Source organism: Balaenoptera musculus, chromosome 3 (genome assembly GCF_009873245.2).
Source record: "Balaenoptera musculus isolate JJ_BM4_2016_0621 chromosome 3, mBalMus1.pri.v3, whole genome shotgun sequence".
Taxonomy (NCBI): domain Eukaryota; kingdom Metazoa; phylum Chordata; class Mammalia; order Artiodactyla; family Balaenopteridae; genus Balaenoptera; species Balaenoptera musculus.
This window is the reverse complement of record NC_045787.1, coordinates 61,173,948-61,462,305: the sequence shown is the minus strand read 5'-3', so window position 1 is coordinate 61,462,305 and position 288,358 is coordinate 61,173,948. Positions and strand designations below refer to the sequence as shown.

Sequence of the window (288,358 nt, the reverse complement as noted above, 5' to 3'; positions counted from 1 at the left end):
ACTGAATTCTCCTGTTGTTTGTAAGAGCTTTCCAGATGATCTTCTTGAGATTTCTAGCTATATAACCATTTCATCTACATAAAATATAATTTTCACTTTTCCATTATTTTTAATTATCTAAATGTATTTTCTAGTCTTGTCAGACCAAGGCGATAACAGTGGAGGACTGAGCATAATTTTCTGACTTTATTTTGGGGCATAATTATTAAATTGGAGTTAGAACCACATGGTTTGAAATACTTTTCCCCAATATGTTTTTATTATTATCTATAATAAAATGTGAACCAATTACTATATAAATTTTCTTTCAATCTAGGAAATCTATTTTTTAAGGACTTTATTTGTTACCTGTTTGTCTCTTGGAAGTTTTATCAACTTCCATCTCATCAACATTCTATTCTGAGCATTGCACTTACTAACCCAAAATGAAACCTGTGTGTTTCATAAATCTAGGTTGGCTTTTGTCATATATATATATATATATGATAGAGAGGAGAGAGAGAGAGAGAGAGAGAGAAGCAAGAGCCTGGAACATAATATGTAATAAATGCTTGTTGTTATTACTATTCCAAAGAATGTCCGTAAAATTTAAAGTATTCAAACACTTTTATAAACGGTAAATTATTTTTAATTTTATTGTTACAAATTGATACATTGTTTTGAAAAATAGAGAGAAATTGGCATGTAGCAAATAGCTCAAACATAAGTCAAGAAAATATTAGACCAAGATAGATTTGAACTCTGACTTTTAAAAAGGTCTTCCAAAACTGTTTATCTATTTTTATTTGTTTTAAACAATCAACAATAAGTATCTCATTGAGCATCTATTAGTATGCCTGGCACAATGATAAATACTTTAAGGAAAAATATAAGAAGCATATCACATTGTCCTTGTCCTTAGTAGTTTATAATCTAGCTATTTGTGATTATATAGACACATTTTAAAAATTCTGGGACCTAACACCTTTAAGTAAAATCATCTCTGAAAGTAATCACTTTGGAAGGTTATATGATGACTTCAAAAAATCCTAAAACATTTTTTGCATCTTTTCCTTTGGGATTGCCTTTGGAGTCATTATACAAATCATTTAAGAAAGGCAGACTCATTACTTTCATTTTAGTTTAGAATGCTGCTCTATCCTCCTTCTGTACCTAGTTTAGTCTCCGGAATTAATCACTGGGTTTGTTGCTCACAGACTTGGTTATTTTAACATCTCAAATTCACCCTAAAAGACAAGTTTCACTATTCTTGATTCCCTTCAAAAGCATGTCCTGCAGCATTACTGGACAGTAAGTGCCTGGAGGACGAGAAGCCTTTCTCACCAGCTTTGCATTTCCCCCAGCATCCTGCTCGGAGCTTAAGCACAGCAGGAATGCAATACGCATCCTATGTTGAATTGACAGTACATTAGCTGTTCAGCAGCTGGAGACATCAGGGTGGCCTGAGGATAGACGCGAGGAAGGGTTCCAGATGGGGCTTGAGGGGGATTTCCTTCCATTCTGCTATTTCAGTGTTTTCTTTCATTACTCCTTAGGCGTCTGGCTTTGACAATGAAGGACAGAAAGGTCTGCCTGAAGCCGGCAGCAGGTTCTCCCAATACTCCCTTCTAGCCCTGTGTTTTAAAAAATAAATAGTTAATCAATTAAAAGATTCATGTCTATTTTATAAGTCCAATACTTTATATATATATATATTGGCTAAATACTCATAAGTTTGGTGGATGATCAGGCTAAAGTAGAATTTCAGTTTCAATATACAGACGGAAAAACCATGCCCATATCCATTAATTCCAGGAGTCTTTCTGCATTTCTATCCTCAATAACAATCACTGGGTTTCATACCACCTTTCAGAAAAAAACAACGTGTTTGAATTTTACATGTTTTTGTGAATTATATTCATTCGGAAATTTCTAGCAGGGTCCTTCTGGCTCTACTCAATATTTTAACATAATGACAAGTATATGAAACCAGTTTTAAACGTAATGAGACAAAGTATAATTCTTCAAAAAGTAACCAAAAACAGAATACAAATTAATTTGTCAGTATTTGTGCCTTGTTTTTAGACAAAGAAAGAACACAAAGGTTCCTGGTCACAGACCTTTGCGTTAAATGTATTTTTATAGTTTTTTCCATTTTACCTATGAAACAATGAATAAACCAATATTTTTGGATGATGAAAATGTCAGAAATCTGGGGTGTCTACAGGTTTCTGGGTAATCACAAATTTTTTGTGAACATCAGTATGTTTGGGAGTTTAGGGTACAAGGAATGTCTGGCTTTATTCTATAGAATAATGTTTTATTTGAAATTGCTAATGAATTTTAAGGATCCCTAGACAGTGTTTATTAAAATAAGCCATTTCTCACTTATCTGAACTATTTTAATCATCATCAAAGTATGCTTTCCTCACCTTTTAATTATATTTCTTTTTTTTAAGTAATTTTATTTAATTAGTTAACTTATTTTTTGGCTGCGTTGGGTCTTCCTTGCGTGTGGGCTTCCTCTAGTTGCGGTGAGCAGGGACTACACTTCTTTGCAGTGCGCAGGCTTCTCATTGCGGTGGCTTCTCTTGTTGTGCAGCACAGGCTCTAGGTGCGCAGGCACAGTAGTTGCAGCACACGGGCCCTAGAGCGCGTGGGCTCAGTAGTTGTGGTGCACGGGCTTAGTTGCTCTGCGGCATGTGGGATCTTCCCGGACCAGGGATCGAACCTGTGTCCCCTGCATTGGCAGGCTGATTCTTAACCACCATGCCACCAGGGAAGTCCCTATATTTCTATTTAGTACTTTGTTTTCTAAGCATGAGACCTATAAAAAAAAAATCTTCCTGGATAAATATCCATACCTCCCAGAAGAAATGTTTGCCTAAATGATTTCTTGCCTACTTCTACAATCTAAATTAATTTACGTTAGGAACGTTGTCCTAAATTTTAAAAAATGAAGACTGTTCTAAATTCTACTGAAATGGATAAAGAAGTACAAAATGGATTAAAGACATAACAGCTCTGATTAGAGAAGAGCAGAAATTGTGGTTAGTTTCTAAAAGATGGAAAAGATTGACAGGTGAGAGAGAGAGACAGAGAGAGAGAGAATGATTCAAAACAGAACAGTAATTCAAGGAGCCCCTAGAAAAAATATCTTCAATAATAAAGTGATTGATTGTAACAAACAGTATAATTTAGATATTGGAAGACCTTAGAGAAGGTGAAGGTCTATTATTCTTCTTTCAACAATAAAAAAGAAAGTTAATTAGAAATTCCTATAAAACCAAACATTGTACAAAGAAAGTCCAACTATGAAGTAAATTAAAGTATGGCCTGAATTTGGACTATGAATGAAATCTAAGAGGAGAGAATCAATTTGACCTTGATGCTTGGAACGTTCTCTCACAAGGGGCTCAGGTTTTGTAAAATAGGTTTATTTCTCTTTCTCTTGGTTCTGCAGTGAATAATGTTTAGAAAATAGTGATCAGGGTACCAGGATATTAGATCGGAAATTTTATTGGTGGCACAAGATATGATAGATATCAGGTATTAAAGCAAGACAGACACTCTGCAGAAGTTTCAAAGTAGGTGGCTAAGAGCCAGTCAGATGACTCACTTGACTCTACACTGGAAAATCTAGATCACAGAGACCAATGGGTCAGCTACTTTGTGAATGAAGAGAGTGTGGTTAAATTGGGATCAGACCACACTCTCAGTTTGTCTCCTTAAAGGAAGGATGAAAAGTCTTCTAGCCAGTTTTGAGCCTATTAGGAGAGAGGGAGCCAGCCTGGGCATATTTAAAATCAGGCTCAAGAGAAACACCAGGAAGGAAAATGAGACTCCCCAAAATAGTGTGTATCTATAGTGACCTGCTGAGAAAGTTCGGATCTGAGGGCGAAGCAGAGAAAATTTTTCAGAGAAAAATGCAATGCCTGTGGCATGAGAAATATATACAAAAGTTCCCAGTGGCAGCCTCTGAAGAACTATAAATACACTCATGAGGATGTGCCAGGCCCAGAGAATGTGGTCTTCCTAATAGGGTGTCAATTAAGCAATACAAGTTTACTCCCTTTTCCATCCGCTCTCCTCTCTCTTTGAATCTGAAGAGGTCAGAAACCATGATTAGCAATATGGGAAGGGAGGGTTGGAAGCATAAGACAGAGAAAGAGAAAGATCAGACTGGCCTTCCCCGGTTTCCTGCATATTGAAATCTCCTGCTGGAAAAAAGTTTGAAACATGTTCCAAGTCTTGATTTCACATGGAATTGAACACTTAATTACTGAATTGTCACTGTGTTTGCTTATACTGTGTTTGGTTATAAACCTTGATGATGTAAAAGTAATTGTATACCTTAGGGCTTCCCTGGTGGCGCGGTGGTTGGGAGTCTGCCTGCCAATGCAGGGGACACGGGTTCGAGCCCTGGTCTGGGAGGATCCCACATGCCGCGGAGCGGCTGGGCCCGTGAGCCACAATTGCTGGGCCTGTGCGTCTGGAGCTTGTGCTCCTCAACGGGAGAGGCTGCGATAGTGAGAGGCCCGTGCACCGCGATGAGGAGTGGCCCCCGCTTGCCGCGGCTGGAGAGGGCCCTCGCACAGAAACGAAGACCCAACACAGCCATAAATAAATAAAAATTAAAAAAAAAAAAAAGTAATTGTATACCTTAAAGAAACCAAGAGGTAGATGAGGGAGAAAAAGTAGAGGGAAGTGGAGGAAGGCAATTCTTATTTTACAGAGAGTGGAATCAAGAGATACCACTCTCTTTTTTAATTGATGGATTAAAAAACAAGTAGTTAAATATGAAATTCAAACTTGTAAAGATCGCCAACAGAACAAGCAAAAATGTAATAAGTCAAATTTGTGAAAAGGAGATCAGGGCAAGGGGGAAGATTATGTGATTTAAATCCCTCAGCTTTCATAAAGGGTAATTACCACTTAAAATTGATAAAACATGAAATAGAGAAATAAGACTTCAAAACATAAATGGCAAACAGGTTACCCCTGGAATGGGATAGGTGTCAGAAATGGGCGGCTTTTACCTTTCATTTTGTATATTTCTATACTTTTGAATTTGTATTACCATGTGCATGCATAATGCTAACAATAAATAAAATGAGATTAGAGGAAAATAGTAAGTTAATTAAAAAATTCCCACCTGGCTCTAATCCAGGGTTTGGTGTGCGTGTTGAGACCACTTCCCCAGCTGCCATGTTTGTCAGAAGACAGAGGCAAAAATCCCCTTTCCGGGGCCAGCTCCTCTGCAATTGCCCTGATGTGGTAGGGCTCAAATCCACAGCACCCGCCTATGTACCTGATCCCCAGGTTGTAGGCCTCTCTGGCATATTTTTGAATATCCCATCTGGTTGCAACTCTGGGCTCCAGTGCTGTAATACAATAGTTATGACACTTCTGTTACCATCTCTATTTTCAAACAATCGATGCTCAAGGGGTATTTTCTTTTTTCAATGAAGAAACTATAAATTTTAGAGTATGAATTCCTCAGATAGCTAATTTTTGGTTAACACTGAATGTCTTTGTCTTATACAGTCTTGTTTTGTAAGTCTGTACTGTAGTTGTTCATGATAGCCATTTCCGTTTTGTCACAACAAGAAACCACAAGGTCTCTAATATATGCCTGAGCTTACCGAAGGGATATTCGGGGAGATCCACAAACCCTCCTTTGCCACAGTCGGGCATGTGGAACCCCAGGGGCTGCACCATCAAGTGTGCTTTCAGTCCTGCAGCCCATAGGCCTTCCTTCATGAGTCTCATTGTCTTCAGGCTGGTCCAGGGCCCAAATCGGCAGTTCACACCAACGATTGAAGCCCCTATGCAAAGAAATACATTTATTTACTTGTTTCACAATTTATTTACTTGTTTATTTTTTAAAATTGAAGTATAGTTGATTGACAATGTTGTGTTAGTTTCAGATGTACAGTCAAGTGATTCAGTTATACATATATACTTTTTCAGATTCTTTTTCATTATAGGTTATTACAAGATATTGAATATAGTTCCCTATGCTATACAGTAGGTCCTTGTTGTTTATCTATTTTATATATAGGAGTGTGTATCTGTTAATCCCAAACTCCTAATTTTTCCCTCCCCCCCTCCTCCCTGTTTCCCTTTGGGAACCATAAGTTTGTTTTCTGTGTCTGTGAGTCTATTTCTGTTTGGTAAATAAGTTCATTTGTATCATTTTATTAGATTCCACATATAAGTGATATGATATTTGTCTTTCTCTGTCTGACTTCATTTCTATACACTAACAACAAAACATCAGAAAAAGAAATTAAGGAAACAATCACATTTACCATTGCATCTAAAAGAATAAAATACCTAGGAATAAACCCACCTAAGGAGGCAAAAGACCTATAAGACACTGATGAAAGAAATTGAAGACAACATAAACAGATGGAAAGATATACAGTGTTCTTGGATTGGAAGAATCAATATTTTTAAATGACAATACTACCCAAGGCAATCTATAGATTCAGTGCAATCCCTACCAAATTACCAATGGCATTTTTCAGAGAACTAGAACAAATAATTTTAAAATTTGTATGGAAACACAAAAGACCCTGAATAGCCAAAATAATCTTGAGAAAGAGGAACAGAGCTGGAGGAATCATGCTCCCTGACTTCAGACTATACCACAAAGCTACAGTCATCAAAACAGTATGGTACTGGCACAAAAACTGACACAAAGATCTTTATTTTCTTTTTTAATAGTTGGAAGGTGTCTTAGAAATTAGCTGTCCCCCTCTACCTCCTAAGTTTTACAGATAAAGAGATGGATTCCAATTAATGTTTTTATTTCCGAACTGCTCTCCCAATGTTAAGAAACATTTCATAAACAATAACTGAACTGCTTATCACATCATGGGTCCACATTACCTGCCTTCACCAGCTTCACAGCACATTCTCCAGGTGTTACACCATGCATGTCTCCCTCTGGGCCTATGCACATGGTGGCTGCCACGGGTTTTCTGGCTTCTTTTAAGACTTCCACAGCCCACACAGCTTCTTCAGCATGTTCAAAATACTAAGAGAAATTTCATGTTCTTCTATTTGTCCAAATATAAAGCAGATTTTGAGTGGTAGACCGCAAATATTGCAAAAACAGTTATAAAAATTACCAAATATATGTGATAAAATGTGCTAAGAAATGTGTCTCTATCAGACTGACTAAAGAATACTTTTATGAGTAAATATTTTAATTCCTTTAACAATAACATATAGGTTTTCATTCAGATATCATACTAAAAAAAGGTTTTAAAGTAACTGAGTATTTAAAATCATACTTTTGAAGGAACAAAAGTTTTGCTAATAAATTTTGGACTCATTTTTTATGGAACTTGGGTGATCTCTGCAGAATAATTGTTTATCATGCTTTACAATTCAAAATACTTTTATATTCACTTCTAGTTAGATATTCTAAAGTGCTCCTAAAGTAAGAAGGGAAATATGATTATTTCCCTAGATGAGAACATCGAGTCACAGAGAAGGGAGGGGTAGCTACTGAGTGTCTTTGCCAATGATAGACAGGACACCTTGTCTGGTAAACCCAGGCCATTTGCAGGGGTGCTTCCCAGGAAACCCCATAAGTGCCACAATTGAACAGCTGAACTTAATTTAAGTAAGTGGAGAAAAGCTAGCAGAAATCTCCCTGTTTCTTCCTTTTTGACTTATATTCTGCAGAAGCAGTGTGTGAGGAATGGCAGAGAAAGTCAAGAGAGGTTCTTAAAAAACAAACTTGTGTTCTCATCCATCTGGAGAACATATAGGGCAGAGTTTGTGTTCATTTCTGTAGATGATTTTTTTCCAGGTGGGTTAGCCAGGCTTGGGTAGCCCTAAGCCTTGGGAAGGTTGACGTAGCAAGGTTTTCAGTAAGTTCGATAGGGCGATTGGGGAACTAGCAGTTGGGAGGCTATTGTCCTTGTTGGGGGTGAAGAGCTGGGTTGAGGCCTTGACTCTAGATGGTAGCAATCATGATGGGAAATAGGGAGATGGGAGAAAGAGGATATTCCGGGCCTTCATATCCAGTCAGTGACAATGCTTATTGATTCTAACTTCAAAATATCGCTCAGGGGCTTCCCAGGTGGCGCAGTGGTTGAGAATCCGCCTGCCAATGCGGGGGACACGGGTTCGATTCCTGGTCCGGGAAGATCCCACATGCCGCGGAGCAGCTAAGCCCGTGAGCCACAACTACTGAGCCTGCGTGCCGCAACTACTGAAGCCCGTGCTCCACAATGAGAGAAGCCACCGCAACGAGAAGCCCGCGCACTGCAACGAAGAGTAGCCCCCACTCGCGGCAACTAGAGAAAGCCCGCATGCAGCAACGAAGACACAACACAGCCAAAAATAAATAAATAAAATAAATTAAAAAATAATATCGCTCAGATGTTATAGCTTTAGTGAAAGCAGAGAGATGGGAGTGAGCAAGGCAGGGATGGAGGAGGGCAAGGAAACTACTACTTGGCACTGAGTGTTAATGGTGAGGCCTGAGCAGCCGCCTACCCTCTAGGCTTTACTCCCCGACAGCCTCTATCCCCCCCTCCACAGCTCCTTCCAGCCCTGCCCCTTTAATGCTAGGCTTACCTCTGCAATCAGGAAGTCCACATTTTTCCTGGCAAAAACCTCTAGCTGTAGTCGAAAAAGTTTTTTAATTCTAGCTTCATCCTTGTGGTGTTTGTACAACGATGTCTGGCAGATCCCCCCTGCTACCAAAGCATCACCTTTGTTGGCTACTTCTCTGGCAAGGTCACAGGCAGCGGTGTTTACAGCTTCCCACTGAGGTTAGACAGCAAGAGTACACATGGTGAGCCTGGCATTTTAAAGGTGAGATATAACAGATATCAAAGGGGGCAATGAGCAAGTAGCATGAGCACAAGTCGCTGGTTTAAACTGCAATTCGAGAAGACCAGCAGAGTTGGGTATCATCTCCTCTACTCCCAGTGAGCTTGTATTTCCATATTGTACTTACCACACAGGATTTTAGTAAATGCTCATTTGTTTGTCTCCCATACTTGACTGTGAGCCATTTCAGAATAGTGTCTATGCCTTTGTATCATCTTTGTATCTAGCATAGAGAATGGACTATAACAGGTACTCAATAAATGTTGGTTGGTTGAATGAATAAATGGGCATTAACATTTACAAGTATTAATACTTTATATTTGCAGAATATCCCACAATACTTCCACATCCTCACCCACTTTTCTCAACAACCCTATGCATGTAAGCATCAGTTATCTCCATTTGGCAGAGAAAACCACTGCTCCATGTCGTTAAGTGTCTAACACAAAGTCACACAACCAATAGGTGGCAAAGTTGGGTATAAAACCCAATTCTCTTCATTCCTAGGCCAGTGCTATGTTCCCTAGGACCGCCCTGTCTCCACATGGACAAGTCAGAAAAGAAGAATGTGAAATGAGAAGGTAACAAGAGCATCTATAAAGTGTTCTTTCCCTACAAAAACATATCACAGAAGGATGGCCATGCCCTTCTAATGGCATATTTTCTCCCAGTCCTACCCCCTCCCCTAGATAAAGAGACAGAAAATGCTTATTTATTTAGTACATATATGTTTACATCATGATTAATTACTGGATAGATATTTTATGTGGAGGAGTTTGTAATAAAGTGTAGTAACACATCAGGTCAATTCCATGGATTCCCATCAAGAGGTTATTTTTATTATAGATGATCCCTCTCCCCGCCCCTCCCCACTCCCACCTGCCCCATTATCGTTTACCTGACTTTCCATTTTGTCCTCACTGGCAGAAAAGGTGAAAGTCTGCATGACATTTGATCCCGCTCTCAAGAATTCCATGTGAAGCTGACGAACTACAAAGGAGTTGTTTTTTCCATTGAAATTAAAAAAGTAAAAATCACAGAAGCTATCATTTTCAGCGGCAGCTCATCCACTCACATCTCTTTCAATCATACACAATTTCAAACCTGGTACTTATAAAGAAATTCAGATTCAGGTCAGCAGAATTTAGGGACAAGGCAGAGTCCATACCAAATGGGGGCTGTTTAGAGTAGCCTCATGTTGACCTGCCAGTGGGCCCCATGGCCTGGTGCAGTCCCATGCAGACACTAAGGCCCAGTTGGCCAACTGTCCCTTGGTCTCTTGGTCTAGAGAGGGTTTATTCATTTGCCGGTGTCATGAAGGATGTAGCTCGTCTACTTACAGTCAGCACTGGGGAGCCCTCAAAGTAGGATGAGGGAATTCTCACAGTGGGCAGAATGCATATGGGTAGCGCCCCCATCAAGTGTATTCAATAGCAAGCAGCTGGGGAGACGCAGTCAAGGAGCTTTCCTTGGCCCATCAGAAACTCCTTCCTCTCTCTCTCTTCATCTCCTCCCCACCTCAGTCTTTATCCTTGCTATTTCAACACTTTCTTCCTGGTTGAGCAAAGAAGATTTTCTAAAATTAAGAATGAGTTCTTCTTGGGTCAGATGAAATCTTCCTGCTAACACCAGAAAGACAAAACTGTGTCCTACCGTATAACTCTGGGTGTCTGATGAAACAGTAATCCTGGCCAGTGGGTACTTATATGGGCATTTCATGTGGGTTAATTCACAAGTCCTCACCACCAGCCCATGTCATGCCCCCGTGTGACAGATGAAGAAACTGATCCTCAGAGGTCAAATGACTTGTCCAAGGTCACTCAGCTGGTCAGTAGAAGGACCTAGACATGACCCCATGTTTGTGTGATACACTGTGTATATATGAATAAAATCAGAGTGAATCAAAAGTTCCATTCCCAGCTTGTATCCCGTTTCACCCATATCTTCTTTGGCTTTATTTCCCACTTTCATTTAGAACAGCAAATACGAAAAAGAGCAAACATAGAAATAAAGTTCCAATTTGATGTTACTAACCAATCCTATCACAGTTTCTACCTCCAATTCTTTTTTTTTCAGCCAGGAAGATGAGGTATAACTGTGTTTATTTCTTTGTCCCTCCCCTCCGCCCAACAGAACTTGGCTGCCTACTGTCTATATTCTGTTACGCTGGTGGTTACCATTAATCGTCCCTACCAAATGTACTGTTTTAATATCGTATGCAAATTAGCCAGAAGGATGAATCCGAAGCAATAACAGTTTTACTATGTTAAGGAAACTCTTGAATATACACAAGGTAAATATTCATGGAACAAATATTGGTATGTATATTTTAGCACTCCCTGAATATGAAGATGCAAGTGTGTGTGTGTGTGTGTGTGTGTGTGTGTGTGTGTGTAGAGGAGGGGGGGAAGGAGAGAGAAGCCCTTTCTTCAGCTCATGTACTGCCACTGTCTCCACATCTTGGCAGTTTTGGCAAGTGAAACAGTCCTTAGAAAATGCTCACGGAACTTCCCTGGTGGTGCAGTGATTAAGACTCCATCTGCTAATGCAGGGGTCATGGGTTCAATTCCTGGTCTGGGAAGAGCCCATATGCCACGGAGCAACAAAGCCCATGAGCCACAACTACTGAGCCCGCATGCCACAACTACCGAAACCCGCATGCCTAGAGCCCGTGCTCTGCAACAAGAGAAGCCACCGCAATGAGAAGCCCGAGCACCACAACAAAGAGTAGCCCCCGCTCGCCGCAACTAGAGAAAGCCCGCCTGCAGCAACGAAAACCCAGTGCAGACAAAAATAAATAAATAAATAAAATAAATAAAGAAAATAAATAAATTTATTTTAAAAAAAAAGAAAATGCTCGCTTTTATTTATCTTCTCTCAGTCAGATTTAAGCAAAATGTCACCCAGATAAACACTCAGGGGTGATGCTGGCACCGACCTGCATTTGGATGTTCTACTACGGCTTCTGAAGTCCAGAGCCCGGCCTTCACGTAGCCCCTCTTCTCCAGAGTTATGAGAAAGCTGCCGTCTCCGATCACAACCTCCCCACTATCCAGACGTTCCAAAATGCCCTGAGGAAGAGAAAGAAAAATCACCTAAGACCCCTCTTTTTTTTTTTCCTTAAAGCAGTTTCTAATTTTAGGAAAGGTGGTACAATGCTCTCACAGCTCCAGTTCTGTTGAAATCATCCGTGCCTAATAGTATTTCAGAAAAATTGAGAATACTCTATTATTGGACAGTCCAGGTACCTGTTTTGTGCAAAGTTCTGTGACTATTTTTTCTCAAATACAATTTAATCTGAGTCAAAGTGTAGTTAAAGTGCTGATTCCATAATGGTTATTTTGGTTTTTCAAGATGTTTGTGGTAGACACTGCTAGTCACCTAATGTGCATTTTTTTCTCCTCTTCTTTGCTAATATATTTTGTTTGGGGAGACAATGTCCCCAGCTTAAAAAAAAAAAAAAATCCTCAGGCTCCTTTGCTGAGGGGGTGGGGTGGCCATGTGACACAGCGGTGGCCAATGGGAAATAAGTGAAAGTCTGCTGAAGATTTCCAGAAAAGTTTTGCTTTCCTGATACAGATGCCCACTCCCTTCCCTCTTGTCACTTTTTCTCTGTCCTGTCTGGAATGTCAACTTAAGCCCTGGAGGTATAGCCATCATCTTGCAGCCATGCCACTGAAAGCCACACGCAGGCTGATAACCGCAGCCTGGCGTCTTAATGACATCTTGGAGTAGCTGCAGAGGCCGTGGACGGTGACCGTCCGTTAGGTGACCTCTCATTAGGTGAGAAAATAAAACTCTTTTGTGTGTGAACCACTGGACATAATCCTATTGTTTTATAATTATACCCTACACTTTCCAGCATGTTCACAGACACGTTATCATTTGGCACTCTTAACAACTTTGGGAGCTAGGCAAGGCGGATAGTTTTTTTTTTTTTAATTTTATTTATTTATTTATTTATTATTTTTGGCTGTGTTGGGTCTTCGTTTCTGTGCGAGGGCTTTCTCTAATTGCGGCGAGCGGGGGCCACTCCTCATTGCGGTGCGCGGGCCTCTCGCTGTCGCGGCCTCTCTTGTTGCGGAGCACAGGCTCCAGACGCGCAGGCTCAGTGGTTGTGCCTCACGGGCCCAGTTGCTCCGCGGCATGTGGGATCTTCCCAGACCAGGGCTCGAACCCGTGTCCCCTGCATTGGCAGGCAGATTCTCAACCACTGCGCCACCAGGGGAAGCCCCAAGGCGGATAGTTTTTATTCCCACTTTATAAATGAGGAAACTGAGGTTCAGAGAGGCTAAGTGACTTGCTCAAGATCATAGAGCTCAGTAAGTGAAAAAGCAGACGTCAGACCTTCTAAATTCCTAACCTAGTCTCTATTTACCACCTTTCTAGTCAGCCCACCCATAATCTGAATACAAGGATGAATCTAGAGCAGTTATCCAAGGCTATGGTTTCCATTGTCTACAAAGTGCTTCCCCAGATACCTGAACGGCTCGCCCTCTGATTTTCTTCAGGTCTTTGGTCAAGAGTCATTCTTTCAGAGAGAACTTCCCTGCGATTTATAAAAACTGCAAACACCCCCATGGGGATCCCTATCCCTCTTGTATAGACTGCATTAGTTGAAGATACAGCCTTTTGTTGAAAATAGCAGCCAGGTCCTCTCAGCCCTGCCTACAGCTGGACACAGAGCAGTGCATGAATGGGGGAGGAAAGGCCCCCGCTGCCCCTTCTAACCAGTCACATCTGCAGCCCAGGAAGGTACATTAGAAGCGGTTGCCCTGAGGCTAAGCGCCAGGCCACCATCTCCACGACATCTCCATTTTCCTGTGGAGGGAAGTGGAGGGGAGCCCAGCTCTGTTAACCATAAACACTATTTTGACAGAGAGAGCTCCTGACTCTGGTTATTTTTCCATGCTTTATATCTAAAGATGAATTTTAGCTGAATGTAGAAGAAATGTTAATGTAGTCTACGGATCTCACCTCTCTCCCTACTCCCTCCATAAAATGAAATTTGCTCTTTTCATTTCGGACTTTCAAAATATGAAAATGACTTAAACTTTCAGCTTTCATTCAGACCTTCCCACATGCCAGGTCCAGTTCTAGGCAAGAGGGGTAAACGCTGGAATAAGACATGGTCCCTGCCCTCAAGAAGCTCCAAGTCTGGCTACCTTGGGGAAAGCCATTAGGTCAACAGATTATCACAGCACAGTGTAATAAATAAATGTTGCAGAGGGACATAGAAGAGAGAATCAGAGATATTGTCATCTTTCTAAAATTGTATCTTGAAAATCTAACACATTTCAATGAAGTTAACCAGGTTAACTTCATCAGATTTAATACTACGCATCAAACAATTCTAGAGGGGAAAAACATTAACACACAATTTGGGTGTTATAGGTTAGTCTCTTACCTCCCACCTCTAATCTGTCATAGGGTTACACCAAGCATATCTATTCAACACATCTCACATATGTCCCCCCATCCTCACTGCCGCTGGGCTATTGAAATGGTCTCCAATTCACTCCAGCCCACTCTAAACTATCTCCCATTGCTGCCAGAGCAAAGCTTTGCCTGACCTACTCTTATTCGTGATTACATCCTCCTTTGTCTCCTGCTTAAGTTCATACATCCTCTATTCCTGCATCCATCACCTGTGCTGCAGTACCTGGTTACTTTCCTGTCACCTCTGTTTGGCTGTAAGATGCTTGAGGCTCTATCTCTACCACCTCATACAGCACCTAACAAAGAGTAGGCCCTTAATAAAATGTGCCAAGAGTTAGCAGATGGACAGGACTGTTTTGAAAATGGCACAGACCTCACATATGCTATAAGCTTGGTCCTGACAAGGAGGAAAAAGATGATACTCTTTAACAGAAAATTAGCTAGGATTTTAAGAAAATGACAGTGCAAATTTTGACTGTTGCCTTCATGATACCAAGTAAAGGTAAGGCATTTTGATCTGTTATCTGGATGTTTGTCCAACATTTTAAATTTTGCCAGTTTTCTAAACAGCCATTAGCAAAATAACTAAAATATCAATATTTGAATTCAGAGCATCTTTTAGCCCCTCCTTCACTGACAGACTTACCACCTCAGTTAACTGCTACACCTGTATGATCTAAAGCCAGCTCTAGAATGACAGGACTGTGTAAAATAAAGAACATTGTAAATTATTTGCAGTATATTTATATTTTCATTCCATCCTCCCTTTCAGTGTGGCAGTGACTCTGCCTTGGATCTGATGGTGATCTCTGAGAGGCATTTATGCCCTCTTTTTGCAGATAACAGTATCTAGACCTCTTGGATTTAAGATCTGGCTTCAGGGGACCTCTATTCATACACAGAGGAGTAGACCAACTTCACCCTAGGGCAGGAAGCTGCCAGAGGTCCATCTGCCTGAAATTGCCACCAGGACTGCTCTTTTGGATTAAAGAAGCAATTGGAGGTGTCCTCTGTAGCAGTTAAACGAATTCTTAAAATGCACCTGTTAGCTGAGCAGAGAGGTGAGGTTAGCTCTGCCCCACTAACATTTTAACTCCCAGGTACACATTAACATGGATTCTCATATGATAATCTTGGTGTTGCAAAGAGCAGAGGCCAGGAAAAATAGAACAGGGACAGCATATTTTTAAAAAAACCTTTAAAAAAAATGAACTGTAAAAGTGAACATAGTATTAGAGAAAGTTCAGAGAAAGAAGTCAGCACAATGTTCTTTACTTCTTTTTCTTTTTATCATGCTCATTTGCTTCAATGCCCATATTTTACCTTTATAATCAGAAAAACATATCCAAAATATGTTTTTTTGTTAAGTTTTTTAAACCTATATTCCACATCTTATGTAACTACTACCATTATTGTGTCCTTCCTTACAGTGTGTGTATAAATATTTTTATGTAGTTGGGATCAGTCTGTGATATATCTCCTTTTGTAACTTAACATTGCAAAGCACTTTGCCTGTTCCCATACTTAGCTTTTTAATTGGCTTCCTAATAACTTATTAAGTGGATGCACTTTATTTACGGAGCCCACTATTGCAGGGCATCTTGGTTGTTCCTATCTTTTTAGTATTACTAAATAAAACGGTGGTGCACATCCCCCCTTCCTTCCCCACCCTCTCTTCTGAATTAGGGAGCACAGGTGGGTTGCCTCGAGGAGTTTGGAGATGTCCCGCGTCCAAGTTCATGCCCTTTTTTCCTAATTTTGTTTTGTCACCCCTTCTCCCCACCACACACACAACCAGCGTAAAAATGGGGGGACAGGGCGACAGCTGGCGAGCAGATCGGGAAAGGGGAGCCGGGAGACCCAGACTGCGGCGTGAGATGAGGCGGAGACCCCACCCCCGGCTCCGCGCACCCCACCCTCCATCCCCGCCGCGGGTCTAGGGGTATCCCGGGACCGGTTTCAGGCCAGTCCGAGGCTTGGGAGACCAGGCAACGGCCCTTCCCAAACACACGAGGGGCACGAGCACTGGGGCCACTGAGTCGAAGAGCTGTAGGTGCGGGCGGGCGGAGGGCAGAAAATGTGAGCGCGGCCTGAGTCCGAAGGCTAGACTTCAAACCCCTGCTCCACCTGGACTAGATCGGTGACCCTGAGCTAGCTGACGGACTCTGAGCCTCAGTTTCCTCACCTGTAAAATGCGAATAAACGTGAAGAGGAGCTAATTTGCATGAAGCGCTCGCGCAGTGCAGGGCAGCGAGTCAAGGCGCCATAAATGCTACCCAATATTGTTATCTCATCCTGACACCTAGGCAGTACCGTCGTCCAGGCGATTCGCGAGCGGGTACACCGAGGCTCAGAGCCGTCCAGGTGCCCCGCCCAGACCGCAGAGCTTGATTAGGGGCTGAGGTGAAGCCCCGCGGCCAGGAGGGCTGAGTACCTCCCGGGTTCCCCGAAACTCACCTTCTTGGCTCGGGGGCTTCCGGCCAGTGCCATCGCGCGGCGGCTGTGGCGGGCGCTGAGTGGCGGGCAGCGCACGGAGCCAGAAGCCCGCCCCTCGCCGGGGGGAGGGTCCCACCGCCTCCCGCCGGCCCCGCCGCCCCGGCTGTCTGCTGGCTTGGGAGTAGGTGCCCGCGCCCTCGCCCTATGGCCTCGACCTCGCCATGTTCCGCTCGGGCGCGCTGCGGCTGCGGGGCTTCCCGCTGCGGGGCTCCCTCGGCCGCCCACGCTCCGTCTGCGGCCGCGAAGGGTGAGTGGGGCCGGGTCTGCGCGGAGGCCCGCGGCTGGGCAGCTGCGGGGTGCGAGCGCAGGGCTGAGGCGGTCTTCGGGTTGGGGGTGCTTCCGACCCCGAGAAGTGGGCATTAGGCTTTCTTCTCGAATTATGTGTGTTCTTTTCCATGCACAACCGTTCAAACTGAGAATATCAAAGGGTTCCTGGTGCAAAGACTCTCCTACCCCCATTCCCTTCCCCAGTCAACTGTTAGCAGTGTCTTCTGTATCTATCCAGAGATGGTCTATGGGGAGGCAAACGCAGGTGTATATATGGTCTTCTTTGACTTACTTATACCTTGCTTTTTACAATGCGTCTTGGAGAAGCTCATGATCTAGCTAGGAAGACAGACATGCAAATCAATATATCAAGCCACTGAGCAATCTTTATAATTAGAGAAGCAGGTACATGGTGAGAGGACGTTGAGCGAGGAAGAGCATTGTACTCCATCTGGCTCTCTTCAGCCTGGAAAACACTGGAGGGAGGAGGTGATCCAAGATTTATAGATAATGGACTTCATGATGATTATGGGTTTTTTTTTTTTATGGAATAAAATGTTTATCAGTGTGTTTTTAAAGTAGACTGAGAAAAATTATTCTCTAGATTTCTTGGAGAAAAAGAAGTCATCTGTTCAATTCTTTAGCTCTATTAAGTATCTACAATGGGTCAGAATTAGGGGAATGGGGTTCAAATGCCTCCTCCTCCCTCCCCCAACCAGGTTGCCTAAGTCAGATTGAGGCTCCCAAATGATTGTCAGCACGTGTAACTCTCACAGGCACTAGATGTTAAGTACTGGAAGAATAAGTAAGGAGAATCACACTAGTCAGAAAAAAAAAACAAAAAAACTATAACTATTATAGCCTAGTAAAGCTACTATTAAAAAAAAATGTCTTCCAGAGAAGAAAACCCACCCTTACGTGCAGAAACAAGATGGAAAGACAGAGCAGAAACAGTGATAATTGGAGGTGGCTGTGTTGGTGTGAGCCTGGCTTATCACTTGGCCAAAGCAGGCATGAAAGATGTGGTCCTCCTGGAGAAATCGGAGCTCACTGCTGGATCTACCTGGCACGCAGTAAGAAAACCATCTCAACACTGTCATATGCACTGAATTGTCACTTGTGCAATTGATTTTTTTTTCCCATTCACAGCTCCCCACTGAGAGCTCTTTAGAGTGAGTTCCCTTTCCATAGCGTTGGAAGGTGCAATTGCAGTTTAGTTGGTATACTTTAAGGGGATGATCAACATTTATGATGTTGAAAATCATGAGAAGATAATCTTGAACATATGACTCTGGATTCAAATCCTGACTCTGTCATTTTCTACTTATGTGACTTCTGGCAACTTACTTAAGTTTCTAGTTCCCGATGTGTAAAATGGGAATATTAATAGTACCTACCTAATAGGGTTGTGATGAAGATTGAATTAATATGTGTAAAGTTATTATGATAAGTGGTTAGTAAATGTTAGCTTTTGTACCGAAGGATAGTGGCTCGGTGATCCTGAATACAGGCCTGAGACCTTTACCTACGTCCCCTCACCTGGCTTTAGTGATCCTTTTATGTTTATTGATTTATGATTTTAAGCTAGTGCTGTGAGACAACAGCTTGGCTTCATGATGGCTTAACTATGAGGGCTGAGAACATACAACACAGCTTTCATGTTGTGTTAAATGGAACACACGACCAAGTCAATCTCGCCTATTTAATGGTATGCATAATTGTTCCAGTGCTGTATAATAATTGGGCTTACATCGAAAGCTGCTCAGGTAAATGAGGTGATTGACACTGCTTTCATACTGCCAAACCAATTATTTCTGAAGTCAGCTAAGATGGGAGAGGAAGATTTTATGACTGCAGGTGCCATTTTTGTTTGGAGGAAGAGTTGAGATAAACAACAGGGTCCTACAGTATAGCACAGGGAACTAAATTCAGTATCCTGTAATAAACCATAATGGAAAAGAATATGAAAAAGAATATATATATGTATAACAGAATCATTTTGCTGTATACCAGAAGCTAACATAACATTGTAAATCAACTATACTTCAATTTAAAAAAAAGTTGGGCAGTGTTAGCTTCTGCTCAACACCCCTTTCCATCATTAGCTTTCCCCTACTGAGACAAGAGGGAACCCTGCTTTTAGGGGCCTTCTGACACCCAGAACCTGCTCACGGTAAGGGATAGAGTTGGATCTCCTGCCTCCAGCTGAGTTTCGGGGAGATTGATGCCCAGACTTAAGCCCGGTTCACCCCAGAGTTCCTGTGGTCACATAGTCAGACCACACCCACCAATTGGATGGAGACTTCTAGAAAAGCAGCATCAAGCCCTACTCCTCTTCCTTCTTTCTTCTCCTGCCAGCCCCCTCACCCCTCAGTCTGGGAGGGAGGCCCAGCTATCTGGTCCTCCCTGAGTGTCTTTTCTGAGTCTCCATAGGCACATTTGTCTCTTGTGTCACCAGTTCTCCATCAGCTTGCTTCCTACTACCTGGAGAGAGGGGTCCAGGAAGTTACTGACCCTTCTGGCTCTTCTCCCCTCCCTGAACTAGACTTTCTATGCAGATTTCCTTTTATCATGGAACAGAAAGCCTGCATTTCTCCCACAGCTCTCTTATGACTTCTTTTTAGTGGACATTCGGTCAGTCTTTCAACAAATATTTATGAAGAGCCTATATTGTGTCAGGCCAGCACTGTTCTAGGAGGTGAGGACACAGCGGTGCACAAAACAAAGCCCCTGCCCTCATGGAGCCACATTCTGGTGGGGCAGATGGAAAAAACACAAATGATGCTCTAGAGTAATCAGCGCCAGCAGAGTTGAGCGGGGTAAAGGGATGAAGACTGATGGGGTGGAGGACCTGGAGGCTACTTTGAAAAGGTGACACTTGAGCAGAGACCGGGCAGAAGTGAGGGAGCAAGGGGGCCATGAGGCTGTCCAGGTAAGAGCATGTGAGCAGAGGGAAATTTTTGCAAGTGGGAATATCCTGAGAGGGAGGGCTTACACCCTTTTAACACTTCCGGATTGTTAAGGAGGGTGTACACTTTAATATTTTAATAAGTTTTTTGTTCATTTAGAGTGGATTGACTTGACGTAACCTGCATTTTAGTTACTAGAATAACTAGAATAACTAGAATCCCTGAATATTACTTCTTAAACATCCCATGAATAATAATAATAACAATAAAGCAACATATCCTTAGCCTAAGATCTTTTAAGAAAAGTGGGCAAAGTTTTTAAGATGATGGCTTCTTCTTAAAAGCCAACTGTGCAAAATAATTTCCCCTTAAGCAGAGAGATACCAGAATGAGTGGAAAAGGCATTTTTCTGCTTTGTGAACAAAGTAGTAGGCTCTGGTTCACAAAATGAGATTCATGCAGTGTGAGCTCAAGATGGACTCAGGCATCAGAAACCAGGTTATTTGGGCCCCTACAAATAAAGGAAAAGAAAACTGGATTGCCCTAGGAAGCTGATAAGAGGATTTCTTGCAAACAAGGGGGTTTCCCACCAAAGAGCATCCTGAAGAAATGCCACAGATTAGAATTTTTTTGAGATATAATCGACATAATAGTTTCAGGTGTAGAGCATAATGATTTGATATTTGTATATATTGCAAAATGATCACAATAAGTCTGGTTAACATCCATTACCACACGTAGTTACAAAATTTTTTCTTGTGATGAGAACTTTTAAGATGTACTCTCTTAGCGACTTTCAAATATACAATACAGTATTGTTAACTGTAGTCACCATGCCGTACGTTCCATCCCCAGGACTTCTTTATCTTATAACTGGAAGTTTGTGCCTTTTGACCCCCTCCACCCATTTCACCCCCTCACCACCCCTGCCTCTAACAACCATCAATCTGTTCTCTGTATCTCTGAATTCCATTGTTTGTTTGTTTGTTTTTAGATTCTGCATGTAAATGAGATCATATGGTATTTGGTATTTATAGTTCTTTGTCTTGTTTTATTTAGCATAATGCTGTCAAGTTCCACCCATGTTGTTGCAAATGACAGAATTTCCTTCTTTTTTATGGCTGAGGAATATTCCATTATATATATATGCCACATTTTCTTTATCCATTCATTTTTTAACACAGAGAAATTTTGGAGCAGATATGAGAATGTGGACATTTTGGGGGGCCAGCTGAAGGGGCAGACTACAAAAATAAAGGCAGTCTCACTGAAGAATAACGTGTGCTCAAGGCTAAACATTTCTGGAACATGCAGGAATCAGATGCGCTGGGGAGGAGGGCACAGCTTGCAATGTGAATATTCAAAATGGAATCACAAATCCAATAGTCTTGAGGTTTTGCTGGATTTTAACGAGACTGTTTTGTCAGCACCCAATACTACTGCTAATATAGAACATTTCTTGTAGGATGGAAGGAAAGGGGAGAGAATGGAGCAAGAAGCAGTTTTGGCATATGGGGTCCCCAGGAGAGGCTGCCCCTGGGAATGGTGCCCAAGTGGATATTTTGGAGGGCTGAGGACTAAAGATGCAAGATTATCCATTTGGGGCATAGGAAGACAATGTTAGACCTTTCTATTTATTTTTATCTAAAAATATAAGAAAGACATTAAGCTTTACTAATCTTTTTAAATAGCCCTCACCTTTGATGTGGGTGACATATTGTGTATGATACCAATGCTGCCTAAGGGAGAGGTTGGTGCTGTACAATGGGAGTGTCCCCATTCTTTCTTTTGTCTTCAGTCTGTCATGACGTATTGCAGATCACATGCTATAGGATATCAATGTTATGATCGATTTTATAGAAACAAGGCTTTAAATAATGTTATTTGTGATGAAAGGGAGAGGGAATGACCTTGAGAGTGTTGTACTACACAGAGGTTTGTTGGTTATCCCATAACAATAATCAAAAGAGTTGTAAAACTTAAAGTTTTTCTTTTACAGAAAGACAAGTGTCCCCACTTTGGTGATCTTTGTAGTGATGGAAGTGGCTGCCGGTCATTCTATGTAGTAGATACATAGAAAACAATAGATGCAGTTTATTCCTTCAGAGTCAAGGTGATGCTCGCAATAAGTGAAAAATAATTTTTGGAAAATAGTCCTGTTGGAAAGAAAGCATTTTGAGAAGGGGTGTTTGGAAATGTTCGTATCATTATTAGATTTTTCTGGCCAAAATGATATGTATCACCTAGAAAAAACTCTCATACATGCAAGAGATAAATTTAAAGTTAAGTTTAAACCCATTTAACGTTTTCCCAAATGAGGAGTTTCAGTGGGTTTGTACCCATTTTTTAAAATGTAAAATGCAATACCTCCCAATTAACTTATAACAGCTGATGGACAAGAGAACATGAAACATTGATAGTCAAATTTCAGTAAAAACCTTTTGGTAGGTGGTGATGGGAATGGAAGAAGTGGCGTCAAGATACAGAGAGTACAGCCAAGAGGGGGCACTTCTCCCACTTACATCTTTGTATCATTGACAGATAGCTTCTTCAGCTATCACAGCCATTCAAACCATCACAAAAGAAAACACACCAAGAAATTAGACCTTCAAATCGCTGTTTTACCAACATTAATCCAACATATATATTTTAGTAATATAAAATATTACATAGCCCTTGCTAAAATATTAATAAGCTTAATATTCAAAAGCTTTTCTACACAATAAATTTTTAAAATTCAAAAACCTTTCTGCACAATCAATAAAGCAAGAATTATTTACAATATTTAATTCATTTCCAGTTGTTTTTGTGTGTTTTATGATCTCTGCTAATATAGTAATACATATTTATATGTCATGTGGGAGTAAAGAAATACACATATTTTAGTGGGTATGCTCAAATGTTTTTATTGGATGCGAGTGCATAGACGCACTGGGATATGGGAAGGCTTGAGGTCAGTCATTGGGCTTTTTGAGGCTGTAGAGGCTCATGACAGAGCGGGAAGGATTATTAAAGAGAGAGAGAACATCACTAACTTTAGCATCCATGGATGATTTTTCTAACTGCATCATTCCTTTCATACTTATTGTTAGTCTGCTAGAAGGAAGAGCTTTCCACTCTCCCTACTTATTTATTTATTTATATCAACAAGGATTTATAAATTCTTATTTTATTCAAAGGGTTATAGTTCTTAATGATTATTCTTGTTTTTAAATTGAAGTATAGTTGATTTACAACGTTGTGGTAATTTCTGCTGTACAGCAAGGTGATTCATTATACATATTTATATTCTTTTTAATATTCTTTTCCATTATGGTTTATCACAGGATATTGAATATAGTTACCCGTGCTATACAATAGGACCTTGTTGTCTTAATGATTATTCTTGTCTGTGTTTCATCTTCCCTCTTTTATCTTCTCCGCCAACTATAGTCATTTTCTTTCTTCAAATCGAAAGTAAGCCCCTGCCTGTCCTCCATGAAGCCTTCTGTGATCCTTCCAGCATCTTCTCTTCTCTTAGTTCCCTTAGTTCTTGTGTCTTTCTTTCTGTGCTCTGGCACTTAATCATATGCTCTTGATTTCATTGTTTCATGTATGAAAGTTTCATGACCCCAATCAGACTATAAAATCTTGAAGGATAAGAACAGTGTTTTTCTTCTTCTTCAAACTTCCCACTTAAAATATCCTTGCTGAAGCCCAGAAAGGAAAAACATTGTACCGTTCTTCCACCCCATGCCACAGGAGTGGCACACAAATTAACAATAAATACCGTGCAGGACATTACATTCAAATAACTCACAACAAAAGCACAGATACGGTTGACCCCAACTTTTTTTTTTTTTAATTTTTAAAATTTTATTTATTTATTTATTTATGGCTGTGTTGGGTCTTCGTTTCTGTGCGAGGGCTTTCTCTAGTTGCAGCAAGTGGGGGCCACTCTTCATCGCGGTGTGCGGGCCTCTCACTATCGCGGCCTGTCTTGTTGCAGAGCACAGGCTCCAGACGCGCAGGCTCAGTAATTGTGGCTCACGGGCCCAGTTGCTCCGCGGCATGTGGGATCTTCCCAGACCAGGGCTTGAACCCATGTCCCCTGCATTGGCAGGCAGACTCTCAACCACTGCGCCACCAGGGAAGCCCCATGACCCCAAATTTTAAACACAGATTAAAAGACAAAAACCGGTTGATTAAAAATATAAGGAATACAAAAATTATATATATATGTGTGTGATTTTATACCTGACAAAAAATTGAGCTCAGAATTTGCTTCTGACTGTCCTGGCAGCAAGGAAACTAGGGTTGTATGAATTGTTCAGTAGAAATAGTTATAGCATTTCAGGAAGAAAGACCAATTTTTCCTTGACCAGAAATTCCTAGAAGAATTTGTTCCCTAAAAAAAGGATATTGAGCTAAATGTTTTGAGGAAGAGCTTTACAAAACAAACCGATGTGACTCTTTCAGAAGAGAGATCATTAACTCATTCTATGAAAACAGCTTTCCAGGGTGGGGAAGAAGATTGATGTAGTGTAGATATATCATTTTCGGGTGGTCTGGCTTAACCTAGGTTAAACTTAGAGGATCTTGAGGAGTGACTGGTGAACAGAACCCTAGGCCCAGGCTTGTGAATATCCATTTTCTCAACTGACACGAGATATACTGAAAACAAAATTGAGTTCTCTAGAAGATACCTGAAGGCCAGAGGTTCTCTATTATTGAACTAGAAAACTTCATATCACACTAGATACCAAGCATGTAAAGAAGGATGTGATATTTGGCTGAAAGTTAGGGAGCCTGACCCACAGTTGCCTCATTATGGGGCTGTGCTATGAGGGGACCTATGACGTTGGGCCAACATTTTTCTCAGAAAAGTAGCCAAATACTTGAACACGTACTTGATAGGCACGGAGGATTCTGGTCCATAAAGGATCACTGATGAACTTTAATGGCGGGGTTTTTTTTTTTTTTAATTGAAGTGCAGTTGATTTACAAAGTTGTGTTAGTTTCAGGTGTACAATAAAGCGATTCAGTTATACATATATATTCTTTTTCAGATTCTTTTCTATTATAGGTTATTACAAGACATTACAAGACCTGTGCTACATTGTAGGTCCTCACTGTTTATCTATCAATATTTTATATATAGTAGTATGTATCTGTTAATCCCAAACTCCCAATTTATCCCTCCCCCGGCTCTTTCCCCTTTGGTAACCATTAGTTTGTTTTCTATGTCTGTGAGTCTGTGTCTGTGCTGTAAATAAGTTCATTTGTATCACTTTTTTTAGATTCTGCATATAAGTGATATCAGGAGAACCAAATGCCCAACACGAAGAACTTTATAAATACTCCCAAACAGACTTTATTTTAAATAGATTGTATTCGGATGAGCTTTCCAGGATAAATTAGCTGCTGAATGGGGCCCCAGACACTTAACTGAGAGAACCTGCTTCATATCATTGCTTAGAATTCTTTGTCTGGATACTATATTGCATCCGCCAGTGTTGATAAAATGGGTTTGGCAGGTAATATTTAGATATTTTCCTGAGAGTGATAATTCAATATTTATTCAGGAAATGTTTGTGGGGTATAATCTATGTGCTCATTCATCAACTGGTTAAGCTATGACAAAGGTCTGTTCACCACTCAACAGGCTCTGATTCCTAGGAATGTTCCACTTCTTCAATTTTGGAAATTCCAAGAATAGGAGGGCCGCTCGATTCAAGGGAATGGTGGGGATCGGGACAAGGAAAACTTTTTGCTTGCTTGTTCATATTCCTTCTCCTTAAGGGAGCACATGCTTTGTTGGTTTGAATCCACATTGTATGCCGTCCCCCCATATTCTTCCTAATAGCGTACATTCCTAACCTAAGTGATTCCATCTAAGTCATCCCATTTCTGAATCTGCAAACAATCCTTTCCCTAATAACTTTTAGGGACTTACTATATATGTTTGTTGGCTGGCTCTCACATTATTTATGTGGTTCAAGTGGGTTCTTATAACTGTCACGAGCCTTATGCAGTGTGCATTCAAACTGGTGCTGATGTGTTCTCATCCCAGAGGACTGGCTGGTGCTTGTCAATTTCTTGCCAGTAGTAAATTACTTCGTAACAGATAAACTATCAACATTTTGAGAATGTTAATTTTTTTCGGTATTTCCTTTCCTCCCCACTTTTAAGGCAGGTTTAACAACTTACTTTCATCCTGGAATAAACTTAAAGAAAATACATTATGATAGCATCAAACTTTATGAGAAACTGGAAGAAGAAACCGGACAGGTAAATACATTTAGCTTGAAATTGTCTTTTAGGTCAGTTTCTTAGAGATACATAAGATTACTGAAGGATTTTGATATCATCATGTATCGCTGTGTGTAGTGACAGCCATGGCATGTGAAATGTGGTAGAAGATTCTGATGAGAGTTTAAGATGAGAACCTCTAGAGCTTGCTTTTCAATCAATTTAATTTCTTGAAGTGTATTACCCATGTAATTATCTGCTCCTGATTTTTTAAATGAGAAAAGAATAAAAAGCAGCTTTCAAAAATATCTTTAGTCAGCTGCTATATCTAGAAACTAAGATATCACAGCCTTTCTGCACTGGATTGCAAAGGATCTGACAACTGTACATGCCAGATTGTCCCATGCCTTTGAAAAGTACTTCACTAAAAGCCCCTCACTTTTATTTTTATCTCTTCTCATTTGTATTAGTACTTTCAAAGTAAAGTGGCAGGCAAAGAGTATCCACAGACTAAGACTGAAGTCTACTTAAAATTTTCATGCTATTTCCCTTGCCTAAAACCATCACATGGCTCCCCACAGTCTACAGGACAAAAGCCAAAGAAGAGGAAGGGCCTTCATTAGCTAAGCCCTGCCTGCCTTTCCAAGGTTTTCTCTTGCCACTCTTTGCTATGCTCAGATGCTTCAGCTATTCTTAATTACATACAGTTCTAGAATGAGCTGGGCTGTCTGCCTGAGACAGCATTCCCTCTGGTCCCCATTTCAGCATTCACCTTCCACCCTTTCCCGGGGGGCGTCTGCTTTGAGAAGACATCCTTGACTTTGTTCACCCAGCAGTCAGGTGGAGCTGAGGGCATATCTCTTGGTTCTAAGAACATGTGTGCACATACCTCTTATAATACGAATCCCTCTCACTGGTGATTGTTGCTTTACTGATTGGTCTTCCCTACAGATTCCAAGCAACCTGAAGATAATGACTGCATCTTTGATCACTGTCACCCAGGGCCTTGTTGAGTGCTTGGCCAACTAAAGGACTTCAATAAATGCCAGATGAATGTTTATTTCAATTCACACTTAATCTCCTCACTGCAGCATTCCGATTCTTCATGTTCCCTCTTCAAATCCTTTGTCTTTCTTTTTTTCACATAATTTTCTTGCACTCTGTACATGAGCACTATCTCATGTTGTAATTATGCATTTAGCTGTCCATCTTCACCTATAGACTGTAAGCTCCATCCAGGCAGGATCTTCATCTCTCTTGTTCACAACAGCATCTCTGGGGCTTAGCATAGTGCCTGGCACAGAGGAGACACTTAGTAAATATTTGCAAAATGAACATCTTTTCATATGATGTAAATATGGTATATAGCTATCACTTTCACTGCATAGTGAATCTCTTTTCTTACACACCTTCATTTTCATTGTGCTGGAGAAGAACCATGTTTGAGTGCCAAATAATGATTTATTTATGAGTTTTTACTGGCATTGTTGTCACAGGTGGTGGGATTCCATCAGCCAGGTAGTATCAGAATTGCTACAACTCCTGTAAGGGTAGATGAATTTAAATATCAAATGACTCGGACTGGCTGGCATGCAACGGAACAGTATATTATTGAACCTGAAAAAATACAAGAGATGTTTCCTTTACTCAACATGAATAAGGTATTTATCCTAAGGGCATTTTTTTTTTACCATTTGTTGATTTTAATTAAGATCAGAAAATGTTATTTTAGAAACTTAATTAGAAAAACTTTGTGCACACATTTTGAATGTCAAAATCAGATGATTAATGCTGGAATTTGGGTAAATTATAAGATGGGCTATTATGTTTGCTAAATACAGTAAAGGTAATGAAAAATCTTATTAGCTTTCTACCTATTACAACTGAGGAAACATTTTCAATACCTCTCAATTACTGTGTCCCCCAGATCTGGAGGTTTCTATAATAAACCTTCTGTTTGAGAAATGCAGAGAAGACAATAACCAGGTGTGACAAATGTGTATATAGAAAGACTGTGTTACTCACATTTTTTTTACAAAATCAAAGGTAAAAGTACATGTTATATTGCTACACAGATATCACCTAACTCATAGCTGTACTACCCTGACAGGTATTGATCTAACCAAATTTAGCTGAGAAAATCCACTTGGGAATTCAGTGTCTTTTTGCTGGGTGATAATCCCATCTGAATAATAATAACAATGACTAAAACTGCACTACCTAACACTACAGCACATACTTAATGTACTAGGTATTATGCAAAGCCATTTACATGTATAATCTCATTTACTCTTCACAATAATAATAGAAGGTATAGATTATTACCAAACAGGAAATTGCAGCTTAGATAGTTTACATAGTGGGCCCGAGCCCATCCAGCTAGAAAGAGCTGGAGGAGATTTGAACCCAGGCTTTCTGACTCCTTTGTACATATGCTACCTAAGGGTACAAGGTGGAGCTGTTCAGGGAAGCAGAGGTTTGTGTTCCTCCCCAGTGTAGTATCTCTGACGCCGAAGGGTTCATAGCGTTGCTCTGGGAGCTGGGTTGTTAGCCCCTGTGAGTCTTGACAGGTTGCTGGCACTCCCTTTTCAGTAGTTTTGTGTGATGCCAATGTGGTGGCAGATTCGTGTTGCATTGCATTGTCTGCGTTAAAATTCTGCCACCACTGCCAGGAAGGATATTCTTTTTTTTTTTTTTTTAAATGGGTAGATTTTTTATTTTTTTAAATTATTTATTTATTTATTTATTTATGGCTGTGTTGGGTCCTCTTTTCTGTGTGAGGGCTTTCGCTAGTTGTGGCAAGCGGGGGCCACTCTTCATCGCGGTGCGCGGGCCTCTCACCACCGCGGCCCCACTTGTTGCGGACCACAGGCTCCAGACGCGCAGGCTCAGTAACTGTGGCTCACGCTCCCAGCTGCTCCGCGGCATGTGGGATCTTCCCAGACCAGGACTCGAACCCGTGTCCCCTGCATGGGCAGGCAGACTCTCAACCACTGCGCCACCAGGGAAGCTCAGGAAGGATATTCTTATATCTGTTTATATGTCAATCTTGAGATGCTCTGCTGGAAGTTCTCACCATCACAGATTTTTCTCAAGGACATTGGGCAATGGAAATATGTGGGAAGAGTATTCCCTGGCTCTGGGCAGGGTGCCAAATCAAATAGATCTAGGGTCACTGCATAAGGACATATCCATTATAAAACACCAAAGTGACGTTTAGAAGTCTACAGTAATACAAATTCCATTAAAACCAAAAGTCTCTTGCACTAAACCTATAACAAGAGATTGGATTAGTAATCCAAAACTTCCCACAAAGAGAAGCTGGGGCCCAGATGGTTTCGCTGGTGAATTCTACCAGACATTTAAAGAAGAATTACTACAATTCTTCACAAACTCTTCCAAAAATAGAAGAGAATTGAACACTTCCCAACTTATTCTGTGAGGCTAGAATGTATTGTTGTGATACCAAAACTAGACAAAGACATCACAAGAAAAGAAAGACCTGTATCTCTTATGAATATTGATGCAAAAGTCCTCAACAAAATACTAGCAAACTGAATTCAGCAGCATATAATAAGGATATTTTTAGCATAACCAAGTGGAATTTATCCTGGCTATGCAGGGTTAGTTTAACATCTAAAAATCAATCAATGCAATATTGCATGAATAGAATGAAGGACAAAAATACATCATCATCTCAATAGATGCAGAAAAAAAATTGACAAAAGCCTCTTGACCATACTTGGTGCTTAATAGATTTTTGTTGAATGGGTGAGAACTAACTGTACTATTTCAGTGCTCCCTCCTTGTTTCATCTGAGTTTTATTGTTCTTTGTTTCCCCCACAGTACCTCAAGCCCTAGCACAAAGTAGGTAATTAAGAACTAGTTGTTGATGACTGAATCAAGTATACATTTTCCTGACACCAGATATATATTTAACATGTGAATTTATTAACAGTATTAAACAATTAAATATAAATAATTAATCAATTAGTATTAGATTTGACTGCAAATGTTAGAAACCAAAATAATAATGCTTAAACAAGATAGACGTTTATTTCTCTTTCATTTTGGCAGTCCAGGGCTGAATGGTGGCTCTTATCCATGAAAACTTCAGGGATCCAGTCGCCTTCTGAATCATTGCTTTGTCATTCCTAGGATGTGACTTCTTTGTTCTCACTCCAAGATGGCAGCTAGAGCACCAGCCATCATGTCTGCATTCCAGACAGCAGAATGGAGGAAGGGACAAAGAAGGGACAAAGGGCATATGCCAGTTGTCTCCTTAAAATGGTTCATGTGACCATGACACTTTCATTTGACACTTTCATTTGCATTTCATTGACCAGAATTTAGTGATAGTTTTAGCTACTATCTGGAACTAGTAGCTGCCAACTATTGGAAACTCTTTGTTCTTAGTGGTTATGTGTCTAAATAAACATTTGGTTTCCATTGCTTTGTGGGGAAGGGGAGAATAAATGTTAGAGACAATTGCAAGCCTCTGTCAAATAGCCTGTCTACTTAACTCTCAATGTGAGTCCTGCCTAGCTCTGAGCTTGGACATAGGAAAAAAGAAGTGGAGACTGATCAATCTGATGCCATGATGCATTTTTCAAGTCCAGTTTTGCTAAACATTTGCTGGCAGGATACAGTTACACTAAGTGAGTATATGTATTCATTTGAATATTGACTCTTTTGTGATCAATTTAGATTTTAGCTGGACTGTATAATCCTGGAGATGGTCACATTGATCCTTACTCTCTAACTATGGCCCTGGCTGCTGGGGCTAGGAAATATGGTGCCCTTTTAAAATATCCTGCACCGGTGACTTCTTTGAAACCCAAGTCAGATGGAACATGGGATGTTGAAACACCACAGGGATCTATGAGAGCAAATAGAATTGTGAATGCTGCAGGTAAGCGTCATTTAAAAAAAAAAAATACTGTTTTTTTTTTCAAGTGGCAAAGAAAGAAGATATTTAGTCATAACGTAATGTTTTATACCATGAACATTGTTATGAAACACCGTGGTACTCCCATGGCGAACATTTTGTCTGTTTCTGAGCTACAAAGCTCTCCCTCCATCACCTTGCTCTTGTTGTGTGAGATACAACTCTGTCCTTGGTTATCCATAGCGAGTTGGTTTTCTTCTCCATGCTCCATTTTATTCTGCTCCGGAAAATGTTTTGCCAAATTATGCTTCTTTTTCCTTCCTGTGTTCACACTTTGTTTATAATAATAACCAAATTCTAATGTTCAAATTCACAAGCATCCTCTTTGCTCTCAGTTTGCTTTTTAGAGCAGAGTTGATTATTTATGTTCTTTCTCATCTATTTTGATTACTTTACTCTGTTCAAAAAACTTTTAACCCTTTTCCTTTCAGCACATTATTAAATATATTTCATAATCTTTAGGTTGCTCTGTTACAATTTAGACTCAGAGTAATGAAGCCAAAAGGGATATTTGAGATAATCTAATAACTCACTCATTTTCCATTTGTGGAGACCAAGGTCCAAGAAGGATATACTAATTGGCAAAGTGACAGTTATGTCAGAGCCAGGACTTGAACCTGGGTCTTTTGATTCTTGAATTAACATACTTTCTGTCAGGTTCTTTGCCTATGAAGTAATTTTCAAATATCACACATAAAAATAAATCCTCATGCAAATGAAACTGCTTGTGCAATCTAAACTGGGCTAATAATTTATATTTATTTATAGTTCATAATGGTTAATTTAAAACCTAAAATAAACATGAGGCAGCTACTGATTTTCTCATGTTCTGCTCTTTGAGTCATTGCTTAAATTTACAAAATGAAAACAATCTTTATTATTTATCAGATCAGATGATACGCCATGAGGACATGCCAGAAACAAATACCCTTAGGATTCTTTCCTCTAAATCGTAACTTCTGATTGATGTTATTTTTTAACAAACCATTTTTAGTGGCCCTGGAAAAAGTCATGTCTTCAGTATTTAAGAGTTTAAGTTAGTATTTCTGAATCTTTCTAACCCATACCCCCCATTTGAAAAGCATAAAATCTCATTCATTCTTTAACATCATTTGAAATTCCAAATAATGTAAAACAACTTACCTAATAAATAAGAGCAAAGGCATAAAACTTTGCTTTGTTTTTGAATTTCACTTGCCCCGCCCCCAAGGAAATCCCCATCAGGCACCCCCCCCATCCCCCACTGTCCTTGGGTACATCTGGTCTAAATTCTGCTAGAAGATCTAAGGCAATGAAATCATTCATCCTTTTTTTCACAAGTAGCAAAAATTCTTTGTAATCTTGCAACTTTCTTTATGGTCTCATGAATTCAGCCTCTAAAAACATTTGACTGTTTTCATAGTGATAGCAAATACTAAATAAACATGCTCTGACTTCATATCCAGCACCCGTGTCAGACACTGCTAATTGATCACTGCACTCATTTCAGAGAGACTTGGACAAACCCCACGATTTTTCTTAACACAGTGCTTCAGGCAGCCACACACTCCCAACTGATATTTTGGCAAATGACATAGAAGACCTTAATTTAACACATTTATCTATTGTTTTCCTAAAATGGATAAATATTTATTTGCACGATTCATTGCCATTGTAATATTTTGTTTTCTAAAGCACAATCTGTGAGGAATAAGGAATCTCTGAGGAGAAAGAATAATTCCAAAGAGGTCTGACCTAAGCCCAGGACATTGGTTACCAGATGAAATTTTCTATGCAGCTGTGCAATCTTGTGGGGTGATCAGGGCAGAGGAGGACAATGGCAGGAGGTCCTGGAGAACAGTTTTTCTGGTACTGCCCTCAGAAAACAAATCCCAGACCAGCACCAGAAAAACTGTTCTTCAGGACGTCCTTCTTCATTCTTTGCTCCTGATGCCTTTAACTCAGCCACGTCTGAGTTCCATCCTCAGGTCTTGGTAACTCCAGGCAGCTCCTTGTTCACAGTTGTATGAAGAACTATACGGTCTCAATTCTCAGTTCTTTACATCATTCAGATCACATCTCTGGCCCATATCTTTTTTTTTTTCCTTTTTCTTGTCCATCTCTTCTCTTCCACTGGGCAAAAGTTATTGGAGAAAATCTAACTGATCACATATAAATAGTCCATGGAAGGTGTGGAGGGGTGTGTGTTTAGTTATTTATGTCTGTTTTCAAAAAAAACTTTATTTAAAGTATAGAAGTTCCCCAAAAAGTAAACCTCAGTAATTGGGGGTGAAGTTTTGGATATGCCCCTTTCTAGACTTTAAAGCTAACAAAGATTAATTTTACGAATAAAAGCAACCATCTGCAGAAGGCATTGTGCTAACATGATTTAGAATGTGTGTCTGATGGAATGTTTCCCAGAGTTACCCAGTGAGTCCAGGATGTCTCATAAATTCAGGTGAGGCCCTCAGGCAGCTCTGAAACCTAATTAAAGTAACCAGGATATAGACTTGGAAATACAACCAAAACGTAAATGATGTAAAGGCCACTCTTATCTACTCAATTGTACCATAACCTGCTAAAAGTTTCTTTACATGGGGTCATAACAGAAGGCTGCTGGGTCTTCAGGATATCCATGGAAAGGGAAGTCTAAAAGCAGAAATTTGTCAGTTTGCTGATGTGTCTCCAGCACTGTCCAGGGCAGTGGGGCTATCTCGACCAGAGACACATTATTGCCAACTGTGTGACTTGGGCAAATTACTCATTTGTAAAATGGAGATAATAATTCCCATCTGAACAAGTTATTCTGATCCATAAATGATATAAATTACCCAGAAAAGTCCTACCACATAGAAAGCAATAAACAAATTAAGTATAATAATGATAATTTTTATGATTATTATAATTATTTCCTTGAAAGTCTGTGCCCTGCTCTGGAAAACACTAGCGTCAAGCGTCACAGCTTCTTGGTACCAGCCTTAAGATTCCCCAGATCCTCTCACTTGCTCTGTAGTCATCCAGCACCCATTCTGCTGGTAAACTGACTTCCCAAAGAGCTTGGTTCTCAACCTAGGTGCGTAAGAGTCACCGTGGGAAGTTTCCCAGGTGGTCTGGCTGGGAAGCTGTATTTTAAACAAGTACTCCAGGTACTGTACTGTCTGTACCAGCTAGTCTGTAAAATATCTTTTGAGAAACACTGCTATATCAGTGTTCCTACAGGAGAGGGAATGTAGAAACCTTATTCTTGAGCAAGCAGAGCTGAGGAACAGTTTCTGACCCTGCTGACCTCTTGGTGTGCAATAGGCTAACTTGCCTTCAGTACTGCTTTAAACACAGCTTCACTCTACCTTCAGTCAAACCTGAGTCCCAGAGGCAGCTCGAAGGCAAGGACAGGAGCTATTCACTGTGATGCAAGCTTTTTCTTTGCATGGTGAGGAATGTTTCTCTTGACCTTGTTTACAGTTGACTCATTAAGCCTGAGATAACTTTGTAAACTTTACTTAAGAATTTTCCTAATATGGTAAATTAGAAATGTGATTGGGTCATGCCAAGATGAAGCCCAGTGTTCAGCCAAAAAAGAATTGCTTAATTTTACCAATACTTTGCATCAGAGAATGTCACTGTATAAACATCATTGTCACTGTATAAACCATCTAGTAGCAGTAAACCTGTCCACCAACCTGTACTGTTCATTTTAACTCCATTTCTGTCAGTCACTGCATTTTTAAAAATTGGAAACCATTTCTAATGATCACTTTTTTATTGACTCTTCTCTTCAGTGTTTTTTCAGGTGATAATGGTAGATTATAGAGGATTCCTCCACATTTGTTTCTCTTCCCTTTGCACTTGCTGAGTGGGTGATCTAGCAAGGGTTGAAGTGTAATCCTGGCAAGTTTTATTTAACTTGATTGACATATAGAGGAAGAGAATGCCAACAGACACCACCACATAGGGAAAAACAGTGTTGAGCTTGCTATGGGGTTTGGAGTAATATAGTTATATGATATTTATGCATACACTTCCACTTTATTTTAATGATGAAGTATATTAATAAACAAGCAATTAGATTCAGAAATTTATAAATATATTTGAATAGGACAGGATTTATTTTCTTCAATTTATGTTTTTAATTGAATCAAGTATATTAACCACTGCAGTAGTTTGAATTGCTAGGCTAAATATTTTGGCTTTTTATATTTTAAAACTGCTCCAGTGCATATAACTAGAATATGTGGCTTTACTATATTATCCTACAAAGTCCTGACATTGGTAATTCACATCTTCCTAGGCAAGAATAAATTAAGTCATTAAATTATTCAAAGACCAGCAAACAGCTCTAATGCCCACAGGTAAGATTTTTGGTTTGCAAATGGACACCCATTTCTGGGGCTGTTATCCAAGTGTGACCAACTTAGCCGTTAGGCCAAAACAAAACAACAGAACACACGAGTGATGTTTAGATGCCATATAAGAGTACAGTAGTCAGGGTTCCTAGATTCATAATTGATGATTTGTGTCTAGCTCTGAACTTCATAATGACAGAGACTTCAGAACTCCTTATTAGATTGCCAAAAGAAGGAGAAACAGAAATGGTTAAAAATTTAGAGAATGCAGCCTCTAAAGAAATAACTTAAGGAAGATTCCCTAATCATTTGAATGATTAGTCAAAATTATTATGAAACAAACAAACAAATAGACCCCCCCTTCCCCCCAATAATTCATTGGTGGGTCAGGTGACCCTGCATCCCTGCCAACTAATCATTTTTATCATTTTAGATTCTCAAATACCTTTATACAAGTGAAGGAGTCTTGGATTTTTAAAATAGTCTTTCTGTAGCAAGAAAAACCAATAAGATGTGACCACCATTTCAGGGTCTCCCAGTGTGACCTTGGGCGTGTCTCTTTATCGTCTGGACTTTAGCTCCACATCTGTAGCCTGAAGAGTCACCTAGGGGGAGAATCAAGGGTCTTTCAGTCACAAATTATCTGGTTCCATCTTTTGCAAAGGAAAAAACATAATATTCATTTCCCCCAAGAAGACAGTCCCCTTGCACAATGAAGGGAGAAACATAGGTTGTGGGAACTCCCACTTATCTATGAGCCCTCTCCTCTTTGCTGTGGCACCTCCTCCCCCCTGCTCTGGACACCAGGTGCCTTCATGCCTTTGCAAGAAAGGATCTTCCAAACATATTCAAACTAAACTTTTAAAAGAAGAGAAAACTTAAAAGGCTATCTCTCCCAAAGTGTATACATTTTCAAATTTTAAGTTAACAGAACAATTCTGTGTTCGTGGAATTTTAGGCTTCAACAATTTGGGGAGAGGAGGGTCTGGGGGATAGAGGACTGACTAGCAGGGCTTTATTATGCATGATTATTATGTTGATCACATCGACCCGGGGCCTCTTCCATTGCCTGACCGTCCCTGCTCTATAAGTAAGGTCAGTCCATTACTGTCTTTCTTATCAACATTTGTACATTCTATATATTTGGGTTGTTTATTTTTTTCCTTCAGATAATTTTCTTTTTTGCACTCCTTTGCTTATGGGCAAAATTGTTTTTCAGGAATGGAGTTCCCTTAGATTCTTCAAAACTCTGGGGTAGTGTAAAATATTGTCTTCTCTTCTTCCGTTCAATTTTGCAATGACAAAAAAATGTAAAGTTTTTATGGACATTCTTTTTTTTTAAATTTAGTTTAGTGAAGTATAGTTGATTTAGAATGTTGTGCTAATTTCTGCTGTACAGCAAAGTGATTCAGATATATATTATACATTCTTTTCCATATTCTTTTCCATTATGGTTTATCACAGGATATTGAATATAGTTCCCTGTGCTATACAGGAGGACCTTGTTGTTTATCCATTCTATATATAATAGTTTGCATCTGCTAACCCCAAACTCCCAGGACATCCCTCCCCCACCCCACCCTTGGCAACCACAAGTCTGTTCTCTATGCCTGTGAGTCTGTTTCTGTGCTGTAGATAAGTTCATTTGCATTGTTAGGACATTCTTTAGACTTTGCCATGAACGCTGAAGTATTCTAAATATTTTATTTTAATTGAAATTGCTGTTATCAATGTTGTCTGTGGTATGTTTTTATATGTGGTGACATTTTTAAATGATTTTTTTATTTCAGGGTTTTGGGCTCGTGAAGTAGGTAAGATGGTTGGACTAGAACATCCTCTCATTCCAGTTCAGCATCAGTATGTTGTCACATCGACCATCCCTGAAGTGAAAGCTTTAAAACGAGAACTCCCGGTGCTCCGTGACCTGGAAGGATCTTATTACCTCCGACAGGAAAGGGATGGGCTTTTGTTTGGTCCATATGAAAGTCAAGAGAAAATGAAAGTTCAGGACTCGTGGGTCACCAGTGGAGTACCTCCAGGTGGGTTCAGCAAATAGAAGTGTGTGCAGACACATCTATTTTATCTTCCTTGTAACTCTGGGCTGGCTGTAGAATAAGATGACACCATGATACTAGACTATCAGATACCTGGGACATTGGAAGTGAGGGATTTGAGGTAAATTCTGTTCTCATATCCCTTTGAACAATCACAGCAGGGGATAAGGAAAGAGAATTGGTGGTGGAAAAGCTGAAAAAGATGCTCCCCGCTGCTTTGGAAGGCCCCAGGTAATTTTTACCTGCCCACACCAACCTCCTGCATCCCCCTTTTCTCCTCACTCCCCTGCTTACTTGGTCTAGTTTCTAGATTTGGATATAGCTGCTCTTGTGCTTTGACAGTTGGAAACACAACAGGTAGCAGAGATAGGACATCCAGCCTGTTAAGAATGAAAGCCTCAAAGTCTATAGCAGAGCAGGATAAGTTGGTACTGCTAACTGAAGCCCTCCTGTGCTGCATAAATGGATGTGGAAAAGTCTTAGGCCTCAGTGCTAACTCAGGAGGTACCATAGTTTCTCTTTCAAGTTCTGTAAGGGAGAGAAGGACCTGTTTTTGTTCTTCATGAAACATTTCTTCAGAGCCAGATGAAGGGTTGGGTCACCTAAGGAGGCATCTCAGGTTTTAATCTATAAAAGGAGCTAAATGTCATTGGCACACAAATATTATAGGGAATATAAAGAAATGGAGGTAATTGTGCTTTCTAGAATTATACTTTGATAAGCTACTTGGGCTAGGGAATGAATCCCTCCCTCCTACTCTTCAAGGAACATCTGTGCCCATATTACTACAAATGATAAACCACCTTCCACAGAAGTTGGGCCAGCCAACTGAGGGCTTCGGTTTTGCTGGGTGGGCTCTGCACATTCGGGCCTGAGGGGAATAGCTCCTGATCCCAGAGGGAGGGCTAATCTGCCACCTGGGAGTCTCCTTCTCTGTTCTTCCCCCATGCTGGCAATCTCTCCTCCAAATAAATATTTGAACAAATATTTAATAATATTTATTGAACAAATATTTAAATAATTCCAGTTGGAGGAAGAGCCAGATTGTTGGCTGGCCCTGGGCGTCCACATGCCCTGGTCTAACCCTAGTGATCTGCAGGCCTCCCTGACCTGACGTGCCGTCCACAGGAGGGACAAGAAAAAGCTGGCTGGCTGCTATGCGGGAGCATCCCTGGTATTGGTGGCGATATTCTTTCAGCAGCTCATCTGTGGCCCTGCCTTCAATCCCAGTGCCTTTTATGACTGAGAAGACGACTGTGCTCCAAGACCCTGACTCTTTTCACAGAATTCCAGCCCTCGGATGTGCATAGAAGGGGGCTAGGGGAATGAAGCTTCCATGCCATTCCTTCCCCGCTAAGAGTTAAAAGCTGTCTAGAATTCATCATCCTAGATGCTAAAGTGGTTTTGCATTTATCCCCAGTGTCCTGACATGACTTTGCAAACTCCCGTTTGCCCTCACCTGAGAGGATGAAGCAGACTTCTATGGTTAATTGAAGGATAAAAGACCTCTCTTGACAAACCAAATTATTATTGTTTGTTTTTTAAAATGGTGATCGGCCTAAATGCTGGAAACTGCTAATATGCGTAAATTAAAATTTTCTGTTAAAAAGGTTAACTTTCATGATTTATTGTTTCAGGAAATAACATTATTCTTCTCAGTAATATAGTATACTAATATAACGGTACTCATCTGTTGATAGTAAATATCAAGTTTAGACTTAAAAAAGAAAGTACAATACCTTCCTAACGGGCCATCTTTAAATGGAAGCTGATTCAGAGATTTAAATCACTTTGGAGCACACGTCAGGGCAGCTGTGGCATCCTGACCACAATGGCATTTCTCTTCAGGTTTTGGAAAGGAGCTCTTTGAGTCTGATCTAGACCGAATCATGGAACACGTTGAGGCTGCCATGGAAATGGTTCCAGTCTTGAAGAAGGCTGACATCATCAATATCGTCAATGGTCCCATCACCTATTCTCCTGACATTCTGCCCATGGTAGGGCCCCATCAGGGGGTCAGAAACTACTGGGTGGCTATAGGCTTTGGGTGAGTATCTCTATGTAATTCAACATTTATTATAGAGTTATGTAGTTTAGAGAAGTCTTATCCCATTATCTCAGGCCAAGAATGGAAAATGGGAGAGAGGCAGAGAGTCTTCTCCCTTTTATGACCAATGAAATGTGAGGAATAAAAAATTTTAGTCTTAAAACTTTGACTTGTATAGGTTTAAAAGATTTGTACACAGAAGGGCAATGATTTCCTGGAATTTTCTCTTTGCATATTTCCTGCCATTTCCATTATTTATGTTTCCTTTCATGTTGTGAATGTTCAGATAGGTCAATTTGCCCCACTTTTGCAAGGATGTTTTCATAACACAATGTGACAAAGATAAACCAAATATCAAATGTGTAATATGTCTGATGCAGTTTTCACCATAATTCATGTTTGTTCAACATGATTTTTGTTTCTTTATGATTCCTCCAGTTGCTTACTATTTATGGTTCCATTACCCATTTGATGTTTCATCTCTAATATTTGTCCCATTAATTTAGTGAATACTAACGTCAAGCCTACCTTACTATCATATCACAGTTTCTAATATTTTACTTTTCTTCCCCATTTTATTTGGCCATTTATTCAACTGATATTTGATGATTGGCCAGCTTTGTACCAGGTCTAGTTCTGGGCACTGGGCTACAGCTGAGAACAAGGCAGTAAGTCTCATCAGAGGCACAAGGCTGGTTGGGGTGCTGTTCTTCCAATACAGTAGGGAGGCTGGGGTCTGAACTAAGGAAGCAGCAGTGGGCACTGAGAGATAGGAAACAAAATTATTTAGATTTGGTGATTGATTGCATTAGGTCTTAAGGGAGAGAGAAAAATAGCAAATGCTGGCAACCTTTCTTACTTGACTCCTGGTTGGATGCTGGGGCCAAAGGAAGAAATAATTGGAAAAATAATGAGCTCCATTTTTGACAGTGTTAAGTTTAGGTCTTTGGGACATCCAGAGGGAGAAAACCAGATGAAGATAGGAAGCTGGAAGGTATAATGTAACTGAGGGCTTAGGAAATCCCCCATAGAGTCCATATGTAGGCATGTTCATGTGGGAGTGTTTCTCTTGTACATCACTTATATATCTTCTTTGGAGAAAAGTCTATTTGTATACTTTGCCCATTTAAGAAATTGGATTATTTGTCTTTTTATTGTTAAGTTGTAGGAGTTCTTTATATACTCTAGATACAAGACCCTTATCCCATACATGATTTGCAATTTTTTCCCATTCTGTGGGTTTTTCATTTTCTTGATTGTAGCCATTGAAACACAAAAGTTTTTAATTTTGATGAAGTCCAGAATGAGAATTTTTTTCTTCTTTTGAATGTAGTTTTGATATCATATATAAGGAACCATTGTTTAATCCAAGTTAATGAAGATTTATACCTGTGTTTTCTTCTGAGAGTTTTATAGTTTTAACTCTTCTTTTAAATGTATATTTTTTTGATGTGGATCATTTTTTTAAAAGTCTTTATTGAATTTGTTACAATATTGCTTCAGTTTTATGTTTTGGGTTTTTGGCCTTGAGGCATGTGGGATCTTAGCTCCCTGACTGACCAGGGATTGAACCCACACCCCCTGCATTGGAAGGCAAAGTCTTAACCACTGGACCACCAGGGAAGTCCCTAGTTTTAACTCTTACGTTTAGGTCTTTAATCAAGTCTGAGTTAATTTTTGTACGTGCTATGAGGTAAGTGCCCAGCTTGATTCATTTGAGGATAGCCAATTGTCCCAGCACCAATTGTTGAAAGACTATTCTTTACTCATTGAAATGTGTTGGCATCTATGATGTCTTTTTTCTGATGCCACTTCTGACATTTAATTCTCCAGTTCTCTGACACCAACTGACTATCCAACAATTCAATTCAATTCTGCTGCTAACTCCCAGAGTTAGTGCAGACCCCACTAGTTAAGGACTCAGTCCCATAAAACTGTCCTCACTTCAGATGCCAGTTTCAGCTTCCAGGGATCACCTGTAATTCTGACTGAATGGCTATACATTTGGAGGTTCCTGCAACCCCCTCCTCAGGTTTGATAATTCACTAGAATAATCACAAAACTCAGGAAAACCCTACTTACTTTTACCTATTTATTCTATAGAATACAACTCAGGAACATCCAAGTGGAAGGGATGCATAGAGCAAGGTATGGGAGGGAGGGGTCTGGTGCAGAGCCTCCATGCCCTCTTTGGTGCACCATCTTCCTAGTACATCAATGGGTTCACCAACCCAAAGGCTCTTTGAACACTGTTGTTTAGGAGTTTTTGTGAACGTTTCATTACACAGGCACAATTGATTAAATCATTGACCATTGGTGATTGAACTTATGGTGACCAGCCCCTATTCTGAAGCTATCTAGTTCCCCTGCCCCCCCTTCCATGGAGCTATCTGTTAGCATACAAAATAATATAAATTCCAAAAGTTTTAGGAGCTCTGTGCCAGGAACTGGGGACAAAGACCAAATATTTATTTTTTTTATTATACCACAGCATCCTTGTCAAAATCAATTCATCATATATGTATGGATTCATTCCTGGACTCTCAACTTTATTCCATTGATCTATACGTCTATCCTTATGCCAGTATCATGCTGTCTTGATTACTGTAGCTTTGCAGTAAGTTCTGAAACTGGGAAGTGTGAATCCTCCAACTTTGTTCTTTTTCAGTATTGTTTTGGCTATTCTGGGCTTCTTAAATTTTTGTGTAAAATTTAGGACCAGCTTGTCAATTTTTTCAAAGAAGCCGCCTAGGATTTTGGCAGGGATTGCATTGAATCTGTAGATCAACTTGGGGAGTATTGTCATCTTAATATTGAGTCTTCCGATTCATGAACAAAGGATGTCTTTCCATTTGTTTAGGATTTTTAATTAAAATTTCTCTCAATAATGATTTGTAGTTATCAGAGTGTAAGTTTTGTACTTCTTTTGCTAAATTTATTCCTAAACATTTTATTCTTTTTGATTCTGCAATTAGCTTAATCACTGAATTATTGATTTAGTCAACACATATTTGCAGATCATTGCTCTTTATCTGTGAACAAGAGCAGACAGTATTCCTGGCCTCATGATATTTGTATTTTAATAGAACACCTGTCACTAAGGAAATTAGGAAGTTGCTTTCTTTAGAACACTAGTTACTTATCACCTAGAAATTGTATCTACTTGTATGGGGCTGATGTTGGACTCCTGCTTTGATTGCTCTGGGTAATTTTCCCAGGTTGTAGACATCGCGAGGTGAATGGGGAAGGTGACAGGTCGGGGTGGACAAAGTGCCACACTCTCTCTGACCAATTTGGTCTGACCCCAAAAGGCCTTCTTGTTATTTAAAAGTTGGGATTGCTAAGATATTTCTTATGTAACATGGTGGAATCCTCACATCAGCTACCCCTCCCAGTTTATATCAGTGATCCATCCCATGGTTCTGAAGGCCAGTGATTTCCATATCTGGCTGAGCACCAGGGCTTGTTAAAAAGCAGAATCTCAACTTTGTGGTTAGTCACTTACATGTGTTTCATCCTCCTTTGCATCTTATCTGTGAAATTCTTATTAGTTATCACTAGAATCCATGAGAGGTGTGTGGAATTGGAAAACCAACAAGCAAACAGATTCCCAGACACCCTTCCTATTGATTCTGATTCAGTAGTCTGGAGAGGGGCCCAGGGTTCAGCATTTCAGCATTGTCTGTTATTCTAGTCCAACCAGTCGAGAGAATAGGTATTTGCAAACTGTCTACATATATGCCAGTGCTCATTTACCTTACTCACAGAATACCCTCAGTCAAAGCTGTTTTACTTTTATACCAGATCTAATAAGTTCTTCTGCTTCTAGGTGACTAACACAATGCTCCCCAAATGTTTAATGAGTTGGATTGAATTGAATCTAGTTATCCTGGCTTAGAACAGATTATAAACAGCAAATTTAAAGAGAGGAGAGACAGTTTCACAGTTATCATAAAAAAGCATACAACACTCAAAAAGCATAGCAGCTGGGCCATGTAGAAGAAGTGGGCTCTACAGATTAATGGTAGACCTAGAAGAAGAGCCTAACTCTTCTTTCCTCTTCAAGTTCTCTTTCACTTCCACTTCACATGTTACTTCCTTATGAAAATCTTATCCATTGGGCAGAGACATATTCTTGTTGGTTATACAAGGACCCACAGCCACCATGTACTGCTTGTATACTATGTGCTTTTAAATGCCATGTCAATTAATTCTCCACCAGCACCATAAAGTGTGCACATGTGGAGACTAAAGCTCAGGGTGGTTACACAGCTTGCCCAAGGTCACACAGCTGGTGGTGGCAGAACAAAAATCCTACCCAGATCTCTCTTACTCTATGCTTTTACACTTTCAACCACTACACCAGGGGCTCTCAATAGATGTTTCATAGCATTCAGTTGTATGGGATTTTACATATAACTTAATAATGGTTATAGAGCTGAAGTTTGCAGAAATTTACTTTTTAAAAATAGATTTGATTCAGTATTATCCTCAAATAACAGCACTCTGCCTCATTTATTGGAAAGAACATGATGGTGTAGCAGTGAGACCACAGGAAACCGAAGCACAACCCTAGCTATGCCCAAGGAATCTGCCAAGGATGTAAATTCTGTTATGTGTGTCTTGGCTGAAAAAAGATTGAGAAGCATTGAAGAAGTAAAGTCCAATAACAGGGAGTGTATACTGGGGGCAGAAGACTGAGTTTGTATCCTGAATCTGCACTTTGTTGCTGCGTGACCTTATTTAACCCCTGAGTGCAGGCTGGTTTTCTCATTGGTAAAATAGAGTTGCTAAAGAATAAATCAGCCGGTACATGTTAGAAGGAAACAATGCTTGGTAAATGGTAAGTACTCAGTGAATATCAGAAGAACTTTATTTTTTTTATTTTTTTATTTTTTTTTAATTTATTTATTTATTTTTGGCTGTGTTGGGTCTTAGTTTCTGTGCGAGGGCTTTCTCCAGTTGTGGCAAGCGGGGGCCACTCTTCATCGCGGTGCGCGGGCCTCTCACTGTCGCGGCCTCTCTTGTTGCGGAGCACAGGCTCCAGACGCGCAGGCTCAGTAGTTGTGGCTCACGGGCCTAGCCGCTCTGCGGCATGTGGGATCTTCCCGGACCGGGGCACGAACCCGTGTCCCCTGCATTGGCAGGCGGATTCCTAGCCACTGCGCCACTAGGGAAGCCCCAGAAGAACTTTAAATAGTTTCAAGTCTTGTAAACAGTATCTCTAGCTCTCAAAAATGGCAAGTGTTGTATATCATACATTGGGACTGTTTAAGTGAATAAACATTTTAAGCATATATTTCACAATTATTTTAAGCATGTATTTAATTTTTTTTTTTTTTTTTGCTTTCTTGAAACTTAATGAGATTGTTTGTGGGTGATTTGGATGATCCATGTGTCTTTTTAAAACTATCCAGAGAAGTATAAATTGCTGTCTTTTTATTCTGCTTGAGAAATATCTTTATAGCAAATATAAGCATTCATTTTTATAAAGTAGAAAAACTGGTATCTTGTAGAAAAAGTTAGTTAACATTTCCAGTCTTTGCTAAGGTCCTCCCATGCTCTTAGAAGCTGCGATGCTGGCTAAGTAGCTGTCATCTGGGGTACTGGAATTTCTTGCATTTTGAAGTCTGCTCATGTAGCTCCTTTTCCTGGTCCTCTACCAGTGACTCCCTGCTCATCCAATTCCTCAGAAGCTTCTCTTGACTTAAACCACAGACGAACCCACAGTAAAGTCCTTCATCAAGACTTTCCTTTATCCACAAGAATGAATGGGTAGGACTGCCCATGGGCAATGTTAAACTGTGATCCCTCCATCTGGTATTAAATTATTTGCCACAGTTATGTTCTTGATTTTAAAGCATTCTCATGTGGAAATAGAAAACAAGCCAACCCTCCCCACCAAGTGACCCAAATTGCAAAATACAGGAGCCATTGTTTCTTCCTCTTCTTTCCCACAAGTCCTTGGGTGAATGCCTCTTTGTCTGAATGCTTCTATGATAATGGCCCAAGATCCCTGTGCAGAGGTCATCGCTATGGGAACCTGAACTAAACTGAGTCTGAGAAGAGATGGGTGTGCCACTCTACAGTGTACATATTTCTCCTGCAAAGTTCCTATTAGTGAGGATAATCATAGCTCAAGAGGGCTGATAAGGTACCAACCACATCTGCCTGTGTGCTTGTGCTTCCTCTCCTCCCTTTTCCTAAAGCAAGCATCCTTACTAGCTAAGAGTCATAGACTATTTTGCAGATATACAGCTCTTGAAACTGTGGAAAGAAACTAGCTATCAAGTCAGGCACATTTAATTTGGATGCCTAAACATTTTTTTTTTTGAGGAAAAAAAATGATAGCATAAAGATTATGTTGATTGTGTGTTCTAAATAGCAATAGCACAGAACACTGTAGCTTTGAGGCCTTGTTAAATATGTGGACATGTTTCACTGTTGGAAAACAATATGTGTTAGTAACAGGGTGTTTATTTCTGTATTTGAAAGGTATGGCATAATCCATGCTGGTGGGGTAGGGAAATATCTCAGTGACTGGATCCTGCATGGAGAACCTCCTTTTGATCTGATAGAATTGGATCCCAATCGCTATGGCAAATGGACAACAACTCGGTACACCGAGGCCAAAGCAAGAGAGTCATATGGATTCAACAATATTGGTAAAGTGCAAATTTACTGTTGTCTATGAAGTGTGTTCAGAATTGACTTACATCACTTCTGCCTTCAGAAGCTTTTTATTCTGTGTATCGTGGGGGAATGGTTAGGGAGTCTAAAAAGCATGTGCTTCTAAGACACAAAAAGGAATCTATATGAATATATATCTTTAATGTGAGGAATGCATAAGTGATTTGAACTTTTAAATCTATTTTTACTTTACCCTTTGATGATCAATATAAATGACAGCTTTGGGTTTTTTTCAAACATAAATTTAATGCATATATATGTATATATATTATATATATATTATACATATAATATATACATATATTATATATATTATATATATATATATATAATATATATATATGCTTCTAGACTTTAAGTGCTGTGTTTTCCATTTTCTGAATCCCTTCAAAATATTTTATAGTTTTGGTTCTATGCTATTCAGAGCACCGATCTTCCTTTTTCAGTTGGTTACCCTAAAGAAGAACGGTTTGCCGGGAGGCCAACTCAGCGAGTCAGCGGGCTTTATAAAACCCTGGAGTCTAAGTGTTCCATGGGGTTCCATGCAGGCTGGGAGCAGCCACACTGGTTCTATAAACCAGGCCAGGACACTGGGTACAGGTAAGTGAGTGACTTAACCTGCCTGTCACTCTCACCGCAGAATGAAATTTGGGGGTGGAATGGAGGGACCCCAGAGAAGTGCCGTGTCCCCCTCCGACCCCATCACTCCACCCCATTCCAAAGAGCATTGAGCCTTTTCCCACAAAAATCACTTTTTGTGCAGTGCAGGCCTTAGTTTATCCCACGTGACATTGGCCCACATCTAGGACCCATGTGGCCTCGCGAGACCTATAACCAGCCCAGATGGAGCCTCTGCTTGGCGTTTTCCAGTTGCTCAGAGAACCTTCCCCACCCTCTCCAAATCCCCACATGGCTTCAGTTGGCTCCTAAAGGTTTGTCCTGGTTTAGGATGCCTGGCCAAGTCACATAGTATGGAAACAGTATGGAAATATGGATTTTCTATTTGTCAAGGAATAGCTCAAAGCAACTGCTTTCTAGTGTGTGTGCATTGAATCATGCAAATTATATGCACTGCTAATAAATTAGGGGAAAAGGTCATTTACTTACTATTTTAGTTTGAGCTAAAACGTAAAGCATATCACTAAAACAATTCTCTGAATTCCTCTAAAGTTGTTGCCATTATACTTGGATTGCATGCCATTGTTGTACTTGGGATTAATAGTGATTATATATTTTTTCTCATGAGAATCCACAAACCAAGAGAAAACAAAGTTTCCTTTTCACGTTAAGTTCTCCTTTTTCTTTCTCAGCTGTGTTGGGTCTTCATTGCTGCACATGGGCTTTCTCTGGTTGTGGCGAGCGGGGGCTACTCTCCTTTGTGGCGCGCGGGCTTCTCATTGCGGTGTCTTCTTTTGTTGCGGGGCACGGGCTCTACACACGCGGGCTTCAGTAGTTGTGGCTCAGGGGCTCTAGAGTGCAGCCTCAGTAGTTGTGGCGCACGGGCTTAGTTGCTCCGCGGCATGTGGGATCTTCCCAGACCAGGGATCGGAACCCGTGTCCCCTGCATTGGCAGGTGGGTTCTTAACCACTGCACCACCAGGAAGTCCAATTCTCTCTCTCTCTTTTTTTTTTTTTGACCTGTCATTTTGCTTATTTAAACAGGTTTTGATGTCTACTTTAAGATCAGATCTAAAAGGTCCAAAGTATAGTAGAGGGCCAGTTGTTGATTAATGAATTTGGACTCTGTAGTCAGCCAGTGGCGATTACCTGGGGGCAAAATACTGGTTTGGTTTTTCCTAAATGACTCAGATAAATGCCAGATCTATTCTTCACCTTGTGCTATTTGGACCTGGCCTGTTTCTTCTACTATTTTAATAATTAAACCACTGAAAACTTTTTGCAGACTTAGCATCCTGCTCTGAAGTTAAAATACCACATTAATAGTCAGCTCTGTAAAGTAGAAACGACCCTGCATAATGAGTTAGGAGACCTTTGTTCCAGGCCCAGCTCTGTCATTAACTAATGCAAAGACTTTGGAAGTCACTTTGTGCCTTTTCTCTAAAAAATGAAGATGTTGGACCAGATCCTTGCTTACTCCAGGTGGACCAGCATGAAGCCTGTTAGAGTGCAGAATCTAGGGCCCCTCCCCAGACCTGCTGCATCAGAATCGGCATCTTAACAAGTACAAGTGATGTATTTGCATAAATGTTTGAGAAACAACAAACAAGATAGCTCTACCCCTCATATATTCTGGTTTAATTATGTCCCCCAAATTAGTATTTTTAAAATGCTTCCCCTGGTGATTCTAATATGTAACCAAGGTTGAAAACTACAGGATTGGTTAAATTCTAAGCTCTTTTCCAGATCTGAGAACCCACATGGCCTATCTTATTTTCTAGTTAATTAATACTTCATTCACTATGAAATGGGTCAAGGGATAGATGAGTAACTTAAAAAATCAGATTCCAGTATATATGTATGATTTGTAGAACAGGTGGCACTTTTCCCCCAAATGAAATTTTCTAGGCAAATAGGGTGTATTAAAATATCCTTATTCTGTAATTTTTTGAAAATGAGTAACTCTTGTTTTATGACAAACATTGTGTTTCAGGCCAAGTTTTCACCGCACAAACTGGTTTGATCCTGTGGGCTCTGAGTATAAACAGGTTATGCAAAGAGTAGGGGTGATTGACCTGTCACCATTTGGCAAGTTTAATATCAAAGGCCAAGACTCCATTAGATTGTTGGACCATCTCTTTGCAAATGTCATTCCCAAGGTAAATAACCTTATAGGGGTACAAGGTCCAGGATTCTGGCCTACTTAATTCTCTACCTCTCGTTTTCAAAAAAACCAATATGTTATTTCAATTCACCTAATGATTTCTGTATGAACACCAGAACCCTTCAACTAACCAAGGGTATTCTAGCTAATTTTCAAATTTAAATTTTTGTTAAATGAATTATCATCTAAGGACCTTATGACTTTGTTTAGTTGTGTAAATGGGAACCCCCAAATTGGCTGAAGTGTAATTTTTATGACAAGTAATTATAATGGTCATTTAAACTGAAAACTTCAAAATTAATGGGTTTAAGTTTACAGATAGTTCACACAATTGATATAAATGATAGCATTCAGATGTTTTTCATTGTTGACACCCACATTTTTATTTCCATGTGGTGTTAAAAGGACACATAAGATTTTTATTTCATCCTGAGGTAATTTAAAATTCTTTTGTGTAGGTGGGTTTTACAAATATAAGTCACATGTTAACACCAAAAGGTCAAGTATATGCTGAGTTGACAGTTTCTCACCAGTCTCCTGGGGAGTTTCTATTAATAACTGGTTCTGGATCAGAACTTCATGATCTTAGGTAAGTGTACACCTAGTAAGAAAATTTTACATGGATTATATATTGACCCAATCTTGCACCGAGGTTTTTTTTGTTTGTTTTACCAGTAATTGAAAGTACAACTTTAATTCTTAAAATCTTATTGTTTTAAATAAACTTCATGTCTCTTAGAGGAAATTATTTGAAGGGCCCCTATAACCATCCCCCTCCCAAAGGTAATCCATCCATGGGGTTTACTGGTTTTAATAATATTAACTCCCATTTGTTAGGCATCACCAATATGTCAAAACCATTTTTACACATTATCTCAATAAATTCTTTTAATAGATATATCTGCAAGGTATATATTATTCCTAATTTCAGGTGAGGAAAGTGAAGTTTGGGTTAAAGTAACCTGCTCAAGCCAGCCTTGTTGATTCTGATGCCCACATTTGGTCCACTTTAGTGAACTGCCTCCCTGGTTTTTCTTCTTCCTTTTTCATGCTTTGTGCCACAAAGCTGCATGTAAATCATTGACCTGCCAAGTCAATCCTTCACACGAATCTTTAGTCTACTATTTAGTCTACTCTAAAATCTATAATCTTCAGTATTTCAAAAATATTTGGAATATTGTTGTTTAATAAACATCTTACTCTGACAGATTCTCACTCTAGTTGTAAAATGATGCAAATTATATCCTCCACTCCAAGGTGCATTGGGAGCCATCTTAGTAGCTTAGCTTTGTGTCAATCCAGATGATCATTTTATGATAGACTTGTGTAGCTCCAGGGACTGCTCAATAAATTATAAACAAACCCTATAACTGGGTTCCAATAACTCATCAAGACTCAGAAATTGAAACTAGTCTTTAGAGTTTTAATCTTTTCCTTATCATTATCAAAGCAAGTATGTGTCTGGTGGCAGGCACATTATTAACCTTTAGCAGCACAAGCGTGCCTCCTGTGTACAGGTATCAGAGAAAATTCTCCCAAGATTGAATCATCAGTTTAAATGCAATAGGGCTGTCACTATTTAAAAGAATCGTGTGGCAGAGCTTGTTTAAATGGAAGGGTCCTTCTGTACTGTGAAAAATTACCCACACATTTAAGTGGGTAGTTTAAAGAGGATCATTTAACATCTCTGGGACTCAGTTTCCTCAACTTTAAAAATTAGGTGATTATATGAAATGACATTCTAGGGACTTTCTGGCAATTCTAGACACAGAGCATTTCTTCCAAGAAGTAATCTGTTACCAACATGCATTATTCAAGCAAGATTTAACACGATGTTTATGAATCTCAAATGCAGATGGATTGAAGAAGAGGCTGTCAAAGGTGGATATGATGTTGAAATTAAAAACATAACCGATGAGCTTGGAGTCCTTGGCGTCGCAGGGCCACATGCAAGAAAGGTCCTTCAGAAACTGACCTCTGAAGATCTTAGTGATGATATTTTCAAGTTTCTTCAGACCAAGTCTTTAAAGGTTTCCAACATTCCTGTCACTGCTATCAGGATATCTTATACTGGTAAGAATTGGAAAACAACCTAGAATAAGTCTCTAAAATTTAAAAGCAGTTACCAGAAATGTGTGCACGCATGCACATACACACAGCACACACACACACACACACACACACACACACACACACACATTAATTTTGGTAATTTTAACTTTGGAGAAAGATTTCTCCTGCCTGACTCTTCTGACAATTCTGTTTATTCACTCCTAGTCTGAGAGAGTCCTTCCACAGATTTCCAATTGTTGTTCCAGGCTCATAGCTAGCTGCCTACCATTTGGAAAGGTAGGTAAGAAAGTGGGAAGAAGATGGCTGTTGGAATAGTTGGAAGGGTTGACAGAATATTCAGGCCAGCTGATTCTGTTTGGGAACATTCAAAATGGTCTCCCATTGATAGAGTCTCCCATAGAGAACAGCGTGAATGTATCAGGCACCTCTCTTAAAGCATTACCACTGATCATCTTTCTTTCTGACTCTAAGTGCATTAGTGGAGACTTGCTCTGCAGCTAACATTGCACATAGTAGATATTTGGAAACAGGGATGAATGAATGCTCCCCATTGGTGCTCTGGGCTCACTTCTAACTCCCTCTAGATTCCCTGTCCCTTCACAGAAGGCGTACTGGGTGCCCAGGCATTCACTCAATTACGTGTTGCTCACGTTCTGGTGTTTGTCCTGGAGAAGCACCTCACCATCAGCCCTTGACATGAGGAGTGAGGCGAATACACAGTATAAAGGCCATAGCTCTTCCCTGGGCTTCCGCTGTCCCTTTTCACCATCCTTCCTCTGCCCAACCTTGGCAAAATGGTGACCAGAATAAAACATAAGCAGAATAAAAAACAAGCAGACTCTTTGGGTTGGGTTTCATTTTCTTTGTTTTTTGCCCACTGCTCTAATGGTGAATGAAATGACCAAATGGGGAAGAAGGGGGGAGTGGGGGGCATTAGAGACTATGGCTATCCCACAATGAAGACCACTTGAATAATTGTCATCAGTTGCCTTTATCTTTAAGCCTTTTGATTTGGGGCCAAGGAGTTGGCGGTTGAGGTGTCTAAACCTTGAACCCCTTTTCTTGATAAACTCTGCCATGCTAATTCCTCACTTAACATTATGAAGCTGAGGTCAAGGGGCAAGAGTAACTCCTGCATCACAGTCTTTCTGTGTCATGAGATGTCCTAGATGCTACCCTCTGTGCGGGGGACAGGATTGGGCACAAAAGCGTCTGTGATACGGCAGGCTCCTTTGCAGTGGGGTTTGGTTGCAACCTTTTTCTGAACTGGTCTTTTAGAACTCAGCAATGTCTATATTGCATAAATGGAATCTCTCCATTTATTGATGTGTTTTAGCTAATGCACATTAGACTCAATTATCATCATTCTTACTCTGGTGGGCACTTGTGGGTGTATTTCAGGTGAGCTGGGTTGGGAGCTGTACCACAGACGAGAAGATTCTGCGGCACTTTATGACATTATCATGAATGCAGGCCAGAAAGAGGGAATTGACAACTTTGGAACCTATGCCATGAATGCCTTAAGACTGGAGAAAGCTTTCAGAGCCTGGGGGTCAGAGGTTTGAAATGCTAGCATCTTTATTAAAATTGTACATGTATTGTATCTGATTTTTGTATAAGGGTTAGTTTTAACTGCGTTAACATTGGCTCTGGCTGTAAGAGAAAGTATGTATTATAAAAAAAATTTTTTTTTGTTTTGGCCATGCCATGCAGCATGCGAGATCTCAGTTCCCCAGACCAGGGATCAAACCCATGCTCCCTGCAGTGGAAGCGCAGAGCCCTAACCACTGGACCACCTGGGAATTCCCCGAAGTTTTATTTAATTAGGGAAAGAGGTTTTTCTCCTCAATTTCCCAGTTGCAAATTCAGTGGAATTATGACATAATGTTTATTCTGCCCTAATTCCTCCGGCTTAGCAGAGAGCCCTGGACATCTGTCTCTGACTGTGTGTGGAGCTGTGGCTATCCCAAGGGAGCCTGCCTACCGCACGGGACTTGAGGACTACCTTTCAAATTCTTCCTTCTCCTCTGTCACATTGCCTATCCTCAGTTCTTTCTTATCCCACACCTTTTGGGGAAGTAGCAACCAAAGGGGTCTTTCTGAGGGGGGGCGGGGTTGGTGGTCTGGGATGTGTTAGTCCAGCCCACTCCCACCATTAATAATGGGAACTCAGGGTTTCTATTTGTGTAGTGACACACCACTTTCATAGGCATGATCTCATCTACCTTCTCAACTCTCCCTGAAGGAGGTATTATTGGTGATTCTTGGGCAAGGGGTTGGCAGTTCTACACACAATCCCTGTTCAAAACACAATCACACTAAGAAATAATAAACAACTTGGTCCAGATTACACAAAAGTGGCTCTATTCTCTGTTTTATCTCCAATATGGCAGGCTATTTTTAGACCCCTTAATTTTTTCAGATTTGCTAGTGGTTTCCTTGGAAGACGTTAAGGTTTTAGGCCTGGGAGGTGAGATAAGGGACAGTGGTAAAAGATGTACTTACTTCAGGGTAGGGTCTCTTGGGTTCAGATGTATCCTCCACCACATACTAACTGTGTGGCCTTAACCCTCTAGAGTCTGTTTACTTCTCTATAAGATAGGGCCAATCTTTCTCCTCCAGAGTTATTGTCGAGATTAGATAGTCTACAAAGTGCCTAGGATATAACAATAAATTTGAGGGCAGAGTGGGTTTGAAAGTGCAGGCAGGGTCCCTTGGACAGCTAGATCAAGGGCAGAAGCAAGTGGGCTTTGAGGTAGAGAGGGCAGCCTCCTGGAGCCCCTGAAAGAACAAGGGCCCTGGGGCAAGTCACTGTTTTGCAGGAGAGGTGCTGTGTTACAAGGATTCTCAGCCTACAAGCCGGGTGTGGGTGGGGTTCTCAGCAGAGGCTGCTGCAGGGAGAAAAGTAGAGGATGGCTCTGGCTCCTCACTCCACAAGGGATGAAGCAGCTGAAGCAGCCTGTGCGGTCAGGCGTTTCTGCGCCTCCCTGCCTTTTCCCTGGGAGCCCTCCTCTGAAATGGTTTTCTCCATCCCCTGTCCCTCCGATTTCCCAGCAGTGCCAGCACGCCCTCTAGTGTTAATACATCAATCAAGCATCTGGGCTTTGTTTTCATTTTTTTCCTGGAATTCTGAAACTTTGAGCAGGTAAAAAATAATTTTAGAGGTGCTCAAATGGATTAGGAAATATGAGGTCAAAATGTTATGTTATGTAAAACAGGTTTATATTACTCATCCAGTTCATACGAGGGCTGTGTTGTCTTTTTTTTTTAAGTTTGGCTACTTTTTATGAGGTTTAGACCAGTTCTCCTGGAGCAAAAGAGACCAACGACAACAAAATAAACAAGCAAACAAAAATCAAGTCTAGTCCCAAATAGTGGCTTTAGTTCCCCTTGAACTATATTGTAATAACTCAACCAATTTGAAAAGATTGAGATTCAATCTCTATTTTTTCCTTTTCCCTCTCCTGAACTCTGTAGAAGCCATTTTCCTACCACTTGCTTTTTCCTCTACTTATCCCAATTTCTGGGTGATTGTAAGATAAGTAAATTACTTAATACCTTTTCAAAACCTATTTATGTAAAATTATTAGATAAAAGCTTCTGAAAGTCTTGTTTCTGGGAAGACATCATTGTTGTGGTATCCCTCAGATGTTTATTATGCAAAGAGAGCCTTGGAAACAAACTGTGAATTTTAGTTTCTAATTTGCTATTGAAATAACAGTATTTGCTGAAAGGCTACATTTGAATTTTAGATTAAAAAAAATTACTTTGAGGCCAGTCCACAATTTTCCTTTTTCAGAATCTATATTCATAGTGAAAAAGCGTTCTCTTTCCTAAAAAGTATATATGAAAGTGATGTTATTAAAACAATTTGCACTCATCTAAGATTTAAAATGCGTGTTTTCCCTTTTAGATGAACTGTGATACAAATCCCTTGGAAGCTGGACTGCAATATTTTGTAAAGCTAAATAAGGTATGTTTACATTCCAAAGTGTACTTGAAGTAAATCTTAAAATTATGCTGTTTCATGACAGAGCCATGCTTTAAAATTTAGCCAAGTATGATTACAGGACAAATGAGTTGAACATGTATAGTAAGCATTTGCTCAAATGCTTCATATTAATATTTGTCAAAATTTGATATTCGTTCAAACAATTGCAACGTGCTTGTAGATGTAAGATAGCAGAATCCAGCAACTTTAAAGACTAGATCTAAATTCTAAGATTAAAAATCAGTAAGGATAAGGTGTCAGCAGACACTCTTGTAAATCTTGGTGACTTGTGAAGTCACAATTAGCTAATGAGACATACTGCATTAATTGACTCTCCCTGGGTGCTCACAGCACGAAGAAGCCTCGCCCCAGCAGATCTATCCATCTGCTTATTGAGCATCTTTGTATGTAACTGCAACATCTGCGTATAAGCAAACTGACACATTTCAAATATGTTCAGCCTAAAACAGGTATCACTGAGAAGCCAATACAGGCCCAAAGAATCATAACTGATGTTAACATTCCAAAGGGAACCCCTGCATCAGTGGTTCTCAAACAGCGTCAGCATCACCTGGGAGCTTGTTACGAATGCAAATCCTCAGGTCCCCGCACAGACCTACTAAATCAGAATCCCTGGAGGTCGGGCCAAGAGATCTGTGTTTAACAAGCTTCAGGGGATTCCGATGCACCTAAAGTTTGAGAAACACCACCCTACATAATTATTGTGGAAAAGCATATTATGAGGCCAATTTATTACACCCTAGCTCATCTATACAAATCCCACAAATATAAATGAGGTTATTCCATTGTTATGGTCTGAATGTTTGTGTCCCTCCAAGATTCATACGCTGAAGCCCTAAGCCCCATGTGATGCTATTTGGAGGCGGGGCCTTTGGGAGGAAATTAGTTCAGATGAGATCATGAGGTGGGGCCTCCATGTTGGGATCAATGTTCTTATGGGAAGAAGAAGAGAGATCAGAGGTTTCTGTCTCTCTACCATCTGAGGACATAGTTAGAAGGCACTGTCTGCCAGCCAGGAAGAGGAGACTCATGGGGGAACCAAACTGGCTGGCACCTTGATCTTGGACTCACCAGCCTCCAGAACTGTGAGAAGTAAACTGTTGTTTCAGCTACTCCAGCTGTGCTATTTTGTTATAGCAGCCTGAGCTGATTCAGACACCTGTTAAGCGGTGTCTTAGTTACTATAAGAGAGCTTAATGGAGGTACAGTTAGCAGTAACATTGAAGGATAAGGATGGCAGCTGCTTTCGCTCAGGATATTTGTTAGAATTCCAAAATTCCTGTTCTGGCCTGCCTTAGGTGCTAATCAGCTAAAGTAAAGGCTGTTTCCCCATTCTATGGAAATATGTGAACACATGAATATGAATCAGGCTAAGGAAACTTTTTTAATGCCCCTGAATCAGTTCCCAAATTCTAAGCTAAGATATTAACATAAACATGTATATTTATAGCATTAGATTTTAGGAAAAAAGAACCTCCTAAAGGGTTTTAAAGGGAATATCTTTCTGTGCATTTTCCCCATGACTTTTATTTTTATGATGTACCATCTGCCTCCAGACCAGAGAAAGCAGGTGCTTGAAGTTTGGGCAGACCCTAGCAGCAGATTGCTCCTTCTGATAACAGAAGTCTTGGTTTAGCTTTGTAAAATAAGGATGAAAATGGCCTGACTCCTGAAAGCACTAAAGTTCTGTTGTTGGTCACCAATAGGTAAATAGATAGCAGACTTTTTTGCTTCAGTGTTTGGGTATTATTGTTTGGGAATAAGGCACAAACAATCTCTTCATGTTGAAAATGGATTTTTAAAACTCTCTTTATGATTATAAGCAGGTGTAGTGTGGACTGCATATTTATTAGTTCCTTTAAATGATTTCAGTAACCAAAGCTCAGCTCAAAACTAAGTAATTTAATAGATAATGATTTTGATTTATGGTATATTTTTATGATTTCTGTATTGTTGGTTCTCATTTTGGTGTCATAAAGTTAATTTCTAATGCTTTCATTGGGTGAAGGTCCATGTAGCACAAGGACCTGGACCTAATCAAGCCAGTCTTTTTTAATTACCATGACTCAGGTCGTTAGTGGGCATCAACCTAACTGTAGCGATGCTTGCTAATTTCCAAGACAGGTGAATAGGTTGGATCAACTTTGTTTCAAGCCTATTTGGTGGTCTCACAACAATTTTTTCTTAGTTTTGTAGCAGTCTCTAATGTAAAACAGGTTCCTGGAAAACTTATTTATATTATAAACTGAACTGTGTCCCTTGGTAATTCAAGTCCTGTGCCTCAAAACAAAAATGTTACCCAACCTGGCTTCATACAACATTTTAAAGAATAATATAATGCAAGTCCATATTGCTTTGGAAAATTGATGTTATATGAAAACTGAAGCAGCAAATACAGGGGAATATTTGTATTTAATACCAATCAGAACAAAACAAAACCCTAAATCCTGACATTTTACAATAGTTTAAAATCAATTCTTTTCTTATCCTTCAAAGTAAATATGTAGACTTCCCTGCTCGGCCCTTAAGTGTTTCCACAGTGATTGTGTAAGCCATAATATGAAGAGAAATATAGAGATGCAGGCTGTGTCAGAGTTAGGAGGACCACTGGAGATCACTCAGCACCGCCTCTTCCTTTGAGGATGAGGAAACTGAAGCGCAGAGAAGTGACCTAGGTGCTGTCCTGTGTGTTGGCCCAGGTTGAACTCTGACCTCCCTGCAGTGCTCTCTCACCCACCACTTTTCCCAGCCAGGTCCTTTCCCATAAGGGGCTTATCGGCCTTGAAAAACTGCCCCCAAATTTTCTGGCAACATGTATCATAGAATCTACATGGCTACATTTCATCGATGAATACCTCCCACAGTTATGTTTTTGTGATAAGTAATTTTGTGTTTTGTGGTAGGATCAGAATAGCTGCTTTGGCCATTTTAAGAAGGAAAGTGGGTGGGTGAGGAGATGGACCATCTGACCTCATTAGGCTGAACTGCGTTCTTATCAAAACTGGTACAAAAGTCGGGAAAAGAAAAATGGAGTATCGAAGACATCTTAGATCGTAAAGGTGGCATTTGCCATCCTTAACTCTTAGAGTCGTCTGAGCCTTGGTCTCCCTATGGTGTGGGCTTATGTGAAGCAAATACAGACGTGTGTATACATTCATTCATCTAGTCAACATTAATTAAGTACCATTTATTAAACACCTCGCTAGGCCACAGGTCTAAAAGTTAAAGATACAGCTCCTGACGGCTCTCAGATCTCATGAAGCTTGGAACAAATGGAACTTTGGGAACTAAAGCTGTAGGATGCATTCTTAACCTTAATTCTGAAAATACTGTTCTGCATGAGGAGGGCTGTGTAGTAGCACATATCCGTAGTCTTGTAAAGAGTGAGCATAGGGTCCTGACAGGAAGCGTTAAGCACAACTGTGAAACAGGTAAAAATAACTGAATATTTCCTTTTAAGTCTTCTCAGCTAAAACCCCTTTACCTGAAACAAGTCATATCATTGTGCTTAATAGTATTATAATTTGTTCCAGAGGAAGTTACTTTTGGGGGAAAAAATTAGTGGCTTTTTTTTTTTTTAGTTGGAAATGAAAGAAATGCATTAATTAAAAGCAAAAGGAAAATCAGCTGCCTTAGGTTGCAGTCATAAGTATTCTTGGAATTTTCCTCTTGGAATTAGTGAATCTATCCATTTCCAGATAACCCCAGCCAAGAGCCACAGAGAATCAAATACTAAGGGTAATGTGTTAAGAGCAGAAGAATTTTTTTTTTTTCTACAAGATCCCCCCACCCTTTCTCTCTCTCCCTCTCTTTTCCTGTCTTGAGTTTCTAACCAGCAGAAACAGAATAAAACGTGATATATATTAACCACAACTTAGAAGACAGTATTGATTCTAGAAATTACAGGATCTCTCTTTAAGGAAAGATGATTTAAAGCATAACCATTCAGTAAGCAAAGCAAAACAAAAGGATGGTAAAGAGGCAAAGCCCTCACCACCAGGCCGACTGCATCCAAGTATTCAATAAATATTAGCATTAGTAAAACATCGAAGTGGAAATAAATCTTTAAGGAAAGATGATTTAAAGCATAACCATTCAGTAAGCAAAGCAAAAGGATGGTAAAGAGGCAAAACCCTCACCACCAGGCCGACTGCATCCAAGTATTCAATAAATATTAGCATTAGTAAAACATCAAAGTGGAAATAAATCATTGTTCATAGACAACCAGTTAGAAAGGAATTTCTAATATGTGATGGTGGTGAAAGTACCCAGCTCTGGGGAAATTTTAGGTAAATGGTAATAAGATTTGAGGAGGCAAAAAATTTTCAGTGACTCTCAGTCCTGGCTGCATGTCACAATCATCTGAAGTATGATTCCTTTATTCATGCAATCCTTTAAAAAATCCCAAGGCTCAGGCTGCATCCCAGATCAATTAAAAAGAAGAGCTGGGGTAGAGACTCAGGCAGCAGTATTTTTTTTAATTCCCCAGGTGATACCAAAAAAGATTGAGAATGATTGTTTTTAGGCCAGTGATTTTCAACTGGCTGAACGTTACCATCTTGAGGAACTTAAAGAAAAATTACCTGATGCCTTACCCTCAATGGTTCTCAAAGTGTGGTTCACAGACCAGCAGCATCAATGTGACTTCAGGATTTATTAGAAATGCAAGTTATCGGGCACCATTCCAACCCCCAAAATCAAACTCTGGGGGTGGGGCTGGCAATCTGTTTTAACAGGCCCTCCACGTGATTCTGATGAACGCTGAAGTTTGAGAACACTGACCTGCCCAAACCAATTGGATCAACCCTGGGGGTAGGGTCTGGTTTCTTGTTTTTATTATACAATGAAGATTGAGAACCACTGTCTTAGTTATTTTAACCTCATACCTGCTTATGGTCCTATGCATAAACAGGAAAGCAGAAAAACAGCCTGGTCAGACAATTGGCTACCAATTAATATATTCTGCCCCAAATCTTTTTCTTTTTCTTTTTTTGAATGTTTTTTTTTAAAATGTCGCCAAATTCTAGCTCTGTGACCTTGGAAAAGCTATTTAACTTCATTTTCCATCCGGGATTGCTAGTCTGTAAAATGAGGGCTCCCTTCCGTGTCTAAAATTCTATGAAATACCACCTTGCAGAGTGGTCGAAGACACTTGCTATGTTATCTATATGAGCCACACGATTGTGTTATTTTAATTAAGCCATCCTTAGTCTCTTACCCATTACTGTTGCTGAATGATAAAGGGGGAAAAAAAGAAAAGGAGGAACAAAAGGAAGTAAAATCTAGTCTGAGATCTAGTTTATCATTCTTGAAACATCTGTCAGAGCACATTAAACTAACAACCATTGAATCATTATCCTCATATATATCCAATTTCTGTTATGAAACAATACTCTATTTCCAGCCTAAAAGCTTAAGTGTGCTCTTTAGCTGACTGCTTTCTAATTTGGAAGTCTATGGAAACCCTGGGCTAGGAATGAATTGAAGTAATTCTTTAGATTGCTTTTATTTTATTGTTATTATTTTAACAGCTTAACATGCAATAAATTGACCCTTAAAGTATACCAGCTAGACACTCAGATCTGTAGAACAAATAAATTAACATGTACCCTATCACTAGCATTGCAAATATCTGCATGAATAGAATACCAAATACAAAAGGTAGAACAAGTCCAAAGTCAGGAAATAAAAATAAAAAAATATTTCATATCATTCTAGAGATAAGGAAGATCAAAGAACGTCATCTGCATGATAAAATGATGATCCTACTAAGCATCAAAGAACAGACAAGCTGATATCAGGAAATTTAAGAGAAATATTATTAACAACTAAAATTACAGTTGCATTAGCAGCTCTATAAACAGATTTCACATATAGGAAAGATGAAAAATATAACATGTAAACTCAGTGCACAAATGGGACAAAGGGAATAAAATTTAAAAATGGAACTTGGAGGGAATATATGTATACATATAGCTGTCTAATAGTGACTTTCAAAGAGCAGAAGTTTTTAATTTTTGAATTTTTAAAGTTCTTATCAATTTGTTCTTTTGTGGATCATACTCTTCATGTTGTATGTAAAAAATCTTTGCCTAACCCAAAGTCACAAAGATTTTCTGCTGTTTTCTCCTAGATGTTTTATCATCTTTTTACATTTAGAGCTGTGATTTATTTTTAGTTAATTTTTCTATCTGGTAAAAGATATAGATTGAAGTTTATTTTTTAGCATATAGATGTCCAGTTGTTTACAGCACCATTTGTTGAAAAAGGCTATATGTTCAAATGGCATTGCCTTTGTACCTTTGTCAAAAAACAGTTGTCCATATATGTTTAGGTCTGTTTCCGGACTCTCCTGTGTTCTATTGACCTATTTATCTTTCTTGATAATGATACCATACTGTCTTGATTACTGTAGCTTAAATCAGGTTGTGATAGTCCCGCAACTTTGCTGTTCTTTTACAGTGTTGTTTTAGTTATTCTACGTCCTTTGAATTTCCATGAATCAAAAAGCTTGCTGGGATTTTGACTGGAATTGCATTGTATCTATAGGTCAGTTCAAGTCTTCTAACTCATGAATGAGGTATATCTCTCTGTTTATTTAGGTAATCTTTAATTCCAAAGATGTTTTGTAGTTTATAGGTCTTGCATATCTTTTTACAGATCTATCCTTAAGTATTTTGTATTTTGATACTATTGTAAATGGCATTTTTAATCTCAAGTTTCAGTTGTTTACTGCTAGTGTGTAGGAAACAATGGGTTTTGTATATTGATCTCACATTCTGCAACTTTGTTAAACCCACTTAGTAGTTCTAGTACTTTTTTGTGTAGTTCTCTTTTTTGTTTTTTTTGTAGATTCCATTGGATTTTCTACATGGACAATTGCTTGTATGAAAATAAAGCTTTTCTTTTTCTCTTTTCTAATCTGGATGCCTTTCAGTTCTTTTTCTTGCCTTATTGTACTGGTTAGAACCTCTACTGGTTGAAACTGCAACAAAGTTAAATAGAAGTGGTAAGAGCAGACATGCTTATCTTGTTTCCTGATTTTAGATGGAAAACATTCATCATCATCATCAGTCTTTCATCATTAAGTATGATGTTTGCTATAAGTTTTTCATAGAGTAAGCTGTAGGTTTTTCATAGATGCTCTTTATCAGGCTGAGGACATTCCTTTCTCTTGTTAGCGCTAAAAGTTTGGGTTTTTTGCTTTTTGAATTAGGAATATTAGATTTTGGCAAGTGCTTTTTCTGCATCCATTGAGACAATCATATGGTTTTTCTTTTTTACTTTGTTATATGATGAATTACATTTATTCTCAAATGTTAAGCCAACTTTAATTTTGGCATAAAACCCACTTAGTAATGATGTATTATGTTTTTCTATGTTATTGGATTTTATTTGATAATTTTTAAAAGAAATTTTGTGGCTACACCCTCCTTATGGGATATGTTACAGCTTGCAATTATTGTGTTCATTTTTCTTGATCTTTTGACATAAACTTCTTGAGTTCAGGTTCTGGCAATACAAAATACATCTTGTTTACCATTTTATCCCCAACACTTATCAGGGCTGGCACATAGCAGATGCAGATAATGCCAGAGAAGTACTGGGACCTCATCAGGAAGGGTCTCATCTGCCAGGCTAGGGAATTTTGGAGTGTATCCTGGAGACACTGAGAAGCCTTTGAAGGATTTTGAGTAAGGAGTGACATTCTGGTGATGGAAAACAGGTTAAAAGGGAATTACCCTGGTGACTGGAAGATCACTTTCCCCAATTATTGAAGAAATCTAGTGGAGAGATGTTGAGGGCTTCAACTAAGGCAGTGGCCATAGGATAGAGAAGAAAGAGGTATGGGTGATAATCTAAAAGGTGGGCTGGAGACCACGTGAAGGACTATTTGTGAAGGGAGTGGAAAGTAGGATCTAGGATATTGTTAATGAACTAGGAAACACAGGTGGAGTGTGATTCAGAGTTTGGAAGGACTTGCGAGGTTGGGGGCTATGGAACAGCCAAGTGGAGAGTCTCAGTGGCAGCTGAGCACATTGGTTTGGAGACCTCTGCTCTGAAAGTATGGATTTGGATCATTGATATATAGGTGGCAATTAAAGCCAGGGGAGTGCTGGGATCCCTCTTCTATAGCACCCTGTACTTATCTCTACCATGATATTTTTACACCCCATAATACTGGCTGCCTCCTTAGCTAGACTCTGAGCTCCTTGGGGACAGAGGCCAAGAATCCTCAGGGCTGGTTCTGTGTCCAATAATTCGTACAGGTTTAGTAAGTATTTGAAGGGTCTGAACCATGGCTCTGCCACTAACCTATTCTAAAACTAAAGTTGCTTAACCTAAAAGCACTTCAGTTTTATCAACTGTAAAATGAAGAAAATATCCACCTTATAAGTTTGTTATAAATATTAGATGAGCTAAAGAACATTTGATACCTCAATAAATGTTAGGTCCCTTCCATCTTATTGAATGGAATCTAAAACAAATCTTTTATGGAAAACCAACTATAGATAAAACCCTTCCAATTTTTTGAAGACTCCAGCTTCATTTCTTTGTGTTTTTCTTATTTCCTTTAAGAAATAAGTAATAATTATTTACTTTGCATTTAGGCTTGAGTGCTCTACTTAAAACACCAAATGGGCAATTGTTCTTCACTGTAGTCTAGAGAGATGAAAGCTATTATGAAAACTCTATGTTCTAATTGTTGCTAATGCAATTAAGCATAAAAGTACATCTGAATCACTTTGCTGTACACCTGAAACTAACACAACATTGTTAATCAACTATGTTCCAATTAAAAAAAAAAAGTACATCTGACAAAGCCACAAGTCCATTCCAGTGTTTTCCCGTGAATCATAAGACTCAAAGACTGAAAAGTAAATATTTTCTTTAATATTGAATCTAGTAAAATTCATAAAACACAATGGGGGCTATTTTCATTTTGAAACATCTAGTTTGGTTTGGATGCTAATTAACGAATTATTGGCCTGGCTTGGGAATCATATTTTAAATATTTTCTCCAGGTTTCAATGTATCCACACCTTTCTTTGGGTTAATAGAGTCCATTTTCTAGTTATATTAAAGACTTTTTTGAGAAGGAATACTTAATTGATTAGTGGTTTTGGTTAGAAAAATGCTAGATAAATTGTTTGTTTTAAATTGCCAAGAGCAAAGAATAAAAACTGAATGTGAGAGTATTCATTTCCAGTCAATAACAGACTGGACTTGCTACACTCATAATTTAATATTTTGCTAATAAAGAGATAGAGAAATTGTGGTTATTATAAACTTACATGGAATGTTACAAAGTTCTGCATAGAGGAAAAGGAAGCAAGAATTGGGAAGCCTGGATTCGAGGTTTGGTAATAACTCACTTTGTCACTTTGGGCAAGAACGTTAACTCTGGGCCTTAATTTTGAAAAATTATGAAAAAAATTATGAAAAATGACCTTGGACTACGTTTTCTTCCTGCTTGAAAACTTCTGTGATGCTAACTGTGTGACTATGAGATGAATGATGGTATAATTTGTCTTGATGGGGTGGGGGGCCGGTCAGATCCATTCCCCCAAATGAACGAATCCAGCATATGGCTTCCTCAGTTTAACTGCGAGACAAACACAGATGCACCTGGTATTTGACAAATGACCAGACAAAGTTAAGGTTCACATGGACCGCAGGTTAGTCAGGGCCACGTGCTTTCCAAAGGGAGTCCCATGAGGACTGTTTTTAATGAATGATTCCTGGCCTCAGTTTAAATAAGGAACTTCTCAGGAATGTGTTGAGGGACAGCGGCAGAAATCTATCACCCAGATTTTCATCTCTGCTCTGCCACTGACAGTAGTTGGTGACCACCGGGTCTCTCTGCAGCTCTCTTCAGGTCTGCAAACGCGGGAGCGTCATTCCACAACCAGTGCTGTGCCTGGTTTCTAAGGGGGGCTTTCTTAGGACCCAGGATGTTACATTGATTCTCTTATGCCTTTGGAAACTTTTGACATTTAGATTAAAAGGATTTTGGCCAGAAATTCAATCAAACTGATGACTGCTTTGAATTTTCTGATGGGTTTTGACTCTAAATATGGAACACAAGAGGTCCAAAACTAGGTTTTTATCATTTCTCTCCTGGTCTGTAAGAGCCCACCACCCTGAGTTCGTATCAGAACCTTCCTTCCACTGCTGCTGTCGAATTCGCTTTAGCTACACATCTGAAAACTCTCCATTGCTCTGAGAATCCCAACCCAAAATATACTGGTTTAATTTATTTCATTTCCATGTGCTTTTTGATAATATGTGTGCTTTTAATAAAGCTAGTAAGAGATGAGGAGTTACATTTCACTTAAAATCTACTTAATGTTTTCATCTATGTGGATGTTATATTTAGGATGCATCACAGGTGGCTGCTTTAATGGCTCTTACTGCTTCTTAAAAATTAATAGATTAGAAATATAAGCCAAAATTATTTTAAGGTATAATCTCAGTGCCCCAGAAATGTTTCTCAAAGACATTAACAGCTATTCATATAGTTAATTTGGTAGTGACTCATTAAGAAATACATTTCTGTTCTCAGGTCATCCTGAAGGCACCAATTTTAATCACAGCACTTAACCTTCAGACACATTTTCCTCTCTCATTTATAAATAATAACTATATAATAAAGTCTACAATCTTGGGAGGAAAGCCAAGTAAAATGAGAATGAAATGCTATAACCCCACTTTTAAATCTTCCCAAGTCAGGTCCAAGGTTAGCTTGGGAAGGGAGAATTGTCTCAAGGGGCAGGTGTCACCTCTTATCTGTGTTTTAAGTATGTGTTCCTTACTTTTAATTAGCTTTTTGTTGTTGTTGTTGTTTGAGTATTGTTTTCATTCATGTCTAAGGATGATATTGCTGACAAGGTCACTTCCTAATTCAGGGATATACAGATATAGAGGTTAAATTTCATTAATATTAACCTTCAGTTTGTTTTCAAATCCTTTCACATAGTACAAAAATATTATTGTGTAGTGAATGTCATTCAAGATAGGTTCAGGCTACCTAGAAATAATTTTTTAATTAATTAATTATTTTATTGAATCATAGTTAATTTACAGTATTGTGTTAGTTTCAGGTGTACAGCAAAGTGATTCAGAATACATACATATATATGTATTCTTTTTCAGATTCTTTTCTCATATAGGTTATTACAGAATATTAAGTAGAGTTCCCTGTGCTATACAGTAGGTCCTTGTTGTTTACCTATTTTATATATAGTAGCGTGTATATGTTACTCCCAAATTCCTAGTTTATCCCTCCCTCCCCCCTTCCCCTTTGGTAACCATAAATTCGTTTTCTATGTCTGTGAGTCTGTTTCTGTTTTGTAAATAAGTTCATTTGTATCATTTTTTTTAGATTCCACATATAAGTGATATCAGATATTTGTGTTTCAAAATAATTTAAAAGAAACATTCTTTAGAGTATTTACATCAGCTGTTCCTGCCAGTGATAGACTCCAGGCACAGCCATTTAAAAAATGCGTATGGAAAAAAAAAAAAAAAAAAAAATGCGTATGGGTAAAATCTAAAGGTGCTGACTTACATAACCAAGCCTCAGGAAAGACCCTTAACTTTGTTGGGCCTTCTCTTCATAAGCTGGGGGTAAAATGATCTGTCTTATAGGAATCTTAATGAGGATTAAATGAGCTCACGATTGTAAAGCCCTCAGCATAGCGTCTGGCACATAGCAAGTGCCTAATAAATTGTAAATATTATTAATATTACTTACTTACTACTTTAATTTTTGAATTAAATTAGTAACTTAATTAAATTGATAATGAATTAAATTATTTTTTGAATTTTTTACTATAACTTTTCTCTAAGGAAGTTTTCTGGGGTGCCCATCTTTCCTATTTCTTATGATTAACTGATACCTTATGTTCCTGCTTAGACTTTGGTAAAATTATGAATTTGGCAGACTCCCCTTCCAGCACATCTTATTCCCCGCACCCCCATGGCATCCACCCCAGCAGTTCTTGTCCAGCACCCCCCAGAGTGCCCATTTCTGAAAGCTTTGGATGCGGCCAGCTTTCACCACAGTCCCTGTGAAGGTGTGGCAGATATTGGCTTAAGAGGCTCAGTGAAGACAGCTCAAAATAGATGAAAAGAATGGGGCTGGGATTTCTGAGATCTTGGTTGAGTGTCTTTGGCTAAATTAACCCGCTTCTTTTAGACCCCAAATCCACCATCTATGGATTGTTGGGAAGATCGACTTAAAAGCGCGAGGATTTTTGGAGAAGGGTATGCAGACAGTAGTTATCGTGAAGCCTCATCTTTCAAACTCGGTTCAAGCTGCTTCCTCTATAAAACTGTTGCTGACAGAATGCTGTCCCAGACCCCCTCTCACCCTAGATAGAACTGATCATACGCCTTCTTGAGCTCCCACTGTACATGCCCCCATCACAGCAACTGTTTGTTTGCATTTCTGCCTTAGACATGCATTAGACATTTTTTGTTTTAAATTTCCAAAATGTTGTGATTTTCACACTCTCATAAAACACACAGAAGCAACAGTGAATCGTGTTTCAAATTGGTATAGCTGATTTGTATACTATCGCTGTCATATTCTACCATGTTTCCAGTAATCTCAAATCATTCTTTTTTCCTCTGATATGTTAAAACATTGAGGAGATAAAATAATTTCAGCGCTGGGCATATTGTGATGTGGAGGGAAGGGGTCACATCTCCTCAGGGACCTTCCAGAGGCTACAAGACCCTGTTGTATTTAGCTCTGAATATCCTGTATCTAGTATCTGATACATAGCAGGGGCATAACAACAACTGAGTAAATAATTGAAAGAAAATTCTTTAATAGGGACTCAGGAGGACCCCAAACCTTCAAGATCTAAATGAATCTCTATCAACAAAGATTCAGATTTCATAATAGGAGGTGAGGAAGCCGTTCAGGATCTCCCAGCACTCCACAAAACACACTATATAGTGCTTGGCCACTCCAGGATTGTGTGCTTTTCCACACAATAAAGTGGGGTTTTTTTTCATTGCAATCATTGTCTTCCTATATAGACAAGAACACTAAAAAGCATCCCTTGTCATCATGTATCCATGATAGCAAGTCTTCTTTTAAAAATATACCAAGATAGCAAACAAATTTTGTTGTAGCATTCTTTCTGTATTTATTTATTTATTTAAATTTTTAAAAAATTTTGCCTCCACTGTCCCAACCTTTTTTTTTTTTTTAATTTATTTATTTTATTTATTTATTTCTGGCTGTGTTGGGTCTTCATTTCTGTGCAAGGGCTTTCTCTAGTTGTGACGAGCGGGGACCACTCTTCATCGCGGTGCGCGGGCCTTTCACTATCGCGGCCTCTCTTGTTGCGGAGCACAGGCTCCAGACGCGCAGGCTCAGTAGTTGTGGCTCACGGGCCTAGCTGCTCCGCGGCATGTGGGATCTTCCCAGACCAGGGCTCGAACCCGTGTCCCCTGCATTGGCAGGCAGATTCTCAACCACTGTGCCACCAGGGAAGCCCCTCTTTCTGTATTTAATAAACATATTTTAACTATAATGAACTTTGGTTTGTTATGACTTGTGTTATCATGAATTTATCCTACATAAGAATTCAAATGAATCAAGCTCTTCCTGTGTTTGTTGTTTTGTTTTCCCCCAGTAGTCCTGTCTTAAATAACATGGGTTCCAGTCTTCTTTGAATTTTTATCTGGTTTCATAATAAAGCTTGTAGTTGGTTCTCACTATCTGGATCACAGCAGAGGGGAAAGAATTGGACTTTTGTTTTGCAATTATTTTAACCTTGGCCAACGGAAACTTTCTTTAGCTTCCTGTGCAGTCAGCAATCAAAAGTTGCAATATCCATAGAAATCATACTGCATTTTGGGCTTGTCCTAGAAGGTTTGAGTCAGTAAGGGAGTGAGCTGGGGAGGATCTCAGGCAGAGGGTGTGTGAGGACCCCTCCTGCTGCTTCACTGAGAGGTGAAGGGGCTTGCTGAACCTAATGCTTAATGTTATGTGCACAGAAAGAGCTGTATAAATCCTACACGTTGGCAGCAGAGGACATGTGTGTCGTGAAAGAGTGCTTCCTTTCTTCTGTGACCAGTGAAGAAATCAAAATTATTGTTTCCTTTTCTTTCAGAGAATAGTCTATGAGAACTGTTTTGAGAATTTTGTCTTCCACATTATAAATCTAACTCACCAGAGATGTGATTTAGATATCACAAATTCTTCCTTTGGCTCCTTAAGAAAAGAGATGGGCACATTTATGTAGAAGCCTTACCCCAATACCCAACCCGGGTCAGCCTTCCCTCCTTTGCACTCTCACTGCTCTTAGCCTCTGACTAGTTTCTCATACTTGTCAAGTGTCCCTGGCATTCTGCTTGGATAGAATGGTGTCTCCTTTATCAGCTAAGTGTCTCCACTGAGGAGTCATGGCTCACCTGTTTGTCCTACTCAGTTGTAAGGTGTGTTACTAATAAACATGAAAGTTTGCATGCTCCCTACTTTTCTTAATGTGTAAGAATGGATTCAACGTCCTCTGTATAACAGTGTCACTCTCACTCACTTGCGCTGCATTGGGAATAACCCTGATTGTGCCCAGGGGACTGCACTAGGAGTAGGAATGTCATCTGTCATGTGTTGTGGGGAAGGAGGGGAAAAAAATGTTGAAAAGCACAGCATTACAGAATAAGCTCTTCGATCAAAATGTCTGTGTTTGACTAATTTTGTAACCCAGGGCCCAGCATGATACCTCCCACACAGTAGGGGCTCAATAAATTTCTTGAATGAACTAATGGTGCTACCCAGTAGGTTAATGCATTCCGGGGACCATTATTCTGAAGAAGGAAAAACTGTAGGCATTTTGGAGTTGCTTTGGCATCACATTTCAAAAAAAGTGAATTTCCTTCTTAGGAAAGGCTTACTTTAGGTAGAAACTGAGTCGCGCCTTGATCACTGCCCACCGGTCCCACTGTCCAGAACCAGTAGATACAAGGGTCCCTTTCGTAACCCACCATCTCAATATCATGCCTTACGTTTTTCTGCCTAGGTAGTTCTGGTAAAATTGTTATCACAAGTTATTACCCTTAAGTCTAACCTCTTCTGAAAGAATAGGTGTCATTCAGGGACTAAGAAATATTTGTCTAGACGTTTGATCCAATCTGTATTTTTATTTAATGTGTAATTGGCGAGAAAATAGCAAAGGCAAATTTAAATGCTTGCATCTCTAACCTTGTCACAGTGTCTGAGTATTCATTCATCATCATTATCTTGGATTTCTGCAGCCAGCAGACTTCATAGGAAAGCAAGCACTGAAACAGATTAAAGCCAAGGGGCTGAAACGGAGACTGGTCTGCCTCACCTTGGCAACGGACGATGTTGATCCGGAGGGAAATGAAAGCATCTGGTATGATGGCAAGGTGAGTGCTGAGGCCCCATAGCGAGGGGCCACTGCAGTGTTTCTGCAGCAGAAACTCCTTGTCTCTGTTTCCGTTTACAGTTTTTTGCTAGTTATTTATCTATTGGTGAGATGACACTCTTTTGAATTCTGAAGTGACATTCAAGAAACAGAAATTACTTAACAGAAAGGAAAATGAAATGCTGCTCATTTTGGAAAACATAATATTCTATATGGTTTAATGAAAGAAAATAAACTGCAGGACTTGAAATACATTGGACAATGAGGAAGGTATGATTGAGAAGGTAAAATGACCTCTTGGCTCACCACATCTATATCTGTGAATGCAAGAGAGAGATTTTATAAAGAATTTAGTATTCTGACTTAGCTTCTCAGGGATCTTTCAGGAGGAAGCAATTCGTACCTTAGCACATTAGCAGAAAACAATTTCCAAATGAAAACATCTATGACAAGAGAGGGTTAAACCTTAGTAAATAAAGGAAAAAGTGGAAATCCTTTGGTTCTTCAGGGGGAGTAAGACTACCTTCTTCTCCCTTCAGGATGCTACATTTCACTGTCTCTCTTGGTCTTCAGTAAAGCCAGAGTTAGATAACCTATCAATAGAATTTCACTTCCTCCACTTTTTATGACTATTTGTAAAACCCAGTTTGGCTCAATGTTTTGCTGTGTTTTGGCTGGTGTTATCAGGCAGGGGTTATCAGGCAGGGACACTCAGCTTAGACCATGTGGCGACCACAGGGCCGTCAAGACTCATCTAAACGTCTGTTCTGTATTGAGCAGGGTCTGCTTGGTCAACACCCAAATACTCAGAGATTCTATTCCCAGGTTGGGTTTTGTTTTTCCTTATGCACTACAGCCTACTTAATACTTGTTTTCATTTTCCCCATCTCTTCAGTGACAAAACGAGCACTGGAGGAGAGGAGAGCCAGTGGTGTCAATCTCAGCCTTTGGACTACTAAAGATATGGCCATTTGGGCTGAGGCAGGGGTCAGTCTGACATGGAACTAACATCTACAGAGTTCCTACTTGTGCTGGATATTTTTATGTACTCTCATTTACTTTTTAAAAAAAATTTATTTATTTAATTTATTTTTTTGGTTGCATTGGGTCTTAGCTGCAACATGCGAGCTCTTCGTTGTGGCACGCGGGATCTTTCATTGCGGCGCTCAGGCTTCTCTCTAGTTGTGGTGCGCAGGCTCCAGGGCGCATGTGCTCTGTAGTTTGCGGCAAACGGGCTCTCTCCTTGAGGCGCATGAGCTCAGTAGTTGTGGCGCACGGGCTTAGTTGCTCCGTGGCATGTGGCATTTTAGTTCCCTGAACAGGGATTGAACCCGCGTCCCCTGCATTGGAAGGCGGATTCTTTACCACTGGACCACCAGGGAAGTCCCTCTCTCATTTACTTTTACAACACCCCTCCTAGATATGTATGATCATTCTCATTTAAAGATGAGGCTTTGGGGCTCAGAGAGATTAAGTAACTTGCTTGAGGTTACACAGCTATGACATGTGATTGACGAAGCTGATTTCTGACCCAGGTACAGTTGGACTTTGAATTCTTATCCTTTCTTCTAAGCCATGCTGAATACCCCCATTTGCTCTCGTCTTTGTCTGATGGCCCACTGTATTCTCCTAAGCACTTCATTATATACCCACAGTTCTTGCACATCTGAGTAACAGGTGGATGTTATAGTTTTAGATTATATGAAGCCAATAGATCTTTTCTCAGATCTGAATCTCTTTCTCAAATGCCTCACCTTTAATTGTGTTGTTTGCTCTTCTGTTTGAACCGTTCCTAGTCTTACCTCCCGGTCTCCACTTCCTGTTTCTATTCTAGACCTCTGGTTCAGCCTTCTTTTCTTAATATGCTCTTTCTCTGATTTAAGATTTGCCCACAATTTCCACTGATAACCACCTCTGCCATTAACTAACTGCTTGAGCCTCTCTGGGTCTCAGTGTTCTCATCTACAAAATGAAGCCACTGAGTGAGATAATGTCTAAGGTTCTTTCCGCCTCTAATTAATTTTTCCGTGGTTGTTACACTTCCCTCACCTCATCTTTTTGTTCTACATTTTTCACTCTATTCTCATCCAACTATCTCAGTCTTCCTAATACGGTCTGCACTCATACATCTACTGATAGTCTGTTTTACTTGGCCATGGAATGAATGAGAAGCTCTGTCATAACATTCTGTATGCAACCCCACATCGACCATGTTCAACTGACAGATTTTTAGTCATCTTAAATGCGACCATACCCAAGTTAAAAAACTGGAAACTTGTACCTTAAACTTATACAATGTTATATGTCAATTGTATCTCAACAAAGCTGGAAAAAAAGAAGAACCCTGGAAACCCAAGTTCCATTTTTTTTTATTGAAGTATAATTGCTTTACAATGTTGTGTTGGTTTTGCTATACAATGAAATGAATCAGCTATATGTACACATATATCCCCTTCAAGTTCCATTTTTAAATTTTATTCCCTTTGCCTCATTTGTGCACTGAGTTTACACATTATATTTTTCATCTTTCCTATACGTGCCATCTGTTTATAGAGCTGCTAAGGCAATTGTAATTTTAGTTATTAGTAATATTTCTCTTAAATTTCCTGATATCAGCTTGTCTGCTCTTGGATGCTTAGTAGGATCATCATTTTATCATGCAGATGACACTCTTTGATCTTCCTTATCTCTAGAATGATATGAAATTTTTTTTATTTTTATTTCCTGACTTTGGATTTGGTCTACCTTTTGTATTAGGTATTCTATTCATGCAGATATTTGCAATGCTAGCGATAGGGTACATGTTAGTTTATTTGTTCAACAGATCTGAGTTCTGGTATGTGACAAATATTCTAGGCACTAAGGATGCAGCAGTGAACAAAACAGACAAGAATCTCTGCCCCTATGGAGCTTATATTCCAGGAGAGGGAGAGATAAACAATGAACATAAAATAAATAGCATGTCAGAGGGCGATAATACTTTGGGGAAAAGTAAAGTCTAATTGGGAGATGGGCAGTGCTAGAGGGAGGGATTATGATTTTAAGTAAGGCTTTATATAAAAAAATCAAGGCATAAGTGTGGGCAGGAGAGGGGCTTTAATTAGTTATAAAAGCAGCTTTGCTGGGAAGTAAGTTTTGAAGAAAAGGTTTTAGAGGAAGGAAGTTTGAAGAGTTTAGAAAGTCTTCTTTTTCTTATTAATAAACTAAAACACACAGGGACAGCCAAAGAAACATAATATATCATCCAATTTAAATTATGTTCCCGCTTTCAAAGGTTATTTACCATGTTATCTTCTCTAGGTCTGTTACAGGCGTCTTTAAGTCTCATAATTAAGAGAAGAATGAGACAAGGCTAAAAATAAGTGAGGATTGTTTACATTGGTAAAAAGAAGGCTGACGTTTGATTTCACAAAGAATATGAGAATCTACTAGGCAAAGGGTGAGGGTGGTTTGTTCTTGTGATTCACTGAGCAAAACGAAGCAATGGATTTAATTGAATCTGGAAGATTTTAAGGTAGAATGATATAGAATTTATGCCAGGGAAAACCTTTCCCTGGAGACTTAGTAATAAGATAAAAGGAAAGGCCAGTTTTCTAAAATACTTTGGACTACCAACCTCCTGGATTAGAGAGAAATTAAAGGAGAAATGAAAGTAATCGAACAGAAAGCAAAGTATTCAATAAATATTTTAAGAATAGCACTCACAAAATAAACATGCTATTTCTTTAAAGTTACTAATGCAGAAATAACTGCAAGAAGAATCACTGCTGGGATTTTAAGAGATGGGAAGGCCCAAGGAGATGGGGCACGCAGTCTCTGAAGAGTGATTGTGGGTTTTTTATCCAGTGAGTTAGGGGATTTGACCAAGAGATTCGATCAGGATTCTTCCTGTTTTCTTAAGATGCCCAAGAAAACCAGGTTAACTTTCCCAGAGCTCCAAACACAAATCTCTGTTTTAGAGACTCAGAAGTGAAACCAAAGTTACCAAGAAGGTCTTTCAAAAAAGCGATGATTAAAACTCCAGCCTCCCTGACCCAAATCCCAGTTTTATATCACAGAAATATGATCTAGAGGAGAAAAGCCATTTTAAAACATGTGTTTTATCTCAGCAATACCTTGGCAGTTAATAATCTGCCAGAGAGAAACTTTTACTAATGAATGCATTCACTTTTTTTTTATCACCATAACAAGTTCAGAAATTATATGGAGAGCTTCTGATTTGGGATTTCAACAAGATAATTAAAAACTGGGGCTACAGAGATAGGAGTCTGTACTTAATGTCATATATGCATAAGAGACTAGAAATGCTGTAATATGACTGTTGACTGTCGTGAGCCCTTTGCTGAGGCAGCTGAAACATCACCAGGCTGATTCATGTCCATGGATATTTTTGAGCACCAGCTATAAGCAGCCGCTGTGCTAGACAGTAAGGCTGTAAGGATTAGTGCGATGTTGCGTAGCCAGGAGAAGCAGTTTTAAGTCGGGCTATGTATCATTTTGCTTTTGTTGTCTTCCTTTTACTTTTTAAAAATGTGGTGTTTACATATATACAATGGAATATTACTCAGCCATAAAAAGAAACAAAATTGAGTTATTTGTAGTGAGGTGGATGGACCTAGAATCTGTCATACAGAGTGAAGTAAGTCAGAAAGAGAAAAATAAATACCGTATGCTAACATATATTCCATATATATGTTATATGGAACAATCCTGATTAGAAGCTTAGATCTATATAAAATCTATATAACAATTCCATACATATTTCATATATATGGAATCTAAAAAAAAAAAAAGGTTCTGAAGAACCTAGGGGCAGGATAGGAATAAAGATGCAGATGTAGAGACTGGACTTGAGGACACGGGGAGGGGGAAGTGTAAGCTGGGACAAAGTGAGAGAGTGGCATGGACATATATACACTACCAAATGTAAAATAGATAGCTAGTGGGAAGCAGCTGCATAGCACAGGGAGATCAGCTTGGTGCTTTGTGACCACCTAGAGGGGTGGGATAGGGAGGGTGGGAGAGAGATGCAAGAGGGAGGAGATATGGGGATATATGTATATGTATAGCTGATTCACTTTGTTATAAAGCAGAAACTAAAACACTATTGTAAAGCAATTATACTCCAATAAAGATGTTAGAAAAAAAAGTGGTGTTTAAACCAGTATTGTAATTTTTTTGCATTTTACTCTGTTTTTCCTTTTCTTGCATCTTTTCCTTCAGATAAGAGGAGTTGTGGAAACCAGATCTAATCTTCTAATCAGGATTGTTATATAGAGTTTTTTTTTTTAGTAGCATAAAATTATTGTTTTCATCTCCTAAATTTTGATTCCTTGTTCAGTATTTTTCTCTGGTTTGCCATCCCAAGTTATCCTATTTCATCCTTGTTAATTTTGATCATTCACACCGAACTCCATGTCTCCACTCATGTTGGAAAGTTTTATCCACCTTCTCTACCCACCTAACTCCACCTACCTTCAAAATGTAGAACAAATCCTGTCTTACTTACGTTGCCTACCTTGGCTTCCTGGTTACAGTTTCTCGTGTCTGTATGTTAATTCCTCAACTAGGCAGGAAGCTCATGAGGGTAGGAACCATGCCTCTGCTCATTCTCCAGAATGTCTAGCAAAATGTTTTGTACATGGTAGAGCTAGAGAGGGTAAAGTTAACATTTATTTAAATGCCTAGCAATTACCAGGAATTGTTAAATCTGTATATATTCATATAGAAGATTCACTTCACATTGACTATTGATATATTAATACAGTTTAATTCAGCACTATTCTGGCAGGCCATTTTCTAAATACCAGCAGGAACAGTTGACTAGATTTGCATTTGGATTTTTAGATTTTTCTCCTTTGTATCTATTATTGCCATGCTAGTTTGATGGAAGAGAATTTTTTAAAGTTCAAAATGAAAATATTTGATTCTTCTTCCTATCAGATCTCTTGGCATGAAACTGAGCAAAATAGTCCTAGGTATTAAGAAACTAGATGTAGTTATTTAAAACTGATAAATTTCAGAGCAACATGGATGTGTATTTTGAGAATTGTTTTTCATAAGTTTTAAACTTTCATTAAGCTTCTCAAAAAAGTGAAGTTTTCCTCCTAGCGTTATCCTCACAGACAGCATATCATAAAACTCTGTAAGTTGAACGTATCTTTTGAGAATTTTCATCTAAAGAGGAAGCACACAAAGCTGTGACCGAGATGCTGAGGGCGGTAGGGTCTTGTTTTTCAGGTGGTTGGCAACACGACCTCCGGAAGCTACAGTTACAGCATCCAGAAGAGTCTGGCTTTCGCGTACGTCCCTGTAGAGCTAAGTAAAGTGGGACAAAAAGTGGAAGTTGAACTATTAGGCAAAAATTACTCAGCAACTGTCATAAAAGAACCCTTGGTGTTGACGGAACCAATCAGAAACCAACTTCAGAAAAAAGGTGGAAAGGACAAAATTTGAAAAGACTTTGAGCAGGCAACTGAATTATGGTTGCTATATGATTGCACTGAAAATTATAACTGATTTGCTGGGGAATAAGGGAAACCAAAAAATTTATTTCAAAATCATCAGAATCTTAAAACCGTTCTCTTGTTTTCTAAGCAAGATAGAATAATGCATGAGTGATTTACATTGTTGTTTCAGATGAAATTTGAAGCTAATGTTTTTACTATTCTATATTGTTGTTTATGAAACTCAGCAAAACATTTAAGTGTTTGCTAACATACAATCATTATTACAACTGAAGTAGAAAACATTATATAATTTTAGGAACATTTGTATGTGGTTCTTGTTAGCTGAAAACAAATTATGTTTTACATAAAGACAAAAGCAGTATTGTTGATGGATTTACTTCATTGAAAAATACTAGTTGAATAAGGGATCATTTTAATTTTTCATAATATATCTAGGAAGAAAATAGTAAAATTTAATATTGGTATATGTAACATTTTTATTCAATTCCTTGAAATATTTACTTCCTTAATGACTTCCCTGAAAGCAGTTTTATGGGACGTCATTATTGTCCTTTCAAAGGTTGTTTTAGAAGAGAAATTGCAAACAAGAACAGAGTCTTCCAAAGGAAATGGTACTTGTAAACCTTCTGAGATGAAGCCAAAACATAAATTGTGCCAGTACAAACACAGTCTGAATACTGAACACCTCTCTTTGGGAAAGAATTAATGCAAGTTGACATCACATTGTGCCGTTCTGAATATCATTTCACAAGCATTTGACAAAGCAGGTCAAACAAGAGCTTTAAGAGCTGACAGGATTGCCCTTAACATTGTGTACAGCAAGAAAAAAAAGCCATTTAGGAATAATTCTTTGATGTACCTCTTGAAATTATTTGTGTTTAGTTGACAGAATAAATCAAATTTTTCATAAAAGGTAGTTTGTCATTTATCATTTGTTCTACACACACACTTGCTGCCTAGGAAAAGTTCAGTAAATAGGTATTAAAGCAGCTGAATGTGAAGCATAATAAGATTCTATAGTTAGAATAGATTTTAAAATAATTTCTTAACTTGTAAGTTTTGAAAACATGCCAAATTTACATTTAAATGTTTTATAAAAGTAATCATGTATCAGAACTCTTCAACATGCCATTCATTTATCTTTGGTATCTCCTCTTACATGAGAAATGAAGGAAATCTTTTTGGTAACAAACATTTGCTAATTATTTAGAATATTATCCAGACCCTCTCTCCCAGTTCTGGTATAGGGTATAGGTGCTTTTCATTCTCTGCCTCTCTGTAGCCCAATTGTTAATTGTGTTAAAACTAATGAAAGAATTGAGAAAATATAACGCTACGTCAGTGGCACAATTTAATAGTTACCTAAGTTGTAACTTTTCAGTAACTAGTTACTGGAAAATTATTTACATAAAATATTATTATAGCAGACTCTAATCAAAGGAACAGTACTCAGAACTTGTGGAGAAGGCAATTGACTATGCAAAAACAAAATCTAAAGAAATGGTCATTTATTTTAAAAAGTCAAATTTTAAAGAATGCCAGGAGAAACAACAAAAGATGCTGATCTTACATTGCTAGAAGAAATCAGTAAAGCAGTATTTGAGTGCCTTCATCTTTTTCACCAATAATTGGGCACTTGTTCTAAAGCAATAGATCAAATAACATCAAAGTTTGTTACCATTCAGCCACTTTCTCTGATTTTTAGCAGATGAAGAAAAACTTCAGAAGTTTTTACTGTATGTAATAGAAATGTATGATGAATTTTCTGATGAAGATATTTTAGTGGAAACTTTTAAACTATAGACATGTTTGAAAGCCACTATAATTGTTCCCAAAGAACCAAAGGCAGTATTGCAATTCCTGGAGTTTGTTGTGAAAGATTTTTATGAATTTCTGCCAAATTTGTCATTATGTTAAAGTCCTTTCCTAGTTTTTTTTACATCTGTTGCTCATGTAAAAGAAACTTTTGAAATTAAAAGCTTAAAAAATGTTCTTCTATCAACTTTGTGCAAAGATAACTGGATAAATCTGGCTATACTGTCTGGTAAATATTAATATGCAAAGAAAAAATTCAGTGAAGTCACTGCAAAGCTTAAAAACAGAAAATGTTTATTATTCACAGGCAACAGACCACTTTATTACAATAGACCAATTTGTGGGTATAAATATTTTCCTTTTTCAAAACTACTTAATATAATTTAAAAATATTAACCCCTTGCTTTTTTATACTATAACATTTATTTTATTTCTATTTTTCTTATTACTGGCATGACTATATATTCAAAGTTTAATAGAAACTTTTCACTCTTTGCATTTCTTTTCTGGTTGTTATTATTTCATTTTGTGATTATTGCTAAAAATAATTTTGTCATGTAAAAGGGGCAGAGAATCGTTAAAAAATGATCATCCAGGGTAGCTTCTTCGCTCACAAGTCTGGCACCTCACTAAGGTTGATGGCAACACCTGGGGCTGGCAGGGCACCTCTCTCCATATGGCCTCACTGTGTGACTGACTTGCCAGGTAGTTCAGAGGAGGGAACTTAACATGGAGAATCAGCGAGGGATGCCAGCTGCCAAGCTGACACTAGGACCATACAGGGAGGGCCTGCTAGTGGGAGCAGGAACCATAGAAGAGATATATCCACACCGGTGAAGATGCTGCCTGAAACAGACAGAAGGGAAGAAACACCCTGGCTTCTTTCTTCCTTCCACCTTCCAATCTCTCACAAGTGCCTCCCACTGGATGGACCTAGCTGGGAGCCATGTAGGTAAAGGAGCCTGGGATATGTAGTTTGTAGGGTTTGGCCCACCTGTGATACAGAGCAGAGAAAAGAAAGATCATGAAATGGATCGCATCGCAAAAGACAATGACTGGCATACAACACCAACACTCTGTTCAGTTCTGGCCAAAGGGTCAAGAGGTGCAAACATGGCTACTAGGATGGAAGGAGGTTGTGGGATGGGCTAACACATTTAAAAGGGCTACTTACATTATAATTTTTAAAAAGCATGGTGTATGGACTTCCCTGATGGTGCAGTGATTAAGAATCCACCTGCCAATGCAGGGGACACGAGTTTGAGCCCTGGTCCGGGAAGATCCCACATGCCATGGAGCAACTAAGCCCATGCGCCACAACTACTGAGCCTGCACTCTAGAGCCCGCGAGCCACAGCTACTGAGCCCACGTGCCACAACTACTGAAGCCTGCACACCTAGAGCCTGTGCTCCACAACAAGAGAAGCCACCGCAGTGAGAAGCCTGTGAACTGGAATGAAGAGTAGCCCCCGCTCGCCGCAACTAGAGAAAGCCTGCACGCAGCAATGAAGACCCAACACAGCCCAAAAAATAAATAAATAATAAATAAATTTTTTTTAAAAGCATGGTGTATTACAATACGCAACATGCTATCATTTAGGTTCAAACTGGAAAAAATGTAAATATTTAAATTGTATTTATATATTATAGACTACCTCTGGAAGAGTAACACTAGTATTTCTGGGGAGGGGTTGAAATTTACTTTTCACTGTGTGCCTTTTTAGATTTATTTAAATTATGTACATGTTTCACTTTTTAAAAGACCATATATATATTAATTGTGCTTTCTTATCTAGTAAAAGTAGGTTCTTATTTTTTGGTCATGTAATGTGACCCTCTATTTTTCAATACAGTATTCACATTGGTTTGAGATATTTAAGGATGGCTGGAAAGAGTTGGCTTAGAACCGCTTAAGAAATTGGTATACAATGTAAAAAAATTCAATACAGATAAAGTGAATGCAATTCAGTTGTTGTATATAATAAATATTGTGTGAACACTAAGGCTCAGGCTGGGTGAAAGCTGAGGGTAAGGAAAGAAGATACAAGACAAAATGTAATACCAACATCCTGTTTCTTGATCAGGATGGTGGTTACATGAGTCTGTTCACTTTGTGAGAATTCATTGACCTATGTACACTTTTGTGCACTGTCTTAAGCACACAGAAAATGCCATACCAAAATCTTTTTTATACAAATGGTACTATTTTCCACTATCTACTCTCATCTAGTTGGTTTTGAGGAGGTAGGAGGTGATAAGCAACAGGCAAGATGAGGGGGTCAAAGGAGTTTCAATTTGAGTTGGCCATAGCTGTTTTTAGCCAGACTCTCAATTTCAGAAATTGGGAGATTTTTCAGAGTTAAAAGAAATCTTTCTTCTTTTTTTAAACGGATCCTTTTCCTCTCAGTACACACACATACACTAACACACAAAACAAAACCAACAATAAACTGAAGGTGCTTCTTAGAGAAAATGACCTTCCTACATGCTTGGAGGCTTGATGATTCTTAATGCCTTGGCAGTAGTTAGCACTGATAGCAGTTCATGCATATAACTGATGCATGTAACTACTGCCAACTTATATACTCATCTCTAAGTCCAGTATATGACCTTACAAGCCTTTAAGAAGACTCTCACCCCCTCACTTAGATATGGTAGAAACAAACCCATCCCAGATCAATTTTCAAAACTAAATATATTTTGAAAATAATTTAATAGCTGACATCTAAAATAACAAAGTATGGCTATTCTTTCTGATATTCAAGTCTATCTCCTTCTGGACTATTCAAGGTAGTGATGGGGCAATGAGTAACACCAACCATAATTAACCACATTTAGTTAGTAAACTTCAGTTTTTCTCTCTGAGGAAAGACCTCTTGCCATTCTTATCTCTACTCCAACGGTTAAACCTTTAGAGATATGTTTAAAATTGTTCAGCCTTTGTATACAAAATTTATCATATTCAAAGGCACTGAAATCAAACAGGTTGAGACAAGCATTGAAACACAGGTATCATGACTTCTGAGCATAGCTTATAGCCAGTTAGCACCATGACAAGAACCCGAGTCTCTGCAAACCAGAGAAATAAAGAAGTACAGCAAAAGCATCCATGTGATTTTCTCAGTGTATGGCCTTCGGGCTTTACAACCATGTTCATTGGGGGATATTTATTCTTAGCACTCTGTTCTAACTTAAAATTCATTTTACTTTTTGTTTAAATGTAAATTATGTTATTACAAAATTGTTAATAATAATACTATTAGAAACAGATAATATATGCTCAGAGTTTAAAATTTAGGTGTAAGAGATATATTGTGAAAGTCAATTTCTCTCCTATCCCTGTCTGCAGTCAACCAGCCTATCCAAAGACAACCAATGTTATCATTTCTTCTGTATCCTTCTTGAGATTCTCTATAAGTATGTAAGCATTTCTCTCTCTCAATATACGAATATATGTGTGTATATGTACATACATATGTATATATACACACATTTATACATGTAATTTTAAGCAAATGAAAACATACCAAGCATAATGTTCTTTGCCTAACTTAAAAAAATTAACAGTGTATCTTGGAGATTATTCCATATCATCCTTTTAAATGATTGCTTAGTATCCCACAATTATTTTGACCAGGCCCCACTATTTACCTTTTTCTAATAAAAAATAAGGCTAAAATGAATATCTTGATGCATATGATGTTTCTGACACTGATTATATCTGAAGGATAAGTTCCTACAACTGGAACTGCAGGATTAAAGTGTATGTGCGTTTTGGTAGATATGCAGAATTGTTCCCCGTAGAGGTTGTGCCACATTTCACTTGTGGTTAGTGTATGAGGGCTTACTTGACCCAAACAGTAAGTTCTCACGAGTGTCAGTGGTATGTTATTGAAGTTGCAACCTGTATTTCTCACTTGAGTGACGTTAACATGTGTTCATATATTTAATAACCACTTATATTTCATTTTCTGTAAACGATTATGCTCCTATATTTTGCCTATTTAAAAGGGATTGTTGGTCTTTTTCTTACTGATTTTTAGGAGTTAAGAGATTTTTAACTGTAGGTTAAATGGGTTTTGTGTGGGTTAGAATGCAAATCAGGTGTTTCTAATATCTTTTCTATGTAAAACATATATCCCAAGTTCCAAGCACCCCACCTACCAAATAATTAACTTTAATACCTACTTGTGAGTTGTGAGCTCCCTTTCTTTCAGTCCTAATTTTTGCATTTTCAAACTGATTGGAATGCTTTTTATTTTATTTTATGTGATTATGTACTGGGGAAACTCTTAAAAAAAAATCAATGACTAAACTAAAACAATAAAATAATTAAGTATTTGGCAGAATGTAAATTACCATACAGAAATCAGTAGCCATCATGTCCACAAAAAATAACCAGTTAAAAGATAGAGGAAAAGGTAAAGAAAGCCCCATTTCAGTAGCAACAGAGAAGATAAAATACTTAGGAATAAATTTAACAAGAAAAGTACAGGGGGAGACCTTCAAGATGGCGGAGGAGTAAGACGTGGAGATCACCTTCCTCCCCACAAATACATCAGAAATACATCTACATGTGGAACAACTCTTACAGAACACCTACTAAACACTGGCAGAAGACGTCAGACTTCCCAAAAGATATATGTTTTTCTCCTTTTTCTCTTTTTGTGAGTCTGTATGTGTATGCTCCTTTGTGTGATTTTGTCTGTATAGCTTTGCTTTTACCATTTGTCCTAGAGTTCTGTCTGTCCGTTTTTTTGTTTTTTGTTTTTTTTTTTAAAGCACATGATTATATTTTAATACACAACCAAAATACAAAACACCATAGTAAATTGATAGCAATAAAATATGGTACTTCATTTGCACTGCATGACAAATGGTTAACATCCTGAATAATAAATGAGTTCTTAGAAACCAGTAACAAAGACATTGATATATCAACGGAATGGAAAAAAAAAACAGAAGAAAATGAAATAACACAAATGACTAGTAAGGATTAAGCATATATGAAGATGACAGAGCTGAACAGTAACAGAAGAAAAGCAATTTCTTTGTAATACCATATTACCAAAGGTTAAAAATGTAACATTTGTACAGTTTTAGGAAATATACCCACATAAACACTGGGGAAACAAGATTGATGAGGTCTTGTCTGTATAGTAGGGAAAACCAGTTTGGACTCAAAACTATAAATTTTGGATACCCTAGTCCTAGCAGTTCCAATTCACTGGAATTATTTCAACAAATTAGTTGGATAAATTTACAATTTATATATAAACCATGTTTACTGTGTAGAAAATTTGTAGCTAGTATATAGACCTCCCCCCAAAATAACTTGCATATTAATTTATCAATACACCCAAAAGGATGTGCACAAAATTTCATTAATAGTAGATAACACAGACAGAGGTAGCAGAATTAGAAGAGGAAAAAAGGCATTTAAGTAAAATATTATACTTCACAAATTTCCATGTCCTTTGAAATCTTGAAAAAGATGATTTTTTATGAGTCAATTTTAAATTTCCCTGTGATAAATGAAAATTTTAAAAATGTGCACCTAATACTTATGGGAGCACTCTAATGAAGCCTTGAAATTATACCATCCTGAGCTTCTCTGTGTAATAATGCCTCCATCATTCAAGCTCCTGAGATTTAGTCCAATGGCAACAATGAAAACAGTCAACATGCCTGGTTACAGTTCTCTCCACTATCACCCTTTAGGTCACTTTGAAACTTTAGCCTTCTCAGCCTGTTTTTGCGATCTACAGGGAGTGTCCATTGCAACACATCAATGAGGAATCTCTATACATTATGAAGACTGTCTTTGGTTTTACTGAAGATGGTGGCAGAAGCAATGGCATCAGTTTTTCCTATTCAGTCATCACACAATCATTATCACCAAGGGGTTCTCCTGGGCCCAGGGATAGATGGGAGTGATGAACACTTGAAAAGAGGAATACTGCCAACACGTCTCATGGTACCAATTATTGATATTAAAAACAAAGATGGCAAAAGTGTCTTTTCTTGGAACTATCATCTCCCTGTGGTTTACAGTTGAGATTTACAAATTAAGGAACTTCACAGGAAGAATGTTTCTGATGATGTCAGGCATCCTCAGGTTATCTGCATGTTATGTCTTTCTTTCATCATGTTCACCTCAAATGCCATCTTTTCCATTCTTTCCGTGGATAGTCCAATACTCTGTTTCACTGTGTAAAACTCTCTGCCGCACTAGCACTAGTATCTAAGTCACACGCTCTTCATGATCACTCAAAAACTATTCGTAACAGTCACTGGGAATACAAAGTTGGATACAACAGCCCAACACTCCCGAGATGTCAATAGGTAACGATGAAGACAGGCACAACTTGGTTGTATCTTTAAAATTTCCTCTGTTGTTTAAATGTTGCTTCTGAAATACCTTTAAAGTTTTAAAGGCAGAAAGTGGCAGCAGTCCCTTCTTTTCTGATCTGTTTATAAAGTAATGTTAAAATTTTGCCATGTTTTTCCAGACAACTTTCTATTCAATAATTCACATTTGCATTTTAGATTGCCATGTAGCAATACACAAATATATAAACAATGTTTTAGTATTTAACTTACGCATGTACAAAAATTTCAAAAAGAATGCTAAAATAATCACCATTGTAGTTAACACTAATGAGTAAGCATTACTTAACTCCATTATCATGTCTGAATAATCCCATTCCCAAGGAACAGTAACCATTAATGTTTCAAATAGAAAAACCAGAGGCATATGGACACACCTCAGCACACACACTTAGTGTTTTTTTTTTTTTAAATATAGTTTTTAGTGCTTGTTTTCATTGGTGGACTTGTTTTTTGGTTTGGTTACTCTCTTCTTTCTTTCTTTTTTCTTTTTTTTTATTTTTAATTTTTTTTATTTTTAATAATTAAAAAAAATTTTCATTTTAATAACTTTATTTCTTTTTATGTTATTTCTTTCTTTCTTTCTTTCTTTCTTTTTTTCTCCCTTTTCTTTTGAACCATGTGGCTGACAGGGTCTTGGTGCTCTGGCCGGGTGTCAGGCCTATGCCTCTGAGGTGGGAGAGCTGAGTTCAGGACATTGATCCACTAGAAACCTCCCAGCTCCACGTAATATCAAATGGCGAAAGCTCTCCCAGACATTTCCATCTCAACGCTAAGACCGAGCTCCACTCAACAACCAGCAAGCTCCAGTGCTGGACACCCTATGCCAAACAACTGGCAAGACAGGAGCACAAGCCCACCCATTAGCAGAGAGGCTGCCTAAAATCATAATAAGGTCACAAACACCTCAAAACACAACACTGGACGCAGTCCTGCCCACCAGAAAGACAAGATCCAGCCTCATCCACCAGAACACAGGCACTAGTCCCTTCCACCAGGAAGCCTACACAACCCATTGAACCAACCTAAGCCACTGGGGACAGACACCAGAAACAACAGGAACTACGAACCTGCAGCCTGCAAAAAGGAGACCCCAAACACAGTAAGTTAAGCAAAATGAGAATACAGAGAAACACACAGCAGATGAAGGAGCAAGGTAAAAACCCACCAGAACAAACAAATGAAGAGGAAGTAGGCAGTCTACCTGAAAAAGAATTCAGAGTAATGATAGTAAAGATACTCCAAAATCTTGGAAATAGAATGGAAAAAATACAACAAACGTTTAACAAGGACCTAGAAGAACTAAAGAGCAAACAAACAATGATGAACAACATAATAAATGAAATTAAAAATTCTCTAGAAGGAATCAATAGCAGAATAACTGAGGCAGAAGAACGGATAAGTGACCTGGAAAATAAAATAGTGCAAATAACTACTGCAGAGCAGAATAAAGAAAAAAGAATGAAAAGAATAGAGTACAGTCTTAGAGACCTCTGGGACAACATTAAACGCAACAACGTTAGAATTATAGGGTTCCCAGAAGAAGAGAAAAAGAAAGGGACTGAGAAAATATTTGAAGAGATTATAGTTGAAAACTTCCCTAATATGGGAAAGGAAATAGTCAATCAAGTCCAGGAAGCACAGAGAGTCCCATACAGGATAAATCCAAGAAGAAACACACCAAGACACATATTAATCAAACTATCAAAAATGAAATACAAAAAAAAAATTTAAAGCAGCAAGGGAAAAACAACAAATAATATACAAGGGAATCCCCATAAGGTTAACAGCTGATCTTTCAACAGAAACTCTGCAAGCCAGAAGGGAGGGGCAAGACATATTTATAGCGATGAAAGGGAAAAACCTACAACTAAGATTACTCTACCCAGCAAGGATCTCATTCAGATTCAATGGAGAAATTAAAACCTTTACAGACAAGCAAAAGCTAAGAGAATCAGCACCACCAAACCAGCTTTACAACAAAGGCTAAAGGAACTTCTCTAGGCAGGAAACACAAGAGAAGGAAAAGACCTACAATAACAAACCCCAAACAATTAAGAAAATGGGAATAGGAACATACATATTGACAATTACCTTAAATGTAAATGGATTAAATGCTCCAACCAAAAGACATAGACTGTCTGAATGGATACAAAAACAAGACCCATATATATGCTGTCTACAAGAGACCCACTTCAGATCTAGGGACACATACAGACTGAAAGTGAGGGGATGGAAAAAGATATTCCATGAAAATGGAAATCAAAAAAAGCTGGAGTAGCAATTCTCATATCAGACAAAATAGACTTTAAAATAAAGACTATTACAAGAGACAAAGAAGGACACTTCATAATGATCAAGGGATCAATCCAAGAGCAAGATATAGCAATTGTAAATATTTATGCACCCAACATAGGAGCACCTCAATACATAAGGCAAATACTAACAACCTTAAAAGAGGAAATTGACAGTAACACAATAATAGTAGGGGACTTTAACACCCCACTTTCACCAATAGACAGATTATCCAAAATGAAAATAAATAAGGAAACACAAGCTTTAAATGATACATTAAACAAGATGGACTTAATTGATATTTATAAGACATTCCATCCAAAAACAACAGAATACACTTTCTTCTCAAGTGCTCATGGAACATTCCCAGGATAGGTCATATCTTGGGTCACAAATCAAGCCTTTGTAAATTTAAGAAAATTGAAATTGTATCAAGTATCTTTTCCGACCACAATGCTATGAGACTAGGTATCAATTACAGGAAAAAATCTGTAAAAAATACAAACACATGGAGGCTAAACAACACACTATTAAATAACCAAGAGATCACTGAAGAAATCAAAGAGGAAATCAAAAAATACCTAGAAACAAATGACAATGAAAACACAACAACCCAAAACCTATGGGATGCGGCAAAAGCAGTTCTAAGAGAGAAGTTTATAGCAATACAAGCCTACCTCACGAAACAAGAAATATCTCAAATAAACAACCTAACTTTACACCTAAAGCAATTAGAGAAAGAAGAACAAAAAACCCCCAAAGTTAGCAGAAGGAAAGAAATCATAAAGATCAGATCAGAAATAAATGAAGAACAAATGAAGGAAACAATAGCAAAGATCAATAAAACTAAAATCTGGTTCTTTGAGAAGATAAACAAAATTGATAAACCATTAGCCAGACTCATCAAGAAAAAAAGGGAGAAGACTCAAATCAATAGAATTAGAAATGAAAAAGGAGAAGTAACAACTGACACTGCAGAAATACAAAGGATCATGAGAGATTCCTACAAGCAGCTATATGCCAATAAATTGGACAACCTGGAAGAAAAATGGACAAATTCTTAGAAAAGCACAACCTTCCGAGACTGAACCAGGAAGAGATAGAAAATATAAACAGACTAATCACAAGCATTGAAATTGAGACTGTGATTAAAAATCTTACAACAAACAGAAGCCCAGGACCAGCTGGCTTCACAGGCGAATTCTATCAAACATTTAGAGAAGAGCTAACAACTATCCTTTTCAAACTCTTTCAAAATATAGCAGAGGGAGGAACACTCCCAAACTCATTCTACGAGGCCACCATCACCCTGATACCAAAACCAGACAAAGATGTTACAAAGAAAGAAAACTACAGGCCAATATCACTGATGAACATAGATGCAAAAATCCACAACAAAACACTAGCAAACAGAATCCTACAGGACATTAAAAGGATCATACACCATGATCAAGTGGGGTTTATCCCAGGAATGCAAGGATTCTTCAATATATGCAAATCAATCAATGTGATAAACCATATTAACAAATTGAAGGAGAAAAACCATATGATCATCCCAATAGATGCAGGAAAAGCTTTCGACAAAATTCAACACCCATTTATGATAAAAACTCTCCAGAAAGTAGGCATAGAGAGAACTTACCTCAACATAATGAAGGCCATATATGACAAACCCACAGGCAACATCGTTCTCAATGGTGAAAAACTGAAACCATTTCCACTAAGATCAGGAACAGGGCAAGGTTGTCCACTCTTACCACTAGTATTCAACATAGTTTTGGAAGTTTTAGCCACAGCAATCAGAGAAGAAAAAGAAATAAAAGGAACCCAAATTGGAAAAGAAGAAGTAAAGCTGTCACTGTTTGCAGATGACATGATACTATACATAGAGAATCCTAAAGATGCTACCAGAAAACTACTAGAGCTAATCAATGAATTTGGTAAAGTTGCAGGATACAAAATTAATGCACAGAGATCTCTTGCATTCCTATATACTAATGATGAAAAATCTGAAAGACAAATTAAGGAAACACTCCCATTTACCATTGCAACAAAAAGAATAAAATACCTAGGAATAAACCTACCTAGGGAGACAAAAGACCTGTATGCAGAAAACTATAAGACACTGATGAAAGAAATTAAAGATGATACCAACAGATGGAGAGATATACCATGTTCCTGGATTGGAAGAATCAACATTGTGAAAATGACTCTACTACCCAAAGCAATCTACAGAATCAATGCAATCCCTATCAAATTACCAATGGCATTTTTTACGGAACTAGAACAAAAAAATCTTAAAATTCGTATGGACCCACAAAAGACCCCAAATAGCCAAAGCAGTCTTGAGGGGAAAAAACGGAGCTGGAAGAATCAGACTCCCTGACTTCAGACTATACTATAATGCTACAGTAATCAAGACAATATGGTACTGGCACAAAAACAGAAACATAGATCAATGGAACAAGATAGAAAGCCCAGAGGTAAACCCATGCACCTATGGTCAACTAATCTATGACAAGGGAGGTAAGGATATACAATGGAGAAAAGATAGTCTCTTCAATAAGTGGTGCTGGGAAAACTGGAAAGCTACATGTAAAAGAATGAAATTAGAACACTCCCTAATACCATACACAAAAATAAACTCAAAATGGATTAGAGACCTAATGTAAGACCAGACACTATAAAACTTTTAGAGGAAAATATAGGAAGAACACTCTTTGACACAAATCACAGCAGATCTTTTTTGATCCACCTCCTAGAGTAATGGAAATAAAAACAAAAATAAACAAATGGGACCTAATGAAACTTCATAGCTTTTGCACAGCAAAGGAAACCATAAACAAGACGAAAAGACAACCCTCAGAATGGGAGAAAATATTTGCAAATGAATCAACGGACAAAGGATTAATCTCCAAAATATATAAACAGCTCATGCAGCTCAATATGAAAAAAACAAACAACCGAATCCAAAAATGGGCAGAAGACCTAAATAGACATTTCTCCAAAGGAGACATACAGATGGCCAAGAAGCACATGAAAAGCTGCTCACATCACTCATTATTAGAGAAATGCAAATCAAAACTACAATGAGGTATCACCTCACACCAGTTAGAATGGGCATCATCAGAAAACCTATAAAAAACAAATGCTGGAGAGGGTGTGGAGAAAAGGGAACCCTCTTGCACTGTTGGTGGGAATGTAAATTGATACAGCCACTATGGAGAACAGTATGGAGGTTCCTTAAAAAACTAAAAATAGAATTACCATATGATCCAGCAATTGCACTCCTGGGCATATAACCAGAGAAAACCACAATTCAAACAGACACATGCACCCCAATGTTCATTGCAGCACTATTTACAATAGCTAGGTCACGGAAGCAACCTAAATGCCCATCGACAGACGAATGGATAAAGAAGATGTGGTACATACATACAATGGAATATTACTCAGCCATAAAAAGGAACAGAATTGGGTCATTTGTTGAGACGTGGATGGATCTAGAGACTGTCATACAGAGTGAACTAAGTCAGCAAGAGAAAAACAAATATCGTATATTAACGTATATATGTGGAACCTAGTAAAATGGTACAGATGAACTGGTTTGCAGGGCAGAAATTGAGACACAGATGTAGAGAACAAACGTATGGACACCAAGGGGGGAAAGCCACGGGGGGTGGTGGTGGTGGTGGTGTGATGAATTGGGCGATTAGGATTGACACGTATACACTGATGTGTATAAAATTGATGACTAATAAGAACCTGCTGTATAAAAAAATAAAATTCAAAAATTCAAGAAAAAAATCTGCCTTTTTTTCCTCTTCTCCAAAGACACAAGATAATTATGATTGTGGGTTTTAAAAGTTCTAATAATTAAAAAAACAAAATCTGTACTTTAGAAAAATAATTAAAAAATGCTGGAGAGGGTATGGAGAAAAGGGACCCTTCTTGCACTCTTGGTGGGAATGTAAATTGATACAGCCACTATGGAGAACAGTATGGAAGTTCCTTAAAAAACTAAAAATAGAACTACCATACGACCCAGCAATCCCACTACTGGACATATACCCTGAGAAAACCATAATTCAAAAAGTCATGTACCACTATGTTCATTGCAGCTCTATTTACAATAGCCAGGACATGGAAGCAACCTAAGTGTCCATCGACAGTTGAATGGATAAAGAAGATGTGGCATATATATACACAATGGAACATTACTCAGCCATAAAAAGGAACAAAACTGAGTTATTTGTAGTGACATGGATGGACCTAGAGATTGTCATACAGAGTGAAGTAAGTCTGAAAGAGAAAAATAAATACCGTATGCTAACACATATATATGGAATAAAAAAAAATGGTTCCGAAGAACCTAGGGGCAGGATAGGAATAAAGACGTAGAGAATGGACTTGAGGACACGGGGAGGGGGAAGGGTAAGCTGGGACAAAGTGAGAGAGTGGCATGGACATATATACACTACCAAATGTAAAATAGATAGCTAGTGGGAAGCCGCATAGCACAGGGAGATCAGCTCGGTGCTTTGTGTCCACCTAGAGGAGTGGGATGGGGAGAGTGGGATGGGGGGGCGGTGGGAGGGAGACGCAAGAGGGAGGCAATATGGGGATATATGTATGTGTATAGCTGATTCACTTTGTTATAAAGCAGAAACTAACACACCATTGTAAAGCAATTATATTCCAATAAAGATGTTGAAAAAAAAAGTACAAAACTGATATGAGGAAAAATTTAAAACACTTCTAAAAAACAAAAGTAGACCTTAATAAATGAAAGATACCCTTTCTTTTTAGCTATGGAACTTCATATCATAAAGATTTCAGTTGTCCCTAAGTTAGTTTATAAATTTAATGCAATTCCAATAAAAATACCAATAAACTTTTTTATGGAACTGGACATGTTTATATTAAAGTTTATATAAAAACATTCAGGAATAGTTAGGAAAATATTAAAAATTAAAAGCTCTGAGGAGTCACTGTCCCTATCACTCATTAAAACATACTGTAAAGCCTCTGTAACTGAAATGGTGTGGTACTGAGTCCATGAGTCAACAGGTAGGCCAGTGGAATAGAATAAAGAGCCCAGAAATAGACCCAAGTATATATGGAAATTAAGCATATGATAAAGGTGGCATCTCATATCACTGGGGCAATGATGGACTTCTTTACTCTCTTTATGAGTGGAGGTAGGATAACTGAGTAACCATTTGGAAAAAGATAAAATTAGATCCCTATCTCACATCATACACAAAAATAAATGCCAATGGATCAGGGATTTAAATGTAAAAACTGAAACCATACAAGTACTAGAAAAAAAAATATGGGTGAATTTGACTTAAACATTAGTGTAAGGAAAGTCTAACTCAAATACATATGCAATACAACAAGAAAATATTGATAAACTTGCCTACATAAAAAATAACTTTGGCATGTCAAAAAACACTCTAACAAAATATTTGACAATTGACAAACTGGGAGAAAATATTTGTGATATAAATCACAAAGAGGTGATATATCTAATATAGAAAGAACTCTTAAAACTGAGGGGAAAATGCTCAAAAACCCAATTGAGAATGACATGGACAATTCAGAAAAATGATGTAAAAATGTCCCTTCAACATATGAAAAGATGTTTAACCTTATTCATAATAAGAGAAATACAAAAAGAAAAACAAACAGAAACTATACTGAGATACCATTTCTCAGATTGGCAAAAATTAAAAAGCATAGTATTTTTTAATGGCTGGTGATAGTGAAAATTGATACAACCCATACACATATGGAAAAGAGGAAAATAGAATTGGAGGTGTTCACTATGAACTCATGGTTTTATGTCTATACATATGTATCTATATAATTGTGTGTGTATATATATATAAATGTATGTGTATATGTGTACACATATATCTAGTTTCCATCTTTTTTAAAAATACATATCTATTTATTTATCTTTGGCTGTGTTGGGTCTTCATTGCTGTGTGTGAGCTTTCTCTAGTTGCGGTGAGCAGGGGCTACTCTTTGCTGCGGTGCGTGGGCTTCTCATTGCGGTGGCTTCTCTTGTTGCGGAGCATGGGCTCTGGGTGTGCGGGCTTCAGTAGTTGTGGCACGCAGGCTCAGTAGTTGTGGCTCACGGGCTCTAGAGCGCAGGCTCAGTAGCTGTGGCGCACGGGCTTAGTTGCTCCGCGGCATGTGGGATCATCCCAAACCAGGGCTTGAACCCGTGTACCTTGCATTGGCAGGCGGATTCTTAACCACTGCGCCACCAGGGAAGTCCTAGTTTCCATCTTTAGTGGGAGGTCCTACAAGCAGTGACAGCCCAGTAACAGTGAGTACACCTATAGCACAGATCTTGGTTTCTAGAAGCCATCCTCCACTAAAAGGAATCAGGGTTCCTTGGAGAAATGGCTGACTCCAGGGTTAGGGAAGGAAAAGTACAAGATGAATCTAGAATATCTTGTTGTATCAAAAAGTAAGGGAGTGCTCAAAGATTAAAGAGGACATGCCAAAAGGATAGAAGAGCCAGACTGAAGGGGCTCCCACTGGCCAAATCAGAGGAAAGTTGAGCACTGAAATAAAGTATTATAGCATACTGATTAAAATAATAATCTATGAGTTCAGAGTGATACAAATAAATAAACAAATGGGGAAGAATGCAAAGTTCCTCCTTACAGTAGAAAGACAGCTGATAAATTATAGAAAGAATGATAGAATTAGAAAATCACCATTTGGCAATCATCCTAATATTGACTGAAGCAAGAAGCATTAGTTTTAGCAAGTGCTAAAACCAATAAGCAAAAGTTTTAGGAATAACAGAATACATACATATTCTCAGAGTATCTCCCCATAAAATAATGATTAATTACAAGGGGAAAATAGTAACTTTACAGGGAGAAATGGTGGCCTTAACAAAGTTATCAAATACAAATGCAAATCAACATGCGCCTCAACATGAAGCGTTGAGAAGACAACATCATTTTTGCAGTATTTCTGCTCAAACCCATAATCTGAATCTAATCATTAGGAAACAACAGACTAACTCCATTTCAGAGATTTTACAATAACTGGCCAGTACTGCACATCATGGGTGTTCAATACATAAATAAAAAATAGAATTAATTAGCTTTTTAATTAGCTGATGTGCACATTTCCAGAGCACTATTTGCATAAGCTTTTATTTGAAAATTCAGGACATGGGAAGGCTCAGTGAAAGCTTAGTAGTTTCTGGAGCAGTTGGTCAAAGGAGGAATTGTTCCTGCAGATTAGCAGCCATTGTTCTGGCAATTTGATTTCTATCAGGAAGCCTAAAGAGGAACAGTTATGGAGAGAGGGGCGTGCAAGTGCCACTGTGGAAAATTCTCAGCCCTATAAGATCTCTTACAGGGTCTTTAAATGGAATTTTCAAGCCTTAACCTAATGAGAGTCAAACAGCGCTTCAAAATTTTTCTTTTTACTTTAATGCTAAATTAAAAATTTTTTTCCTGTTAAATTTCATTGATTCCACCAGTGGTGAAAAGTGGATGTAACATAAACTAATCTACTTCATACAAAGAAAAAAAATTATATGTATGTAAGAGGGAAACATTCCACATATTAAAGAATAATTTTCAAAAAAAGATAAAATCGTGACCCTAATACATATATAAGAATGAATACATGTTAAAGATTTTATTTAACATTAATGAGAAAACGGGTAAGGTGTTAACACCAGTTCAAAGGACAATCCAAGAACCAGATCAGGAATATTAAATAAATGTGTAAGTGGAGGCAAAACCTTTTTCCGGCGGTGGTGAGGATGCCACTCCACTGTATAGAATTCATTTGCATTTGTATAAACAAGAATTAGTTTCCATCGCTACCGGTTATCTACAGCCTATAAAGGTGTAAAACGATTCCCATGGAATCAGATGCAGATAACGTGAAAGGATGCTGTGCAAAATTTCTTCCCCTACAACTGTTAACAGTTATTGTGTATCTCCAGACACAGAGTAGGCAGAGTCTTGATGACAATGGCAATATACTGGTCATAAGGCTAACTTCAATTCAATGAGCATGTGGCTAAGGGAATTTTTCCTTCCATCCACAGGCTTTTTTTCAGGCAAATTAGATACTATACTTCTTTGGTTCACTACTTGATTCTGGGGGAGCCAGCTCTTAAAGGGCTCATGAACCGGACAAACTAATAAGCTACTCAATGGCCACACAGCACGCCAATCAAGAGCCAGGGCAGCCTAAGTAAAACTGCACCTTCAAAAGGGCACCGTGCAGTCGGAGTGTGTGTTTGACCCCTTTTTGCTAGTGGAGAGGAAATGGCTTCACAGGCGTACGCTATTCTTAAATGAATCGGAAATATCACCCAGACCTCTGCCTCTTCATCGTCCCCCCCACCTGCACGAGGCTGGGTTCTTTTGCTAGAAATAATTCTGCTAGAAATTATTATTTCACGACCTTTAAAACCTCGTAGCTCAAGATCTGGAGTCGGAACTGGGTTTGGGTTAGCCTCAACCAACTACAAGCTTGTTTATTCTGGAAAAAAAAAAAAAAAAAAAGGCAATAATTGTGATTCCTAGCTGCCAGGGTTGCTCCGAGATTTAAAGAGATGAGGGCTGTGAAATATGCTTTGTAAGCTGTGAAGAGTTAGTACAAAGAACAAATCTGCTCCTCTTTTACGATGCCACGAGGGAAAGCTCTTCGGTGGAAAGATAAGAGATCTTAGCTCCTATTAAGCATCAACGGAGTTTCCACGGAGCACTGCAGCAAGGGCTGCCCGAGTTCTTCTCCGCTGGCTCCTCCCCCACCACACCGACCCCGGCCCGGGTCAGAGGCGGCGGAGGCTCCGGCGCCGGGCCTCTCCTGCCCGCGGCCTGCTGGGGGTGAAATCCCGTGCCGGGGCGGGGCAGGCCCTGGCCGCCCAGTTCCTGCTTCCATAAGCGGTGCCCGGGGCCCGGGGGCGCCACAGGCGCGGGCACCGCGGGCGGCGCAGGATGGGCCCGCGCAGCGCGGCGAGCCTGCCCCGAGGCCCCGGGCCGCGGAGGCCGCTCCTCCCCGCCGTCCTTCCGCTGCTGCTGCTGCTGCTGTTGCTGCTGCCGCCGCCGGGCTCAGGCGCCGGGGCCGGCCGGCCGCCCCACCTCGTCTTCGTGCTGGCGGACGACCTGGGCTGGAACGACGTGGGCTTCCACGGCTCGGAAATCCGCACGCCGCACCTGGACGCGCTGGCGGCCGGCGGGGTGCTGCTAGACAACTACTACACGCAGCCGCTGTGCACGCCGTCGCGGAGCCAGCTGCTCACCGGCCGCTACCAGGTACGCAGCGCCCCCGGCGGCCCGGCCGGCCCGCGAGCCTCTTAGAAGTGGGCCCCGAGCCCTGGGCGGGTGCCGGCCAGCCGGGATCGGTTCCCCGAACCGGGTCCCAAAGAGGCGGCTTCTGGCCCTAGCGGCGCTGTCCTTGCTTCTCTCAGGCCCGCAGCCCGCGGCGTCCTCTGCGCATGCCCGGCTCCAGGGCGCCGCTCATCCCCCGGCGCCCCACCTCTCCGGGTGGTGTTTCTGTCTTCCGTTTTCAAAAGGTCGGGGTGAAGGGGTTTCTGGGCAGTGCCAGATGCGGGGCACTGCGAGTCAGTAGGCTGAAGGTGCGAGTGGACTTTGCCGAGCGGTCTTGAAGTGGGAGGATGGAGAGCAAGCAGGCGGGGCACCCAGGAGTGAAGCAGAGAGAGATGGGGAGCCAGGAAAGCTGGGTGGGGAGGAGCGGTAAAACGAAGGAGAGCCCGCAGTGGGTGCGCTTTCGGTTCCTGTAAACCCAGCGGTCAGAGGTTAGGACTGCCCGACCAAAGATTAATTTTTCCAAGTTCTCAGCAGCCGTGGAATGAAAACCAAGTTGATTTTTCTTGGGCTGCTGACTTTCCCTTCAGATGTAACCTGTATTGAACGCCTCTGAGCATTTTCATTATCTCTTTTAAAACTTCTCTGTAGTTAACAGAGTAAAGTATATTTGTAGAGAGCACGCATACATTAGATAACGAAGAATATCAAGAACATTTGCATAGTGCTTTACTGTTTTTAAAGTTAATTCTTGAAACAGCCTGTGAGGTAGCTGTTATTTTTAATCCCCTTTTACACATTAGGCAGTAAACCTGTAGAGGTTCAATGACATGTTAAGAATTATTAATTGAAAAAAGTGCACAATGTAAGAGTTGTGAATTAAATTTTATTTAGAGCAAAATGAGGACTATAGCCTGGGAGACAGCATTTCAGATAGCTCCGAGAAACTGCTCCAAAGAGGTAGGGGGGAAGGTCAGTGGTACATATGATTTTAGTGAAGGGGGAGCGTGCAGTCAAGCACACGTTTTGGCGGAGGCTTGCTGCTAGTCACGAGGAGCAGGTGTCACCATTAATGATTTTAGTGCTTTTCTAGATACGAGGAGGTGCAAGAATTGGGCTGATATAAACCTTCTCCTGAAAATATCTATCTGAAGGCCTGTCCTGCCAGTTTTTCCCAGAGCACAGAGTGCCTTGCTCCTGATCTCCACCCTGAACTCCTTTCGGAGGGGGGTTGAAGGTCAGCGGCTGCAGTGGCCAGTGGCTTAGTCCTTGTAGAGGCAGATGGCAAGCGCCAATTTTTAGTTGGCAATATCACACAGCTAGAAAGTGGTAAAACTGGGTTTAGTGCCTTTCCTGCATCCACTAGTCATCTCAGGCCTCTAAAATTGGACTCTTTCTTTTTTTTTTCTTAATCTGAATAAGATTGACATTTTGTGATTATGACCATGTTAAATATACAATAAACAGGTAGTGTTTGTATGTACTGTTTATTCAACAGCCATACTTTGGGCCCTTACTGTGAAAGTCACAGGGATGTGCCTGAACCTTGCCCTCCCAAATCTGTGTTCATGTAGCCTTTCAGATCAACCCTAGCCTCATGTTGTCCTGAGATCAAGGGAAGGGAGGGTTCACTTGCAGTAAAGATTTGCACAGTGGTCTGAAGACTTTTAGAAACAGAAATGATAGAGTTTTACTATGGACTGAAAAGTAAGTCAAGGTTTGCAGTAGAGGTAAAGGATGGTTCCCTTCACCATCAGCCCTAAGTACTTTCCGTAATTCTAACTGGCTGCTACGTGGAATCAGGAATCTCTGCTCTGATGCAAATGTCACACTGGACACTTTGTAGGAGTAAAAGAGCATCTGAATAAAGAAGGGAAAAGAGGGAAGACAGGGTCTGCCCAAATGGTTCTGCATTTGATCTGAAGTAAGAGAACTGAACTCAAATTGCAGAAGAATGGGAGGGCCATTCATTTCTCCAACTTCCTTCCTTCCAACAGTCTTGAACAGGAAAGCAAATACCACACTTCAAAAACTTGTTCGGACTGCTTTTGCCTCCGAACATCCCCCCTGATCACTCACCAACATCCCATCTTGGGAAGAAACAAAACAAAACAAAAAAACCGAGTATTTAGAGTACCCTGAGGTTAAGAAGTGAAGGAAAGGTAGAGGCTAATCAGTGTAGCCTCCCCAAACATTTTGCTTGGCTTTTCTCCCCTGTTTTATTCTGTTTGAGTTCAAGAGACTCAATTAGAAATTATCTTTGGTTAGCAAGCATCCTCTTTTAAAAGAGTCAGTATTTCTGGGAGAGCCAAGGAGCCTCACTGGCCTCAGATACTATATTCTGGTACCATTCTAAGCATTTTACATGTATTAGTTCATTTAACTCTTCCAGCAACCCGATGAAGTAGGTACTACTATTATCATCCCTATCTGATAACAAAGAAACTGAGGAAGGGGTTAAGAAGCTTGCCCAGGGTCACAGGGCTGGTAAGTTGTGGGTCAGGATTTGAACCAGGCAGTAGCTCTATAACCACATTGCCTACTCAGAATTATTAAAAACATCATCGCAAAAGCTGCTTCGGATTTACTAACTAATCTCTCTTATTTTTTGACATATAGGTCATTCCTAAACATCTTGATGAAAAAAATTAACCCATTAGATTTCAAGTTAGGAGTTCCTTATGTTAAATGTAAAGTGAAAATGGGGAGAGAGGTTTCATTTCAAAATGAGTCATGTGTTGTGCATAATTTTAGACAATAAAATGAGGAAATTTGTTGACTATTTCAAAATTAGGTACTTGAAAGAACTGCTTAATAGTCATATCTGTGAACCTAACAATCATGCTTTAATAGAGGTGCCACCTTCCTCAATCATCTGACTTTAGATTAGAAGCGCGCAAAGTGATAAACAAGTTTTGACTGATTGAACTTTGTATTCCCAATAAATGCTGAATTTTAGGTTTTTAGCTTATAAGAGTATTTAGTGAAGAGGACCAGTTAAGAGTTGTGAGATGTGGGTTTCAGTCTTTGCCATGTCAGCCTTCAGACCCTGACCTCGAAGGACATCATTTTCCATGTGTGTAAAATACAGGAGTTGGGCTGAACTCTAAGGCTCTTTCTAGCTGTAAATTTTTTTGACTCTGTGTTTCCTGTGTCCACTAGAGCAAGTTTCTAACTTGGCAAAAGCACATTATCTACCCACTATCTCCATCTACTGGTAGAAAGAGAGATTAATCTTGCCCAACACTGCCTTACAAGTTGCAGGAGCTGCTTGCTGCGCGGCTAGGAACTTGTTTAAAAAGGAACGTGAATTCAACCTTTTATATTGAGACATTTAATTGTTCCGAATCCTCACATTTGAACCTTTTAAAACTTGCATACTTTGGTGAAAAATTCATTGAGTTTAGATGGAGGGGAGAGGGAGATGGATCAGCAGATGAGCTAAGTAGTTACTGGTAATCCAGGAACTAAAATTCAGGTCTCTATATACTTACGTTAGTTTTCTTCCCACAGCCTTATGACTCATTCATTCACTATTTTAAAAATCTTTTATAAAATCTATATTTTATTTACATTTTGAATAGGAAATCCATTCACATGGTTTAAAAACTCAAAAGTTTCAAAATCTCTCCCTATACACAGGTGTGCACACACACACACACACACACACATTCTGTTCCTTAGGCATCCAGTTACCTATCTTTGGAGGCAAACAACACTATGTAAATTGTATATATCCTTCCAAAAGTATTTTATGCATATACAAGCAAATATATATGTAGATATTCCTCCCTCTCCTTTGATTTGAATGGTAGCATACTCTTTTTTTTGGCGGGGGGGGGGGTTCTTTTTTTTTCAGTTTCATTGATATGTAATTGACCTACAGCACTGTATAAGTTTAAAGTGTACAGCATAATGACTTGACGAACATGCACTATGAAATGATGACCACAATAAGTTTAGTGAACATCCATCATCTCATAAAAAAGAAAAGAGAAAATTTTTCCTGTGATGAGAACACTTAGGGTTCACTCTTTTAACAACTCTCATATATAACATGCAACAGTGTTAATTGTATTTATCATGTTGTACATTACTTCCTTAGTATTTATTTATCTTATAACTGGAAGTTTGTACCTTTTGACTACCTTCATCCACTCTATCCTCCCCCCCACCTCTGCTAACCACAAGTCTGATCTCTATTTCTGTGTATGTTTGGTTGTTGGAGTATAACTGACCTATAACACTATGTTAGTTCCTAGTATACAGCATAGTGATTCCCTATTTCTACAAATTCCAAAATGATCAGAATGGTAGCACACTCTTCACAGTGTTTTGTACCTCGTTTTTTTTTTTTTAACTTAACATTTGAAATAATTTCATATTGTTACATAAAGAGCATCCTCATTAGTTTTTATGGCTGTATAATATTTTGTTAGATGGATATATCATAATTTACTTAACTAGTCACATAATGATGGACATGCAGGTTGTTTCCAGCCTTTTGATATATCAGAGAATGCTGAAGTCAATACCTTGTATCTATGTCATTTTGCACATGTTTGAATATATATCTGTAGGGTAAATTCTTAGAAAAGGAATTTTCTGGGTTTAAGTGTAGAGGCATTTGTAATTTTGATAAATATTGCAAAATTGTACTTCAGTAGGTTGTATCAGTCTACATTCTTACCAGCAATATATGATATGCTTATTTCCCTATATATATATCTTTAAGTTATATTTCACATGCCATAAGATTAATCATTTTAAATATATGTCATTGGTTTTTCATATATCCACAAGGTGGTGCAACCATCACCACTGTCTAGTTTCAGAACATTTCCATCACCCCAGATGAAACCCATTAGCAGTTCCTCCCCATTCTCCTCTTGCCCTAGTTCCTGGCAGCCACTGATCTACTTTCTATCTCTATGGATTTGCCTATTTTGGACATTTCATATAAAATGGACTCATACAATAGATGTCCTTTCATCCATGTTATAATATGTATTATTACTTTTCATGGCTGAATAATATCCCATTGTGTGAATACACCAACATTTTATTTATCCGTTCATCAGTTGATGGACATTGGATTGTTCCACTTTTTGTCTATTATGAATAATGCCACTGTGAACATCCATGTAGAAGTTTTGTATGAACATATATATATTTTTTTCTGTTTTCTAGGGTATATACTTAGGAGTAGAATGCTAGATCATATGGCAACTCTATGTTTAACTTTTTGAGGGACTGCCAAACTGTTTCCATAGCAGCTGTACCATTTTACATTCCCACCAACAATGTATGTGGGTTCCAATTTCCCCACCTCCTTGCCAACACTTTGTATATTCTGGATACTAAACCCTTTTCAGATATATGATTTGTGAGTATTTTTATCCTTATGTTTATCCTATGCCAGTACTACGTTGTCTCTGTTAGGACAGAGTTAGGACAGTTGTGTAAGAGTACAAACTTGCAACACATAGCAAAAAAGACTTAGAGATCTAATGCACAGCATAGTGAATACAGACAATAATATTGTATGATAACCATTGAACTTGCTAGGAGACTGGAACTTAATGATTCCAACCTGTGAAAGAAAGGATAATTATATAATATGATAGAAGTGCTAATTATCACTACAATGGCAATCCTATCATAATGTATAAATGTATCAGATTAACATGTGGTACACCTTAAGTTTATACAATGTTTTATGTCAAATATATTTCAATAAAAAACACACACATTCTAAGCCAGGGATTGTGAGTTCGTGTCCCACCTGGGGTACCAAAAAAATAAAAAACACATATAATAAAGGTGTTTATAAGAGTGGGAGAATAAATAAAAATCCTTCAGCTTTTCTAATAGAATTTGTATACCCCTTTTAGTTCAAACAAAAGACTTGAAAATACTGAATTTCCTTATTCTTACAAATTGACTTTATTCAGCACAAAATGTTCATTACACCTCTGCACTCCTAGTTCACATTTTAAGCGTGGTTGTCTGTTCTCAGGTCCGGCTTCTCCATGAGATTGCCTCGCTTGTCTCTGACCTGGAGAAGCACCTGGTGTTGGGCAACTAAATGAATGAATGTGCTAAGCGCTTTAACACCTGTGCGTTTCCTGAAAGAGCTCACTGTCTTAACTGCTTAGGGTTGGCAGGTCATTTCTAGCGCCCTGGCTTCCTTTTTAAGAAATTAAAAAGGTGAAAGGGTAACAAAACTGGAAGGCCTTAGTAGAAACACTTCCTTCCGGGAAAAAAAAGAGTAAAGTAACTTTGGTCCTCACCTGGGAATGTTCTTACCTTGGGACCTGAGGAGGCCACTCCACCAGAACTCTGAAACCATGGCAGAGGATAGAAGCAATGAAAGATGACGCCAAGGTTTCATTCTTAAGGGAAGGGACCCACACCAGAACTCTGAAACCATGGCAGAGGATAGAAGCAATGAAAGATGACGCCAAGGTTTCATTCTTAAGGGACCCACGCCACATTTCTCTGAATCACGTTGATAAACGGACAAGACACTTTCACGCCTTTTCACTCACACCTGAAGCAGAACCTTGAACAGGAAATCTAGGAAGGAGGCTGTGCGGGAGCATTGTGGGTAATTTTTGACTTTTGCTTCAAGTTTGCTTGAAGAATGTGAGCAGGGAAAACCCACGGCTGCAGGCAGAATAGGGCATTGCATACTGTGGCGTGAAAGAGGAAGCAGTTCTGCCTGGGGATGCCCTCACCTCCCTGCTGCTTTTTCTCATTGCCTTCAGTATCCTGCCTGCCCATTCTTTATCAGCCCTCCAAGTGCTTGCCTCTCAGTGTCTCTTGTCCCTGGTTACCTCTCCCCGGACTCTAAGATTAGAAGTGGGGCAAAGAGGAGTCAAGAGTTGGAAGAAAGGGGCGAGTCTTGGGGAAAGAAGTAGTCATTAGGAGTGTTCATACGACTTCCTGGCAAAGGCATCCAAGGAGTGACTGATAAGAGAAGCATGTAGTCCAGAGGCCGTAGGTGCCTCCAAAGATAAAGAACTTGCTAGTCTTTATTCCTGTGCTCATTTAAGAGGAGAAGTAAAGGATGCATCAGCTCCATACTGATAAGCAAGATGGCCACCTGCTAAAACACATCAGGGTTTTAACGCAGGGAGCCCTGGGGATGACTTGATCTGATGGGTCTTCTGTTTTGCTGAAGCCAGGTGTCCTTCCTAAGCCTAGCCAGAGCCCAGAAGCATTTTCCCAAAACGGAAGGGGCAGCTGGAGGCCTTAGTCTGCAAGTGTTGAAGATACTAAAAAAAAAAAAAAAAAATATCTGATCTTTACCTTTTTACTTCCCAAGTAACTGGAAAAGGGAAATAAGGAAATAAGTTTGGGGTTGAGTGGAATATGACCCATTGACTTATGGGATTTTTTGGTTGATTGACATTTGAGGTTTGTTATTCCAAGAATCACTTTGAGCATAAGCTGTTTCTGTCTGGTAACTCTGTTTTTGTTCCCTTAAGCATATCACTTTTCTAAAAAGTCTTTTTCCTCCATATTTTCCTTCCTTTTCATTTTGGGCTTTTGGTTAGATTTATAATTTCAACAGAGGAAGGCACAAAAACAGTTTTTGCCTTGTTTATTCCTTTTACAAACAACATCCCTTTGTGGTTTAGTCACATTTACACTCTTTGCTAATCAACACCAAAATAAATAGACCTTTAAAACTGTTAGTGATACCAGCCAGTTCTGCAGCCTGAGTTCTGAAGGACCAGGCCAGATGGCAAAGCCAGGCCCCTAACACACATAATGTGTGTTCTGTAGCTCTTGGCTTCAGCAGTATGGGCAGCTGACGGCTTTTTAGAAGGCTTAGGGGGAAGGGAGCAGATTCTCCACTATCCATTTGTTCTGTGGGGCATCTCCGGGAATAAACCCTAAGGTGGCCTGAGTGGTACTTGACCATGGTTAAAACCTGTAGTGTTCTGGCCCAGGCCCAGGCTGGCAGTTCCGAACTCCTGGCCAGCCACCAGCATGTTCTGTGATTGTGTTCTGGTCATGAAGCTTCCCTCTAGGCTCTCTGGTGTATAAAGTGGAAGAGTAGAGCTGCCTGTTTTTCTGGTTTTTCAAGTATTGCAGGAGGAGGTATTGCACAAATACATGGTTGCAATGAGTTCATCTTGCACAGGTCAGACTGACAGGTTAGAATCTTCCTCTGTTCACCTGGATGTTATCTCAACATTATTGAGGTTTGGAGAGAAATAGCATCCATTGCCATGTATGTAGCAGTGGGTCACCTGGCCCCTGGGAGAGTTTATTGTAAGTGTAGCTGAAATAAAGAGGTTCTGATGTGGGAGCCATCCTCCTCCTCCCCCCTCCAGGAGAATGGTTTTTTCTTTTATGCTCATGAGACCACTCTGATAGTATATTCCAGGTCTACAGGGGACAGAATAACTTACAGGATCAAATAAATTTTTACATGCAACAAACCATGTAAACAAGGATTTCTCATCAGTTTTTGCCTTTGTGGAGGGAATCCTTGACAGTCAAGTAAAATCTTAGGAGAAGCTGTTTTTCAAAGATTTGGTTTAGTGAAGAAGAGATAGCTACATGTGGAAGAAAGAGAGTAGCCCCTTTGGACTTTCATATATTATCTATAGGACCTCTCCATTCAACACCTACTCTCCAAACACTGAAGATGGATGTTAGAATGAAATTGTTTTAGATGCTGTTGGGTTGCCAAAGTGACGCTTATTTTTTCTTTTGATTCTTCTTGGTGCCTTGTTACCATCCTTTCCCATGAAGCATGGTGTGGCTCTCCAGTTCTGTGCTAAACTCAAGTGCTGGGCTGGAACCAGCTCTGCATTCGCCTGTTTACTGCTTCTCTACACACTACAGTTTCCTTACTTCAAACAGTGTTTGAACAGACCAAAAACATGTTTTTGGCCATCATCCAGACTTTGGCTTCCCCTCCCCCAGTAATGCCATAAAAATGTTCTGTCGAATAAATTCTCAGGAACTGAAAAGAATGTTCCCTACTCTGTATGATTGCAGGTAATAGAGGCAGGCTTCAGCTGACCACCTGGTGTGGTGCCCACGTGGCCTTGGAAAAGTGAATCACACAGCATCCCTTGGCAGTGCTTTAGGGTGATAGGAGATCATTCTCTGCATGTGATGGATGAGCTCTCCATTTAAAGAAATTTGCACATAACGTTTATTTCCACTGGGTCTTTTGAACTCCATAAAGTATTATCCTTCTTTATCCTCTGCTGTTGCCAATTAGTATATATTATGAAGTTTTTGAACCCAGGATTAATTTTCTATTGAGTAAACTTCTAGCGTTAACCGTGGACAGAATCCTTCTATTATGTGAGGGATGTGGGTGTGTGTGCGTGTGTATGTTTAGAGAGCAATGTTTCCCTTTGCCAGCCTGGGTATTGTAACATCCTTATTATTCAGGATCCCAGCTGGAAAAAGATGGCACATTCAAATTAGGATAATGTAGGGGGGTTTATTTGCAAAGGGACTATTTGAAAAGGTATGAATGTGTGGGGGAAACACAAGGCATAGCGTATAACCCACTGGAGCTGTTACTACCCCTAGACCAGGGGGAAGAAAGGAAAGAGGAGTGACCAGAACCTAGAAACAGAGTCCTGTAAAGAAGGCCGCCTTTGGGATGGCCTGCAGGATACGGACAGCCTGGCAGCTCAGGGCCACTCACCTCTTCCCTCCTTCCAATCCCAGTCTGGGCTCCCCATTGGCTCAACCCAGTCAGAACCAGAAGGTGCAGGAGCCCTTTGATTTGGCCCCAGTAGGTCAACTTCCCAGGCTGGAGACAGGACAGAAGGCAGATTGGGGATTTGGAGGGCAAATGAAGGGCATCTGGCATATATCCCAATGAAGGTGCCCAATTATTTCTAGGCAAGGTATAAAAATCTCAGTAGAAAACTTAAACTCACTTTTATTTTTAAACAGAGGTATAATTGACATGCAATAAACTACACGTATTTCAAGTATACAATTTGATACGTTTTGATATGTATATGCCTGTGAAGCCGTTACCACATAATCAAGATAGCGAACATATTATCACCTTCAAAATAAACCCACTTTAATTTAACATTTAAGATATTCCACATGGTTCTTTTAGGAGGGCATGGAAAGGTATTGTGAAATCAAGCAATAGCAGGGACAATTCCAAAGGTATTGGCTCTGGACAGACACACCAAAAAATGAAATTCAAGACAATGTCAAAGCTTATGAGAGAACTATTGAATAGTAAGTAGCTTATAATAAATTAAAAAGAAAAGATGGTGAGTTTGAAGGGTTTTTGTGTTTACTTTGTATCTGTTTATTGCCATGAATTTAAAACAAAACGAGGCAAAAATCTGTCTGGTTTGAGTAGTCAATATTTGAATCTGAGAAGATCAGTGATAAATCAGTATTTAATAGCACCAGCAGAACTATCGATTAGAACCAGCATACATGTCACTTGATGTTCATATGCACCACATCCCACTCCAGGGGGCAGGCCCAGGCTTAGGTGCGTGTTCTGTATAATGCCACCCCATCTCCTCAAGAAAGTGTATTGAGATGTAGGTGAGAGGGCGTGATGTGTTACTGATGACAATGCTTACAGTATTACCATGACAGTTGCTGAGTGTTTAGTGTACGCTTAGTGAAAGAGCCGGGATAGGATTTAATTCTCTGAGCTTCGGGCTATTATGCTTTAAATTATAAAAGCAAGTAAATCATTTGCAAACACATTTTGTTTTTACCATTTATTAATAATTGCTTGCTACCCACCTGACAGCTGATGGAGGCGCCAGAGAGTCATGGCTGGGTTGAGAACTGGCACTGTCAACCTTTGGTGTCCCGAGAGCCCCATTTATTCTAGGGAAATCAGGAGCGCCCAGTGAGTGCTAGGGAAAGCTGGTGTCGGTGAAGAATTAAATGTGAGACTCCACCCCACTTCCTACAGAGAAGAGCCACCTCCCTGGCTAAGCAAGGACAAGGGATCGGTGCGGGGGGAGAGGGGTAACATTGTAGAGAAGGGAGGGTCTGGTAGGCAATGAGGGAAGCCACCAAGGACCCCCCTTGTGCACCAGCAGTGGGTGCAGTATCATCCCTCAGCACAGGAGCTGTGACAAGGGCCACACCGGTTTCCATGCGGCCTTCAAACTTACCTAGCAAGTTCAGGCCCTTTGCATTCTTATTCCTTATGCCTAGATTGCTCTGCCCCAAATTTTTGCAAGGCTCTTTCTTACTCTCTTATTTTATTCAGATTTCTGCTCAAGTATCTCCTCCTCAAAGAAGCTTTCTTTTGCCATCCTCTCTAAAGAGTCGCCTGTCACTATCTCCCTCTCTATTTTCCTCATAACAATGATCACTGTCAGACATAACATCCTTCTCAAACTTTTTGGTTTTAGGACCTCTGTACATGCTTAAAAATTGAAGACCCCATAGAGCTTAGGTTTGTGTGGTTATACCTTTCAAAATTTACAATGTCAGAAATTAAAATAGAAATTTTAAAATATTTTTATTCATCGAAAAATAGCAATAATAATTCCATTACATATTAATGTAAATAACTTGGGGAAAATAACTGTATTTTCCAAAACAAGAGAATTACACTAGAAGAGTGACATGGTTTTATACTTTTTTAATTTAATTTTTTTTTATACAGCAGGTTCTTATTAGTCATCCATTTTATACATACTAGTGTATACATGTCAGTCCCCATCTCCCAATTCATCACACCACCACCCCGAACCCCCCGCAGCTTTCCCCTCTTGGTGTCCATACGTTTGTTCTCTACATCTGTGTCTCTATTTCTGCATTGCAAACTGGTTCATCTGTACCATTTTTCTACATTCCACATATATGCGGTAATATACAATATTTGTTTTTCTCTTTCTGACTTACTTCACTCTTATTTCACAGTCTCTAGGTCCATCCACGTCTCTATAAATGACCCAATTTCATTCCTTTTTATGGCTGAGTAATATTCCATTGTGTATATGTACCACAACTTCTTTATCCATTCATCTGTCAACGGGCATTTAGGTTGCTTTCATGTCCTGGCTATTGTAAATAGTGTTGCAATGAATATTGGGGTGCATGTGTCTTTTTGAATTATGGTTTTCTCTGGGTATATGACCAGTACTGGGATTGCTGGGTGATATGGTAATTTTATTTTTAGTTTTTTAAGGACCCTCCATACTGTTCTCCATAGTGGCTGTATCAATTTACATTCCCACCAACAGTGCAAGAGGGTTCCCTTTTCTCCACACCATCCCCAGCATTTGTTGTTTGTGGATTTTCTGATGATGCCCATTCTAACCAGTATGAGGTGATACCTCATTGTAGTTTTGATTTGCATTTCTCTAATAATTAGTGAGCACATGAGCAGCTTTTCATGTGCCTCTTGGCCATCTGTATGTCTTCTTTGGAGAAATGTCTATTTAGGTCTTCTGCCCATTTTTTGATTGGGTTGTTTGTTTTTTTAATTGAGCTGCATGAGCTGTTTATATATTTTGGAGATTAATCCTTTGTCCATTGATTCATTTGCAAATATTTTCTCCCATTTTGAGGGTTGTCTTTTCATCTTGTTTACAGTTTCCTTTGCTGTGCAAAAGCTCTTAAGTTTCATTAGGTCCCATTTGTTTATTTTTATTTCCATTACTCTAGGAGGTGGGTCAAAAAAGATCTTACTGTGATTTATGTCAAAGAGTGTTTTTCCTATGTTTTCCTCTAAGAGTTTTATAGAGTCCAGTCTTACATTTAGGTCTTTAATCCACTTTGAGTTTATTTTTATGTATGGTATTAGGGAGTGTTCTAATTTCATTCTTTTACATGTAGCTGTCCAGTTTTCCCAGCACCACTTATTGAAGAGACTGTCTTTTCTCCATTGTATATCCTTGCCTCCTTTGTCATAGATTAGTTGACCATAGGTGCGTAGGTTTATCTCTGGGCTTTCTATCCTGTTCCATTGATCTATATTTCTGTTTTTGTGCCAGTACCATATTCTCTTGATTACTGTAGCTTTGTAGTATAGTCTGAAGTCAGGGAGTCAGATTCCTCCAGGTCCGTGTTTTTCCCTCAAGATTGCTTTGTCTATTTGGGGTCTTTTGTGTCCCCATACAAATTTTAAGATTTTTTGTTCTAGTTCTGTAAAAAATGCCATTGGTAATTTGATAGGGATTGCAGTGAATCTGTAGATTGCTTTGTGTAGTATAGTCATTTTCACAATATTGATTTTTCCAATCCAAGAACATGGTATTTCTCTTCATCTGTTTGTGTCATCTTTGATTTCTTTCATCAGTGTCTTATACTTTTCTGAGTACAGGTCTTTTACCTCCTTAGGTAGGTTTATTCCTAGGTATTTTATTCTTTTTGTTGCAGTGGTGAATGGGATTGTTTCCTTAATTTGTCTTTCTGATCTTTTGTTGTTAGTGTATAGTAATGGAAGAGATTTCTGTGCATTAATTGTGTATCCTGCAACTTTACCAAATTCATTGATTAGCTCTAGTAATTTTCTCATGGCATCTTTAGGATTATCTATGTATAGTATCAAGTCATCTGGATACAGTGACAGTTTTACTTCTTCTTTTCCAATTTGTATTCCTTTTCTTTCTTTTTCTTCTCTGATTGCTGTGGCTAGGAATTCCAAAACTATGTTGAATAATAGTGGCGAGAGTGGACATCCTTGTCTTGTTCCTGATCTTGGAGGAAATGCTTTCAGTTTTTCACCATTGAGAATGATGTTTGCTGTGGGTTTGTCATATATGGCCTTTATTATGTTGAGGTAGGTTCCCTGTATGCCCACATTCTGGAGAGTTTTTATCATAAATAGGTGTTGAATTTTGTCAAAAGCTTTTTCTGAATCTATTGAGATGATCGTATGGTTTTAATCTTCAATTTGTTAATATGGTGTATCACATTGATTGATTTGCATGTATTGAAGAATCCTTGCATCCCTGGGATAAATCCCACTTGATCATGGTGTATGATACTTTTAATGCGTTATTGGATTCTGTTTGCTAGTACTCTGTTGAGGATTTTTGCATCTATATTCATCAGTGATACTGATCTGTAATTTTCTTTTTTTGTAGTATCTTTGTCTGGTTTTGGTATCAGGGTGATGGTGGCCTCATAGAATGAGTTTGGGAGTGTTCCTTCCTCCACTATTTTTTGGAAGAGTTTGAGAAGGATGGGTGTTAGCTCTTCTCTAACTGTTTGATAGAATTCACCTGTGAAGCCATCTGGTCCTGGACTTCTGTTTGTTGGAAGATTTTTAATCACAGTTTCAGTTTCATTACTTGCAATTGGTCTGTTCCTGTTTTCTATTTCTTCCTGGTTCAGTCTCAGAAGGCTGTGCTTTTCTAAGAATTTGTCCATTTCTTCCAGGTTGTCCATTTTATTGGCATACAGTTGCTTGTAGTAGTCTCTTAGGATGCTTTGTATTTCTGCGATGTCCATTGTAACTTCTCTTTTTTATTTCAATTTTATTGATTTGAGTCCTCTCTCTCTTTTTCTTGATGAGTCTGGATAAAGGTTTACCAATTTTGTTTATCTTTTCAAAGAACCAGCTTTTAGTTTTATTGATCTTTACTGTTGTTTTCTTTGTTTCTATTTCATTTATTTCTGTTCTGATCTTTATGATTTCTTTCCTTCTGCTGACTTTGGGTTTTGTTTGGTCTTCTTTCTCTACTTCCTTTAGGTGTAAGGTTGGATTGTTTACTGGAGATTTTTCTTGTTTATTGAGGTAGGATTGTATTGCTCTAGATTTCCCTCATAGAACTGCTTTTGCTGCATCCCATAAGTTTTCGATCGTTGTGGTTTCATTGTCATTTGTCTCTAGGTATTTTTTATTTCCTCAGCCATCTCTTGGTTATTTAGTAACGTATTGTTTAGCCTCCATGTGTTTGTGTTTTTTACGGGTTTTTCCCTGTAATTGATTTCTAATCTTATAGCGTTGTGGTCAGAAAAGGTGCTTGATATGATTTCAATTTTCTTAAATTTACCAAGGCTTGATTTGTGACCCAAGATGTGATCTATCCTGGAGAATGTTCCATGTGCACTTGAGAAGAAAGTGTAATCGGCTGTTTTTGGATGGAATGTCCTATAAATGTCAATTAAATCTACCTGGTCTATTGTGTCATTTAAAGCTTTTGTTTCCTTATTAATATTCTGTCTGGATGATCTGTCCATTGGTGTAAGTGAGGTGTTATTGTGTTACTGTCTATTTCCTCTTTTATAGCTGTTAGCTATTGGCTTATGTATTGAGGTGCTCCTATGTTGGGTGCATATATATTTATAATTGTTATATCTTCTTTTTGGATTGATCCCTTAATCATTATGTAGTGTCCTTCCTTGTCTCTTGTAACATTCTTTATTTTAAAGTCTATTTTATCTGATATGAGTATTGCTACTCCAGCTTTCTTTTGATTTCCATTTGTATGGAATATCTTTTTCCATCTCCTCACTTTCAGTCTGTATGTGTCCCTAGGTCTGAAGTGGGTCTCTTGTAGACAGCATATATATGGGTCTTGTTTTTGTATCCATTCAGCAAGCCTGTGTCTTTTGGTTGGAGCATTTAATCCATTCATGTTTAAGTTAATTATCAATATGTATGTTCCTATTACCATTTTCTTAATTGTTATGGGTTCGTTTTTGTAGGACCTTTTGTTCTCTAGTGTTTCCCACTTAGAGAAGTTCCTTTAGCATTTGTTGTAGAGCTGGTTTGTGGTGCTGAATTCTCTTAGCTTTTGCTTGTCTGTAAAGCTTTTGATTTCTCCATCAAATCTAAATGAGATCCTTGCCGGGTAGCGTAATCTTGGCTGTAGGTTCTTCCCTTTCATCATTTTAAATATGTCATGCCACTCCCTTCTGGCTTGAAGAGTTTCTGCTGAGAAATCAGCTGTCAACCTTATGGGAGTTCCCTTGTATGTTATTTGTTGTTTTCCCTTGCTGCTTTCAGTAATTTTTCTTTGTCTTTAATTTTTGCCAATTTGATTACTATGTGTCTTGGCGTGTTTCTCCTTGGATTTATCCTGCCTGGGACTCTGCGCTTCCTGGACTTGGGTGGCTATTTCCTTTCCCATGTTAGGGAAGTTTTTGACTATAATCTCTTCAAATATTTTCTCGGGTCCTTTCTCTCTCTCTTCTCTTTGTGGGGCCCCTATAATGCAAATGTTGGTGCGTTTAATGTCCCAGAGGTCTCTTAGGCTGTCTTCATTTCTTTTCATTCTTTTTTCTTTATTCTGTTCTGCAGCAGTGAATTCCACCATTCTTTCTTCCAGGTCATTTATCCGTTCTGCATCAGTCATTCTGCTATTGATTCCTTCTAGCTTATTTTTCATTTCAGTTATTGTATTGTTCATCTCTGCTTGTTTGTTCTTTAATTCTTCTAGGTCTTTGTTAAACGTTTCTTGCATCTCCTTGATCTTTGCCTCCATTCTTTTTCCGAGGTCCTGGATCATCATCACTATCATTATTCTGAATTCTTTTTCTAGAAGGTTGCCTATCTCCACTTCATTTAGTTGTTTTTCTGGGGTTTTATCTTGTTCCTTCATCTGATACATAGTCCTCTGCCTTTTCATTTTGTCTATGTGAATGCGGTTTTCATTCCACAGGCTGCAGGATTGTAGTTCTTCTTGCTTCTGCTGTCTGCCCTCTGGTGGATGAGGCTACCTAAGAGGCTTGTGTAAGCTTCCTGATGGGAGGGCAGAGCTGGCTGTTGCTCTGGTGGGCAGAGCTCAGTAAAACTTTAATCCGCTTGTCTGCTGATGGGTGGGGCTGAGTTCCCTCCCTGTTGCTTGTTTGGCCTGAGGTGGCCCAGCACTGGAGGCTACAAGCTCTTTGGTGGGGCTAATGGTGGACTCCGGGAGGGCTCACGCCAAGGAGTACTTCCCAGAACTTCTGCTGCCACTGTCTTTGTCCCTGTGGTGAGCCACAGCCACCCCCCACCTCTGCAGGAGACCCTCCAACACTAGCAGGTAGGTCTGGTTCAGTCTCCTATGGGGGTCACTGCTCCTTCCCTCTGCGACCTGATACACACACTACTTTGTGTGTGCCCTCTAAGAGTGGAGTCTCTGTTTCCCCCAGTCCTGTTGAAGTCTTGCAGTGAAATCCCACTAGCCTTCAAATTCTGGTTTTCTGGGAATTCCTCCTCCCATTGCTGGACTCCCAGGTTAGGAAGCCTGACGTGGGGCTCAGAACCTTCACTCCAGTGGGTCGTCTTCTGTGGTATAATTGTTCTCCAGTTTGTGAGTCACCTATCCAGTGGTTAAAGATTTGATTTTATTGTGATTGCACTCCTCCTACCATCTCATTGCGGCTTCTCCTCTGTCTTTGGAAGTGGGATATCTCTTTTGGTGAGTTCCAGTGTCTTCCTGTCAATGACTGTTCATCAGTTAGTCGTGATTCCGATGCTCTCACAACAGGGAGTGAGTGCACGTCCTTCTACTCTGCCATCTTGAACCAATCTCCCTGTTTTATATTTTTGTACATGTTTCCTATTAATAGAAGGTAGCTAGATTGTTACATCTGCTTCTGCATTCAGCCTGTGCAATACAGTTGACCCTTGAACAACATGGATTTGAACTGTGAGGGTCCACTTGTACGTGGGTTTTTCTCAGTAAATACGTACTATGATGTTGCATGATCTGTGGTTGAATCCCTGGATGCGGCCAACTGTAAAGTTATACTTACATTTTCAACTGCACAGGGGTTAATGCCCCTAACCCCCAGTTGTTGAAAGGTCAACTGTATATTGTTTTGGTAAAAGTCATTGAAGAACATCCAGCCTCACACAGATATGTAGTTGGAGAAGAGAGGGTTATTTTAATAGCCTTTTCATATAATTGTGGGTGTTCTATTTTAATATTACACCAAGACTCAACACATGATAATTTCTTAAAATTAGTTGTGTGGTGCTTGCACCCTGGTGATACTTGTGGGAGCCACTCCTAACCTGTGGATCAGATGGCCACTTTTTTTTTTTTTTAAGGAAAAGTTGGTCACTGTCTTTTGAAATTATGCTTTATGTAAGGTAGAATAAGAAATGCAAATCATTATCTTCATTATACCCTTTTAAAAAATCAAGTCTTGAAAGATTATAGAAGCTTCGTCTAATCAAACACCAACATCTCATGTGCATAGAAATTGGAACACTTTTTCCTTGATAGATCCACACTTCATATTATGGCTACTTTTTTGAGGTAGGAAGTGAAAACTTAACAGTTTCTAACATAGTTCCTGGATAAATATTTGTTGAAACTATCTAATGTTTGTTAGACTGCTTTTATTCATTTCCTTCAAATTCTTATTTATGTCTATTACCTTATTTGAATAAGTGAGAAAAACGCCTTTTAGAAATGCTTAAACTGGTACAGAAATAGAATTAAGCATTCATGTTTACACATATGTCCAATAAATTAGCCAACCACTTTATCTGCTTGTTCAGAATGTTTCAACATCATTAATCCATAATTTTATGTTTATCTGTTTTAAGATCCACACAGGTCTACAGCACCAAATAATCTGGCCCTGTCAGCCCAGCTGCATTCCTCTGGATGAAAAACTCCTGCCCCAGCTTCTAAAGGAAGCAGGCTACGCTACGCACATGGTCGGAAAATGGCACCTGGGAATGTACCGGAAAGAATGTCTTCCAACCCGCCGAGGATTTGATACCTACTTTGGTAATGGAAATGCACATGTTTCTTTAACAACTTAGGCCAACTGCAGCCCTCTCATAAAACACAGCCAAGTGTAATCAAATGAAATAACTGGAAACTTGAACACAGAGTGAATCAGTCAGCACTGCTGTGGGGCCACTGTCTAATACCACCACCATAAACATGGCTGTGCACTCAGCTCATGATGGTACAGGCAGTTATCTTTGCCAGGGTTCAACATGCCACATAGGGGCCTTTGAAGAGTCTGCTACCTCCAAGTCAGAGACCACTCTATTCTTAGAGAACCTTATTACCAAAAGGGGATACATATTGATTTTTTTAAAAAATTCCAGGCAAAACCCAATACAAGAATATTTCCTTCACAAAGGTTCAGGATATTTTTTTCTCCTCGTGAATTGTGTTCAAAGGTTTTATTTTGTTTTGTATTTCCTGGAGATGGTAAAGAAGACTCTTTTCCAGTTGGCATCCTTCTTTCCTTCTGTGAGATCTGTTTTTGAAATTACTAGATTGGGGAAGATAGATCAAATAAAGAAAATGGGAGGGTAAATAACAAATGATAATAGGAAAGATACCAAATAATAAGTATTTTATGGATTTGCTAGCCCTATAAAAATAAATGTAAAGCCTACAGTTTTTTAAAAAAAAAATATGCTCTCTTTAAACCTGTTACAAACCATTTCTTAACAATCTATTTATCTATTTATCTTACCAGGGGCTACATAGCTTTCTGTCAAATTCTTTTCATATTTTGCTTTGTTTTTTTAATTGGGGTGTAGCTGTTTTACAATGTTGTGTTAGTTTCTACTGTACAGCGAAGTGAAGTAGAGTTCCCTGTGCTATACAGCAGGTTCTTATTAGATATCTATTTTATACATATTAGTGTATATACATCAATCCCAATCTCCCAGTTCATCCCACCTCCCACCCCCAACTTTCCCCCTCATATTTTGCTTTCCGTCTAGCTATTCTATTTTATCTGTCTAGCTGTTTATCTCCCTACCTACCTCCCATTTGTCTCTTCATTTATTTACAAACTGCCATATCCAAAAAGGAACACACAATGAAGATAAATTTTTAAAAAATAAATAGAATTAAAAATCAGGGTGAGAGGAGATGGAGTCAAGACGGCAGTATGGGAAGAAGTGGAGTTAGTGTCTCCCCACAACTAGGGCGCCTGCTGGCCACTGGTGGGGGACTCTGACACCCAAGGAGACAGGAGGAACCCCAAAGTGAACCGGTAGGACGTAAGGGGACTGAAGGGGGAGGAGAAGTGGAGGCCAGACAGGATTGGCGTCCCTGAGGCCAGGGAGATTAGGAGAGGCAGGCAGGAGGGGCCCTTTGGGAGAAGCAGGAGAGGAGTGGAGGGTGATTGCCCTGCTCACTTGGGCCCAGGGAGCCTGCTGAGCTCCCAGACTGATCCCCTGCCCTCCAAAGCCCCCTCCAGGCTGCATAGGTTCTTGGGGGCATAGGAGGGAGGCTGGGGAGATCAGGAGAGGCAGGCAGGAGGGGCCCTCCCAGACCGGAGGAGCAGGAGAGGAGAGGAGGGTGTTTGCCCTGCCCACTTGAGCCCAGGAAGCCTGCTGGGCTCCCAGGTGATGTCCCCTGCCCTCTGAGACCAGGGCTGGGGGGCATGCCTGGGCCCCTTCTGTTCCTTGAGCCTAACACCGCCCCCCACTGCCCGCCCACCCTCCAGGGCCTTTTCCAGCCCTATGGGTCCTGAGCATCAGCCCCTCCCACCACCCAAACCTCACCCTTGCTTAGGCCCCGCCCTCCACAGCCAAGGCCTCCCCCCGCCCTTTTTTTTCCCTCCTCCTCTTTTTTTTACTATTGTGGTACTGTTGTACATTCCGGTTGTTGATTCATCTATATTTTTATTTTTATATTCTTCCTATCTGTTAGTTTTCTAGCCTAATTTTATTTTTTACTTTGTTATTGTTTTTTGGTTTTTCTTTTTTTTTTTCGCCTCCCCAGGTGGCTTGCAGGATCTTGATTCACAAGCCCAGGGTCAGGCTGAAGCTCCTGCGGTGGGAGCTCTGAGTCTGAACCACTGGACTAACAGGGACCACGGGGAATATTCATCAGACCACGGGGAATATTCATCAGAGTGAGGTCTCACGGAGTTCCTCATCTCAGGCAAGACCCAGCTCTACCCAATAGCCTACTAACCCCAGTGTTGGAAGCATCAGGTCAAATAACCAGTAAGACAGGAATACAATCCCACTTACTGAAAAAAAAAAAAACATGAGATGGCAAAAAAATATGTCACAGATGAAGGAGCAAGGTAAAAACCTATAAGGCCAAATAAATGAAGAGGAAATAGGCAATCTACCTGAAAAAGAATTCAGAGTAATGATAGTAAAGATGATCCAGAATCTCGGAAATAGAATGGAGGCACGGATTGACAAAATACAAGAAATGTTTAACAAAGATCTAGAAGAACTAAAGAACAAACAAGCAGAGATGAACAACATAATAACTGAAATGAAAAATACACTAGAAGGAATCAGTAACAGAATAACTGAGGCAGAAGAACGAATAAGTAAGCTGGAAGACAAAATGGTGGAAGTAACTGCCAAGGAGCAGAATAAAGAAAAAAGAATGAAAAGAGTTGAAGACAATCTCAGAGACCTCTGGGGCAACACTAAACACACAAACATTCTAATCATAGGGGTCCCAGAAGAAGAGAAAAAGAAAGGGTCTGAGAAAATATTTGAAGAGATTATAGTTGAAAACTTCCCTAACATGGGAGAGGAAATAGTCACCCAAGTCCAGGAAGCACAGAGAGTCCCATACAGGTTAAACCCTAGGAAAAACACACCAAGACACATATTAATCAAATTAACAAAAATTAAATTCAAAGAAAAGATATTAAAAGCTGCAAGGGAAAAACAAAAAATAACATACAAAGGAATCCCAGTAAGGTAATCAGCTGATTTTTCAGTGGAAACTCTGCAGGCCAGAAGGGAGTGGAAGGATATACTTAAAGTGGTGAAAGAGAAAAACCTACAACCAAGATTACTTTACCCAGCAAGGATCTCATTCAGATTTGATGGAGAAGACAAAAACTTTTCAGACCAGCAAAAGCTAAGAGAATTCAGCACCAGCAAACCAGTTTTACAACAAATGCTGAAGAAACTTCTCTAAGCGGGAAACACAAGAGAAGAAGACCCACAAAAAACAAACCCAAAACAATTAAGAAAATGGGAATAGGAACATACATATCAATAATAACCTTGAATGTAAATGGATTAAATGTCCCAACCAAAAGACATATACTGGCTGAATGAATACAAAGACAAGACCCATATATATGCTGTCTACAACAGACCCACTTCAGACCTAGGGACACATACAGACTGAAAGTGAAGCGATGGAAAAAGATATTCCATGCAAATGGAAATCAAAAGAAAACTGGATTAGCAATACTCGTATCAGATAAAATAGACTTTAAAGTAAAGACTGGTACAAGAGGTAAGGAGGGACACTACATAAGGATCAAAGGAGCAATCCAAGAAGAAGATATAATGATTATAAATGTTTATGCACCCGGCATAGGAGCACCTCAATATATAAGGCAAATGCTAACAACCATGAAAGGAGAAATCGACAGTAACACAACAATAATAGGGGACTTTAACATCCCACTTACACCAATGGACGGATCATCCAAAAAGAAAATTAATAAGGAAACACAAGCTTTAAATGACACAATAGATCAGATCTAATTGATATTTATAGAACATTCCACCCCAAAGTGGCAGAATACACTTTCTTCTCAAGTGCACATGGAACATTCTCCAGGATAGATCACATCTTGGGTCACAAATCAAGCCTCGGAAAATTTAAGAAAATTGAAATCGTATCAAGCATCTTTTCTGACCACAACACTGTGAGACTGGAAATCAATTACAGGAAAATAACTGTAAAAAACACAAATACATGGAGGCTAAACAGTATGCTACTAAATAATCAAGAGATCACTGAAGAAATCAAAGAAGAAATAAAAAAAATACATAGAAACAAATGGCAATGAAAACATGGCGACCCAAACCTATGGGACGCAGCAAAAGCAGTTCTAAGAGGGAAGTTTATAGCAATACAATCTTATCTCAAGAAAAAAGAAAAATCTCAAACAATCTAACCCTACACTTAAAACAACTAAAGAAAGAAGAACAAAGAAAACCCCAAAGTTAGCAGAAGGAAAGAAATCATAAAGATCAGAGCAGAAATAAATGAAGTAGAAACAAAGAAAGCAATAACAAAGATCAATAAAACTAAAAGCTGGTTCTCTGAGAAGATAAAATTGGTAAACCCTTAGCCAGGCTCATCAAGACAAAAAGGGAGAGGTTGCAAATCAGTAAACTTAGAAATGAAAAAGGAGAAATGACAACTGACACTGCAGAAATGCAAAGGATTATAAGAGACTACTACAAACAACTATATGCCAAAAAAATGGACAACCGCGATGAAATGGACAAATTCTTGGAAAGGTACAATTTTCCAAGACTGAACCATGAAGAATTAGAAAATATAAACAGTCCTATCACAAGTAAACAAAAGTCCAGGACCAGATGGCTTCACAGGTGAATTCTATCAAACATTTAGAGAAGAGCTAACACCCATCCCTCTCAAACTCTTACAAAAAATTGCAGAGGAAGGAATACTCCCAAACTCATTCTATGAGGCCACTATCACCCTGATACCAAAACCAGACAAAGATACTACAAAAAAAGAAAATTACAGACCAATATCACTGATGAACATAGATGCAAAAATCCTGAACAAATAGTAGCAAACATAATCCAACAGCACGTTAGAAGGATCATACACCATGATCAACTGGGATTTATCCCTGGGATGCAAGGATTCTTCAATATGTGCAAATTAATCAATGTGATACACCACATTAACAAATTAAGGAATAAAAACCATATGATCATCTCAATAGACGCAGAAAAAGCTTTTGACAAAGTTCAACACCCGTTTATGATAAAAAAAAAAAACTCTCCGGAAAATGGGCATAGAGGGAACCTACCTCAACATAATAAAGGTCATATATGACAAACCCACAGCAAGCATCATACTCAGTGGTGAAAGCATTTCCACTAAGATCAGGAACAAGACAAGGATGTCCACTCTCACCACTGTTATTCAACAGAGTTTTGGAAGTTCTAGCCACAGCAATCAGAGAAGAAAAAGAAATAAAAGGAATACAAATTGGAAAAGAGGAAGTAAAACTGTCACTGTTTGCAGATGACATGATACTATACATAGAAAATCCTAAAGGTACCACCAGAAAGCTACTAGAACTAATCAATGAATTTGGTAAGGTTGCAGGATACAAAATTAATGCACAGAAATCTCTGGCATTCCTATACACCAACAATGAAAAATCTGAAAGAGAAATTAAGGAAACACTCCCATTTACCATGCAACAGAAAGAATAAAATACCTAGGAATAAACCTACTTAAGGAGACAAAAGACTTGTACTCAGAAAACTGTAAAACACTGATGAAAGAAATCAAAGATGACATGAGCAGATGGAGAACTGTACCATGTTCTTGGATTGGAAGAATCAATATTGTAAAAATGCCTCTACCACCCAAAGCAATCTACAGATTCACTGCAATCCCTATCAAACTGCCAATGGCATTCTTCACAGAATTAGAACAAAAAATTTTACAGTTCATATGGAAACACAAAAGACCCTGAAAAGCCAAAGCAATCTTGAGAAAGCAAAATGGAGTTGGAGGAATCAGGCTCCCCGACTTCAAATTATACCACAAAGCTACAGTAATCAGGACAGTATGGTACTGGCACAAAAACAGAAATATAGATCAATGGTACAAGATAGAATGCCCAGAGATAAACCCACAGACATGTGGGCACCTAATTTATGACAAAGGAGGCAAGAACATACAATGGAGAGAAGATAGCCTCTTCAATAAGTGGTGCTGGGAAAACTGGACAGCTATTAGAACACTCCCTAACACCATACACGAAAATAAACTCCAAGTGGATTAAAGACTTGAATGTAAGACCAGACTTAGAGGAAAACATAGGAAAAACACTCTTTGACATAAGCCACAGCAAGATCTTTTTGACCCACCTCCTAGAGTAACAGAAATAAAAACAAAAATAAACAAATGGGACTTAATTAAACTTAAAACCTTTTGCACAGTGAAGGAAACCATAAATAAGACAAAAATACAACCCTCAGAATGGGAGAAAATATTTGCAAATGAAACAACAGACAAAGGATTAATCTCCAAAATATACAAACAGCTCATGGAGCTCAATATCAAAAAAACAAACAATCCAGTTAAAAAATGGGTGGATGACCTAAATAGACATTTCACCAAGGAAGACATACAGTTGGCCAAGAGGCACATGAAAAGATGCTCAACATCACTAATTATTAGAGAAATGCAAATCAAAACTACAATGAGGTATCACCTCATGCCGGTCAGAATGGCCATTACCAAAAAATCTAGAAACAATAAATGCTAACAAGGGTGTGGTGAAAAGGGAACCCTCCTGCACTGTTGGTGGGAATGTAAATTGATACAACCACTATGAAAAACAGTATGGAGGCTCCTTAAAAAACCAGAAGTAGAATTACCATATCCTACTACTGGGCATATACCCTGCGAAAACCATAATTCAAAAAGAGACATGTACCACAATGTTCATTGCAGCACTATTTACAGTAGCCAGGACATGGAACCAACCTAAATGTCCATCGACAGATGAATGGATAAAGAAGATATGGCACATATATACAATGGAATATTACTCAGCCATAAAAAGAAACGAAATTGAATTATTTGTAGTGAGGTGGATGGGCCTAGAGTCTGTCATACAGAGTGAAGTAAGTCAGAAAGAGAAAAACAAATACTGTATGCTAACACATATATATGGAATCTGAAAAAAAAGTGGTACTGATGAACCTAGTTGCAGGGCAGGAATAAAGAGATAGACATAGAAAATGGACTTGAGGACATGGGGTGGGAGGGCGAAGCTGGGGCGAAGTGAGAGTAGCATCGACATACATACACTACTGAATGTAAAATAGATAGCTGGTGGGAAGCAGCCGCATAGCACAGGGAGATCAGCTGGGTGCTTTGCGATGACCTAGAGGGTGGGATAAGGAGGATGGGAGGGAGGCTCAAGAGGGAGGGGATATGGGGACATATGTATGCATATGGCTGATTCGCTTTGTTGTGCAACAGAAACTAACACAGTATTTTGAAGTAATTATACTCCAATAAAGATCTATTTTTTAAAAATCGGGATGAATAGAAAAAGATGGAATAGTTGCTTGGCACCGAGTTATTAAAAAAAAAAAAAAAAACCTGCCTGGCTGTAGCAGACCTCACATTCAACTCTGAGATTTGGGACTTCTTATGTTCAAAGCAAAAAAAAAAAAAAAAAAGCAGTCTATAAGAGTCACATTATTTATAAGTTAAATGGAAACCAGATGTTCAGGAAGAGTAAAGCATTTTCTGGCTCTTAGACCTGAGAGAAATTTCTCCTTTGGGAGAAGGTAAGGTGACAGCATCCTCAAAAACATCATTTTAGTAATAAAATGGTGGTTGTCTTATAGATGTTTCTTGACACATTCTCTTTTATTCAAGCTAGGACCAGAGCACCAAAGTACCTTTCAGTTCAAGTGATTATATGGGGCCCACACAGTGCAGTTGAAGCTCACAGCTCTATAGTGCCTAGCTGGAACCACAGTTTAAGTCGAGATGTAAGGACATCCAGACGTGACACCGTGTGCCCCACTCCCATCTGGGTTCTCTAGCAGACATTGCTTAATCAATAATGCATTCTTTCTTGATGAATCTGGATATATCCTCAGTACCCTCAAATAGCTGTTAAAAACAGGACTTGGGTGTAAGACCTCTTTGTCATCTTGGAAATTCTAGAGGAAAAAACAGCCTCTATATCCTTTGACAATTTTCAATCAGGCCTTGGCTTAACGATGGGTCGATACCTGTACTCTGGCAGCTGGAAGGATATTTTAATTGTTTTTATTAAAAACCAAATTTTAGGGCTTCCCTGGTGGCGCAGTGGTTGAGAGTCTGCCTGCCAATGCAGGGGACACGAGTTTGAGCCCTGGTCTGGGAAGATCCCACATGCCGCGGAGCAGCTGGGCCCGTGAGCCACAACTACTGAGCCTGCGCGTCTGGAGCTTGTGCTCCGCAACAAGAGAGGCCGCGACAGTGAGAGGCCCGCGCACCGCGATGAAGAGTGGCCCCCGCTTGCCACAACTAGAGAAAGCCCTCGCACAGAAACGAAGACCCAACACAGCTAAAAATAAATAAATAAATAAATAAATTAAAATGAATAATGCTTTAAAAAGAAAAAAACCAAATTTTATATTTTAAAATTATATATTTAAACCAAATTATATATTGAAAAATTCAGTTGGACAGAGGTGGAAATAATATCCTTTTATGAGGATTAAGAAGCCTAGCTGGATTTAGACAGACAGGCACCCCACCGCACATCCATGGAAGGGAGGCTTGCAGAGAAGGAGGGCATGATGAACATGCGGTTGTTGTCACTGTTATGACTCAGAGGTTGTGTTAAAGAGCAGATGATCGTGGGCCTGGTTGCACAACTCTGAGTACACTGAGAACCTTTGAACTGTACAACGTAAATGAGTGATTTGTATGATATGTGATTTATTCTCAATAAAGCTGTTAAATACAGCAGTCAGAGATTTAATGGTTCAAAACGTAGTTTCTCATTTTTCCCCAAAAAGCATCGGCTGCCATCTTCTTTAGACTCAGCATGTAAGTTCAAATTTGTGAATCATTGTTATGAGAAAGTTCTATGTGCCTGTCACATGGTTGCTTGGTATTAGTTTGGCCAAGTATGTGAATAGATAGTTCTAGTATGTGAATAAAGTGTTCTATTGGAATCCTATTGGTACTAACTTTTTAATATTTATGGTTTATGCATCTTTTTATCAAGTATATCCTCTGCATGTATTTCCCCAAATGATAGAAAACAGTTTATTCTTACAGATAAAGAACCTGAAGTGATTCTTCAAGGTGTTAGCAGCAGTTACTAACCCCAAATAGAACACCAGTGTCCTGACCCCTTTAATTACCCATATAAGGACTGAAATTATTTTCATGGATACATTTGTTTTTTGATTACATATTAATTAGCAAACACATTGGCTTTCCCTTTCTGTTATACATGTAGGAGAAAAGATTACCATTTAAAGAGTTATCTTAAAACTAAGATATTCATTGTATTTAGGACCTTGAATTTACTGAATCATGGAAAAGGAGGAAATTAAAATGAATTCATTTACTAGGTAGGGTATGTAGGGCTTTTAATTGTGATTATAAGAAATATTTAGAACTGGGGAAAGAGGCCAATTTTATTATCTTCATTTTAATGTTAATAAGCAGTGTTTGTCAGGAGATAACTCAGAGGCCAGCACAGTTATTTCTTTTGAATAGCTTTATCGAGGTGTAATTCACATACCATATAATTCACCCCATTAAAATGTACAATTCATTGATTTTTAAATAAATTCACAGGGTTGTACCACTGTCACTACAATCCAAATGTAGAACATTTCCATCACCCCAAATAAGAAACCCCATACACATTAGCAGTCACTCCCCATTTTCCCCCGACCCTCATAGCCCCAGGCAACCACTAACCTACTTTCTGTCTCTACAGATTTGCCTATTCTGAACATTTCATATAAATAGAATCATATAACATGCAGCACAGCTTATTTTAATATTTTAGGAAAATATGGAACATTTGCAGGAACAACTAAACTTGAGAAAACATTTCTCCCATGATTAAGTCTAAATTGTGGGATAGGCCACTGATGCCATTTAAATTGGGGGCAAAATTTGAGATCACCAGAGGTAGAAAAATCTAATTTCAACGCCACATGTTAGTTTGCTCTTTTGGTTGTTATGTTTAGAGATCCTCTGTTTGGAAATCTTTGTGTCTTTCACCAGTGGGTGTCAGCATCTGACTAAAGATGATGCCTCCAAGAGCTACTTCTGTAAATAACCTTGAAGCCAGTCGACCAAGGTCAATATCAACGTTATTTGAATTCTGCGTTCATTTATGTGATCACCTCAGAGTAAAAATTTGTAACAAATCACCTGAACCATATGCTATTTTAACCGATAGCTTTAAAAGATTAAAATGTCATCACCTTTACTGAATTTAAACTCTGATTTTTAAAAACATATTTACTTGGAATCACCCACTTTGAGAGTTACGTGATAGAGCTTGTATTCTAAAGACTTGTGAGGTCTATCCCGATGGGGCTGTTTCTGTAAACCTACATCGTTGGAAACGCCTCATAGATTAACTGTGTGGTTTCCTTTACTCATAGAACTACCTGTTAGATCTGTGGGAAAGAACTACAAGACAGAGCTGCCAAGTAAACTATGAAAAACCTAACAAACTTTTTATCTTAGGTATTGGCATATCCCAATGATCTGCACTGTTCTAGGGTGTGATGACTTAGGAGTGAATATGATTTGAACCTAATACATTTTTAGAGGGTGTCAAATTCAGAACCAGGCAGATCCATCGCCTGACCCTAAACATGGTCCTAAAGTAAATCGCTTGAGGAAACTGGATCCCAAAGATTACAGGTGGGGAATTTTGAAGTGTGTCCATATTTCATTGGAGATCAAAGAAGCCTAACTAAAAGAATTGTGGGCTGACTCACACGATAACTTCTTTTTGAAAGGGCTATTTTATCTTGAAGATTATGAGTTTGGAGGAACTAAGGTGATTGGCAGTGGAAAGAATCAGAACATGTGAAATTCCTTAAAAATTTATTGACTTGAATAACTTTGTGTTACACATAATTAAAAAAAACCCTTTACACTTTGGAAAAAAAAAAGACTTGGCTAAGGGATGGATTTGAATTTTTTTTACAATAACATTTTAATGCCTTATGCTAGCAAATATAGAGATGTTAAGAAATGGTGCTCTGATTAGCCTTGTCATTTGATTAGCCCTGACATGGATAATCAATTGCATTAGGCAATTAAATGCTGAAACCTTCGTTTGTTTAACATGTTTTATGCTATGCTGACTACTTTCATCTCCCATTCTCCCTGTAGGATATCTTCTAGGTAGTGAAGATTACTATTCCCATGAGCGCTGTACGTTAATCAATGCTCTGAATGTTACACGATGTGCTCTTGATTTTCGAGATGATGAAGAAGTTGCAACAGGGTATAAAAATATGTATTCAACAAATGTATTTACTGAAAGGGCTACAACCCTCATAACTAACCACCCACCAGAGAAGGTAAGTCTTGCTTTTTTTTTTTTTTTTTTTAAAGAAATTCACGTTCTTTTATTTATTTATTTATTTATTTATGACTGTGTTGAGTCTTCGTTTCTGTGCGAGGGCTTTCTCCAGTTGCGGCAAGTGGGGACCACTCTTCATCGCGGTGCGCGGGCCTCTCACCATCGCGGCCTCTCTTGTTGCGGAGCACAGGCTCCAGACGCGCAGGCTCAGTAGTTGTGGCTCACGGGCCCAGTTGCTCCGTGGCATGTGGGATCTTCCCAGACCAGGGCTCGAACCCGTGTCCCCTGCATTGGCAGGCAGATTCTCAACCACTGCGCCACCAGGGAAGCCCGTCTTGCTTTTTTATTGATATCAAAATTGTGTGAAGATAGCATCTCTTCAGGTGAATATAGGAAAAGGCCACTTTCTTTTAGGGAAAAACCTAATAAATTCTAAGGGAGTCGCTTTCAAATTCTAGAGTACCTCAGTATCAGCTGGGAAGCTTGTTAAAAATAGAAATTCCTGGAGCCCACCTCTAAAAGTCTGATTCATTAGGTCTGGGAAAAATCCATATATCAATATTTTAAGGAAACTCAAGGGTGATTCTGCTGCACGTGGTCCCCAGATCACACTTTGAGGAAAGCTGTGCATATAGTGTTTCCGTACAAATATAGTTTTATTATTTTAGTATCCTGTGTGCAGGTGTGGTAATTAGTAAATTGACTTTTTCAAAAAATGTTAGGCTTATGTACAAGATGAGGCATTATTATGGCAAGCTTTTTGTTAGGTATCCACAAACTTAAGGTTCAGGGCAAGTTCTCTAATTTTGTATCTCCCAGCCCTCCTCCTCCAAGGTTATTTTGGCTATTCTAAATATTCTGCATTCCCATGTTTATTTAGAAGCAGCTGGCCAATTTATACCAAAAAAAAAAAAAGTACCTGCTTGGATTTGGATTTCATTGAATCTGCGGACCAACTTGGGGACAATAACATCTTAACAATATTGAGTCTTCTAATCTGTAAACACGGTACACTGCTGAGCCTGTTTATCCCATCCACCACACTGAAGCTATTTGTATATGTCATGTGCTGAAATCTTTTGACTTATTTACAGATAAAAGTAGAAAAGAGTCTGAATAGCCTTGACATTTGTTGTTGTCGTTGTCAATCTGGAGTTAACCTCCTGAACCCAAGTTTAAGCTGAATTCTCTGGATTTAGCTTATAAATGCCTTTAAAACTGGGTCAGATATTTGTGTTGTCAGATATTGGGTTCAAAATATGGCTTCTTTAAGAACTGTATTAACATGCCCTCGAAATTAGACCTTCAATAGGACTCTAACACAGCAAATTACAGAATGTTCAGTGTTATCCAGTTTTTCCAGTTTCCTGTGCTTTGCCCCTTTGGCAGTTACTGAAGGTCCTCAGTGCAGATCACCATTTGGATTCCTGTTTCGATACCTGTTCAGACTTGGTACCCGGCTCCTGACTCCCTTTTTGACATAGTTTCTTCCTGCCTACCCTAACATAGCATTGAGTGTCTTTCCTGGTGTCTGTCCTCAGCTTTGCCCCACTTTCGGCCTTTTTTTACTCTTTCATGCTGACCTGTTGGAGTGGCCATGCTTGCTGTGGTACATGGAAGAAATTGGAATATTCTCTCAAATATGTAGACATACGCAGATTTTAAATCTAGATCTAAACCAATATTCAGGTAGTTGGACAGATAACTGCTAGGTAATTGGCTTAAGTTCTCAGTTGTCTTCTGTATGCTTGGCATGTTACAGATAAGGTTAAAAACCCAAAGAACAAGATAAGATCTTGAGGGAACTGTGGTCCTTGTCCTGTCCTTTGAAGTCTGAGGTGGGCATCGTTTTACAGATAAGCAAACTGGCTTAGAGAAATGAGGTAACTTGTTCAAGGTCACAGAATCAGAAGCTGCACTGTTTAACTCCAGGGCTCAGTGCACTTAACAAGCCTCCCTAGTTCACAGTTTATATCCCAGACCAGAGACTATGAGCCCCAGTGTATGATTCAGCTTGATGGTTCCAGTATACAATACAATGACAGTATATTGGGATCACCTGGAAAGCTGGTAAGAAATACCGCTTCCAAATATTGTGATTTATTGGTCCGGGGTGGGACCCTATCACTGGTATTTAATTATCCCTCTGCCCCTACCTCCAACCAGTGATTCCGATGTGCAGTCACTATCGATTCCTCTCAAGCCCAGGGAAGCAAGCAGAAGGCAGCTTCCCTTTACAAGTTCACAATATACCACTATTTAATCATGCAACAAGTATAAGGTACCTACAATAAAAATTACTTTCCATTAAGGAACAATAGAGTATTCTCTCCCAGTGCCCATAACATTAATCAAATAAGAGGAAGCACCTGGGGTGAAATCATTCCTGGTGGGCGGGCTGTCTTAACTCCTGTAGCGGGGGAAGGCTCAGGAACTGAGGAAAACTGGGGGCCCTAAGAGCTCACAAGCCACCCAAACCCGTGTGATTAGTATGGTGCTGCTCATAGGTGATATGGAAATTGCTGGTTGAGAGGTGGTCATTTTCCTACAGTGACTGAAATGTTCCGAAGCAGTAGCCAGCCTTTTCAGCATCCCCAAAGTCAAGTTTGAAGCACAGACATAAATGAATGAAATAATCAATAGCTGAGTAATAGCCCCAGAAAGTTTAAGACAGCAAGTGCCAATGTTTATAGTTTCAATTCTCAATGAAAGGATGCAGCACACCAATTACAGGACTTTCATCATTTTATTCCAACACTGAATCTAATTCTGTGCTAACTTCTCTGTGCTATCTACAGACTGTAACATAGGCAACTTGCTCTAAGATGGAAATCATTAAAGAAATACACACAAAGTATCCACAAGCTGACTTAAAAATGTTTCTGTTTTAAAGAGCACTTGGGGAAAAAAAAAAGCATATGGAGCTACTTTGTAACAGAAACACAATTGGTGCTGGAATCAGGGAGATATTGCTAATAACCATTGCACAATGTTAAGAAGGAATGTCTTTTCTCTTTTTTCTACAGGATAATTCCCTTAGTACTCATACTACAATGTGAAAGTAACACATTCACAAAATATCGTTTGGTTAAAAATAGCCCCCCTCAAAACTTTGCAGAATAAAAATAAATGTTTTCTCCCATACCTCATCTACTAGCAGCTTCTTAAAACAAATGTGAATTTCTAGTGGTAGACACTTACTTTTTCCTGTCCCAATTTGGAAAGAAATGTCTTAATTTGGAAGTCAAAGAGAATAACACTTTAAAAACATATCATGTGCTTTTTAAAAAGTTATACTTTAAATTAGGGAAATGTACTAAAGAAATGAAAATAAGGCTTTCTTCCTCACTGGAATTAGCATGATGAGAAAGGGAAATGAACCCTTAGCACCATTTTAATATGCTAATAACTTTAGGTTATAATGTCATACTTTTACTTAATACCTAAACATTTGGTCATGATTCACATTTAGGATTCCAATTTACAGACCTAAAGAAAGGTGTACAGCTAGGGTTGGTGTAAAGGTGGCAGCTGTAACTGGGTTGGTGAGAGCAGAGATCTGGACCCAAGAAAGACCAAGGGAGAGATCAAGGTCCTGCACAAACCCGGAGATCTATGGAGATCAAACTCGGGTCCAGGACTTTGGTGTTTTGAATCAGGACGTCAGTAAGGTCAGAATGGGCCTGAAAGTCTCCAAAGGCCAAGGCTCCATTAGGTTGGAACGCAAGTCAGTAGACAGCATAATAATAATGGGCCCATCCCCAGGATGGCGGCTGCTCGCTTTGGGCTAACAGCGAGCTGAGGTTGGCAGGTGTGGGGAAATTGGCTACAGCTGTTTACTGGGAGGGTCTTAGGACAAGAGGCTGCAGGCGGGTTCCTGACCGTGGTGGAGAACCTGAGGGCCCGAGTTAATTATTCTTTCCACCGGCCTACCATGTGGTACTACGAAGAGTACTCTGTTGATTTTTTTTTTTCAAGTTAAAAGTAGTATAGAAATGTTTCACATCTAGCCCTGCTGGCAAATGAGTTGTTCCATGAATAAAGCTCACCTTGTGAGAGCTGAAACTTTATTTTTACAGTATTGGATGGAAATACTCTAAAATGTGGTACATTGGTCCTCACCTCATTAAATGGACTACACTGTTTATCATTCTGACTCCTGGTGACCCAGAGCCATACCGATGTGTGCAAGGATGTTTGCCCATACACTAAATGGTCCTAGGTCACTGCTGACGAAATGGGAAAAAGACAACTTGTTTTGTTCAAGGATCACCTTTACCTGTAAGTCTAGTTGGCAGGTAGTGCAAGGCCTTTGCAGGGCCTGTAACAGTCATAGGCCAGGGAAGACTGCATCTCCCAGGGGTTGTTTTCATTTTCTCTTCTCGGTTATGCCCCTTCTGTTTGAACTAACAGGAGCCTGACCACTGGAAAAATGGGGGAATTGTTGTAGTATTATCATTTTAATCCCTCAAGAGCGACGGTCATGTCTTCAACCACTAAAGAATAATTACAGGAAAGGTTTTCAGGTAATTTCTTGCTATATTTAACAAAGTGTGTAGAATGATTTCCACACTGAATATTTATAAGACCCTTTAATGATGGTCCCAGAAACATTATTTTTTCCCCAGAGTGGTTATGAGATCTCTCCTCCACCACCCTCCCCAGCTGTCGCCTCCAGGGATCACTTGTTGGCTGGAAACGACCTGCCCTCCTTCCCCTTTCCCTCCTTAACCATGGGAGCTGCCGAGTTGCCCATAATGACCTGGGTGAGCACTTTCTCCTGAAACTGTGAGCTCCCTTTCTCATCTCTCCACCCCTGTCCACTGTAGAGAATCCAGACCAGGGTCACAAAGTCTAGTGTTTACAAGGGCCAGGCTGCTACCCTAAATAAATGGAGTCATTCAGGTAGGACAGTGGGGAGACTAGAAAATCAGAGAGCCCTTGGGGGAGTCCGGGGTTCTCTGTTTCTCATACTCCAGCCATTTGTTGTCAGATGGAGTGTGGGCCTGGAGTTGTCAGAAGTTCTGATTTTTCAAGAAAATAAAAAAACTAAACAAAACAGGTTTTCATGTGACATTTCCTGATTTTTAAAACTTTGTGTGGGTTGCAGATTGTTGTAGCTTTCCAATTTTTAATCCGTCCCCATCCAGACCTTGGCTGGTGGCTGGGGCATGGGCTTGGTCTGGTGCTGAAGATCCAGACGGCAGTTCCCACTGCAGAACCTCACTGCGCTGGCAGGTCCTGGTTGCCCCCGCACATCCTTTCCCCTCCGAACATCTTAGCCCAGGGTTCTTCCTCCCCACCTGGGCGGGACATCTGCTGGGATTCCCTTCACCATGGTCTGGAGGAACACGGACTTTTCAGTGTGACTTGTGTGGCTGGAGGAGAACGCGCCGTGTGTCAAGGAGCAGCAGAGGCAGAGCTAAAGCCGTGTCAGAGTGGTTAGTGTTGCATTTTGGAGTTGGAATTTGGAATGTGTTCCCATGGAAACAATGTACAAACGAAGCCTAGGGTCTACATCATCATGGTTTTTATTCCATCACCTGCCTCCTTAGTAAAATAGGTTCTAAAGTGATGTCTGTGATATTGAACAGCCATTTTGAACATTTTGATTTTCAGGAAAAGGTGTCTCTAAGTTCCAAAGATCTGAACTAAAAATACTGTCTTGGGTGTCTGTTTGAGTTCTATATATGTATACCCATTACTGTATCACAGTGATGTGTAATGTGTAATTTAAAACAATTTATCAACAGTAATGAATGAAATATGAGCCCACGTCCCAATCTGCATTCTAACTTTTCCCCATTCCTTTATGAGATTTAAATGCCTCAAATACTTCAACAGAATTATGTTTTTACTCTTGGTTTGAGCCAGTTGCTGTCTCTTTGAGGGTTTTCAATTCATTAAAGAATTCTATAGGAGCACAGTGAAGAGAGCCTTCAGAAAGACTCATTAAGAGGAAGAGGCTGACTCAGAATATCACTAACGTTAAATTCTGTAAATTGGGTAAGAGGTAAAATAGAATCAATGTAGCATACTCCTTAGTTTCCAGGAATTAAATTGGCCTTATGTTTGGTCCTAGATCAAAGACTAACAAGGCACGGTGTTCACTTGTTTTCTTATAAAAATATAAACAATCCTTAAACCTCTCCTAAAAGGTGGTAACTTATTTTTCAGCTAAAGCAGAAAGCTAACCCATCTATTGGGACATAGCCACACTGTAATAGTGGGGTTTCCAATAGGAAATTGCTCTGCAATTAATATGAACTTGTGCAAGTCATATGACCTTTCTAAGCCTCAGTTAACTTACCTGTAAAATGGGTGTAGTAAGGTGGTTTTTGAGTATTACATGAGACAGAATTATTGGTATTATTATTATTATTTGTTTGGATCAGAGCTTTCTAGGCCATTTTAGAACTCAAGCTTTTATTTTCATAAAATTCACCCATTTAAAGTACACAATTCAATAGTAAATTCACAGAGCTGTGCAACCATCACCACAGTCTAAGTTTAGAACATTTTCACCGCCCCCAAAAGAAGTCTTGTACCTGTTAGAAGTCACTCATCCCTCCTCTCCCCCACAACTCCCTACAGCTTCAGGCAACCACTAATCTACTTCCTGTTTCCATAGATTTGCCTATTCTGGACATTTTATATGAATGGAATCATACAAAACGTGATCTTTGTGATTGGTTTCTGTCACTTAACATAATGTTTTCAAGGTGCATCTATGTTGTGGGATGTGTCAGTACTTCATTCCTTTTTACGGCTGCATCATATTCCTTTTATTGCTGTATATTGCTGAAAATATACCACATTTTGTTAATCTATTCATCAACCGGTGGACATTTTAGTTGTTTTCACTTTTTGGCTATTACGAATAATGCCACTGTGATCATTCGTGTACAAGTTTTTGTGTGGATTTATGCTTTTGTTTTTCTAGGAATGGAAATGCTGACTCATATGGTCACTGTAGCTTTAACAATTTCAGGAACTGCCAAGTTGTTTTTCAAACTGGCTGCACCATTTTACATCCCCATCAGCAATGAATGAGGGTCTCAATTTTTCCACATCCTCACCAACACTTCTTATTTTCCATTTTTAAAATTATAACCCTCGTAGCGGGTGTGAAGTGGTATGTCAGTGTGGTTTTTATTTGCATTTCCCTAACGACTAAATGTTGCAGAATATCTTTTCATGTGCTTATTGGCCGTTTGTATATCTCCTTTGGAGAAACATCTATTCAAATTCTTTGCCCATTTTGTAGTTGGGTTAATTGAGTTTTATTATTGAGTTGTAAGAGCTCTTAATATATTCTAGATACAAGTCCCTTATCTGATATATGACTTAAAAATATTTCTAACCCAGTTTGTGGGTTGTCTGAATATTACTTTTATTAACTGATAAATCTGGGCTTCTCTCTATAAATTTAATGCTTCCAAGCCCTCTTAACTGATTTGCACAAACTCTCTTTCCAGCCTCTGTTTCTCTACCTTGCTCTCCAGTCTGTCCACGAGCCCCTTCAGGTCCCGGAGGAATACCTGAAGCCATACGACTTTATCCAAGATAAGAATAGGCATTACTATGCAGGAATGGTGTCCCTTATGGATGAAGCAGTGGGAAATGTCACCACAGCCTTAAAAAGCCGTGGGCTCTGGAACAACACGGTGTTCATCTTCTCCACAGGTAAGTCCGTCAATAGGAAAATCATCTCTTGGCAGAGCTTAGGACATAGTATTCAATAAATGGAATGAAGATAAATTGGAGCGTTTAGCAGTTCCTTATTAAAATAAATGCTAACTGCAAGAGTGGAGACATGATAATAATGGATAGAAAAATGTGTCTAAGGAAAAAGAATTATGAGCCTTTTCCCGTCTTCCTTCAGATATCAAAATATTCTTGGAGTATGCTTGCAAACAAGCTCTCAGTAACTGAGTAAGTGTGAGTGGACAACACTCCTATGCAGGGCAGCTGGGCAGTGAATCCCTGGTCTGACTTGTTCCCAACAATCTCTACAGCCCAGGCATCCTCTATGAAGAGGACTTCCGCTGACTAGAGGGGTCTCTGATCAGTGCAGAGACAGATTGTGACATTATGAAGACACTTAAGAAATGGAACCATTTAAATCTAGGCTAGAGTCTCCAAGTATAGATTTTTTTTTTTTAATAATTTTTATTTTTTTAAAATTTTATTTATTTATGGCTGTGTTGGATCTTCGTTTCTGTGCGAGGGCTTTCTCTAGTTGTGGCAAGCGGGGGCCACTCTTCATCGCGGTGCGCAGGCCTCTCACTATCGCGGCCTCTCCCGTTGCGGAGCACAGGCTCCAGACGCGCAGGCTCAGCAGTTGTGGCTCACGGGCCCAGTTGCTCCACGGCATGTGGGATCTTCCCAGACCAGGGCTTGAACCCGTGTCCCCTGCATTGGCAGGCGGATTCTTAACCACTGCGCCACCAGGGAAGCCCTAGATTTTTTTATATTAAAATTTTCTGACAATAAAGTCATACATCACTGATTATAGAAAAAACAAAAGAAGGGAGAAAAATTTTTTGAAAGATCATTTTCATTATGGCAATGTCATTCTGATTCCTAATCTGTTATATAAATGTGTTTTTTTCCCCCTTCTCATTAGACGTAGTTTTCTAAAATTTCCCTATGATGTGCTTTGGGTGTAGATCATGGTTTATTCATTATGCTGAGTGTTCAGAGAGCACTTTCCATCTGAAAATGCAGATCCTTTTGTTATGGGAAATTTCCTTGTATTCTTTATTTCAGAATTGTTTGGCCCTCCACCCCACCTTTCTCCTATTCTCTCTTTACAAAACTCCTGTTATTTGGATATTGGATCAATCCTCTAATTTTCTTAGTTTTTTTCCTCCCCTATTTTCTTTATTTTTCTTCTACTACTTGGGAAATTTCCTTATCATTATTCTCTAATCATTCTATTGAATTCACTGCAACTGCCATTTTTTTTCAAGTCTATTTTATTATTTTTTTATTGGAGCATAATTGCTTTACAATGTTGTGTTAGTTTCTGCTATAGAACAAAGTGAATCAACTATATGTATACATATATCCCCTTCCCTTGAGCCTCCCTCCCACCCCGCTGGCATCCCACCCCTCTAGGTCATCACAGAGCACTGAGCTGAGCTCCCTGTGCTGTACAGCAGCTTCCCACTAGCTATCTATTTTACACGTGGTAGTGTATTTGTGTCAGTGCTACTCTCTCAATTCGTCTCACCCTTCCTTTCCCCGCCTATGTCCACAAGTCCGTTCTCTACATCTGCGTCTCTTTTCCTGCCCTGCAAATAGGTTCATTGGTACCATTTTTCTAGATTCCATATATATGCATTAATATACGGTATTCATTTTTCTCTTTCTGACTTACTTCACTTTGTCTGACAGACTCTAGGTTCATCCATATCACTACAAATGACCCAATTTCATTCCTTTTTATGTCTGAGTAATATTCCATTGTATATATGTACCACATCTTCTTTATCCATTCATCTGTAGATGGACATTTAGGTTGTTTCCATATCCTGGCTATTGTAAATAGTGCTGCAATGAACATTGGGGTACATGTATATTTTTTTTGTTTTTCATTTTATTATTATTTATTTATTTATTTTTGCTGCATTGGGTCTTTGTTGCTGCACGTGGGCTTTCTCTAGTTGCGGCGAGTGGGGCTTCTCTTTGTTGCGGTGCACAGGCTTCTTGTTGCTGTGGCTTCTCTTGTTGCGGAGCACAGGCTCTAGGCGCGCGGGCTTCAGTAGTTGTAGCACACAGGCTCAGTAGTTGCGGTGCGCGGGCTCAGTAGTTGCGGTGCGTGGGCTCAGTAGTTGCGGCACACTGGCTGTAGGGTGCGCGGGCTTCAGTAGTTGTGGTGAGTGGGCTAAGTAGTTGTGGCTTGTGGGCTCTAGAGCGCAGGCTCAGTAGTTGTGGCGCACAGGCTTAGTTGCTCCGCAGCATGTGGGATCTTCCTGGATCAGGGATTGAACACATGTTCCCTGCATTGGCAGGCGGATTCTTAACCACTGCGCCACCAGGAAAGTCTCTGGGGTACATGTATCTTTTTGAATTATGTTTTTCTCAGGGCATATGCCCAGTAGCAGCAACCACCATATTTTTTAATTGTCAAAAACTCTTTCCTGTTTTCTGATAACTCCTTTTTTGTAAAGTTTGTTTTTATTTTATAAATGTAATAATTTATTTCTCCAAAGCCTGCACTCTTAACCATTAATTTTATATATGTATATATGTGAATGTGAGTGTGTATGTAGGTATGTGTATACATATACATATATGTGTGTATTAGGTATACACATACATGTATTTTTTTTTACTTTTTAAAAAATTTTTGTCAGAGTATAGTTGCTTCACAATATTGTATATATTTTTAAGTTTGCTTGTACTCCCAACTTTGTCTCTTTCTCTTCTAAGGTCATTTGTATCTTTGTTTTGGTCTGCCTTTCATGAAGGAGGCTTTTTCAGACCCCTAGTGATCCTTGGCTAAAACCCAAAAATTTGATTGGAAACTCCAAGGGTGAGGTCAGGACTTGTCATCTGGTAAGTTTTACTGTAAAGTGACTGTGTGAGAAGTATGAGGTGACACATTGAGGAATTAATCTGGGTATTCTACTTATAGATTTTTTAAAGAGTTGTTTTGTTTTGTTTTATTTTGCTTGTAATTAGGCATGGTTATGGAACGTAGCATTTACTGAGTACTTACCATGTGTGGGACATGGTTCTAAGTGCTTTACATGAATTAGTTCAGTTAATCCTCACAATAATTCTCTGGGAACTCTTATTATCGCATCTTGCAGATGTGAGAACTGAAGCACAAAGAGGCTGAGTAACTTGCCTAAAGTCACACAGCCAGGCAGAGCCAGGTGTCACCCTTTCTGCCTCTGACACGATGATCTGGAAGTTCTTACTGGACCTCAAGATATAGCAGTGCTTTCCCCGAGGTGTGCTGCAATTTTGATTTGTTGAGAAGCCTCGGCAGGGCCGAGGTAGCATCCACCCTGACCAGTCTTTTTCAGTTGCTTTAGTGCTATACAAATACTATAATTTTCTAAGTGTGTCCTGCTGTGAAAAAGGTTGAGTATAGATAACATATGTTTTCCCCAAAAAACTTACCCTTCAGAAAAGAGGGCAACATCTTATACTGAAGTCCTTACAAGTTCTCTCATAGTCCGAGAGTCTTTTTCAATTTCCTTTATTTTGAACAGCCTGGTAAAGCACTTTGATCAGTGCTGGTATTGAATGCTTATAGAGGTCACTGGAAAGAATCAATTAAAAAGGAGTCCAAGGCATTTAATACTGATTTAGTAATTATTCCTGGGAAATGACCTCACTGTTTTAAGAATTGGAAGTTATAAGTTTGTGAAACAAGCCTTTGTTGTAGATATCACAATTATACAATTTAAGGATAAATTATATCCTGAAATGAACGTATATATAGATTGATGTATCATACATAGACTGAGAAGTACTCAGACAGAAGTGAAAATGGTAGCTCTGGAAAACTGTTAAACGTCTCAGGGTGGCTCCTGTGACAACAGATACTGATGTCAAGTGTGCATGGGGAGAGGTGGAATACAGTTTTTTCATGATAAATGAAGGTGGAAAAAAGCAATATTTTAAGATCTGTATATCTCTTTTATTATATGATTTCAAATGTGTTATACATAGATATATTTTAAATAGATAGTTGACTATTTCATCAATATCCATAATATTTATTCAAGTCGGCAAAAATAATTTTTGGAGCTTTACACTGAGAAAATGGGAATTACCTTATAATTGGGTTGCCTTATTCTGACAGTTTGATATATTAATAGATACATTAGTCTTGGACCATCTTTGCTTTGTTGAGCTAAATCCAACTTTATAGTGTGTATGTATTTTAATTATACTGCTGGATTCAGTTTGCTAGGGTTTTATTTAGAAGATTTGCATTGATTTAAAAGTAAAAGTGGAGTAGGTGGTTTCTTTTCTCCCTGTTGGGTTTTGTTGTATTGGTTATACACATGTCATAAAATACTTTGGAAGTTTTTCCATCTTTTTCTATGCTCTGGAACACTTTGCAGATTGTTTGAAAGATCCCTCTGGTAAGCTGGTCCCTGGAACCTTTTTAGGAGGCTTAAAAAAATTATCTCCATAGTTTAAATTTTTTGCTTAATTATATCTAGGGGTGTGGGTCTTTAAAATATTTTAAAATTAATTTTGCCTGAAATACAGTGAGCCCTTTGATCTGCATGCTGAGATTATTTTTCACTCCAGGAAGTCTTCCTTGTTCATATTTTAGCTTATTGCTTTTGTTCTGTTTATTGCTTTTGTTCTGATTTAATTCTCAAAAATGTCTTTAATTTGTAGGTTGAATTACTGACTCAGCTTTTCTTTCATCAGTTTCAGTTTTTCATCCTTTTTCTCAGTCTGCTGGAGCTCTTTTGCAATACCAGCTAGACATTTGTGCAATTTTAATTCTCCTCTTTAGTATCTCCAGTGGAGATTACTATTGATAGTATTTTTAGCATCTTTGCAATCCTTTCTTTGCCTTAATCAGTTCTTTTTTCTTTTAAGTTTGTTAGTAATAATAATGACTACTGTTTATTAAATATTTACTGCATCCCAGGCCGTTCTAGTGCTTTTCCTATACTTTCTCATTGTTAGTCATGTTTTAATCATTAAAGTTCCAAGTAGCATTGTGAAATGGGTTTCTTTATCCCTACTTTAAAAATGAAGAAACCAAAATTTAAAGAGGTTAAGTGACTTGCCCAAGTCTACTGCTATGGTCTGAATGTTTGTGTTCCCCCAAAATTCATATGTGGTGGTGTTGGAAGGTGGGGGCCCTTGGGAGGTAATTAGGTCATGAGGGAGGACCCCTCATGAATGGGATTAGTGCTTTTACAAAAGAGGCACCAGAGAGATCTCTAGCCCCTTCCTCCATGTGAGGACACAGTGAGAAGATGTTGGCTGTGAACCAGGAGAGGATTCTCACCAGAAGGTGACTATACTGGTGCCTTGACCTTGAACTTCCCAGCTTCCATAGCTGTGAGAAATAAATTTCTGTTGTTTATAAGCCACCCCGTCCATGGTATTTTGTTATAGCTGCCGAATGGACTAAGAGCCATACATCTAATAGATGGAAGAGGATAATTCAAACCCAGATCAACTTGAGGTCAGTACCTGTTAAAACCTCATCAGCTGTGCTTTTACATCTCATCTTTTCCTTCTGTCTCATCCCATTGTCCCTAATCTCTACTTTTTGGTTTTCTACACCTCTGTTCATAAAACCCATGATTTTCCTGAATCTTTCTGAACAGAAGAACTTTTCTAAAATCGTCATTTCCATAGTAAATCATTTCCAGCTATATACTCTTCCTCTGAGTGTAAGCAGTCGAGGACCTATCCGCCCAGAGTGCATGGCCATCTCTTGGCCTCTGGTCACTGTCCCCTGGTTAATTCCTTCTCACATCTATAGCTTGGGGTCAGGTTGATGCACACAACTTGCTCTGTTCCCAGTGGCCTTTAGGCGTTGAGTGTCCTACACTCCAGTGAACCTGACTGACCTACTTAACATTTTCTTATCTTCGGGCTGCTTCTTCGGCATGGCTACCAGATTCTTCCTGTCTCCACACCTTCAGGGCTTTACTTAGGGGGGCATTTGCCAGGGCAGTGTGCCCCACTGCCAGGCCCTTTCTTCTGCCCACTGTTCTCTGGGAGTTGTGATCTCTCACTGCGGATAGGAAGTTGAAGAGGTAGTAATGCTCTGGTCGTGTCAGATATGAGCACTGTCCCCTCCCAGGCTGCCTTCCTGCCTCTTTTCAGGTAGGCGAGTGGCTCCACGTCGAGGCAGACAGGGTAGACCAGCCCTTGTTTCTTCAGCTCAGCTTCTCCAGCCCTACAGCTTATGGAAATTTCTCCAGCGTTCTCTCTGACATTACAGATTGTCTGTGAGTCCTGGTTTCTCACATTGTAATGAATTTTCATCTTATTCTAACTCATCACAACGTGATGTTATTCATCTTATTCTATGCCTATGTAATTTTAGCAGAGTATTGGTTAAGAGAAGCAGCACTAACGGCCATTAGGAAGATACCATTTTAACCTGGGCACCTATCACCACAGCTGAGCTTTATAGTTGCTAAACTCCAGGAATCTTCACAGAAGTCTAACCCTGAGTAAAATGAGCTAAAATTAGAGCCAACTGGGGAGCAACTTGATCATGAATTAAAACTAGGAAAACTGAGTCTAGAACCTTGAAGAGAAAACAACGATTGATCTCAACATCTTTCTGCAGCTATTATATGTTTATATTAACTCTTATCAGAATAACCATTTTCACTTACATTTAGAGGAGAGTTTGACTATAAGGACAAACCTGATTTCCTCTGGAGACTTTTTCTGTGTTTATTGACAATTTCATTGCCTGAAGATGAATTTAATAATGTGCTATAATAATGTGATTAAAACCCAAGGAAACAAGCCCTGGATCTGGCTGGTTATAGAATGGTGATTCATTTTTTCCAGTTTTCTCACTTTACTTCACTTGGCACTGCTCTTCTTCACAAGCATAAAAATACTGGGTGCATCCAAACAAATAACTATTGAATCCAGTAGTATAGAAAACCCTGACATATACTAGCTTCTTGGTATCACACTTATATTTAGTGAAAGGGAGAGGTAAAGGCATATATTTTTTAGGTGCAGATGTTTGAAGACACTTTAAAAAAAAATCTTCTTTTATAATCTGCAGGAGACCCATGAGGCTTCCTCATCCCTTGTCATCATCATCTGAGCATTTAAGGTGGTAACTGAGTGTGCCAGCTGGGAACCACTTGCAGCAGTGGAGTGTTTGTTAAAAATGCACTTGCTGAGGTGACGGCTGCACAACATTGTGGATGTACTAAAGGTTACTGAATTGGACACACTAAAATGGTTAATTTTATGTTATGTGAATTTCATCTCAGTTTTTAAAAATACAATTTCTCAGACTCTATTACAGACTTACTAAATCAGAACCTAAATGAATGAAATCAGAAACTCTGGGATCTGGGCCCAGGAATCTTCATTTTTAACAGTAATCCAGGTGATTCTTCTGTATAGAGAAATTTGAGAACTTTTAATCTAAGGTAACTTATTCAAACCCTGGGAATTTACCTAATGAAGAATAGAGAGAGAGAGAGAGACAGAACCCAGTAGCACCACCATAGAGGAACCCTGACCAGATCCTGTTCGATCACACATCTCTACTTGAACAAACAGAGTAATTTATTCCAGAGCCTAAACTTTTAACATTTATTATCTGATTATCTTTCACAAAATTATGTGTGATTTAATACCTTAGAGTGATAAAGATTCTTAACTAATTCCCCTAAATCTTATGTCCCTTTCTCCCTCGTATGTTGAATTCCCTTCAAAACTGGTACCAATAAATGGAGAACTCCTTCACGGTTTAAATGTACTTATTAGGCAGTTGGCAGACTTATAAATATTATAGAAATTCTGTGCCAGGAACAAAGTAATTTGATGCTGGCAAATCAATCTCACTAAGTTCTTCAGACTCTTAAATGCATTTCTGACAAAACTAAGGAAAACCTGTTAAGTGAATAAGTGATATAGTGGATCCACACTGGCTTTCTCTTTGCAAATAGTGCTTTTTTCAACACAACTTCCATAGAGGGGAATAACAACACATAGCTCAAAACTATGAGATGAGAACTATCTTCTCCCTAGCCAGAGGTCATTAACCCATTTCACCTCTTTAGAATTTTCATGTTAATGTCCATGCTAAAAGCATGTCGGATCACTTTAAGGTTTTATTAGTAATAGGCAGTAATGCATACGGATTTATTGATTTTTTTTAAAAATTTTTATTTATTTATTTATTTATTTATGGCTGCGTTGGGTCTTCGTTTCTGCGCGAGGGCTTTCTCTAGTTGCAGCAAGCGGGGGCCACTCTTCATCGCGGTGCGCGGGCCTCTCACTATCGTGGCCTCTCTTGTTGCGGAGCACAGGCTCCAGACGCGCAGGCTCAGTAGTTGTGGCTCACGGGACTAGTTGCTCCGCGGCATGTGGGATTCTCCCAGACCAGGGCTCGAACCCGTGTCCCCTGCATTGACAGGCAGATTCTCAACCACTGCGCCACCAGGGAAGCCCTTGTTGATTATTTTATTGAGAGAAAATAATAATCGATACATTTTAGAGGCCCCCAGAACAAAGTCTTGCATTTGTATTCTCTGTGACAAACCATTGAATCCACAAGCCCAGAGTCTAAGGCAAAGATGCTTCTCAGTCCCTATGTTTATCAGATCTTCCATGTTTTATCATAATTCTACTTATATACTATAATATCGTATTATTGATATTATGAATTTCTTAGCATGAGAAACATGAAATAATCTTTACTTCCACACTTCTATGAGAAGTGGCCTTTCCCTGAGTTTATACTTAATGGAAAATATATATTGAACTGAGCATACTTATTGACTAAATTACAAGCTTTCCGATTTGTTTGGGTTTACTTTCGCCTCTTGTTTTGCACTCCATTTTAAAGGTCACATTTAAAATGGATCCATTGCTTATATTGTACATTTCTCATAGAGCTCATTAGAGCCAGAAGTCCCTGTGGAGGCGAGGGGAGTGTTAGGTTGGACAGGCTGCCCTGGAGGATGAAGCAAGGTGAAAAGGAGGTTCTACATAAAAATAATCACGTGGCAACCACAGTCACAGCAGGAGGAAGGGGCTGAAGTAAAGTCAGGTCGCCCCAGTTATAGATGCAAATATGCAGTAGGCAACCAGAGGATGAAAGAGGGGGCTAAATGGCCTAGGAATTATGAGTTTCTGAAATAGCAGAAAATAGATTGTATTTCAGGTGTTTTGCGCCTGGAATTTAAAAAAATCAATGTCATTAATTATACATGGAAGATAAAAATTTAGGAACCAGTATTTTCAGTTGACAAACAAAAGCTGTGTATTGTTTATACTCCTATCTGCCAGAATGTAATGGGGACTGACTGTGTGGTAGTTTTTTTAAGAAAACAAAAAAATGAGAGTGACTGAATTTTAGCTACTAAAGAACCCAAACAATCTAATTCTTCCCCATTTTACTCTCCATGTGTGGGGTTCTCCTCGAGGCAGTGGTAACTGCTGTGCATGTGTGTGGAATATATTTGAAACAAGGCATTTGCTCCAAAATTGGAGCATTCCAGGGCTAGCTTGTGCCGGCGTTCTGTCCCAGATTCCTCTCCACTTTGGGTTTATACAGTGATTGCTGTGGTTTTCCGACTTGATCTGAGGCCCCCTGTTAGGCAGCTGAGGAAAGGCTGCCGTCTCCCTCCTTCCCAGGAGTTTAAGGAGACTTGCTGTTCCGAGGAGGGCCTGGGAACCAGGGCCGAAGCTCTTTGTGGGAGATAGCCCTGCTGTGCTCGGCCTCTAAAAGGCTGCTCATCCTTTGCTCTCAGAAGCATGAGATTCCCCCGGCCAGGCCTAAAAACAATAATAATGATATATTTGAAAAAATCCCCATCGCGTCTCTTGCTGACTTTGGCAGTTAGGTACCAAGCATCAACAAAACACTGTATACAGATATCTGCCTTCCAGGCTTGTTCCTTTCTTACAGAATAATCCTTAACCTAGTGGGAGCTCTTTTTTCATGTGTCCTTAATGAGAAAATATTTCAGAGATTATTGGCACCACGGGTTTGTTCCTTTCCGGCAGCTGTCAACCTTAACCAACTGTGGTCTCTATGATCTCTTTCCTATTTTTCTTTCACAGTATGGCCCACACTTAATCAACCCCTCCTAGGATGACTGTGCCAAGTACAGTGATTTGTTTCTTTGTTGTCTCTACTCCAGAACACTTTCTTATTTGGGCAGAGTTTTTAAAAAAGAAAAATGGCTTCAAAAAACTTAGCAAACATTAAAAATGGCATCCACTTCTGTGGAGACTACCAACAAAACCCAAAGCTATATCTGTTTTCAAAACAGCCTGTGATCTGGTAACATGTTCTGACATCCACAGACATACACACATTCGTCAGCAGTGTACAAGAAGGAAGGAAGTGCTGTGTTTGGACTAAGAATGTTGGCTTTGTGGTGCTGCTTTAAAATCCCACTTTGGTGTCATGTTTGATGTTAGAAGGTCTTTCTCGCGTCCAGAGGTAATAGAGCAGGCTAAATGGTGGGATCTGTTGAAAATCCAGTTCCCAAAAGTGCCCTGTGTGCAGTACGTACAGCTCACATCGGGGAGTTCCTGAAGGGAGGGGCCTGATTGGTATCTGTGGTGGGTTGTGATCATCACGCTATCACCAGGTGAGGTCACCTGACCATGTGAGTCATCATTTTCTTCCTGACAACAAGAATTAGTCAGTTAATAAGCATGACTCTCGATTTTATTTAGGACAATGTGTTGGTCCTGAGGAGACCAGAAGCTAAAGATGTGAGGCATAAGTGTCTCATTCCCTTGAGGCTGAGGCAGGGCCAGGCAAGTGTATGGCTTGGAGAAGTCCTTTCCCATGTCTGGGCCTCTGACGCATGCACTAGAAGGAGTTGTGTTTTCTCCCTGATCTCCAGGCTGAAAATCACTTAGTTCAAGGAGAAATGTTACAGAGGGCAGTGTGAATGGTCACAGGGAAGACAAAAAGTCTGTCGAGCCACTAGTCCAGCACAGTGCCTAGCACAAAGCTCAGGAAATATTTGCAGGTGGAGGAGTGTGCTTGCATTCGAGATCCAGCAACACACCCACCTACCAACAGGCCACAGGTCAAAGTCAAGCGAGTGGAACTGGAAGATGAAGTTTGGAAGAGAGCCTCTGGATCAGGGTCAGCAGGAGAGGCTTCATGAGGAGCCAGGATATAAATTAAACTGTGCTTGAACGATGGATAAAATACCAGCAGGCGAATGGAAAGAGAGGGCAGGGCATTTGGGGCATGGAGAGTGGCATGAGCAGACGAGCAGGGGGAGGGAAGCAAAGGTGTGTTCTGGGTGTGGTGACTAGGCCGGTCCAGTCTTCCCACTGGTGTTCAAAGGGACATCCAAAACCATGGGTGTGTCCTCCTGGAATGTTAATTTTGCTTGAATGTAGAGAAGGAAAATTATTTAATTTAACTGGTTAGTAATTTAAAACATTCTTATATTAAAAGAAATGGGGCAAATTATGGAACAGAATACATTTAATTTCATGGATTTTTTTTTTTTTTAATGTTCAAAATCTCAGGTTTCCACTCTTGATCATTTAATGGAAGAATTTAAAGTTCTTTAAAGGAGATCAACTCCATTCATTCACCAAAAATTGCCCATTAATCCTTACCTAGAGCTTTAGGCAGGAGCTGTGTTTCCTCGAAACTGCCAGTGGGAGGTGGGGCAAGCAGTCTAGCCCTTGGCCACATGGCCAAGGATTTTGCTTAGCTGTGAGAGAACCCCACGTGACACTGGGACACTGCATGTCCTGGATGGCAAATCTTGATGGTGGTTGGTATGGCTCCTCTTAAAGGATGTGCCTCCGTCCCACACAACAGACATGAAGTACCTTTGTGCGCAGGTCTGGGCCATGGAGTCTGCACTCTTGCTAAGAATGAATGCAGGGAGGCCTGGCCTCCTTGGTCTCCCTGGATAATGGAATGAAGGGTCTTCAGAGGCACTTCCTGAGTCTTCAATTTCCTTTCCTTTCTCCCCTGCTGTTCCTAAGCCCTAAATTCCTGTCTCAGCTTCTCCAGCCCCTCTGGCTCACTGCTATCCCCAGGTCCTTGCCCCCTCGCTATTCCTTTGTTTTCAGCATGTTTGGGTTGTGAATGATTAAGCAACTTAGATCACAGGTTTTGTTTTTCCTAGGCAAAGGCAAACCCCTCCCCTTGAAAGCTGTCTCCAGCTTTTCCCGGTTTTGAGAAAGCCACAGGCAGCCTCTCCAAGCTACAGTGGCATCTCAGAGGCCAACCAGAGGCCAAATTGTTGGTGGGTGAAAGAGCTTCTAGACCTTTCTTTACCATTTCTGTTTTAATTTCCATTTTTTTCTGGCATAGGTCAGATTGACTTTGTTATAGTTTTTTTTGTTATAATGCCAAACTCTGCCCAGTGTTACAGACAGCTTTCTTGTACCATGGTCATCTACTCACAAGTGAAAGGAATTAAGAAAATGTCAAGAAGAACTCAGTTAATCCAATACGAAATAGCTCACTAGCCTTCATTATTCGGGGAAGAAAAAAATCCAGATCTGTGCTGTCCAATAGGTGCCCACTAGCTGCAGAGAGCTATTGAGCATCTGAAATGTGGCTAATTTGTATTGAGATGTGCTGTAAGTATAAACGACTGAATTTCAAAGACTTGGTATGAAAGAAGAATGTAAAATAATATCTCAATAATTTTTTATATTGATTACATGTTGAACTGATATCTTTAATATATTGGGTTGAATAAAATATATTATTAAAATTAATTTTAACTGTTTCTTTTTACCTTTTTCAAAATGTGGCCACTAGAAAATTTTGAATTACATATGTGGCTCAGGTTATATTACTGTTGGACAGTGTTGCTCTAGATTGTAGCTTTGCAGTAATTCATTCCTTGTGGGAGTTCCCCAGGGATTATTTATTGAAGATTTTCTCTCTTAACGATCATGCTAAGATGAAAATAACACATAGTAGACTGTAAGATTCTACAAAGCAAGAGCTGTGTCTCTTAACCTCCTTCTTTGGAGGCAGGAGTGGTGAGGTCGTTTTGCTTAGGAGACTTGTAAACTGGCTCTGAAGATGTTTCCAAAAACAGCCTTGAGCACTGACAGCATCATTGAAATAAGGGTATTGCCTCCCAGTGACTCTCCCGAAAGATGTGATTCCTTTGGTTGCATAAATCAGGGGTTGGAATATTGAAAAAAGAAAGAAGGCAGTCTCATTACTTGAAGTACATATTACTCCAGTGGGTCTCAGCATGTACAGAGGCACTTGGCCAAGAACGATGATCACCCTTATTATCATTTTTTTTTTTTAATATTTATTTATTTTTGACTGTGTTGGGTCTTCGTTTCTGTGCGAGGGCTTTCTCTAGTTGCGGCAAGCGGGGGCCACTCTTCATCGCGGTGCGCGGGCCTCTCACTCTCGCGGCCTCTCTTGTTGTGGAGCACAGGCTCCAGACGCGCAGGCTCAGTAGTTGTGGCTCACGGGCCTAGCTGCTCCGCGGCATGTGGGATCCTCCCGGACCAGGGCTCGAACCCGTGTCCCCTGCATTAGCAGGCAGACTCTCAACCACTGCGCCACCAGGGAAGCCCCTATTATCATTTTATAAATGCAGAATGCAACATGATGGAGGCAGAAGTGGGAAAGAAAGTCTTTTCTAACTGCTCTAAAGAAAACCCAAAATATTTAACTTGTTTGCTGTGATGTGATAACACTCCTCCTTGGTGCCAGAAGAAATACCGTTGCAACATAGAACAAATAGAATTATGAGATCCGGGATCAACATATTATTAAATGCTCATGCTGTATAACAGTTTCTTTGAAATTTTAGTCATTATGACTTATATAGGTCGAAGATACTCTCAAGGCCTCTGTATCCATTTTCAGCAATCTTTTTCTTTTTTAAGATTATAAAATCTTTTTTTTTTTTTGGACAAGTTCACTATTAGGAAAGTATTTCTCCATAAAATAGAAGTAATCTTTTCCAAAACGGAAAGTTTTTTTTTTTAAAGATTTTATTTTTTAAGAGCAGTTTAGGCTCACAGCAGGATTAAGGGAAAGATAGATTTCCTGTATCCTCCCTGCCCCCCACTCATGCGTGGCCTCCGAGCTTATCACATCCCCTACCCACCAGGGTGCTGTTGCTTCTTAAGGTCTTTAAAATGTCCCCTTTGTGTAGTGCCCCATTGTCTTCTAATTCTCTGGGGTAGATAAGAAATAATTATCACCTGTTTGTAAATAGGGATATAATCCCAAGGGAGGTGATTTGTTGAAAAGCATAGGTGACCAGTAACAGAAATGGTTTGAAAACTTAGATCTTTTGCTTTGCATTCCAGCTACTACATTCATAGTATCACATGGCTCTTTGAGAAATCGAGTCTTTTGTCCACAATAGAACATGCTGCTCTGAAAAGTGAGGAGGTGTATCTCATTTTTAGTTGCACTTCTTTTTATTAAATTCTACACTGCACTGTGTTCAATAATGTAGTTATGGGCTTCCCTGGTGGCGCAGTGGTTAAGAATCCGCCTGCCAATGCAGGGGACACAGGTTCGAGCCCTGGTCCTGGAAGGTCCCACATGCCGCGGAGCAACTAAGCCCGTGCGCCACAACTAGAGAAAGCCTGCGCGCAACAACGAAGACCCAACACAGCCAAAAATAAATAAAATAAATAAGTTTATATTAAAAAAATAAAAAATAATGTAGTTATTTATACAACATTTAGAAAGTTAAGAGAAGTAAATTGAAATTCTTGATCTTGGTACTTTTTACTTCTTCCTAATAGCAAAAAAAAAAGATTTAGGCATCCTTGCTGGCTTCTTGGAGGCCGAGTTGCTGTGATGCTATGAAACCTTCGTTATCACATTCCCACTGCTTGAATTGTCAGCTCATATTCTTGAAGAATTTAATCAGTCTTATTGCTGTGTATGACAATAGCATTTATTTTCTCTGCAAGAACTTATTTACTTTTTCTCTTAGATGGCTGTCCCTTTGTTGATAATCTTTTCTCAAGTCCTGAAGCACGGATTGATTTTGGAGCTTCAGGGAGATCAGTGGTTACATGGACTGAGGAAACGGTGTTCCTGTAGATTAGTGCACAGTCTGTGTAACCATCAACGAGGGATCCTGCTGAGAATTGTAAACGAGAAAGATGTGATAGGTTGTGAGAATAAGGGGCTCCAAGCGTGGGGATTCAGAAAGGAGCAGACATAAGCAGTCTCTTCGTTGGAGACACCACCAGTCAGCCAGCGTTTGTTTCCTTAAGCGTTCAGGGCTTGAAAAATGTCAAGAATCTTGAGAGTATGTCTGCAAGTGCAGAAATAATGGTCAGTGGATCTTTCTTACACAGTGGTGAAGAGTAAGAAGTAAGAACAGTTTGGAAAAGAAAAATGATTTTAAATGTTGGTATTTCAGGACAATGCTTTGTTTTTAAAGTTACATGTGATTATCTCAACTCCAGTTCAGTGTATTCCATGAAGCCCATTCAACTCTTGCCCTTGTGCTCTTTTACTATTCTTGGCCTTGGGCATACATCGCTCATCATAGGAACTTAGTAATGGACCTAGATTTTCTCCCAACTCAAAAGAACACCCAAAATTGATGTTACATTTTAACTCCAAAAGATTGCCCGAGTCAGATGCCTGATAGAGCAATATAATATGCCAACAAAGATTCCAGTTTCAGTCAATCTAGAATCCTCTGGAAAATCAACTACTTGGCATACTGGGAACAGGGAGAGGTTAGGAAGCCAGATCTGGGCAAAGCCAGGAATAGGGGCCTAGGCTGCCTACAGGATTGGCTTCCGAGGTTGGGGCAGAGTCTGATTTATAACAGACCAGAAGACATGGCAACTCAGGGGCCCATCTTGGAGAGACAGTGAAGCAAATGGTTAGGACAGAGCAGGGGCTGTCTAATCAGACAAACCCGAGTTCAGATCCTCGTTCTACCACTTACTAATTGGGTGACTTTGGGTAAATTACTTTTCTGAGCATCAGTATTCTTGTCTGCAAAATGGGGATAACGCTTACTCACAGGACTATTATGAGAATTAAATAAGATAATTCATGTAAAGTACCTGATACCAGGCCTGGTGTAAGGAAGGAATTTGATAAATACAGCTATGATTATTATTATCATCACTATCTGAGCTTTTTACCTTTTTACACTGGTTGACCAGGACACCACAGCAGTAATCTCTGGGGAATATGTTATTGTACAAATATTGTATCTGTGTTTAGGCTCCAGAGGTCCAGGAACTCTCTGTACTACATTCACAATGTTTCTCTACCTCTAAAACTGTTCTAAAATTAAAAGTTTTTAAAAATACATACATACATATACATATATGTGAGAATAAGGGGCTCCAAGTGTGGGGATTCAGAAAGGAGCAGATATGATTGATATATATATATATAATATTTGAAAGGCCCTTAAAAGTCAAATCAGATGAAGTCTATAAACTGAAAGGGAATATTCCTGAAAAGTTTCCATAAGTATAATTCCACTTCAAATAATTCTACTTTAATTGACAATATGTTGGTATTGGTATTGGTAGTTTTAGTTCCTAGTAGTACCATCAGAAAACCCTGATGTGCCAATATATTAACTATGAAATTGCATGTGGAATTTTTAGTTGCTACATAGGAGATACCTTTCCAAAGAGAAATAATAAATCTACTCTTTACTAATAAATCTACTCTACACCTCAAACTTACAGTTATAAACTATGAATTAGTTGTCTTTAGGATTGAAAGGATGTCTCATGAAGCTGATGGGCCAACATGAGGAAGTGTGGTGACAGTTTGAGCTGTGACCTTTCTCTTGGTTTGTTCCATTATAAATTTCTAAGAAGTTAACTGACTTTGGTCAAATTTGATTGAAGATCATTCAGTTTTCCTTGATTCTGGTCAAACCTGTGGTTTAATTTGCCACCTTTAAACACAATTGCATTCAAAAAAGGATTTCAAATGGATATGTATCCTATCATAAATACATTTCAATGAAATTAAGTAGGTGTGTGGCATAGATAATGGAAGAAAAGTGATGATAATTACAAAATTTGATTTGAAGTTTCTTTGTGGTTGATTGCCAGGCATTATTTAGCTTATGTTTTTCTCAACAACAGAAAATTATTAGGAATATAGTTAATATAGTCTTTTTTTCTTTACGCTAGTTCCTCTTTGGTTATCTATTTTATTTTATTTTTGAATATTTATTTATTTATTTTTAGCTGCATTGGGTCTTAGTTGCGGCACGCTGGCTCCAGAGCACATGGGCTCTCTAGTTGTGGCACACAGGCTCTCTAGTTGTGGTGTGCGGGCTCAGTAGTTGTGGCACGGAGGCTTAGTTGCCCTGCGGCATGTGGAATCTTAGTTCCTCGACCAGGGATCCAACAAGTGTCCCCTGTGTTGCAAGACCAATTCTTAACCACTGGAAGAACAGGGAAGTCCCTGGTTATCTATTTTAAATAGAGCAGTGTGTACATGTCAATTGGTACATGTAAATTGGTATAGCCACTATGGAGAACAGTATGGAGGTTCCTTAAAAAACGAAAAATACAGCTACCATATGATCCAGCAATCCCACTCCTGAGCATATATCCAGAGAAAAACATAGTTCGAAGGGATACATGCACCCCAATGTTCATTTCAGCACTGTTTTCAGTGGCCAAGACATGGAAACCACCTAAATGTCCATCGACAGATGAATGGATAGAGAAGATGTGGTACATATATACAATAGACTATTACTCAGCCATAAAAAGAATGAAATAATGCCATTTGCAGCAACATGGATGGACCTAGAGATTATCATACTAATTGAAGTAAGCCAGACAAAGACAAATATCATATGGTATCACTTATATGCAGAATCTAAAAAAAAATGATACAAATGAACTTATTTACAAAACAGAAACAGACTCGCAGACTTAGAGAATGAACTTGGGGGAAGTGGGAAGGGTGGAGGGAGGGATAGATTGGGAGTATAGGATTGACATGTACACACTGCTATATTTAAAATAGGAATATAGTTAATATAGTCTTTAATTTAAAAGAAACTTTGGGGGCTTCCCTGGTGGCGCAGTGATTAAGAATCCTCCTGCCAATGCAGGGGACACGGGTTCGAGCCCTGGTCCGGGAAGATCCCACATGCCGTGGAGCAGCTGGGCCCGTGTGCCACAACTACTGAGCCTGCGCTCTAGAGCCTGCAAGCCACAACTACTGAAATCGCGTGCCACGGCTACTGAAGCCTGTGTGCCGGGAGCCTGTGCTCTGCAACAGGAGGGGCCGCCGCGATGAGAGGCCCGCACACCCTGTGAGGAGTGCCCCCGCTCGCTGCAACTGGAGCGGGCTCGCGCGCAGCAACGAGGACCCAACTCAGCCAAATATAAATAAGTAAATAAATAAATTTATAAAAAAAAAAGAAAGCAGCTTTGGTACAATGTATCCCACTATCCTAACATTGTATTAAAGAGCCTTTGAACTTGAATTCCCTCTGTATGGAACTCTCTTCATCCTAACCATCCCAGGGCTGATGCCTTGTCAGCTAACAAGTCAACTCCTCGTTTGACGTTGCCTTCCCTGCCCCCTCACTCACTGTCTATCCCATCACAGCGTTGGTTTTCTTCAGAGCACTTATCACTGTGGGAATTATCTTGTCTGCTTGGTTTTTTTTTCTTGTTTATCAAATTAAGTTCCAAGGGAGCAAGGACCTTGTCTGTCTTATTCATCACTATATCCCCTGTGGTCAGAACACTGCACATAGTAAATTGATACTTTAAGTTTGACTTTGCAATGCATATGTGTAGGCATATATGCATTTATAATTCCTGGTAGAAAACAGGCCAGAAAGATCCCCTCCATGAACGAGTAACAATCTCCAGTTACTAAGTTCTTTTCTCATTCCTTACTCTGTTACTGATTTCCTTAGACACTTATATTGCTTTTAAGGCATGATAAATGATACAATTTAATAGGAAAATGATAAATCTCAGGAAGAAAACTTTGCATTAAGATAACATTTTATCTGCAGAACAAATTGGTATTTTAGCTGCCTTCTTATCTTTTGGTTTTTGTCAGTAAGAGAAGAATGACTTGGGATGACATGGGCAGTTTGGGGGTAGGATTCCTGGGGTTATCTCAGTGACCTCTTATTCTACCTAAATATTCCCAGAAGACAGGCAAGTTTAGTGTTTTACCACAATAACCCAGAAATTTGATCAAATCTGCTCTTGGCTTTATACTAAAGAAAGCTTGTCCATGTGCCCAGACCCAGACTTCTTTGCTCTGGAATGGAACAAGCCAAGGAGGAGCTTTCTCTTTCTCCCCAAAAGTCAGGGCACCTTGATGTAGTTGGCCAATTATCTGCCTTGGAACTTGAATGGGAAGCCTTCACAGAATTGCTGAGATCCTAAAAAGAAATGTAGGGTTGAGTGTGTGTTTATTATCACCTATTCACACGTGAAATGTACGTATGTGTCAGAATATTTTGAATTTTGTGGGAGCCATGCCTCACTTATCACATGGCATCCTCATCCAAGACTTCAGTTTCCTATTAAAATTATAATAGCTCATTTAGCTTAGAGGATATTTGTAATAAATGCTGATCTCAGAATATAAATGAAGTCACAGACTAAGATTACATAGGGGCAAGTCAACATCCACTTAGATCTGACAGATGTCATATTCCATTTTACCTTCGATTTTACATCCTCTCCCTTCTTTTCTTTTTTTCCCTAGTGAATGCAGTCTTCGTGTTTAATAGAGAGCCCATTTGACCTTCCCCATTACTGCCTCTAGGGCATCTTTTCTCTTAGTGTATAAAGGTAGCTTGCCTCAGACTGACCTGAACAAAATGCTTTACTTATCATGATCCTCAATGTAGAGGGTCTTTTCTTGGGATCACTGGTTTCCCTTTAGTTACAGTATCGATAGAGCTCAGAAGAGTCCCTTATGCCGTGACTGAAGAAACTCAAAAAAAGAAGCCAAGGGCCTAGATATGTCAGCAGGATAAATTGTGTCCATGTTAATTGAAGTGGCAGCAGTAGTTAGTTGGTCAGGTAGTTATCAGATAACTCAAGAAGGTATCCAGGAAATGAATGGGAAACAGAAACCAAACAGATTGCACGTTGATCGTAAAGACCAGATTTATTTGGCAAAAGGGAACGTTTCTACCAGAATTGAACTATGTCTCTTCTGGTCAGAAATAAACAAGTAAAGAACGAAGAACATGCTCAGGGGCTGAAGAAACTAGTGTATTGGTTGGCAAATTATGTGGAAAATTAATAGGAATGTTTAATATCCGTCAGAAGACTTTCTTGAAATATAATGAATATAAAGTGTCTCAGCGGCATCATACGATTCCGAGTATTTGGGGCCACTCCATTCAGGTATGTGGGCCACCCTGTTCCAACAAGGTGGGGCTTAGACAGGGATTGGTGGAAACATTGAGGGCTTGTTTCACTTTATATTTTTTAATAATTTGGCTCTAAAATGTACTTTTCTCTCTAAAAGTACTTCTCTGTTCATTTCTTTCTTCTTTGTAAATTAACATTTAAAATAATACTTTCTAACCTTTGGATTCCAGAGAAGACTTTATTTATACAATGAGCCACACTTATTTTAGATTTAATATCAGCTTTTGAAAGAAATCCTTAATATCCTCATTAATTTATTTAAAATTAATCATGCTTCTGATAAAAAATTATACTTGATAATGGTAGAAAACTAGAAAACTATTGAAGGGTATAGAGAGGAAACTAAATTATCCATTATTCTACTACCCAAGGTAAATACCTAACTTTCTATGGCAACAATTTTTCTGATATTAAAAATTATTTAAAAACATGATTTTTAACAATAGCAGTCATTTTAAGAATCATGCTTTGGGTGACTCCAGCTAGAAAAGAGAAGGTTTTGGGGAGTTTTTCATTTTGCTAAAATTTTGGGTATCTCAATTTGATATTTTGGCATAAACACTTACACATAGTGAAAGAGAATGATTGTGATGTATCTAGGATGGCAAGTCTGTAAATTTCAGCGCCAAGCGCAAATATACAACACTGGACCTATATTGAAATACGGATCAAGAGACTCAAATGCGCTTTTGTAAAATAAACTGATAGGAACCAGGACGTCTGTGTCTGATCCTAGCGTGAGAAGCATGAGACTCAAATGAAATAAATAGGCTCCATCATACAATAGGACATGAATACTACCAAGTCCACCCCAAACTGCTGCTTTTGTCTGTGACTTTATGATACTCAAAGTGAATTAAAACTACCCTTTAAAAGCCTGGTTCCCATCATGATTTTGGCTGGCAAGAAATGGACTGGTGAAGGAGGCACTGCTCTGGCTGACCAGGACACATTCGTGGATCCCACTGACGCCCTGACTTCTGTCCCCAAGCTCTCAGTGTGTTTTCAGTAACCATGAAAAAATCTTTTAGTGATCAAAATGATACGCTGATTCTTCTTTCTAATGCCTCAAATATTCTTTCAGCAAAGCTGCTTTAAAAATTATTTCTGATTGTATGTTTGGTTTTTATCAAGAAACGGGAATGGATAGTGGGAATGTGAATTGATCCCAAGAGAAAAAAGTTCCCATAACATGTAAGTGCCTTAGTCAGATAGTTGGAGAAGCTCCTGCATGACCCTCTGTTCCATATTCTGAGCTCAAAACATACCTTCCCCTCGGCTGTGTGATGTCACGTTGTCTGCTTGAGTGAAATGTTGCCGTTGCAATTACTTGGATGGGTGCAGTGCTTCCTGACCCACCTGCTGTGTTGGTAAACCCGAAACCATCCTGGCAAGTATGTTTATTTGCTTTTCCCTGAAACGTGCTGTCCCTTTTTACCTCCTGCCGATAAAAACTGACAGGTCCTTCTCCTGCTAGCCAAAAGCAGTGATGGGAACCAGGTGGAAGATACGGCTCTTAAAATGTAGTTTTAATTCATTTTGAGTCCCATAACGTAGGCTGAGTCACAGGCGAGCTGGGGGCCTTACCAAATCACTCCATGACCTCACTTTCCCTCTGGCAAACCTCTCTCAGTGCAATACGGTGATCTCGCGGATGGAGTATCAGAAACAGCTTGCTTGAGAAGAGCTTGCCTGTGAGCAGTTAAGGCTGCCAGATGGCATCGCTCTAGTCCATCTTCTCTCTTTTTCCTTATTCTTCAAATACATATGGTCTTCATGTACTACAACAATGTTATTAACCAACCTCACCACAACCACTTAGGTTGTAGATAGCAAAGGCCTGGTTACATAACCATTCATTAGAAGCGTGGTTTCGGAATTGATGAAAGCCTGTATTGACTCTTCAGTTTCTTAAAATGGATACTTTGAATGAAACCACTGGAATCTCCAAGATGATTATTGACCTTACTGTTGTGTACTGAGATCTCTCTTTTCAATTCTCCCCGATTACCTTTTTTTTTTTTTTCTATCTTTCAAATTATTATTGCCATTGTAGTCAAATAATATGATAGACAGAGATTTGGATGGGCTTCAGGAAAAGAGTTTTTACTGCGGCTTTGCTTCTAACTCGCTGTGCAGTTTCTCACATGCCATTTAATCTTCCTTGACATCATCATCTTTGTGTTGATTTCTAAGATATCATTTGAGACTTTGTGGTCCAATAATGAATTCAAACACCCTTTTCTACAGGGCAGAACACCTTCTAGGCAGGTTTGCAATCTTCTCTGTATTTCCAAAGCACCTTGAAAGCCCTCTCTGAAGATTCTGGTTCCCCAAGTGATTCTGTAGTGTAGCCAGGATGAGAACCACTGTGTATGGAGTCTAGAGTAGGGGCTCATTATTATAAAAATTTCTCCTTTGCCACATTTTTTTATCCTTAAGTAAAGGTCAATTTTACCCTTCAGAAAATAACTACTTTTATAATTCTTTTATAATTTAATCCACACAAAAGTTAAGGTCCAGCCATTTTCTCTTTGTGTGACTTCTGTGAATATTCTGCATGGATTCAGTACCCCTTTGTGTTCTTGCTTATTTTCCCACTCTCACTCGTCAACCACACTTGACCAGTGATTCAAAAGAACAACAAAAAAGATGCAGAGTAAAACTGGTTGACTTTAATGTATCAGCCATTCAGTGTCTCTCTGGAGAAATGGTTTTCAAAGTGTGGTCTCAGAAGCATCATTATCACCATCACCAGGGAACTTCTTTGAAATGCAAATTCTCAGGCCCACCTCTGGACCAGAAACTCTGGAGGTGGGACCCAGCAATCTGTGCATTAACATAGCTTCTAGGTGATTCTGGTACATGCTGCTGTTTGATAGCTGTTCTAGAGAGATTTTATATTTTCAGAGAGTTGGATTTTTTTAAGTGTGCTTGGATATTTTTGAAATAATCATTGTCCAAACTTACATGCTCTGGAAATAGAAGGGATATTACATTTCTAAAGGGGATATTTCTCTGCCTTCCTTTTTTTTTAAAAATATCTCTTAGAAGTGTTCATATTCCTTTCTGCTCTTAGAAAGCCTATCCATATCTCTGCCTATTTGCATGCTGAAATTTGAGTCTTAAGTTAGTTCTATTATCATGATCTATTGTGACACAGGATACAATAGATGGAAAGTGAATAGTAAAACATTAATTTCTACTCTTTTACTTGTTGTTTTTTTAATTGAATCTTCCAAATGGCATTCTTCTTCCTTTAGAACGTAGACAAGGATGATTTTTTTAAAAGTTATCCTCTTACAAATGGAATTGTTTCATAATAGACCCAGAGGTTGTCTATGTCCCTTGTCAGAGGGACATTTTTACTAAGTCGAATGCTCTCTGGAAGAAGGTGTGAGCAGAAGCTAATATCATGAATTAGAGGATGAAGAAGAGGATAAGGGCATCTGGTCCTCAGCGAGGAAACTTTGACCCAGAAGCCTTTTGTGGTGGCAGAAGTAGACTTCCAGTCCCAGGCTCTACTCTTCCAATCCAGTATTCTCTGCACGAAACGTCACTGCCTTCAGGACCATGCCGTTTACCTAACTGGTTGAATTTTTGTCAAAAGCTTGATCCAAGTGAGGTTTTCTTGTTTGTTTTAATATATAAAGCGTTTGCAAGTTCTTTCAAGGGCAGCAAATAGCTTTATTTAACTCCCTCAAGCCCTCTCATCTCTGTCAAGCTGCACCAGGAAATTCAAGGTCTAGCCAGAGGCCCCCAAAGAGTTAAAAAAAGACAACCCGCCTGCAGGGTAGAAGAAACTGATGTCAAAAACATATGTTCCTCTGCGGGGCCTCACTGGATTCCTAAGTCTGGATAAAGCCAGCGTGTATGCATGCACGTCAAAAAGAAAAAAAAACAGTCTTGGCCAGTGTCGTGGAGCAGTGAAGTGTTGTCTGCAATTCCTCTTGAGTCCCTGCAGCTCCCTCCCAGGAGGCTGGTGGCCCTCACACTTGAGCCATTAACTCAGAACGCCCGCGAATCCCTTGTTTTCCTTGTGAGGGTTCCGGCTGAGCGGCCCGTACAGACCCTGCCCGTTTTCATTGGCTTCGGGGGTTGTTATTGGAGTGGCTGACAGCTGTCTGCCAGGCTGTCTGAAACCGCCTTCCTGTGCTCTCTGCCGCTGCTCAACTTCACACAACTATTGTTCCTGTTGAGCCTTTTTCTTAAAATCTTTCCCAGCTGTATCCTGATATGGTAAACCACTTAAATTAGCTCCAGATTGTTCTGTTTATTTTGTGTTAGATAAGCGACAAAATACAGTCCCGGCAGCCAGCCAGGAGGAGGGTGGAAGTGGGGGGATGGGGATGGGAGGACACTAGCAAAGTCTTTTACAAAAGGTAGAGTTCCCAGACAGAACCGTGAAAAGGCACAAATGTGATGCAGTCACGGGTCCTGCCATTTACATGTGATCCTGATGGGCTGGCCAAGTAATAACTTTGGATCTGAGCACACCTCAGTTCAGAAAAGAAAAGCAAGACCCCAGCATTAAGTCACACAAGCAGGAAGCTAAGTTTCTATTATTGGAAATAGATACAGTATCTCGGTCAGCCACAGGTCTGGTTGCCGTGCCAGCTGTCCGCGTACCGTGCTTGATGCCCTGATGGTGACAGGGTCTCTTTTGTTTATTTATTTAATCATCCATCGGTATTGCAACGCGTGGTAGCTGATGGGCTCAAAAATGAAGTTCACCAGCCTCCCTATATGCTCAGCCATTGAAAACATTCTCTGCCGTGCTGTAATTTAAAGCTAGAAATCCATAGATGTTGAGTCACCCACATAGGTATTTTCCACACAGCTGCAAGTGAAAATTCACAATGGACTTGGCCATCTGTGCAACCATTCTACCCGTGGCCTTTCCTCCTCTGTGGCTGTCTGCTCACAGGGGCTCTCCGTGCAAAGCCTTCCTGAATACTTCACAGAAAGTATTTTCAAATATAATAGATGCTATCCTCCAATGAAGATACTGCCTTTGTGATTGTAGGAATAAACCCAAATAAAATATGAAGACTAAACTTCCGAATGTTTTAACTCAGCTGAAGCACACGAACAATGCCAGCAACCAGCTGAGTTACAACCATTATTGAGAATTTTGTCTGTGGTAATTCAAGACTCCCCAGGAAAGATCCCATGACTCACTCCAGCATGACTGGGCCTCCAGTCCTCACTCTGAACCAAAGTCCTGGAAACGCTTTTTACCAAGTTGAGGGAAGGGGAGGGAAGAACAGGGTCAGGAGTAATAAAATGCCCTGAGAAACTGCCTCTTAGTTTTCCTTTGGGCAAATAAACTCAATGTGTAATAAAAATGTACAAAACCAACTTCGGAAAATAATTACCCCATCAAGCCCTCTCCCCCTTGGGTGGAATGTGCCTTTTCCTCTCCATCAAGGTCTGGCCCGAGGTTGAACAGCCTCCCTGTCACCCTCTCTAATTCCCCAGTTTTCATCTCTCTTCTTTCTCTGTATCCTTTTTAACCCAAATAGTGGACAGTCTTCTATCTTTCACCTGGGCTGGGCTTCTCACGTCCCTTGAAGCAGGGACCAACGTATTGACCCTCTGTGTCTTTTCCCACAGTGCTGACAGCAGTCATGGCACCGAGCAGGTGCTTAATTAAGGCCTTTCAAACATAGCTTTCTTTTTTATTCTTACCTGGCATGAGTGTCGTTCATTCTGTTTCTATATAAATCCAGGCAAAGGTAAAAACGACAGCAACAAACAAAAACGAAACACCAACAAAACCCAGGACCAGACATGCCAAGTCCCATGGGCCTATTCGCGTTAAAATCCTGAGCGTACCCTACTGGTGCCGGGCAGGATGGAGCAGCCACGAAAAGCCTGTCTCTCTCATGGATTACAACTAAAAACTCTGGACAATACAGAAAACAGCTGCCTGGGGCACCTAAAAAGTAAGCAACAGCAAGCAAATGGTGAACAGGGATGAAGTCAAAGCATCACCAATCCCCTATACCCGGGGTGAGTTTTGTGGGCTTTGTTTTCACTCCTCTGTCTCTCGGCTTTGACCCAAGGGCTGATGGAATTATGGAACTATGAAGCAGGTGTTGGCAGCAGAATCTACAGGTGAAACCCCCTATTTCAGACCAGAGGTTTGGGAAAGGAGTCTTTGCTAGAAAATTATAGGGGAATTCACATTTTATTTGCTTCTTTTTTTTCTCTCCTGTTTTCTCTCCTGACCCTGCCCCAAGGCCAGCCCACTTGAGGATCTGCATTGCTTTTGTGGTAGGGGTTTGGGCTCCTAAAACGCAATAAGAAGATTCTTTCTGACCACAGGACCAGGGAAAAGGGGCCCCTTTTGTCCAAAGAGAGTAGGAGGATCCTATTACTTTATCTCTCTTTCTCTTTTTGCTGCTTAGCTCTGAAAGGCAACCTCAGTTGTGTTTTTAGGAGGCTAAAACCTGAGAGAAACCTGTCTTTCTGACCAGAGGAGCCAGGAAAAGGGAATGCTGGGGGCTGGAAAGTATAGGGGAATCTCAGAGAGGACAGAGCTGGAGAAGAGATCCCTGATCTGTGTGTGAACTGACATAAGTCCCAGGCTCAGCTCCAAGATGTGCAGATGTCACACAGACCCAAAGAAGCAAAGCAAAGACTTCAGGAACTCACCTGTGATATAAGTCACTGCCCGCGTCCCAGACTAACCCCTGGGTTGGGCACACACTGGGTAAACCCAAACGTCATTGCAAAGACTTTAAAAACTAAACTGATATTAGGACCACTGTCCACAGACAAGAAGAACTTGTACTCTGAATCTAATTGGGTTAGTTATAACCATTCTCCATGAGATAAAGTTGAACACTCTTGAAATGAATGGAAAAATAAAAACTCTCAAGAGAAATAGAAAGGGAAAAAAAGAACCAAACTGAAATTTTAGAACTGAAAAATACAGTACCTGAAATTAAAAATTCACTCTATGGGCCCAATAGCAGAATGAAGATGATAGAGGAAAGGGTCAGTGAACTTCAAGATAGATCGGTGGACATTACACAGTCTGAAAGACAGAGAGGAAAAGAAGAAAACTTGAGCTGAGGGACCTATTAGAACAATATCAAAGGTTTAGCTTTATGTCATTACAGTCCCAGAAGAAAAGGAAAAATATTGGTGTAGAAAAAAATACATGAAGGGATAATGTCTGAAAACTTCACAAATTTGGTGAAAGATACATGTATAGATTCAAGAAGCTCAGTAAAATCAGATCAACCCAAAGAAAACCACATCTACATTGTAATCAAACTGCTGAAAACCAAAGGTGAAAAAAACATCTTGAAAGCAGAAATTCTGATCATGGGGATTTACCCAAGAGGAATGAAAACATGTTTGTACAAAAACCTATGCCCCCATGTTTATAGCAGCTTTATCAATAATTGTTAAAAACTGGGAAAAAACTCAAATGTCCTTCAACTAGTAAATAAACGAAACTGTGGTACATCTGTACAGTGGGCTATTACTCAGCAATATAATGAACCATTATACATGCACTAACTTGCATGAATCTCAAATGCATTATGCTGAGTGCAAGAAGCCAGACTCAAAAGGTTACACACTGTATGATTCTTCCTATATGACATTCTGGAAAAGGAAAACTTTGAAGATGGAAAAAAATGTCAGTTGTTGTCAGGGGTTAAGTGTTGGGTGGAGGATTTGACTATAGAGGGGTAGCACAAGGGACTGATTCTGGGGTGATGGAGTTGTTCTATATCTTGTGTTGACCTTAAAAGTTATTTTACCAGCAAAAATGAGTTTATTCAGGAATGGCGAAGAACTGCACATTCAGGACAAGCAAGATATAGCAAAAGAATAGGCAAGTCCAACAAAGGAGAGGGATATTATTTTATAGAGAAAAAGGAAGATGTTGGGAAGAGTTGTTTTGAATGAAAGTCCATTGGAGAAAAGTGAGAGTTCAAGGTGAATGTGGTTTTTCATTGGCTGAGTTGCTGAGGTGGTTGATTTCTTGTAAGAGATGCAATGTATGTCTTTTCCTGTTGAGGTCCCCTATTTGATGATTCTTTCCTGTTGGTGATTCTTCTGTTGGGGTCTGTAATTGACAATTCTTCCTGAAATTGACATTGAGTGGTACTGTGTGAGAACTTCCCCTTCTGGACTTCAACTCCATTTTAGTGAGTCTTCCCTTTATTAATTTTTACATTTAATTGTGGTGCTAGATATATGACTTCATTTGTCAAAATTCATAGAACTACATACCAAACAAGTGAATTTACTGTACACAAATCAGAAAATAAAAAATAAATCACTAGCACAGTTTTTCATATCTGATAGGGTTAATATATCTTCATATGACTACATGAAGTATGGAAATATTCATGTAATCTCTTATCTATTTTGAAGTCATTTTCCACTTGATTCCACATTTAAACTTGCAGGAAGCCAAAAATGGAATAAACAATGAAGCAGTCTCTTTAGGTACATACAAAAAGCTTTCCAAAAGAAAATCTTGTGTCTCACATGCCAGGCAGATGTTTTGTAGGGTCAGCTTACCACAGAAGGCCCTGATGAAAAACTGAGATATAAAAAGTAGGAGTCTGTAAGAGAAAGAGAGACACATTGATTCCAGAAAAGATCTACTGTTTTAAAAAGAAGCCAAGTCAATTTGATGGATTGGTGAAAACAAGAACAAAGAATCTGCCATGTCCTGGAAGCTCCGGGTTTTGATAATTAGGGTGGTGTTGAGAATGCCCTGTCTAGAAGACTCACATCTGTTGTACTGTGCTCAGAAATATACATGGAGTGGGCAGGCTTGGACTGTTTCCATGAAGCAGATCGTATACATTTTAGTGACAACAGGAAGAGTTTTCCTGAATGTAGGGTTTCTTCCTTAACCCACCTCTCATCCAAAGGGCAAAAAATGTAGAATGGTTGCTTAATTGCAGTGAGATCCCACCAGCTGACCAGAGCTGCACTTTACCCGACTGCTTATTCTGCCTTTGAAGTTATATTATCACTCTGTTTCATCTTACACCATTATGGGTCTTATCAATTTTAATACATAAATGTATTACCAAACCTGTTGATTTTAAGAACATTTGCCTACCTCCAAGTCACAAAGATATTCTCCTATGTTTTTCTATAAAAGATTTATGGTTTTAGCATTTACATTCAGGTCTTTGGTCCATCTTTTTCTTCTCATACAGTTTTGTTTTGTTAAGATATAATTCACATCACCATCAAATTCATCCTTTGAAAGTGTACAATTCAGTGATTTTTAGTATATTCACAGAGTTGTATAATTGTCATCATTACCTAATTTTTTTATCACCCCCCCCACAAAAAAAATCCTGTATCCATTAGCATTTTCCCCTTCCTCCCAGGCCTTGGAAGCCACTAATCTACTTTCTGTCTCTATAGATTTGCCTATTCTGGACATTTCATATAAAGGGAAAAATACAGCGTATGGCCTTTTTATCTGGCTTCTTTCATTAGCATAATGTTTTCGAGGTTCACCAATATTGTAGAATGTGTCAGTACTTTATTCTTTTTATTGTGATCCTTTTTTCTTCCTGTATATTGCTGAAAATATATCACATCTTATCCATTCATCAATTAATGGACATTGAGTGTTTCCACTTTTTTTGGCTGTTATGAATAATGCTGCTATGAGCATTCATACACAAGCTTTTGTGTGGATATATGTTTTCATTTCTCTTGAATACACACCTAGGAGTGGGATTTCTGGGTTATGTGGTACCTTTATGTTTAACTTCTTGAGGGACTGCTAAAGTATTTCCAAAGCAGCTGTGCCATGTTACATTCCCACCAGCAGTGTATGAGGGTCCCAGTTTCTCCACATCCTCACCAACACTTGTCATAGTCTTTTTTATTATAGCCGTCCTAGTAAGTGTGAAGTGGTATCTTTTGTGGTTTTGATTTGCATCCCCTTGGACATTTTTTTCATGTGCTTCTTGCCCATTTGTATATCTTCTTTGGAGAAATATCTGTTCAAATCCTTTGCTCATATTTTAATTTTTTTTCACTATTGAGTTGAAATATGAGCCATCTTCAATTAAGTTTTCTGTAAGTTGTGAAGTAGGGATTGGTCAAGGTTCTTCCTCCCCCCCCCCCCATAGATATTCAGTTACTGTAGAATCATTTGTTGCAAAGACTTTTTCCTCGACTGGCTTATTTGGCACCTTTGCTAAATGTCAAATAATCACTAACGGGTGGTTCTTTTATTAGGCTCCCTATTCTAGTACCAGGCTGTCTGGATTACTGTAACTTTATAGGAGGTCTTGGAAGTTGGGTAGTGTAATTCTCCCAGCATCATTCTTTTATTTGAAAATGACTTGCAATCCTAGGGTTAGCCTCATTTGCTCATCATGATTGTGGTAGGCAAGGCAGTGTTCCCTTCGCTTCCCCCAAAGATGTGCACGTCCTAAATCCCTGAACCTCTGAATATCTTATGTTATATGGCAAAGGGGAACTAAGGTTGCAGATTGAATTAAGGTTGCCAGTCAGCTGACCTTAAGATGGGAATATTATCTGACTGGGCCAAATGGAATCACAAGAGTCTTTAAAAGTGGAAGAGAGGGACAAAGAGGAGGTCAAAGTAATGCCAAGTGAGAAAGACTCAACTGCCATTGCTGACTTTGAGGATGGAGGAAGAGAGTGTTGAGCCAAGGAATTCTCGCAGCGTCTAGAAACTGGAAATGGCTAAGAAGAGATCCTCCTCTCTTGCCTCTGAAAGGGAATGCAGCCCTCCCAACACCGTGATTTAGCCCAATGGGACTTGCTTCAGACTTAGAACTATAAGATGATGAACTTGTGTTAAGTGGCTAAATTTGTAGTAATTTGTTATGGCAGCCATAGAAAACTAACACAATCACATATTATCATTTTTATATATAGCTTTACTATATATAGATTTACTAAATTTTTTTTTAACTAAAATTTTATTGAGGATTTTTGCACCTCTGTTCATTGTAGTTTTCTTTTTGTGTAGTGTCTTTGGCTATGGAATCAGAGTAATGCTGGCCTCGTAGAATGAGTTGGGAAGCTTAGGCTTCTCTCTGTTTTCTGGAAGATGAATTCTGATTTTTATTCTCGTGTTCATCCCTGCTGTCTTTCTTTCTTCTGTACTTCTAGTGTGGAATGGCCTCCTTTAAGTCCAGTTGTATTCATATATAGTCCAGGCAATTATCTAACCACTTTGCTATATATTCTGTGCCTGCACGTTTTCATATGAAATACACGCTATTTTATTATCAGTTGCCATTTTTCCTTTATATTACATTTAAAGTTATTTTAAAAATTAGGTGTGCAAGTATAATGTGTATGAATTCCATTACAGGGAGTCAAAGGAGCATGACAAAACATTTGTTATAATAAGGGGGTGTTAGGCTTGAAAAGCTTGAGAACCATGATATGATATAGATATGATATAGAAGCTTTTTTTCCCTATTTCAGAACTTTCCCAGTTATTACAGGTGCTATTAGATAAAAAGGTAAAATCTGTGAATGAGCCTGCAGGCAGGTCACATATTACCACATCCACAATAAAAACCAAATAACCACAACAGTAAAAACACCTTCTATCTCACCTGCAGGGTAACTTAACACAACTATTCTAGCCACCAAACACAGGGTGTCCAGCCATAATGCTCACACATATGCCTGGTAATCACAGGTTTCAATCCATGAAAGTAGACGTGCAAAAAGTGCAACTTGCTCCCCCCCCTCCCCCGCCTGCAGCTGAGCTCAGTCCTGCTGGGGTCCCAGCTCTGACCTGGAATCATTTTCTCCCTTTTCCGTGTATAGGCTTAACTCTATGCCATGATAGTAAAAGTTTTTGTGTGCCTGCAGTTGTGACCTAAAAATGACAGGTGGAGGTGGTCACATTATATTGATCTAGGTAGGATCAGAGACATGAATATGGGCTATAAACCTTTTTCTGGGTCTAAGCTGTCCTTAACTATACCCCGAGCCTCTTACCATCTTAATGATGTAGGGTTATCTTTTTAATTTTTTCGTCATTGTGTTATGCTTCATACAGTGGTGTCCTTAGTATACATCAGTGTGGATCACTTAACACTAGAAAAACAGGGAAATTCGTTTTTTGTTTTAAAACCAAAATTCATATTTTTTTCTTTTAAAATGCATATCTTTTCTGCTTCTTCCCTCATTCTTAGGAGACCAACTCCAGCAGTCTGCACCTACCTAATTTGCTATGAAATCAGGAAGCCAGCCATCATACGTATTATTAGAATTGTGTCTGAGACCCAGTGGGCCCTGACTTAGGATCTGATTGCAGGGACTTGGTGATGCCTATTGTGGTCACTCAGGGCATTTATTTTGATTTGTTTGGTTATTTGGTCTTGTTTTTTAATCCTAGCTCATGGCTGATCAGGAGATGTTGCGTTTCCCAGGTACCGGACCTCTCTCTCTCTCAGCGTCCTTTGGTCTCGCTAAAGTGCCTCCATTTAACTACTTGCCTCTCATTGAGCAAGGGACCCAGGCTGCCTGCCACACGTTCTCTTCTCCTCCAGCTGCCTTCACTCCCAACAGCTAGCACTGTCTTCCCCTGCCCTTGGGATGGCCAGGGTCACCTGGACTTCTCCTCCCTCTCACTGTGTCATCCTGGTCAGAAGGGGTACTGCCCACCTCACGTGGTCAGGAGGACCAGGAGTCTGAGAACTCAGAGTTTGTTTCACTCTGCCTTTGGACCAGGTGTTATCTGCAGATCTGAAGGGAATCTCGTTCTTATGCCTTTATTAAGTATGCATTCAATATTTGAAATTCTTTTAACAAACTTCTTAGTATTTAGGTGTATTGAATTTTTTTGGTTTGTTTCTGCCATTAAATGTTTCGCTCTTCTGTTCTTTTTTTTTTTCTTCTTCTTCTTCCAGCTTTATTGGGATATAATTGACACACAGCATTGTGTAAGGTGTATGGCATAATGATTTGAATTACATACATCATGAAATGATTAGCACAATTAAGTTTAGTGAACATCCATCATCTTGTATAGGTACAAAATAAAAGAAAAAGAAGAAAATATCTTTTTCCTTGTGATGAGATCTCTTAGGATTTACTCTTCTGTTTTTCTTCAAAGAAGATTGTGCTAATCAATGTTCTCATGACCTTTTTCTTGGTCTCTCGTGCCATAATTAGACAATCACATACTAGCGAGATCCTTTAGCAGTTAGCAAACTTCAGAGAAGAGCTTTGGGGAAACAAAACTGCCTGTGCACTTAGTTTGGTTTATTGATTTTTTCCAAGTAACCCTAAAAGCAAATCTTACTACTTATGAAGTAGAGATCCAGTAAAATGTTGTTTCTGCTTCAAGGGTAAATTCAGAACATTTAACTTGTGTTGTAGATTTAGAAACATAAAGACAAATTAAAGTAGTTGATGCTTGCCCAAATAGAATATGTGAGCTTTCTCTAGTATCATTCTCTCCGAAAAAATCATTGACCTCAATTCCCATCTTTCTCACCATACAAGTAGTCCACTTACTATTTTGCAACCACAATTTTACTTTTTTTCTACCTCTTGATGATATTTTCACTTCTCTCCTGCTGTCTTTGAACTTGCCAGACTCTAAAGCACTTCTGTGATACTTTTTTCATCTATCACTTCTTGATTGGTGTTAGTGACAGATAAATAGCTATCTAGTAAAAAATTATCTGGCCACCTTAAAGGGGTTTCAAGTCTGGAAGGGGAGCCAAGTAATTTGTGAGTAAACTATGATACTCCGTAAAGGTGCCAAAACATTTTAGTTTGCCCTGAAATTCATAACTTTATTAGCTTAAAAAAAAACAAACAAACAAGCATTCTTTCAAGATCGAACTGCAGGAAAAGCAAAGGAGAACTTTAGTTGTAAGAAAGGACTGAATAAACATTTGGTACTTTTCTTGACCCTAAATATCCCAAACAAAGGGCTTCTGTGCTACTTGTTAGGGGATCCAGAATGTGAAGATCAAAGCTAGCATCACCCTTGCCATCTAAGTGAGAGTGACTCAGAACATTTTGTGCTTACAACTTTCATTTAAGGATCTCTAAGATCTGTGAGTACCTATGATTTAAATTTCAGAAAAAAGTTCAGTTATTTGCCTACAAATATGTAATAAATTAGGACACTGTTTTCCAGTTCCCAGTTCCATTTTAACTTTTCGAGACCAAATGTTTTCAATCTTTCAACAGAATTTTGAGACTTTTCATCCTTAATAAGTTTTAAAGGAGAAGGTAAAATCCCACTGGTATCTCATCATTATAAGCAATGACATTAGTCCCGTTAAAATGAGGAAATCTTTTACTACAACCCCGTGTAATTTTTTTTTTCTTTTTGACCCCCATTCATTCCTGATTTTGCCCTTTCCCTGCATCCATCTTTCTTTATCTTTAGCTCTTTTGGTGGCTGCATCAGTTATTTGGCGTCTGGCTGCCAATTCCATTCCACCAGAATCCCCCTTAACGCTAGCTCGGCAGGAACACTCCCCAGGCTGGTTCTTTTAATCAAGATGTAAAGTCTGATTGTGTCTGACTGGGAGTTGGAGGGTCAGAGCGTTGATCTGCCCTGAATGCTGCAAACCATTTAAAACCCCTACAAATATTCAGATGAATATCTGAATAAAGATTCAGTTTCTGAAATTTAATTTGAATGACAGGCTATGGCCATTGTACCTCTTTCTTTGTTAATTGATATGCTTTATTTAAATTCATGGAAACAGAAAGGAATCGTAACAAAACCCCTCACAATTCATCGTGTTTTTATGACTCTCAAGAAATTACATACAGAGAAGAGAATGCTCCCTGGAAGGGTCTATGCTTGAAATACCTTCTTACAAAAGCATGGCACTTCAGAGTATGGTTATAAAGCCTAAATCTAGCATCTGTTTAATAAATACCCAGCTAGGAGCCTGTTCTGCTCTGCATACTTTGATGCTGCTGCTGGTGGTGATTATCATCAATGAAAATTGCTAATATTTATTAAGCACTACTTCTGTGCCAGGCTCTATGTTAAGATGGGTATTGTTATTATCCTCATTTTTCAAATGGGGAAACTTAGGCTCAGAGAGAGAGTGATTTGCCCAAACTCACAGCACTTAATTCCTATCCCTTGAGTACACTTCAATAAAATTAGAAATGTGACTGTAGTAATGATAGGAAAAAATAATATTAGTCATAAAACAGACACCGTTTTGTTTATATCTAGTCATCGTTCAGCTCAAGTTTTCCTTAAGTTCAGAGTGGTTCTTAAGAGTACAGTTAATTTAGTCTTGAATTAAGAAGCTTGACACAGAACACCCGCCATCTGATGTGCAATTGCATCAGGCCCCTTGCGCCTCCTGCTCCTCGTGCCTGGGTTCTCCTCTCTCTGACGGTGGTTGGCTCTACCCCGTCATTCTGGTTACAGCTTCTCTAAGAGGCCTAGTCACCAGTTACCACGAGTGGAGAGATCCTACCTCTTTTTCTCCTCACTCCATGTGAAAGGACCTTGTCTGTCTTATTTTCTGCCATTTCCCCAAAGCTAGAGTGGTCCATGGGCCATGAAATCCACAAAGATTTGTTAAAGGTGTGAGTGAAGACTCTCTTCCCGTCCAGGACCGTGCTTCCTCAAATGCTCTCCAACAACCCCTTTAACTTTGGGTAACTGATCCAGATTGGACAAACAATTCTGGTATTTGTGGGTTGGATTTGTTTAAATCCTCATGGGGTTCCAGGAGCACCTCTTGCCAATATCCTGTAAAATAAGCAGCATCTGTGTGCAGAACAGCTTCCTAAAAGTTAAGGTCATGGGGTGGCTGGATGAAGGCTCAGAAAACCCTATGCAGTAATCAGAGTTAATTTTTAGTGTCTTCAGTCTCCATTTTTGGTGGCCTTTTCTCCATTCACTTATTTGTTCCCCCCTCTCCACCCTCAAATCTCGAGGCTTCCTCTTTGGCAGGTCCTGTGCTAGGTCTTAGGGAATGCAAAGAAGAATGAGACATTGTTCTTGTCCTGGAGAGCCAGAGTTCTCGGGGAAGACAAACCACGAATAACTAATTAACACCATACAGAGATAAGTGTGATAGAAAAGTATAAAGTGCAGGAGGACAGTGAAGAGACAGAGATTGTCTGGGGGAGCAAGTTAAAAACAACATTGTGACATTTAAGTCAAGCAGGAAAGATGGGGAAGGCATTTTAGGCAAAGGAGCCAACATGTACCCAGGCAGCGTCAGCGTGTTGTATTTTAACAACGAGAAGTAAGTTCTTTGTGACTGAAGCACAGTGCGTGCTTTGTGGGGAAGGGCAGGAGCTGATGCCCCAAAAGTAGTTTGGAGTCGCATATGAAGGATTCCATGTGTTGGACTGAAGTTTGAACTTCTTCCTGATTGGGAAGCAGTTAGAGGTCTTTAAACATGCTTGTGGCCTGATTGGTTTGGGCTTCACAAAGATGCCTCTGATAGTGTGAAACATTCTGTATGTTACCCCAGGAGTCCAGGTGAGACCAGTGCTGGACCCAAGGCAACCGGGCTGGAGAAGGGAGAGGTGGATTGGAAATCCATTTTCATGATCAACTTGGCAGAAGTGAATGTGTTGAATGTAGAGCAAGAAGGAAAGAGAAGAACATCAGATTGTAAATTGAATGTCTGGGTAGATATGTTCTCTAGAATCTTTCATTAGGAGAAGATTGAATTTACCTAATCCTTTAGATGACTACTAAGATATACATTAACTCTCCAATTTGCATTAAGTAAAAAATTAGTCTAAAAGAATCAACCATGAGTAACAGGTCCTTTATTGGACAAAGAGGCTTCTTGGTCTCTGAAATCCTGTTGTCTGCTCATCTGTCACACTCCCGTGGGTGGTCTGTTCAGTGGGAAGTCCAGGCCCTGGTGCAAGGCCGCTGGAGCCTTCCTTGCTTTTCTCTCCAGGATCCCCAAGTCAGAGTGAGGACCTGTCTCGGGTAAGCCAGGGTTGAAGGATCCATGGGGGCAGCAAGATGGAGATATACACTGATGGTTCAGGGCAGCCTTCTGAAGCCAAGCCACAACATTACCCTGTTTGAGGAGTAGTCCTAAAAACTAATGCTGTTGTCATGGTTCCATCTTAATTTTTATCAGCTGGATGCGAATGAGGCTTCACTGTCAAATACTTAATGTGTTTGCTCGGATCTTTGGCTAACCAGTGTTTTTCCATGACTTTTTGACAGCTATTTTTTGTTCAATAATGAATAATAAAGTGAGATTTACCATCTGTAGATGACGTTTGTTTTATTTTGACATTTCTTTTCTATACGGCAAAGATTTTATAATTAGGTTTTCCCCCTGCCAAAAACATAGCTGAAAAATGATTTCCCCCCCCAAAAATGTTTCATAGCTTCCTTTACTAGTTGGGGTCATCTTTTTTTTTTTTTTTTTTTTTTTTCGGAAACCAATTGAACTTGTATTGACACCAACTACATGACTCTCCTCAGTAGCCTTATGGGAATGGATAAAGTGGCTTGACCCAAGATAACACTGATTGGACTTAGCAATGTTACTTTTAAATAAAACCAACCCTATTTTCCCCCCTAAGGTGGCTTAGAGTTCGTAATGGTCACAAGCTAATACTACAGATAAAACATTTAAAATTTTGATCCAAGCCTTTTCTATCCTCCCACACTTGAAAGGTATCTGTTGAACACCAATTTCCCAATCCTAGCATCACTAGCTTACAAACCTTAGGGTTAAAAACTCCCTTCTCATTTACCTAGTGTTCAATTTCCATCAGTTTCGATATACACTAGTGTAAATACCATGACTATTTTGCATGAAGTTAAGTATTCTACAGATCCCAGAGTCATAGGATTGAATCAGGAGCTCCCACCTTTTATGTGAACTTCAGTGGTACCATGGAGGCCAAGGCAATTTAATTTAGGTTAACCAGGATTTGTTTCAATTTGTAAGAGAAACTTCTTGCAACAGGTTTATTCAATTCTCTTAAAAAATGGTGGCATTCCTTTACTTTTCACCTTTTGGAAGCAGCAGTTACATAAATGGAATAGTAGATTAAGTCTAAAAATGTGGGCCCTAGTCAACTTTCATTATTTTTCTGCATATGATCATGATAAAGGATCACGACATCCTTCACATTTCCAAGGAAAACCCAATTTAAAGTTTGTCCTTGCCAGACTCCATAAAACAGCCACTTTAGAGTAAACCAGCAGAGCATTGCATCACCCCAGTAAAGCTGTAGATTTCATCACATGCACCAACAAATCTACATGGCTGGTTTCTGCACTCCTCTTTTACAGAATTTTACACCTATTGTACCAAACGGCATTTTTTAAAAATTTATTTATTTTATTCTTTTGGCTGCGTTGGGTCCTCATTGCTGCACGTGGGCTTTCTCTAGTTGCAGTGAGCAAGGGCTACTCCTCGTTGCTGTGCGTGGGCTTCTCATTGCGGTGGCTTCTTTTGTTGCAGAGCACCGGCTCTAGGCGTGCGGGCTCAGTAGTTGTGGCACGCGAGCTCAGTAGTTGTGGCTCACAGGCTCTAGAGTGCAGGCTCAGTAGTTGTGGCGCATGGGCTTAGTTGCTCCGTGGCATGTGCGATCTTCCCAGACCAGGGCTCAAACCCGTGTCCCCTGCATTGGCAGGCAGATTCTTAACCACTGCACCACCAGGGAATCCCCCAAACAGCATTTTAAACACGGACATATCGACTCCCTAATAAAGCAAAAACAAAGGCATTTCCCTTATTAGAAACAAGATACACCATCACTTAAAGTCTTCAAACATTATTGCACTTTAACTTTCAGAATTTGACAATGCATTCAATGAACAATCTGCACACAACTAGTTTTAACAGACATTAAAAAACTTTTAAGCAGACATGGATGTCCTAAACTGTTTATTAGGTAAGAATTTTACAAACATTACTTATATTAGCGGTAGCGGTGGAACTGGAGAGTACTGCGCCTTCTCTAGGCTGCGCAGCAAGAACCACCAATCGGTGTCGTGGAACTTGTGGCCCTTGCCAAGGCCGCGGCTCTTCCTGCCTGCAGACGTCAGCCCCCGCATCCCCCTGTGCTTGCGGACTGGTTTGGTGATCCACTGGGTGTCAGGGTGTCTTCTGATAGCCTTATGGAATGGATCAGTGAGGATAACCTCAAAAAATTTGTACGTAGAATCTTCACCAACCCAGTAAGAATTCAGGACCCTCAGGGACCCACAGTGGCGTCCAGCTTGCTCCTCGGCAACAGACTGAAGGCTTCGAGCAAACGAGCTGGTTGACACCATGGTGGACAGGCGTGCCGTAGGTGGCACCCTTAGGAACTGGGCGTTTGCGGCCACCGCGGCGCACACGAATCCGAAATATGACATAACCTTGCTTGGCCTTGTAGCCCAGCCTGCGCGCCTTGTTGGGCCGGGTGGGGCGGGGCGCCCAGAGCAGCGCCGAGAGCTGGCGGTACTGCCGGCAGCGCGCCCTGAGCAAAAGCGCATCACGTCCGACTGCTTCTTCCTCCGCAGCTCCTGGATGTGCTTGTAAGCGCGCGTCTCGGCTCACCTGCTGGCTGCCGCCGGACGGGAAGGCGTGTCTTCTTTTTTTTTTTTTTTTTTTTTTTTTTTTAAATTTTTTTTTTTTTTTAATTATTATTTTTAATGCTATTCTTGTCTGCTTACATTCTTTTTATTTATGTATGTATGTATGGCTGTGTTGGGTCTTCGTTTCTGTGCGAGGGCTTTCTCTAGTTGTGGCAAGCGGGGGCCACTCTTCATCGCGGTGCGCGGGCCTCTCACCATCGCGGCCTCTCGTTGCCGAGCACAGGCTCCAGACGCGCAGGCTCAGCAGTTGTGGCTCACGGGCCGAGCCGCTCCGCGGCACGTGGGATCCTCCCAGACCAGGGCTCGAACCCGTGTCCCCTGCATTGGCAGGCAGACTCTCAACCACTGCGCCACCAGGGAAGCCCCCGAGTCATCTTATTTTGATTTGGAAGTTTTTTCATAAGTCAGCCAGGAAATGAAACATGAAAATTTTCTCTTGAAAATTAATTCTTAACAAGAACAAAAATTAACTTTTGCCCAAAGGAAAATTAGGAGAGAAAACGAAAAGAAACGTGTTTGAAATGGTGGTGGTTCCATTGTCTTTTTGAACTTTATGTCAGACTTAAGTGAACAATATTGGAAGCCCCCTTCTCTACCTTGTTTCGAATGAGCTGATTTTATTCTTGCTGTTACTCTGATCAGTTTTATGTCCAACTCCTTGAAATACCTGGGCAAATGAACCAATGGACCAATGACAGCACCCTATTTCTCAAAGGCCTAAGTCTGTGGATTTTTGCTGATAAGTGGAGACCATCAGCCAGTGCCGCCTGGCCAGGTCCCTGGCAAAGCTGAATTGTCCTCTTCATGCAGTGGATTCTGCAGTTGGCTTTGTGACTGGGGAGCCCAAGAGAATGAGTTGCGGGTGTGTCAGTTAACAGTGCTTTCTCCCTGGAGTGCTCTCAAAAAAATGATGGAGGAAGCCACATCGGTAACAGACGATAGAACCGCTTATCATTGCTAATGGGAAAAACATCACAGAAGCTAATGCAAAAACAGTCACACGCACTGCATCGGCACCTCCCAAATAAGATGCGGAAACACCTTCCAACTCCTACGGTAGCAGCCATGGCCAAATTCTCTTTACAGCCCAGAGTATTTGCCTTCCTGAGTCATACCTCAAAGGCCTAAGATCAGATTCCAGACCCACCCCACGCTTCTCCCCATCACCTCCACTCTTGTTTCTACCATCTTCACCATCCACCATTTCTGTATTGAGCACTAACGAATAGGTGGAACTGAAAGAGACATTATCTAATATTTCAAAAGAGTGTTATCTATCAAAAATGGAGACAACAGGCATCTTCTACAATCCCTGAGCCAGTATCATTTATAGCAATCCAGACAGTAGAGGGAAATGATACTGCTGTCTTAGCCATTCTTGACTTCACAGGCAGAGTGTAAACACTTCTTTCCAGTGTATTTTTGTATCACATGAGCAGCACCTTCTTTTAAGTTTTGATACAGTGGTTATTGGTGACTGATACTCAGTGGAGTGTGAGGAATTCCCTTTGTCTAAAGATGGTGCCCCCTGTTTTGAACGTGCAGGTCTGCTCATGTGAAATAGAATGTGTATTTAATAAACTGGCTTGGGTGACCGTTTGCTTTGTCAAGAAGAGATGTGAGGTTTAAGAAAAGGTTCTTGTCTGATAGCAAATTATGAGATTGATTGTCACCCACCTGTGTTGAAGAACTGTTACCTTCCGCTAACGTAGCTCAAGACTCTTCCTTCTCCCCCTCACGAAGCACAGAGAAGAACTGAAGACCTGGCGTGTTAAGGGCTTGATCCGAAGCCTCCTTGACAGTAGAGCCTTGAACTTCTTACCCACCAGCAACAGAGGCTCCTCGTAAGGGAATTATCATCACCTTGAGATAGCTCTCCTGCTGTATCACGGGAAGAGTGTACACTTAGCTGAGACTGACCATGCTTATGTTTTTCATAGAGAAGTAAAGTTCTATATAGATATAAAACTCACTCTATACCAAGGACCTCAGGAGCAGGACACTCTGGGGGCAGGAGGAGCCTGGGAGTCACACAGACATTGTTTGAATCCTAGCTTTGCCACTTATTAGCTGTTTGGCATTTTCAAGTCTCTCTCTCTGTCTCTCTCATGACAAAATAGTTATAATACTAGACTATTGGTATTCTTATAAATATTAGCTACCATTTATTGAGCACTTAGATTGTGCCAGGTACCCAGCCCCAAACCATTATTATAAATGATGTCACTTAATTCTCACCATAATACATGAATGAGGTAGGAATTATTATCTCTACATTAAAGATGAGAAACTGAGGCAGTGTATTGCCCTGGGTCACACACCTAGTGAGTGGCTGGCATCATGCTTCAATTCCAGGTCTATCAGACTCCAGAGTCTGTGATAATGTGAAATTAAAAGGGTGCCTGGTACAGAGTGGGTGCTTAACAAATACTGGTTCTTTTTCCTTCCATGAGCATCCTTTGGCTTTGATAGAGCTTGATTTCTTTGTTAGAGTTCTTTATACATAATGTTCTATAGAGCACATCTGTCATACTGCCCTCCTGTGGTTCATTTGGATACCAGTGGCTTTTAGAAAACATTTAATCGGAGTGTAATGCACATGCAAATAAGTGATATTTAAAACATATCTCTAAAGTCACCTCAGTGTATGAGTACTTTTGGAGATAATATGATTCTACAACCTCAGTATATAAGAAATATGACTTTTTACTTTCTACAGTCCAACTTAATTTCTAACTCTGAGCCCCACCCAGCTGGTAAGATACTGAAGTCACTTTTGTATCTTCTCTGGCTTCCCCAATGTCCTCCATTCCCTTGGCTGTCTTGGGAGAGAAACCTTCTCTTCCCTGGCACACAGTATACGATGAAGCTTTGTCCTGCCATCCTGTCAAGAAGGGAGGAATTTTTCTTGCAATTATTTTTTCCATCCAACTGTTCTGTGTACAGAGACATTTAACCCACTGGCGAAGTCTTCACCTTTCACACTTAAGAGTTCAGATCACCAGGGAGTCAAGTGTTAATTCTGTTACCAGTTTAAATGTTAGAAAAATTTTCCAAGAAGAAAATAAAAAGGTTCGCTATCCCCACTAATTAGGAGCTTTAGGTTCCTAAGTGAAACTTATTCAGAGGTGTCTTTTCATGTACGGGGAGGGGCTCCACCTACCTGGGTTCACTCTCCTGTGTTACACAAAGTCACATGCATGCATTTGAATCCTAGTCATTGCTCAGCACAGGGCTCTATCCCAAGCAGTTCCCCTCAGGGGCCTTCCTTGTTTTTCAGTGGCCCTCTCCATGGAGGATTTAAAGGTCTAGTGTCAGACATGTGCCGTGCTGCGCCCTGGTTATGTCTGTGGGATGGAGGGTTGTGTTGGGTGGGAGGAGGGTAGTGGAATGGGAGAGGGGAAAGAGGAATTTTCTTTCTTAGTTCCTAAGCACCATTTAATAATAACATGCGTCTAAGTCTTCTGTTCTTAAATGCATCTAATAGTTAACCTTGTCCTCATGCCATGACCTAATTGTGTTTCAGATAACGGTGGGCAGACATTGGCAGGGGGCAATAACTGGCCCCTTCGCGGAAGAAAGTGGAGCCTGTGGGAAGGAGGCGTGCGAGGGGTGGGCTTTGTGGCCGGCCCCTTGCTGAAACGGAGGGGCGTGAAGAACCGGGAGCTCATCCACATTTCCGACTGGCTGCCGACCCTGGTGAAGCTGGCGGGGGGCAGCACAGAGGGCACCAAGCCTCTGGATGGCTTCGATGTGTGGAAAACCATCAGGTACCTGCCCACCTGTCTCTTTTCCCTCCCAGGACAGAAGCTCTAAGAACAGCTTGACTTGATCGAGAAGGATCGCTTTTGCATGAATATGATAGTTCAGCTTGCAAATAGATGATTAAAAAAGAAGAAGAACTGCCTTTAGAAACACTGTAATCATATATGTATATATTTTTAAGTTCTGGATTTGAGATTGGGGGCCTGTGTTTTCTATGAGGAGTAAGATCGTCCTCAGTGGCTCACCCTCCGTGAGAGGTCTTTAAAGTGGAAGCTGTGCTAAGAAGTAGGATGGATAGGGTATTGTTTGCTTCCTGCAGAGGGTCAGGGGACCTGCCCTGTTGCCTGCTAGGAGAATGGAGGACCAAGCAGGGGGAAGAGCTGGAATTTGAGTGGGGGAGCAGCTGTATACCCTTATTACACAATAAGTATCTAATGAGCATCTACTATATACCAAGCCCTGTTCTAGGTGTGGAGGAACTAGGAATGAACAAGACAGGCACCATCCTGACTCTCATGGAGCTTATATTCTAGATGGGGAGTCGGGGGGACGGGGGGTGGGAATAAACAAGTAAACCCATAAATAAGTAGATGACGTCCCATAATGATCTGCACTAGGAAGGCAGTAAAACAGTGTGTTGTGATACAGAGAGCTGGCAGATGTGAAGGAGGTACACAATCTGGGGAGCAGAACGCAGACTCAGCTTTGGCAATGGTGGCAGGGCCTTCCTGTTTAGCCACCGCCATGCCGAACAATGGCCCCCAAAATGGGGAGGTGTACGCACCTGCAAGGGTGCAGGAAGAAAACTTTAAAACTTGTATTTGTAGTTAATTTTATCTCATCTTTTTTTAAGTATATATTTTATAAGATATATAATATATTAGTAGATTAGTACATATACCCAATTGATAAACAAATATAAATAAATGTACATATACTGGAGGTATTGTTTCTACTGATGGAGTGACAATGTCTAGTGTAATAGTTTTAAACCTCTGTTGGGTGTTACAGCAAGGGGTAGTGGCTGATTGACTGGTCCCCTAGTGACCAGGGGAAAATGACCTCCTCTGTTTACAGTTTGCGTTTTCCCCTTAGATATAAGTGAAATTAAATAATTGAACTAGAGAATGGCCATTTTTATTTATTTATTATTTTTCTCTTGCTTTTTCGTTCAGAAAGCTTTTTTCTCAGCTTGAAATCCGCTAAACATTTATATTTTCTTCTAAGTGTTGTGGTTTGATTTTCTTCCATGTAATTCTTGAACTGTTGTGAAATGATTTTGTGTGCTATGTGAGGTCAATATCTAAATCAGAGGAATGGGGTTTTTCTCAAATTTTTGAATCACAGAGCTCCTTGAGACTCTGAAAGCTATGAGGTTACCAAAAAAAGTACCTAAGCATATGTACAATAATTTAGATAGAATTTATTTTTATGATGTTAGATATTGATTACACATTCTTTTCTATGTACACATAGAAAAATATGACATTCTTTGAAAACCTTTGCCTCTCACTCATTTTTAATGCAAAAATTAATACCTACTTTATGATAAAAAGGAAATAAAAATTTCCAAACAAAGCAAAACTTGAACTTCAGCTTATCGCCACCTTCCACCATGAAGGCTGTTGAAGTTTGACTTACAGAAGCAGGAGAAAGTTTTGAATGGTTTTGATATGATAACCTATGTGTCAGCCTTGCCATCCAATCAGTTTTGATTTTTTTGTTTTGTTTCGTTCTGGTGGCAAAAAAAAAACCACACTTGGCTTATTGTGGCTTATAAAAGCACACATGAGCAAATGGAGCTATCGTGGCATACTTGGCCAAATGAGGGTAGAACTGAGTTGAGAAACAGATGAATTTATTTTGAATAATTTCCTCTGTTCCCAGATTCACTGAGGTTCTGATCTTTGGCAAAGTGCAAGTCATTGATGTTCATCCATATCACCAATTTTGGACTATAAACCCACATTTCAATCTTAAAATTATCTTTGTCAGGAGTTTGGCACATACTTGCTTCTGCCTGCTGAGAAATTGGAAAAAGTTTTGCCACCCTTAACTCCAGATTGCAGAAGGTCTTTCCTCAGTGTCAGTGGCATGCTGAACTCCTAGTGACCCATCTTGAATAGAACAGGAGCTCTGAGTCCTTCAGCAGCAGATATAATGTTGACTGCAGGGCTGTAACTAGAATATTACAACCAAAACTATTGTCCAAGTACGTGAAACCATGAGAGAGTGGCTTTCCTTTTCTATTTGAAAAAAGTAAAATTTCTGCCCAATGTCTAATCAAGCATTTCAAGACTTTCCTCTGGAAATTCAGCGAATTTCTGTTTAGTAAGTGAAGAACTGCTCTCATTCTGCTCCCTTTTCCTGATGAAAGATCCTGAAAGCAATGATTCGGCCCCCACTGTCCCGATGAAGTTGATGCTCCTCACAGCACTAGGCAAGCGTTCATTCAGTACCAGCGGCAGAGCATTTGGCACCCATGCCGGCCGATGCAGAAAGCAACCAGTCACATTGACGTCAGGAGCTTCTCTTCCAAAGCAGTAAAAACAAATGGACAGCCAAATGTCGGATTCTCAGTCTATGCCCAGAGTTCTCGACCCTTTTTTCAGTAAGATGTTTACTTGGAAATACCATTTTCAAGATGATGGTAGTTTCTGAAAATTTCAAAAAGGTCTCATGAAATAGGAATGCCGGTAATGGCAGTAACAGAGTCGGCTATGCTGAGAGCATCCGTTTCACTAGTTGTGTAGTTATCAATTCCTCTTAGGTCTGCTCCAAAATATTAAATTTTAGAAGAAATAGCCATTCTGGAGTGGGTGACATTCTTTGCAATCTGAGTTCCTTGACTGCTTCAGTTTTTCACCTGTTCGAAGCCACAGAACATGTTTGTCAATTCTAGGGAACATGGCTTCTCCAAGTTCTTTCTGATTCTGTATGGTTTCTCTGCTTTTCAACTTGATAAGCAGCCTATAGGTTGTTTCAAGACACTTCGAATGATTTTTAAACTTACTTTATATATCATTAAATTTATATAACCAAAGCAGAACCCCTAATCATAATGGTAGGAATGTTTTTCCTTTCTAATCAATGGGAAACTCTTCTAGATGTTATAACATCACAGTGGGGACTTCCCTGGTGGCGCAGTGGTTAAAAATCCGCCTGCCAATGCAGGGCACACGGGTTCGAGCCTTGGTCCGGGAAGATACCACGTGCCGCGGAGCAACTAAACCCGTGCACCACAACTACTGAGCCTGCGCTCTAGAGCCCGCGAGCCACAACTACTGAGCCTGTGTGCCACAACTACTGAAGCTCGCGCGCCTAGAGCCCGTGCTCCGCAAAAAGTGAAGCCACCACAATGAGAAGCCCACGCACTGCAATGAAGAGTAGCCCCCGCTTGCTGCAACTAGAGAAAGCCCGGGTACAGCATCGAAGACCCAACACAGCCAAAAATTAATTAATTAATTAATTAATTATTTAAAAAACATGACAGTGGTGACAATCAAATATTACCTGATGATGTGAAATATCTTAAAAACTTAGTATGAAACTAAAGACTTTCCCCACCTATGGATTCAGTTTCAAGAGGAATTTTGAAGGAAAGATAAGTCACTTTTCACCCCATTTTCACAGATACCATGAAGCCCAATGAAGTATAATTCTTAATGAGCCAAAGTTTAAGAACCTCTGAACTAAAATGATGCTTTATTTCAAATATTACCAAGACAACCCAGACTGATTTTTGAGTAATTATTATTGAATAATAATTTCATTATTATTATTATTGAATATTTCCTTTTTCACTGATTTGCAGTACCACTTTATGTTCTAAGTTCTTATTAGTGCTATGCTCTGTCTTGGTGCCATCTATTTTAGTCCACTGACTTAGCTGTTCTTGTGTTAGCACCTCACTGTTGTAATCTGTAATCTGTTGTAAACATACCTTTTAGAGTATATTTAAATACCTGGCAGAAATAGCTATTCACCTCCCCATTGTATTTCCTTTACAAAATTTTCTTGACAAGTCCCACTTTTTAATTTTTTCTGATGAACTCTGGAATTATTTCATTAAAAGAAAAGCTTCTTAAAAATTAAATGAGATTAACCATGAAAATTAATTTGGGAAGAATGGAGATATTTAGTCTTCTCACCTGGACACTTAAAGTTGCCCTCTGCTTGCTGATGTTCTTTTCGTTGTTTTTTTTTTTAATTATTTTTTCTCTACGTATTTCATTTTGGATAGATTCTGTTAGTATGCCTTCAAGATTATTAATTTTTTTCTCGATTCCTAATCTTCTATTAATTCCATCCAGTATATTTTTCTTTTTTTAATCTATTTTTAAATGTGATAAAATACACATAACGAAATTTTCTATCTTAGCCATTTTTAAGTGTACAGTTCAGTAGTGTTAAGTGTATTCACATTGTTGTAAAACTAATCTCCAGAAATTTTTATATCTTGCAGAACTAAAGCTCTATATTTATTAAACAACAGTTCTCTACTTTCCCCTCCCCCCAGCCTCTGACAACCACCCTTCTACTTTCTGTCCCTATAAATTTGACTACTGCAGATACCTCATACAAATGAAATCCTACAGTATTTGTCTTTTTGTGACTGGCTTATTTCATTTACCATAGAATCCTCAAGGTTCATTCATGTAGCATGTATCAGAATTCCCTTCCTTTTTTAAGGCTGATTAATATTCCATTTATGTATATACCACATTTTGTTTATCCATTCATCCATTGTTGGACAGTTGTGTTGTTTCCACCTTTGACTATTGTGAATAATGCTGCTATGAACATAGGTGTACAAAACTCTCTTTGAGACCCTGCTTTCTGTTCTTTTAGTTATATACCTAGAAGTGGAATTGCTGCATCATATGGTAATTCTATTTCTAATTTTTTGAAGAACTGCTGTACTGTTTGGCCTAGTGGCTGTACCATTTTATATTCTCACCAACAATGTGCAAGAGTTCCAGTTTCTCTTCATCCTCACCAGCACTGATTCTTTCCTTCCCTTTAAAAAAAATTTGATAGTAGCCATTCTATTGGATGTGAAGTGATACCTCATTGTGGTTTTGATTTGCATTTCCCTTGTATTTAGGGATGTTGAGCATCTTTTCATGTGTTCGCAGGCCATTTGTGTATCTTCTTTGGAGAAATATCTCCTTGAGTCCTTCATCCATTTTTTTTTTTCTTTTCTTTTTTCTTAACATCTTTATTGGAGTATAATTGCTTTACAATGGTGTGTTAGTTTCTGCTTTATAACAAAGTGAATCAGTTATACATATACATATGTCCCCATATCTCTTCCCTCTTGCATCTCCCTCCCTCCCACCCTCCCTATCCCACCCCTCTAGGTGATCACAAAGCACGGAGCTGATCTCCCTGTGCTATGTGGCTGCTTCCCACTAGCTATCTATTTTACATTTGGTAGTGTATATATGTCCATGCCACTCTTTCACTTTGTCCCAGCTTACCCTTCCCCCTCCCCGTATCCTCAAGTCCATTCTCTAGTAAGTCTGCATCTTTATTCCCGTCTTGCCCCTAGGTTCTTCATGACCTTTTTTTTCTCTCTCTCTTTTTTTTTTTTTAGATTCCATATATATGTGTTAGCATATGGTATTTGTTTTTCTCTTTCTGACTTACTTCACTCTGTATGACAGACTCTAGGTCCATCCACCTCACTACAAATAACTCAATTTCGTTTCTTTTTATGGCTGAGTAATATTCCATTGTATATATGTGCCACATCTTCTTTATCCATTCATCTGTTGATGGACATTTAGGTTGCTTCCATGACCTGGCTATTGTAAATAGAGCTGCAATGAACATTTTGGTACATGATTCTTTTTGAATTATGGTTTTCTCAGGGTAAATGCCCAGTAGTGGGATTGCTGGGTCGTATGGTAGTTCTATTTTTAGTTTTTTAAGGAACCTCCATACTGTTCTCCATAGTGGCTGGATCAACTTACATTCCCACCAACAGTGCAAGAGGGTTCCACAATTTGTATGGAAACACAAAAGACCCCGAATAGCCAAAGCAATCTTGAGAAAGAAAAACGGAGCTGTAGGAATCAGGCTCCCTGACTTCAGACTATACTACAAAGCTACAGTAATCAAGACAGTATGGTACTGGCACAAAAACAGAAATATAGATCAATGGAACAGGATAGAAAGCCCAGAGATAAACCCACACACATGTGGTCACCTTATCTTTGATAAAGGAGGCAAGAATATACAGTGGAGAAAAGACAGCCTCTTCAATGAGTGATGCTGGGAAAACTGGACAGCTACATGTAAAAGAATGAAATTAGAACATTCCCTAACACCATACACAAAAATAAACTCAAAATGGATTAAAGACCTAAATGTAAGGCCAGACACTATCAAACTCTTAGAGGAAAACATAGGCAGAACATTCTATGACATAAATCACAGCAAGATCCTTTTTGACCCACTTCCTAGAGAAATGGAAATAAAAACAAAAATAAACAAATAGGACCTAATGAAACTTAAAAGCTTTTGCCCAGCAAAGGAAACCATAAACAAGATGAAAAGACAACCCTCAGAATAGGAGAAAATATTTGCAAATGAAGCAACTGACAAAGGATTAATCTCCAAAATTTACATGCAGCTCAATATCAAAAAAACAAACATCCATTTTTAAATGAGATTGTTTGGTTTTTTGTGTTGTTGAGTTGCAGGAGTTCTTTATATATTCTGGATATTAACTCCTTATTTTATATATATATATATATATATATATATATATATATATATATATGGTTAGCAAATATTTTCTCCCATTCTGTAGATTGCCTTTTCATTCTAATGAATATGTCCTTTGATGTATAGTTTTTTTTAAAGGATTCATGAATTTTGTATATTTAAAATATTTGAATGCAGTTATTAGCTTAATATTTATGAATCTTGTACTAGTCATCAATAATCTTATAAATCATGCAATTGAAAATATTCAGAACTTATAATATCACTTATTTATTTAAATTAAAATACACTTGATTTACAATATTGTGTTAGTTTCTGGTGTACAGCAAAGTGATTCAGTTATATATTCATATTTTTTCAGATTATTTTCCATTATAGGTTATTACAAGATATTGAATATAGTTCCCTGGGTTATGCAGTAAATCCTTGTTGCTTATCTGTTTTATGTAGAGTAGTTTGTATCTGTTAATCCCATACTCCTAATTTATCCCTCGCCCCCTCCCTTCCCTTTGGTAACCATAAATTTGTTTTCCATGTCTCTGAGTCTGTTTCTGTTTTGTATATAAATTCATTTGTATTATTTTTTAGATTCCACATATAAGCAAATCACATAATATTTGTCTTTCCCTGTCTGGCTTACTTCACTTAGTATGATATTCTCTAGGTCCATCCATATTGCTGCAAATGGCATTACTCATTCTTTTTTACAGCTGAGTAATATTCCATTGTATACATATACCACATCTTCTTAAACCAATCATCTGTCGATGGCCACTTGGGTTGTTTCCATGTCTTGGCTACTATGAATAGTGCTGCTATGAACATTGGGCTGCATGTATCTTTTTGAATTAGAGTTTTCACCTTTTCAGCATATATGCCCAGGAGTGGGATTGCTGAATCATATGGTAGCTCTACTTTTAGTTTTTTAAGGAATCTCCATATTGTTTTCCACAGTAGCTGCACCAGTCTACTTTTCCACCAACAGTGTAGGAGGGTTCCCAGAAAGGGGAACCACCATTTATTATTCGTAGGCTTTTTCATGATAGCCATTCTGACCAGTGTGAGGTGATACCTCATTGTGTTTTTATTTGCATTTCTCTAATAATTAGCGATGAACATCTTTTCATGTGCCTTTTGGCCATCTGTCCATCTTCTTTGGAGTAATGTCTATTTAGGTCTTCTGCCCATTTTTTGATTAGGTTGTTTGTTTTTTTGATATTGAGTTGTATGAGCTGTTTTTATATTTTGGATATTAACCCCTCATCAGTTGCGTCATGTACAAATATTTTCTCCCATTCTGCAGATTGTCTTTTCATTTTGTTGACGATTTCCTTTGCTTTTAAGTTTGATTAGGTCCCATTTGTTTATTTTTGCTTTTATTTCTTTTGCCTTGGGAGACAGAGCTAAGAAAATAACTGCTATGATTTATGTCCAAGAATGTTTTGCCTCCATCCAGTATGTTTTTCATCTCACATATTCTAGGTTTTCACTTGTAGAAGTCCAATTTGGATCTTTCATATCTTTTTTATATCCAACATTCTAAACATACAGAATATAGTTTATAATAACTGTTTTAATGTCCTCTGCTAATTCCAACATCTATGTCAGTTCTGGGTTGGTTGTGATCGAATGGTTACCTCATTATGGGTCATGTTTCCATGACTTTTAATCTTTGATTTGATGCCAGAAATTGTACGTTTTACCTTCTTGGATATTTATTTATTGTTATAACTCTTCTTGCTTTGTTCTGAGATGAAGTTAAATTAGTTGAGAACACTTTGAGCCTTCTGGGTATTGCATTTATGATTTATTAGGCAGGTCCAGAGCAGTGTCCAGTCTAGGGCTACCTATTCTTCACTGCTGAGTCAAAACCTCCCTAGTAATCTACCAAGTGCCCTGTGAATTTTAAGTTTTTCCAATCTGGCTGATGGGAACAGATACTATTTTTCCCAACTCCATGTGAATGTTGGGCACTGGTCCCTTTAATCCTTTCAGATGGTTCTTTCCCTAGTTTTGGGTAGTTCTCTTACATACGTCTGATCAGTGCTCAGCTAAATATTCTAAGGGGGCTCTCTGCAAATCTCCAGGGTTCTCTTTCTGTGCAACTTTCTCTTCTCTGGTACTCTATCCTATCAACTCTAGCTCCCTGGGTCTCCCTGGGCCCTCAGCTCTCAAATCAGGGAGTCCACTGGGTTATGCCTCAGTTCCCCATCCCTGTACCAGGGCTTAGAATCTTATTATTCTCAAGGTAGTAAGCTAAGGCAATAATAAGACTCACCTCCTTTGTTTCCTGTCACTCAGGGATCACTGTCCTTTGCCTGATATCTCATCTTTTGAAAACTGTTGTTTCATATATTCTGTCTGTTTCCCTTTAGGTTGTTTTAGGTAGGAGGGTAAATCCAGTCTGCCTGTTACTCCATCTTGGCTGGAAGCAGAAATACCCAAAGAAAATTTTATTGTGCCTTTACTTTTTTGATCGATATTTTCCTGTTTATTTTCTACTTTCAAGTGCTTTTTAATTCAATCTGGGATCATAGACCCAGCTTTCTGAAATATAATATTGTAAATCTTATAACTTTTCTAAAGAGTTTTTCTTCTGCATTCAACTTTGTAATCACATATAGAGAAAGTATGTATACTGATCTATATGTTAATTACTTTTTATATTACAAATACTCCTTAACTTTCACATTCTCAGTTCCTAATTTTAATTAATCTTTTGATCAGTTGGTTAATACTTTAATTTTCATAGAGGCACATAAATGATAAGGCTTTTTAAAAAAATCTTTGCATATGGAAGAATATCTTTCTATTACCTTCAAACAAAAATAATAATTTGACAAAGAATTCTTGTCAAATCTTTTCTCCTTATGATTCTATAGACACTACTTTATTGTCTTCTGGTAAGTACCTTTACAGCAAAGTGTACCAAGTTTACCTGCAAACACAGAGAAAGCTGAGATTACAATCTTGGTATATCTGACAAGGTAGAATTTATGTCAAAATTATTGTTAAGAATAATGGTGGAAATAGTGCAAATGGTGATTTCTTCTTTGACCCATGTGTTTAGAAGTGTGTTGTTTATTTTCCAAATATTTCAGGTTTTCTCTGTTAGATTATTGATTTCTAGTTTAATTCTGTTGTTGTCAGAGGACATACTTTTTATTATTTCAATCCTTTTAAATTTGAGACTTGGTCCACTTTCTTGGAGTCTATGCCATGTAGTCTTGAAAAGAATGTGTATTTTGTAGTTATTAGGTGTAATATTAGGTTTTTCTTTGTGATCCAATCAGAAAATATTTTATTTCAGTAGATGAGTTTTTATATATTGCTATAATTTTTATCCTTAGCTTTGTTGTATTGTTTTATGTTATATTTATTTTTTATCTTTGATCTTATGTTGGTTTTTTTAATATTTAGAACAATGTATAGTTTATTCTAGTGTCATCATTATACTAATATCTTTATATAATTCTCTAGTCCCTTTTTAGGTTCTACTATTTGGTTTGTCAGCCTTAAATGTCATCTTCGACTCCCACTTATTACCTATAAGGAAATCAACAACTTATTCAATTTTACCCTTTCTCTTGCCTTTCTCTTTCAGTTTTATTTTTAGTTCTATTGTTTCTACTTTGTCAGAGCATATAATATATAATGCTGTTCTTCTATCCTTGTCCACAAGTTTGTTTTTGTCTTAGATCTATAATAATATATTCTGTGCTAACCACTTGTCCATTTCTAAAGTGTTCTCAATTATCTCTTAGTTGGAGGAATTAATTCTTTAATAGATTTCTCAGGATTCTTTGGATTTTTGCCCATATATTAAAACCATTCCTACAATTTTGATAATAGCAAAGCAGTTCAACTGATATAAAATCCTTGTCTCATACTTTCCCTTCCTTGAGTTTCTAGAAAATGTTACCCCACTGTATACTTGTTTTGTATGTTGCTGTTTATAAATTTAATGTTACTGTGATCTTCTTTCTTTTTTTTTTTTTATACATTTATTTACTTTATTTATTTATTTTTGGCTGCGTTGGGTCTTCATTGCTGCATGCGGGCTTTCTCTAGTTGCGGTGAGTGGGGGCTAATCTTCATTGCACTGTGCGGGCTTCTCATTGCGGTGGCTTCTTTTGTTGCGGAACACGGGCTCTAGGTGCATGGGCTTCAGTAGTTATGGCACATGGGCTAAGTAGTTGTGGCTTGCGGGCTCTAGAGTGCAGGCTCAGTAGTTGTGGCACACAGGCTTAGTTGCTCCCCGGCATGTGGGATCTTCCCAGACCAGGTCTCTGGAGATCTGAAAGATTTTTATTATCACTATTATTATTTAAAGTCTAAGACTTTTTTACTAGATATGTCTCAAAAGTGACCAAACTGGGTCAGGTTCCTAGATGCACAGTAGGGTACACTCAGGTCTTTTATTTCAGAGTTTATTTTAATTATAGTTTTAAATTGACATTCTATTGTGTTTCTTTTTCAGGGACTCCAATTACAGATATTATTGAACCTTGTTTGCATATCTTTTGCCTCTTTCAGTTCCTTTCTGATCATTTTCACTTCTTTTTTCCCCTTATTTTGAATTAATTAGCTTCTCTCTTTTCATTTTCATTCTCTATATGCTTTCATATACTTTTAGTTATATATAATGTCCCTTCATTTCTGAGATTTTGTTTTTTCTTTCAGTTTCTTCCCCTAGTTCGGTGTCTGAGTTTTTAAATGTTTGATTCATGGTAACTTTTTTTAATATCAGCATTTGCTGATTTAGTTATATTTAATTCATGTTGAAATATTATGTAAATGTTTTCTTCTGCTTTGTGACTTTTTTTCCATATGCGAGAATATTTTCATTTGTCAAAATTTTGAATTCTCATTTGCTATTTTTTTAAATTTCTATGGTAATTTTGTTTAGATGCTGAGCTCTTTCTGTCATGTTTATGTATGTTAGCTTTTCCTGGACTTACGATAGCAGGTGATCTGTGGGGGTGGGATTTGGATAGTTTAATTTATTTCCTAGTTCAAGAGCCCCTTCTTATGTTGCTCCAGTGAAGTACACTTTCTTTAGTAAATGCTGCCCCTTTCTTTCTGGTCCACCTTCTTATGATTCTATGATAGATACTATGTCATTACAGGAGGACCATGATCTTTTGCCTCTGCCTCCTTTCCCTTTCCCATCCATCTTCCAAAAGACACCTGTTCTTCAACTGCCTCTCTCAGAATTGGCACCTGCCCGGGGCTGCCACTCTGATCCTGCACATTTTCCAAGCCACTTTGTTACGACTCCCGGTAGCCAGTCATCCAGTCCCCCAGGTACCAGATCTTTGGTCACTCAGGGTGGGGCCCTCTTTCTGGGTTTATTTAATGAGACATGATCTGAGTCCCTTCCCCTCTTGTACCCTGCACCCTTTTTGGCATGATCCCAGCCTGACTCTTCCCTAGCGTGGGCACTGGCACTGACCCTTCAGGTCTTAGATGGTTATTTCCTCATGTCCATCCAGGTTTAAATATGTTCTCTCTCCTGCTCATGTTGTAGGCTTGGGTGTTGGGTGACTTGACTTTCTTTCCTTTTCAGTACATTTTTTAAGGGAAGCGTGTGGAGAGATTCAAATGTAGATGACCACCATTATTCTATGGAAATCTGGAAATTCACATGTTCTTCAGCTTTTGCTCCAGTGTAAGAAAAACAGCACTAGAAACTGGAGATGGAACATTATAAAAATGGCTTATGAAATAAAGATGATAGGGAACACCAACCAGTAGCCCTGCATTCAAAGTCTATTTGTGTAGTCACTGCAGTCAAGTAAATATACATATATATATATATTTCAAGTTAAAGCAAAATGTTTCCTACTGTGTAGCACAGGGAACTATACACAATATTTTGTAATAACCTATAAGGGAAAAGAATCTGAAGTGGAACATACACATATATATATATATATATGGCTGAATATATATATATATGTATATTCATATATGTATATGTATATATTCAGCCATATATATATATATATATATATATGGCTGAATCACTGTGCTATATACCTGAAACTAACATGATATTGTAAATCAACTATACTTCAATTTTAAAAAAAGGAAAAAAAATGTTTAAGAAATGATGTTATTTTTTTGATTCCCTACTTTACCCTTTTTGACAAAAGAGCTTCTACACTATGTCCATAGTTATGTAGTGCTCTGAGGGTTGTTGCAGACATTTTCTGTCTGGCTGCGTCACATTCTCGGATGTGATACATCTGTCTAGTTGCTTCTGTTTCCTCCCAGGTTGGTCTGGTGTTTGCTTTCCGGAGGGACATAGAGAGGGGAGAAACTGGCAGTGAGAGAGGAAAGGCATGGTGGGCTACCTCTGGAAGACAGCTAAGAGGAGATCACTGCCCACTTTTGGTTTAGTGCGGCTCCTGAGTTCTATAGCTAGAGGTAGACAAAGTGAATCCATCTTTTTCGATTTTCTTTCGTACTGGGTTTTGATTCTTATGTTAGAATCCAAGAATATGTTGTTAATCTCTTCAGCATTGACATTAGTGAAAATCCCCTCAAGACTTTGGCATCTGGTCTTCTCTTTCGTTTCCAACACTGTTGCCAGTTTTCATCTTTTTGTAATTCTTCACAGATATTATAATGGAAATTGGAAAAAAGGCACATTAGATTCTGCTGATTTGCCCTGATACTAACCCAGAAGTCCTACCAATTATTTTTTAGTAATGAATGGGAAAAGATTGTAATAAGGGCGTGATTCAGTTATTAATAATATTACATATTTCTCAAGTAGCCTACTTTAAACATTTAATGATTCCTTAATAAAAATGTACATGAAAAATTTCTCTCCTCATCTAAAACTCTTACATCAGATGAATTTAAGTTACGTATTTCCTCACCAAATTTAGTCAAAAGTTTATAATTTCCTTGGCTAAACACTTTATTCGTGGTAATGTTTGCATGTTAAAATGGCTTTTGAAGGAGCATGGAATTCACACAAACCCAATATCACCTTCACCCACATAACGAAGAAAATAAGTCCTGTGGGGAATTTCACTAGTGTAATGGTTGAAAATGTGAAGTCTGTGGTTAGATCTGGTTCAAATCCAGTCTCTTCCCTTTATTACTTGTATGATCTTGGGAAAGTTACTTTACAATTCTTAAGTATCAGTTTCCTCATGCGTAGAATGTAACATTAGTGATGCCCACCTCATAGGCACTTGTGTGAAGATGTACTGAAAGAATATGTATGAGACACTTAGCACAGTGCCTGGAACATAGTAGCAACTCAGTAGCGTGAGGGGAAGATGATAAGGATGATGCTTACAAAAGGTAAACAGGGTGGATGTTACCCTGTGGGTGTTTCTTGAATTTTTTAGTCAGTAACTTTTTTTTTTTTTCAAAATTTCATCTCAGGAAATAGTGCCATGGCTACTTCTGTTTCTAAAAATTTGATACTGCCTTCCAGGGTGTGTCTCTTTTTATGACAGATGGTCAGCAGCTAGTGGTAAAAGAAGTGTGGAGTATCATAGTACTTCATTTATTTATGGGAAATGTTTTACTGCCCCACCCTTCAACTAGTTGGAAAATGAAAGTCAAAAACTGGAAACTCTATTTATAAGTGGACAGTGCTGTGATCTCAGTGTCTGAAACTGTAGACTTTTAGAAAATATTTATAGCATATTGGAAACTAGTTACTGATCAGTGCATCCTTGCCCCCTTTTTTTAAAAAAACTAACCCAGAAAACGTGAAATTTGGGTAAATTAGAATTGAATACTGAAATGGCATCAGAGACAATTAACTATGTATCATTTTATGTAAGTCTTTAAGAGAAGAGGATGGAGAAAAATGATTAACTCTTTCGTTAATAGAGGCATTTGAAGTGAATAGAGATATTTGTTAATTCAGCCTTAAAAATAAGCTGAACGGGGACTTCCCTGGTGGCGCACTGGTTAAGAATCCACCTACCAATGCCGGGGACACGGGTTCAAGCCCTTGTCCGGGAAGATCCCACATGCCGTGGAGCAACTAAGCCTGTGCACCACAACTACTGAGCCTGCGCTCTAGAGCCTGTGAGCCACAACTACTGAGCCTGCACGCCACAACTACTGAAGCCCGTGCGCCTAGAGCCCATGCTCTGCAACAAAGAGAAGCCACTACAATGAGAAGCCCGCGCATCACAACCAAGAGTAGCCCCCACTCGCTGCAACTAGAGAAAACCCATGCGCAACGAAGCAGCGAAGACCCAATGTAGCCAAAAATAAATAATTTTTAAAAAAGAAAAAATAAGCTGAACAAATGGAAACATTATACATTTAAAAAGATACTGAGGCCATGTCTACATTTGACCAAGGAGGCAATTTAGCATAGTGGTTAGGAGTGGGGAATTCACGAGTTTGCCTGAGTTCCAAACCCAATTCTGTCACCTGCTCAAACAGGTTATCTTGTAAGTCACTCAACTGCTCTGTGCCAGGGTGTATCTACGTCATAATGTTGAGGATTAAGTGAGATAGTACATGCAAAACATTTGAAATGGTGTGTGGTACATAATACATGCTCTCTAAATTCTAGCTACTATTATTCTAACTAGCTTGGCCAAAACAAACACTCTCCCCCCCTCCTTATTATTCCAGTTTGGTTTTTATGAACGTGCATGAGACAAGCCCATTTCACTGGTTTAGAGGTAGGTCTCTGCGTTAAGTGGTCAATGTGAACATCTTATGGTTCTTTTTTGTTGCATAATTCTTACCGCCATGGTTCTTACTGCCATGACCATTAATGTACGCCAGGGTGGGTAGTGAACATTGCAGGAAGGAAGGGTCTCTGAACAGTTCCCTAGATGCCTACGTTAAAGAAGCTGATTAGAGGGCTCTGCTTCATTCCTATCAGCCTGGAGCCCAGACTTTTGCCCTAATAAAAACACCCATTACCTTGCCATAATAAAACCAGGGCATTTCATGAACTTGTGTGATTATTGAAAAATCATTTTCCATGAACATAATCAGTCATTATTTAGAGATTGACATTTTGCAAGTGGAATCAACAGTCTAATGAAGATAGTATTGCTCATACAGCTAAACTATACCATATGCTTAATCCAAAAAATAGGGGAAATTCATAGATAACAGATTGCAATGTATCTTTTTTATGTGCAGTTCGTGAGTGGACTGTGTGACTTGGCTGTATTTGGCACTGATACTTTTCTAAAAAGAGACCCTCACATGGAAGAGAATATCGTAATACATCTTGGAAATAAAAGTTATAGCTACACCAGTGTATTTCATAACGGGAACTCTTGCCAGCAAGAGGGATGGATAGGAATATTAATGTTCCATTTTATCTACATATTATTCTTGTATCTGTATCTAGGTTGTAGTCTTGTATCCGTGATTATATTCTTTCCATGTTTACAGAGTCAGGATCCGAATTTTGCAACAAAAGGTTGCAAAATTGTCATTGTTTTTAAGCTATCAGCTTATTTAGCACTTAGTATGTAACCCAAGCACTTTACATACATTTCCCCATTTAATTCTCATAACAACACTGTATGTAGCTGTTTTTTATCCACCTTATGCTAGAGAGAAAAACAAGGCTCAAGTTTATATAACCTTGTGGAGTTGAGATGCAGACCCTGAAAGGTTATGCTCTTAAAGACAGTGCAGGGCTGCATGTGAAAGAGTGAGGCCTTTGGAATTGGTGGGAAAAAAGACCATAAACTGTTGAAGCAATTGACATTGTCCACTTTCTAGTGCTTCAGTTGTGTGGAAATGAAACTTTGGAACAGTATGATATACAAAAGAATCATGAAATGCCACAATAATTGTAGCATTACCTGTAAATACATAGATACATATAGAAGATAAAAGTTAACACACTATAATATAGCAATAATCAATCCCATGAACATTTTATGAGCTTCACGAGGCCACTGTTTATTCTAGAAGATTGTGATGATCACACAGTTGATATTGCTGAAAAGTGTTATGAATATAGAAAACACTTTTTTTTCCCTCTAGCTCACTTTGGTACACACACCTTTGAGGAAGAAATTGTATCATCTGCTAAAAGTTCGTGTTCAAGGTACTTATACAGGGACATATAAAGAAAGTGAATGTAGGAAGTTGTCAATAGATTTCTTAAGGTATTTTCTGGCACACTGACTTCCTTTCAAGAGGAAGTCATTATCGTTATATATGGACTCATTACCTAAGCACCCTAAAAGCTTAGCACCCATCTTTTGCTCTACAGAAAAAAAAATCAAGAATTTAGAACATACAGTCAAATATGGTGACCTTATACAGCAAGCCTTCAAATTAGCGATCCTCATCCTAAGCTGTGTGTTAGAATCAGCTGCATTTGTGTGTGTGTATGTTTGTTATTGAAGTACAGTTGCTGGGCAGTATAAGTTACAAGTGTATACTATAGTGATTCACAATTTTTAAAGGTTATACTCCATTTATGGTCATTATAAAATATTGGCTATATATTGTTGTACAATATATCCTTATAGCATATTTTATACATAATAGTTTGTACCTCTTAATCCCCTACTCCTATATTGCCCCTCCCTGCTTCCCTCTCCCCACTGGTAGCTGCTAGTTTGTTCTCTATATCTGTCAGTCCACTCCTTTTTTGTTGTATTCACTAGTTTGTTGTATTTTTTTTATTTTTTTAATTGAAGTATAGTTGATTTACAATGTTGTGTTAGTTTCTGGTGTACAGCAAAGTGATTCAGTTATATATCTATCTATCTATAGATAGATATCTATAGATAGATATATATATAGATATCTATCTATAGATAGATATATAGATAGATAGATTTTCTTTTTCAGATTATTTTCCATTATAGGTTATTACAAGATATTGCATGTAGTTCCCTGTGCTATACAGTAGGACCTTATTATTTATCTATTTTATATATAGTAGTTTGTATCTGATAATCCGAAACTCCTAATTGATCCCTTCCTACGTATTTCCCCTTTGGTAACCATAAATTTGTTTTCTATGTCTGTGAGTCTGTTTCTGTTTTGTATATAGATTCATTTGTATAATTTTTTAGATTCCACATATAAGTGATATCAGATATTTGTCTTTCTCTGTCTTACTTCACTTAGTATGATAATCTCTAGGTCCATCCATGTTGCTGCAAATGGCATTATCTTTTTTATGGCTGAGTAATATTCTATTGTGAAATATATATATATATGTGTGCATATATGCCACATTATATAAATATGATATGTATACCACATCTTCTTTACCCATTCATCCGTCAGTGGACATTTAGGTTGCTTCCATGTCTTGGCTATTGTAAATAGTGCTGCTATGAACATTGGACTGCTATCTTTTTGAATCAGAGTTTTCATCTTTTCAGGATATATGCCCAGGAGTGGGATTGCTGGATCATATGGTAACTCTGTTTTTAGTTTTTTAAGGAACCTCCGTACTGTTCTCCTTAGTGGCTGCACCAATTTACATTCTAACCAACAGTGTAGCAGGGTTCCCTTTTCTCCACACCCTCTCCAGCATTTATTATTTGTAGACTTTTTAATGATGGCCATTCTGACCAGTGTGATGTGATGCCTCATTGTGGTTTTGATTTGTTTTTCTCTGATAACTAGCAAAGTTGAGCATCTTCATATGCCTATCGGCCATTTGTACGTCTTCTGTGGAGAAATGTCTATTTAGGTCTTGTGCCATTTTTTAATTGGGTTGTTTGGTTTTTTGTTATTGAATTATATATTGAGTTTGTATATTTTGGAAATTAAGCCCTTGTTGGTTGCATCATTTGCAAATAGTTTCTCCCATAATGTAGGTTGTCTTTTCATTTTGCTGATGGTTTCCTTTGCTGTGCAAAAGCTTATAAGTTTGATTAGGTCTCATTTGTTTCTTTTTGTTTTTATTTTTATTGCCTTGGGAGACTGACCTAAGAAAACATTGGTACGATTTATGTCAGAAAATGCTTTGCCTATATTCTCTTCCAGGAATTTTATGGTGTCATGTCTTATATTTAAATCTTTAAGCCATTTTGAGTTTATTTTTGTCTATGATGTGAGGGAGTGTTCTAACTTCATTGATTTGCATGCAGCTGTCCAGCTTTCCCAACACCACTTGCTGAAGTGTTGCATTTTTTAAGATTCCATATAGAAGTGATGTCATACAGTGTTTCTCTATCTCTGTCTGACTTTTTTCACTTAGCATAATACCCTCCAAGTCCATCCATGTTGTTGCAAATGGCAAAATGTCATTCTTTTTTAGAGCTGAATAGTATTCATTACATATATACACACCACATCTTCTTTATCCATTCATCTGTTGGTGGTTACTTGCTGCTGTCACATTGGGTGTGTACATCTTTTTGAATTAGTATTTTTTTGGATATATATCCAGGAGTGGAATTGCTGGGTCGTATGGTACTTCTATTTTTATTTTTTTGAGAAACCTCCATACTGTTTTCCACAGTGGCTGCACCAATTTACATTCCCACCAAAAGTGTATGAGGGTTCCCTTTTCTTCACATCCTCACCAACATTCGTTATTTGTGTTCTTTTCGATGATAGCCATTCTGACAGGTGTGAAGTGATATCTATTGTGGTTTTGATTTGCATTTCCTTAATAATTAGTGATGTTGAGTATCTTTTAATGTGCTTGTTGGCCATCTGCATTTCCTCTTTTGAAAAATGTCTATTCAGTTCTTCTGCCCATTCTTAAATCTGGAGAATCAGCTGCGTTTTTGACAAGGATGCTAAGATAGTTCAATTGGGAAGAAGAATCTTTTCAATAAATGTTACTGGGATAACTAGATATTCACATGCAAAAGAATGAAATTGGATTCCTACCTCACAGAATACACAAAAATTAACTTAAAATGGATCATAGACATAAATGTAAGAGCTAAAAGCATAGCAATCTTAGAAGAAAGCATAAGAGTAAATCTCTATGACTTTGCATTAGGCAGTTATTTCTTAGATAAAATACCAAAAGCAACAAAAGAAAAAATAGTTAAGCTGTACTAAACCAAAATTTTAAACTTTTTTTCTGCAAATAATACTATTAAGAAAGCAAAAAACAACCCACAGAATCAGAGAAAATATTAACAAATCATGTATCTGATACAGGATTTGCATGCAGAATGTATTAAGAATTCTTGCAACTCAATCATAAAAAGATAAATAGCCCACTTTTCAAATGAGCACTGGATCTGAATAGACATTCCTCCAAAGAAGTTATACACATGGTCAATATGCACATGAAAAGGAAAATGTAAATCAAAACCACAATGAGATACCACTTTGTATCAGCTAGGATGGCTATAATAAAAAAGATAGATATCCGTAAGGGTCACTAATAAGAGGATGTGGGGAAATTGGAATACTCATACATAGCTGGTAGGAGTGTAAAATTAGCAGGTCCTTAAAAGTTTAAATATAAAGTTACCATATGACGTACCAAGTCTACTCCTAGGTATATACCCAAGAGAAATGAAAACAAATGTCCATACAAAAACTTATACATAAATATTCATAATAACATTATTCATAATAGCCAAGTAACCCAAGATTTTGATACTTTATTCAGTTCCCTGAAATGTACATTTGGTTTTCTTGATTTATTTAATAACTTGGAGTCCCTAGGGTGTTTGGTTATTGTTTTAATCACTTGTCTTCTATTGTATTTCCTTGGCATATATCTCCAACCACATCCTTGTCAAAATATTCTGATTCGTACATTTTAAAAAATAGCATCACAGCATACTTAGGAAGGTTGGTTGGCTTTTGTTTTTTTCATCATGATTTGCATCATGATGATTCTGCCTGTGATGATTTTTCCCAGCAAATAATTCACCACTGGGATTACTCACAACCTTTAGTGTTCAAAATTCATCTCATCTTATTAAGTTCCCTTATTTTGCAATATCTGTGGCTCTTCTGAATAATGAAAAAATGAAATAAATGAATAATATGCAGATAAACTTTCTTTAAAAGTTATTAGAAAAATATGTGTTATTTAACCATGCCTAATACTTTGGGGGTATTCCAGTGAGCTCTGCTTTTAAAGATGAGAAATTTGGGGGTTCCTCCTTCTTTCTTGCCTTTTTTTGGATTGAATGAATTTTGTTTTGTTCTTCCGTGGTCCAGAAAAGTCCTATCTTTGTTTTTAAGTTACCTTAAAATTTTAACATGCAAATTTTACTTAGCTAAATCTAAATTTAATGAACAGCTTTCCCCTCTTCCAAACAATACAAGGACTTTAAAATGCTTTCATTCTGATTTCCCCTCCTGACTTACTTGCTATTTTTATCATCCAGATTTTAGCTCTGTTTGCTTGTTTTTAACCCCACAAATTAGACACCATCATCATCATTCTGCTAAGATTTTCTCTCATTCACCGTTCTCTTTGCTCATCATCCCTACTTGCATTGAGAGCTTCCAGGATCAAACCCTAGTTCCTGTCATTTTGGACCGGTTGACAGTCTCATGGTATACAGGTAGTTAGTTAAATGCCTCAGGAAGAAACTGAGGAGTCCAGGGAAACATTGCCCCCCCCATGGTGCTGCCCCCCGGCGTAGAGGCGTCCCTGCATATTTCCCTCTCACTCTCCAGTTAGTGGGTTTTATGGAATAGAGAGGAAAAAGGAAATCTTACAGAATTCTGAAGTTAAGCATACTCACTTTAAAGGACTGTCACTTATTCTGAGATTGTATTCATCCTACCTTTTGTTGCTATTAAAATTACCTTTATTTTATGGTAATGGTAGTTGAAAGTTTTTTGGTTTTGTTTTTAATTCATGAATTTTGTTTTAACATTTCCATACTTGGCAAATACAACGTTGCCAGTCACAATCCAGATTTTTTGAAAATTTATGGGTCCTTGAAATCCCAAGCCACTGCTGTAGACAACTAGCTGTGAGTTTGGGGTGTGGACACTGAACCACCTGAAAACATGTCCTCTTATTTTCAGGGGACTTATTGGTTATTCCTATGTGGGCAAATCCTATGGTGTTAACAGTACTTTGCAACCTTTTATTGGATTATCAAGTAGTCCAACGATTGAAATTATATCTAACAACTTCTTCCATAAGGCTGAGTCTATACTAGCAAAATGACATGGGTGCCTCATGCACACCCGGCATACATCTGGTCGTGTTTATGCTCCCAATTTTTAAAAAACACCCACTACCCATTGTTTGGCCAGTAACTTACTATGGGCCTTTCTCATTTGTAACATGAGGGCGTTGGACTAACTGATCTCCAAGTTCTTTTCAACAGTAATGTAGGTTGTGATTGTATTTGCACATACAATTTTTAAAAATCTTAAAGAAGTATAACTATTTCACATGTATTTGTATTACATACAAGTTTCACGTTGTAAATTTAGACATGGAAGACATTCGTTTTTCTCATGCAGGCTAGTATTTAAAAGGCATGTTGCATCTGTGATATGGACGCTGCCATCTTGGCAGATGCTCTTTCTTCATTTCCCTGTGAGTGTTCAGCATGAAGTCTACACTGGATGACTTGAGTTCTCATTTCACTACTGTAACGAATGGTCATGTTTAAGTACAGCCAGATTATTTATTGCAAAGGGTCACAGGACTCATTTTTTTAATTGTCACGTGCTTGACCTTGAAGTTGTTATGTAAACGTTCAGTCATTGTGACAATGTAGACAAGTGATGACTACTTGAAGATGCACAACCACACATTTTGGAGGCCTCTGAATTCATGACCAAGTTGTTAACTGGCAGGTTTGTTATTTCCTGTAAATACGAGGAAAGGAAGTATTAAAATCATTGATACCCATTTGAGAGAGGAAATTAACATTTTCTAAAAAATTCTTTTCTAGTGAAGGAAGCCCGTCCCCCAGAATGGAGCTGCTGCACAATATCGATCCAAACTTTGTAGATGTTTCACCATGTGAGTACCTTGTTTATTGCTACTAATTTAAATACTGTTGGCTCACAAAGACAGTTTTATTACCTAGTGTCTCTCTAGCCTAATTCTCTTTCTCCACTTGAGTTTGCTATAAAGGTACACAGTTCTCCATGGCACCTGTTGTACCAATCTCACTGTGGCTTTGGTGCCACAAAGGGTGAACGCTTCTTAATGGCTTACATGACCTTATAAGCCATTTCCCTCTCCATGACTCAGTTTTCCCATCTATAAAAGGAGAACCCATGGGATCTCCGAGCCTCCTTCTAACTGTAAATGTCATGCTGTTGTTGCCCTGTTCTTACCTGAGAGTGTCAGAGCCTCCTTCTAGAAAACTCAAGGTCAAATAAGCCATCACATCATCTGATCAGGCTGGTCAGGTGCTGCCCAGACCTGCTGGGTCTCCTAAACCCATGATTTCCCTGGCAAGGCTGCAATTTAGCTTGATTCTGCCTACTGCCTAAATTAACCCATAGGGAACCCTATTAATTCCTGCAGGGAAAGAGGCCATGTGGTGCTTTCACATCCCCACAGGTTGTAATAGTCCTGCATAAATACCATGCTAGTGGCCCTGATGCCCCTACGTCATGAGTTTGGGCCTGGAAAACCTTAACTATTAGGCCCTTTGCCCAGGTTCCATCATAAGGCCTCATCGTGAGACTGTCTGCAGAAAACAGTGCTCTATACTCCCTTCATTCACTTGGGTGCTCACATCCCCTCATTTTAGACATACTGCTACCCCATCATTCAGGCTCTCCTTACTCTTTTGTCCTCTCCAATCTGTGTTACAACCTGCCTTAAGATTCCCCCTTCTGGAGAATGACCCCCAGTAATTCTGAGTGTGTCTTCAGGCATCTGAGGTCCAGCTCACCTCGCCAGCCTCACTCCAGGCCCTCCTTGCCCTCTTCTTGCCCTACTAGACACCTGCCATTTCCAAGCATGCAGATCGTCATACTTATGTCTTGAACATGCTTTTCCCTATGCCTGAAACACCTTTCCCTGCCTCTCCACAATTTTTCCTCATCCCTTAAAACCCAGCGCTATTGTCCCACCTCTGTGAATGCTTTCCAGAAGCCCTGGAAGAAGCAGTACTCCTTCCTCTGTGCACCCCTTCGTATGTATCTCTGTATAGTGTTCACCAAATTCTCCTGTATGTGCCTGCATTTCCCTCTAAGCCGAGAGCTCCTGGATATCAGGGTCTATGTCATATTTATCTTTACATCCTCATAAGTTAACACAAACACCCGGCACTTGGTAGGTACTCAGTGATGATTACTTAATGACTGAATGGACAGTTGGAGGAGAGTTGAAATGGAATAAAGACCACCTAGAATCACTAGACCTGGAAAGGAAAGTGCCCTGAGATAGGTAAGAATGGCTACAGGATGGAGAAATTTCTATTTTTATTGGAGTAAAGAGACATCAGTGAGAGAGGCAAGGGTAGTAATATGTCCGATATGGTAGCCACGAGCCCTGTGTGACTACTGAGCACTTGAAATATGGCTAATTGTGGATCAAGATGTGCTGTGAGTATGCGCACATCTGATTTTGAAGACTGAGTATGAAAAATATAAAGCATATATACATTTATGACTTGTTGAAGTGGCAGTACTTTGGATATATTGAGTTTAAATATATTGATCGCAATTTCATCTGTTTCCTTTTCCTTTTTTAATGTGCTTAATAGAAAATGTAAAATCACATGTGTAATTTGCCTTGCATGTCTATTGGTCTAGAAGAATTGTTCTAGAAAATGCTTGGAAATGATTTGATCAGCTGTGTGAGAGGATCACACACCTATGATTAGTTACTGTGGAGCTACGTCAATCGTTTAAACTTTTCTCTGCCCCAGCACACCTAGGGATGTGACACATTGCAGTCTGTAACTGGCTCACTGGAGAAGTGATTGCTAACCAGGAGCCAGTCATATCAGAATCCCTCAGGGTGGCCAGAAGGGAGGCAGGAACGGTTTTTACAGCTTCTGAGTAATTTAATGCACTGCAAAGCCCAGGATAACCTCCAGGGATGTGCTGAATATGCTGCCCACATTACAGTGGTTTTAAGCTGTCCTCATCCACTAAGTTCCATCTACAAGTGAAAAGCCTTAAGCCCCCTTCACTCACTAAGCTGCATTTTGTCATGGCATCAGAAATGGGAGCTTGAGAACTATACGCCCATGTGACCCGACCGTAGTGCTGCTTGCCGCGGGCTTCTTAGCATAACCTGCTGTGATTTTTGCGTCCCCTCAAGTGCCTCTAGCAAAGTAATAGCACAAGCAGAAAGTTTCGCCAGTGTAAGAACTGGGGCATGGAAATCAGAAGAGAGAACTGTCTTAGCCTTGCCCCTCATAGATTGTAAGGTCTTGAGCAAGTCCCTTCACTTTTCTTCAACTTAGTTTCCCACATGTTAATTGCTGGACGTACTGAGACCCTTTGCTGCTGTCACAAATTCAGAGACACTTTCTGGCTGCCTGCTCCTCCTTCCCCCCTCCTAGGAGTCCACTCCAGGCCTTCCTGTTGGCCTTCCCTGCCAGCCTGGGAACTCTTGCTCTAACCTTGCATGTAATGAGGGACATTGTCAGGCCCTGCCATTGACAAAGAGCCACATTCGCTGTTGGTTCACAAAAACAGCGTGTCCCCTACTGTGTGTACCTGCGGGTGGCAAGGTGCCGCCTCCTCCTTATGCGTGGGCAGTGCCGGGGACCTTTTCTGCCCGGTTTTCATATCCATTTCACACCACTGTGTGGCAGAATTAGGAAAAAGGGTAGTTATCTTTGGGGTCCTGGGCCTGCAGAGGATGGTGATACAAGCCCAGTTCCTTCTCTGGGCAATTAGTTTGTGGGGGAAAAATTAAATCCAGCTATAAGAAAATATGTATTTATAGGACAGCCAAGTCTGCATGTTATATTCACAGAAGATGTTTTATGACTATGTTCTAGAGGCTGTTGTGGAATAAAATCAGAAAGCAGCCAATCTAGGGTATCAATGAAGGATTGACAATTGAGTCTGTGTTATCACAGAAACATTTCTTTGGTTTCTAACTCCAGCACTTCCCAGATGATGTGTACTTACTTACAGGAGAAGAGAGTAATATTCCACCTCCACCCTCCCCAAAGCCACTTTGTCACTTCCTCATCTGTGAGGCAAAGACTGAATTAAGTGACCTCTAAGGTCCCTTCTAGCTTCAGCATTCTGTGCGTTTCTGTATACACAGGACCTCAAGGGAGCAAGCTGCTTCCTCACTTTCTCCTTTTTCACCCTGCTGGAAAAGGTGCACGCGTTAATAAGCAGCGGTGTAGCCAAAGACGTGGCTGTAAATAGATGAATACACGTGATAATGTTAGAAACATTATAAGCACTAGAGTAATGTGAATATTATATGATTTTGCTGTTACTACATCCTGCCCACCTTTCTGATCCCTGTTCTAAAACATCACTGCATCATTCCAGTTTTTCACCTGCACTGTCTCCTTTAGCTGGTCTTGTTGGCAGTGGTAGACCAATGTCTCCTCCTGTCATGAATTAGAGGAATCGATGTTAGACTTTTCCCAGGGAAGCCCTCCCTTCCGTGTAGGACCAGCTCCCTCAAAATCTGGCCTCTTGGGTTTTAACATCTATACCACCTCCCTCTTATTCTAAGAGTAGAGGGCACCCCCAGAGGCCCTTCCTACTTGTGGAGTTAGGGTTTTTTCATGGCCACATACTCTTGGTAGGTTGTGGCTTGGGTACTAATAGTAAAAATATTTCCAAAAAAGACTAGTGTACACACACGCACACATACACAAACACACCCCAGAAGTCATAGGATCTCCCATAGACCAGGAGATTCTACAATAAAGCATAAAGATGTCTCGAAGAACCATAGATCCTACCCATTGGAATGGCTACAGGCAGGAAGGAATGGAGGAAGGAAAATAACAACTATTGATGAGGATGTGGAGAAACTGGAACCCTTGTGCACTGCCAGTGGGAATGTAAAATGGTATAGCTGCTATGGAAACAGTATAGCAATTCCTCAAAAAATTAAAAACAGAACTACCGTATGTTTCAGCAATTCCATACCTGGATATATACCCCCAAAGAACTGAAACCAGGGACTTGAACAGCACTATTCACAATAGCCAAAAGGTGGAAGCCACCCAAATGTCCATTGACAGAGGAGTGGATAAACAAAATGTGTGACATACATACAATGGAATATTATTATTCAGCCTTAAAAAGAAAGGAAATTCTAACATATGCTGCAACATGGTTAAAACTTGAGGACAGTATGGTAAATGAAATAAGCCAGTCACAAAAAGACAAATACTGTATGATTTCACTTACAGGAGGTATGTAGAATAGTCAATTCAGAGACAAAAAGTAACATGGTGGTTTCTAGGGATTAGGTGGAGAGGGGAATGGGAGTTGCTGCTTTTTAGTGGGTATAGAGTTTCAGTTTTACAAGATGAAAAGAGTCCTGGAGATGGATGGTGGTGATAGTAGCACAACAATGTGAATGCACTTAATGCCGCTGAACTATGGTGGTTAAGATGGTAAATTTCCTGTTATGTATATTTTACCACAATTTTAAATATTAACAGTAAAATGTAAAACCCAAAAAAAGCATAGAAACTCCATGAAGACAGGATCTATACCCTTTTCATTTACTGCCACATTCCCAGTGCATAGCACAAGGCCTACCATCATACTAAGTTCTCAATAAGTATTTGTTAATGATGAACAGATCAACAGGTTAAAGTCTCTGTTTTATTGTCTCTTAGCCTTGAACCTAAAAGTGCCTCCAGATGGCAATTCACGCTCTCCTCTTAAACCCTGAACTCCCGTCCTACCTTTCGTGCCTAAAACAAAAATAACACTCACAAGCTACTTTTTATTTTAATTAACATTATCACATACAGATATTTGAAACGATTTATTCAGCATATAAATGCCCACCCTCACCCTTCCCCTAACTGAAAATATCAGATGATGTGGCATTTTCCCTGCCCTCTTCATTCCTTTCCCCGAGACCTCCTTGATGGACAAATACATATTGACAAAGCCCCTGCCCCAGTCTCAGCTCAGCCTGGCTTCCCCTCTGAGTTGAGGGTGCTGCTTCTTCCTGTTCTTTGTGCTCTGTTCCCATCCCTGTTGCATTGGTCACGGGCTCTCTCAGTGCCCCCAAATCTGCCTCTACTTTTATCTCCCCAGCTGCCAGCCCCTATGGCCAGTGTCACACATGTGGGCTGTAATTGCTTTCCTGTGTGCTTTGAGGAAACTTTTTATTCATCTTCAGAGGCTTTGTTCTCAGGTGACCTTGCATGGACATGTTCTCACATAGTATCTTTTTCTTCCCTCCTTCCTTTCTAAGATCCTAAGATTCATTCTCCCCCTGTGGACCACACACCCGCCGCATTTCTTTAAAGTGTTCCTTTCTAGCAGGCTGACCTGACTCAGTGTCTTCAGCAGTACAGAGTGGGCCGTGGAGGAAACCTGTGCGGGAGCCTGAGGGAAGGGGACGGTACCGCTGAAGCTGATTTAATGGGAAAGCCTGAAAACATCCAAAGTGGTGGGGAGCAGCTGTGATCCCAGGTTAGGCTCCGAGGTCCCACAGGTGTGAATTCCGCTCAACCTGGTTCTGAGGCACTCCAGCTCCAAGCTCTTGGCTCCCCTCGGTTCTAGTCAGCCTGCCTCAAACCAGGAGGAGAAATGATTTCAAAGGCATTAGTTTGCCTTAGAGAAAATATATATACTCATCCTACAGGCCCCAGGCTTGACCCGGGCTGTTCTCAGGTAAAGATGCTACCACCTCCATCTGTGAGCGCAACTCACCTTGGAAGTCAGACGTGGCATTCTGTGAATCGTCAGAATTCTCACGTCCGTCCAATTGTGTAACGTGTACGTAGATACCCTACACACATGCACACGTAGAAAGCACTTAGACTCTGCTGGCAGAAGCTTGATTTGAAATGAAGGGCCCTGACAGATGTTAGCATTTTCCACACCAAAGGCCAAGTCTTCAAAGTGATACTGTACAGTGTTGTTACTATTTCATTGAAAGGGCCTCTTCTCTTTAAAGGTTATAATGGGATGTTATTTCTGCTCGTGATTACAGGGTGAAAGAACAGTCTTCGCTCCCTCCCCTCTCTCACGCATGCATTTTCTGTGGCGAAATTGCCAGATCCGTACTCGAGATCCAAGAGTCGTCCGGGTTTGCATGCTTGGCGCTGCTCCATGTTTCCTCCTAAAAGCAAAGTCAAATCCATTCCCTGACATTAGGTTGCCATTTCTGAGATGATTCATTCAGGAGGTACTGCCTGCCCACGACATGCTAGGTACAGTTGTACGTACTGGAAATCACGTAGGCTTTAGGTTTTGTTGGAAGAGAACACAGACAGAGCCCCTCACTTCCCTGCTTGATGGCCGTCAGTGGTTGCCAACTGCCTACAACCACAGGCAGACTCCTTAGCCTGCCTCTTACAACCTCTGTCCTTCCACCGAAGGAACCCCTCAGCACCATTGCAATGCCCTCCGCCATCTTCCTTTGCTTCTCTGACTCTTCTCGGGGGCTCAGGTCACATCCCTACTGCTCCATGAAGCCCTGCCTGATCCCTCCAAACTAGAGTCCCTTGAGTTTCTCCGGATCATCCTGAGACACTGAGCTCTTGCTTCTTCATACTGTAGTTATTTATATTCATGTGTATATTATATTCAAGGAGGGCAAGGTTTCATCAGTATAGCTCTCTCGATGCCTTATGTATAGGAGATTTAGACATACTGCAAGAATGCGTGCTAATAAACTAGTCATTTAAGTTCGTTATCGTCCACTCATTTAATTAGAATAACTCTAGCAAGAACAATAACCTTATACAGTCTTTTCAAAGCATGTTCATTTCTTTCTGGGCATATTTGAGAAGTCGCCACACAGGACAACTTTCTGTCTTTCAGCCTGAGATGAGATGTTGAGCAGAACGTTAGAAGTCAGGTGGGGTACATGAGGCCCAGCAGCCGTCAGTGAGATTGCCCGTCATTCCAGCCGCGAGAAGGCACGTGGGCAGTCAGTTCATCCACCCGCTTTACAATCCAGATGGAGAAACTGAGGCACCAGGTCACAAACAACTAAGAGATAACAGACCTGGAACTCGGGGCTCTCCAGGTCCAGGCCTCACATATAAGATATGATCTACTGACTTCAGGGGTCTCTTTGCTTTCTGTTCTACACTGGTTTTGATGGAAAAGTATAATCATCTCACTCAAATAACAGCATGTTGATGGAGGCTGGGAAAACAGATCTCCTTGTGGCACTAACCTTGCTATTTCACATGTAACCTGACGCTGTGGATGACGGCAGCTTCTCTTTGTAAAGCTAGTTATGGAAACCCGGTTGGTGCCTTGTAGTAATTACTTTTGAGGATGGTGGTGGGATGAGGGAGCAGGGTGTGGGGACAGGGCAGTGTAGCCTAATGGAACATACAGAGTTCCGTGGTGTCAGAAAGACCTGAATTTGAATTCCAGCTTTGATTTATTTCCTGTGAGCCGGTGGATAAGTTCTTTGAGTTATCTGTTTCATCACCTATAAATTGGAGACAGTTATAGCTATCACCTGTAAATATGTCCAAACAATAACTAAGAGCCTATATATCCTGGCTGTTGGATTGGAGGTGCAGTGTCTGCACTTTTTTTTTTTTTTTTTTTAAATGGGGACAGGTGTCACTCTTCGTGGTGCTGCTGTGGGGTTTTTTAAAATTTATTTTATTTATTTATTTTTGGGTGTGTTGGGTCTTCGTTTCTGTGCGAGGGCTTTCTCTAGTTGTGGCAAGTGGGGGCCACTCTTCATTGCGGTGCGCGGGCCTCTCACTGTCGCGGCCTCTCTTGTTGCGGAGCACAGGCTCCAGATGCGCAGGCTCAGTAGTTGTGGCTCACGGGCCCATCCGCTCCGCGGCATGTGGGATCCTCCCAGACCAGGGCTCGAACCCGTGTCCCCTGCATTGGCAGGCAGACTCTCAACCACTGCGCCACCAGGGAAGCCCTGCACTTTTTATGTTAGGTATTTCTGCAGTTTTATTTTTTAGTAATGAGCATGCATTACTTCCATAATCGGGAATAAAGCCATAAAGATTTATTCCTAAAAACCAGCTTAGAGGGTTCTTATGAGATTGTAATATCTAGAAGGTTGCTGGGTTCTTAGTGAGTGGAGGTATGGGCCATACCAGAGTTCTTGGTCCCTATGCCCACCTGTCCTGGGTCAGAGAAGCTAGCATGTGACAGCATTTGTCCTCAGCTATTAACCCTGATACCCTGACTGCCTGAGTTCCATTCTTTCTCTCTGTCAAATATAGGAGCTCATTTTACAGCTTGTCACAAAGTTAGCAGAATTTTGTGTCTTCTCTAGCTGCCAATATTTTTCTGTAGCAGCTCGTCAAATTTTCCTTGGTCTGGGTTGGTACATACCCTCAATACCAGAGCCTAAATACAGATAACTTTTCCCCTTTTTAATTTTCAAAGCCTTTTATTCTGCCTCCTTCACTTTGGGGAGTACTAAATGTGTTTGGAAATGTGGCCTTTTTGATGCCGAAGGTGGTCCCACAAGCCTCGTTTCCCATCCGCCCCACTTCACCCAGTGCATCTCAAGTAACATACATCAAACCTTCGCTGTTAACACTTGGTGCTGGCGTACTGGCTTTCGTCCTGAGAAAATAAATAAACCAAACCAAACCCACAACACTTTCAAAACACTAATTAATCCTCACCACAGGCCTAGACTACACAGAAATGGCAAATCCCACTGCCCCTATTTTATGTTTGGAGAAATCAGGGTAAGCACCTTTTTTAAGGCTTCTCAGGGCCAGATAACAGAAACTGACTTGAAGGGCTTGGGCTGGGCCTACCTCTGGGAGAAGGGCATCTGGCCATGTGGTTACTTGCCCGAAACCCCATTTACACATCAGCTTTTATTTCTTCCCCCAGGGTTACGATGATGCCAAATTCTCTCATTTCCAACTGACCGCTGATTTATTTGGTTACTTTTCTTTAATTCTGGTAGAGCTTAGAGATTTTAGCAATGGCTTCCAAGAGTAACCTGACAATCCTAGTTTATTAGAAGGTCTATGCTGATTTTGATACTCAACACAGAAATAGACTACTGTCCAAATAGTCCCTTTCAGATCCAGCCCCTGTGCCCCCTCCACCCTCCACACTGGAACCTTCTTTGTACCCAGGTCTCTTCAAGATTTGGGGATGCCCAGACTGTCTCCTTTCTCTCCCAGTCTAGACCAGACGTCTTCCTACCTCAATTCCCCAGTCTTATAGCCTGTAAGGGTAAAGATATATACCGTTCTTGAAATTGTCAACTGTAAAATTCTGGAAAAACATAAAATCTCACTAAATTTTATGGGACAAATCCAGTGGAATTAAAGTGTATTAAGTCCACTTTCTAAATGTTGACTAATCTGGTCAGATTTTTTTACGGGCTTTAGGGTGCTTATGTATAAGGCTGAAATGAAACTTGTAAAAACACTTCTGAGAAGTACACTGCAGAAAGCTGAGGACATGGTCTGCCTTAAGTAACCCATAATGTAAGATGTTAGTAATCAGGCATTTATAGAATAAAATCTGCTACCACGGGCAGCAAATACCTAGAGAATAAATACATGGTCCTTGCTTCTGAAGAGCCTTTTGAATCAGAGGAAAAATATATATGCCCATGAAATGGTATTAACACAATTATAAAATAAAGTAGCAACAAATGATAAGTGACAATAAATCAAATACATAGGCATAAGGAGAAATGAAGAAATAATGAGAGGCATTTGGGGTGATTAAGGTAGACTTCCTCAGAAAGTATAGTTTTAAATTTATTATTTCAACAACTTTGGTTTTATCTTTCTTGATTTTAATGTGAATGAAGGAAAATAATAGTTAACATTGTATTAATTTTCTATTGGTGCTGGACCAAATCACCATAAACTTAACGACTTAAACCAACAGAAATTTATCTAGGTTAAAATATGGATCTCACTGGACAAAAATCCAGGGTGTCAGCAGGGCAGCGTTCCTTTCCGGAGGCTCTAAGGGACAATCCATTTCCTTGCCTTTCCCAGCCTCGAGAGGCTGCCTGCCTTGCTGGGCACGCAGCCTCCTTCTTCCATCTTCTCCTTCTTCCATCTTCAAAGCCAGCAGTGAAGAGTTGAGTCCTTCTCAGAGCACATCACTCCAGCCTTGCTTCCGTCATCACATCTCCTCCTCTGACCTCTTCCATCCATCTCTTCCACTTAAGAACTCTTGTGCTTACATTAGTCCCAGCTGGATAATCCAGCATACTCTCCCTATTTTAAGGTCAGCTGATTTAGCAACCTTAACTCCATCTGGAGTATGAATTCCCCTTTGCCATCTAACCTCACATATTCACAAGTTCTGGTCACTTGCTTACAGGTGATATCTTTGGGGGACCATTATTTTGTCTACCACAGATAACTACTCTGATGAAAAATACAAAGAGTGCTTATAATCGATTTGAAGAGAAGAACAAAAACATACAAAAAGTTAAAAGAGAATCAAATACCGTTGAAGTCAACCGTGGTAGAGATGTTACCAGTTCTGCCTGATTAACTGCCAGATCATTGCCCTAAAGTCTGATGGAGAGCTGCTGTGCAAGGCTAGTTCGTGAAAGGAAGGGAGCCTTGCTCTGAACGTGGTTGTAAGATTTCCTGAGGTGGAGATCAATCCCAAGACGAAGAAGTGTGTCAGTAAAAGGGTGTGTGAGTAAAATTGTTCTGGGGGCAAAGGGAAGGCAGGAAAGAAGAGATACGAAAGATAAATAAGGATAGGTTGTTAGACAAAGGAGATTAGCCTTGATCCTGTTTGCAGTGGGAAACTCCCTGTTTGTTTTTTACACAAATAATACATGGGAGGGTTTTTGTTTAGAAATTTTGAAAAATATAGAAACGCTCAGGGATAAATGTAAAAATCACTCTAATTCCACTATCCTGCCACCCCAAAGTAACCATTGTTAATATTAATGTTTGGTGTGCTTTTCTCTTCTCTCTCACTCTCCCCTCCACACCCTCACTCACAGACTGACATACACATACGCGCACATTCTTACAGAATGCAGATCACCTGATATATTGTTGCATTACCTAATTTTTTTTTTTTTACTTTTTTAATACGATCATTTTATTTATTTTTTTAACATCTTTATTGGAGTATAATTGCTTTACAATGGCGTGTTAGTTTCTGCTTTATAACAAAGTGAATCAGTTATACATATACAGATATCTCCATATCTCTTCCCTCTTGCGTCTCCCTCCCTCCCACCCTCCCTATCCCACCCCTCTAGGTGGTCACAAAGCACCAAGCTGATCTCCCTGTGCTATGCGGCTGCTTCCCACTAGCTAGCTATTTTACATTTGGTAGTGTATATATGTCAGTGCCACTCTCTCACTTCGTCTCAGCTTCCCCTTCCCCCTCCCCACGTCCTCAAGTTCATTCTCTGCTAGGTCTGCATCTTTATTCCCATCCTGCCCCTAGGTTCTTCATGACCTTTTTTTTTTTTTTTTAGATTCCATATATATGTGTTAGCATATGATATTTGTTCTTCTCTTTCTGACTTACCTCACTCTGTATGACAGACTCTAGGTCCATCCACCTCACTACAAATAACTCAGTTTCATTTCTTATTATGGCTGAGTAATATTCCATTGTATATATGTGCCACATCTTCTTTATCCATTCATCTGTCGATGGGCACTTAAGTTGCTTCCATGTCCTGGCTATTGTAAATAGAGCTGCAATGAACATTGTGGTACATGACTCTTTTTGAATTACGGTTTTCTCAGGGTATATGCCCAGTAGTGGGATTGCTGGACCATATGGTAGTTCTATTTTTAGTTTTTTAAGGAACCTCCATACTGTTCTCCATAGTGGCTGTATCAATTTACATTTCCACCAACAGTGCAAGAGAGTTCCCTTTTCTCCACACCCTCTCCAGCATTTATTGTTTGTAGATTTTTTAATGATGGCCATTCTGACTGGTGTGAGGTGATACATCATTGTAGTTTTGATTTGCATTTCTCTCATGATTAGTGATGTTGAGCATTCTTTCATGTGTTTGTTGGCAATCTGTATATCTTCTTTGGAGAAATGTCTATTTAGATCTCCTGCCCATTTTTGGATTGGGTTGTTTGTTTTTTTGATATTGAGCTGCTTGTAAATTTTGGAGATTAATCCTTTGTCAGTTGCTTCATTTGCAAATATTTTCTCCCATTCTGAGGGTTGTCTTATCGTCTTGTTTATGGTTTCCTTTGCTGTGCAAAAGCTTTTAAGTTTTATTAGGTCCCATTTGTTTATTTTTGTTTTTATTTCCATTACTCTAGAAGGTGAATCAAAAAAGATCTTGCTGTGATTTATGTCAAAGAGTGTTCTTCCTATGTTTTCCTCTACGAATTTTATAGTGTCCAGTCTTACATTTAGGTCTCTAATCCATTTTGAGTTTATTTTTGTGTATGGTGTTAGAGAATGTTCTAATTTCATTCTTTTACATGTAGCTGTCCAGTTTTCCCAGCACCACTTATTGAAGAGGCTGTCTTTTCTCCACTGTATATCCTTGCCTCCTGTGTCATAGATTAGTTGACCATAGGTGTGTGGGTTTATCTCTGGGCTTTCTATCCTGTTCCATTGATCTATATTTCTGTTTTTGTGCCAATACCATATTGTCTTGATAACTGTAGCTTTGTAGTATGGTCTGAAGTCAGGGAGTCTGATTCCTCCAGCTCCATTTTTATCCCTCAAGACTGCTATGGCTATTCAGGGTCTTTTGTGTCTCCATACAAATGTTAAGTTTTTTTTTTCTAGTTCTGTAAAAAATGCCATTGGTAATTTGATAGGGATTGCATTGAATCTGTAGATTGCTTTGGGTGGTTTAGTCATTTTCACAATATTGATTCTTCCAATCCAAGAACCTGGTATATCTCTCCATCTGTTTGTATCATCTTTAATTTCTTTCAGCAGTGTCTTATAGTTTTCTGCATACAGGTCTTTTGTCTCCCTAGGTAGGTTTATTCCTAGGTATATTATTCTTTTTCTTGCAGTGGTAAATGGGAGTGTTTTCTTAATTTCTCTTTCAGATTTTTCATCTTTTATGTATAGGAATGCAAGAGATTTCTGTGCATTTATTTTGTATCCTGCAGCTTTAACAAATTCATTGATTAGCTCTAGTAGTTTTCTGGTGGCATCTTTAGGATTCTCTATGTATAGTATCATGTCATCTGCAAACAGTGATAGTTTTACTTCTTCTTTTCCAATTTGTATTCCTTTTATTTCTTTTTCTTCTCTGATTGCCGTGGCTAGGACTTCCAAAACTATGTTGAATAATAGTGGCGAGAGTGGACATCCTTGTCTTGTTCCTGATCTTTGAGGAAATGCTTTCAGTTTTTCACCATTGAGAATGATGTTTGCTGTGGGTTTGTCATATATGGCCTTTATTATGTTGAGGTAGGTTCCCTCTATGCCCACTTTCTGGAGAGTTTTTATCATAAATGGGTGTTGAATTTTGTCAAAAGCTTTTTCTGGATCTACTGAGATGATCATATGCTTTTTCTTCTTCAGTGTGTTAACATGGTGTATCACATTGATTGACTTGCGAAGAATCCTTGCATCCCTGGGATAAATCCCACTTGATCATGGTGTATGATCCTTTTAATGTGTTGTTGGATTCTGTTTGCTAGTATTTTGTTGAGGATTTTTGCATCTATATTCATCAGTGATATTGGTCTGTAATTTTCTTTTTTTGTAGTATGTTTGTCTGGTTTTGGTATCAGGGTGATGGTGGCCTCATAGAATGAGTTTGGGAGTGTTCCTTCCTCTGCAATTTTTTTTTTTTTTCTTTAAACATCTTTATTAAAGTATAATTGCCTTACAATAGTGTGTTAGCTTCTGCTTTATAACAAAGTGAATCAGTTATACATATACAATAGGTTCCCATTACTCTTCCCTCTTGCATCTCCCTCCCTCCCACCCTCCCCATCCCACCCCTCTAGGTGGTCACAAAGCACCGAGCTGATCTCCCTGTGCTATGCGGCTGCTTCCCACTAGCTATCTATTTTACATTTGGTAGTGTATATATGTCCATGACACTCTCTTACCCTGTCCCATCTCACCCCACCCCCTCCCCATATCCTCAAGTCCATTCTCTAGTAGGTCTGTGTCTTTATTCCCGTCTTGCCACTAGGTTCTTCATGGCCTTTTTTTTTTTTTTTCCTTAGATTCCGTATATATGTGTTAGCATACTGTATTTGTTTTTCTCTTTCTGACTTACTTCACTCTGTATGACAGACTCTAACTCCATCCACCTCATTACAAATACCTCCATTTCATTTCCTCTGCAATTTTTTGGAAGAGTTTGAGAAGGATAGGTGTTAGCTCTTCTCTAAATGTTTGATAGAATTCACCTGTGAAGCCATCTGGTCCTGGACTTTTGTTTGCTGGAAGATTTTTAATCACAGTTTCAATTTCATTCCTTGTGATTGGTCTGTTCATATTTTCTGCTTCTTCCTGGTTCAGTCTTGGAAGGTTATACCTTTCTAAGAATTTGTCCATTTCTTCCAGGTTGTCCATTTTATTGGCATAGAGTTGCTTGTAGTAGTCTATTAGGATGGTTTGTATTTCTGCAGTGTCTGTTGTAACTTCTCCTTTTTCACTTCTAATTTTATTGATTTGAGTCCTCTCCCTTTTTTTCTTGATGAGTCTGGCTAAAGGCTTATCAATTTTGTTTATCTTCTCAAAGAACCAGCTTTTAGTTTTATTGATCTTTGCTATTGTTTTCTTTGTTTCTATTTCATTTATTTCTGCTCTGATCTTTATGATTTCTTTCCTTCTGCTAACTTTGGGTTTTGTTTGTTCTTCTTTCTCTAGTTCCTTTAGGTGTAAGGTTAGATTGTTTGAGATTTTTCTTGTTTCTTGAGGTAGGATTGTATTGCTATAAACTTCCCTCTTAGAACTGCTTTTGCCACGTCCCATAGGTTTTGGATCATCGTGTTTTCATTTTAATTTGTCTTTAGGTATTTTTTGATTTCCTCTTTGATTTCTTCAGTGATCTCTTGGTTGTTTAGTAACGTATTGTTTAGCCTCCATGTGTTTATGTTTTTTACATTTTTTTCCCTGTAATTGATTTCTAATGTCATAACGTTGTGGTCAGAAAAGATGCTTGATATGATTTCAATTTTCTTAAATTTACTGAGGTTTGATTTGTGACCCAAGATGTGATCTATCCTGGAGGATGTTCCATGTGCACTTCAGGAGAAAGTGAAATCTGCTGTTTTTGGATGGAATGTCCTATAAATATCAATTAAATCTGTCTGATCTATTGTGTCATATAAAGCTTGTGTTTCCTTATTAATTTTCTGTTTGGATGATCTGCCCATTGGTGTACGTGAGGTGTTAAAGTCCCCCACTATTATTGCATTACTGTCGATTTCCTCTTTTATAGCTGTTAGCCATTGGCTTATGTATTGAGATGCTCCTATGTTGGGTGCGTATATATTTATAATTGTTATATCTTCTTTTTGGATTGATCCCTTAAAAATTATGTAGTGTCCTTCCTTGTCTCTTGTAACATTCTTTATTTTAAAGTCTATTTTATCTGATATGAGTATTGCTACTCCAGCTTTCTTTTGATTTCCATTTGTATGGAATATCTTTTTCCATCCGCTCACTTTCAGTCTGTATGTGTCCCTAGGTCTGAAGTGGGTCTCTTGTAGACAGCATATATATGGGTCTTGTTTTTGTATCCATTCAGCAAACCTGTGTCTTTTGGTTGGAGCATTTAATCCATTCACGTTTAAGGTAATTATCAATATGTATGTTCCTATTACCATTTTCTTAATTGTTATGGGCTTGTTTTTGTAGGACCTTTTGTTCTCTAGTGTTTCCCACTTAGAGAAGTTCCTTTAGCATTTGTTGTAGAGCTGGTTTGTGGTGCTGAATTCTCTTAGCTTTTGCTTGTCTGTAAAGCCTTTGATTTCTCCATCAAATCTAAATGAGATCCTTGCCGGGTAGAGTAATCTTGGCTGTAGGTTCTTCCCTTTCATCATTTTAAATATATCATGCCACTCCCTTCTGGCTTGTAGAGTTTCTGCTGAGAAATCAGCTGTTAACCTTATGGGAGTTCCCTTGTATGTTATTTGTCATTTTTCCCTTGTTGCTGTCAATAATTTTTCTTTGTCTTTAATTTTTGCCAATTTGATTACTATGTGTCTCAGCATGTTTCTCCTTGGGTTTTTCCTGCCTGGGACTCTCTGAGCTTCCTGAACTTGGGTGGCTATTTCCTTTCCCATGTTAGGGAAATTTTTGGCTATAATCCCTTCAGATACTTTCTTGGGTCCTTTCTCTCTCTCTTCTCCTTCTGGGACCCCTATAATGCAAATGTTGGTGCGTTTAATGTTGTCCCAGAGGTCTCTTAGGCTGTCTTCATTTCTTTTCATTCTTTTTTCTTTATTCTGTTCCGCAGCAGTGAATTCCACCATTCTGTCTTCTAGGTCACTTATCCATTCTTCTGCGTCAGTTATTCTGCTATTGATTCCTTCTAGTGTATTTTTCATTTCAGTTATTGTATTATTCATCTCTGTTTGTTTGTTCTTTAATTCTTCTAGGTGTTTGTTCTTTAATTCTTCTAGGTCTTTGTTAAACATTTCTTGCATCTTCTCGATCTTTGCCTCCATTCTTTTTTCGAGGTCCTGGATCATCTTCACTCTCATTATTCTGCATTCTTTTTCCAGAAAGTTGCCTATCTCCACTTCATTTAGTTGTTTTTCTGGGGTTTTATCTTGTTCCTTCGTCTGGTACATAGCACTCTGCCTTTTCCTCTTGTCTGTCTTTCTGTGAATGTGGTTTTTGTTCCACAGGCTGCAGGACTGTAGTTCTTCTTGCTTCTGCTGTCTGCCCTCTGGTGGATGAGGCTATCTAAGAGGCTTGTGCAAGTTTCCTGATGGGAAGGACTGGTGGTGGGCAGAGCCGGCTGTTGCTCTGGTGGGCAGAGCTCAGTAAAACTTTAATCTGCTTGTCTGCTGATCTGTGGGGCTGGGTTCCCTCCTTGTTGGTTGTTTGGCCTGAGGCGACCCAACGCTGGAGCCTACCTGGCTCTTTGGCGGGGCTAATGGCGGACTCTGGGAGGGCTCACACCAAGGAGTACTTCCCAGAACTTCTGCTGCCAGTGTCCTTGTCCCCACGGTGAGCCACAGCCACCCCCCACCTGTGCAGGAGACCCTCCAACACTAGCAGGTAGGTCTGGTTCAGTCTCCTGTGGGGTCACTGCTCCTTCCCCTGGGTCCCCATGCTCACACTACTTTGTGTGTGCCCTCCAAGAGTGGAGTCTCTGTTTTCCCCAGTCCTGTCAAAGTCCTGCAATCAAATCCCACTAGCCTTCAAAGTCTGATTCTCTAGGAATTCCTCCTCCCGTTGCCAGACCTCCAGGTTGGGAAGCCTGACGTGGGGCTCAGAACCTTCACTCCAATTGGTGGACTTCTGTGGTGTAAGTGTTCTCCAATTTGTGTGTTACCCACCCAGCAGTTATGGGATTTGATTTTATTGTGATTGTGCCCCTCCTACCGTCTCACTGTGGCTTCTCCTTTGTCTTTGGATGTGGGGTATCTTTTCTGGTGAGTTCCAGTGTCTTCCTGTTGATGATGGTTCAGCAGTTAGTTGTGATTCCAGTGTTCTTGCAAGAGGGAGTAAGCGCATGTCCTTCTACTCCGCCATCTTGAACCAATCTCCTATGTTCACTCTTTTAGTAACTTTCAAGTATACAATACAGTATTGTTATCTATATTCACCGTGCTATACTTTAGGTCCCCAGAACTTCTGAATCCTATAATTGGAAGTTTGTACCTTTCAACCACCATTCCCATTTCTCCTACTTGGTTGGAAGCAGCAGTCCTCACCTTATAATTTTCAAAGTTAATTTCTTTTTTTTTTTAATTTTATTTATTTATTGTAATTTTATTTATTTATTTTTTGGGTGTGTTGGGTCTTCGTTGCTGCGTGCAGGCTTTCTCTAGTTGAGGCTAGCAGGAGATACTCTTGGTTGCAGTGGGCAGGTTTCTCATTGCAGTGCCTTTTCTCGTTGTGGAGCACAGGCTCTAGGCATGGGGGTTCAGTAGTTGCAGCACACGGGCTCAGTAGTTGTGGCACATAGGTTCAGTAGTTGTGGCTCACGAGCTTCGTTGCTCTGCGGCATGTGGGATCTTCCCGGACCAGGGCTAGAACCCATGTCCCCTGCATTGGCAGGTGGATTCTTAACCATTGCACCACCAGGGAAGTCCCAATGTTAATTTCTTAACATATCACCAATGCATTTGAATTTTTTTCTTTTAAAAATAAACTCATATAGGTTGTTCTGCTGTTTTTGGAGGGAGGGTCTATTGAGATTTCTAGTTCACCATACTGCCAGAAATGAACATTTACTATGAGACATCAGTTAGAGAACTATTTTTTTTTATTCAGTTAATATTTTCAGCATCGTGTGTTGAATTATTCATTCTTGTTCACTGTCTTAGTTTTGGTTCACAAAAAAGTAGAACGTGAGACAAAGACTTGCATGTAGTCAGTTTACTTGGGAAGTGATCCCAGGGTGTAGGAGTGAAGAACAAATTTAATTTTATGTAACTTACTTATAGATTTCAGTGTTTGCTTCCTTTTACTATAACTAATTTTATCTTAAGATAGAATTTTTGTTTTGATTCTTTTTTTCGTTGGTTTAGGTACATCTTTGAATTATCTTCTTTCCATAGAAACTTCATGGGTGGTGTGCTTTCTGAGGCCTTGAATATTTGAGAATCTTTCTGTTACTTTCACGCATAATGACAACTTTGTTGGGTAAATAATCCCAAGGTCACAATTTTTCCCTTCACAATTCTGTAGACATTGCTTATGGTCTCTGACGTTTATTATTACAGAAAAGTAACCTTAGTACACCCTGATAGCCTTGCTTTGCAGGTATCCAGTTTTTCTCCCTCTGCCTAGATAATTATAGTGTTTTGTCTTTGGTACTGATAGTTAAAAATATTTATGTCACCAATGTATTTTGGATTTAGTTCATCAGCATTTCCTGGTACACAGTGAGCACTGCACAAGTCAGGGTTTGTTTCTTTGTTTGTTTTAAATCCCAGGGAGGTTTCTATCTGATCTATCTTTGGATTTTATCTCTGTTAAATGTACTCTGGTCTTTTGGGCAGTAACACCACTTACATGTGTGTTAGATAAACTTTTCCCTTCATATATATGTTTTTTCACTTCTCATTTTTATGTCTTTGCCCTTTTCCCCTATAGTCTGGGGTGAGTTCCACTTTGCTGATTTTATTTTATTTTTTCACAGATCTCATTCTACTTCTCTTTTATGCTTCCAAGGGCTTTTCAAAATGTAAAATGGCAATTATCTTTCCTCCCTGCCTTTCTATAGGCTTCCCCCAGCTCTTTTTATTAAGAAAAAATCACCAGATTTATTGTTATATCTTTTGCCTCTTCCTTCACAGAGTTAATATTTCACTTGTTTGTATGAAGTACACAAAATTGATGCTGACAGCTTCCGCTTTCTCTTCAGTAAATAGTTTTCAGGTATGCTGTGCCTCTGCCTCCAGTGATATGTTCGTCTCCTTTTATGTTGTGAAATAGTTTCATATTTCTATATATTTTAATATGTTCCATGTTGGCATTGTTTTGTTACTGAGTGTAACTTAGCTGGTTTTTGCTAAAAATGGCATAGATGGATTATCTTTGGGTTCCATCTCTGTATATTGTTAGAATAATCTCAACTATAAAAACAGAAGAACTAGTTTACATGAGATATAGAGAACTAGTTCAGTGATCTAACAGGCAGTGGATGAGGAGGAGTGGTCTGGTGCACTGAGCCATCCTAAAAGGGGAAAATAATCTTTAGGTGATCTCTTTGTATTTGATGTAGCCATTGATGTGGAGTCAGTTTTATGGTCATTTCTCATCAACCCCAATTCTGTTCCAGGTATGCAGGTTCCTTTCCTTGTGCTACTGTACCCCGTATTAGGATGGACCCCCTGCATGCAATCTTCCCATCTAGTGTGCTAGAGATGCTCTTGGGCTTCCTGGCATAGGTGATTTCTAATACTCTTGACCCATAGTAATGAAAGAGGTTCTCACTTGGAGGCTTCCTTTCTGTTCTTCTGACCTGCCCTGATTTCCAAGTTAGAAATGTTTGTTAAAGTCTACTAGTGTGTCTCTTACTCATCTCCTGGGGCACTGGACTATTTTCTCAGGAAAGGAGCTGTCAGCCAGCTTTAACTCCTCCCTTGAAAATGTGAGGGGTGTTAGATACCTGTGATAGTTGCCCCCTTTCCTAAATGTGTCCACATAAGCAGTTTTGAACAGGGTACACACATGATTTAAGTAAGGGAATTGAGAGAAAGCACATGAAGGAAAATAAAGAAAAGAAACGAATGTTGACAATGCACTGTGTTCTAGGCTCTCTCTAGGCACCCTCCCTCCCCTCCCCCATACCTGCATTTCTTTTCTTTAGAGTGCATATCACCATCTGGCATAATTATATTTTAAATACTTATTTGTTTATCATCTTCCTCTCCCATTAAAATATAAATTCCACAAGGGCAGGCAGTTTGTCTTTTGTATTCGTAACTGTCCCCAAGTGTCTAGAGCAGTGGCACAACAAAAAGCAGTGTTCAAATACATGTCCTTCTTTATTTAAAAACAAGTGGAAAAAGGAAAGACTTGGGAAAGACTTAAATATCTTTTAAAAAGAGATTAGATAGATATCAGAGTACTTGATTTGTAATAGCTAATGTTTGTTCATAAAGTAAGACAAAAACCTTAGATTTGGCTTAATTGATGGTAAATAAGAGTCTGACACTAGTATAATTTATAATGACTTAAACAGGAAGTCACGATTATTTTGACCACTTAGAAAAATTCGTTTCAGTGCCTTTCTTCTATATCATTTTGTAAAAACTCCTTCCAGATAATAATTTGGTACTTACCTGACTTTTAGCTCTTTTCTCAAAAGAGAAAATAAGAATAAAAGAGGAAAGAAAAAGAAAGTCAGCTCAAGTACCACCCTCCTTTATAATCATTTGCCTGAGATGTAAGAATTATTTGTAAGATATATATTTCATTTAAAGAAAGTCAAGGGTTAGATTTTGGTTATTTCTTGGACAAGTTAGAATGTAGTACCTGATTTCTGTTAATAACTAATGTTTAAAAATTTTAATGTTAGAGACAAAAAAATCTAAACCTCTCTCTTTTTTTCTAATTTCAACCATATTTTCAGATTTATGTGAGGTTATTTTTCTTAATCTTTCTACAAGTTACAAAGGGTCACATTTATTCTTCATTGAGCTCAATACATTCTTTTAAAATGAAAATATTGACAGTGGAAACCAAACTAGAAAAGAATGGAAAAAAATGTACATAAATCACCAGACACTTGGAAGAGCATGTAAGCAAATCTAAGAACTACATGTTTTTCATATTTTATATTTTCCCTTTAAAAAAGTTCACTTTCCAAATTGTTGATGGTTTGGCAGCTTCAAGGATGACATCAGCTCTTCCATTGTGCAATATCTGCTTTCTTTTAGATAACTTGATGGCACTTCATCAAGTTTTGTGATAAGGTTGAATTAAAAACCAACTAGGTTATAATTCAAAAAGAGTCATGTACCACAATGTTCATTGCAGCTCTATTTACAATAGCCAGGACATGGAAGCAACCTAAGTGTCCATCGACAGATGAATGGATAAAGAAGATGTAGCACATATATGCAATGGAATATTACTCAGCCATAAAAAGAAATGAAATTGAGTTATTTGTAGTGAGGTGGATGGACCTAGAGTCTGTCATACAGAGTGAAGTAAATCAGAAAAAGAAAAACAAATACCGTATGCTAACACATATATATGGAATCTAAAAAAAAAAAAAGTTCTGAAGAACCTAGGGACAGGACAGGAATAAAGACGCAGACATAGAGAATGGACTTGAGGACATGGGGAGGGGAAAGGGTAAACTGGGATGAAGCAAGAGAGTGGCATGGACGTATATACACTACTAAATGTAAAATAGATAGCTAGTGGGAAGCAGCCGCATAGCACAGGGAGATCAGCTTGGTGCTTTGTGACCACCTAGAGGGGTGGGATAGGGAGGGTGGGAGGGAGATGCAAGAGGGAGGAGATATGGGGATATATGTATATGTATAGCTGATTTACCCTGTTATAAAGCAGAAACTAACACACCATTGTAAAGCAATTATACTCCAATAAAGATGTTAAAGAAAAAAAAAAAAAAACTGGGTTTGAGTTGAAATTCCCCCAACTGCTAAACCAAACATATTCTTGAGCTTAGGCCTGCTTGTAAGCACTCTTGAAAACTTATATTGCACATAGGCTGCTTTATTTCTAGAAGCAGAAGTAAGCAAGTGAGAGAAAAACACACTCCTTAAAGTTCCGGATCGTATCTGTCAAAATGCACTGTATTATCAGTGGAGTACTCCAGCCATTCAGATGCTTTCACACCAAGCATCCTCTTTTCTCTCACTTAATCTCACCCCAAATCAAAAGGGTAATCATCTTGGCATTGTTTTCCCACCTCAGAAAATCACAGATAGTTACCTGAGCTATAGTCTCTCTCAGCAGTCAGGGTTAGCTTCTGACCATCAATGAGGTGGGGATGAAAAGATTAAACTAGAAATTAGGTTGTTAATGGGGAAGAAAAAAGCAGTCTGTGAACAGTACTAACAACTTTCCTGCATTGCCTAAGAAGTCATCTGTGACCACCAGGTGACAACACTTGCATTCCAAAAGTCTGGTCTGTTACCCGAGTCTAAACCAGTGCTTCTCAAACTTGAATGAGCGCATGGACCGCTCAGTTCAGGTGGGCTGGGCTGGGGCCCGAATTCAGTGTTTCTAACAAGACCTCAGGTGGTGCCAATGCTGTTGGTTCTCTGAGCATCCTTTGCGTAGCCGGTCCCTAGGCTAGGAAGGACTTTTACCGGATTTGAAGTTCAAGATTTACAATTTAAAATATTTGCATGAATATTTGATTTAAGACTAATTAAGTATTGTCGTGAGATATGCAGTTAAAGACAGATACGAGACCTTAAATCTTAGAACTGTTTTATAGGTCTTTATAAATTTCCCCCCAAGTTCCTATTTAGGCTAGTTGGATAGCAATTTACATTGTCTTTCTCATTATCCAAATGCCAAATTGTTTTCTGATCCTAAAGTAATCTGGTGTTTGATGAAAAAAATTCAGAATACATTCAAGCCAGTGAGGCGTGAAGATTTTAGAACTTATCTCAGAAACTTGGTTCCTTTTCCCCTTTGTTCCTGATGTTCTCATTCTGTCGACATTCAGGAAGAAAACCCAAGCTTCCAAAAAATGGTAGTAAACTGAGCATATACCACCCAGGAAGTGGTTCCCAAGTCAAGAATGGGGTAGCCAACTTCTTTCACCCAGATTCTCTGAGACCCTGCCTTGGTTGTGGGTTCTGACTCCTTCTAGGTATTTCTCTGATCTTGCAGACTATTGGGGATGAGTACAGAGAAACTCCAGTGAACCCCCCGAGAGACTATGTGGAGAAACTCAGTGGCTAAGGGTGCTGTGTGGAAAAGAAGATGCCCTGTGCTCATGCCTTTGTAAATGACAGAGAGGTTACTCTGGTGTGGGTTTGGACATGCATGCATCCATGTGGCTGGTCAAAGCAGGGGCTGGGAACCCTGTCACTCTGTCACTCTGCCTCCAAGGAACAGAGAGCATCCTCACCTAGTGTCGTCGTGTGAGCTTGTCATGCATCTTGGACTCAGCAGGTTCGTTTTCTCTTATCACCTCTCAAAATTAAAAACAAAGACATGTCTATAATTTCAGAGCATCTGAAAAACATATCATCACTTACCACATTTAGAGGGAAAAATGGTAGACTCTGATGTTCCTATCATATTGTGAAGAAGAAAACCTATTCTTTTTTTCCCCATGAGTTGATGCCTTTGTTTGGAACATCCTAAGAGGACTCAGTATAGTTTTTCTTTAAGTGTTTAGAGATGAGAAACAAAACCTTAAATGCATATTTAAGAGAAAAAACACAGAATATAAAATTTTATATTCAGTATCATCTCAACTGTACACGAAATATAGGCATCAAAATAGGATTAGAAGGGATACGCCAAAATGTTATGATGGTCCACTAGCTTTGGAGGGTGAGATTATGGATGATTTTTATTATCTTTCTCATTCTGTTCGGTATAGGCCAAATTTTTTTTACAAGTTGTACTAATACTTTTGCAATTAAAAAAAAAAAAAGGAACAAAGGAAAAGGAAACAAAGCAACAGTGTGATCAGGCTGGCAGTCCCTGAGCCTATATATACCTCCTCGCACCAAACACGCCTAAATCTCTGTTCTGGGACTTGGGTCTGTAGTTAATTGTTTGATGTTTCTATGTGGTATAGATCTGTGTACTGCCTTGGTGACAGGAATGAATTAGAATGTCTCTGTAAAGACCAAATTCATCAATTTTCCAAAATCTGTATTTGATTAATTCTACAAAGGTCCCGGTCAAAGTTATTCCTCAAACTTTATTATTTTAATAAAGAAGCCCAAAGTTTCCATGTGTGTCAGGAAATTCATTATCACTGTAAAATAGCAAAAGGTCACAAAATGTCTCCTTCCACAATCAAATAGCGTATAAGAAAAATTTCTTTTTCTCAACAATTCATTACCCCAGCAGAACCAAGAGAAACCTCTGACATTTGCTTCAGGGGAAATAAATGTTCCATAGATCATGGAGAAAAATGACAAACAAATTAATGAAAAACAAATACACTCCTGCAGTATCCCCAGCCATGCCAGACCAAACACAAGTCAAAGTCAGCTTTTATTCTCAGGTCTTTCCAACTCTGAAGAGTGACAGTTTCCATAATGGCATCAGCACTTTACTTACAGAAAGCTGTACACACACCAAAGAAACACAAATTAAAGAAACATGCGGTGGAAAAACAGAAAGAGAAATTCTATCATTTCATGCATATTTAACTGTAGTGGGAAAGTCATTGCTGGCAAAGCATTATTGAAATCTTAAGCTAATAAGTGGAAGCATTCTAGAAGTTACCCCCCCCCCATAATGCTTTATACAAAATTGTAACTTGACCGAAGTCAGCAGTGCTCAATTTTCCCACATCCTAAAAATTCCTTCCTTTAATTCTGCCTCATTCTAGCCAACTTTCTCTTCATCTTTAAACTTTGTCAAGGAGTAACGTGCATGTACTTTCTCCATATCTTCTATTTCCATTCATTTACAAACTATTTAATTTTAACACAAAGTATATTTTCATTTTTTAAAAACACAAGCAGTACAAATAAAACCAACATTTACTGTGACCCCTCCAGCCCCAGGCCCCTCCCCAGACATCACCACTGCTAGCAGTTTTGTCCTGAAGATGTACATACTTACATAATACGGATTTATGGAAATTATGTATGTGTGTATATATAGTACTTTTTTTACATAAATGGTATCATAAAATGTACTTCTTTGCCACATTTTTTTTTTTTTTTTTGGGTACCCAATGATATACCTTGGAGATCTTTCCAGGTCAGTACGTATAAAGCAGTGGTCTTCAAATGGGGGCAATTTCTAGAGACATTTTTGATGGTCACAGCCTGAGCGGAGATGCTCTGGCATCTAGTAGGTAGAGGCCAGGGATGCTGCTAGACATCCTACAATACACAGGCAGCCCCGAAAACAAAGAATTATTCACCCCAAATGTCAATAACGCCGAGGTTGCAAAACGCTAATATGACTCTACTTTATTCTTTTAACTGCTGTATAGTATTCTGTAGTTTCTTTCACCAGTCGTGTAACAATGTACATTTAGGTGAGTTTTTTAAAACACGCTTATTTGTGCCCATTAGTGAGTGTTTCTCCCATTTACTTTTTACCCAACTGCAATCTGCCTTCTCCGTCAAATACCCTCTAGGTCACCAGTAGCCTCCTAATTTCCAAATCCATTGGCTCCTTTTCGGTATGAGGTGACTTGGCCTTTCCGTGACATTCATCTGGGCTCATCTCCCTTCTCCTGGAAGCATGCCGGCTGCCCTCCAGGCACCGTGCTAGCCACTGGGGATGTGAAGATGGACTGAGAAGGTCCCTGCCCTGGAGACCCTCTGGTCTAGGGGACAAGCACAGACACCAGCTGCACAAAGTGAGACACGCCCTAATCAGGGTATATGCTGAGTTTGCTGAGTGACTGAATAAGTGATTAGATAAAGTGTCAAAGATTTTAAAGGACAATAGAAAATGTTTTCCCTTCACGGTTCTGAATTTACTGCATATTTGATCTTCATGACTGCTTCTTCCACCACATGGATTTAAAAAAATAAATCAGGAAAAATGCTTTCCTCACATCTTCCCACCACCACTCTTTTTTTTCTGCTTTGAAACAGCAACTGCATTGTTTCACACTTGCTCTACAGGGAATGCACTTGGCCTTGGCCAAAGCAGAGAGAAGATCAAATTATAGAGCAAGCCGGCCTGCTGCTGGACCAGGTGGGAAATGAGATTGGCTCGCCCTCCCCTGCATCTGGAGTCTCCTTCCTACCCCCGCTTCGTGCTTTGCACCTCCTGGGGCTGTGAGCCCTTCCCTCCAGTGAGGGGTCTCCGGGAGTGGGCTGAGTGCAGCTGCCGCCTGGCCCTTGTTTCTCTGGATCAAGGAACCTTAAGCCCCTACCTGAAAGCTGACAGCAAAGCAAAGCTCCACTATAAATCCAGTTCAGTGCTCTAAGTGGACTCCTTGAGCAAGGACTGAATGGTCCCTGGGCAGACCCTGAGAGGGACAAAGATAACGGGGACCTGGCCCTGCCCCGAGGAGCTGGAGGGAGCTGTGGGTGAAGAGCATGTATAAACGGCCACTTAGAATGCAAGGCAGAATACAGTTAGCCCTAAAAAGAGGACTGAGCCAAGTTGCTTAAGGAGAAAGAGGGGATTAGTTATGACAGGGGATCAAGCAAGGCACTTGAAAATCGTTTCCCCCCTCTCTTAGAAATACAAGCAGCTTTGTTTGATGAATTCTTTCGACTTAAACACAAGGGAGGTAGGATTCCGGAAAGAAGGGATGAAGTGTCGTCTAGAGAACTAGATTCTAGATTGCTGGTCTGCCCAGCGCCATGTAGTTTGGGTAAGGCCCCTGAACCTTAGACGTAGGAGTTTTTAATCTCAGATATTTATCTCAAGACTCAGTAAAAACATCCAGGATGGTGGCTGTCTTTGCCCCAAATACTCAAGTCTCAGCAGCCCTGGTGGTATGTCAAGGATCTTACTTTGACTCATTTCCGTTCAAGACCATTTTATGCAAGTCACATTATCTAGTTCTTAAAGGCACATCCACTGCATTGCTCCAGATCTGTGTAGATCTGTAAACCACTACAAGAGGACAGAGGTGACTTTTTTTTTTTTTTAACTTGAAAAGATTGCAAAGGGACAATGAAGTTTTTAAAAGAGCCATGTCCAAACCCATCTTCATGGATAGCTCAGACGCATCTTTTGCCTCCCCCATTTTAACTTACCCCATCCCAGTCATAGTGGGTTTTTTTTGTCTTTCTATTCCACAAAAGTTATTGTTCAGATATTGGTCTTGGTTGTTTGCCAACCAATTTTAAAATAAAAGGCACTGCACATAATTTGCAAAAAGAAAAAGTTCTATATTTGTATTTTGAATTGCTTAGGTTGAAGCCGTGTGGGGTCCTGAGTGCATAAAGGACAGAGCTGGAGCGTAGAGGCTTTCACTGTAAAGTACAAGCCCAGCTAGACAGAGGGCAGAATGGAAGATCTGACAGATGTGCAGGTTTGGGGAGGGCAGCGCTAAGAGGGGAGAGAATGAAGTAGTTGGTCGAGTGGGTCAGTGAACAAGGACAGCAATAAGAAGAACCGGAGCTGGAGTTTGTTTTTGGTCTATGAATGCCCATTCTTCATCTCCCCAAGTAGAGAAGCACGTCAACTAGAGTCGGGAGGCATGTGGAGAGCTGCTCCAAACACTCCCAGAGGGCTGCTGGGTTCACTTCCTGTTGCTGTGTAACAGATGACCACGAATTTCCCAGCTTCAAACAACACCCATTTATCATCTTCCAGTTCTCAGGGTCAGAGGTCTGGGCAGGCTCAACTGGGTTCTCTGTTTAGGGCCTCACCAGGCTGCAGTCCAGGTGTGGGTCAGGCTGGGCTCGCACCTGGAGGCTCTGGGGAAGAATCTGCTCCCAGGCTCTCTAAGTCGTTGGCAGAATTCGGTTGCTTGTAGTTGTAGGACTGAGGTCCCTGGTCTCCCCGCAGGGCTGTTCGCAGCTTCTAGAGCCGGTTCTCACATCTTTGCCCTGTTACCCCAGAGCCAGAAAGAATCTTCCTCTTGTCGAATCCCTCTCAGGTCTGGAATGTCTGATGTCTCTTCTGCTGTGAGCCAGAGAAATGTCTGTTTTTTTTTTTTTTAAAGGAACGCCTTTATTTATTTATTTATTTATTTATTTATGGCTGTGTTGGGTCTTCGATTCTGTGCGAGGGCTTTCTCTAGTTGCGGCAAGCGGGGGCCACTCTTCATCGCGGTGCGTGGGCCTCTCACTATCGCGGCCTGTCTTGTTGTGGAGCACAGGCTCCAGACGCGCAGGCTCAGTAGTTGTGGCTCACGGGCCTAGTTGCTCCGCGGCATGTGGGATCTTCCCAGCCCAGGGCTCGAACCCGTGTCCCCTGCATTGGCGGGCAGATTCTCAACCACTGTGCCACCAGGGAAGCCCGAAATGTCTGTTTTTAAAAGGCTTGTGATTAGGTTAGGCTGCCCAGATAATCTTCCTATCTTGAGGTCACTGATTCGTAACCTTCATCACATCTGCAGAGTACCTTTTGCCATGTAAGTCGCATAATCACAGCAGTAACACCGGGGAGTGAAGGTCATGGGGCTGAGAATTCAGCCAACCACAGCTGCCCAGGGTGTGGTTCCATCTGACCTTGAAATAACACCTGGAGATCCAGGGCCTAGGGCCCCAAAAACCCGTGACTGAGGGTGGTGGTGGGGGATGGTGAGCGACACAAGGAAGGAAATATCCTCCAGTAGCCAAACGGAGAAGGACTTTTGGAGGCAGAATCAGAGGAGGAATTCAGCTCCTTTCATCAGTAAGCATTTTTGCTGAGAAGTTTCTTTGCGAGGCACTGTTAAGCGTTAGAATAATGAAGGAGAATGTGGGGTCCCTGCCATTTAGGAGTCCACAGGCTAGTGAGATTCTGAGATATCTCCTAGACTGGATATGCTGTCCTGATCAAATTTGTACCCTGAGAAATCTACATATCTTCAGGAAAGTACTTTTATATATTTTACAGACCTGCCTGAGTACCTGCTGCTATTGCAGCCACCACCAACTTTCTACTCTAGGGGGTAACTCAGGCCCTGAGAAGCAGGGACTTCAGAACCAAGGTTGTGGTTCTGAAAGGGGCCTCAAGGCCTCAGGGGGCTCCAGCAGAAATGGCAGCAGAGGCAGGGACCAGAAGCTTCACATTATAGGGAAAGGGCCTTCATGGAGAAGAACGGGTCCCAGGAGGCTACCTTGCTCAGATCAACCATAAACTACCAAAGATGGATCATTCCTTATATTATTTCAAACCATCTCCAGAGATAAGAATTCCTCAGTCTCCTTCATAAGGCTAAAGTTCTTTACCTTTTCCCAACCTGTAAATTCTTTTCCCTTTGTTCATTCCTCTGTGGAAATAAAAAGCAAGTGCTTCACGCTAGTTTCACAATAATATGTTACCTGCAGCTTTCTTCTGAGCACTCACATGAATAATGTTTGGAACTTTCCTTATTACTTAATAGCATCTGGAACTGAGCAAAAAGAGTAAAGTCAGGTAAAAATGGAGCTCTAGAGAAGCTCTCTTCAGGAAAATGTGGAAACAAGGATAGTAGGCTCAGATGCTTTCCTTCCCCTTTTTTGACAGGCTGCCATGCACAGTTTCTCAGGTTGCTAACTGCACAAGGGCACAATCTGTCCTCCATCTGCCAAGTTATGCTTCCTGGTACAGAAAGGGTGTCTTGTTCTAATTTGAATAACATACTCTGTAAACTTGTAGAGCCCTGTTCTTTGTACCTGCTCTCTCCTTATCTTGAGCTTGTGAGTCACAGTGAAATGGGTGAAAAGTAATCAATCTCTTGGACAAAAAGCAGGGAAGGAGCATTGGAGACAAGAAGGAAAGCCAAGGAAAAAATTCTTGGGGAAAGCTAGTAGGGAAAGGCAAAGAGGGGAAAGGGAGGTGACCATAAGACCTCCTAATTAAAAGTTTAGGAAACATGGTTTGCCCTGTTCAGCAACCATAATACTAGAAAATAAGCATTTTCTTTAAAATAACACTTCATGTTCAGTCAACTTCATGAAAAGATAATTGCGTTGTGATTAAGCTTATAGACATAAAATTAAGCCTAATGCCTTTTAATTTCACACTTTTTTTGTTTGGTTTGTCTGTCTGCTTTTGCTGTTGTTGTTTTGGTTTGGTTTGGTTTAGTATGGGGTTTTGGGGTGCCTTTGTATATTCAACAGATATTTCTTGGTACTGATTATGTTCAGAGCACTCTCCTAGTTCTTATATGTAGTCCTTGTATATAGTGGTCCTCAATCTTTAGAGTGCATAAAACTCACCTGGGCAGCATGTTAAAAATGCAGCTTCCTGGGCCCTCTCTCCATATAGCTGCAGGATCTCTGAAGCTATGGTGTGGTCAAACACTCAGGCAGTTCTAGTGATACAAGGATAACACTGAGAAAGGTTGCTGTAGGGATGGAAAGAGTATAACCCAGAGTTCCTTGTCTGCAAAGAGCATGTAATGAGTCAGGGAAATAAAATGTAGATATATTTCAGTGGATGCTGAAGAGCTAGATGAGTAATAGAGAAGACAGATAATAGGGAGATGTTATATGGGGAGAAGAAGAATATTCCTAAGTAGAGTTCTCAGGAGACTTCAGAAAAGAGATTGGATTTCAACTGGGCTTTTAAAAGAAGGGAGAAGCCATTTCAGGTGGGGAAAACAGATGAATAAAGGCACTGCGATTTCATGCAGTGACAGACAGCTCAAAGCAACTTGGGGGACACTGAACTGGTATCTCCTCATTGCATCATTGGTGATCCCTCTTGAACCACAACCTCATTCTTCTTCCTTATGAGGTTGCTTTTAAGAATCCTTCATAAGAGGTTGCACGTGTACATCTAAAGAGAGATTAATCAGAATAAAGACTCAGACATAGAGAATGGACTTGAGGACACGGGGAGGGGGAAGGGGAAGCTGGGACGAAGTGAGAGAGTAGCATTGACATATATACACTACCAAATGTGAAATAGATAGCTAGTGGGAAGCAGCCGCATAGCACAGGGAGATCAGCTCGGTGCTTTGTCACCACCTAGAGGGGTGGGATAGGGAGGGTGGGAGGGAGTCGCAAGAGGGAGGAGATATGGGGATACATGTATACATATAGCTGATTCACTTTGTTTTACAGCAGAAACTAATACAACATTGTAAAGCAATTAAGCTCCAATAAAGATGTTTTAAAAAAAAAAAAGAGAGATTAATCAGTGTTTAAATATATGCATGAGTTATGTATAATTACAGCCTGATTTGTGTAAGTGTCTCTAATGTTGAAAAACAATATGGATTCCAAATGGCATCTGATTATTAAATTCAGATGCCAGAGCCTTTCATTAAAAATGAACTTTTTATTCCGTGTACTTCGTTTGTTCTTTATATGTTCCTTCGGAAGTGGCAGGCCAACAGACATCTCAAACTATACTGCCAATCAGTGAAATAAAGGAAGTGGTCACACAATTAGATGTGAAGACACGCTATCAACCTTTTGCAATGTGGAGACTTTGTTTATTCATACAACCCATATTTGGAGTTCATTCTTTTTAAATGGATTTAAAAATCCCAAGTGTTGTTACTGAAGAGTGTTTGATACTTGTGTTTTATAATTCTTTCTCACTCAAGTAATTTTTTCTTTTTTTTTAAAGTAGAGGGAAGGATTATTTATTTATTTATTTATTTATTTTTGGCTGTGTTGGGTCTTCGTTTCGTGCGAGGGCTTTCTCTAGTTGCGGCAAGCGGGGGCCACTCTTCATCATGGTCAAGTAATTTTGAATATCAGAACACAATTTCAGAAAATATATTTAGTAAAATCAGAAGGAAATGAAGAGCGCTCTCTCTTTTGCTGATACTCACAATAAACACAAAATGAGAAAAGTAGGTATTTGTATAGTATTGCATGACTATTATTTAGAGTACAAATCATTGCTGTGGCTTTTTTAAAGTGATAAATAAATGTTGTGTGGCTTCTGCTAGAGACTGTATCTAAAGTTTCATATGTATAGCTGCATGGATAGAAAAACTATTAGTGGAAATACATTTATTTATTCTTTAGATATAGACTCATAATTTGTAAACTTTTCTTTATCACCATCATCAATTATTATATTCATTTGTGCCCAGGACAATTCTGAGCCTTAGCTGCAGCTAATGCTATGTTGTGTGAGTGATATTTTGTGTGTGTGTGTATTTGAAAAAAACTGTTCCTGTGACTTTGCTTCTAGAATGTGACCATATCAAATATTTGGGATTACTTTAATCATATTAGCATTAATTTCTACCAAATTGATCTTGACTGTTATACTGCCATTCCCAATCTAGTACATATATATGTGTATGCATATATGTGTGTGTGTATATATATATATATATTTTTTTTTTTTTTTTTTTAAACACGTAGATCATATTTGGAGTTTCCTTGAACAGCTTTCCCAGCCTGGTTTCACATTGGTTGTTCATTAAGGAGTTGGTCTGCTCTCTCTTCTCCTCCTCACTATAAATACTTTTCTACTTTTCTCTCAGGCCAGGTGGGCGCCCCCCAGAACACTGTGCTTTCCTTCCTGGCTTGGTGCCTGTGCTCTTGTTTGTGATTCTTCTGTGCACTTCCCAGGACCTAGCAGACAGCAGAGCACTTGTCTACTGCTCTGTAAATTCTGACACATACCTCGAGTGGGGCAGCCTTTGAGCCCTTTCCTATCTCCAAATTGATGAGCTTGTGGATCCCAATATGTAGACACACACGCATAGGCCCCTGGTGTACTCTTTCCTGCTCACAAGGATGTGGCACTTTTTCTAATTGCTTGAACAGTTAAGTGGATCTCAATTCACATCTTCCGGGCAGTACTTGGCCAAAACTTCTGAATATTTAATCTCCGGTGCAGGTTTAGTTCAGTTGGCTGATATCCTTCCAGTTTAAAAAAAAAATTGTGGATGAAGTGTGAATACACTGTTAGGTTTTTCATATGCATTAATTAGTATTTTCCAGATATTAAGTTTCTGCTTTTTATATTGCGTTTTTAGGGACATAGTATGGTCAAGATTCTGTACTCATTGCTTCACACAATATGCAGTTCCTGAGATAACTATATAATTCCGAACGTTGATACACCCATAAGAGAGTTTGCTTTTCCTTCTCACACATCTGTTTTGCTTTATGCAAGAGAAATTTCTCATGCCAGAATGACTTTCAGTGGATATAGGCAATCTGCTTTATGTTGAGCCTCTGCAATTCACAGATGCAAATGTTTAAAAAGCAGTGAAGTTAACATAGTTATTTCTTCATCTGAAACGTCCCCAGTCACTACTTTTGTCCTTTAAAAAAATCTTATTGTGTTATAAATCCATTGTGTGTAATTCTTATAGCCTTGCCTCATAATTCTCATATAAGAACTGAATTAACTCTTTAGTGGCCTCCTAGGATGAATTTCAAGGTCCCACTAGTTTATATTACTAGTTTCACTGTGTCTTCTTGATAGAACTTGGGTTCTTAGGGAGGGAATAAGGGATGCAGTTTCATTACCCAGAATAGAATCCCACTAACCAAAAGAGCCACCCCCTAAAAGTTTAGCCTCATCAATGTGTGCCCTCCATTATTAAATCAACAAATATGAATACCCGTTGCCTCACTCTGCGAGGAAGTGTGGGCAAGGCAAAACTATATGGATGCCAACCTCAGGAAATGTGCAGTCTAGCTGGACAGATGAAACCTAAAATAACAATGGCTGGCAGCGCATGCTAAGTGTCAACTATCCTTCTGCTTCTGTGCTCTTGCTGCCCCGCAAGAAGGGAGAGCCCTCAGCTTATCACACCCACAGATCCAGACACTTGCTCCAAACCTTAAATTGAACCCGACCCTTCAGGACCTGAATTTTCCACAGAAATTTACCTAACTTTTCTTGTATTGCTAAGTTGTTATATGGTATAAAGCCATCTGCATAGCAAGAAGTTTAAGTACATTAACAGTAGGTCAAAGATTCAAAGCCTTTGAGAGCTTGAGAGAAGTCCAACCACGATCATTTTCTGGTGCAATCGAACATGGGAGGGTTTTGGTGGTTGAAAGTTCCTGAAACTCTCAAAGCACAGGAAGGCCGAGTACAGATCCTGGTTGAAGATGTTTAACTAATGGAGTCCCTGGTGGCCCTGACTGTTTGCAGAAGGAAGCTCTGTGTTTTCTGAAAATGCGTCCTCAATAAAAGCTCAAAAGCCATTCATTCCATGCTAATTACAGTTGCGTGATTGAAGGTACAGCTCTGTTGGTGTCTAGAATTAGAACAGCAGAGTGCGTCCCCCAGAACATGAGCTCACGTGGCAAAAACAGACAAAATCCACCCCCGCCCCCGCCAAACTGACTGTCGGCAGAAATCTGAAATCTGGGTCTGCTTTCTGAAATGGAATGTAGGTTTCCAAATTCTGTAGACAATCTCTTTCCAAAGCAAATGAGAAACAAATAACTCACAGGCACCCACTTCATTTTTCAGTTCAAAGCAAGGAGAGTTTTCACTATACTGTTTCTGTCTTTTCACAACTGAGTTCTCCCCAGAATCCTTGTACCAATGGTACTAGAAATTCATGGGATCAGAGATCTGGTTTGGGACATAAATGGAATCACTTCCATTCTTATTTCCCCTCCTGTCCTGACTTCCTGCATAGCAGGCTCTGTCTGCATCTGTCTCCAAAAGAGAAATGACTGTCCTACTCTGAGCACTTGAAGGACAGACAGGTTAACATTCATTCTGCCTCAGTAGGGAGATCTGCAGGGGCGGGGGGCAGTGAGGCATAGGGCTGACAGGAAGTTGGAGAAGTGAATAGAGATTAGGAGAGCAAGTTTGCGAAGGGTAAGCTGGGGTGCAGCGCCTTTTCTTCTGGGATAGCAGATGGACTACTGTCTGCCTAATCCAGGGGTCGAGGAGAAAGCTCGCCATGCTGCATCACTAGACTGAGGTTTCTCAGTGGAGGGAGGGGGATAGGCCAGAGATGAACCCTGCTTTTACAGTCTACATCTTCTGCCAACATTCAGCCGCACCGATTCCTCTCTGAGACCGGGGGTCACCGGGTCAGCTGGAATCACAGAACCAGGCAAGTGGGCCTGGAGCTTAAGAAGTACGTCGATGGGATGTGGTTCAGGGCCAGGCCTACAGGCCTGCTGTGGGCAGAGCAAGGCAGGCCCCAGGTCTCATGGGCAGGTTGCCAGGACATGGTTATCAGGGCAGGAGCCCAGGGCTGAAAGCCTACAGGCAGCAAGTGTGGCCAAATGCTTTGTCCCAAACAGCTGCAGGGTTGCGCCTGCCTGGTGTCAGGCCTGGTCTGGGGCTCTGGCCTGCCTCAGCCTGACCGCAGCATGGATCTCGCAGCTCCAGCTGAAGGGCAACAAGTGCTGCTGACTCTGGAGCTGAGCCAGACCTGACAGCCCCTACCCTCCTCCCCAGACATGCTCCAGATCATCTGTGTCCTTGTTTGTTCCTCACTTGTTCCAGCTCCTCCATGGGACCGGCCCTCGGTGTAGACACGCGAGAGAGTCACCCACAGTATGTGCCGAAAGGTCTGTCACCAGATGCTTCTCCTGCTGGCTGGAGGTGGGCCTGAAACCCCCTCCATAAGAGTTGCTTGCCTGCTTAGCACTGCTCAGTGAGACCCCAGTGCTGCTGCAGAATAGAGCTGGGCTCACGTCCACACTGTGGAGGCCCTGCCCGGGTGAGGCCCAGCCACGGGGTCCAGCCGCATTTCCTGACCCTCCCTCCCACTGCTCAGCAATGCCGTGTTCCTCCTGGCCCCCCCAAATATGCCACATGCTTTCCTGCCTCTGCGCTTTTCCTCATGCTTTTCCTTTTGCCTTGACTGCCCTTTCTTGCCTTCCTCTGCCTGGTAAAATCTGGTTAATCCTTCAGTTCAGACGTAACCTTCCTCGGTAAAGCTTTCCCCAGGCAGCACCACCACCTCCTTTCCTGGCAGAATTAAGTCCTAATTGCTCCTTCCTCAGCGACCACTCAGCACCTCTAGCCCATTATGGCAGGCTAATTCATGTATATTTTTTGTTAGATTCCAAACCTCTCAAAGACAGGGACCTGAATGTCGTTCGTTCATTCATCCTTGTGTCCCCTCCCAGCACATTGTTTGTAATTTACACAGTCTTATTGCAAATCTGTTTGTAATTTACCTGGAACATAGTTTGTAATTTACACATCTTATTACAAATCTGTTACCTAAGATGGACACCTTTAGCACTCATTAACATTTTAGCTCTTGACTAGTTAAGAAAGTCAAAAGGAGGGCAAGTGGAATAGCTAATATTTATGCCTTTCTACGTGCTGCCCCCCATCACTCCACATCCAACAGAAGTGTCAGCCAGGACATCAGCCCCAGCAGGGAGGGACTGGACAAGGGGGCCAGAGTCCGTCCAGTGACACTGCAAACAGGACGGAGGTGTCAGCTGATTGAGTACTGAGCTGTCCTGAAGGCGGAGTGAGATTGGTCCCTGGTGGCCTTCCAAAGTATTTGGCTTTCTGAAGCTGCCTGTGGCTCCGGAAATCAGGGAAGTGCTTTAATGGGAGTGCTCCTCTGTGCTGGGGGATGTAAATGCAACATGAAATGGATTTCCCTCCACCCAGTACAGGATGTGCTCTGCGAGCATGTACCCCATGCCAGCTACGCACACAAGGATGTGCACTAGGATGGTGTCCTCCCGGCCACCCTGGAGGTGATGGAGGCCTCATCAGAAAAGTGTTGTAAAAACCATGCAGATATATGTGGAATCTAGAAAAACGGTATAGGTGATCTTATTTGCAAAGCAGAAATAGAGACACAGACGTAGAGAACAAACGTATGGACATCAAGGGGAGAAAAAGGGGGGGAGGGATGAATTGGGAGATTGGGATTGATATAGATACACTATTGATACTATGTGTATCAATGAGAACTAATGAGAACCTACTGTATAGCTCAAGGAACTCTACTCAGTGCTCTGTGGTGACCTAAATGGGAAGGAAATCCAAAAAAGAGGGGATATATGTATACGTATAGCTGATTCACTTTGCTGTACACTAGAAATTAACACATTTTAAAGCAACTATACTCCAATAAAAATTTTTAAAAATTAATTACTTAAAAAAAACACACAGAGTCAGACATTTGAACGCTAATTGGATATCTTAGTCCATTCAGGCTGCTATAACAAAATACCACACACTGGGTGGCTTATAAACAACAGAAATTTATTTCCCACAGTTCTAGAGACTGGGAAGTCCAAGTTCAAGGTACTAACGGGGTCACAGCCTGTTGAGGGCCCACTTCCTGATTCACAGCCATGACTTCTCCCTGTGCCCTACAAGATGAAAGGATAAGGGATATCTCTGGAGCCTCTTTTATGAGGGCACTAATCCCGTTCATGAAGGCTCCACCCTCATGACTTAAGCACCTCCCAAAGGCCCCACTTCCTAATACCGTCATCTTTGGGGGTTAGGATCTCAATGTACGAATTTCGAAAAGACATAAAGATTCAGACCGCAGCACTGGATATGTGAAGCTATTAGAGAATTACTGTTAATGTTCTAGGAAACATTGCTCATCTCTGCCCATTAAATCACTATTAATGTGATGATGGTATTACAATTATGTTTTTTTGAAGAAACCTTGTCTTTTAGAAATATATACTGAAATATTTACAGGCGAATTTTATGATGGCTGGGATTTCCTTTGACACAATGTGGGGAGGAGGGGGAAGCAGGTAAAGGTGGAAGAAGATTGGCCACAGGCAGATAATTGCTGGAGTTGGGTGCCTTGGTGCTTGTTAAACTAGTCAGTTTACTCTTGTGTGTGTTTGAAATTTTTCATAATAAGATGTTTTTTAAGTATGTAGGAGAAAAGGTGGAAATAAGTTTATTTTGTTCTCATCCCCTCAATTCTTGGATTCACTTTATTATGTTTCTTTGCCTTGTGCAAGATCACCTCTGAAGATTAGGGAAGAGGACCCAAATTACTGGCTTCTCCGCCCCTCCAGCACCTTCTTAAAAGGCCTTTCCTCAGGTTTCTCAAATATGTTTAAGGCCTTGTAAAGAAGACTCGTCTCCTCCCATTGGTCAGGTGGGGTTGGGGACAGCCCTGAGTTCTGGACAGCAGATCTGCGCCCAGAGCGCTGGGCTTTGCCTCCTGCTGGGATGAAGCACTTACCTCTCCCCAGAGGTAATGGGAGAGATGCCTCTTTGATGACAGGTTATTGAAGAGAAAGTGCCACTTCATGTGCCTGTGTCCCAAGGGAGCTGGCAAGGGCACCTTTTAAAAGAAAGACAGCTTCATGGGGCTAACTCTGCTTGGAAGCCAACTGATGAAGATGTGTTATCTGATAGAGCCTGGGGACCACCAGCCACTTAGGAACAGACAGTGTGGCGGGCAGGCTCAGCCCTGAATTATTTAATCTCTCGAACGTTTCCAATTTATCTCCCCCACAGACTGGATGCTCTGAAGTCCATTAGCTTAATGTTCTCCAGAATAGATTTTCACTGGTCTCATTTCCACCACCTTCTTGTTTCTAAAACACCCCCCCCTTTGCACGTGCGCACACACACACACACACACACACACACACACACTTCACCTTGGGATGCTCTGTGCTCACGCTATGGTCCTCAACCACTTCCCAGCTCCCTGGCCCAGCTTTCCTCCTATGCAGCCCACAGACATAGTTGCAAGGGAGCTGAGAAAGACTAGCTCATTCAGGGTGACAAGGAGTGGAGGAGTAAGCACAGCAAGTGTGCACCAACTGGTGGAGTCTTCAATGGACCCATGTAAGACTTAAGAGTTTGGGGGCATGTCCCCGTTTGAGTTAACATCTTGTCTAGCTTCCTGCCCATGTTCCACTTTCTAGTGGTGTGACTTGGAGGAAGCTGCCAAAGCCATATTCACATTCCAGATGCCATAAGAACTGTGGTTGAGCATGAGTACAGTGGACAACCAAGTTGGGATCCAGGAGAAGCCGAGAGTCGAGAATAATGAGACAAATCTAACAGGCTGGAATGCGATCTGGGTAAATGTAGAGAGCTGTGCTTGGGGCCCTTTGCAAAGAGCAGGATGAGAAGGAATCTCTGGCTGGGAACTTAATATGAGGCAACGGAATGACGGGGCTGCACAGACCCACAAACACATTTTTTTAAATCCAGTTGCGTGGATAATTGAGATCGAAAGCATCGAAACCATAACATGTCCAGAAGGGCCAATCCAGATACTATGTTTTATTTCCTGTAAGTTCTGGAGGGAGCCATCACAATAAACATTAACTGTTAGTAGGAGAGGTGTAATTATTTCTGTGATGGTGCCTGATGCTGTGTGTTGCATGCAGAAGTTGGTCCATAAAGATCTTTCCTATTGACATCCTCGTGGCATCCTTCAAGTATCAAATTGTTATGCGTGTCAGGGGGCGCTGTGACTCTGTTGTTGTTTTTCATTTCCTCTGAGTGGTGGTTAGTTTTGTTGCTGTTGTTGTTGTCTGCTTTAAGTTCCTAAGTTACACAGAGGGTGGCAGAAAGGATGGGGCCAGAGTAGATTTTATAATAATAATAACGATCACAATGAAGGCCACCATATTTTCCGTCTATTTGGTGCCATGCACTGGCTCAGCACTTTGCATTCATTGGCCCCTTTAATCCTCACAGAAACCTCAGGAAGATAGGTGGTGGTGTTATTCCTATTTTATAGAGAAGTGAGCCTTAGAAGAGTTAAGTCATTTGCCCATGCTGCACAGCTGGAAGGGGTCAGAGCTGGATTTGAGGTTCTGTTATTGCCGGAGTCCAGGGTCTTCCTGCCTTTCCAGGGCTGCCCTTTGGACAGCCTGAAGGGACTGTTCCTTGATGTATTCCTTGCGGGGCTCGGTGCTTTGGTGAGTGCCTCGGGCATCCTTTCTGGGTGTGGGCGTATACCAGAGCCTCGGAGCCGGCGGTGCTCTGGCAGTGATAACCAAAACTTGGAAAGTTGCTTCAAGTGGACATGCCAGCTCGCCCCACCGTTTTCCTGATCAGAGGACAAAGCAGTGTTGAGCATATATTTATCCTCACTTATTATCATTCCCTCCCTTTCCTGTTTGCTTTTCTAGTCAAGGTCAGAAAGAGAGTTTTGCTTTCTCAGAAATAGTTCTTACTGCCATGGAAAAGAGAAGACAAGTTTGCATTTGCCTATTCCTTCTGCAGTGGAAGATAGATAGAAGGAAAATAATTAGAAATAAAATTAATGAATGGAAACAAAAGGACATATTTCTTCCTAATCACTTCATTTTGTTCTCCTTCTAGTCTTATTAAATCTTCATCACGTAGCCGGTATAAAATCACATATCCGGTATAAAAGTGTAGGTTCTAACAATGGAATACTAGCTGCCTATGGGCTTCACTGGCGTAATTCTGCTCTGACATGTAGCTGAAATGTCAGATTCCCACCACAGATAAGGGGCAAATAAAGAAAGTAACTCGGCGTACAGGTAAACCTGATATGACTCTAGGATTCAATCTGATGCTTTGGTTACACGATCCAGCGATCATTAGGAAAAAGCTTTGGTGTTTTCAACTGTCCGTTTGAAATGTGATTTATAATTTAGTTGGGGTTTCACTCTCCAGCGTACATCCCTTTGAGTAAATCGGTGAGGAACTTCCCGTTTCTAAGAAACCGTGTCTGTGTGTTGTTCTCACAAAGCCCTGGCAGCCGATGCTGAGACCCCACCAGTGGTCCCTGGCCAGGAGATACAGGAATGTTGCAGGGAAGGATCAGTCACTCAGCAAATATTTATGGGGCTCTTACTGAGCTAAGTCCTAGTAATTTGAAAAGAACTTGAAGGTCTAATCCCTGCCCTCAAATGGTCTTGATTTTATGAGACTTGACAGGGACCTCTGAGGACACAGGAACACCTGGCCTCATTGTCCTGATGCCCCACGAGTGCACAGCTGTGGGGACTGCTGCCCATGAGCAGGGAGCCTTGTGAGTGAGCAGGGAGGTGGGAGATAGGCCGACAACTGTAGCCAACCCCATGGGGACAGACGGGCCATCCCCACTGGGCCATCAGCAGCTGTGAAAGTAGGGACCGCCCACTTTATCTCCTCTCCAGGGCCCACTCTGAAAGCACTTGGGTAATTACAGCTTCCATTTCTGCCTTTGGTTGTGAGTTTTAGTGGATTAATTATCTGCCACGGCAAGAGATTTCCCCTGATCCCTGTGAACTGTCGCCCTTGTCCTCCCAGTGGCTGTTGCACCCTGCTTGTGAAGTCAGAATAGTTCCACGGCTTCTGTTTCTTCTGTGTCACGTGAAAATCAGGCAGTTTCTAACCATCCTCTCCTCTCTAACTTACCCTCTCCCTTTGTCCTCTGGAGAAGCTTATGTGATTGCATCAACCAAATTCTCTAACCTCAGTGGCAGGTGGGTTTGGAGGAGGTGGCCAGGCATGGAGAAGAATGAAGTCATTTTGAAAAAAATTCACCAGACCTAGGGTGAAATACTCTTTTTCTTTCCATTTCACAGTTTGGTTACATCTGCGTGAGCACTGACGAATCCTGAGAGAGAATCTCTCCCCTGGTGTTTCTATTTCTTTTGGCAGGAGTCTAGCTCTGCATATTATCTTAGGTGAGCTCCTTGAAGCTAAGGGGCTTTTCTTTTCTATTCTCAAAGCATTAATGGCTAAAGAGTCTTAGAGCCATTCGGGCACTCTGCTTGTACCCTTGACTCACCAGGACTGCCAGGCAGCCTGTCTGATTCTGCCGGCCGCCTTCAAGTGCGGGCTAGGGTCACTGAAACAAGCAACAGGCCCTTTGCTAGACATAGAGCTCCTGGCCTGCAGGGAATAGCGTTGGAGCATAGCTCCCTGCACCTAGTAGATGCTCAATAAATAATCACTGAATGGAATAAAACCAGTTCCTGGTATGGCACCAGGTTTAGAGTAAATGCTCAATAAATGTTCGTTGAAATATGAATAAATTACAGTGTTTCATGGAGGAAGAATTCCAGTCTTCACAGAGCTTGCCTCATTTGAACCTCTGAAAAGGACTCAGGCTGGATAAAATAGGAAAGCATCCAAGCCCTCCAGCCAAGGAGACCAGCACTGTTTCTGTGGGAACTTAGATGCCCTGACCTCACGGCAGCTTGCAAGAGTGGAGCAGGCCTGGGGTGGTGCAAATCCGGGGGTTTCCTCTGCCCGCTTTGGCATTCTTAGCAGCAGCTCATGCTTTGCTGTGCCAGGTCCCAGCTTCAGCAGCTTGAACAGCCCAGTAATTATCTCCTGATCAAGGGAGGCAGGGATGTGTGTGGAAATCACTTTTTAGTAGCAAATATTTCTTTTGGAAAAGCCCCAGTAAGCTGCCAGCTTTCCCTCAAGTGTTCAAAGCATACCAGAGGACTGACAAGCTGGTTTAATCGTATTAATACAAGAAGTGTCCCCAGCGCAGAGGGAAATATACGATAGTGAAGTGTCAGTTTCAGGGCTGGAGCTCCAGCTGCCACAGGTGAGTGAAAACACTCTCCTTGAGAGCAGAGGAGTCGCACGGGGAGGGGGAAATGCTGCTTCCCAGGTCCCAGGGTGCCTGCACTTTATCCCTCCAAAGCAAGCTCTTTATCTCATCCGGGTAAGTACTTGTTTCACTCTCAGGAGAGCAAACACAACCAAATAAGAATGTAGATGTGTCCTCCTCATGCTTGCAAACAGCCCTCCTCTTTGACCATTCAGGAGAAAAGATCCTGGAGATACCAGTTCATTGAAATCCATCACAGGAACCTCAGGAGACACCCTTAGATCGAGAGGTAGGACCGCAGGTTCATCCTGGCCACAAATTCCCTCTCAGCTATCAACGCAAACAGAAGAGACCAAACGTTTTTAGTTTGGCCTAATGCAGAGCTGGCTACCTGACCACAACTCCCTCCTCGGACACCAACTAGCCGGGTCAGGGAGCTTGGCTTCCACGCCCTCATCTCTGCAAGCGGAGCTCAGGCTACATGATGTCTAAGGCCCCGTGGGAGCTCTAACATTCTTCATTCTGTAGTAATTATTCTAGTGTCTTTTCTCTACACCTTATTCTTTTGGGGGTGTGAGATTGAGATACAGATGCTACCCCCGCATGTGTATTTCCCACAGTCGGATCTCGGCCGCTCTCTCTGTCCATATGTCCCTACGTAGCTCCCTCTCAAGTCTAACCATCCCCAGGAGCTCCAGCTCAGTCACTTAATCAGTAATGTTGATCAGCTCACAGCGCTAGTGTACAGTACACTGCCGAACAAAATAGTCATGGTCCCTGCCTGTTTCGGATCTTATACTTGTAGAGGGAGACATAGAAACAAAGAAATAGATAACTACAGATTGTAATGTGGGTTACAAAAGATGAACAGGGGTTGACCTCATTTCATTTCAGAGGTCAAAAAAGGCTACTCTGAGGAAGTATTATTTGATCTGAGACCTTGAAAGGGAGTTAACCAGGCAAAGAGTTGTAGAAAAAAAAGAAAGAGTTGTTCCCTTTCTAGGGAGAGGGAAGAGCAGGTGCAAAGACGCCTGCAGCAGGGAAGGGCCGTTCGGAGGAACAGAGCTCCGTGTGTCCAAAGAACTGAAAGAAACCAGTGCGGTTGGAACATACTGACAAGGGGAGTGGATAAGACCAGAGGAGGGATGGATTCACTAAGATAATGCTGGCATCCGGCACAAACCCAAACTCTCTGATAATCCAGACATTTCTCATTCGTGTAGAGTACAAGGTGAGTATTCCTAATCAGTAGACAGCTCTCTTCCCGGCAGTGTTTCAAGGACCACAGCTCCTTCTATCTTTGGCTCTGACATTTTTCATGAGCGGCCAAGGCAGGCATGCTTGTCTGCATGGAGAGTTGTGCACAAGAGGGTTTTCTGGGCCCAGGCCTGCCTGGGAGTCGTGCTCCCACCCTGTCCGCATTCCACTGGCATAGAGCTAACAAGGAGGCCAGGAAACTGGTGGGATTGTGATCCCCAGAAGGAGGCATAGCAGATTGTGCAGGCCCCGTGGGCCATGTTGCAGGGTTGAGGCTCTATTCCTGGAGCACCTGCGGTACATCCATCATCACGTCTAAACCTACGTGTCTGCTTGCTTATGTCATACAACGTGTCTAAACCTAATTCATCATCCCCCTCAAAAGCACCTCTCCCCTGCGGTGTTTGCTTCTTCTTTCAGTGATGCTGTTCCAGACCTCATAGTCCTTTTTTCCCTGCTCTACCGTCTACAGACTTCCCTTCTGCCTCCCAGGCCTGGACTGTTTCAGTACTCTCCTGGCGAGGCTGTTTGATTGGGTTCTTCCAGCTCTACTATGGAATGCTAATTTACACATCTGCAGTGTGGACTACCCCTTCCCTGTTATTCCTGGCTGCGATGTTTTTGCAGTATCAAGTCATCTGGGAAGCTTAATAATCAGGTCATAGTGAATGTGGAGATGAGTCTTTCTAAAATGTGCCTTTCATGCCTGCTCAAAATTATGTTACTGGCTACCAGTTACCTACTGCAAAAAGGTCTAACTTCTATAGTTTGGGGCAACTCAGTCTACCTGTCCTTTCCAAACTGTTCTTATCCCAGACCCCCTCCAGCCAGCCAGGGTATCCAACTATTCTCCAAAAAAACAAATTATTTTTTTCCAAATGCTCAGTGTTTATTTGATTCTCTCTCTATGCCCTCAGGCAGGACAGACATTTCATAGATACTGAGGTCCTATGACTTGAAGGTCACAAGCCTATGTCAGAGGCAAATGCAATAACCAAGTTAAAGTGCACACACATGAATCACTACCAGTGAGGGCTTTATGAGAATCAGAACTATTCTCCAGAGTCAAACAGACTCGGTGAATTCCCATCTCATACTATTCCCCTCTGCCTGGGACATCCTCTTCCTGCCCACCCATCTCTCCGAATCCTACCAATTATTCAGGGCCAGAGCTCATGCCCAAGTCTCACCTTCTCTGGGAAGCCTTTCTTTACCCCACCAACTAGCAAATAAGCTTTCTGTCTTTGGAGTCCTGTTACACTCCCCAAAGTCCTTTGCACAATGGATTGCAAATACTAGGTGCTTAATTAATGCCTATTTATATTATATCTTACCACTCCTTTGGCATTTATCATGTTTCACCTTTTATTGACATTTATCCTTCCAAATCATTCTAAACTTTTGAAGTAGAGCTACTTTCCTCAGTATCTAAAACAGTACCTGGCACATCCTCAAAAAAAGAAATAAGTAATTAATGCTTTTCTATAATTCCTATAACACATAGTTCCTTCAACATAGCAGATGCCCAGAACATTGTTTTTGATTTCTTGTGGTTGTGGTCATTGTTGCTGTTGTTTGATCTCTTCTAAAATGTAAAGCCTTAGCCAGTTAAGGGGGAATGCTTCTGGGAATTCCAGCCCCAAAGGGAGATCTTTGGACAAAATATTTGATGGGGAGCCGTGCCTGTCAGTGAGTCCCTAGCCGTCTGTAGGCAGCTTCCTACTTTGTTTCTTCTGCCCATTCAGGAGACCAACTCTGGGTTTGTCATGAAGGGTTCAGTTACAAATATTCCCATTTCCCTATTTACAATACTCCTTTCCCCCCAAGAAAGGGGTTGCAGAGAATAGCGGTATTGCCCCGGAGGTCTGTCTTTTAGATTTTCCATGTTATCAAGATTTTTCACGTGAAAAACTGTACAAGAACCAGAAGAAAGCATCAGACCAAAGGACCATATTTGCAGAATCTCCCTGGCTCTGTGGGGTTTTGATCACCTAAACCATTGTAGGGTGCTATCCTCTAGTTAGATGAGCCCCTGATAGGATAGCTGGCCCCTCCGTTCCATTTCCAAACCTGCCTGCTTCTCAACAGTCTTATTTGAGTCAGATGGGAAATTCAGTACTATCTTGGTTTTTTTTTCCCCCATCTTAATTGGTTTCCCGTATGCAGGCCTCAGAAACAGGGCTTTGCTGTTCACATCCTCCCTTAATGTGACGAGGCTGACACTAGTGACTAGTGTCAGGGGAAAGAGAAGAAGTGGGGAGTGACATTTAGAATGGAGTCCCTCCTACCTGCTTTGGGCCTCAAAAAGGCAACCTGACTACTAGGAAGAGACTGTCTGTCCAGACAGGGACGGCCACCCCTGAGTCACACTCTGCCCCTTCTGTGAGTCATTTCATGAATTGTGTGAGGTGCCTAACAGCCAGCATTCTTCAGGAAGCACTTTCAGGAATATGGATGTGACAGTTAATACGGGGGTTTCAGGGAGAGGACTGAGGCTTCAGGAATCTCAGGATATCTGTCTGGTGGACTCCGTAATCAAGCTGCCAGATTCAAATCAGCATCTGCAGATTCATGAATCTTTAAGGCAGGTGCTCTCTGGAACCGAACCTTTTCAAGTTGATCTGAAGAGTTATTGGCACCTCTTGACCATTTCATTCTCTCTAACTCAGTTGGAGAGCCAAGACACCGTCTTTGCTTACTGTCTCCGATGCGTTTCCAGTCTTCCATGGAAAGGGAGAGTGTGCTCTGAATCCTGGTTCCTGTGAGAACCTGATGGTCTCAAAATATAAAACATCCTTCGTCTCAACTGGGCTGCTGCCAACAACTCGGGTAGTCTAGAAAGAGTTGTCGCAAATGTTTGCTTTTTGACCTTTGGCAAGCAGCACCTAGTGGTCCTCATTTCGGTGATTATAGGGTTTGTGTAACATGCTGGAGTTTGGGCCATGGAATAGCAATGCTGGGAAGGGCTGTCCTCAGAGGAGTGCCAACCAGCTTCAGTTTTCTGCACTGTAATTGTGGCCCCTTCTGCCCCAGTTTGAGCTCCCAGGGTCAGGAGGGGCGGCCTCACTAGATGCCCAGAGCAGCCAGGCCCACCTGACAGTCATCATGGGCTGATCCCATGAGCAGAGCCCCCTTTCCAAATGAAGGATTAAATTAGCATTATTTCATCCTTATCCAAAAATGTGTTCAGAGCCTAGACATGGCCTTCAGTAAGCCATCTTGGGCCGTGAGGCTTTGTGGTTGGGATTTCACTAAATGCCATGTTGGGGGCAGGGGAGTCTTTCCTCTTTCATCCCTAGCCAGGGAACAGACGACTCGGCCTCGTTCATGCTCATCATCTTAATCACAGGCTGAAGATGAATATTTTTGGTTAGTTTCCCTTTTTTTTATATATACACGGTGCCTATTTATAGCTATTTGCTGACAGACTCTACCAATTACTTGAAAAACTTGTACTTAGAGAGAGACAGACTAAAAATGTGAATTCAGTGGATAGCCATAGTTCTGCATTAGATTAGCCCATTGTGGGGCAGGATCAGAATGGAGACGGTGGCTGGCACGTGAACAATGATGCCAGAACTGGAAATGATTGTCCATTGTCACATTCTTTGGAGGCTGATTAGAGAAAACACACACTCTTCTATGTCTTATCTTTGTTATTACAAGCTCACTGGACCCCTCGTTCATGTTTCTTACGGGCATTATATGTTCTAAGCCCAGTGAAAGTCCATCTCCACAGCCATCAGTGACATCCTATATGCCAAATTCAGCCTCTCTTCCCTGCTTTCTCATACCTTCCTTCTCTTTGACATGAACCGTTTTCTCCATGGAATATTTCCCCTGGCGTCTGAGGCATTCTTCTAGTCCAACTCCTCCTCAGTCTTTTGGAGGCTCCTTCCCTTTCTGCTTTGCCTTTCAAATGGTGGTTCTCCCCCAGGGTTCCGTCCTCCACCCCTTTCTCTTCCCAGTCTGTATGTTTCTGCCACTTTATCTGCAACAGGAAGATGTGGAGATAAAGCACCAAGCTTGGGAGTCCAAGACTTGGCGGTGCGTATGGGACATTAGAGAGGAGCTGCCTGTAGAAGCTCTCCTACGCGCAGCCAGATCTACAGGATCGCCCTGACTCCCGTCCCTCCTCATCACCCCAGTCACAGGGCTGAAGAACGTCAGGGTGGCTCATGGGGGCAACTGAGAGGTGGTGGAGCCAGAGAGAGTACTTCAACTGTTGTCCGTGGAGGAGAGGGGAGGAACAAGCTGAACCTGTTTTGATGCTCAAGGCCATAAATAGGGGATGCATGTCAAATGCCCTGTCTCCAAAGGCAGGGTTGGAGTGTGATGGGAAGGGCAACGTGTGAGTGAGGCAAGAAGGCTGGGCTCCAGCTTCGTGGTGCCTGGGCAGGTTGGCCTGGGTTAGAGACATGGGGGATTGGACAGACAGAAGAATGTCTGGGTAACAGATGAGATTGTGGAGTCCAGCATACCCAGGGGAATGTTAAGCATTGACCTTGGGGAAGGAAAACACTTAAGAGATGAACAGAGAAAGAAGAAGCAAAAGAGGCTGGAAAACGATATCAGGTAGGAATAATAACTAACTCTGATGGAGCAGTTTCTCTGTGCCAGGCACCCTGGTGAGTGCGTTGCACACATTTTCTTATTTAGAGACAGAAAAGAAGGAAGATACCATAGGGAGAAGAACATTTCAAGAAGACACTCCCTGTCCCTGAATCATCTTTGTCACCTTTTCTTTACTGTCATGTCATCCTGTCCTTTAGGGCCCAGCTCAGGGATCACCACCTTTCTGGATCCTCCCAGGCAGCTAACATCTCCTTTGGAATCACCCAGCACTTTGTGCATTCCACTAGTTTAGAATTTCTGCTGTTTTAACAAAATCCTTTTATTATTACCTGCTGGACTCTGGTTTTTACATGCTGAAGATTTAGTATCTAGCACGTAGAGTGATCAACAAAGAAATATTTGTTTAATAGGCAAATGAGGGATTAATATAAAATAGGATACTTATTCAAGATCCATTTGAACCAAAGTATGAGAAGATCTCTCATCAATCCATTTGCCATATAAATTGCTTAATTTTCTAGGACAGTTGTGACTTGAGGATTCCCTGAATGGTGCTTTTCTGTGGCTTTGGTTTACACCGTTCAATTGACACTCTTGGTTAATGTCAGACATGGACCAACTGTTGAAGTTCCCTGTAACACAGGCACATTCTCTGAATGCTTATTATGCACAATTCAATAATGATTAACATTTGAACTCTGTCTAGGCTGAGCAAGCCACATCAAAGCTCTTTTTTTCACTAGGACTTTTAAAATATCAAATATGGACTGAATGAGTAGGTGTTGGAGAAACTGACTTTGTAAACCAAAAATCATAAACCTAGATTCATTTGAAATCTGTCATGTGGAGTGCATATATAAAAATTATGAGCATTTTGATTTTTCCCTTGTAGGTAATAAATAACGTCCGTAATATTCCTCTTCACCTTTTTCCGATTAGCTTTATGTCTGGCATATTTTCCCCAACACTCCTGTTTCCTGTTGTAAGGATTTCATCAAGGAGAGATGAGAATCTAAACAAGTCGTGTGGGTGTAACAATAAACTTGCAGCAATCAGGGTTAAGTCCAGAGATAAGAGGCAGGATGAGTTTGGTGAGGAATTTTTCATGGTGGTCAGGCCTCCCTATTTTTCCCTTCTCCGGGTACACACCAGCAGGGCTGCACAGGCCCCGAGGGGTGGAGGTGGCCCTGAAGGGCAGAGGGCACGTGGCCCACTGTAACCCAGACTCACTAAACAGCGCCACCATCTGCCAGTGCCGCCATGCTCCCCAGGCCCCCAGCCCCTCACCTGCAGCACCTGTGCCCGCGTGGGTGCAACCAGAAGAGTGCCCTGACAAGATGAGGCACATTCCGGGTGGTATGGCCATAGACCGGCAGAGTGCTCTGGGCCACTGCCTTTTACCCTGGGGTCTGTGGCGCCCAAGGGGTCCTCTGGGACCTGCTGACAGTGAAGCCAGGTGGAGACTGGACAGCTCTGCTTTTAGCTCTTTTATATGATGGGCAGCTCCACAGAGTTTGTTTGGAGGGAAGAACTATGTAAGAACATGGCAAGCATAATAGATGCTGCTTGCTGACGATGGTGATTTCACATCGTTGAAGACGGGGCAGTCCATGTTGGCAGGTTGGGCCAGGCAAGAGACCAGGGCTGAGCTGCATGGGGCTCAGGGAGCAGAGTTCAGTACTAAGATGACTACAGGCATCAGGTGATCCCAATGTAGAACCAGAATTGGGAATCCCTGTTCTATTTCAGTCTATTTCCACAATTTTGGCCAGACCTCTGGTTTAGCATATAAAATTTAGGTGGTGTCACCACATTTTTTTCATATAAAATTTTTTTTCTTTCTTTCTTCATTCATTCACTTTGAACCCACTTTATTAAGGTATGATCGACATACAAAAAGCTGTACATATTTAATGTATACAACTTGGGTTTTGAAATAAGTATACATTCATGAAACCAGTACCACAATCTATGCCATAAACATAGCCATAACCTCCAAATGTTTCCTCCCACCTCCTTTATTTATATCATTTTGTGTGTGTGTGTGTGTGTGTGTATGAGATAAGAATGTTTAAAATAAGATCTACCCTCTTAGCAAATTTGTAAGTACACAACACAGTATTGTTAACTGTATACACCATGCTGTACAGTAGATCTCTAGGACTTGTCTTGCATAAAGGACACTTTGTACCCTTTGACTAATACCTTTGACTAATTTCCCCATCCCCTTCTCCCTATAATTGTCTAATAATACCTTGTTCCAGCTGGTTCGAATCTCTCAGTAATTACAGGGTTGGGTAGTTGATCACACCTTGATTTTGATGGCTATCACTCCAAGGCCACAGGTTCAACTTGACTTGCAATGATTTTTTTTGAGTTGGTCAGTTGGTTTTGTCTGTGTGCCCAGTCCTGTAGCAATTGCTGTGGGAACTCAAGACCTGTAACCAGGATTTTTCTACTTACACTCAGCATCGATAGGATCTCATTTCATCCTCACAACCATCCTGGGAGGTAGGCATTATTTTTATCCTCATTTGATCATACTTGGAAACAGGAAGTCAGAGTGGTTAAATGATCTAACAAGATAATAGAAAGAGATTATTCTAAAGGCCACTGAAATGCACAGTGGTTTCTCTGAGTTCCTTTTCAGAACTAGAGAGTAATGGCAGAGGGAATGCTGCTGCGTTCCTAAAAGCTCTGTGGATCCCAGCTTTCGAGCTGGGAGGGCCGTCCCTATGGTTGTTAGGGGCTTTTTTCTCATCTCTGAAAATTAAGGAAAGAGGGTCAGTAAAGTGTCAGCTCAGAGTGTGGCAGTTCTAACCAGTGTTTTTCAGGAACTATTTTTAGAGGAAAAACTTCTATTTTTAGACCCAGAATGATTTTTAAAAACAAACTCAAGACAACAATGAGCACATTGGCATCTGGATATGTAAGTCCTTACCACACAGTGAGATGGGAGGCAGCCGTGGCCTGAGCTTTCAGGACACGTAAAACCGTGAGCAGACTGGAGATTTGATCCACATGTGCACCCCGCGTGTCTCTCCACAAGTAGCCCGAATGCACTATGATGTGGGCGGAGGTGCAGGCGGTGGGCAGTGGGGCTCGGACTGGCCGGCACAGTAGGGACCTTAGTGATTTGAACTTCACCTTGAATTCGGGGTCCCTTGAACTTCTACTGGATTGAAGAAATCCAATCAAATGTTGAGTGTAAATAAAACTTTAGTGTAATAAACTTTGAGACACGTTTGACTCACATAACAAACTGACAAACAAGCTACTTTCAAGAACTTTTAAGCACGAAAGTTGAAGGCAGTTGTTGCTAATTATACTTAAATCCAACCTGTTCACTAAAAATATACCTGAAAGGATTGCATTTTAGAAAACACCTTGATAACCAAATACCTGGAAAAGCTGGGGATTTTCCCCAGTAGCCCAAGTGATTAAGTTTGCGGTAAGTATATATGCACTGTCATCAAAGTATAAAGATGGCGTCACGATAGCATGAAGAATCAAATGGGTCATTAGAGGTAGAATGAAATTTTAAACTGATCTTTGTGAATTATAAAACAAACAAAGCAAAAACAAATGGAGCTCAGTGGGAATGAATGACAGGCCATACAACAGGGCAGAAAAGGAACTAAACCCTCAAAGTGACAAATTAATGCTTCCACTATAAATGCTTTTCTCCCCAATCCTGTTCAAACTCTGGAAGAACATGAATGGGGGAACAAATAGGCCCTCTCCAAACCCAGACCAGAGAAATGATTTGTTTTGTTTTATTTCCTGTTTTTTTCTGGTGTAATAATGAATTCTATCTACTTTCCTCTTCTTTGTAAAATCTTGGGTAGAACAGTATATAAAAGAAAAAACCTATTTTAAACTGATAATAGCTAGCTTTCAGTGACCTTTATTGCCAGACATTATTCCCTATTTCATAGAGCTACTGTGGGAATTAATGAGTTAATTAATGAGTTACTATACATAGAACACTTAACACACTGTTTTATGTTTTTCAGCGTGTAGTAAGTGCTTATAAGTATTAGCTGTTATTATCTTTAATGTTGATAGTGTTGACAACATACCACATACTATGCTAAGCACTTGTATATGCCTTATCTCACTTGTTGTTGTTCTACTAATTTTGTTGATAATAAACTGAAGCATGGGAGGTCAAGAAAGTTGCCCAAGATTGCACAACTGGAAATAATAACATTTATTGTGCACCTACTATGTGCTAGACATACTGCTAATAAACATTTTCGATGCGTCATCACATTTAGGCCACACAACTAGTCTGTGAAATAAATTAGGCTATCCTGGTTTTACAAATGAGGAGACACCTAAGGTCACACAGCCAGTGAGTGATAGAGCAGAGATTCGAACCCAAGCAATCTGGTTCCCAAAGTATGTGCTCTGTACTGCTATGCACCGTGGCCTTCTGGGAGAGGGATATAAGGGGCTCACTTCAATCCCCCAGCCCTTTCCTTTTGCCCTCATTACCATTCCCAGCAGTGCTTTCCTTTGGGGGTCACAACATTACCTCTTCATAGGCCCTGCTCTCCAGCCACAACCAGTCCATTCTACTCGGACGTTACAGAGAGGGAGAGACCCAGACGATCCCGCTCAGCCCTGCACTGATGCTGGAGACTCCTCGCGCCCCCGCCCAATTTTCTCTAAACCATGGAAACATTATTTTCTATGAGCTTTCCTCTTCTTATTTGCAAGTCAGCTAACGTGACTTAACATTTTATTTAAGCCTTGTATAGTTAAAAATCTCAAAGGTTATACACCAAAATGTTAACAGCAGCTAATAAATTTACAGGTAATTTTAATTTTCCTGTTCATACATTGTGTTTTCCAACTTATATAACAGTAAACATATAAATTACATAGAAAAAATAATGTATTTTATAAAATACAATCATAGACTATATCAGAGGGTAGTTTCCCAAGAGTCAGGAGGATCCGTTGTATAGTCAAGAGGGCAAGATTGCCTTTCATGAACACCAGACCATCAGAAGTGTCCCAGGCATCCCTCAGTCCCTTCCCAATTAGTGTCTCTCATATTATCTCAGCCGCAGACCCTTTTATCAAAAGTGTAGAGAAGTACAATATATGTAGCAAATATATATTACAGATTCTTCCTTAAGGGTTAAACTGCGCTGATTGAAATGGAGATGGGACCCTGGATTCTCACCCATTAACCCACCATCCCATCTAAAGGCAACTCCCAAGGTGTGTCTGGAAGCCCTTCTGGCTTTGGAAAACACAGTTCTCCACTGAAACTGATGGTCCACCTCATTCTGGAAACTTGAACTCCTTTAGATTTCCAGAGTTTGCTCAGATAAGGAGCTCTATAGGTTTACTATATATTATGTAAGATAGTGATTTTCTTCATCTGCCCTAAATTTTTCTGCTGATCTCCTCTTTACATCCAAAATCAATACACATGACTAATCCATTTTATAACTGAGTATATTTGTCTGACCGGAAAGCTTTATTATCTATCTCAGAGGTGGCTTTCAGCTCGGAAGGAAAAGAGAAAGATGCGTTTGTTTATGCTTCTGTCTGAACTCCCTCGTTTCTGCCCAGAGGTTAACAAATTCTATGCCCTTTTCTCATCCATCAAGATGATGGATGGAATGTTTGGTACTTTTGAATCACAGTCCGAAACCTTCTGCTCTCTTGACTTCTGTGATGTCCTTTTGAACCGGTTTTCTTCCTCATGTTATTTTCTTCTCCTCTGCCTCCTTTGCTGACAGTTTTCCTTTGGCACTAGTCTCTGTCTCTGGGCTTCTGCTTTCCTCTTGCTTCACTCTACAGACAGCTAATCCATTTCCAGGGTTCCATGATCACTGTATTGTGGATAGTGCTTGAATCAGTGTGTGCCTTCAGTCTCTCCTATAGAGTCCAGTGTTTTAGCTCCATGGGTAGTGGATCTCTCTCTCTTGAGTTCATATTAATTCTTCACAGTCAGCATGCCTAACTCCAGGGTCATATAATCACCACTATTTCCTGCCCTAACGTCTCTATTCTGCCAATATCAACAATATTCTCTCAATCACCAAACTTGAAACCTTGGAATTTTATCTTTTATAACCTTTAGTCACCAGAAATCTTAGGTTTTACCTTCAAAACTTCCCTTCGATGTGTCTTTGCTCATCACTTCATGTCATAGAATTTAAGAACACAATGCTCTCTTATCACATAGTTGTTAATAAATATTTTCTAAATCTGGATCTAGTCCAACTATGTCAGTAAAATTCTGAAAGTCGTTAACATTCTAAGAAACCTCTGCTTCCTGTCTTTTGTCTCAACAGTGTATCTAATACACTGTCAATTTAATAATGAAAACACAAATTTAATAATTCTAAACACAAATTCTCCTATGTGTATAGATACAAAAAATCCTCAACAAAATACTAGCAAATGGAATTTATATAAAGAGGATTATACACTATGACCAAGTGAGTTTATCCCAGGAATGTAAGGTTAGTTTAACACCTAAAATCAATTAATGTAATGCACCTATCAGTAGAATAAAGGACAAAAAATATTTAGTAATCACAATAGATGCAGAAGAAGCTTTTGACAAAATGTCATACTTCTTCTGGATAAAAACACTCAAACTAAGAATAAAAGGGGACTTACTCAATTTGATAAAGGGCATCTACAAAAAACCTACAGCTAGCATCATACTGAATGGGGAAAGACTGAATGCTTTACCCTAAGATCAGGAATAAGACAAGGATGTCTGCTTTCATTATTTGTTTCAGCATTATATTGGGGATTCTAACAGGGCAATTAGGTAAGAAAAAGAAATAAAAGATATCCAAATTGACATGGAAGAGGTAATACTACCCATATTTGTAGATGACATGAGCTTGTATATAAAAAATCCCAAGGAGTCAGCTAAAAAACTATTAGAACTAATAAACAAGTTCCACAAGGTTGCACAATACAAGATCAATGTACAACAATCAGCTGTATTTCTGTGCAATGAACATGAAACATGAAATTAAGAAAATAGTCCCATTTGCAATAGCATTGAAAAGAATAAAATACTTAGGAATAAATTTAAGAAAAGAAGTACAAAAGCTGTATTCTGAAAACTATAAAACACTGCTCAAAGAACTTAAAGAAGACCTAAATAAATGGAAAGATATCCCATGCTCATGGACCAGAAGACTTAATACCATTAAGATGGCAATACTCCCCAAATTGATTTATGGGTTTAATACACTTCCTAACAAAATCCCAGCTGGCTCTTTGCAGATATTGATAAACCGATCCTCAAATTCATAAGAAAATTCAAGGGACTCAGAATAACCAAAGTAATCTTGGAGGAAAAAAACAAACAAAACATTGAAGGACTCATACTTTTTGATTTCAAAACTTACTACACAAATTACAGTAATCAAGGTACTGGCTTAAGAATGTAGACATATAGATCAGTGGAATAGAATTGAGAGTCCAGAAATAAACTCTTACATTTATGGTCAACTGATTTTCAACAAGAATGTCAAGAGAATTAAATAGGGTAAGAATAGTCTCTTCAACAAATGGTGCTGGGGCAACTGGATATCCACATGCAAAAGAATGAAGTTGAACCCCTACCTCTCACCACATATAAATATAATTCAAAATGAATCAAAGATCTAAACGTAAGTGCTAAAACTACAGACTCTTAAAAGAGAACATAGATGTAAATATTCATGACCTTGGGTGAAGCAATGGTTTCTCAGATATGACACCAAAGCATAAGCAGTACAATAGAAATTAGATAAACTGGAATTCATTAATATTTAAAACTTTCGTGTTTCAAAGGACACTGTCAAGAAAGTGAAAAGACAGTCCACAAAATGGGAGAAGATATTTTCATCTGATAAGGGACTTGTATCTGAAACATATAAAGAACTCTTACAACTAAATAATAAAAAGACAAATAACCTAAATTAAAATGGGCAAAGGATCTGAATATATATTTCCCCAAAGAGGATATACAGATGGCCAATAAACACATGAAAAGATGCTCAGCTTCATTAGTCATCAGGGAGATGCAAATCCAAACCATAAGGAGATATCACTTCACACCCAATAGGCTATAATCAAAAGACAGGCAATAATAAGTGTTGACAAGTATATGGACAAATTGGAACCCTCATACTCTGCTGGTGAGATATAACATGGTTCAGTCACTTTGGAACAGTCTGCAGTTCCTCTAAAGATTAAACATAGAGTTACCATATGACCCAGCAGCTCCACTCCTTGGTCGATATCCAAGAGAAATGAAAACATGGATCCATACAAAAACACATACATCAGTGTTCATAGCATTATTCATAATAACCAAGAAGTGAAAACATACCAAATGCCCATCAACCACTGACTAGATAAATAAAATGCAGCATATTTATACAATGAAATATTAGCCATTAAAAGGAGTGAAGTACTGCGACATGTTACAACATGGATGAAACTTGAAAACATGCTGAGTGAAAGAAGCTACATATTATATGATTTCATTTATAAGAAAGGTCCAGAATAGGTAAATCCAAAGAAACAGAAAGTAGATTAGGAGTTGCCTAGGGCTGGAGGGTGTGGAATGAAATGGGGAATAACTGCTAATGGTATAGGGTTTCTTTTAAGAAAATGTTCTAAAGTTTATTGTGGTGATGATTGCACAACTCTATGAATATGCTAAAAACCATTTAATTTTATACTCTAAAGCAGTGAATTGTATCATATGTGAATGGTATCTTAATAAATCTGTTAGAAAAAATAGTTCAATCTTTAAAAAACATATTTGAATTCCTCTTGTGTCTTCCTACTGATGAAGGGGAAAAGCGGCAATTTCTCAACCTTGTATTTAGCGCCTTGACGTTGTTTCACCCCGTCTTCCAACTGTCTCACCCAAACTTCCAACAGCAGTTACATCACTGTGATTCAAATGCATTAATCATTGGGACTGCTTTTCTCATTCTGCAGTCTAAACTTCCCTTTTCTGCCTCCAGTTTATCCAATTTTTAGTCATTTGTTGATTCAGTAAAGCATTGTTGAGCACTTATCATTGATGTGCCAAGGCGCTGGGCTAAGCTTTGGGGTTATAGAGATGAATCCGACTTAGGCCATACCCTATATTGTTGTACACTAGAAACGGGGAGGAGTGGTAGATAACAAAGGGATACATCTTTCAAGTCTTTACCTAAAGTCTCACTTCCTTCCTCAATCTTTTCTCTGTGCTTCAGCCTTCACCAACTTCTTCCTACCATGACCTTTTTATAATATTTACTGTTGGATTTTAATCATATTCTATATCATGTTGTTATTTAACCATTTCATGTATAATCTCCTTTCCTCCTAATTAATTTGTAAGATTACAAATAACAGAGCCCCTGTGTGTTAGTTTTCTATTGCTGCTGTAACAAATTACCACTAACTTAGGTGGCTTAAAATGATACAGATGTATTATCTTTCAGTTCTGTAGGTCAAAGTCCAACACAGGTCTCACAAGGCTAAGATCAATGTATCAGCAAGGCTGTGTTCCCTTCTGGAGGCTCTAGTATAAAATCCATTTCCTTGCCTTTTCCAACTTTTGGTGGTGGTCCATATTCCTTAGCTTATGGCCCCCTTTTCCATCTTCAAAGGCAGCAAAGTTGTCTTTGAGCAATCTCTCTCACTCTTCTTCTGGCCAAAATTCCCTCTGACTATAGTCAGAAAATAGTCCCTGCTTTTATGGACTCATGTGATTAGAATGGGCCCATCCAGATAATCTGGGATGATTTCCATATCTCAAGGTTCTTACACTTAATCCTATCTGCAAAGTTTCTTTTGCCAAGTATGGTGACATATTCACAGGTTCCGGGGGCATTCGGCCATGGGCATCTTTAGTGGTCATTATCCTGCCTACCACACCCTTTTTTATACTTCTTTGTATTGCATATGAGCCTAACACTGTGAAGATAGATGGAAAAAGATATACTATTCAAAGACTAACAACAACAGTGACAGCTAATACTGCAATATCTATACGTCAAAGTAGACTTAAAGAGAGAAAACATTATTAGAGATAAAGAGGAATTTTTCAAAATTATAAAAAGAACAATCAGGGACTTCCCTGGTGGTCCAGCAGTTAAGACTCCACACTCCTGATGCAGGGGGCCCGGGCTCAATCCCTGATCAGGGAACTAGATCCTGCATGCCACAGCTAAGAGCCTGCATGCTGCAACTAAAAGATCCTGCATGGCGCAACTAAAGATCCCACACACCACAAGGAAGATCCCACACGCAGCAACAAAGATCCCGTGTGCCACAACTAAGACCCGGTGCAGCCAAATAAATAAGTAAATAAATAAATATTTTTTTAAAAGGGGGGGGGCGATCAACCAGAATTTTGCTTCTAAATTTATAAGCACTTAATAATATAGTCTCAAAATGTGTGCAGCAAAAAATGACAGAACTAAAAGGAGAAATGAACAAGTTCTAAACTATTGTGAAAGATTTTCAAAATAACTGTCAGTAACTGATAGAACAAGCAAAGAAACCAAAAAGTCAGTACAGATATAAAAGATTTGAACAGCATAGTTAATAAACTATGATATTGCACCCAACAACTTGAGAATACATGTTTTTTCAAGTAAGAATGGAATAGTACACAATTGACCATGTGCTGGGCCATGAAGCAAATATCAACACTTTTCAAAGGATTTAAATCATATACTGTACATCTAAAATGATTCTAAAATTAAAAGTTTATTTTTAAAACTCAAGAAATATATTTTCTAACCATAATGGAATTAAACTGGAAATTAATAACAAAAGGATAACTAGGAAATTCTTAAATATTTGAGCATTAGGCAATACTTTCAAATAAATCATGAGTCCAAAAGAAAATCACAATGAAAATTAGAGAATACGTTGACCTGAATAATGAAGATGCATATTTGAAACTTGTATGATAAAAATAATTGGTGCTTGGATAAAAATTTATAGTATTAAATGTATATATCAGAAATGAAAAAAATGCTGAAATCAATTATTCAAGAAGTTATAAAAGAAACAGCAAATTAAGCCCAAAGAAAATAGAGGGAAGAAAGGATAATGATAAGAGATGAGATTAATGAAATAGAAAAACATACTACAGTGAGGATCTAAAGCTCAAAAATAGGTTGTTTGAAAAAACTAACAAAATCAATTAACCTTTAGCAAAATTTATCATGGGAAAAAAGTGAAAAGGAGAAGTTGCTAATATCAGGAATGAAAAGATGGTGTTACTACAGACACTACAGGCATTAGAAAGAGAATTTAAAAACCAAAAGTTTATATGAACTAGACAAATTCCCAATAAAATACAATTTATCAAAGCTGACAAAAGGAGAAATAGAAGATCTGAATGGCCCTATATCTGTTAAAAAAGCAATAATGTAAAACCTTCCCCAAAAGAAAACTCTAGACCCAGATAGCTTCACAAATGAACTCTTCAAAATATTTAGGGAGTAACATTCATTTTACACAAACTCTTCAGGGAACACTTCCCGATTCCTTTTATAAAACCTATATAACCTTGATTCAACAACATGATAGGAACATTACAAAAAAAATTTTAGAGCAATTTCTGTGTTGAGCACAGGTGCAAAAATCTTAAACAAAATGTGAATATTTGCTGGCAAATATAATCAGTCATAAACAAAATGTGAATCCAGCAATATATAAAAAGGATAAACATCATGACTAAAAGCAGTTTAGCCCATAAATGCAAGGTTGGTTTAGCATTTAAAAATCAATAAATATAATTCATTACATTAAAGGATAGAAAAGAATAATTATATGATATTCTCATATTATGCAGAAAAAGCATACGATAAAATTTAACAATCACTTATAAAATAAAAATTCTTAGTAAATTGGGAAGAGAAAGGATCTTCTTTAATCAGATAAAGTGTATCTATAAAAATTTTATATTGACATCATACTTAACAGTAAACTATTAAAAGCTCTTTTTTCCTCTGAAATCAGGAATGAGACAGAAATTTGCACTATCACTACTTTTATTCAAAATTATACTGGATTTTACCACCTATTTTACTTTGCCATAGATGCTATATATATATATATATTTTAACTGAAGTGTGGTTGATATGCAGTGTTGTGTTGGTTTCTGGTGTGTGGTAAAGTGATTCAGATATAAAAAAAAAATTATACTGGAGATTTTGTTCAATGTCATAAGGTAAGAAAAGGAAATTAAAAGATGTAAAGATAATACAGGGAGAAACAAATGTTGTTATTTGCGGATGACACAATATCATGTGTAGAAAATCCCAAGAATCTATAAACAAAGGATTAGAATTAACAAATGAATTTGGCAAAGTCACTGGATACAAGGTCAGTATGTGAAAAAGTCAATCATATTTTTATATACTAGCAACAAACATTCAGAATGTGAAATATATCTTAGAATTTATATTAGTATCAAAAAACATCAACCAACTGGGAGCTAACAAAGGATGTGTAAGACCTCTACACAGAAAATCATAAAATGTTATTAAGAGAAAAATTTTAAAACCTAAATAAATGTTGGGATCCACCATACTCATGAACTGTAAGTCTCAATGTTTTAAGGCATCAGTACCCCCAAACTGATCCCTGAAGTCAGTATCTTTATAATCAGTATCCCAGCAGCTTGTCTGGGAAATTGACAAGCTGATCCTAAAATGTATATCGAAAATACAAAAGGCCAACAATGATGAGATGACTCTTGAAGACCAATGTTCACTGTAGGATAGCTTATGCAGTTGACCCTTGAACAATGTGGGGGTTAGGGGCGGCAGCCCTCTGTGCTGTTGTGCAGTTGGAAATCCACGTATAACTTATAGTCAAATCTCTGTATCCATAGTTTCTCTGTATCCACAGTTCCATATCCATGGTTTCAAGCAACCTTGGATCCTGTAGTACTGTAGTATTTACTCTTGAAAACAATCCGTTTCAAACTCATGTTGTTCAAAACTTTTACAATTTGTGTGGAAACACAAAAGACCCCAAATAGCCAAAGCAATCTTGAGAAAGAAAAACGGAGCTGGAGGAATCAGGCTCCCTGACTTCAGGCTATACTACAAAACTACAGTAATCAAGACAGTATGGTACTGGCACAAAACCAGAAATATAGACCAATGGAACAGGACAGAAAGCCCAGAGATAAACCCACACACATATGGTCACCTTATCTTTGATAAAGGAGGCAAGAATATACAATGGAGAAAAGACAGCCTCTTCAATTAGTGGTGCTGAGAAAACTGGACAGCTACATGTAAAAGAATGAAATTAGAACATTCCCTAACACCATACACAAAAATAAACTCAAAATGGATTAAAGACCTAAATGTAAGGCCAGACACTATCAAACTCTTAGAGGAAAACATAGGCAGAACACTCTATGACATAAATCACAGCAAGATCCTTTTTGACCCAGCTCCTAGAGAAATGGAAATAAAAACAAAAATAAACAAATGGGACCTAATGAAACTTAAAAGCTTTTGCCCAGCAAAGGAAACCATAAACAAGATGAAAAGACAACCCTCAGAATGGGAGAAAATATTTACAAACAAAGCAACTGACAAAAGGTTTATCTCCAAATTGTACAAGCAGCCCATGCAGGTCAATATCAAAAAAACAAACAACCAATCCAAAAATGAGCAGAAGACGTAAACAGACATTTCTTCAAAGAAGATATACAGATTGCTAACAAACACATGAAAGGATGCTCAACATCACTAATCATTAGAGAAATGCAAATCAAAACCACAATGAGGTATCACCTCACACCGGTCAGAATGGCCATCATCAGAAAATCTACAAACAATAAATGCTGGAGAGGGTGTGGAGAAAAGGGAGCCCTCTTGCACTGTTGGTGGGAATGTAAATTGATACAACCACTATGGGGAACAGTATGGATGTTCCTTAAAAAACTAAAAATAGAATTACCATATGATCCAGCAATCCCACTACTGGGCACATACCCTGAGAAAACCATAATTCATAAAGAGACATGTACCACAATGTTCATTGCAGCACTATGTACAATAGCCAGGACATGGAAGCAACCTTAGTGTCCATCGACAGATGAATGGATAAAGAAGATGTGGCACATATATACAATGGAATATTAGTCAGCCATAAAAAGAAACGAAACTGAGTTATTTGTAGTGAGGTGGATGGACCTAGAGTCTGTCATACAGAGTGAAGTAAGCCAGAAAGAGAAAAACAAATATCGTATATTAACGCATGTATGCGGAACCTAGAAAAATGGTACAGATGAACCGGTTTGCAGGGCAGAAGTTGAGACACAGATGTAGAGAACAAACATATGGACACCAAGGGGGGAAAGCCACAGGGGGTGGTGGTGGTGGTGTGCTGAATTGGGCGATTGGGATTGACATGTATACACTGTTGTGTATAAAATTGATGACTAATAAGAACCTGCTGTATAAAAAAATAAATAAAATAAAATTCAAAAATTTAAATAAAAAAAGAAAAACAAATACCATATGCTAACATATATATATGGAATCTAAAAAAAAAATGGTTCTGATGAACCTAGGGGCAGGACAAGAATAAAGACGCAGACATAGAGAATGGACTTGAGGACACGGGGTGCGGGGAAGGGTAAGCTGGGACGAAGTGAGAGAGTGGCATGGACATATATACACTACCAAATGTAAAACCAATAGCTAGTGGGAAGCAGCCGCATAGCACAGGGAGATCAGCTCCGTGCTTTCTGACCACCTAGAGGGGTGGGGTAGGGAGGGTGGGAGGGAGATGCAAGAGGGAGGAGATATTGAGATATATGTATGCATATAGCTGATTCACTTTGTTATACAACAGAAACTAACACAACATTGTAAAGCAATTATACTCCAATAAAGATGTAAAAAATAGATAAATAAAAATAAAATAGGATCATTTGAAAAAAAAAAAAAAAACCCATGTTGTTCAAGGGTCAACTGTAATAGCAAAAATAAATAAATAAGTAAAGTAACCTAAATTCCCATTAAAAGGGGAATGCATAAATAAAATGTGGTATTTTTATGTAGTGAAATATTAAATAGTTAAAAAGAATATATATATACATACATACATATACATATATATATATACATACATAATCACTGAGCTCTAAAAACACAGTAGTGAGTGAAAAAGCAAGCTGCAAAATATGTATAGCATAACACATACATGTACATTTCTAAAGTATAAAACTACTGTGTATTATTCCTTGACACATAATGTGTTGCTGTATTTTTAAATGGCTGAAGGACGCACTGAAGTCGTGACAGCAGCAGCCTCTGGGGCAGTGGGTGAAGGGACTGGGATTGAGGATGGAGAAAAAGGAGTCTGTCACTTCATCTTAATTGTCCTACTTCCCTTATTTAAAAAAAAAGGCAAATATGACAAACTGTTAACATCTGTTCATTCTGGGTGACAGCTCACAGGGTGTTAGTTATATTATTCTTTGTGCTTTGCTCTTTGTTTAATTTCTCAAAATGAAAAAACTTAAGTTGAGATAACAGCATCTTTCATCATTTAGTCTTAGACTTATTTATTGTTTAGGTATTTTATGTTCCTGTTTGTTTTAAAAATAAATGTATATAAATATAAGTATAGCTGAGACAGCTAAATTTCCTTCCTTTGTTTATGTTCACAAAGCATACTTGTTTTATTTAACATTCTTTGCTATCAAAATGTGGTCTTTATATACAAACTTGTGAGTAGTAAATCATGAGGGCTCACAGTTCTACCACAGTCTGTATATTAAGAACATACTTCCTATGGTAGACGTCCTCGTACACCTCGATCGCTAGAAGCATCCGTTTGTATTGGAGCCAAAATAGCCACAAGCAAACAGAGAAACAAGAAGTCCAAAAGATTTCCTCTTTGGTGCTGATGATTTGTTGGTACTGATTGTTAAGACTGAAGGTCTGAAACCACCAGTGTTTATTGGCTCAGTCTGCAGTATGCCTCTCCAGGGTCATTCCCACAAGACTGACAAAAGAATGAAACTCCCTGCCTTTTCCACCACTGACGGTGCTTCCCGCGTTAAACTGCGTGCAGCCCAGAAGTCCCGCTCAGGCGGGGTGGAGGGCACTCCCAAAGTCCTTTATCACATGATGGTGGTGCTGGACAGATGGTGGTGAGGGCACTTTTACAGACACATCACACACTACAGCTATTAGTCATTGGACAGGTAGTCTGACAGCCTTTGGAAGTACACCCAAGGTGATTGCTATGACCATATTTGAAAAGTTGTCAGATAAATGTGGATTTAAAACAGACTAAATATTAAACAATTAAGCCCTAAGTTGAGGCTTTTAAACATGCACAGGTAGGAGTGAGGTGGGGACCTCCATACCTTGCCTTCAGGGATCCACCAGGGTCTTCAACTAGAGTAGAACTCAGGTCTCTCTCACCTTATTCGCTCCTCCCCACAAGCAGGCGCAGAAGGAAGGTATCCGAAAGAAGGAACTGAGCATGCTCAGTTCAGACCCTTTTGTCTGTCTAATTTTGGAGCCAGCCTGTCCCCAGGATATATGTCAACACACAAGGGTCAATCATTAGCAAGGCCTCTCTGACACAGATCTGAAGTTATGTTCTCGCCAATCAACTTCATCAGTAACAAAAGCAATATTTTTAGCTCCATCTCTCTGGCCTCTACCTCTCAACTGGTTCCAAAGTCAAGAGGGGAAGAGGGAGCAGGTACTATTAATTGTTCCCCTCAAAACCTGATGATCAATTAATATAAGACCTCAAGATGATAAATTAATATAATCCATGATACCAACCAATAATTTATATACCAGAATTATCTTATCTGAATAGTTAACTGAGCATTGCTCACTTACTTTTAGATTTCATAAGTGTGGTTAAAAAAATAAATGTATGTACGATTTATCATGGCATGCTTGAACTCTCATAGCTTGAGACAGACTCCATTAAAATGTGCATTTTATAATGTATTACATTATCTGCATAGGTGTACAAGTATACACAGAGAGTGGATTTAACTCAACCATTTAACAGCAAAAACAAAACCTACCAAAGAACCCACCCCATATGCTGTCACAGAACACAGTTCTGCATATGGCCAGCTGTACGTAGGCAGAACATAGTGGTTTTAAGGATGAATTAGTGTTCTAATCTCTTTGGGATTTCCTTTATATTAGTGGTGGTTTATGACTGACGTTTAATGTAACTGGAGCTTTCTGTTTATATTTAATAGAAGATTCATTTCTGTGGCAGGATCCACATTTACGCTCCAGTGTTGAATAAAAGCTACTGTTCTGCAAGAGGGATGTAAAATGTTGATTTATAACGACACATTCCAGTAACAGTGATCTAATTCTTCCAAACCCTCTCACCAGGTCCTGGGAACAGCATGATTCCGGCAAAGGATGATTTTTCCCTTCCAGAATATTCAGCCTTCAACACATCTGTCCATGCTGCCATTAGATACAGGAACTGGAAACTCCTCACGGGCTACCCAGGTAGAAGGCTTAACATTTCCCACTAGAACAGCTAGGAAAATTTTACCAAAGAGCAACTGCCTTTTGCAAAACATGATCTCTGGGGCTGCTGAATGAGGGGAAGGAGTGTCATCTGGTCCTAAATTTTAAAAAATTAAGAATTAACTGTAGAGCTGGGGGGAGGGTAAAAGGAAGAAATGCAGCTCTAGTGCTTCATGGAAAATAAGGGTTTCAGATATGCACGGCCGTCAAGCACAGCACTTCTAGCCGGCAAAGAGCATCTCTGAAAGCTACATCTTCAACCAATGGTATAGCAGGGGGAGGAGGTTGCTTCCCCTGAGCACATTCTCTAGAAGTGACATCCTTTAAATATTTTTATGGTATGTGGTATGATGGTTAAGATTGTGATGCAATTAAGCAATGTTTATAATGAGGACATTCTTGGCGTTTGCGGCAAGACAATCCTTCGTCGTTTGTGACTGTCCCATACGTTCTAAGATATTTTAGTATCCCTGTCCCAGACCACTAAATGGCAGTAGCACCCCCGACAAGTCACTGTGACAACTAAAAATAACCACTACCACCACCACCCCCAGACACACACACATGAGACATGTTTAGTTAAAGCCCCAGAAGTCAGAGTCGGAGACAGATCTAGACATAGCATCAAGGGCCAGATTTTTTTATGTGTCCATACCCACAACAGAGCTCAGCCTTGTCCCCCAGACTCCTTGCTTGAAATTAGAACCTGCCTACAATACTCCTCCTCCAATAAACTCTTGTATTTCTTTGCCAGGCTGTGGTTACTGGTTTCCTCCACCATCTCAATATAATGTTTCCGTGATACCCTCCTCGGACCCTCCGACCAAGACCTACTGGCTCTTTGACATTGATCAGGACCCACAGGAAAGGCATGACCTGTCAAGAGAATATCCTCATATCGTCAAGCAGCTCCTTTCCCGTCTGCAGTTCTACCAGAAACACTCGGTGCCCGTGTACTTCCCAGCACAAGATCCCCGCTGTGATCCCAAGGCCACTGGGGCTTGGGGCCCTTGGATGTAGGATTTCAGGCAACCTAAGGGGCAGCTAGAAAGCCTTTCTGTTGCGAGTTGGACTTCAGGCCTTTACTTTATGACTCTTGTCTCATTTGTTCTCCCAACCTAGGTTCACCTGGCCCTTCTCTTGCTCCTAAACCACACTGAGGTGTCTAATTTCAACCCCTAGTACATTTGAGATGCTGATAAAATCTGAGTACTTCTGCTGTTGACTGGGGCGTGTGTCTAGAGGAGAGGGTGACTGGCTTCATTCCCTCTTTCCTGAGCCGTGGGACAGCAGGGAACACGATTTGAAAGAGGAAGTTATTGAGTCTTGGAACCTGGAGCAGCTGGCTCTTTTTGCCTCACAAGTCAGATGTTAGATTTCCCTCTGCCCATAGCTGGGTTTTATTGGAGTGATTCACATTTCTTGTAACAAAATGAAAGGGTCAGACAGTTGTTAATGGTTCTGTTGGCCAGGGGTTCTCTCTGTCTGTGAGAGATCGTGTTTAGGCATCCCATGTGAATACCCCGGCTTGGTTCACCCCTCGCTCATGCATGTCTTCACTCACCTCGTCACTCACCCCGTCATGGAGCGTAAGGCTCGTTGCATTATTAAGATCAGTGTGGCACTAGGCCTACTCCTTGGTTCTGGTTTTTACAATAAAGAAATTTGTTTTTTCCCCAGTTTTTTCCAGCCACTGCGCATCTTGTCTGGACTGCCTGCTACCCCACTCCCTTTGTGGTTCTTTTTCTACCCTTTCTTCTGACTCAGGTATCCCATGCCTGGGAAGGCTGCTTCGCTTCTCCACTATGCGCACCACTGGTTTTTGGAACACTGCTGAGGCCTGCCTTCCTTTTGCTCCTGACGCTAAAGCTAGAGCCCCGCCCAGAAAGGGCAGTGCGTCTGGCTCTGTGGGCATGCTCGTGGCAGTGCTTGGGTCTCTGTCATCTGCTTGGTGACTTTTTTTCTAGTTTATTCTCATGAGTGTAGCTGTGTCTCATAATATATTCAGTTGCACTGCTCTTCGGTAGCAGTGAGGAGAAACGCTGGGAAAGGATAATATTGTCCTGAGACGATGCAAGTAGGCAATTTGAAAAAGGAAATGGCCGGCATCCGGGATACCGGGCCTTGGTAACACAGATGAAGGCACATCCACGTTTCTCTTAGTCTCTCAGTTTTACTGCTTGTATTGAGGTTCTGAAGTTGGGGAAGGAGGATGCACAGTTTGACCTGCCAGCTCTTTCTTAGCCCCACCAATGTCCTACTAACGTGGACCAGTCCAGATTAGCTTCAGGAATGTCAAACTGGCACCAATGCCTGGTACATAGAAGGCACTCAATACACTTTTAAAAAAATAAATGAATGAATGAACAAATGAGTAGATGAGAAAGTCTCACACCATGGAAGGTGCTAGTCCAATGAGCTGAATACGGGGCTGAATATCTTCCAACTGTCGCTTTTCTCTTCTCGAGCTGCCCTCCTGGGGTAGGAGCACAGTCTGCATATCTGGGAAGTCTAGGACACGCCACAGTGAAGTTGTAATGTCCTCTCAGAGGGAGAGGGGAGAAAAATATGCCTACTGAAGATACTCTTCTGCCAATAATCCTCAGTTCTCTTCTGCAGAGGACACTAGAAACTAAAACTACCAAGCCGTATGATATAGGTCATGGTACAGCCTCCTTCAATTCAGTAGCAGTATTCTCCGGTTACGACTAACTTGTATTAAAATACAGTGATTGGAAAGAAATGGTGCTAGAACTAATGACACCTGTTACCAACCTGTACCCTACTCCTGGGCTGGCATGCAGCTGGCCAAAATGCTACTAACTCTCACTCCCATACCTGTGGCAGATATTAGGAACTAACTGAGCCCAAAGGTTCCTTCTGGATCCTTCTAACCCCAGGACTGTAGGTACCATTAATACTATAAGATTGGAGGACATCACTACATGACACCTATTTGCTCCCCCTGCTGTCCCAGCAGCTGTTCCCAGTTCTAGTTCCTTGATCGCTATGTACGATGTGGATGTTCTGCACTCGATGGACCTAAAGGGAACTTTAAAGACAGAGGTTTTGGTAAAACTTTTATTTGAGATTTTATGTTATCCATAATAGAATGTACTCATTGAACTTTCTTATTCTGTACAAGAACGTGAACAGATTCATATGCTGTCATTAGAAGTATTAATGGTGTTTCTCTCTGATTTTGTTTACCTTTAAGGAAGTTTTATTGTTTTTCTTTTTACTACCTGATTGTGCCAGATTTGGGGGACAAAAAAATTAAATTTATCTTTGAAAATGTGTCAGCTGTGAGTATGGGGTTTCCATTTGGGAGATGAAAAAGTTCTGGAACTGGATAGTGGTGGTGGTTGCACAACGTCATGAATGCACTTAATGCCTCTGAATTGTATACTTTAAAATGGTTTAAATGTGTAGTTTTTAACCACAATTTCAAAAATGTGTTGGCCCATTTTATGGTATGTGAATTATAACTCAAGAAAGCTATTAAATAAATAAATATAGCAAAAAATATCAGAGCTAAAAAAAATGTGTCCGTCATTGCCCCAAAGACACAAACTATAAAAAAGGATATTGGAGGAAGGTCAAGAGAGGGTCAGAGTAAATATAAAGTGATAATAAGGGAGTGTATTAGTCCCCTATTGCTATATAATAAATTACCCCCAAATTTAGCAGCTTACAACAATGAAGATTTGTTACATCACACATTACATGACAGTCAGGACTTTAGGAGTGGTTTAGCTGGGTGGCTCTGCCTCAGGGTCTCTCATGAGGCTGTAGTCAAGCAGTTGACCAGGGCTACAGTCATCTGAAGGCTTGACTGGGGTTAGAGGACCCACTTCCAAGGTGACTCACTCACAAGGCTCTTGGCTGGAGGCCTCAGTTCCTTGCCCTGTGGGCCTCTCCATGGGCTGTGTCATATCCTCACACATGGCAGCAAACTTCCAGCAGAGCCAGAAATCCAGAGAGAGAAAGAGGGAGCTGCAGTACCTTTTATGACCTGGTCTCCAGAATCATACACTGTCCCTTCCACCTTTTTTCACTTCCTGAAAAAGGAGTCACTAAGTCCAGCCCATACACAGAGGAGGAGAATTAGGCTCCACCTTTTAAAGGAAGTGTTAGACTTGTGGACCTATTTGACACCACCACAGACAACAGAGGAGAATGGACAAATGTAGCTTCCTGGGGAATTGATTGTACAATCAAGTCCACATGCATTTATCAAATGCTGCTATTTGAAGAGAAAGAGTAGAAAAAGCATCCAGCTTTGCTCTTTACTGGTAGAATGACCATGGACAAATCATTTAACCTCTGTGCCTCAGTTTTTTACCTGATGAAGTGATGGGTTGAAGTAGATAATCCCTAACTTCTCTTATATCCCTAGGGTCCAGAACAATTCCTGGCACATAGTAGATGTTCAATAAATGTCGGTTGATTGACTCTCAGCTGACTGAATTCTAATACAACAGTGAGAAATAATAGCGTGCTAAAAATAGCCTGAGATTGTGCTCAGTCTTAAAAAAAAAAAAAAAGAACTAATTTGGTGATAGAAGTCAGCTTGGTGCTTTCCTTATGGGGGAAGGATACTAACTAGGGAGGGGCATGCTGAAACCTTTTGGGGTTTAGAAAATGCTCTATATCTTGATCTAGTGGTCTTTACATGGGTGTATCCATATGTAAAAACTCACTGAGAGGTATACTTAATGCACTTTACAGTTTATATGTTATACCTAATTAAAAAGTACTTTAAAACAAAAAACACCTGCCCTTAGAACAAAAAGAGCACTACATACTTATAAGTTACAAAAATGTACCTGGAACACACAAACATTTGTACATAAAACATTTTAAATGCTGCAAGGAAATCTATTTGATGAAACCTTTCTGTGAATCCTTTTGAAAACACAAATTTAGGTTTTTGTATTTACAAAACCTGAATACGTCGATTTAGATTTCCTAAACTGAGATTTTGCTACCCAGGTTTTCCTGAAGGAGTCACACCCATGTATCAGTGCTGGGGGAGGGGTGTAGAGACCAGGAAATGACACAACCAAGACTGAGGGCATGGCCTCTGGCCCGAAAGGGCTTATGATTGGATTCTGTGGTACCAAGTTATTTCTAGCTCAACAGTTTTTAAGAATAGTCCAGCCAATACTAAATGTATTGAAGTAGTAATTATCCTTCCCAATCACCACTTAAACTTAAAATCTATTTTTTGTCCAAGTAGAGAATAGTCATCGCTTGTGTAGATTGGTTAATTTTCAGGCCATTCCAAGACCAGCCTGCTCACCCTGGCATCACCCTTACCGATCACCAGAGCAGGTAGGTTTGACTGACATAGAGGTACCTGCCACATCCCTTTCACCTTTGTCCCATTGCCATGGGAGCCACCCACCAGATGGCACAAAGTCGAGGAGGAGAGCAGTGACTCACGCTGTCCTGGGCCTGACGTCAGGGCTCTGTGACCATCAGGAAACTGGAGAGACAATTTCATTCTCAAACTAATTCACTCAAGTAACCAGTCATTGAGCTTAAGCTATTTCATTTAATAACCGTTATTATTTTTCTGATAATAGAGATAATATGTATCACTGTAAGAATTTTAGAAAATACAGAAAATACATATCAAAGAAAATTAAGCAATCAATAAGCCACCCACCCAGAGTTAGCCACCATTCACCTTTTTTTACACCCCTTTAAGAGAGGAAGTGACCCACTTCCTAGATTGGTTTTCAAATCCCATTGTGCCCAGCTGAGGTCTCATTGGAGACTCAAGATGGTAGATAAATAAAATGTTGCCATTTTTGGTAATCTTGATTTTAATCCCATTAACGAATTGTAGATGATCCCAGGAATGTTACCCTAAAGGGGAATAACTTCTCCTCTCCCTCCTCTCCCCCTCCCTCCCTCCCTCTCCATGGGTCTCAACAGGGAACCTGGGCACAGAGAGGGCCAGTGTACCATCAATCAAACCAGCAACTAGGCACCAACCTCTTATTCACACCAGAGTCTTGCAGAGAAGAGCAGAGGGGATAAACATAAACACATACTCTCCTCCCCTCCTGGGTGAACAGAACTTATTGTGTTTTTATTTACATTAAATGAATCAAAGCTCGGATTGCCCATGTGCCAGGATTTTGTAGCTGGGATCATTCAAGTCCACGCTGTGGAGGCTAGGACAAGGGCAGCTGATGGCAGCAGGGTTGGATGGGTGCACTGGATCAGACCCCACTTCCAGGAAGCTCACCTACCAGGGAGCACAGATGGGAGACACAGCAGACAGGAGGAGGAGGTCCCAGAAAGGGCAGAGGCAAGGTGGAGGGGGCTCAGAGTCGGAGACAATGCACCTTAGCGCCCGGCAAGGGAATTCATTTTCCCTTAATTTTTGCTTCTTGTTTTTTTACACCCATGAGAGCAGTGAGTTCTTTCTATATAAACTATTTTTACATTTGATTAGAGGAGCCTCTGATTTGTTAGGGAAGCGGCGGGTTTGGTATGAAAACATTATTGTTGGGGCTTCACAAGGGCACATCTGGTTTTCCCTGGTCCTTAAGCCAGGGCTTGAGCAAAAGGGTTCGGGTTTAACGCATGCAGGTGATGGAAATATGTGGCCCCCAACACCCAGAAAGAGGAGAAGGGCCCTTCCCAGGGGCACCTGCTTGTGTTCTGTCACTGAGGTCCGCAGATACTCCTTCTCTGCAAAAGAAGTGGCTCCAGGTCCCCGGGCAGCCAGAGCCAGGAGGCCGGCCCCCACGGCCCCTTGTGACCCCACCCAGACCTCCGTGGCTCACATGGGCCCTTTCACTGCTGCGTGTCTTAACATGGTACTTTTCCTTAAATTCACATTCTTTACTAGAATAAGTACTGTAAAGACTTTTTTTTTTTTTTTCTGGCCGCATTGGGTCTTCGTTGCTGCACGTGGGCTTTCTCTAGTTGTGGCGAGCGGGGGCTACTCTTCGTTGCGGTGCGCAGGCTTCTCATTGCGGTGGCTTCTCTTGTTGCGGAGCACGGGCTCTAGGCGCGCGGGCTTCAGTAGTTGTGGCACGTGGGCTCAGTAGTTGTGGCTCGCGGGCTCTAGTGCACAGGCTCAGTAGTTGTGGCGCACGGGCTTAGTTGCTCCGCGGCATGTGGCATCTTCCCGGACCAGGGCTCAAACCCATGTCCCCTGCACTGGCAGGCGGATTCTTAACCACTGTACCACCAGGGAAGCCTGAAATGCTTTTTTTACCACTGTGGTAAGGGGAAAACTAATATCCTGGGTAATCATAAAAATACACACAATGAATACTCTTAATAAATACACACAATAGGTACTCAATAGATAAATAAATTGCTCTTACATTGGATCTAGGAACTGTTCCTGACCTGGAAGGAAAGAGTATTGAAGAGCGGTTAACTTTTTCACTAAATGATTCAGTGTCACCAGCGTCAGGGCTGTGACTTTGGCCTGGAGACAAGGAAACGCCCCGAGGGCCAGCCGCCCTTTCAACGTGTGCCCAGGCCCTGGGCGGTGCTGGGTGGCGCTCCATGTGACTGGTAACTCTGCTTGCTGATGCGCTGCTGTCCCCTTCGCCTGCCATGGCCTCCAGGAAGAATCACAGCTGTACTCTTCTCCCAACAGCTTGTCTTGCTCGTGTGCCTGGAGGCCCCAAAGCAAGGCAAGCATTCGAAATGAGGTAAACATACAAGCACAAAGAAGAAACCAACATACACATCCTCTGCAATACAGCAGGAAAATCACAGAGGATCCGACCACAGGAAGAAGCCAGGAAACTCAATAAACAAGTTGGAGGAGATGCGACATACGGAGATGAAATGTTTAGAAGAAATAAACACTGAGGGGAGGAAAAAAGAGGCAACCTGGAAGTTCTTGGGTTAAGAAGTTCCCTGAGCCTTCATTTCCAGGATTGTAATCTGTGGTCCCAGGGACTATAAAGCCACCCTCCCAGGAGACTCTGTGTCACAAATGCCTAGAAATTTCTTCTGCTCTGCCTCACAGCCCTCTCACACCCCCTAGGTGCCCAGGTGGGCCTCGTCTGGTCCTGTAACGTAGCTCATCAGGGATGTCATATCTTGCTAATTATAGAGGCAAGGCAAGGAATTAACCTTCATTGAGGACACGCTGTATGCCAGATACCGTTTGACTTTTACAATAGCTACTAAACTCCTCACAGTAATATCTAATCATTAGGTAAATGGTTTTACCATTTTAGAAACTATCTTGCGTGAAGTCACACAGCCAGTAGAGCTGGAATTGGAGCCCAGATTGCTCTTAAAATGCCCCAGCTCTCTACTCAGCCTCCCTGCAACCTCTAGTACTCAGATTCCTTCCCTTCCCTCTGTCCTGCGCCTTTAAGGATCATTTGTAGGAAGTCCTGTTCTGACCATTTAGGACCGGGGCCTCAGGTGAGTGACACTCAGAGCTAGAGTTGAGAACTCAGCCCCACAGACCGCTTGGGATGCGTGGAGGGCAGGGAAGCCTTGAAGAGGCTAGTGTAACAGTTCAGCAAGAGATATGAGATTAGTAGGGTAGAAAGCTAATTGGAGGCTTAGAAAATAAAAAGCATTTGAAAGGAGTTGGAATAACTCAGCCTGGAGAGGAAGTTTATTAATGTTTTTCATGTATTTCGTAGGAAAATCGCCTTCCCCCACGCAGGGCTCTGAGGCTGGTGACCATCCTCCCCGTGAACGCAGAGACAAAACCGGCAGCACAACGCTAATAGGAGGAGGAGAGGAGAGTGACAGGTGGGTTCTCAAAACGCACTGCAGCTTCTGAGGAGGGTGCTGGCTGGAAAATGGAATGGAATGTCCTATGACCAGTTGGCATCAACTAGTCTCTAGCTGCACTTACCATCTTGCTGAATTTTGGAGCAGGAAGTGGGTCTTACCAGCAACCCTGACTGCTGTCTTTTATATAATGTCCGTAGAACCTCAGTCCCCCTCTGTGTTTAGGGCTCTGAGATGAAGCATAACAAACACTTCAGATACATAGGCTATTTTGTACAGTTCAGTTTGTAATGATTTATCTTTGGGGGTTGGGATGAAAGAAGGTAATGCAAAGGTTAGCCTGTGTATGTGGACTTTCTTATGAGGAACATTGCTTTGTGAGGATCTCTCCTTGAAAAGAGGAACACAAATAATGACCGTGGGGTTCAGATGGTATATTTTGGTTTAAATCGTTGTATAAATGAGAGAGCTCCATGTTGGTCAACAGGACCTGGTTAGAGAAATGCTTTGATTTCTATAGTTAAACATTGTTGCCTTAAGTCAGAAGTTAAGTGGCTGAGCCATGGTAGATGCTGCTGACAGCTCCTCTAGTGGGTTGGGAAGGAGAAATGTCGGTGAGAGGTAATTCCCTGCTTCTCACGCAGCCGTGGAAGCTGTCTGCCCCTGAAGGCAGGCTCTGGTCTGATGCTGCAGGAGGGCTGGGCTGCTGGGGGGCTTCTGCTGGCTTTCAGACTAAGTCATCCCACTGATTACCCCTGGGCAAAGCCACCTAGTTACCAGGCATGGCCAAGCCAAGGCGGAGCTAGTCCATCCCCAGACGAGGAGGAAATGCCGTCTTGGGTCAGGGAGGGCAGGATGAAGGGCGCAGGTAGTGCCATTGCCCTCTCCTCCTTTGTACACAGAACACTGGCAGTGAAGAGAACTTGACCTTTTCTCGGTACTTATTATTATACAATTTAAAAATTCTTGCTGGTTTGACAGGCTTTAAAATGGAACATTAGTGTGTGTTTCTTTCGGTGCCGGGAGGTTGGACTTTTCCATGTATTTATTGGCCCCTATGGCTATTTTTCTGGGTGGCCTGATCAGCCCATCGCCCCCTCCCCAGTCTCACTGGCCCTGTCATGGGTTGGGGTGCGGGGGGAACAGTAGCCCCCGCTGAGGGTAACGCAAGGCAAAGCCAGCCTCTGTTCGGACCTGAACCATCATCTCAGCTGAGGCTGCTAGCCTCCCGTTTCCAGGTGGTGCGTTTCAAGTTGTCAGTTGCCTCTGCTTTCTATTCCGTCTTTGGAACTGTGTCAGTGGGCAGGAAAAAGTAAGGAGGCGGAGGGGGGATGGGCAAGATCCTTTTCCTTTCTTATGGGCAGAGCCAAACTGAGACCTGTGAGCCCCCTGCGAAAGCTAATGGCGCTCCTTCCAAGTGATGTTCTTTTAATATCGGAATATTAATATTGAAATAAGAGCACTGGAGGCGGGGGGAGGGGTGGAGCCGGAGAGGGAAGGCCACTGGCAACTGCCCAGTCGTTCCCCTGTGATCCCAAACTCGGCAAGTCTGGTCCCAGTGGCACACCCATTTTCCCCATTTGGCAAAACAAAAGCCCTACAGGTAACTGAGTCACCCTTTTTAGAGGCAGTTTAACAACCCCTGGTTTCTTATAAAGCATACCCCTTGGGGTGATCTCACCCCCGAGGGCCATAGCCCACCCAGCCCCATACAGGAGTGGAGTTCTGGTGACCACAACTGTGTCTCCCTGGCGACAGCGCTTTCACACCTTCAGGCCCTCATCCTTGGGCTGGCCCATCCCTGAGTCTCAATTTACTCTGGCGGGACCCCTGAAGCCCATTTCCTCCAAGCGAGCGTCAGTGGTGGAGGTCCTCTGTATAACTGAAAACTTTCTTTCTACTTTTAGCCTTTCTTTTTCCGGTGTGAATAATCCCAGAGCCTTTCATCTGACTCTGTACTTCTGTCAGCTCTTCTGATCTGCCAGCACTCCTGTGATTCCAGCCTTGACCCAGGCTAGCCCATAGTTCCCTCTTCTTTTTCCTCTTTGCTGGACTAGCTCATCCTTCGGGTGTAAACTTAAAGGTGCCTTCCCCTGGGAGGTTTTCCCTCTAGCCCTGCTGAACTGGACCAGTGTTCCTGATTGGCCCCTCTCCTGTGAGAGAGGATATCGCACTTATTGTTATTCACGAATAAATGTCTGTCTTTCCCACCAGGCGGAAGTCTCCTGTCTGGTTTGTTTCATGGAATATCTTTGTCTCATCAAGCAGTGCTTGGCACTTAGACATGACTAGTTGAATGAATGTTCCGTTTGTTGAATTCAAAGGCCATACCTTCTGATTTCAGGATGACATTGCAGTCCCTGACTTCAAAGCCTGGCCCTTGTCCCCAACCCTTCCATCCTACCTGCAGACCGTGTTTACTCAGCCTGATGGCAGCCCTGCCCCGCTGCCTGCTCTGGGGAAGTGTGTGTCTGGAGCATTGGCTATCTTCAGAGGGCTTTGTTTGGATCAGCTGGAAGGACTTCAGCACCTTCATCAAATCGGGGTGAACATTACACTATCCAGACTCCTCAGGCAGGTTTTGTTTACTCTGGGATCTCCTCCAAGATATCAGCTGATGGCTTCAAACACTTTTTATGGTCTCACATTTGGACAGACTCAGATTTTCCTCCTTCATCTTCCAAACCTTCCCTAAGATTTTCCCCCTTCATTTGTTCAAGCTTTATTATAAATGCTTTTCCCCGTGCAACTTTCCCTGCAGAAAACTGGCTGCGTAGCTTCTGCCTAGAGCTGAGAAGTCCTGCAAATGCCAAGGACTAGCTGCAAAGAGCAGGCGGCATGTCTCCTGATGCTCTTTAGTTATCCAACCATCTTTAAGAGGCTTTTCTCCTTCCACAGGGTGGAGTAGGTGGAGGTTTTGGTGCAGATACAGTGGAGGTAAACTAATGGTTTCCTTAAGGGAAGTGGAGTTGGAAATTTTTTTTAAGGTCAGGGTTAGTGTTAATAGAGATCCACTCTTAGTCACCCAGGCACAGACTAGGATAGCATGAACCTCGGTGAAAAGTGTTGACACAAACGTATTTAGGGGACTTCCCTGGTGGTCCAGTGGTTAAGACTCTGTGCTTCCACTGTAGGGGGTGTGGGTTCAATCCCTGGTCGGGGAACTAAGATCCTGCATGCCACATTGCGCAGCCAAAAACATACACACACACACATACACACACACACACACACACACAATGTATTTAAAACACACACATACATTTGTTGGGCACCTACTATGTCTAGCATAACCGGTAACAAAGATACATAAGCCATGGTCTTTACCATCAAGGAGCCCACAGTATATTAGGACAAGGACAACATGGAATGGTGAGTGCCACGTAGAGGTAGGGAGGCGGGAGTTAAAGATAGGGAGAGCAGAACCATCTGGGTTGCATGCATGACCCCTGACCTGGCAGCACTGCTACTGACTGTGGCAATGGGACCTAGAAAGCCAGTTTTAAAAAGCCTCAAATCCCTGGGGCCCAAGATCCCAGATGTCTTCACGGTCATCAAGATTGTTTGGAGAGTCTCATATTTTTCTCTCAGCTGGACTCCGAAACCAGGGAAACAACCCAAACACAATACTCCTGCCCCATGTATTGATTACCTATTGCTGTGTAGCAAATTACCACAAAATTACATCTGGAGACAAAGAATATTTATTATCTTATAAAACAAAGAATGTTGCCCACCATCCACTTCTATAAGGATCAAGTCATTAGCCACTGCAATTGCTGATTGACAGTATACCCCAAAAGGAATGCAGGACGAGGCACTCTGTGCTTTGGGGGAAAAGGCCCCTTAGAAAGTTAGATATATCTCAGGAAAACTTGTTTTGTGAACCTGGATTCTTGCATCTTCCACGTACTTAGCAAAGCATTGAAATCATTAACTGAGATAGTTCCTCGTAAGTAGCAGTAACCTTCTACTGAGATATAGGCTTGACTGCACGTACTCCTTAGCCAAAATCACACATATTCTGGCCTTTTCCCCACCGCTTCAGAGGAGTTCCTCACAGCTACCTGAGAGGCTCTCTCCTGGGCTACAGTCCTCAGTAGGACTCAACTCACGGCTCTTACATTGTGTGTGTGTGTGTGTGTGTGGTTTTTTTTTTTCAGTCAGCAATCTCCTCCAGTTTTGAGGGTAAGGAATCTGGGTGCATCTTGCCTGGGTGTCTCTCGCTAAGTTTTCTCATAAGGTGGCCATCTCAGTGAAGACTTGACTGAGTCCGGGGGTGGTAGGATTTGAGAGAGGGCACAAGTACCCATGGTGGAAGCCACAATCATTTATAACCTACTATCTCAGAAGTGACATCCATTACTTCTGTCATGGTCTATGTGTTAGAAGCCAGTCTCTAAATCCAGCCCATACTCAAAGGGAGGGGATTACTCAAGGGTGTGGATACCAGGGACAGGGATCCCTGGGGGCCTTCTTAGAGGCTGCCCACTGTGCCTCTCCCCTGGCCCCGTTCTCCTCCCTTTCTCATTGCTTTCTTCCCAGTTCAGGTTTCGCTTATAAAAAGGACTAGTGATTGCTTCCCTCTTTCCTCTGTGTCACCGAGAGCGGGGAATGGCCTTACATCATAGCAGGATGTTAGGTTGGATGTTCTGCTTGTACAGGTGGGGGACCCAGAGGCACTTGGCGGTGCTAGCAAAGCCTCCCTCTCAAGAGGCCAAGTACTGGACTTCCCTGGCGGTCCAGTGGCTAAGACTCAGTGCTTCCAATGCAGAGGGCACGGGTTTGATCCCTGATCAGGGAACTAAGATCCCACACTCTGCCTGGCTAAAATAATAATAATAATAATAATAAAGTTTAGCTTTAAAAAAAAGAGGCCAAGTACTGAACGGGAGGCAATATGTTCAGGAAGAGGTCATTTCTGGAAGTGTTTGGCTAGAGGGGAGCCATTTTTCAAATTATGACTTGAAGCCCCGGCCCCTGTCCCTTGATCTGCTAAGTCATCTGCCATCTTCTAAAGATGCTTGTAGTCTCCTTGAAGGCACAGGGTCGAATAGCTATCTTGCAGAAGAGTACAGTTTCTGTACCTTTTCAGGGCTAAGCCTTTCCCATATGGTCACAGAGGCCAAACTGTTCTTGGTACCTTCCCCATCTCCCCTTTCAGACCTTCCAATCCCTTCCTGGCTCTGCGACTCAGCACAGTCACCCTTAGTACCCAGTCATCCTTGTCTCCTGTGAGCTCTCTGCAAGATCCAATCAGTCCTTGCCTCCATCTTAGCTGAGAAGCTCTTAAGGTACAGCTCCTTCGTGGGGACGGGCAGAGGCCCTTGCTTATCCCAGGGTTCAGGATTTAAGCCCCAAAGTTATAAGGTGGCATGGGGAGCAACAGTTGTTATAACACAATAGTGACGAATGAACTTACCCACCACTCATAAAAGGTGTCATGCAAATACCTTGATCCTAATTAAACCAGCCTCCTTCCTAACCAGCCACCTCCTCCTCCTTGTCAGCCATCCTCCAGCTGATTTCCAGTGTCTTGCAAATGCAGAATAAGATGCAAATCGAATGCACTTTGATGAAGTTGGAGAACTACTCACTCACGGGTAAAGCCCCTAACAAAGAAGGATCTGGCAGAAATGGAGCAGTTAACAGAGGAGAGAAAATTGACAAGGATATTGACACAACAGGCTATTCAAAAGAAGGTGATTTGAATATCAGAGATGGAAGAGCGGCCCTCAGGAAACTGATGAAATTCTTGAATATTTTTGCAAAAAGATTCCTTTTTATCTTCCTGTCCTTGAATGTAAAATGAAGGAAGGCATACTGTGTTGTTATATAATTTTATCAGACAGCTAATGCCAGAAAAACACAACTCATTCTTTTTATTAGTATAAGAATTGGTGCACAATTACACAACATCCATTTTATAGAGTAGATTAAATATGTATGTATAATTTTTGGTTTTGTTCGAAGATCAAGTTCTAACCAAACCCATTTTTTTCCTTCCTATTTACTATGATATTTTAGGTAAGGTTGGTGAGGGCACTGTTATGAGGTGCAAGGCAGGTCTAAGGAAGAAAAAAGACTATTTTAAGCAGAGGCAACAGCTAACGGGATGTGAAATGGAACTTTTCCTGTAGTCTCAGGTGTTGGCTAAAGCTTCAAAGCTCAAGCCAATGTGATAAGAACCCGCACATTCTAAAGAGAGGTGCTACAGAAATCCCACAGGATGTGTGAAGGAAAGGCTAGAGGTTCCTGAGGGCTCTTTGAAGGGAATTTGTAAGAGGAGCAAGCTTGGTTTTTTCCCTCCCTCCCCAGGGGGAAGGGGATCCAGCCACCCAAAGCAAGAAGAGAGGGGGGCCAAGAGACCCTCAGGTCTGGGGGTGTCTTGCAAGAAAGGGAGACAAACTTGCCTCTCATTTCAAAGAAGCTTGTTGAGTGGTGAAAACGCGTCGGCCTGCATAGTGCCGCTACCGGAATGGAGGACGCCAAGCGTCTTGGGAGAGCTTGCCTGTGTCTCCTAGAGTCTGGGGCGTGAAGACTGGGAGTTCAGGAAGCAGGAAGCTAGAGTGGAGCTGGGTGGCAGGGATAGCAAGATGAGGCTCTGCCATTTGAAAGGCTAAGAGTGAGAAGATTTCCATGCTTGCTTTAGTAGTGAGAGGGCTACCTTCTGGAGCAGGGGGTTCCAGCAGAGAGAGAGACTGAGAGATCAGCTGGAGACTGCAGTGTGGGAAGTCCCTGTAGTGGGGGTGGAAGAGGGTACCTCAAAAGTCCCATTAATATGCCTTACGAGAGAGCTAGACTGAGAATGCAGGGGACTCCAGACCTTCAGACACAAGCCACACACAGTGCACGATGGCCCCTTTGCTCTCATTTTTCCTCATCTGCTAAGCCCTAGAGGATCCTGAAAAAGGCGGGACGGGGGAGAGAGGAGGAGGGTGAAGGAACAAGCCATGCCCCCATCTCCATTATAGGGCGGTAACCACCATGTCAGACCCGAGTCAGAGGGAGGGAAGAAACATTAAATTGGAGGTGAGACTCAGGTTAGGTGTAGATTGGAGCTTTTAAGATCCTAAAATGGAACTGATATTTGAAAGCGATCGAAGTTTTGAGATCTGCCTGGAGAAATCACCAAAGAACAAGAAAGGAGACCCAGACAGAGCTCATTTGAAGACAGTGGTTTTAGGGGGGAAAAAAAAAAGGACTCTTACCAAGTTCAGCTTGCTCAAAAAACTGATGAAGTGTTTGGGGAAGAGTAGTATTCCAATTTGGAATAGAGAGGAGTTTTCCCATTTCACAAGTGTACTTACTCCTGGAATTTCATACCCAAGACATCACTCCTTTCCTAAAAGAATGCACAGTCTAGTGGGAAAACTGGAAAGAAAGTGATTATGGAATATAATACAGTGTCATATTGGGAAAGTACAGGGCACTATATGAACAGAGAGGAGGGCCGCCAACCCGATCCTGGGGGCCAGGCAAGGCTTCCAGTGAGGTGATATCTTGGTTTTTATGGAAAAGACAGAGCCGACCAGACAAGGGGGGAGTGTTGATGAATTAACTTTTAGTTGTGTTGGTCGTGTAAGTATCAACTGAAGAGAAAAAAAAAAACACAACCTAAAAGTTGAGAATTATGTTTTATTCGGCAGACTTCCTGAGGACTTAAGCCAGGGAGGCGGCCTCTCAGACCCCTCTGGGGGACTGCTACAAAGGGGTGAGGGAGGAGCCGAGATACATAGGAGTTTTTGCAAGAAAAAAAGAAAAAATCCAGGTAGTCAGAACATCAAACGATTACTTTTAATTAAATAAAAACCAGACGTCCCAAGTTAATGAAGTTAGCACTTTTCTGTGTATGGGAAGATGCAAGAGTCTGGGCTTATTGAAATCACTGCTTTGATATACACCTTGACTATCTAGGGCCAGCATCCTGCTTTTCTCTAGCCTGAATCCCCAAAGAGTGCACAGTCGGGACAGCTACAGTGGCTGATGGCATGATGGCTGCCCCATCATCTGTTGGCTGATACGGCAGGCGACATTTTTCATCCACATAAGTGAATATGGGCCTGGAGGTCAGGAGCCCTGTCTGTGTACTACAGATCGTGATTGGCAACATCACCAGAGTGCAGAGTTTGGAGCCCTGTAGGTGGATCAGATCTCTCAGAAAAAGTACATATAGAGAAGACAGAGGCTGTGGATACAAGTTGGTCAGATTGGGATGCACTTGAGAATACCTGTCCCCAGGACCTCAACACCTAAATCCTGTTCTAGGACCCTGGGGCAGGTAAGTACATGAAGAATGTAGCCAAACAGAGGAATCCCCCAAGGAATGGATGTTTGAGGGCTTTAGCCCAGGACCTCAAAGAGGAGCCCTAGCCCTGGTGAGCTGGGCTTAGGTAATAGAGCTGCACAGACTCTCTGGACCACAGTAGGCAGATCTAAGAACAGACTGAGTGGCCACCTGTCTTCATAAGCTCAGACGCAAGTCTCCACTCTGTCTTATCCCCTTTAGAGAGAGACCGGGTAAACCCTAGAAAAGGCATGGCCCAAAAGATAAGGAAACAAAGAGAGGTTTTATACTGGTGCTTGGAGCATTGCTGATGGACATTGCACCTTTAGGACATGTGCTTTCCCAGCAGCAGATGGCCACTGGCTGACTCACTACACCAGATAGCCAGGAAGATAAGAATCCCAAAGAAGGGGCCAAGAGAGAAGGCACCAACTCCAAAATTTGGGGCTCAAGAAAGGGTCTTGGCTCTGAAGTAACTATGTGCCAACCAGTTTCCTCCTAAGAGTTAAAGAACCATCCATGCCCCTAGAGGCCAAGAGCGATCCCCAATATTTGAGGAACGAATAGAGGAAGAAAAATGGGACATGACGGTTGGAAAAGTGAGAGAAACAGCAGGAGGGTGTGTTCCCGTAAAAGCTGAGGGAAAAGAGTTTAGAAAGTTGATCAATATAAGAGCAAAATCGTGTCCTTTGGATTTAGTGGGGGTGGTCACTGACCACCTTGACAAAACCAGTTCCTGTGCAGTGATGGATTCAGGAGCCAGAATGCACTGAGCTCAGGTATGAATAAAATGTAAGCAACTGGAGGGAGGGAGTAGAGATTGCCCTTCCCTGAAGGCTGCCTATGAAGGAAAGGCAATATTGTGAGAAACAGGAAGTACCTGTAGGAATGTAATGCCATGAGAGAGGGTTTTTCTCTTTTCTAGTTGTGAAATCTTAGAGCTTGTTTGAATGATCATGGGGAAGAGGGAGGGAGAGGTTGAAGAGGTGAACGAATGGGTTATAACTGATAAAACAAAGACTCAGAAAACAGGGAGGGATGGATCTAGAAGAGCACAGGCGTTGCACAAGTAATTAGCCCTGGATAACAATAGGAACAGTCTGTGACTAAGCTAGGGAAAGAGCAAAGAGCAGAGGATATGGCGTAGATATAGGTAAGTGATAACTGGAGGGGAAGAAAGGTTGATGTTTATTTGCTTTCCTGGTGGGTAACAAGGGTGGTGAATAATATATCAATGAAAGCATTTTGTACTTTCAAAATATTTGCATAAATATTTAATCCTCCCAAGAAGCCAAAGAGGTCTTCTGGTTGGTTCCAAATCTGGGTACACACCACAGGTGCTATATTACCCTTGGCTCTGAATTGGTGTTCTCTCCTCCCACACAGCTAAGAACTCCCTCAAACTAATCTTTCCCCACACACTGGCCCAAGCTAACTCATAAGTATTTCTTACAGCTGCTGCCACTGAGGGACTCCAAACAACAATGGGTTCTTTTCTACCTTACCTCTGTGCCACAAACTTCCCTGCCACCCTGTGGCAACCAGCACCAGCATGGCTCTCCCGTGTTCGTGTTCTGGCCTGTTGCAAAAAAGGACATTGACCAAGGTCCAGATCTATATTAGATGCATGGTGCTACCTCTTGGCTATAGCCAAGAAATATTCCCTGACATAATGAGGGTCCAACTTGAGATGATTTGGGTTGAGGACACTTTGGCCAGTTATCCGCTTCAATTTCTTACAATGACTCAATATCCAAAGGACCTGAGGCAGTGGCCATGCTCCATCAGTCTCTCAGATTCCAGGCTGTTGTTTGTCCCACAGTCTTTCTCCCGGACCTTTCCATTCTCAGGTAGCACCATTACAACCATCTCTTGGGATCCCCTAGTTATTAGTTCATGACGGGAAGGAGGGGAGAAGAGCAAGGTTAAAACTGCAAAAAATGTGAAAGGCAGAGAATTGCATTGGATCAAAAAAAGCAACCCTGTGACTATTAAGTTAGGTGACATCTTTCTGCTTTCGTGCCAGTTGTTTTGAAGGCTACTCTGAAAGAGAAATTTGGAAAATGCTTTGGACAATAATGGCATCATTTGACTAAAAAGATGCTTTCAAGACCAACATTTATTTGGGTATATAGACATATATTTGGGTTGCACATTCTAATGTATTTGTTAAAAAGTTTCGTTATTTTATGGTCATAGTTTATAAGTCTATCAAGCAGGGCTCTGACAGTTAAAATGAAGCTCTTCCAGCTGAGATAGAAAGATTTCTTTTTTTTTAATGTGGATTCAGTATCCAACTTTGTGCCAAGTATCTTTAAAACTTTCCAGTCCAGAAGAAGATTGAGGCTTTTTGACATTGTGAATCAACAGTGCAGTTAAAGGTCATAGGTTTTAAAAATTTGACACAGTTTAGCTTTGACTTGTACATTCAAGAGGCAGATCTTTTTGACCCCAGAGCGAAGATGAGACTGCTAAAGCTGCTAGGGCAGCTCCGGAAAGCAAAATCACTTTGTTCTGAAGGCAGCTGTTTTCCTGGGTGCTGTGATTTAATGTAAACCAAACAGATTCGCCATGCACTGGGCAAGCAATAAAACACAAGCTGGGACATTACGTCTGCTCAGGGAAACTGTCCTGGTGACCCAGGACAATTAATACAGTAGATCGTCCTGGCCGCTCCCTATCACCTCCTACCCTTTCTTTCACTTTCCATCCATTTCAGCAGCCGATCCAGCGGGCTTTTTGTACTTGTTCCAGGCGCCGTGTTAAATGCACCGGACACAGACTTGGGCTCCCCCAGGCTTGACCCTTGGTGCGGTCCAGGCATGATGGACACACTCCCTGTGGCCCTCTTATTCTTGGCTGTTTCAGGAACCACCTCTCAGTGCCTCCACTGGACAAGGCCCAGTCTCTCTGGAGAACAGCCAATAACTATCATAGTCTGTAACTCCTGTGGGGACCATGGGGCCATATGCAACAGGTGGGTTGTAGCAGGGAGTGAACAAAACACATTTCTCCAAAAATGCTGAGATCCTAAGTTGCTCTTTTTTTTTAAGTAGATGTCTCCCCAAAGAGGCCCTTTTGAATGCTGTCCTACTGCTGGAGAAGTGCCTTTGTACCCTGACTTTTGCAGTAAAATCCCACTTAGGCTCAGTTTACATTTACTAAGCTCCCAGTGTACACAAGTCATTGCAAGTATATCTACTCTGATTCTCTCCTCTCCCTGAAAACCCTCCCCAGCTCCAGGGCAGAACCAGTGCCACCCAGGCCCCATCTGCTGGGTGTCAACAGCTCTTTCCTCTCATGAAAACTATACGTGACCATAGGTTTGGGGTTTTTTCTTCATTTTGGAAGAAAAGAAAAACATGCAGGGTAAGGACACAGTTATGTTGTCAGAGTGATTTTTTGGCTTTTGGCTAACTCTTGGTCTCGTCAGGGGAGAGAGGAGAAGGCTTGGTAAAAATTAGCTCAGTTTTTCCTTTTTGTAAACACAATCTGAAAAAAATGTAAACCAGCTGAGTCAGCAGAGCATTTGCCTGCCCCAAATGGAGGCATTTATGGTATCAAAGAAAGTTTACTTAAAGACATTTCAACTTGGGTTTCCTGTGAATGAGTTGGGAAGCAAGTGAATAGATAACACCTGAATGGAACTGGACTTTCTTCATTCACACAGTGCCCTAGAAACCAGTGCCCTTTATGGAAAACAGGGAGGTTTTGTTTGGAGGATAGGTCTGGGGCATTGGAAGAAACCTTACACCAGAACACACTTTGATGTGCCCTGGATTGAAATTCTGTTTTCCCGGCCTTCAGCCTCGGGGTGGACATTAAGACTGGGGTAACACTTCAGAGAAGGTTCTTAGATAGCAAGGTTTTCTCCTCCAAAATTTTGATGCTAATAATCCAAAGTATACAGCCACGGTGGCTCAGGCAGCCAGCCCTACCTTAACAACACAGAGTTAGCGGAACCATATTTTTATTCATAGCGTCATAAATCAAGGCTCTTGGTTAAGGTGTTATATTCTACGGCTATTTCCTCTACAGAATACAGACTGAGTAAAGCACAAACTTTCCTACTCATGGTATGTGGTCCAAAATATGTTTAAAAGACTAAAGCTCATTAAGTTGTTTGGACTCACACATCAATTACATTTATATCTAACAGATGTAATATCCTCACTTTTTTCCATCTAAGTCAATCACA

The 288,358-nt window shown here is 40.2% G+C and overlaps 3 protein-coding genes, 1 non-coding gene and 1 pseudogene across 5 annotated transcripts; 3 read left to right on the top strand and 2 right to left on the bottom strand.

The window, feature by feature from the left end:
- Positions 1-610: 610 nt before the first annotated feature.
- BHMT2 (betaine--homocysteine S-methyltransferase 2) lies at positions 611-16,847 on the bottom strand. Its single transcript, XM_036846776.1, has 8 exons — positions 16,735-16,847; positions 11,777-11,909; positions 9,737-9,828; positions 8,581-8,772; positions 6,877-7,024; positions 5,625-5,807; positions 5,135-5,363; positions 611-1,613 (listed from the first exon to the last, which is right to left on the bottom strand). Exons 1-8 carry the CDS (start codon positions 16,765-16,767, stop codon positions 1,532-1,534), a joined length of 1,092 nt encoding a protein of 363 aa, XP_036702671.1. The 5' UTR covers positions 16,768-16,847; the 3' UTR covers positions 611-1,531.
- An 8-nt stretch (positions 16,848-16,855) lies between these two features.
- Positions 16,856-77,904, top strand: DMGDH (dimethylglycine dehydrogenase). 2 transcript variants are annotated; one of them, XM_036846774.1, is made up of 16 exons: positions 16,856-17,020; positions 17,939-18,113; positions 26,121-26,219; positions 27,677-27,841; positions 30,889-31,093; positions 37,242-37,490; positions 39,354-39,552; positions 46,048-46,217; positions 46,689-46,842; positions 48,854-49,019; positions 49,483-49,613; positions 50,880-51,097; positions 52,499-52,656; positions 55,011-55,070; positions 70,389-70,523; positions 76,763-77,904. In XM_036846774.1, the coding sequence occupies exons 1-16, from the start codon at positions 16,935-16,937 to the stop codon at positions 76,976-76,978; spliced, it is 2,586 nt and encodes an 861-aa protein (XP_036702669.1). In that variant the 5' UTR covers positions 16,856-16,934; the 3' UTR covers positions 76,979-77,904. The 2 variants fall into 2 exon arrangements, with proteins under 2 accessions (XP_036702669.1, XP_036702670.1); XM_036846775.1 differs by lacking the exons at positions 48,854-49,019; positions 49,483-49,613.
- A 17,236-nt stretch (positions 77,905-95,140) lies between these two features.
- Positions 95,141-270,565, top strand: ARSB (arylsulfatase B). Its single transcript, XM_036848122.1, has 8 exons — positions 95,141-96,805; positions 115,302-115,488; positions 126,619-126,809; positions 134,290-134,497; positions 178,000-178,243; positions 200,813-200,883; positions 266,988-267,110; positions 267,886-270,565. The coding sequence occupies exons 1-8, from the start codon at positions 96,488-96,490 to the stop codon at positions 268,149-268,151; spliced, it is 1,608 nt and encodes a 535-aa protein (XP_036704017.1). The 5' UTR covers positions 95,141-96,487; the 3' UTR covers positions 268,152-270,565.
- Positions 125,787-125,917, top strand: LOC118893722. The gene has a single exon (XR_005019571.1). It is a non-coding gene; the product is annotated as a small nucleolar RNA SNORA18 (small nucleolar RNA).
- Positions 173,587-175,677, bottom strand: LOC118891935 (annotated as a pseudogene).
- Positions 270,566-288,358: the final 17,793 nt, after the last annotated feature.

Bases quoted from the DNA above. Each gene is read 5' to 3' on its own strand.
- BHMT2 (XM_036846776.1), bottom strand. From the start codon at position 16,767: ATGGCACTGGCCGGAAGCCCCCGAGCCAAGAAG. The intron at 5,808-6,876 runs GTAATGTGGACC...TTCTTTGCATAG, and splicing joins TGTGAAGCTGGTGAAGGCAG to GGGCTTCAATCGTTGGTGTG. The intron at 1,614-5,134 runs GTGGGAATTTTT...TTTAAAACACAG, and splicing joins AAACCCTGGATTAGAGCCAG to GGCTAGAAGGGAGTATTGGG.
- DMGDH (XM_036846774.1), top strand. From the start codon at position 16,935: ATGTTCCGCTCGGGCGCGCTGCGGCTGCGGGGCTTCCCGCTGCGGGGC. The intron at 17,021-17,938 runs GTGAGTGGGGCC...AATGTCTTCCAG, and splicing joins TCCGTCTGCGGCCGCGAAGG to AGAAGAAAACCCACCCTTAC. The intron at 46,843-48,853 runs GTAAGTGAGTGA...ATTGTGTTTCAG, and splicing joins GGCCAGGACACTGGGTACAG to GCCAAGTTTTCACCGCACAA.
- ARSB (XM_036848122.1), top strand. From the start codon at position 96,488: ATGGGCCCGCGCAGCGCGGCGAGCCTGCCCCGAGGCCCCGGGCCGCGG. The intron at 96,806-115,301 runs GTACGCAGCGCC...ATCTGTTTTAAG, and splicing joins TGCTCACCGGCCGCTACCAG to ATCCACACAGGTCTACAGCA. The intron at 178,244-200,812 runs GTACCTGCCCAC...ATTCTTTTCTAG, and splicing joins GATGTGTGGAAAACCATCAG to TGAAGGAAGCCCGTCCCCCA.